This window comes from Empidonax traillii, unplaced genomic scaffold (assembly GCF_003031625.1).
Source record: "Empidonax traillii isolate 1590-97213 ecotype Southwest subspecies unplaced genomic scaffold, ASM303162v1 scaffold271:size677799, whole genome shotgun sequence".
In the NCBI taxonomy this organism is placed as follows: Eukaryota; Metazoa; Chordata; class Aves; order Passeriformes; family Tyrannidae; genus Empidonax; species Empidonax traillii.
Genome location: NW_020955464.1, coordinates 48,317 through 309,514, shown reverse-complemented (window position 1 = coordinate 309,514; position 261,198 = coordinate 48,317). Strand labels below are relative to the sequence as shown.

At 39.8% G+C, this 261,198-nt stretch overlaps 5 protein-coding genes across 20 annotated transcripts; 3 read left to right on the top strand and 2 right to left on the bottom strand.

The window, feature by feature from the left end:
• Positions 1-22,794: 22,794 nt before the first annotated feature.
• APBB1IP (amyloid beta precursor protein binding family B member 1 interacting protein) lies at positions 22,795-83,665 on the top strand. Its single transcript, XM_027889736.1, has 14 exons — positions 22,795-22,820; positions 37,717-37,788; positions 39,781-39,868; positions 41,657-41,946; positions 46,458-46,535; positions 48,436-48,595; positions 51,697-51,818; positions 56,504-56,578; positions 57,745-57,888; positions 61,292-61,402; positions 74,038-74,136; positions 75,014-75,131; positions 79,013-79,110; positions 82,214-83,665. Exons 2-14 carry the CDS (start codon positions 37,717-37,719, stop codon positions 82,745-82,747), a joined length of 1,989 nt encoding a protein of 662 aa, XP_027745537.1. The 5' UTR covers positions 22,795-22,820; the 3' UTR covers positions 82,748-83,665.
• A 4,279-nt stretch (positions 83,666-87,944) lies between these two features.
• Positions 87,945-108,572, bottom strand: LOC114060321 (UPF0061 protein PFLU_0444-like). Its single transcript, XM_027889737.1, has 19 exons — positions 108,395-108,572; positions 107,089-107,207; positions 106,691-106,819; positions 105,913-105,977; positions 105,758-105,808; positions 105,560-105,658; positions 101,900-101,967; positions 101,134-101,221; positions 99,928-99,997; positions 99,222-99,294; positions 98,628-98,711; positions 96,520-96,649; positions 95,944-95,988; positions 95,775-95,856; positions 95,592-95,684; positions 92,755-92,834; positions 91,908-91,951; positions 89,408-89,487; positions 87,945-89,104 (listed from the first exon to the last, which is right to left on the bottom strand). The coding sequence occupies exons 1-19, from the start codon at positions 108,570-108,572 to the stop codon at positions 88,982-88,984; spliced, it is 1,701 nt and encodes a 566-aa protein (XP_027745538.1). The 3' UTR covers positions 87,945-88,981.
• Positions 108,573-108,922: 350 nt separating this feature from the next.
• Positions 108,923-131,330, top strand: PDSS1 (decaprenyl diphosphate synthase subunit 1). Of its 4 annotated transcripts, XM_027889751.1 has the most exons (11): positions 108,923-108,952; positions 110,472-110,536; positions 111,392-111,515; positions 111,881-112,011; positions 118,730-118,871; positions 119,973-120,084; positions 120,172-120,281; positions 126,540-126,620; positions 126,805-126,918; positions 130,170-130,250; positions 130,471-130,801. In XM_027889751.1, the coding sequence occupies exons 2-11, from the start codon at positions 110,472-110,474 to the stop codon at positions 130,648-130,650; spliced, it is 1,140 nt and encodes a 379-aa protein (XP_027745552.1). In that variant the 5' UTR covers positions 108,923-108,952; the 3' UTR covers positions 130,651-130,801. The 4 variants fall into 4 exon arrangements, 3 of the variants coding, with proteins under 3 accessions (XP_027745552.1, XP_027745553.1, XP_027745551.1); XM_027889752.1 differs by lacking the exons at positions 108,923-108,952; positions 130,471-130,801 and adding an exon at positions 130,850-131,104; XR_003571868.1 differs by lacking the exons at positions 108,923-108,952; positions 110,472-110,536; positions 130,471-130,801 and adding exons at positions 130,850-131,099; positions 131,134-131,330 and having other exon boundaries at positions 110,879-111,515.
• A 761-nt stretch (positions 131,331-132,091) lies between these two features.
• Positions 132,092-209,612, bottom strand: ABI1 (abl interactor 1). 11 transcript variants are annotated; one of them, XM_027889748.1, is made up of 12 exons: positions 209,350-209,612; positions 185,820-185,987; positions 160,680-160,856; positions 150,885-150,899; positions 150,058-150,158; positions 146,522-146,662; positions 144,681-144,781; positions 143,642-143,716; positions 141,852-142,028; positions 138,926-139,012; positions 134,558-134,743; positions 132,092-133,148 (listed from the first exon to the last, which is right to left on the bottom strand). In XM_027889748.1, exons 1-12 carry the CDS (start codon positions 209,464-209,466, stop codon positions 132,973-132,975), a joined length of 1,521 nt encoding a protein of 506 aa, XP_027745549.1. In that variant the 5' UTR covers positions 209,467-209,612; the 3' UTR covers positions 132,092-132,972. The 11 variants fall into 11 exon arrangements, with proteins under 11 accessions (XP_027745549.1, XP_027745542.1, XP_027745540.1 ...); XM_027889741.1 differs by lacking the exon at positions 138,926-139,012 and having other exon boundaries at positions 209,350-209,592; XM_027889739.1 differs by lacking the exon at positions 143,642-143,716 and having other exon boundaries at positions 209,350-209,592.
• A 20,119-nt stretch (positions 209,613-229,731) lies between these two features.
• Positions 229,732-260,134, top strand: ACBD5 (acyl-CoA binding domain containing 5). Of its 3 annotated transcripts, XM_027889733.1 has the most exons (13): positions 229,733-229,866; positions 231,131-231,251; positions 232,717-232,789; positions 236,501-236,612; positions 236,740-236,772; positions 247,208-247,345; positions 248,114-248,314; positions 249,032-249,138; positions 251,134-251,410; positions 252,658-252,857; positions 254,428-254,478; positions 254,770-254,879; positions 258,136-260,134. In XM_027889733.1, exons 1-13 carry the CDS (start codon positions 229,791-229,793, stop codon positions 258,146-258,148), a joined length of 1,512 nt encoding a protein of 503 aa, XP_027745534.1. In that variant the 5' UTR covers positions 229,733-229,790; the 3' UTR covers positions 258,149-260,134. The 3 variants fall into 3 exon arrangements, with proteins under 3 accessions (XP_027745533.1, XP_027745534.1, XP_027745532.1); XM_027889732.1 differs by lacking the exon at positions 248,114-248,314 and having other exon boundaries at positions 229,732-229,866; XM_027889731.1 differs by lacking the exon at positions 236,740-236,772 and having other exon boundaries at positions 229,735-229,866.
• The last annotated feature ends 1,064 nt before the right edge of the window (positions 260,135-261,198 follow it).

Below are 261,198 nucleotides of genomic sequence, written 5' to 3'. Positions count from 1 at the left end.
CACAGCCATGGCAAGGCCTGTTTTGCAGATATCTGCCCCATGCTTTCAAGATCAATCCATGCTGCAAATACAGCATGTCTGTTACATTACCCCAGTATGCCTGGAAAGGACACAACATCCTGAGGGCGTGTTGTATGGACAAGGTATCCCTCAGACACAATCTGCCACTGCACAAAGGGCAGAGGCTAAAAGGACTGCGAGGAAGGGAAGGTGAGATTTTCGTTTGCACCCAAGAGCACACAGACATCTGACCTTGACAGTCGCTCCTGGAAACCACAGGAGATGAGAGCAGTGGGCTGCAGGCACTGCTCAATGCACAGACAGCAACAGCATGAGAACCTACAACCTTGTTCAGTCATGTTTGGCAGGTATCATGGCTGCACATTATTTTGCTCAGATGCAGGGGTTTGCAGCTGCAGAGAAGTCTGCTCAAAAGAAAACAACAGAAAGATGGGTCTGATAGGAAAAAATAAAGGATTTAATGACAATTATTGAGTGAGGAGGAATACAAAATGGTAAGAGGACAAAAAACAGTTCCTGTGCATTCCTTCTTTTGGGATGCCAGTCTTTCATCTGAAGTAAGGTGTACTCACAGTGCTGTTGAGAAAAAGCAGAGACAATCTTGCAGAGAAATGGGCTCATCTGATGGGAGTACAAGTCTGCACTCCAGCATTTTCACTTGGCCAAGGGACGTGGTAGTTCAGCTGCCGTTGGCAGGAGTGTTCCAGATAGTAGCTGTGGTCCTGGTGATACTGGCCGAAAAGATGATGATGATGCCTGTATGACCCCCACAGATGGGCTGTGCTGACTCTGTCAGGCAGCTGGTGGAGAGTGACAGTCACCTGCCTCCTGCAGATGAGCCTGCAAACACAGACACCATGCTGGGAATCAGCTTGAGCCCTGATAACGGCCAGTATCTTGGAGGTCTTCAGTTCATCTACTTCCAAGCCCCCGGCCACGGGCAGGGACATCTTTCACTCGACCAAGTTGCTCAGAGCCCCATCCAACCTGGTCTTGAACACTGCTAGGAATGGGGCATCCACAACTTCTCTGCACAACCTGTTCAGTGTGCCTCACCATTCTCACAGTAAAGAATGTCTTCCTTACTTCTAATCTAACCCTACTCTGTTTCAGTTGGGAGCCACTCCACCTTGTCATGAACATCACATGCTGCTTGGGTCACTGCTCTCCCCAGAACAGTAAAAGCATTTTCCCTAATTAGAGATCTGATTATCACCTTTTAACTTTTTGTTTTAGTAGAAGTAGCTGGAAACTAAAAACCTAACAAAACTACAAACCATGATGATTCCCAAGACCAGCTGGAAATGGGGATTGAACAAGGAATTCTCTACACTGCTACAGGGAACTCAGTGACATGTGTTCAAAATAAGATTCCAAGCAAATGTAGAGAATGTTAGAGGTTGCAAACAGAGCAGAATACTGGATGCTTGCCTGTACACTGACTTGAAGGAAACCAAAGACTGTCAACATGGCTTATTTTTTTTTCCTCATGCCAAATACATGGAATTTCTGCTAGATGTTGATGAATCCAGTATGCTGTTCTTTCACTTCTAGGAGAGAAAGCTGCCTTGTGAAGGTCTGTATCCAGTCTTTGGAATGGGCAAAACATGCCTCTACATCCTTTGTCCAGTCTGGACAGAAGTACAGCAAGACTTACCCTCACCAACTGCAGCAGTTGGCAACACAAGATAACAACAGTGAGTGGGGAGAACTTCTGAGGGTGCACTTGTCCTCATCTGAAAACTCACACATAGAAGCTCACGTGTTACCACAGGTTTGCTCAGTGTGCGCCTCCATGCCAGCAGTGCCTTCCATGAGATTACATGGTTCAGTGGGCAGTGCTGTACACTGCTTTCTCTCCACTATATAGGATGCTTCTCTCTGCCAAAGGAAGATGAATGCACAAATCCATGACTGTCACTGGCCATAATCTGTTCTTGAAGCATTCAAGGACTTTGTTAAGGGAAACTTCTAAGCACACTTTCGTTCCTCCAAGACTTCACCCGGCATCAGGTCTACAAAGAATATAAAATGGAAAGAGTATAGTGAACTCTGTGCCAAGTCTCCAAAATCCTGAACATCTTCACACTCTGTCCCTTTAGCTTTAATTTCCTCTGACCCACACCACAAGGGACAGAGGACCTAACCTTAAGACCAAGGAGATGAGAGATGCAGGTAACTTACCATGTTAGCTGGAAGGGCTGGTGGTACTGGAGACTGGGCAGCACAGACTGATCCAAGTCTTCTAAAGACAGCCAAAGAATAAGAGGATATTCGGAGGAAAAGGTCATGCTGAGCTGGGTGTTCTTTGTAAGACCTTCATGAAGATACAGCATGTCTGCTTTCAGCACCATCCAAAAGTATTACTCTTTTCTCTCTATTCAGAATCCCCTTATTATTTGCCAAGGCTTGTATTACACAGAAAAGGATTTTGGTATGGACAAAAAAAATGCAAATATCCTGGGTCCATCTGCAAAACGGAGGCATGGCATTTATGATGATAGTACAAAAAGTATGCACAGAAGCAGAGAAAATGGAAGCTATCCATACTGACTTCTCTGTTTTCTGTCCACCTTTGGTCACAGAGCATGCAGAGGTTCTGTAAGACATCTGAGACTAATATTAGGCAAGATAAAGGTAGACAGTGTTCCTGCACTAGGCATGGGGGGGCTTAAATGTCAGCTCTGGGACTGGAATCACCAAGCGCAAGAGTCTCCTTTGGAGATGTCCCTTCACTAAGCACACCTTGATAAGTAGTAGAGGTTTGGCATGTGTTCTGGTGTCTGAAGCAGCCATAGCCCTCAGATTTGCCACATGGATGCGACAAGGCTTAAATGACCTTCTCCATGCTTTCCAATAGCTTTTCCCATCAATGGGAAATAAACCACCCTTCCTCACACATTTTATGCCTTTCAGACACGACATGAAACCAGAATCTGAACTGCTTTGTGGTTTTGTAACACCTGCTGGTGCTCTTCTTGTGGGTAAATCCATATATCTCAGGCAATTAGATATATCTTCCACTGACCTATGAATGTAACCACAGACATACCTGATTTCATACAAGGATACCAAATTCGCCAAAACTATGCTCATCAACAGACAGGTAAGTGTTCTGAACGATGTGCTGTAAGAGAGGCTCTGTATTTTTTAACCCCTGGCTATCGCAGTAAGACAGTTTGGTAGCAGGAAGTTTTTTAGCAATGGCAAATGTCCATTCACTCTGGGTTTGGAACATACACACCCCCCACTGAATCCTTTTACAATATCATATTGCTATAAACTTAAAAACAAAAACAAACAAACAAAACAAACCAACCAACCAACCAACCAAAACAAACAAAACCAACCAACACAAACAAAACAAACAAACAAACAAACAAAACAAAACAAACAAAAAAAAAGAAAAGAAAAAAAAAGGAGGAATACCGGACTGTGAAGAGAGAGAGAGTTAGGTCGTAGATGTTTAAAAGCACAACTGAAAAAAAGTTTTGCCATGTTTCAATGGAGGCGAGATGAAGGGGAGCAGAGAGGGGAGTGAGGGTAGCAATTCCCTCACATGTTGTGAAGACCAGTGCCAGATTTGCCTCCTGACTCTCCAAAAACAAGGAGATTTGGTGCAGCCGCTCAGGCACCCCTGCATCCGGGCTCGCTGAAGTGCCTCAGCTCAGCAGACACCTGCCCCGATCGAGGCACGCAAGACCTCGACTCTCGGCGACCACGCTGAGCTGCCCCGGGCTGCAGGAACCCTCCGTCCCACGAGAAGGGGTTGCTGGAGTGGTGGGGGGACTGTGCCCTCCCGCCCCGCACCTGGCTTGACGTCGCAGGTGAGCTGCACCCCCAGGGCGCCACCGCCCCGGTCGGGGCCGGCGTGGGCAAAGTCGTCCCCCGCGAACTGCGCGGCTCTGTCGCTGGCGCGCAGCAGGGCGGGCTCGGGGCAACCCTCGGCGGGGGCGGCGCAGCCCGGGCCGCGGGGCCGCGGGCGCAGGCGGGGCGGCAGCAGGCGGCACTCCAGCCCGGGGCAGTCGCGGCGGGTGGCGTTGGCGGCGCAGTCCCCGCCGGGGCAGGCGGGCGGCGGGGCGGCGGGCGCTGCCTTGCCGTGCGGGGGCCGCAGCGGCGCGGCGGTGTGCAGGAAGGAGCGCGGCGGGCGGGCGGCCCGTCCCCCGCAGCGGGGTCCGCGGCAGGGCGGCGGCGGCGCCTCGCCGCCCTCGCAGGGCGGTCCGCGGCAGGGCTCGGCTGTGCCGCCCCCCGCGCCCAGCAGCGACAGGCAGACGCCGAGCCAGCAGCGCGCCCACCACAGCCGTCTCCCCGGCATCTCCGACCGCGCCTGCAAGAGAAGAGAGGCCGCAGCGGGTCAGGGCAGCTGCCCCTCTCTGCGTGGACTGCCCGAGCCCGCCGCTCCCTCCGCCCTAGCCCGGGGTGCACAGAGCCGCGGACCCCCTATCCCTCTCCCCCTCCTTTCTGCAGGTATCGGCACAGCATCCCATATGCAGGAAAAACTTTTCACACCCACCGACCCCCGTCCCGTCCCTCCCCGGCGTAACCTGCGGGAAGGTGCGGGACTGCGCCCGGAGCAAGTGCGGCCTCGGGGCTGGGCTCCTCAGAGCGAGTGCCCACAGCTGGGACTGACCTCCTCCGAAAGCTGGAGGGGAATGGAAATGTGCAACATTCCTGGGGCTTCGTTAGCATCAGATTTCCCAAGCGCCTCCCTTTAACTCCTTCGCTCCTCCAGCCCCTGCCGGCTGCCGGGGACAGAGGTGGGACGGAGGCGGGGGATGCCCCGCGGCTCCGGCCCTCCCGACGGCTTTTCTTGGCAGTGCCATCCCAAGGCGCCCGGACAGGGATATGTACATGTTTTCAAAGGTTACCTTTCATTCCGAGTGGTTTTATTTCACCTGAAAAATCCAAAACCAACCAACCGACCAAAAACCCCAAAGGGAGTAAAGTACACGCGCGACGCAGTTGTCACTAAATAAAATTTCAAGGGGCTGAAAAAGTTACGGGTAGTTTGGATTTCTTGGTTCCCACTTCGATCGTCAGGAACCCACACCAAAACTAACCACGATCGCAGCTGCCGTCTTCTCGGAGGCTACCGCAGAACCGACGGCCGCAGCAGAACAGAAGCGAAGGACCGATTTTGGACCAGTCAGCCATGCGGCTGTGGCAGTGTGTATTCCTTTCTGATAAAGCAGCTTTACCAGACCCCTTCCGGCAGCGCGCTCACCGAGGTGTGAGAATCAGCATACCTTTCGACAGTTCCGAGGCGTGAATAACTCCCCGAAGCAGAAGCCACCTCGCTTATCTAATCTCTTCCACATGATACTGGGGGAAAGCGACACCAAGTAGGCGTCCACTTCAACACTAACTGCTATGCCGCATTTTGCCTTTGGGAAGTTGGCCAGCACCGATACAATGGCTATGGGCAGTGGATAAAAGAACAATTACAGAAAATACTGTTTATTGATTCATTAGCTTCAGCTTCCTTCCATCCACGGGTTCACACAAATGTAAAACTCCCTCAGAGTATCTTTGCAGTGCTTTCACAGTATCTTTGCTATCACTTAAAAAGAAAGGAGAAACAGCGCATTATTTTGTTACTTGGAGTTTGGGGGGGTTGTTTGTTTGGTTTGTTTTTAATTCAGACTGGTTCATTTACTGTTTCCCGTGCTACCGAAAAAGCATACCAAAATGCATCACTTGCAACTGGCTTGCCATTTTTTGCCCAACCATTTCTCTCTTGAAAACACCAGCTTGCTGAAACTGAAATGCTGTGAAGCAGCAGCAGTGGCTCCAGACACACAGGGGTTGCACCCTCTGCTGAATTCTGCAGGGCTGGTGACCTGCCAGGTTGTAGAGCTCCTTCCTACCTGGGATGGGAGTACCTGTAAGTTCTGCCAGACCAAATCCTACATGAAATGCCCAACAGTTCCTAGACTGTCTGTCCTGACCTTTAACTGAAGTAGAACTCAAGCATCAACTACTCCTGAGAGATCCTAGGTTTTCCTATGGTTTCCAGTATCTATAAAAAAAGGCATAGAATAAATGGAGATAAACCTTCAGGATAAACTTTGTGGATTCCTCTAGGGAATCCATAGCCCAGCTGTGGTAGTATGGAGTTTTGCATGAGCTAATTTTTTTCTCCTGAATTAATAACTCTGTATTTTCTCAAGTTTCTTGATAGGTTTTGCAGCCAAAACAATCCTACCACAGCTGTATTATTTTGGGGATCCATGCCAGTGCATATAAAGCTACTTAAGATGCAAACTCATCTTTGGATCATCTTCAGAAATTACATAAAAAAGCTATAGAGTTGGGGATGATTGCCAGAATAGCTACACCTGTAGGCTAATAATTCATAAAATTACATGAGACATAATGTTCTCAGACACCACACAAGCCAAGAGCAAGTTTACTGAATTTGAGGTGATGGGAAAAATAAGAACAGAATTTATCTTCAAACATGAATCTTAATAACAATGTTTTTGCAGGGAAAAAAAAAAAAAAGCCTTTGTATAGGCAAATATCATAGCAGTGATAGTGCGAACAAGAGTACTGATTCACATATTTGATTTTGGAAATGTCTATAGCACAGAATGCCGCAGTGAGGAATGCTGCTATGAGTCTGACAGGTAGCATAAATATGTGTATGCTATCCCTTATGACTGAGAAACTGTCCATCAGTTAAATGGGAGTGTGATATATAAAAAAAAGAATGTTCTGCTGATGTCTAATACGTGACATATCAGCTATATGGCACTATTTGTAGGTACTACAGAGTCACCCAGCAAACCTGCCGAAGATCCAAGCTGAAGTCAGTGGCTTGTATGTCAATGCACATGAAGCAGTACCTGTGGTACTCTTGCTTTCCTTCCCTGCATGGACATTGTGTAAGCAGGGAGAGTCACTACTTCATGTGCTTGCAAAATGGTTTGGTGCAACACTTTTCTTTTTCCTCTTCATGGCATTTTTCAGATTGGCTGTGTTCTCTAGCACAACAGGAGCGGCTCAGATCAAAGAAGTAAGGAGGCTCCTATATCTACACTATGTGCACTTTGGGGAGGGTTCTTCAGATCCCTCATTTATTAAAATTGAGACAGAACTGGTCTGTACACCTACCTCCCCAGTCAGGCACTGCTGCCAGTTTGCTGTTTGTCCAGAAAAGAGCTTATCCTGTTGGATTCCTCCAGAAGGGACCCTCTCTGCCAGCATCAAAACTGAGTGTGATAGGCGATAAAAGACTGGGAAAATAGCTGCAAAACTGCCCTGCTGCTCTGAGCCAGCACACAAACACAAAGAAAGCCCCAAATCGACTTGCTTAGCCCCATCTTCAAGTAGAGGCAGCAGCGCTAGTGCTCCCCGTGAAGCGGGAGGTGGGGTTTGACCGTCTCGAAATCCAACTCACCGAGGCCAAGTGAGACCCTTTACGGAGACTCAGCATCTCCTCGAGGCCTGCGGGAGCCCTTCGGGGGCTGAGGGGCCCTTGGCCCTCCCGGGGCGGGGTGGCCGCCAGCAGAGGGCGGCAGGGCCCCGTCCTCCTCCTGTCCTGTCCCATCCCGTCCCCCTCCTCACTCACTTCCCCCTCTTCCCCTCCTGTTCTGCTCCCCGTGGCAGCTGGTTTGGGGTCTCTCGAGGCGGCATCAGCCGTGGAGGGGAGACCCGGGAGGACGCACCGCATCCTCAAAGGCCATTTGACCAAACCTCAGCGATGCATTTTTTTCCTGCTTGTTTTCTTGTTTCTAACCAGTTGAGGCAGCTGGATGAAGTAAAATATCTTTTCTTGTGTGCTTTCTGCATGAGCCAGTAGTTCGAAAAAGTCCGAACAAACCTGCACTAGGCATTTTTGAATAATATTTGGAGTTGGATGATATTTTGCAAAATGGATAACAAAAACCAACCAAAGCAGTCATATATACGCTATTGCTCAATATGATTTCTTTTTCTTAAATTTTCTGAAATTTCTAGTTTAACCATGCAGCATTTTTGGAAAAAAATCCCTGCCAGGTGTGATCTAAACCCCACACTGTTTTCCCACCTTTCACAATCTTTTACAATAGCAATGAACAACAATTATTTGATTCTGCTGGCTTTGCAGACATGCTTAACTTAGCAATCCGAATTACAATTACATCCAGCAGCACTGCTTACAGTGTATACCTTTCAAGATACACATTTTTCTTTAATCAAAACCCAAACCAGAACAAAATAAATATTTTTGTCTGCTTGTTTTCAATTATTTATTTTTTACAAGACTTGCTTTTTCAGGCTAAAATTCCACATATTACTGTCATTTTTAGCAAATGATGGTTTGCAAAGAAGAGTGATAGTTAAATAAATAATTATGAATCAGATGAAAACCATGGGAGTTGTTTTGAGTTTTTTCATTAAAGCTATTGGGGCTTTTGCATGATCATTAGCTACAAAAAGAGGAAAAAGAAATGAAGGAGAAACAAATCCTGTTAGATTGTATCTTAACTCACTATCAGACAGCATTTGATACACTCTAATTTTGCTCAATGCCTTGTATCCCTCATTGATTTTTGAAAACATTACCAAATTTAAATCTCAGTATGTTTTCAGTATTTTCAAAATTGCTAAGTTTCATGCTTAAAAATTCTTTTTAATGTTCACTAACCTTCAGCTTTTATTTCTCGACTGACTTTCAGTACATTAATTCTATACATTGTAAAAGGATTCCTAGTCAAAGTATAGATGAACTGACAATAGTACATGGCGAGGGATTGACAAATCTTGTCTAAAATAGCCATTACCAACAGTTGCTGATGCAGAATGGATAGACCTCAAATTTTTATTCCTTCTTTTCTTGAATGATTTTGTGTCATGCAAAATTGCATGCAATGGTATCTGTGATGACTAATTTGCCTGTAACCATGCCTTAGAGGATTGAAGAACTAGATAAACAGAGGAGAGAGATGTGTCACTGTAGTACTTCTCTCTGCTATGTCCTCCATAAAGAACTAGCATCAAATCTCACAAGACAGTCAGCCTCCCTTAGATGCCTAGACTGTCAGCCCTTTACAAGTAACAGTTTACCACCTAATTGGTGTGGGAAAAGAAATGTAAACCCACACGTTTCCAAAGGGGGAAGATGTGGAAATCCCACCGATTAATGACAATAATAAGACAATAGCCCACCCAGAGATCCTAAGTTTTCATGAAAACAATGAAAAAGGGAAACAGCATAGTTCAGAGGATATACTTTACTGTTGTTAACTTACACACAAGAAGTTGTTGTTACCTTTTCATATGGGTACTGAGATTTGGAAAAAAACAAGAGTTATTCTCTGTGAGAAGATTAGTGCCGTACATCTCAGATGACCCGTATTGCCAGTCCCCACCCGCACAGAAGCAGTAGCAACAATTCTGCAATGTAACTAGAAACAAAAGAGGAATCTCCTTGTCTAAGTAAGGTTGGGAATGGCCTGATTATCCAAACAATTTTAAGGAATTACCTGAAATAATTTCTGTGTTAATTGATAAAAAAAGCAGATCAAATTAGGTTGGTAGTACAATTTTAGTCTTTGTGAGTTATACTTTATGGTGAAAATAGTACAAGGGCAAGAAATACAAATATTTTTCTCCAGTTGCCACGTGAAAACTAGATACTTTTCACAACGTAGTTCTTAACTGTATTATAGCTGAGCAGGAGATGCACACACCACAGCTTCAAACTGCATTTCACTGTTTCTGCAACCTAGTGTAGTTTCTCTGTAAAAGAGTCTGCTGCCTCATACCAGTGTGCTAATGTGCTCTGCAGGGCTGCACACAGCTCTGCAGACATGCTCTGTGTTGCAACTGCTTCCTCCAAGTGAGCTGTATCTGCCCTGTGGATAAGCCTTCAGTCTCTCAGACTTCACATAATCTAGGATTTTACAGCTGGAGAGTACTACGAATACTTAGAATTGGTCAGGGCTCAGAATTTGCATTTTCTGAGAAATCTTACTGGTTTGAAATCTTAATTTGTCCCAATTTAGAATGAAAACTGTTAAAGCTTTTCCTAGGAAATAGACATTCCACTTACAATGTCATTTGACAAACAAAGATCCACAGCATTTCCAAAAGGCAATGATTTCTTCTAAAAGCAGTGGAGCCCCAAGTACCAGAGGTCCTTGTATTCTTGGATCCCTTAGACAAGGAAGAGGCCATCACACAAGAGAAGATCTGATGGAATGGAAAACTTGCAGCTGACCTGCCTTGCAGTGAACTATCAAAAGTTATCTGTATTCCATTATGAGGCTTGCTGAGATAAGCTTTGATGAAATGTTTCACTCTCAATGAACCAGCAACTTCTGACAGAAAGCATGCCAGCAGAATGGTGTTTCCAAGAGATGCATTCATAGCTGGATGACACAATGATAAAAATATCTCAGTCTTGGCTACACTAGCTGGTCAGCATTAGTTCAGTGCTACAAGTCTCAGCCTCCTGAAGCAATAATCTTTTGAGTCACCTTCTGTTCTCCTGCAGTAATGCCACGTAAGCATTGGAAGCACAGCACAGAATCCCTATTAATGTATTCATACTTGGATAGAGAGAATCTCTTGGACAGACATTTTTGCATGCTACTTGGTAGGCTTATAGTTGAATACAGATTACCACGCTGCCCAGAAATTCTCCTGATCCAATGACCTTGATAAGGAGCTTGTCTTATTCCTCAGGGTCCTTATATCATGGTAGTGGGAACAGCATGCAAAAGATGAGGGAAGATTTCTCTTGAGCAGCTCCAAAGCTGAGTTTTGGAAGACTCTATTGCATTCATAAGCCTTCATACAGGTCTTCTACTAAGAGAAGAAGTTGTGCTTGAGGAACATCACACATACATACTTTCAGGCTACCAAGAGCTGTGGAGCAGGGTCCCCTGCTGGACATATAATGTATTTTAAATAAATGTCTTCTAGTGCAAGAGATATCTCACTGCTGTATTTCCTTTGTTATATTGTTTCTAATGGCCAGGGGAAAACCTCAAATCTAACCTGTTGTCTTTCTTTTTCATTACAGGAGTGGCAGAAACTATCATTTACTGGTAAAACTGTCTCAGATTTTCCCATTATAAAATATGGTTTGAATTTTTTTATACTTTTGCCAGCTTTTAACTGTTTGGATTAATACATGATCAGATAGGTGTTAGCCTCTGGCAGTGCTATACAGAAAAAAGCGTAGAGGCCATATAAAAAGCCATATACTGCATGCAGAGAATGTAACTGAAATTAATTTACATTAGCAGCCACAATTCTGGCATTTCCTGAGTCATGAAAGTTTTATTTTACAGCCTTAATAAAAGCTTTGGTTTTATATATACTTATGTGTTAAATATTTGGTATAAAATAAATCACTGGCAGGTTACCACCTATCAAAACTGCATGGCCCCTCCAAAAGTAAACATATGTAAGTATGGTATACGTTGGACTAAAACATATCATCTACTCTCAGAACATCAAAGAACCCTGAGGGAAGAGAGATGGTGATTAAAGAAAATATTTTTAAAAGGTAATATGAGTGAAAAATGAGGAAAAGGTCCTGGATTCACTAGTATCAATGGTAAATGCCCACAGCTATAAATGGTGTTGGGATTTCATACAGGAAACCAAAGCAGAAAAAAACCCCAAACCCTAAAAATATGGAGCTGGCTGGGTGCAAGACTGGATTAATTATCTTTGAAATTTTTCAAATCACAAAACAATGTTTCTCTAAACCAAGAAATATTTGGCTTAGTACAGACTGTATGTGTAGAGGCTTTTGACTTATGTTATAAAAAAGAACAGACTAAGAGATCTAACATTTGCTTCCAAAACTTCTGAACCAGGACTTGTCAATGTGGAAGTAGAACTAGATGGTCAGGTTTATTTCTTGCTTTATTTGATGGATTCTGATAAGATTAGTCTTCTTGAAACTTAAAAAGCCCCACAAAAAAACCCCAAAAAACAAACAAACAAAATGAAAAAAAAAATCCCAGCTGTGTTTGAAATTATATACCTAACATTTTGAAAAGATTTTGGCAATGTTCCTTCTTATAAATTTGTGTCCAACAGTTAGAAACAATTACTTTGTCAAGCACTGGCAAACAGTGAAGAAATGAAAACTATCCAAGGTAAGTATTAGCTGTGAAATCTCCCAGTGGGCATTCCAGACCAGAAACATATCAGGTCGGAATCTCATAATGTTTCTACTTTTGTTTTTGATGGACATATAATCACTGTTAAAAATGAGGACTCGAATCTGGAATTCAAAATGACAAAATCTTCAATGTTGTCTATAATTCTCTAATGTTGAAAAATATTACCTTTCAGTCTTGAAGCTGCCAAAGAGAACATGTAAGAAGACAGATAATCTTTATGCACACAACTTACAGCAGTGTACTTTCAAAAAAACAAGGCTGCAGAGCTACAAGGAAGATGGGAATGTATATTGGTGCCTTTTGCCTTCAGGGCAAAAAATGGAAGAAACTTTCAGTTGTAATAACTGCTAAGGCTGTTTTTTTTCCTTTCTTTTATTTCATGACAATTTCTAGTTTTCCAGAGTAAAAAGGGGAGAAACAGCACAGTAATAGTACCATGGAGCATTTATACGTTTCCAGTTCCTTATCTTCATCTTCATTCATCCAAGAGCAACTGAGGTTTTTCACATAGAGGAAAAGGTTTTTCAGAAATACCCAAGGAAATGGCACAGCTGTGAATGGCTTCTGCAAAGATAGGCAGCATTGTAGCAACTGCCAATTTAGACCTGTGCATTTCCATTTGCAAGCTTAGAATTTTAAGAAAAGGGGAATTATTCTTGGGAAAATGACTAAATTAAGACTGTTTAATCTACTAAATACTGTAGACTTGACTTTTATTTACCTCATGTGAAGGAGATTTACTACAGATGTAAATCAGGTGCTCTCTGTGTTTCCCAAGCTATAATGAAACCTCTTGCAACAAATATCCCATATTAACTTTTCTTTGTGCCTTTGTATATAACTGAATCTAATAAGGATTCCGTTTTCTCCTTATGAAAGGAACCACACTCTTTCTGTATAAGACCTAAGTAAATTAACTTTCTTGGTTCCTAGTGCAGAAATCTGCACAGTAACTAAAAAAGTTCTTCTCAATAATGCTCCAGTGTCTGGTGGCCTCTCAAATACCCTCTGTAAACAGTTTACATTGATCTTTGCTCCAAGCTGTGAGTTGTTTAGGGATCTCTTTTCACTGTGGCTATTTGCCCACCATCAAGACCTTATTTTGGTAATCCTAAAAATAGGCTAGGATCAATTACAAAGCCTTTTCCTCAACAATGTAGTTCTAAAATAAATTTAAAGTCTAAGATTTTGGCAAAAAATCACATTAACAGTCAAACTGGAAATGTTTCAAACACTGACTGATCAAGACCCAGCTGAGTTTATTCTACTCAAGATAGATTTTCATTAGATAGTCCAAGAAGAGTGTTTGTTTTGGCCACTGTTTCTAGAAATAATATTAACCTGGCAAAAATGTTGTTTCTATAAAGAAAAAGGCTGTTGAGCAGGCTAAATATGTGTGTCTTTCTTCTCATGTACTACACTAGTTTCACTTACATCCTGTGTTTGTATTTTCAGGAGCTGCATTAGAGTTTCTGTGCTGTGGTTAAGTTAAATCACCTGTCTAGCTCTATGAGGTACTTACCTGGCCAGAGATTGTGAGAAGGTCACAGTCCAATGCAGGTATGTTCAGAACACATCTGAGACCTAAAGAAGTGCTCTCTGTTCATTCTTCATCCATAAGGATTTGATTCAACGACAGTTAAGGTACAGACTTCCAGGCATGTAGGCACAGTCACATAGCTAATGGAACCCAAATACTTTTTAAAGCTCGAGGCAACATTTAGCTCTTTTGACATTTTTAGGTAGCTTTAAATGCCATTAGCAACCTGGCTACAAATGTCCTGGGGCAGATTTGAAAAACCAGCTCAGGTATTCAGCATCCTTGTTTAGCTCCTTCATGTTAGTCTCCATTGTTTTGTTCTCAGTCTTTTGTGCTTTAAGAGAAAGAGCAGGTTTCCTTACCCTAAAAAAATGTTTGATGCAGATACATTGGAGAATGTGAGACCAGAGTTACTAGATGAAAAGAGGCTCATAAGAGAGATTAAACATATGGGAATGGTAATTTTTATTTAAAGAGGTTTATACTTTCTATTTCATATGACCCTTCCAGAGGAGAAGTGGCATATTGTGTTGTCAAGCAAGACTACCTTCACTTCATGAGACAAGAACCTATTTGCAAACTTGTAAATGTTTAAGACATTTTTCTGGAGTATGTTCACATAAATGAGATGTTCCTTTCCTATGTGTCTACATCACAAGGCATAGAATTCTTTCTGCATAGAAAAGGAAAAGAAAACTGAATTTAAAAAAAAATAAAGGTGCTGCATTGATCTCTGAAAGTCCTATTACCTTTACAACAGTTCACCTAAAGGCAGTTTGGTTTACACAATATTCCAAGGAAACAAATCAAGTGCATACTGTGTATGTGACAATACTGATCCCTTTAAAAAAACCCAGTGCATTCCAGTTGATGAAATTACATGGAATGCACATTTATATGTTCCAGGTTCACTTAAAATGTATAGTTTTCAAGTTTTCTCTTTATTCAGCCGTCAACTCTAGTTCAAGTTGAGCCAATGAAGATTTAAGAAAATACTTGCTTCCACATGCTTTCATTCCCTTTTGTAAACTGGGCATCATCTTTGGCTTAGATGTATACCCAGATCTCTCAGGTCAGCTCTGTCTAGAGACTGCTGATTATTTTCTTGCAGCACCTCTAAAATAGGTGCTCTCTTTCCATACATCAAAGCTTGAAGCAAGACTCTCATTTCATATCCTTATTCTTGGTTTCCAGATGTGGTCTTTCCCTTCTCATTTATTCTTTCTTGCTCTGAAGATTATTTTCTAGGCCCAGTGCTTTTATTATATCACTGCATTCTTAGTCTCTGCATTCCTTAGCTGGCACTGGCTTCCCACTTATATCAAACAAAGCTACTGATCTTCTTTTTCAAGTCCCTTCATGGACTCTCCACATTCCCCACTGCTGCTCTTTCATTATTGATTCATAAGCTCTCATGTCTTCTTTGCCCATTTATTGAAATTTACAAAAGCCTTCACATTTTATTCTTCCCATCTGAAACTTCTAAAAAGCCTCTGCAAAAGGTTTTTTGAAATCCAGGGACAATGTACTACACATACTTGCTACTCTACAACAGCTACCAGTACTTAAAAAGGTCTCTGTCACTTGGGGTTAAACCTAAATGCTGTTGCAAAGGATTTTCATTCAAAAATGAGCAAAAATAATACTGAAGAATAAAATATGAAGCGTACACAAACAATTTGAATTATGTCCAGAGATAATACAAGAGATGAGAGTAGTGTTACTGAGGTAAACGGGTGTAGAAACAAAAACCGCAACATGAATGAGATGCACAGGGTATAAACACCAAACATGGTGGACTGAACGTGGGTATGGGACAAGCACTTCCTCAGCTGCTTTGCTGAAATAAACCACCCCTTTTCAAGGAAGTCTTGGACAAAACTGATTAAGAGCTTGAAGTTATTTGTTAAATCTATGTGAGAAAATAATCTTCTTATTAAAGAGGAACATTATCAGCCAAAGATCTTTGATGTTTATTGTATTTTTAGGGTAGAAGGAAAAGTTTTCTCAAAAGCAAGCTACATTATTTGAAAGACTTTCTGCAAAAATTTTACCCCAAAGCCACATCCTGCCTTAATGCATTCTGCAAGAAACTCTTAAAATTGCCACAGACATAGCTAGTACATAGGAACCCTCATCCTCAGGAACATGAAAGACTAGTACAGTGTATGAGTCTGTCTGGAATATTTAAGCTGTTGAATGATTTTAACTTCTCTTGCTTGGTCAAAGCTTGCTTTTCCTTATTCTCATACAAAGCTCTGTTGTGGTCAGCAGATGGCTGTACTATTATGCAAGAGTACAATTTTTTGTTGACAAAAGGACACTCATATGAGGGAAATACGACAGTATTTAATATATTACTTATAACCATATTTTAAAAATAATACCAACTGTATATTGCAACTGTGTAATGCAGAAACATAACTTATTCAATGGAAGGGGAAGTGAGAATTCACTTCCTCCTCCTAAAATTAAAAAAAAAAGTTACTGAAGGAAGTACAATGTTATTATTGTCAAGTTCCTCTTTTACACATTATTGATTCTGTTGAATACAAATAGAGCTCATATTCAACTTGTATTTTATGGAAACACTATATTGTCAACTTTATCTGGAAAACACAGATTACTAGATCTGTCTCAATAAATTATTAATTGTCTTATGCTCTTGTGAATCATATGAGATGCTACTCAAGTAAAAGTGACACATCTGGCCACAGGTGGGTTGATGTCATTTCTTGGCATAATGGAAGGAGAGTCTCACCTTAACTTCTGCTTGACTCACAGACATGTGGTTGCAGACCAACACCAAGTATAGGCCATGGAAAGCTGTAAAAGAAGAGAAGATAGAAAGGATAAGGTCTCCAAAATCTTAAAAGTAATATTCAGAACTCAGCTGTACATTACCTGGGCAGGGTAAATACTACCCTTCGGATAATCTACAGTTTTATGGAGGCAAATTTTTATGGTCAATATGGAAATAAAAAAGTTCCCTGGCAATCTTATAATTATTTATCAGCAGTCATGTAAATCATGGATCATAAGCTGAGACCACAGATGCAGAGTATTAAGCTCTAGCAAGTAGCTTTTCTCTTAGTGTTCACCATATGAGATTGTCCTGTAATTCACACAAATCTAACATAATGTTCCAAGTTGGCCAAGACAGGTCAAAGCTGTCACGGTATGATAAAGCTCCTGGCCTCAAAGTTTTGCATTACATGTACATATTCTGTAGACTCAGCTTGCACCGCTATGACATCACTTGATCTGGCTCACTGGGACCTACCAAAAAGGATTGACTGTGTATCCCAATTCCAGCTGTGAATTCGATAGGCATGAGTTAATCCCATATGCACCTCCCTTTGAGGTGGGGCTAGAAGATGAAACTCTAAGATAGTATCCCACAGCTGCTTCCCCGTTTAATTGAAGGTCTCAAAGCAAGCACTGCTTTCTACTTTGGCCCTTTACGAGCTGTAAGGGCCACACACCTGAAACTTATTTTGCAGGAACTATCAGGAACTTCTGCTGTAGAAAAAAATAGGCCTGATGACTATTTCTGAAGGTTTCCATCATTTCCCTGCAGCCAGTGTTTATGCTGATGGGAAACAAGTGATTACGCAAAACCTCTACTTCACTCTTCTTCACATTAGGAAAAATATTACAGGTAGTTTATAGTTCTGCATTCCCCATACTGTCCCTCACCCTGTATTGCACATTATGTCTGGCCAAATGCTATACACTATACACATGCTCTGAGTGACAGACACATTTACTATACACAGCAGAAAACTTTGCAGCTAATATTGACATTCAGCTACAGAAAATCAAATGCATGTGCAAAAAGATGTAACCTGACATTTGTACTTGAACACTACTCACTGAGCCAGAAAGAAGAGTAAATACATACTCAGATTTTGTGGATACTTTCTGACAAGCAAAAAAATACTGACAATTATCTCCTTAAAGCTTTCTATAATCACTGTGAAATAATGAATTGCTGGGAAGTGGGTGGTACAGGTTTATTTTGAACCCCAAATAACAAAAAAAAATCTCAAAATAGAATTACAAAGCTATTGGAACTACTACTACATAGTCAAAATAAGACCATTAAGTGTTTCAAAGGCTTTCCCTGGGCCTATAGGTAATAGGGTAAATTTTAATATTCATGTGAATGTAATAAGGCAGTCAATATGTAGTAAGTAAAGGAGAAAGTTTAAATTGGAATGACCAGAGGACCAATTTCAGTGCTTGTTCTCACACAAGTTAACACAGGTTGACCTTTGGATGGAAGAAACTTCAAATGAACATTCCACCCATGTAAATCATGCTTACAACATTTTAGCAATCAGGAAAGAAAAGTGCAAAGGGAAATAACTCACAGAGGAAAGAACTGAGTAAGGAAAAGGCTGAGCAGCTTTAAGTTAGTAAAATATATCATAAATGAATTGCTTTTAATAAAGGCAGATAATTCTGTCTTCTTTGTCTTTGAATACCTTTTATATCCACTTCAGTAAGAAGCTTCAAAATCTTATTCATATCATGCTTAGTTTGTCATACATATGAAATCTAACAGACAGCATTAATAAAATCAAATGGCCAGTTAAAATGATAGCTCTCACTAAGCTAACTTTTGCATACATTGCTCTGAGCAATACCTAAGAGCCTATCTTGTAAGGCTAAAAAAATTATGTTAATAATAAATGCTGACATTTTCAAACGAAGGCCCTCTGGTTACAATTTTCTAGTTAATAACAAGTAGCATTCTGAATAAGTTAGATGAGATTTCAATATCCCATTTCATGACATTTACAGGTTTCCTTTTAAGGGTGCAGACAGTTTCATTTTATCATAACATTAATAAAGCTAATAAACAAGATGTATTAGGCAGGCTTTTCCTACCTCAGCTGCAATTTGTGTTAGATGCTCAGCTCTCACTCTGAAGAAGTGGGCTGACTTGAACAGATGCTTGCAAGAAACAGAAAGGGATATATACCCTCTATGTACACTTAGAAAAAATATGGATGTACACTTGTATGGATATTTGTATGTGACAGCTGGAAAACTAAGGCTATGATCTAAAACTCATTGAACCCAATGAAAAAATCTCCCTCAGGCATCTCTGACTTTTTAATCAAGACCTTTGAAATTTTAACAGTGTAAAGCCTGGACATCTAAATTGTTGCCTGAATACATTCTGCATGTAGAAATAGAAGCCATTGACTAACCTGAGGCCCTACCATACAAAGACTTGGGAAAAAAAAAAAAAGTGGAAATCCATCTCAAAACAACCATAGCAATTCTAGTAACTAAGCTTTGATCATAGACTTTTTGGAAGTGCTTCTGATTTTCTGCAGTTAAGAGTGTGAATTTGCTAGCTTCACTATTAATATTTTTGGATTAGAACATCTTCAGTTTTTCATGCAGGTTGAGGATTTGTTTTGTTTTTGGTTTTCACTGTAAGAACAAATGCATACAAGCTTTCCTCCTAATAGTTATGGAGAAATAATTCTGTTCTCAGTTCCGAGTTGCTTAAAGATGCCTTCAAAAGGATGGAAGGACAAATGGGCAGAAGGATCATATATCTGTTCTTTAGCACACTGAGTTTTAGCTTATTCATTTGCTTTAATTTTAAAGAATGTTATATGATGTAGCTTCTGTATTCAATGTAGTTGTATTTCAATCTGGTTTACTGTGATTTTTCAAAAGCTGTTATTGGTAATTTCTTCCATATAAACTCTCAAATGAGAGCTTTCTATGTTTCTCATAGGAAGTTTTATAGTTTGCAGGTCTTCTGCAATACTGCACAACCACAAATGAATTAAAAAAATAAAACCAAACCACCCTTAAAGAGAATTAGTTCTTCTTGGAAGAATGTAAAACCTATTGTTGCTACTTGCTTACCCCTATATATTTGCTTTTGGCCTTATCATCTAAGAAGATGCCAAACATTTTTCCAGAATGCCCTGACAGTCTGATGTGGTGATGTGATTCACCTCATACTGATTGCAACCTCTTTAAGCTTTCTGGAAAAAACAGTGTCTTGGTGAATGAAATTATTTGGTGTACCCCAGAGGATCATCTTGGCACTGTGCCAAAGATTTTCAGTATCTGAAGAGTACTACTTGAAAAAAGGATACTCCAGCCTTTAGATATCACTTGCCTTAAACTGATACTTTTTTATCCTGCTTGTATCTATACCTTTATCCTCTATGATCAAAACCTTCATTCTTCCATGTGAAAGTTATTTTGTTTGAATAACCAAAAAACAAACAGGCCTTTCAATTGTATTGTGTGTTTTTCTATGACAAAAGGTCTAACTAATACACTGATTGATATTTATTTTCCTTTTTTTTTTTTTTTTTACTGTTGGCCAGTGGCACAATGGCTTGGAAATATCTTACATATCTGCAGCCTCTCCATTCATAACACTGAGGGTTATGGGCTGATCCTGCATTACCCTGGGCTGGTAAGATCTTAGTCAGTGTAGTGTCTCATTTACCCTGTAGAGAAAGTTAGGTCAATCTCTATAAAGTCGGGTCATTATCAGTGTAAAAAGTGATTTCAATAAAACTTAAGGGAACACATTCATAGTTTTAAAAAAATTTTTTTTTGCCCATGAAATGCTGGCTTCCTGACACTAGAAATAAATCTATCTGTTTCCTTTCAAAAACAGATGTTCTGCTGTACATTATCTGCTGCTTTATAGAAATTTACATGACTAGGATATGCAATCCAAAAGGACTGTGGAGGTTAATAAAGCTCTTTCCCCTCCTTCCCTAGCTGAAGGTGTATAGTGACAGCATATCTGCCCAGGGATCTTCTCACCCACAATAAAACGAAAAAGAACCATTTCTAACTCCATTTGTTAGACTTTGAGTCATGTAACTGTTGTGAAACACCCAATTGTAACTTGGGTGGGGTGCATGTCTCCTCTTTCCTCTGGAAAATGAAAAGCTTTGGGAGAAGAGCAAGCAGAATGGAAAGCTGGAATTCAGGGCAACGATTCTGCTGCATATTCATTTTATCTGAGAGAAAACAAATGGGGAAGCTTTACTTATTTCCCCCTCCTCTTCCTGCAAACTTTGCCTCTCTCTAACCCTAGGACACACTATTAATCAAGTTTATGTCTGCCATAGCATTTCCCTCACCACATTTCTTCCTTATGAATACATGATGGCCTCCACCCATCCCACAGGAGCACAATCCTTGTGCTCCTGAATGCAGCCCAAAAGCTTCTCAGAAAGCACTCAAGAGTTTCTGGGATTTCTCTAATTTTCTCTTTGCTTTCTAGAGGTGTGCTGTTTTCATCTCCAATGTTCCTCTTAGAGACAATGATGCCTTTCTGTTACAGCCAGGTACAATGACAGCTGGCAAATACTGCCATTCAACTTTCTCAGCCTTTTGCAAGATACTTGGAGAGGACCAGAAAAAGGCTAGAGACAGAGAAAACAAAGGCCCCTCCGTACAAGCAGAATAAATGTTTTCTACGTTATCATAACAAATACCTTGGTCATGTATTTAACAATAGCAAAATAAGTGTGAAACCACTGTGATCAGGGTGTGCCCATGTTAGTGGTAGGTCACGTATAGAAGTGCAAATATACTTCTTGACGACCAGATGTACCATCAAATATTCCTTTTTTTATACATGCACAGTGTTCAGTGCGAGGTACTGATTTAAAAATTGACTTTGGGATAATCAAAAAAAGAGACTAATTATCAATCAATCTTTTGAAATTACATCTTCCCTTGGCACCATAATGATACCAAAAGTCAAAGGAAGCAACTTCAAAGAAACTCAGCAAAGAGAATATGCAGTATCATGAAATCTCATACTCCCAAGTTGCTGAACTGATAACTGTTCATTAACTATGTGCATGATTTTTCAAATGCCGTTTGTCAAATTTAGATGTGTTTTCATGTGCCTGACCAAAGACAGCTCTGACCTCAGCAAAGCCTCCGATAAATTTTAGCCAGCTTCTCAATGAAATTATTTGGATTTTCTTTAAATAACACGAGCAGAAAAATGTACTATTCCCTAAATGCATTCTTAAATCTGGATGAGCTGTCTCAGCTGGAATTTTTCAAAGCAATTACCCCTTAAAGCATTGAAACATATTTGCTGTCAAAAACATGGTGGTAATTTAAAATGCTACCATCCTTCTGTCATAATTCTTTTATCTCTAGCAGCGTTGGAGGAACAAAACATGAGATTTCTTGGCTGCTTAGAAGCCAAATCTAGAATTTTAATACAATTTGCCTGTAAACGCAAGACAGAGCAAAACTACCTGATGACTTCCCTAACTGAAGTAACAGAAGTTGGAGATGGTGACATCTTTGCCTTTTTTCACTACACTTTACTGTCAGTGCCTTAGATGCATAAGAAAAAAATCTGCCTAAAGCATGGTTTTGGCAAAGTTATCGACATTGAAAATAGGATTTTAAATCAAGAGAGGGGTCTGTTTGCACACAGTCTGCAACACTCAAAATCTCATCTTTTTCAACTTGGTGATATAAACCCTTCCAAGGCCACACTGAATTTTCTGACACTTGCCTGTTTAACATCAGATGGAAACCTCTGATTTCTTTTTTCCTCCCCATCTTTTTATGGAATTTCACAGGTTATAGAATCATTTCTATTCAGTGAATAAAATCTAAGCACACTTCAAAGCAGCCCTTTCCAAGGTGTGAAATTACATAAAAATGCCATCAAATAAATTCGCTGCCTTACCGGCAGCATGGTTTAGAGTCACTAAAGAGAGCTGGGAAGGAAACACATTTCTGTCTGAAAACCAGAGGGCACCTGACAACGATGCCCGGCCCGGGAGAGGCTGCAGGGCTGGGCTGGGCTGGGCTGGCTCAGGGTGGGATGCCCAGGCCGGCCGAGGTTTCCCCAGTGGGGACACGGGCACCGAGCACCGCCCGTCCCGGGCCGAGGGCGGAGGGCGGCGCTGGGCGCAGCGGGGCGGCTCCCGCCCCAGGCAGGGCTCCGGGAGCCCGCGGGGCGGCCCCATTTCCCGGCAGGCCGAGGGCGGGTGGGTTACCGCCGTGCTGAGGTACTGTCGAAGCAGCCCTTCTTGCCCCCTCACAGCTCCTCGGGAGCCGGCGGCCCCCGCCGCCCGCCCGCCAAGGTAAACTGGGCAGGGAGGGACCGGCCGGGCCCCCGAGGGCTCCCGGCGCCAGCCCGGGACCCGGCGGGGCGGCCGGAGCGGGAAGGGAGAGGCGCCGGGCTGCGGCGGGGCGGGGATGTGCGATGTCCCGCTCGCCGTGGGGAGATGTCCCGCCGGCAAACAGCGCTGCTCAGGGTGGGGAGGTGCGGCAAACCCCGCTCTGGGTACGGCTTGTGGTGTCCCCGGAGGGCGTCAGCCCGCAGAGGGGACACAGCCTCGCACACCGGCCTCGCCGCCCGGGACAGGGACCTTCCGACGGCACGGCGTGGCCTCGGTGGCCTGAAACAGGGCCGTGGGGTTTCGTGCCGCCGTGCTGGGTCCCGGTGATGATTGTTCTCCTGGGCAGGGTTAATCCCGGTCAGAGCTTCCCGGTGCCCAGACACTGGGAGAGCGAGTAGGAGGATTGGTGATTTGCAGGGCAGGGTTGCCAAAGCCTCGTGAGGCCGGTGGGGTCCCGAGGGACGCGCAGTGCCCTGTTTCAGGTGGCAGCGTTAAGAAAGTGAAGGCAGGCGAGAGAAAACTGCAGACCGAACGACCAGAAAATACACCATGAGAATGTGATAACCTATCAGTCTTAAGTTAAGCATGTAAGAAGGTGGTGTAGTTATGGCAAAACAGCCGGTACAGACTTCCCAGGAGCACAGTTTATATGTCTGCTGGTGGTGTATTTGACCACGTCGTTTAGGGAAGAACTAGAAGTGTCGTCTGAGTTTAAGAAAGTCCATCCCGCATGATGCCCTCAGCCGACCACCACAGAGAAGTAACTGAAATGCAGTCTCCACAAGTTTACGGTGGTTTTTCAATCCTTTATGCACCAAAAGAGAAGTTATTAAATCCATTCATTGTCACACTGGGAAGATGTATCCAGTAGTGTCTTTTAAAAAGCATATAATCCAGCCTGTCTTAACTGTCATTAAAAACTTCCTACAGGAGTACAGCCTACAAAGAAAATATGCAGCGTTCCACCAAACAAGCATCTTAACTTTTTGAAGTCACTTCCTGCCCCAGATTACTCTGATTACTCTGGTTTGTTGGGCTCCAGCTTGACTTTACCCCTCAGAACTTCTGTTCTCAGAATCTTGGCAGTCATTTTTCCTCTTTGGTTCTAGTTCTTCTTTATGAATTACATGACATGCTTGGTTTGTCATCTCTTCCAAACGTGCATCTAAAAAATACTCACGTCTCATATGACTCTATTGATGTTACTGTCAGTTAGTTACCCTGCTGCTGCTCAACAGTGGTGTAAATGTAGTCAGGGCTTGATTTGATACATCTTTTTCATTACAGACAAATAGGTAAGCTCCAGTGCTCCAGAGGATTATGTTCCACCTGTGTAGGTTCCTAATCATTTGTCTTCACTAACTTTACGATTACATTTTTTTGTAACTTTGCAAAGAATGTGAATTTAGGTTAAAATTTTATGTCTAAAACAGAATATTTAACTTTGTGCTGAACTTTTTCAGTTCTGTTTTCCCCTGTGAGCTTTCTAAGAAGACTATTGCATCTGATTGTACTTAATGCTTTGTGAAAGCATTGTTTAAAAATGGCGATAATTTGGTTTGAAATATGTCTTACCGATGTCTTTGGGAGGTTGAATCAATAGAGCATTACAGATAACTGAGTGTTCCTTGTTTTATATTCTCAGAAAATTCTGATCAATCTGGGAACACACATAACTGGAAAAATTTATTATCTCTGAAAGGGTACTTTTAAACATTCTCTGCGTTTTCTTTCTTTTTTTAAATACCTCCTGTGGGTACTACAGACTGTTCTGGTGTTTGGAGGGAAAATGACTGAAGGTTCAAAGTAATTATTGATTAAATTGTGTTTTAATTGTTTATGCTGGAATTCGTGATAATCAGATGTGCAGTATCTTCAAGGAGGGTATGATGTGTTTGAAGTGCTGGTTTATGTTGTTATCAAATGTATTTATTACAGCTAAGTTTGGTTTGTGCAGACGAAAAGTCACTATACTTGACCAGTGTCTATTAGATCACATGCTATAACTCAACCTGTAAATCAGGCTCAAAATTTGATCTTTTTTAGATGTGTAAAGAGACTTAACATATTTGATAGGGTAACAATTTGCACAGAAGGGGCAACAGTATGAGCAGAAGGGCCTGTTGGATGTTGAACAGTTAAACTGTAGCCCAAAATTTCTTAGGTAGTAAAAAAATTTACTCAACCCATTAAGATTTTGCTTTTGCTGTGTTTCTCCTTTCCCGTTAAAGGAAATGTCTTACAGCAATAAGAGGAAAAAGAGGCAGAAAGCTTTCCTTGCCATACTTGCCATGAGTCGTGAAGGGAGAGGTAGGACTTGGGCAACCTGTGGATGGAGGGATGAGCTGTCGCGTCTTTTTGGCCCTGTAAAATGTCAGAGAAAACTACCAGTCTGGGGTATTGCTGCAGCTGAGAGAAGGAGTTGCCTTGTTCAAGAGAGGGCTTTTTTGCAGATTCATGAATGTCTGACCGTTGAGAAGATGATCTGGAAACATGAATTTTCTTAAAAGTGTGTTTCTGTTTCAGAGCTTGTTTTACAGGAATGTAGCTGAATTTGGATTTCCTGCATATCATTCAGATATAAAGGCCCTTATCCTTTCCTGCTTTTGCTGCAAACTACATGTGGCTTTCTTTCCCACTGATCATTTTTTCATCTTTGGTTGCAGTATGTCTTGACCTGTTTTGTTGTAGGCCTGTCTGACCTGTTGTGATGATGACTTCACTTGGTCAGGTGTTGATCTGGGGTGCAAGTGAAAATAAGACCTCTTATTTATCTGCAGCAATATGGAAGCTTTAGTTTATTTCCTTTGGGAGGTCTTTAGTGACAATGGTAACTTGCATCCATGTAGACCTTCCAAAGCACTTTTGGGGCTCTATAGGAAGGACCCTCCTCATCTGGATTTAGACACTGGCATTTTAGTCACCTGAAGTTCTGAGTCACCTTTACAGTCTCATACGGAGCAAAAGAGATACTGCTAAAACTTGGTTCAGCAGCCCAGTGTTAGACAGCTGCCTTGCTCTGTAAAATTGCCTTTCTTTCCCTTTATTGTCTAAAAAGAGCCTGGGATGACCAGGTCAGATGCAGATGTCATAGAAACCCCGTCATATGTCTTTTCATGATTAGGACTGATCCATGATACAGTAAAATAGCTTTTGGAAAAGCAGGCATTTTAGGCAGCTTTCCCTATTGATCCATGACTACCCTAGATATTAACAATATAGCTGTCAGTGTAGAAGATGTATGTTGCACTTTAAAAGAAAGAAACAGGGTACCATTTCCTTCTCAAGGTTCTGTGGGAGACTTTTGAGTGTCTGCATCGGAATATATGAGCACGTGTTCCTCACCACCCCTCAATATTAATTTATAGTATTGCTCCTGGGCTTTGAATGGGAAGGAAACGCAGATTACTTTGATCTGACTTAAAACTTTACTGTGGGAATTCACAAACTAGTTTGGTAATGATTGTTTAAAAAGTTTAAGCCTGTCATTAGTTTCAAAGGCTTTCTTCCAATAAAGTGACCTTTCAGCTCTGTGGCTAGGTAATTGCACTCATATTTTTTTGCTACCAGGAGCTTCACCAGCCTGCATACAGCGTTGTTTCTTCTTGTTGAACATTGATTCAGCATGCTATGCGTTTTGGCTCAAATAAATTAGGGCTACAGTCATTAAAAGTACAAGGAGTATTTTGGGAAGTAGATGTGTTATGAATCCTAGAAGAAAAAGAAGGTTCCGTTCATACGAAATGAATTTTTCTGTGCTACTCTGTTTAGACATGGATACAGAGGCATTTCTGATAGAAGTTTTGCATCAGATACATCTCAATCTGTTTCCACTTTTACTTTCACTCTATGTTTGCTTGTATGTAAAGCAGCGGATGTAAAAGTGTGACATGTAACATTAATAATAAAGAATAAAACTCTGTGTATCTGCTATCAGTGATGAGCAGACACTGCATGGCTGATACCGCTAACAACAGAAAGTCCTCAGCTGTCCTCAGCCAGTCCAACTGATACAATAAAAATTTTGGTGAAAATCTTGTCATTGTACCTACACCCATCAGGGAGAGTGGTGATGAGTGGGGAGCAAATCTGCTTCTAGCAGCATTGCTAGTCAATCCAATATAGAGAGAATAGCTAGGAGCCAGAATCACAGAGGCACTCACTGGATGCTTTTGCTGATAAAAATTGCAAATGACCTTTGAGTCCCCAGCTTTAGGCAAAATGATGTGTCTGCCTCAAAGGCAACTCACCAGGAGAGCATGGAAGTTCAAAAGAATTGTCAATTAACCTGTTGGTATCAAGTCCATATTGGCAGCAAATGAGAACTTGTTCCTCGGTGGCCTTAGTTGATCCATTTGATATACACTGCATCTTCAGGTAACTCAGACTGCAGACACGTGATTACTTTTCTTCTGCCTCAGAGCAAGATTTTGATGTACTTTTTTCTAGTACTTTCTAACAGTACTAGCAGCCCTCGTTCCCTCACTTGCTATGGGGATTTCATTGAAGCACAAAAATGAGAAGGATGTATCAGCCCAAAAAGCATTTTTGAAAGGTGACATGTTTTTTCTCTCTGATTGCAAATGAAAAAAATTAATGTCAGTCAAGTACACATTACTGGTCTCTGTGCTTTTTGATGAAATCTTATATTTGAAAGATCTGTTGTACATGTGGCTTGGAGGGCTTAAGTTTCTGGCCTAGCCTCGAGCAAGTGAGAATATGGGCCAAAAATATGAACACAGATAACATTCCCAAATACTTGTAGTTATAGCTTAGTTTTGTGCTTTGGTGACCATCCTCATGACTGAGGGGAAGCTGACAAACCTGATGTTTGAAAGACCAAACACAAATGAGCCAGTGTTTTTGGATGCCAGTGCTAGGAAGGGATTCAGCATAAACTTAACTGGAGTTCTGTCCCATGGAGGTTATATTCGTACATGAAATGCAGCAAAGCGTGTCTGTCACTAGATTGACCTCTTTTGCCTCCCCTGTGTCATGATGAAGCTGCTGTGACCAGATCAGTTGTTCCACCCCTCCTCCACTTTTAAGGAAGGAAAGAGAGGGTAGCAGTGGCATTTCCTTCTAATGGAAAACCTTAGAGAGATGGAAGAATGGAAATGGAAATGTCACAAGGTTCTTCTTCTCTTGCTGCATTTTCTTTTCATAACTATTTCCTTTGTGCAGTTCAGGGCTTTCTGAGTTATGGCAAAGCAACCACAGCTATACCAGTATAATATCCCATCTGTGGTTACTTACAGATCTTCATCTGAAACCCACTGATTAAAGCTTACCTGTTAAGAGCATTTTATGTTAGTGTCTTTTCCTCCTTCAGTCTTCTGTTCCCAGACCATGTGTACCCTCTGGCATTTCTGGCAGTAATAAGAACATGTGATGATAAGACATGGTGACTTAGAGTTTTTGCCAGTGACTATAGCATAGGAATAAGTTATTTGTTTAGGGAGACAGTTGTATCATGGAGATAGCATATCTTGTGCTTATCTAGTGGCTTATTATGGGAGGGAGTGAATGTTGGAAAAGATGAGACAATGACTATGTGACATAGCAGTTCCTGCACTCAAATTTGGTACTGTAGCTTTTCTTTCCTTTTTTTCCCACTCTTCCTGAGTTTATGCTTTTATTTGCATTATTCCACACTCAACATCTCTTGATTCTATAGGGAATTGAGGAGGGGAAGGATTTTCTTCCATTTTAGACCCCTCTGTGCCTTCCTCTCTCATATATGGGCTTCCTTGACTACGATTTTTGCTTCCTAGACAATCTGTTAATGTGGGATCACCATACTTCATGGATTGTGAAGCAAATGTCAAAATCTTCATTTAGTAGAGAGCCACAAGATGCACTTCCCCTAGCTCAGTGACATAAGGATAAGGGAATGCAGGGAATAGTTCAAGTAGCAAATGTGCAATTAATAATTAGACTCTTGTCATTTGCTGGCACTTTTTTAAAGTACAAAACAGTCTCTTGTTGTCATGCAAGTTCTGTACAGCAATGTTGGGTAACAAGAAAAAAGGAAGGAAAACATTACACCAACATCAACAAGCTACAGTTTATGGGAAGGAATGTGAAAACTGAATAAATTTGTGCTAGTCAGACTTACATTACTCTTTCACTATTCTGCTCTGCCACCATGGCAGGGAGGAACCTAGAACTGAGATTGGTATTTTCTGATAACTCATATGTCTGCAGTTGTTTATACCTGAGTAGACCTGAAGCATACGTATTATCAACACAAGAAGAATAACCCTGAATAAGCTGGTTCATTAGCTCAGGGTCCACACTTCCATCCATCTTTCTGGCTATCCAGGAGAAGATAAGTTGGGGGAATAGAGATCTTGTTCTGTGTGCCAGTAATCTGGCACAGAATAGGGAGTTGTTTCTTGTACCAATCTGTGGGAAGATATAGGTGTGGAAATACATCTCCTCCTACCACACAGTGTTTGTGCTGCTTATATGGCTCATGTGAGGAAATTCCTCAAAGTGGACCTTCTGCAGCAAATAATTCTATGACAAAAGAAAAAGGAGATGACCAAGTCTGTAGCTGTACATTATTTCTGTAGTGTTCTTAGACCCAAAGGCTAGGCTGAAGCACACTGACTAATGGTTCCTGTGATGTTTAAATTATTATTGTCATCTTGGCGAAACAAGGGTAAAATACAACTGCTGTCATCATTAAAGTGGAACAGTATAACTTTCAGGTCTATGAAATCTGGGTCTTTGGGACTAATAAAGACTTTTTCTGAAATCAGTCCTTATTCCACATTTGTTCATGTGAGTTAACTGTGGAATTCCAGAACAGCACAAAAGGCAATAAGCTTTCAAGCTTAAATGTGTAAATGGCATACTTGTGATTTCTCTGAAACAGAAGTACAACCTGTGAGTTTGGAGTGCTCATGTCTAAAGATGTCTGTGCTTATATCTGAGTGGAGAATTCTGGAGTTGGTAGAGTACAAGCTCTACTACCCCAGGCTAACATTAGAAAAGGATTCTCACTGAGCTGAGAAAATATGCCATTTTTATTTTAATCCAAAACCAAATGTGACTCACTTTTAAACTAGTAAGGATGCTTTGCAGGTGTGTAGTTGTACAGACTTCCTGCAGCTACTGGTATTTTAGCGTGGCAGTTCTGTTCCATCGTGAGCAGAGTTATAACATGTCAGACCCATCCCTGAGATAAATATGCAATATATTCAGCTGCAGATTTCCCAGAAGAATAGGGAATAAGAAACTGCTTTCAGAGTTATCAGTGTGTGCAAACTTTTTCTTGGAAAATACCATGCTTATCAATGTTAGGTAAGTAAAGTGCTGGAAGCAGTCTAATTGCTTTTGATCAATTCTTTTCAAAATATGAGTTAGTGTTGAAACAGAAAAGAGTAACAAGAGCATGTTATGTAGATAAGAGGAAAGGCAACGTGCTATTTGCCGACTGTGATTTTGAGAGCTTGGTGTCAGCTGCCATTTCAACTTCATCACTCCAAAACTTCTATTTCCTTTCCTAGTACCTACTAGAATTAATAACAAATTGGATTATATTCCTCTAGGCTCAGTTCTGCAGATAGATGTTCTCTTTTACACTACTTCATAAAAATGTACCTAAATGTCTATTAAAGACTTTATATTAGACATGATGAAGCAGCTGGTTAAGGAACTTCCATCCTGCCTGGCTTAGTTATATGGGAGACATGTGAGTAGTATGAGTTCTTCTTGATACCTAACTGTAAAGTTGTTGTAAGAAACCTAGTTAGATCTATTTCAGACCTGCAGTCAATTTGGCCACAAAGGTATCTTCAACAGTGGTGAGTATCCCGTGCTTCAGAAGGAGGTACAAGACGTCTTGTGCTGGAAGGGATGGTATAATGTGTCTATCATGGAAGCTTGACTCTGGTTCCAAATTGCTGGAGGCTTGTTTTAGATCTTGAAACATAAGGTTCATCATCCTTGCCTGAAGCTCTCTGCAATAGTAACACTTCTAGCTATAACTGCTTGTAGAGAAAACCAGCTTGCTTACTCACCAGTTTTGATGATGAGTTTCACAGTTGCACTGTGCACATTTTCCTGGAGCAGTTGTATAGACTTTCATTTACTATCCCATTGATTTTTTGTTATAAGTCAGGATGAAATGATGCCTCAGTAACTTTCCTCTAGGTTTTGATGCATTTTTTTATCACCCTAGTTTCACATCTGTTTCTTGTGACAGTTGACCTCTTTCCAGATTTGTTCTTTATGGTGGGACTTCTGTCACTTTTGTCACGCTTGCCTAATTTTCTTCTTTTTCTCTGTCTTTCATATGGGATTTTTTGTGTTGCATAGTCTGTAATACGTAAGGGTGAATCTCTGATCTGAGCGCTTTAATCACTGGGCTACCGATGGGTCTCTCTAAACGTGAAAGATTTCATTCCGCTCCAGAAAGCCTTTAAGAATTAAGCAATAGCAGGAAGTTGCAATGCTTTTAGTGGTAATTTGAATAGTCAAACAGGAAGTGTTCATTTTGTTGGACTTGGTCCTCTGACACACAGTGTAGTGCAGGGACTAGGAGCTGAAGATGTGCTTTTGGTCTTCCTGTGTGACTTGTCGAGATACACTTCATGTATTTTTATCTTTGCCATTTGCATATGAATTTAATAAGTGTGTCTTTAACTGTTCACCACATCGCTAAGTGGACTGTTCCTAATGCTGTTCATAGCATGAATGCACTGTAAGGATCCACTGACGCCAGGCTATTCCTCATTCCTTTTTTGTTTTTAGCCCTTAGGTTGGTTAAGCTTCATCCACTCAACTGAGACTGAGTTGAAAAGATGAATATCTTGTGTGCAATACTGTTGGTGTTTCCTGTGCAGTATTTCACAAGGGCTTTGAGCTTGTTTTCTAACTGCAAGTGCAGAAACCCTTTTACCATGTGACTTAGACCACTCTTCCGGTGAAAGGGACTAACTTTCAGTATGTATCAGAGCTATCAGGTACTAACTGTTCAAACTCTACTTAGTGTAGTACCATGCCTAGGGTGGTTTTTTTTATGTACACCATGTAATCATATTGTAAGATTTCATTATATTTTTAATTTTTTTTTTTTAAAGCAGGGTGATTTTTTGCCACTGTTTTACTCCTCATTCTGTTAGCTTCCAGTCAAGTGTTAAAGATTGTATCCAACAACTCAATTTCCCATGTATTGTTTATAGACACAGTGCCATTGTCTCATGTAAGTGTGCGAATCACAAAAATTTCTTCATTCTTAGAAAGCTGGTTTTATTATTCCCTCTAGTATCTTAACAAATCAAAATGTATGCAACCATGCAGAAGTCATACACTGATTATAATTATAGAGTTCATATTATAGACCTGAAAATGCAGCTCCTGCTCCACCTGTCAGTGCATGACACAACAGCATAGTTGAGGTTCTGGTTAACCCAGATAGGACTCTGCAGCTTTAAAGTGAGTGCAAGGACTGCTTCTCCATTCTTGTATCTGAGCAAGGAATTTCTCAGTGTATTTCTTTGGTGCCCTTGAATCCTGGACCATCCACATGGAAAAAGACACTGTTGTTCACTGTCAGTTCAACTGCAGTTGAACTGTTCATTGCAGTTCAACTGCAATGTTGCTCATTGCAAGCACAACGAGTTGGAGCGGGGAGTTTCCCATCCATCTCTTCCTGTGCATCTGCTAAATTTGTCTGTTGTTAGAAGTGAGAGAACTCAATTCCAAGTCCCTAGTCCATAGCTCAAAAAATGTAGAAATTTACATCTCAATTTCAAAATAAGCATATATAAGGAGTAGATATTTAGGGGAAGGAAGTTTTGTAGGGTTCTGTTGCCAAATTTAGAAATACAGTGCACAGGAGTTTTGTATTGTCATCCAGGGTAGGAGGGCTGGTTCTTGGGAAAAGTAAATGGTTGGGGCACCTGAATGGATGCAAGTAGGTCTTTGGAAAACTGCAACAAAGCATATGACAGAAAAAAAGGCAGAGACTAAAGGCAAGGAGAAGTAGAAGCAAATACGCAGAAACCATACTCTTTCTTAAGCTGAAATACAAAGATGCTATAAGTACAAATCGTACAACAAAATACAAGAATTCTGCTATTCGTGTCTCTGGATTTAGATTTAAATTCTTTTTATCAGTAAGGAGGCTGCTAAGTATGAAATTGGGGAAGTTAAAAAAATAATAGATTTAGCATGTCTAGAAGACTTCTGGTAAACGGTGGGGTGAACTTATGAGTCAAAATACAGTGAGTCAGTACTTATGTATTAAATAAACCTGTGAGGGTTTAATATACCTAAACTAAATAGTGAGACTTGGTGGTCAGAATAGCAAGCTGAAGAGAAAATGTCTCAACCTGTTAGATATACAGTATGAGAAAGGTGGGACTATTAAGTAAAATAAATTCAAGAAAACATTGTGAGAGCTCAGTCAAAATTTGAGAATGTGAAAATCTGAGGGAAAAAAAAGACAAGGAATACCTTTAACTGTGTGCTTGGTGTGACTTCAAAGAGTGGTCTAAAAGACATCAGTTTGAAAATCAATCGTTTTAAAAATAGATTAGGTTTCACTTATATGCCTTTGTACAAAGCCCTCCTTAGCATGTTTATTTGTGACAACCATAATTTCCTCATTTTATTTCAATTCTGATTTTTTTCTCTGCATACAATCTTATGTATAACCTTGAAAACTTCTTGTAAAAGTGCTGTTCTGGGCGGTTTTTTTCTCTTCAGTTTATTGTAGTAGACAGTGATTTTAAGAGTTCCTGGTATTAGTACTAAATAGAGAAAAACCTGACAGAAAAGTTACTGTAGAGGAGGACTGAATATTGTGGCAGTTTTGGTCACCGAAATATAAGAAAGACATTAGGCCATTAGAGAGTGTCCAAAGGAGGGCAGTGAAGATGGTGAAGGGCCTTAAGGGGAAGCTGTATGAGCAGTGGCTGAGATCACTTGATCTGTTCAGCCTGGAGGAGACTTGGGGGAGACCTCCTTGCCATCTACAACTTCCTCACGAGGGGAAGAGGAGGGGCAGGCACTGATCTCTTCTCTGTGGTGACCAGTGACAGGACCCAAGGGAGTGGCCTGAAGTTGTGTCAGGGGAGATTTAGGTTGGATATTAGAAAAACGTTCTTCACCCAGAGAGTGGTTGGGCACTGGAACAGGCTCCCCAGGGAAGTGGTCACAGCACCAAGCCTGACAGAATTCAAGTAATGTTTGGATGATACTCAGGCACATGGTGTAACTCTTGGGTATGGTCCTGTCAGGACTAAGAGTTAGACTTAATGACCCTTATGGGTCTTGTTCAACTCAACTCAGCATATTCCGTATGTACTCATGTATCTACATACTCATATTCTGAGTATGAAACTTAATATTCTTCTGGGCACTTTGGTAAATCTTTTCCCTTTTTTTTCAATAGTAGCTCATACACTTGCACACTCATGCACATGAATTTCGGGTTTGAGTAAGTTCAAGGCTATTTATGAAACTCTGAAGAATTTGCTGGTCTGAAATGGAGCAACATCCAATGGGATAGTTTCCAAATCTGCAGAATGTTTTGTCTGTTTGTTCCTATCTTGGCAATCGGAAAAGAGTGGAGAGGAGAGGAGTCGAAGAAGAGGAGACTGGATGGACACTCTTTTGCAGTTCCATGCTATGGGGACTCATTTTATTATCTTTTGTTTTTTTAGTTCTTGACAAAATCTCTGAATATGTAGAGTTCTCGTATCAGTTTAAGAGATGTGTGTTTTAATATAAAAATATTTCCAGCGTATTCATTAGTTATGAGAGTAATTTTGTTTTCCTAAACCAAATCAATAAGAATTCAAGAGAAAATAAAGACATCAGTAGAGGCAGTGGCTTGGTGACAACATGACTTTGTCCGTCTAGTGATGGTGGCTGGCTGTTCATTAAAAATGACATCTGAAAGGGACACTGACATATTTACTTCTCAAAATATATGTTCATACCCTCTCCCTTCGCCCATGTGCTTAGAGTTAAAAAACCCAAAGTATTAAATGTCATTTTGAAGATATCAGTGAGGAAGAGTAATCAGTGACAATCTCAGCTCCAGTTTACAGTGAAAATTCTTACAGAATTATTTGCACATTGATTTTTCATAGGATTACATTTTTCTTATAAATCAAATGTATCGAAATATTCAGAAAATCATATAATCGAAAAGAAGGAACTCCAAATTCACTGAAACCTCTACAAGGCCTGTAATTTGGTGAAAAGTCCAATATTCAGTTTTTTTTTTTTTTTTTTTTTTTTTTTTTTTTTTTTTTTTTTTTTTTTTTTTTTTTTTTTTTTTTTTTTTTTTTTTTTTTTTGTTAACTACTGAGGAGTATTCTTAGGTTTGATTTTTTTTCCTTTTTAAACAGTTCTTACTCCTCCTCTTGATAAGAGGCTGCAACTGGTTGCAACTTGAGTAATTTTTTTTGTCATTTTTATATTCCTGTTCTGAAAAAATATAGCAAAGGAGGATTTCAGTTTGTCAGAAGAACTGTGTGAGGACCTTTTCCCGAAAGTTGATCTAGCTAGTGCTTAAAAAAAAAAACCTCAAAAACATACAAATAGTTAGAATTGATGAGATTTCCTTAGAAGATATTTTGATCTCCTAAATCAGAAAACAGGAAAACATAAAATTATTCAGTATTATTTAAACACTGATGAGATACTTCTCAGTATGAACTGCAGCTCCATTTTTTGTCATGCAGCAAATGTATCTTCACTCTCCCTGATCAAATAAGTGCCATTTTATCTATCCTTTCTATGAAAATTGATTCTCCAAGTGCCAGGTGGGTAGGAAGCTACACAGCTGTTGATTCAAATAAATGAATTAAGATTCAGTAATCATATGCCACCCAGCATACTGCTGAATCTACAGAAACGGAATTGTATATGCAGAGCTCTGTTTAAGTGTGATACAGACAGAGAGAGGGAGCCATCCAGTGTGGATTTGTCAGCTGGAAATGAAGCAAAAAGATGACTTTAACTCTCCATTTGCTCAGTGCTGTGTGATGTGTGTTCCCTGTTCCATGGGCATAGCTGTGCCATCTCCACTGTTGGGATTGGGTTACCCTCAGCCCTGCTAACCACATCTTATTAAAATGTCTTTGACAGTATCCAGTTCCTAAATGTTTGATTTCTGGGATCTGAGAGAAATATGAAAGTTCAAAGTTCAGTTCCCAATTGCCTGTGCCTTGTTTAACTACACTGGCTACAAAAAACATCTAAAGGAGGTAGATTGTACCCTGAGCCTGACGGATGAAAGCTGTACATGCCTACGCCTAATGAGATCTGGTGCCAGGAATAATACAGGTGGTAAGAGAACAAGTGGAAATTAAACCAGTCATGCTTACGTAGGTGCCAGAAAGATGAAGTCCAAAGTAAGTAGAGTAGCTCAAATTGCTCCAGTATTAACTGTCATGTTACAGATGTGTTACTAAATGATTTTCAAACATCAGACTTCAGTGATTCAGTGGCCTTTATGATTTAACTATGGATACATGCTCTATTAAAGGGAAAGCATTAAGATCAAAGAACAGGGTACTTGCTGGTCTTCTTTTGCTGCCAGTCTTTACTGTCATTAGAATTGCCTGTGACCTCAGTTGATTGCTTTCTTGCATCAGGTTGGTCCTCATCCGGGAGTCTCTGCTCTGACACCTGGAACATCTCTCCCTCCTACACTGACTTTGGTGTCTGAAGGGCTGTTTCTCTCAGATTTTCTCACTGCTCTTGTGCAGCTGCTGTGCAGCTTTTTTTACCCTTGCTTAAATATGTTGTCACAGAGATGCCACCAGTATCGCCAGTGAACTCCATCTTGGAGCCGACTTGAACCACTGTCCCTCTCTGACATGGTAGAGTTCCTGGTATCTTCTCACAGAAGCCACCCCTGCAGCCCACCACTCCCCCCAAAACCTTGTCACATAAATCCAATACAGGTGCACACAAACCCAGTAAACCAGTGGGACTACTTATATGTTTAAAGTTTGGCCCTAGTTTGACCCCTAGTTTTATGTAATCAGTACCACAGTTCCCAATCCCTTGCAGACTTGAGCCTCTTAAAAAAAATGTTTCTAGTTCTTGTCTCTGGTAATGTTCCATGTCAGATACCCTTTTTACAGTGCTTCTTTTCCTGCAAAGGAACAAATTTAAGAGGAAGAGGATTATTAGAGGAACTGTGTCTCTGCCGTATCTCAGCACCACCAGTGTTCAATCCTGTCCTCACACTGCCCTCTTGCAACAAGCATCACCATTTACTGGCATGCAGCATGTACCCATTTCCCTTTTTTGGTGCTCCCCCTCAGGTGTCTTCAGGTTAGGTAAGACTGGAGTTCTCTCAGTGCACTGATATTTGAAAGAAAAAGAGAGAAATATCGAGCCAAATAATGGTCATGTACCTAATCATAGCCAGGTCCTGCATTAGGTAACACCCACTAAACTCCTGTAATATTAGTTGTCTAAGCCAAAGAAAGAAGGATTTCAAGATGAAACATTCAGAAATTTTTCAACCCTAAACTTTGTTTCCCTCTCCATTTCTCACGTGTATTTCTTTGATGTGTAAGGTACAACCATGGTTTATTAGCCAGTGACTTCCTATGAAATGTAAAGAACACAAGGAGACTGTGGGAATTTCTGATTAGTGTAGATCCCAAGCGTGGGTTTAAGAATATTGAGGGTCTGATATGCTAGTAGTTACTTCTAGATTATGTATTCAGGTTTTTGCAAGTCATGAACAATTGTTTTAAAGTTAATTTTGAACACAATATAAAAGAACATTGCATCTCTTCTGGTTTTGACTATTACTGGCCTTGAAAATGAACTTTTGATGACTTTCTGCCTGTGGATTTTTTTCTTTCAGATGGAGCAAACCTGTGATGATATAGATGAAATGTTCAGCAATTTACTTGGGGAGATGGACATGCTGACCCAGGTAAATAATTATTTTTTTTCCATCAAAATTAGTAAAATAGCTATTATGTGTCAGGGAAAAGAAGTAAATTTTCTACATTTTTCATACATATACTTCCACTCTGAATAAATACAAATATATTATTTTGAAAAACCTTCAATTAAATTTTTCCCTTGACAGTTAAAATAAATGGCCTGAAGTATAAGGTAATATCAGTGCAGGGTAGGTTCTTAAAGAGAGCTAATTGCTTAAGAAAGACATTTTCTCAAAAAAACCCCAAGTCACCAATTTAAATTCCTCTGGACTTGGTCCAAAGAAATTAAAAGATTTTGTCAAAACAGGAAGAGTCTGAGTCTGAATTTTCAGGCATGAATGATTTGCATACATGGGTAAGTGGGATGTAGCCTGAGTGTCAAATGTGAACTTTGGAAATGAAAGCAACGTTTTGAATGTATGCATAAAAGTAATCTTTATATATGGCACAGTATTAAGTTTCAGCTAGGGCGGCATTCAAGAATTTATAGAGACATTATTGCCAGTGCAGAATACACTCTTGAGAGGAAAGTGTAAAAGAGCATGAGCTTCTTTCTAAAGCTCTAGTCATTAAATACTTCCTGCATAATCTGATGAAAGGATAATTTTTATTCCTAGAAAAAAACCCTACAAAGACAATAATATTGCCATTTTAATAAATGCATGCTCAAAAACACTAAAGTTGTGATCTTGCATTCTTTGTATGTTTATAGCCTCTGTTTCGAGGGGGTCTTTCTTCTTGGTGAGTCTCAGTGCTTGACAAATTAAATGCCAATAATTCCGAGCCTCAGAATAGATATTGTGTTTAAATTGTGTGAAAGCCAAGATTTCACATGACATTCTTAGCTGTCAAATCACAACACTTTGGCCCTTGGTAGCTTTTGTGCTCTTAAAGGGCTCTTTATAATAGTGCACATTTTATCTATAAATATTTATACATATCTATATATATAAAGACGAGAGGGTTTATGGTAATTTCATGTTATTATTATGTCTTGAAAAATTAAGAAAGACTACTTATGATAAATTTGACCTCCTCAGATTGGACCTAGCACTGTTAAGAGTGCAGGTGATGCAGAGTGAACCTCTTGTGTCTGTTCACCAGTGCACTACTTGGTGGGGTGGAATCCTCCTAAGATAGAGACTGACTCCTTCACTCCAGAGTTCTGGCATCACCTCTTACATCAGCATGGGAGAAGGAGACAGGCCTGTCTGAAAGTCTGAAGACTTTCAGTTAACAGACTTGGATCTTAATTTCTTTGGACTCTTAAAGTCCAATAACCAAGAGTGTAGATAGTTTTTCACACTTTTTTACCAGTCTCTGTATTCCTAAGGTATGTGTAAATGATGGAAGCACACAGAGATATCTTTACATTGCATAACAAGGCTGAAAAACAAAATGCAAGTTCAGATTTGGGCTTTTCTGCCAGAAACTAGGAATTATCTATTTAACTAAGCACATTTACAGTTTACGTGTGGGTTTTTTTTGAAAGAGCAGAAGAAAGCAACAGCTAGGGTACATTTACATTAGTAAATAAAACACTCCAGAGAGAAAATGGCACTGTAGCTTACATATGTACATAGCTAAACTTTTTTCACACCCTCCTCCAAAAAGCTAAAGAAAGCTAAAACTCAGTCTGGTTTTGTCCAGTGTCTGGATTAGAAACACTCCCATTTTCTGCTGTTCCCCACACCAAGTGTAGGTGTTGCTGGTGTGGTGACAAGAGTTGCTGTCATCATGGATCAGCATTGGATTGAGAAGCACGCAAAACCCTTGGCGTGATTGTGAGATAGTGCTTGTCTTGGCCCTAGTTAGTTTACCTGTTTAGACATAATCCCAGAAACCAATGTGTGTCATTCTATTCCTTGAAGAAGAATTGCTTTCATTAGATAAGTTCAGGTAATTGATTTAGAAATGTTAATATCTGTAATAGTAATTATTTCATCAGATACCTGTTTTTTTTGTTTCTACCTTAACAGAGTTTAGGCGTGGAGACAGTACCACCTCCATCCCCCAAAGTGTCCAACAATCAATTCAGCTTTACAGTTGGTTTTAAAGATTTAAACGGTAAGTAGCTGAATGGACTCTTTCATGCCTTTTATGCTTACTTAACATACCTCACAGCAACAAATGAGAAGAAAATCTTTACATACCCTAGATCAAAAAAATCCCAAATGAAACAAAAGAACCCTGTTTTGCTGCAGAGGAAGGTATATTTGTTCCTCTCAATTTAGGAAACTTGGAAGGGGCCAATTTTTTTGGGCATTAGTCAGTCTAAACAGGAATCAGACTTTTAAAAAAGATCTGGGTGTAGAGGAAAACAAAAATGAGAAGTCTTCCAAATAACTTCCTAAAATGCAACCTTTTTAATATAAAGATTTCACTTGATAGAAGACAAAGTTCCTCAGTGTAATGTCAGAACTGTGTAAGCATTTTGTTTCATCTTCCACTGCTTCCACTTTACATTACTTATTCTCATTTTGGTTTGCACTGCCACTTTTGCACGTACAGCTGCTTGTTGATACTGTGGGACAAACCAAATGAGGAATTTATCCAAATTTAAAAAAAGAACCCTCCCTATGGTTTTGTTCGTGCTGCTTTTTTTTTATTTTTTCCCGTCTTTTTTTATCGGGAGCTGGTTGTTTGCATTTGCCTGAGTTGGTGTTACCCTTTCGTTTTGTCTCGTGATCAGTTCTCTGTTAGATTTTCTAATGACTCTACCAGCAAATTGGGCAGAGCTATGCAAATACATAGGACCACATATAAGACATCTTTCCCACTGAAGAGAAAAACTTATTAAATACTCTATTAGTAGAAGATGATCTAATGGCATATTCACACTTAGTCTGATGAATGATCTGTTTTTTATTGGAATATATAACTGTCAGTATCCAGTTCAGTGCTCTCCATCCCTTTCCAAAATTTCACTTAAAAGTTTTCCCAATTTGTAATTTATTTATTTTTTAACTACACTCTTTAAAGAAATTTAAAACAACAAATCTGTTTGATCTTAAAAAAACCCTTCTCTTCTTGAAAGCTAAATCATCCTACAAGGGTTTTATTCCACGGTATCTCTTACACCATGGCTAGTTCAAACCACAAAAGAAATTACGTAATAAGTTCCAGTATAGGATTTTATCTTATGCTCTGTCGGAGTAGAAAACAGAAGGAAAAAGTTACAATATTTCTATCTGATTTATAAGATGCTTTTAAAACAGATGGTCTTGTTTGTTTTTTGCTTAAAAGATCCTCAAAAGCCTGTGTGTGACACGCCCATGTGGTATGCCACAGATGTTGATCGCACAATTACTGATGTGCTGCAAATGATACCGTATGATTTCATGTGTCTTAGAGCTTTTTAAATCTGCTTCATGCTAATTTTAGAGTTGTAGAATAGTAGCAATATATGAAGATATTCTTGATCTAGGCCTCAATTACGTGTTTTGTTGCTATACCAAAACTTGGTAAGCATTTATGTATGCACTTAAGTGAATAGCCTAATGGGAGTTAATGGAATTTCTTGCATCCATATCACTAAGCATGTACCCAGTGACCTTGCTGAATCAGGACTTTGTTTTATAACATCATAAGGGCCTGAGACTGTATCGCTGGAACTGAAGCTTCCTGTCTGATTTAGTTTTTATTCATGGAGTTCCTTGTTCTGTGAACTTCAGCATGAGCAGATTAATGGCTATTCCTAAAGCACATTTGTTTCCCAAACCATGTAAAATGTTTCCTTTCCCATAACCCTTATACCTTACAGTAACCATGCCTTCTGCAGTTTAATCTCCACTGAACTGGAAACAGTCTTTTGCATTGCACTCACTCTGACACATTTTGTGGTTTTCTTTCCAGAATCCTTAAATGCCCTAGAGGACAAAGACCTGGATGCTTTAATGGCTGATCTTGTAGCAGACATAAATGAGGTTGAACAGAGAACTTTACAAGCCCAGAACACATCTTGCAACCAGCAAAGTACAGTCACTCAGCCTTCAACAGGCTTGGATAGTGACATTTGTTCTAAATCGAGTGTCTATGTTACCATTACTGGCCAGTCTGGGGATGACTTGCCCCCTCCACCTCCAGACCCTAATTTAGACCTTCCACCACCACCTCCACCACCTCCATCTGAGTCACTTACCCAGGTAAGTCTGGGTGGAACCTTATTCTAAGCATTCACTTGTTCTTGTAATTTTGCAAGTGGTGTTTGGCACTGGAAAGCTTGTGGATATCTCAGGTAGATGGACCATGGGAAAGCTCTGCAATGACGAGACATACGTGAACTGTGGAGTGAGGTTTCTGTTGTTGTGAGCTCAGCAATTTCTGCCTGTTCCTTGACTTATTGCCCACTCCTTCACCTTTCTAATCATCATTTTGATAGCCCAGTACAGGCATAAATCATCACAAAGGGTTTATTGTAACAGAAAATTTATCACTGATTTTTTTTAAGAAGTACTGATCAATTAATATCTTATTAGAGAGGACTTGGCTTTGGCATCAGTGCAAAACATGGCCAAAGATCCCTCCACTTTGTGGAGATGTCACTGTGTTCATTCAGTGGAGTCTGTGCTACTGGTACTGGTAAGACAATACTGCAGATGTTTCCCAGATCCATCCCTGGCCTAAGTGATTTCTTACAATAGGGAAAGCTGTTCAGTTATGTGATATTCAGCATTTGGTAGGAGACTACGTGTAAGACTGAGCACAAGAAGTATCTCTCCTAATCCTAACACAGAATCACTCTGCTCTTCTTGGTCTTGTCTTTGAAAGGAAGTATTGAAGACCATCTGAAACAGGGGACAAGTGCCCTTTACTTACAACGTGCCCAAGATATCAGCAGGTAACCATAAACAATTGGCTTACCTGTGTCAAAGTTTTCAGACTTATCACAACGTCCTCCCTGTTTGTGTTTCTGCAGAGCTGTTTTAACAACTGAAATCAAATGTGATATTTCTAGTAGAAGCTTTAGAAATTTATTTCTTTGATGTGAGGTTGTGGAGTGAGAGATAACTTAAGAATTCTGCCCTGTAACAGTCCTGTGAGGAGAGCATGTCCATTAGAAGAGTGATGCAGCCCAAAAAACATGAAATCATCTCTTTCAGTGTTTATGTGTTTCATCAGTCTTCATGTGTGCAGTAACTATGATAGAGATAAGATGTTTGCATTTAGGGAATGGAAATATTTTGGGGAACATGTGAAAGTGCCCTATCAGCTCATGTAGAACTGTACCAGTCAGTTTTGCTTAAAACCATGGTCAATTCACTACTGTTTAGAAGTCCACACAGACTGAATATGAATCACCTCTGCATCACTACTTTCCCTGTGTTTGCCATAATACAGCAGACATTCAGAAAAGAAACAGAAAATGGGCTAGGAAGAGGACATTTCTGATGATACAAAAACTGATTCACTGGGTAAAGCTTCATTTGATGCATAGGACCTTTCAGAGCTGTTTGAAGACTGAAGATCATAAACATGTGAGAGGAACTGTGCCATTTTTTTGAGTCTCAAAGATAACAGTTAACTTCTGTCTTAAAGGAATATCGACATTTGAAAAACCAGCAGCTAGACAGCTTTATAAGCTAAAGTCTTTTATTTAGATAGTATAATTGATGTAGAAGAGATGCTATCAAGATAAGCTCTATCCATTGTCCCACAAATATGTCCCCATCTTGATTTAGACCTTCAAGGAAATACTAAGCTTCTTAATAATTTGGTTTGGAAGCTGACAAGTGTGGTGTGGAAGGGTATCTTGTTAGATGGGCTGAGACTGGCCCAACTTCCAGACTCAGGGGCTGGTAGTCAATGATTTGCTGACGGGTAGCAAGTGGGATCAGCACTGGATTTGTACTCTTTAAGGTTTTCATCTGTGACCTGAGTGATAAAACCCACCTGCAGATGTGCTGAAGATGCTTTTAGTTTAGGGCACTGATTGACAAGATGAGTGGCAGATATTTAGTGTGAGGGGACCTTGAAAACATGAGGACTAGGCCAGCAAAACCCTCAGAAACCCAGCAAGGTACAAGGTCCTGCGCCCGGGGTGTAATGACGCCATGTGTTTGTACAGTTTAGGAGTTGACAGGCTGAGCAGCAGCCCTAGTGAAAAGGAGAGGCTGTGCTGGTGGATACCACAGTGAATAAGAACTGTAAGTTCAAGGTTATCTCAGTAGAGTAAACTGGCCTCTGGGAAGAGTATGGCCAGCAAACTAAGGGACCCATTATTCCTTTCTCTTGGCACTGACAGGCCCACACCTGGAATACTGCACTCTGCTCTGGATGTGGAGATCTGGCAGAGGTAATGGGATGGCCAGGGGCATGGAGTGATCAGGGGCCAGCAAGGACAGGCTGTGGGAGCTGGGCTTTTTTAGTCTGACAGAGGAGGCTCGGGAGTGATCTAATGATGTCCTAAAAATACCTGAAGGGTAGATGCAAACTGGTGGAGCCAAATTCTTCAATGGTAATGTTAGGTAACATGTACAAGTTGTAGCTTTGTAGTTTCAGATAGGACATTAGGAAAAACCTCTTCATTTCGGATGGTGGTGTAACACTGAAACAGGTGATCACAGATTCTCTTTCTTTCAAGGTTTTGCAAACTTTGCCAAGGAAAATCGTGGGTGACCTGATCTAGTGCTGGTGACCATCCTGCTTTGGGCAGGGAGAGTGGCTTTGGGCCTTCAGACCTCTCTTCCAAACAGCGCTTTTATGATGCTGTGATCTAAGGCTCACTGAAATCAACTGAAGTTCTTTCCCATTAGTGTTGTACTGAGTTAAATGTCTGTTAGCTTGGCATCTTGTATTACCTGAGGGTCAAACAAGATTTCAGAGTGAGAAGAGGATATACTTGCTAAACACAACTGGTATTCTATATGAAAAAATGTAGCTTAAAGTCACTTCTCCCTCAATTAAAGTGTTCCTCTGAAACAGTGCCAGGTTAAATCTGCTGGTATTGTCTGGTCTCTTTTCAGATACAGGGAGAGAGGCAGAAAAGGATGGGAGCAGGTGGTAGAAGCATTTCTAAGGATTATGTCTGCAGTGGGTGATTTCCTCATTAGGGCACTGGTTCTGCTTTCTCCTGCAGCCTTTGCCTCATTTTATGATACACATTGTATTTAAATACTGATGACATTCCCACTGTGGTGTACTGTCCACAGAATTGCCTACAGGGCTCTTACACAGGTTGCAGTGTGAATGATGGAGGTAATAACCATTTAAAATTAATATGGAACTGATTTCAAATTAATATTCACTGTCTTGGTCAGTATTTGCTTTGACGTGACATTTTTGCTTTGTAAAATGGAATTCAGCTGTAAATGAAATCATCAAAACCATGTTGCTGTAAGGCAGGATTCTTGAAAAGTGATTCTTGAGCCAGTCAAGGCTGAAGTTTTGTCTAACACTTCTGGTTGGTGTAACCAAATAAGAATGGTGTTAGTTATTCCAAATGTAGCTGTGATACTAAGAGTCTGTTTTCTAACCTTTGGAAGGATAGAGGTGTCTCACAAGTTTCTGTCAATTCTGACATTTCTTTTTAAAACTGTCTTTAAGCTAAATAAGGCTTTCTACATTTTTTGTGGCATTGTCTGGATGACTTTATATGCTTCTGTTTAAAGATTTCAGAAAATGTGGTGATGATACTGTAGTGGGAAAAAGATTTTCATAGCTTGTCAAAGCATTTCTCTAACAGTGCTAAAATTTTACATCTGATAGCTAATTTTCTTTTTCTACATTTAGTCAGACAAAGCTTATGAAAACTTGTGAAGGCCCTCAGGTGAGAGCTCTGATGCACAGATTTGTACAATGTGTGAACTCTGTTCAATACAGGTCACATGCAGGTGAAGCCTGAGTTACACCTGCCTAAAATTTTCATCAGAAAACCTGCCCACGCCACACTCAACCACTTTGGTGAAGATGGTTTCTCTGCTTCCTGCAGAAGGGTGATAAGGGGAGGGCCACAGTGTGAGAGGCTCTTCCCTCCCTAGAACTTCTGTTCAGCTACAAAAGGTTATTTGGATTCTTCAAGTTAAGCATTGCTGAGCTGTAGCAGTGCAAATTTCCATACCTGTGTCGAAAAAAAACCCAAATATATTGTTAACTAATTGTCTGGTATTAATAGTGGAAAATTTGGCAACAAGAAGCATGTTTGAAGCAGTGATAAAGCAAAAGATGTTTAGTTCAACAAAAGGTATATCAGTCAGGAGTACTTTAGTTTTGGTTGAACCTGCCTCAAAACTTGAGATGAATAAGATAGCCTTCTTAGCTTTTAACCCTATTGAGAATTGAGTTTTCTTCCAAGCAGCTGCTTCCACAGTGCTGTTTTATTAGGCCGGACCTTCCTTCACCTCCTCTTTTGTATCAGTTGTACATACAGAAACATAGAAGAGTCCAGTTTTCAGGCATTCCTGTAGCTTTTGAGGAACAGATCATGTTTGTTGAGCTATAGGACTGGGCAACAAAAGGAAGCACTGAACTTGTAAATCAAAGCGCTGGCTGGAGGATATCAGCTCGAGGAAAGCTGGAGATTCCCTATATCTGTGAAGTTTCCCATGGCAAGCCTTATGTTCTTGGTATAAATAACAAGAAACAACACTTTTCAAGTAAACATAAATTACTGGCGTTACTTAAAAAGAAATACAACAAGTATCTTGTATCTTTTCAGGAAGAACGAGAGGCACAGGCTAAAGCTGACAAGATTAAACTTGCATTGGAGAAATTGAAGGAAGCCAAAGTTAAAAAGGTGAGCCTTAAAATAGTAAAAGCTACCATAAGAGCTACCAGCTAAGTACCTATTATCATGATTCTTAATAATAAAGTTCTTACTAAAATGACTAGCGTTTTCATATTTTATCTGTAAAGATACTCTGTGGAACTGTCTTGTCATCCACCTGAGGGACTTATTTTTAGGATGACTTGGAAAGCTCTACTTTTTTTTTTTTTAATTCTGAGGCAAAGCACACTTTTGATAGGTTGCTTTAGAGAAAGTGGAATGTACATTAAAACGTTGCTTACTTATGCTGTCCTAGTTTCAGAAGTATTAAACTTTTCTTCTGCAGTGGATGTGGATTTAGCTAAACCCTATTAAATTAATGAGGGTCTTCTTGCTAAATCTTTTCACAGCAGTGTAGTTATGTACAAGGATAATAGAAATTATCTTAGACCAGCAAATTAGAAAGCTTCCAGCCAGTGCCTGCACAGTGTTGCAGTGTGTCATGTAATTATGCCCACTCATCCTAAACTGGTGTTCCAGCTGAGCTCAACAGGAGTTGCAGGTGTTCAGTAACCCTGAAAAATGGATGTGAATTAAAAATAGTCATGACCTTTCAGTCTTGCTCAAACAGAAGATGGGAAGTGCTGGAGATCAGAGCCTGCAGGGCTTCCAAGAAGAATTGAAGTATCCAATAAATTTGGGGTGGTCCAGACTTGAGATGATTCCCACAGAACTCTTCATGTTCATGTACAAATGCTACTTCTGAGAGAATGTACGGGGGGGATTTCACCAATTTTGGCTTTATTTACCCTTGTTGAATATTAAGATTGCCATTGCTCATCCTCTTTTCCTTGCAATGTTAGCACTTCTCCTTTGTGAGATTTCTTTTTCTCCCCACACTTTTTTTTCCCCACCCTGAATATTTGGAACCATGTGGTAGAAGTAGGGCTCAGTCTTATGGCTGTGTCACTATTATGACATTACTGTGCCATTCTTGAAATCTGAATTGATTAAATAATTGTCAAGAAAACTGGTCTTCTCTCTTTTACAAAAGTGGAGAGCAGAGGCCAGGGAGGGTAGTGAAAAGCAAGCTCACAGCTTGGACTTCAGGAGGGGGCAGACTTTGGTTCTTATGTGCACATTTTAAAATAAGGAGCTATTTAAACAAGACTGTATGGAAAAGTCCGCCCAAGTCACCAGTTTGGTTCCAGTTTCCATGTACAGACCCTGTAGAGAATTATTCTATTGTTTTCAGTAATAATGGAGCATTTTAAGTACTTTCCTTATAATGTATTTCCAGGGTTTTATCACATTTTACATACTACAGCATTTTCTTGTGTTGTTCCTCTGAAAGAAGTGCACATTGTGTTAACAAATACTTCACCATATGAAGAAATAATGAGTGTCTTAGGTTAATTTGGTCAATATAAATAACTCATCTGTTTGCTTATTGATGGCTGTTGGACTACTGCCTGTCTTAGTACAGTTCAATTTCAGATTACTCTATTAGTGTGGCAAGATTCTTCTGCTCTTTTTCTCATTAAAATCTAAGCTTTCCACATTTCTAGCTTGCATTAAGAATTCTGTCCTTTTGTACGTGCTTTCCCTATCAAGCATTTTCCTTAATTGCACGTGTAATAGATGTAGAGACCAGATTAATCTCTGCTTTTTTCTCCCTAGCAATTTCACCTTTCTTGAAATCTTGCATAGGAGAAGGTTCAATTTTCTTTTTCGAGAAAAGATCTTCATTTTGGTGGCAGTATAATGTGAAAACTTCCAAGTTGTTCTATTCCCTAAGCTCACTGTGGGACAGGGTGCCTTTGAATCAGTAATAACCTTCAGCCTTAATCTTTCTTATCTGTGTTAGCAGATTCAGACTAGCCTTTTTCTTGCTTCTGAAATTAACTGACTCTTCTGTGACTCTACTCAGCTCGTTATCAAGGTGCACATGTACGATAACAGCTCAAAGTCACTAATGGTGGATGAACGTCAGGTGACACGGGATGTTTTAGACAATCTGTTTGAGAAAACCCACTGCGACTGCAACGTCGACTGGTGTCTGTATGAAATGTACCCAGAGCTGCAGATTGGTAAGTGGTGTAGTGACACAGCACATAGCAAACAGACACAGTGCATACTATGCCGTTGGTAATCGTGAAAATGTAATAACATTCCTCCTGCCCCTGTGCACCCTGGAGTTGGAACATCACAGACTCTAAGCTGAGGGATGCTGCAGGAATATATTTGAGCTGTTCTTGTTGTAGAAGTGAGTCCATTCAGCCGTGGTGTGAACTGCAGAAGGCTCCTTGCCCATCACCATTTCCACTATTCTATTTTACAAAAAATGAAGGGGCTGTGTGAATTTCAAGGTGGTGGCAGACCCGAACACACCAGTACTCAACTCTGCTCTTTGAAGAGAGGAGGCAGTGCTTTAGTGCTGTCAGCAGGCTGTAACATACTGGCCAAACAAATGTTGTAATTAAACAAGACTGTGAGAAGCATATCAGTAATTTCTAACGCTCTTCATTTGTGATAGTCGTTCTCTTAAAGTGAGGCTGTGAACAGGATGTTGCTCTCTGATGGCTCTGCTATGATTTAGGAAGTAACTAACCTGGCCTGCAGGCCCCTAGGAAACAGGTGTACAAAACTTACATATTGTTTGGTGCAACATAAGGAGTATTGTTTGAAAAAGGCTTCAAAGTCTGATTAAGATTAGAGTATTCTCTAATTGTGAATTATTTCAGAATATTTTTATTGCCCTGACTGCAAAGGTATTGACATCGAAAGGAAAAGGAAAATTCCCATGACCTTCCTTCAGGGTCGCATTTGACCTAGAGAAATGGGAAATGGTCAAACAGCCTTTAATGTTCTGAGTTTACAGTCCTTTAGCAGAAAATGCACAAATAAAGTCAAATATCAATATTGCACTAAAGAGCCCCAGCTACAATCATTCTGCTAACCTAAATCAAAGAAATTTAAAAATAGCTGGAAAAAACCTGACTGGTCATGAGCGAGGAGATGCTCATCTGCTTGTAAGATTGGCACAGATATTTACTACCAATCTGTTCTTGCTACTTGATTATGATAATGATGCTGCATTCTTTTGTACCTGCTTATCTTAGCTAAGGAAAGACTACAGATGTCGTTTGACCCTAGAAATCTCATAAATATGAGATGAATAATTTTAGTGTTTTCCTGTCTTAGAAAGTTGCTCCCTTTTGTCTAGTGTGACTTAAGACAGACATGTCTGAGTGTTAGGATGACAGCACATAAAGAGATTGTTATCTGAATCTCCATAGTCACTAAAAAGAATGGACTTGTGTTTCTTCATAATCTGGATAGACATTTTGGATTTCCCATCATGCAGTTAAATCTGAAAGTATCAGGGAGATTATATGCTATAAACATTGAGTTAATGATTAGATTTTTTTTTTTTGATAAGTAAAAATTACGTGTATTACTTTAGTCCCAGCTAATGCTACATGCTTTGGGTTAGTGTTAGGGTATTGGTATAGTAAGGAATTACTCTCATAACGAATAAAAATTATTTTAAAAGCCAGGACAGAAGAAAAGTACCAAAAGAAATAAACCTGTAGCTGGTTCAGGAAAAAAAGAAAAGTCTATTAACTCCTGTTGCAGACATCTATTACCATGTCCAAATCTGCTGGGAATGTAGCCTTTTTGTTTGCAGAAGGGAATTTCAATATGAGTGGAATGGTACATATTCTTTCTTCTGCTTCCAGTGCTCAGAAACTTGTAGTTAATTTTCTTCAAAATCAAAACAATGTGAACTATTCTTTTTTCTTGTCAGTATACTTCTAGGCTGTTTTAGATAGCTTTATTACTACCAACTTGAAGACAGGCTTTTCTGCAGTTCATCTTTCTGCCTGCTTTTCAGGCATTTAAGAGAATAAAATTACGTTTAGTTTAAGAAGTAAATCTGAGCGGCAAGTATTTCACACTGATCTGAAGGTCCAAGCTAATTTTAATCACAAGACCTTTGACAGGGTATCTTATATATAGTAAGTAATGGCCAGTCTTCGCGAACGAAGAACCGGGGAAGGTTTTTACACCTTCCAGCCTGCGCATTGGATTGTTTAGGTGAGACACAGTGTGCGCGGAACTGAGCCCACCCTTTAATCCTGAGGTTCATCTGCTGGGGCCAAGTGACCTTGGACAATGGCAGCGAGGTCCTCAGGACGTAGATGGATTGCCTTACAGGGCTAACGAGCTCCATCTGCCCGGGGAGTGGCCCTGACCGGGAATTGAACCCGGGTCTCTGCGCAGCACCTTTACCCTCTAGACCACCAGGGGCTCCCTTACTTACTTACTTACTTACTGAATTTGTAGAAAAGTACAGGCTGGGTGTTTCCAAAATGACCTGTCAAATGATACTTAATTCCTTTCCCTTTGAAAAGGGGTTTATATTACTGTTCAGCTACTTTATGTAAGTGAAGCTGCAGAAGAAGATATCAGAGCTACCTAACCTCAGCATATCCTGTGGCTTTCCTGGGTGGAGGACCTGGGTTCAGAGCAGATCAGGAAGGGACAAAACTGACACTAGGTCTCCCACACCCCTGGTAAGGTTTCTAGCTACAGTGATGGTGGGTGAACCCGTATATCTTCACATCAGTTCTCAGTCTGTCTTCCTATTTCCTCCCTTTTTCTATTTGTGTTTTTAAATACAGTTGCTTGAAACCGAACATTTTATTTTCAGTGCATAGAATTCTTCCCTGCTGACAAAAAGCAAATTTTCATTTGTTCCAATAAGTAAAAAGATTTGTTTCAGTGTATTCACCGAAGGGAATATATACCTCACTATCATATTGCAAACCTTAAAAAACCAAAAGCAGACAAAAGCAGAGAGCCATTGGAAGACGTGGGTGTAACCATCTGCTCCTGATGGGTCACTGTTTCCATCCTTTGTGATCTTGAAGCAACAGCACAGTGATTCAGGAGAAATCCAAGAGCTTGCCACAGCTACATAAGACATCTTCTGTAGCTGCTATGCCCTTCCATGTGACATGATTTCATGTGGTTTTACTCCTGTCTGGGTAGTGGAAAAGAGCTGGATGGTCCAGCTCTGAGTGAACATCAGATAATGATTACATTCTTACACAGGAATTTCTGCAGCCTCAGGAGAGGGGAGAAAGAGTCTGAATGTCTTACATTACCTTTTCTGTCTCTCCAGAAAGGTTTTTTGAAGACCATGAAAATGTTGTTGCGGTGTTATCAGACTGGACTCGAGACACTGAGAATAAGATTCTGTTTTTGGAAAAAAAGGAAAAATATGCTTTATTTAAAAATCCCCAGGTAAGCTAACATGGTATTTGGGTTAGAGTCTAAACTTAGGTCATTTAGTCTGCATGCTGCCCGTTGCATTAATAATTTGCTTTCAGCTCTGTCAGGTCAGAATTAGAGAAAGTAAAACTCATCTACAGGGATGGAGCATCACAAGTCTATGACAAGAGTGAAACAAAAATATATACTGGTACATGGGCAAATAAAGAAAACATTTATAACATGGGAAAGGTGATGCTTTGTCATGTGGTTGAGTGATCCTGTGCTTTTCTCTTGAAAGGAGAGGTTGTCAGGTTAAAGGCCTCTTTTCAAAAGCTCAAAGCATAATTCTCAGCTAAAATATACTCTAAAAGAAAGAAAAATGGAGGAAACACAGTTATTTTTAAGGGGTAGCTGAATCTAAACTCTTGACTAAATGCTGGTCATGCTCTTAGAACACTGTATTTTACTTTTCCTTGCATGAACTTTGATTTCCTGTGTTTTTCTTTTGATAAACAGTGCAGGCAACAGCATGTGGGGGGGTTTGGTTTTGGTTTTTTTTTATTATTATGGGACAGTATTTATGAAAATTATTGCAAGTCTGTGCAGTGAGTACATTATGTTTCTGCTCCCTCATATGTGAGGCAGAAGTGAGAGCTACACCTTCCAACCCATAACTGAACTGACATTTTATTTCTTCTGAAAAGCAAGAGTTCTCAACAGTGTCAGAAGGGAGTGGAGTAAGAACTTGTAGTGTCTTTCGGAACTGGACAGCTACAGTGAGTTTCATTGCTTGAATATTTATTTTGAAGTCAGTGAAATTGGGCTAGTACCCAGTGGGTGATACTTTTGTTTTTCACCAGTTTGACAACTTCCTATGAGTCAAGGTTTTTATTTTGTCTCCACTGTTACCCAGTGAAGGAAACATAAAAGGGTAGCAGGGAACCTGATTATTGAGTATGTTGACAAAAGTGCAAAAAAATAGAAGTGAGAACAGGGAAGTGTTTTTCACTGTACTTCCATTGCTTAGTAATCTTAATTTCTCTCTCTTTTTGGGGGTTTCAAAGAACGTTGTCTTATATTTATTTACATTTTTGATCTTCAGAGCAATTACAAGCATCTTCTAATATTTTTAGTGTGCGCTTTTCTGGGGGACACATCCTGAGGTGCAGATATGACCACGTTCTATTTTTTTTTCTGCACAAACCATGCTGCATTCAGTACACAGTTGCAGTGATCTGAAAGGGGACGTGAGCTGGCCAGTTGTGGCCTCATTTTGGGTGCAGTTTGGATGAGTGTAAACAGGCAGCCCATTGCTCGAAGAAGGTAGTCAGGAGTATGAAGCAGCCGCCTTGTTTGCTGCATGGTGTCTGATCTGTGCTGTTGTGGACCTTGCAGTACTTTGTAAGCAAAAATACAACCTAAGCAGGAGGAGATGCAGGGGTAGCATGCTGTCTTGGAACACCTATTTTTTGCTGTGTACTGACAAGTATTTGCTGCTGTATTCCCAGTTACAAGAGGCTGTATATGAGAAAGGATGAAAGGTATGAGAGAGGTGATGTTTCATGTAGGAAATTCTTTTTTATGAATATAGAGATGTGAACGTTGATCAGTGCAGTAGTTAAGGCTACTGTTTATACCATGATCCAAGTTTGGTTTGCTTACATGCCACCACAGATGTTTTTTGAAACTATTGAAAACACTTTCTTTCTTTCACTGTTTGAGGGTTATACAGTGGAGAGAGATACAGCCTGTTTTTTTTACCTGCCTTTCCATACAAAAGGAGGTGGCTGTAGCCTTAAGCAGAAAGATTTTATGCATAGACCTGTCTTTTGAATGTAAGAAATAGTTAATTCTCAAATCTGTAGATGTATGCAGAGGGCTGCCCTGTAGCCATATATTGTCCCGTTAATGACCTGACATCACAAACCAAACATGGATTTCACAGCGGTGTCCTCACACAGGAAAGAGCTTGCCTTTTATCATGACCTTTGACTACTGGACTTGAAATGACCTGTTATGGACACATGTGGTTTGCCTCCTCTAGGATGAATGCTTCTCATCAAAAATAGGAGACCACACAGTGATAAAACAAGTACAGTGCACAGTCTGCTCCACAGGTTTTTAGCCACTGACAAATAAGTACCATGTACATCCAGATTTCAGGGCAAAGACACAGAGGAGGTAATCAGTAACAAAGGAAATGTGTGTTGACAGGTGAAAGATGACAGTGTACATCTGTGTAGTGTTGGGTTAGGTGACAGAGCCCTGCTTCCCTGATGAAAAAGCTGTGGTGGTAGAGATCCAGCATGGATATTGTTGCAAACTTTCTCTCTTTACGATTGATTATGTCAGTACAGGGTGGTCTGTGCTTCTGCTAAATAAATGCCAGATGCCTGAATGTGAATCGGTTGTAATCAGAGGAGCTTTGTTTTCTTATTATCAGTGCACAGAAGGCTGACTGAGCCAGATGAATGCTCTCCCACCAGTAGTAAAGCTGATGAGCCAAGCCTTGTTCAGATGGTGACAAGGTGTACTTACCTTGATAAATCTTGATTGTGTATTTTAGGGGTTGTACTATGCCTTTATAATGATCTGTAGAAGAAGGCTTACAGCTTGCATGTCCCTCTACTTTCCAAATCCATCCCGAAGTCTGAAGGTCCAACCCAGCCTAACAGTGCTCTCTGAGATTTCTCTTCATACCTTCATCAGTGCCAAAGTGGGTGTGCCAACATTAAGCCAACAGGGCTATGATGGTGCTGTCTGTCAAGAAGACCTGTTGAATGTGCACAGAGGACTTGGCTGCAGCTGCTCAGAACAGTGTTTGGTTTTTTTCCAGAAGGATGAGTCACTCATTGTCACTCAGACCTATGGTTTTGGACTGCATAGGCAGGCATCACTCAAGGTTATACTGAGAACACACTTTTAAGTGGTGCTTTTTTTGAGCTGGCCTGGGTTTTTTTCCGCCATGAGTACTGTCTTCAGATGTAGATACAAAGCTGTGGTCCTTAATGTTTGCTTACCTTCAGCTGTGGACTAAAAATATATCCAGGCAGTCTGAAGCCAGCTGCATTTCCTAGGATAACTGTCTATTGTATTAAATGTTTCTCATACCATAGACATGGCATCAGCACATGCCAAATTGCAGGTGGCTGTGTTTCTGATATTATATATTTCTGCCTGACTTAATATTAACTTTTAAGAAAGCAGTTTTTAAAGAACTGTTTTTGAGATCCAGACCTCTTCCCCTTCCTCTCCTGGTGCCCCTCCAAAAACCATCTGCTCTGAGGCTTGTGTTTTGGCAGACAGCTGTTCACAGCACTGCTTGAAAAAGAAGATGTGGTTGTGTGGGAGATCAGATAGACCTTGTTGCTTGTAAACATGGTATGCTGGCAGGGCAGATTTGCTGCTTGTCTGTTTCTTTCTTATATCGTAGTAACAGCATGTTCCTTCATTTACACACTTCTCACTTTTATTTTGGTAATGTTTGCGTTTATGTTTCAGTTTAGTTGTTGTGGAGTTCTAGGCATGTAAATGTATTGTCCCTTTCTCATAGTCTTGAGACATGAAAAAATGGAGAGAGATGATAAGTCAGATAAACTGAAAAATTATAGAACATGAGAATTTTGAGTGTTATCATTCTGGCCTCAAGCCCATGGATCCAGATGCTGCTTGATGCTTGGCATCCTTGATCTGCCTGCTTCCTTCACTTTCAGCTGCCTTACAATCTGTAGCCTGCCAGGCTCTGCTTGTCTGGCCCTGCTGTTGAGCAAAGGCACTGCACATGCTCCAGCACACAAGCCATAGCATGTTCCTGAGCTACCTTCCTGCTGCCAGAATGTGCAAGTATGTCCAAGTGCTGTCATTTTGTCCATCTGTACAATGAAGATGGATGCAGAGTTGTTGTTCCTGTTTAACAGTGGGTGAATTTATTTTTACTGGTAAGTATGTACCTGAGGTGCTTCCCTGTTTGCAGGGGGATAGGCACTGAGTCCTCTGAGGCGGGTTGAATCTTTAGAACCCTCTGGCACAGAAATGGAAGGGAGGGTAGGCTTTTCTTTTGGTAGGCTGGAGCACGTGTGCCAAGATATCATGGTGATCATTTCTTCGAATTTCTTCTAGATTTTTTAATATTGTCTTCACTGCATAAAAATACTTTGCAGAATATGAGCAGGGGTTTAAAGGCAGGAAGTAGTAACTTTGGATAAAGCTTTTAGCATATAAGCACATTTATTAATAATTAAGATCTGAGTTACATCCAAACTGCAAGACTGGGTTGTTAGAAAAGGCTTTCTAGCCTTTCGATACTGCCTTGCATTCACTGTATATCAGCATGCAATCAAATGTTAGGTTCTCTACCACCTGTAATAATAAAGGAAGCAGTGAAAACTGGAATGCTAAAACCAAACCCACTGAACGAGAAAAATAGGCAAAACCGTTAGCCACTGTTTTTGATTTTGGGAGGCTGTATACATGTGGGTAAAAGTAATTTTGTATTACTTTTGAATTATATTTAAATTAAAGAATTAAAACTTGTGAGCAGGCAGGTGTGATTAAACTTTTCTATAAGAAGGGTCAATGAGCATCTGCCTCCTGCACCTGCTGACTCAGGTATTCAGTATTTAAATACTCAGTAACTACTGAGTGAGTTTGTAGTATTTAGTTACTTGTATTGCTGGCTTTATAATGAGCATCCATTTCTTTTGTGTCTTCATCAGAATTTCTACCTGGCAAACAAAGGCAAGAATGAAAGCAAAGAAATGAATGATAAAAACAAAGAGGCTTTGCTGGAGGTAAGTCAGTTTATTAGACTGATGATGCAAATGTCACCAAAATTCTGCCATTATCTGCACTGCTCTGCAAGAACAGCATTTAGTTCTTTGTGGGTATGTGTGTAACAACAGGAAGTTCTGTGATCATTGGCATCTCTGTATTTCAGGTTTAATAGGTAGATTTTCCTCTGCGTCTGCTGCCCCTCATTGAAAATGCAGATTGTGCACCCTTAGGCCAGCCCTTGGGACCTTTTATGGTTATTAAGGTTGACCAGTAGCAAGCAATTATCTTTTGGGTTAGAAGTAGATGTTCTTCTCTAATTATTAGCTTTACTACAACAGAAAAAGAACCTTTCCACTTTTCCAGAAAGTCTGTTTAACCTCTTGTCTTTCCTGCTCAAGTTTACTTCAGTTGCATGCCTGAGAAAAACCCAGAGCTATTTGAAGGAAAATATTATCACAGTTCTCCAAGAAAGCATTTTGAATTTGGTAAAAGTTCAGTAAGGAAATGCTTTTCTCAGGTGACTGAGGACTCACATTTCAAAATCAGTAGATCTCATGAAGACACCAGATGTCACCCAGCAAAAGTCCTGGTGAATTCTAAAATGCAAATGTTAAGTGATAGGTGTGTTGGCATTAAAAATTATCCAACAGTAGGTCCTTCGAGCAAACAATTAGTGTATTTGTTTAAAGTGTTGTAAATGCTAGCTTGTATTTAAAGGTGAAAGCAGAGATTGAGAGGGAAATTTTCTTGTATGTTTTTAGAGCTCTGAGGAGTCTCTAAAGAATCTCTCTGCAGAACTATTTCTTTACAGAACCTATAAATACAGCAGTAGAGAAAAAAACCCAGCAAGAGTACCAACCATTTTGCTCTATTGCCTTCACTGAGCATATCTATGTCTAGTTAAAACCTTTTGTAGGTTTTTGCTTGACCTGTTAAGGAATGGAGGTTTTGAAAGCCTTCTTTTTCAGTGTGAGCACCCAACTTGGATGGCAGAGTTACCACATTAGCTTGCAAAAGTTTCCTTTGCCTGCCTACGGTGTTCACCTCCTGCATTCCCCACGTTCATACGTTCATTGTCACGGGAAATATCTTTATTTTTCAAGAAGCATTTTTTGATAGCTATTTATTGATAGGGTTGTGCCTAAATTGATTTATTTTGTGCATTGTTGTTCTTGTTACACAGGAAAGCTTCTGTGGGACATCTGTCATTGTGCCAGAACTTGAAGGGGCCCTTTATTTAAAAGAAGATGGAAAGAAGTCCTGGAAGAGGCGTTATTTTCTTCTGCGAGCTTCTGGAATTTATTATGTACCCAAAGGAAAAACCAAGGTCAGGAAGCCAAATAATCCTCTTAACAATAAAACAATTCATGGAGGTGAAAGTGTAAAACTCCCAAGGTGACATTTTTAAGAGCACTGTCTGGTGCATCTGAGAGGGTTGGGGTTTTTATGGTTCATCTTTGACTACACCACTTGTGCAAATACTAGAATGTAGTCACTGATTCCTGTCATGTTTCTCTCCTTTTGATTTGTGGGGATAGATAAAAGCATTAAGGAAACAGCACTGCTCTGGAAGTCAGTAGGGGAAAGATAAACAGCAAAGCACCCATCAGCAGGTGTTGTGTTGCCAAAATGCTTCGCTGTTACATGGGTTCCCTGGGAAAGAGTATTTTAAAATTTTGTCAGGTAAACTTAATTCTTATCACCAAAAAGGTAGAATTTTATTTTTTTTGATACTTTCTGCACCGGTAACCAGCATGTAGAAGTGCTGTACTTTTTTTCCTACAGTGATCTGTACCTAGAGAATGTGCTGTGCCTTTTAAGGCTTTTTAAGACTGCCCTCTGTGTAGAAAGAAGTGAGACAGAAGCATCTACCTGTCTGAATCAAATGCACTGACATTTAGTATTGCAAAATATTTAGAGTCTGAATTGGCAGTACTGGAGAAGCAAAGGGTCCTGGACATGTTGCACATAAGGGTGGCTGGCTTTTCATTTCCACAGTAATGAGGTAGAATAGTGGATTCTGGGACTGATGGTATTTTATATTTTCTTTTGTATTCTGAAAACCACTGCTGTTACCACTTTCAGCTCTGCTAATGCTTCATATTTGGAAATTCTGGTGCTGCTGGTGAAACTTTACTGTTAGGATTTGTGCTTTAAAACTTAACTGCTCCTGACTAAATTACAAAGGAAAAAAATTATATCTTGTAAAGGAATGCTCTTCTGCTGCTCCGGTAACCTGTGTTTAAAACCAAATCGCAGTGAAACACAGGTTACCTTGCTGCTTTCACAGCCATTTACTTTGACTTTGTCTGACCCTGAGATAACAGCTTTCACTCCTCAAATCATGCTGCACACTCAGCATCCTATCGATTAGGATCTAGAATGGTATTTGGAAGGCACTTAAGGTGGAAAAAGTGTAAGAATAGTCCAGTGCAGAGTCCATCTTGGACATTTCCTTGTAGCATGCCTCCAATGATGACCAGTAGTACACCACCAAGGCAGGGCAAGCATGTTGTGATAGCTACTCAGCCTTTTTTCATCATCCAGTGATACCCATTTCAGTGACTTTTCATAATAACGCAAATGAGGGACGTGCTTTCTCTTTTCAAGGGATAGGCTGCAAAGGTAGGCTCAGATGGAGCCACAGAGTCACCTTGTAACTGCTGGTTTACACTTTATTGCCTGTTAGTTGTTACAGCCTGTGTAACCGGCTGTGTACTACCCTACCTATAACTGAGCCATTTTTAGGAACAGTGTGAGTGCTTTAAAATCACTGTATTACCAACTCAGGCACTCACAGGGATTGAGCACCCTGAATCTAGTTCTTTTGTAGGTAGTCACAGCTCTTTCAAATAGTACCAGTCAACTGTTTGCTCCTGCATCCGTAACAGCCTTCAGCAAAAGGATGCACATGTCCGTGTCTTAGACATTCCAGAGAAAGCCAAGTCTTTGAGCTCAAATCTGTGTTTAGTGGTTATCTAAGTTAGTTACTGCACTCTGTATTGGAACAGCTGAGGCTCAGTAAACATGTCTATTGTGGAGACAGTAATCTCTGGTAGATGAACGGAGTGCAGTGAGAGTGTTAAACATCTTAAAGCACTACAGCAGAATTCAGTAGAGCTCTTCAGTCACAGCCCTTAAATTATGAGAGTTCGTCTCATGTCAGGATGGTGTGAAGAGTGCACAAGCACTTTGCACATCATTCAGTTGTGGGTAGAGTGATTTTTCTCTGAGGTACAGAAACAAGAAAGTGTCTTACAATAGTATCTTCAGCTGCTGCAGCTGTTTTAAATTCATTGTATATTCATGTTATCACTTGTTACAAGAGAGAAAGAAGTCTGTCATACCTTTGGCACTTTGTGTTGGCTGTAAAACACATGTTGAATGTACGTGTTCAGGTAATTTTACAGCATGCCTGTGGTGGTTTTTGTTGCTTTGGGTTTTTTTTGTTAACAAACCAGCACCAGTCAGCACTGCTATCCTAATTTCTTTCTTCGGCATTGCTCTACTTATGTCCTATTCCAAAATGGGCTGTTAATTGACAGGGTCACAAAACAACAACATCAGAATAGCAGCTACAATTTAAAAATCTTTTTCTGTTAATTATATTGCTTTGTCATGTTAACATTACACAAATACTGCCAATAAGTGCCTTCTCCCTTGCATAAAAATCTGTTCCTTACTCTAAGAAAATGTCAACTACATTCATATTGGTCTTAATCACCATTGTCTGGTACCTAAAGGAAAGGAACAACTCTTATATACTGCATGGATTTGGGCACATTCTGGAACCTAGGTCCACACAGTCACTGATAAAATCTCTGGCATCAGCTGCAGTGGAGACAGGGGAGAGAGAGAAGCCCTGCTACATACAGTGTGGAGTGTTTCCTCTCCCCACAAATCTTAGTTGCAAACTCAATTTGTAAATAAAGCCAACTCAAGGGTGTATTGTAATGAAAGTATCAATGAGAACAGCATAGAAGAACCAATTATGCAGAAATATAACCTCATTCCTAGGAGTAGAGGGGGTTTGTGGTTTGTTGTTTTCTTTTTTTTCCCCCTGTAATTTCCTGGTTTCTTGGTTTAGCCAGCAGTGACCACGTGACATGGCTATTTTTGCATTTCCACCCAAAGGACTGCGAAAGTTCTGCTTTGTATGCAAAATTCTTCACTGAGAAATGTGCCAGCAGAAGAAACCTTGTTATTTTAGCAATGTATTGTGAACAATACTATGATAAACAGAAAAGGAATGATGCCAGGAAATTCAAGAAAGCTCAAAGCAAAACAGATGAAATGTGTGCTTATGTCCTGATGAGAGTTTGTGTGTTAGGTATACAAAAGACAAACAAGCTCTTGAAGGAATTTAGAACCCCAAACTTTCTTTCTCCACGCAGAATTGTAAGGGTGTGATTTCTTACTATGGTATTCTCTTTGGTCTTATTATCTATAAGCCAAAATCTCCACACAAAGCAGTGAAGCACAGCAAAACCAGAACAAGAGAAAACTTGCACTGTTATGTATTATTTGTAATATGTACTTACCTTCTTCCACTTGTTAGTTTAAGAATGCACACACTTAAAATTAATCTTTTTTTTTTTTTCAATCAGCCTCATGACAGTTACAGGAACAGAAAACACTGGCATTCATGCACTCGAAAAAGGTCCTATTAATGAGTTTCACATCAAAATTCAATTAGTTCTAACAGTGATGTGCTTGGTATTCATTTGTAGACATCACGGGATCTGGCATGCTTCCTGCAGTTTGAGAATGTGAACGTGTATTACGGTTATCAACACAAAGTGAAATACAAGGCACCTACAGATCACTGCTTTGTCTTAAAGGTAATGTACAAGAAAACCAGGTTCTGCAAATGTCACACATTTTTTTTTATATGTAAACGTGTTTAAATTTGGAACTCCGGGGACCCTGATGAGATAAAATACCTTCTGCAACATAATCTGTAATTTCTTCTTTGCTTCATTATTGATCAGATACATACATTTAGAACCTTAATTTTATTACTGATAGTCCTATGATACATGTCTACACTGCATCTATAAAGTTGTCTTCAAAACAGGAATGAATGTGCTGCCTGTTCAGGTGACTGGGCACATTTGGACAAATGGCACTCAGGGCAGATGTGTGATGAGACTGGCAGTCCCTAATGTTGATGTTATGAGCACCATGGATTATATAATTTTTAAAGTATGTCTATTTTTTTTGCAAACCTGTTGAGGGTTTGTTGAACTGAGACACAAAATCTTGCAGGAATAGACATCTCGTTTGTCATATTTTATTGCAAAACTATTTGTGGCAGGAGGGCAAAATACATTGTTCATCCAGTCATGAAAATCAATGCTTGCTGTTGAATAAGTATCTCACTGCTGCCTTTCCAGGTAGTAGCACTGCAAATAGGCTGGGAATTCTGCATTCCTCTCAGGAAAGGAAAAGAAGCCCATGCTTTTCACCTAAATCAGATAGAAACGAAGCTTTGAGGTTGCAGTAATTGGGCCTTGCTTGCTATCTGTCATTAATACACATTTTAGAATACAGTGGAATTGCTGTGTACAAGGCAGAAGATAATCTTGTTGCTGCTTTCTTTTTAAAGACCTGCAGTGCAAACAGAGTATTAGAAAACACAGTATCTTGCCATCTCAGAAAAAAAAAATTAAAGGACACATTCACATCAGATGTCACTTATAATACCACATCTCTGGTTGTAGCTGTATTCTTAGAGCATTTTTTTTATTCAGTTACAAAATATCTGCTAGCCTAATTTACACATGGCCAAGCAGAAGTGGTTTATAGACACATACTTATTTTCTGAAACAGATGTATCTAATTAACACAGAAGAGCAGTTTTAATACTATAGTCCTCCACAAAATGCTCTGCAAGAAGTACTTTATCCTTTTTTGTAAAATATGGGTGAGCCTTCTAAAATTAACAGGTAAGTATTGCTTCTGAAAAGTACAACCTCTAATGAGAAAAAAGGAAAAGGGGAGCTGATGTAAAAAATAATGGGAAATTGATTTTCTAAACAGATGAGTGGTCAAGGAAGTACCTGACTAATTTAATGACGGTTATTCGTATTCTGTTCAGGTGAGAATAAAAGCATGATTTTTGAATGCACCTAGCAATGTGGTTAACTGTTCACAATAATTACTTCCATCTTTTGTGAAAAGAAGTATGTTATTTTCCCTAGCAGTAAGTCACAACTCAACTAAAATACTTCCTTTATTTCATGTGTGATATTAGTGCTGTACCCTCAATGTGAAATGAGAAGAACAAGATCAAAAGCTCACTAGGGAAAGCTTTAGTGTAATAAGCTTATAAATGTATGAGACATACTTAGCAAGACTGTTTGCTCTGATGCTTCTAAAATGTGTTGGCGGTAAACATCATATTGATCAGATCGTTTTTTCTGAGCAACACGACTTAGTGATGAGTAGGTTATTTTACGGTGATTGTTCTTCATTTTAATTCCTACAAATCATCATTTGGTGGATTCCTTTCTGGCTCAGTTTCAACCTTAGCTTCTTTTAACAGTTGTCTCTTGCAGTGGTTGGAGTTGGTCAGGAAGTATGGGCAGGTATTGATATCTTCTAATCTTCTGTTATTTCAGAAGTGGAAGTCTCTGAGGGTGGCTTTCTGAGGGTGGTGCAATGGAGAGTTTAATATTTATTATAATTTCTGTACATTAATATGAATTCTACATATACCTTGTTGAAGGCATACTGCTGCAATGAGTTCTGTCATACCCTTCTCTTACCTTCGGAGGTTGGAGCTAAGCATGTCATACATCTTGAGATCTGTGGGCTGAGGGAAAAAGCAAAGTTAAATGTCGGTTTCTCTGATTGGATCTTGGTGACACAAAAGTGTATGGACAGTAACGTAGAACCATCTGTCACACTTAGTCACATTTTGTTCCTGTCTGTTTTTATATGGAAGTCTCCCAGAAGAAAATATCTCTCTTGTTGGGAGAAACTTGTCCTGACTTGTCAAAGGAAAGCAAACCATCATCCTTGATGATTTCTTATCCTGCCATATTTTGAGAATGAAGTCCTCAAGATGAAATGACAGCACTTTTGCAGACAGGTGCAGTGAGCAAAAGGTAATGGATTTCACGGGTAGAAATTTGTCTTTATTATACTGATAACCTAGTAATTTTGAAGGAATTTGGATGCCCAGTTTAGTCCAAGCCATTTGGAAATTTCTCCACAGCCAAGGCTCTGCTGTGTCTTCATAGCTCTTCCATTCCCCTGTGTGTCCCTCAGGACAATGGGATCTGTAGAGGTTTTTTTCTGGTTAGTTGCTTGTGTTTTCTGCAGGATAACATTATCTGTCTTACGGCAAATGGGGGAAAGTAATTGAGAGAGTAGCAGCCATAGCCCATGCTAGCTGTTCACTGAGGTGGCTGTGAATCAAAGGAAATTTTCACATTTGGGGAAAAATTTTAGTCTACAGCCCTTATTAGCTCCAGCAAGCTGTAATACCACTTGGAATGTTTTTGAATAATAGCATACCACTGCATTTTTTTAAAAGAATTGTTGCTTTCTGAGGACGCTCTTAGGAACTACTGTGTCAAAACAGTGAGCAGCCATCAGCCAAGTTACTTGCTCTGAATGTCTCAAATGTAACAAAAGAAACTGCCCAGCTCACGGGCAAGAGACCAGATTATATTTTATGGTGCAGGAGATGTGCAAGGATGTAACAGCTTCAGCAGTACCTTGCTTCTGTGCTAGGCAGAATATCCTGCTGAATTCAGAACCAGGCATAATTTCCCAGCTTTGAGCATTGAGTTGAAAAAATACTGTATTTATTTCTGACTGGTTAAGCTAATTGGCATCCTTACTTCAAGAACAGGGAAGTGCCCTTTGTTCATTGAAATGGCAGCAAATGGCCATGAATGGGCTGGCTTGGAGTTGAATATGGCCTCATGCTTGAAGGAAATGCCCTTTCTTTTCCTCCACTCCCCATTTGTATGATGAGTCTTCTAAACAAATAATTAGGCTAAAAACAGTAACATTTGTTCCTGCCTTAAAAGGCAGGGAGAAAATATAAAACATTTTATTTTGCCACTCCCCAGCCTTGGTCATCTTTACATCTTCATAGTGTGTCTTTAAGGAGGGAAAAGCACTCAAGAAATATTACAAGAATGAGCAGAATGAGAATGTGTTTTTGTGTCTATGTGTCAGGCATTGCCAAGAACTCAAAGGAAAGAGGGGCACTATAACTAATGTTAACACAACACTGGTGACTTGGTTTTAGCTAGAACGATGAGATTTCTCAGGTTGTCTACACAGACCTGAACAATATGGGTGTTGCCTCAAAGTCTTCATGACTCTGAACATTTGAATTTTCTTTGAACGTTGCTCCACCCTGGATCTCTCTGAATGGGATATATGCTTTTTCTGCAGATTTTTCTCCTAGGCTACAGTCAGGTGTGGAGCTTGCAGAGACAGTGAGCCTTTAGTCCTAGTGCCTGACTCAGCTAACATGGATCGAATCCCCAGGAGCTACAGCTCCCCCTGTCCTGTTTCTTCTTCAATCTAACAATTTAATTTCAACTTCAGTGGTCATACCTGGGTTACTTAGCTGATGCTGGCTTGGGTACTGGTATTAGTGTAGCAACAGCAAGATCATGCACATCATGGGCAAGGTGTTTGATACTTAGCCTGAAGCTGGGGTGGATTTTGCGGCCTGTGATATTGAAACTGAACCTAGTCTAACTCAAATATAAATAGTCTTTTCTGCAGATCCACCCTGTAGGGTGTTCCTCTTACAGCTAGAGAAGCATAATGTGTTGTGAGTGCTCCTTTCCTAAAATTTCTTCCCATTACCTCAGCACCCCACTGTATCTACTATAGCTTACAGCAAAAATGAGGTGGTTTTTGCTTATTTGTTAACCAGCAAGACACTGAGGAGATAATGATGCTGCTGTTGCAAGCAGAAGCTATTCTTCTTGAAAATGTACTCCCAAATTTCTTTGGATCATTAGAAATTCTTAAAAAAAATTGGTTTCCAAATGACGCCGGAAGTACTTAACTGTTTTTTTGGCAAAAAGATGGTGTGCCAGAAACAATTAAAAAGCACATCACAGTGTTTACTAGCAAAAGACAGAGCACTTTGCTGAGCTTATTGAGGAGTTTCCTTTCAGGATGATTCAGGACACAACTGCAGTAACGGAACAAAGCACCTACTTCCTCATATCAGCTGCTCTCAGGCAGCAGAAAGCCCAGCTGGGACCAACTGAAAAGGGCACAGCTGGTGGTTGGTGTCTGAGAGCAGGGTCACCTGTAGCTGTCCCTGGCAGCGCACCAGAACCGATGTGGCTGGGTCCTGAGGATGAGACTGTACCTTAGCACAGAGGCTCCAGCAGAGTTGGCTTTCAGGAATTCTTAGGCTTTGGGGCAGCTATAAAACTTGAAATGTTTTATTTCCCAGTGGCTCCTTGGTCTACACTGAGCTATAACCTTCTTAAACCCAGGTTTTTTATACCACTGCTAAACAGGCCTTCCTCCCTCAAGGGAAGTCCCACATTTAAAAAACAACACAAAGAACCCTCAGCATATGAAAAATAAAGCCTCTGAATAAAAAAAATACTTTCAAGACATCTGCTTCTCTAAACATGCAGATTCTTCCTATTTTCTGCTCGGCCTAAATGTAATGCTTACATAAATTTCAAGATCCCACCCTTTATTTTGACATCAGACAAAGCAAGTCTTTTCTTACTAGAGACCTCCATATGCAGAAAAGAAGAAAGGAAAGGGCAGCTAAGTGTGAAAGAAGACCCTCACTCAAACCTGCATCTGTCAAGGTCAGATCTGTCCCTCTCTTCCCAGCAGAGAAGGCAGGAGAGGGTCACAGCACAGCTCTCCCTGCCACCCTGTGGAGAGTGCTAGCCAGTCCTGGGAGAGGAACAGTGAGGGAACAAAATTCTCTCTCCTTCGCAGAAAAAGCAATTTCACAGACTGCACACAGCAAGTAGGAGTGGTTTGGTTCCTCAGTTACCTTTGCATTTACAAATGCAATATACATAGATTCCCTGTGGATCTTCTTCGTTCACCATGTACTATGTTATATGGGAAATGCTGTGGAAATGGATGGTAATTCACTTCCTATTCTGATGCTGAAAGTCCTCAGGACCAAGAGATTCCACCTGGAAGGAAGGGATCTGTTCATTGTGCTAGCAACAGCATCTATTGCACGGAGCAGAAATTGTGAACATAATGTTTATTCTGTGCATTGAACGTCTCTGTGTGTGCATCCGCACACACGCTAGTCCAGGAGCTGATTTTGTCACACCATGTTGAAAAATCTTTCAAAGCAGACAAATAGCAAGGTAATCTATATGCAAATTTGCTGGTTTAGTCAGTCTGATGTGCCTGTGACAAAGAGTGAATTTAATTATAGTTTATTGGTGCTGGTTATGCTTGAGTAATCTGGAGGTAATGGTGCATAATGCTGAATTAATCTAGGATGAAAAAAAATGGTTTCCTGGGGATAAACTGAGACAAAGGCAAATCATCCTCTATTTCTACAGCTGGGTTCACTTTCCTGTGCAGTCAAAACAGTTAAGTATTCCTGGCATCATTTGGAAACAAATTTTTTAAAAGAAATGATCCAAAGAAATTTGGGAGTAAATTTTCAAGAAGAGTAGCTTCTGTTTGCAACAGCAGCATCATTATAGCAGATAATTTGGTATTTAGCTGCTTAGCTCCTGATTCCCTCTTCCCTCACACCCAGTGTGCTCTGTCTCAGACTGAGTCCTGTACATAATGCATTCCACACAATGACAATTAAGAAGGTAGAAGGTGAAATTTAGCAGTGTTTGAGATAGAAAATACTACAGAGAACAACAGTGTAGAACAAATGGCTAGTGCAGGCAACAAGGATAGAAAACAGGAGATTTTGTATTTCTTTATGTTAAAGATTTGGAAATTGTGTTAGCAGGAATGCTTCAGGTAAGTGTTTCAGAGTAAAATTCATTGCTAGATAAACTGAGAAAGCAAAAGCAGAAATACTTTTTATTGCAGAACACTTTCAGATATGTGGGATTACAGTCATAATACATGGGCAGTTTTGCAAGATTAACGTATAAACAACGGAGAGAATAAGGACAGAGATTGGACAGTGAGGAGTGGAATATAATAGCTTTGGAAAATATTATTTCCTGCATAAAGCAGACCTCTTTGGTTACAATAGCTAGTACATGTATTTTTAATGACCTAAAAAATTTGCCTCCGTCATTACTGTAGGTCAAAAGAATAATTTCCTTATAATAGGACAGTTACTGTTTTATCTGTAGAGTTCACTCACAGATGTCTTCAAAAGAGCATTTAAGCCTGATCATCTTCATGCAAGGAGTGTATGGCATCAGAATTTGACCGTTTTAAAAGAAGATTGCAAGTTCAAATCCCTTCAGTGTGATTTTTGAAAGGTGATGAGTATTAATTCATGGGAACCAGAAGAGTCTCATCCTTTCTGGGAAGCTAGCTCAACACAGCACAAGTTTATCAGTAACAGTTAAGATATCCAAAAATATTGACCATTTTGTGAAAATTCAGCTGAGAGCCAAAGCTTTTGATCCAAAGTTAGTCAGTCTTTATGCTTCTGGCTGTTGTTTCTGCCTCAGAGACTGAGCAATGATCCATATATTTTGGGGCAAGGAATCCAATGAGATGCCTGAATAACTTCAGTTTACTTTTCATCTTCAGTGCTGGAAGAAGGCAAAGAGAAAGAACATTTTATTGGGATAATCTCCAGTTTCATGCACACATGGCCTTTAGTCATTTGTTTTGGCAGACACTACAGAAACCACATCATTCAGTTCCCATTTCTTCAGGTTTTCAGTGTGTTCTATCTTTTTTTCCTTAGGCAAAGAATTTATTTTATATCTGAAAATGTAATCTATGGACAAATATTTTTTTAAACCTCCCCAGAAAATAACCTCTTTATATTCAAGTGCTTCTGCTTTCTTTATCTCTGGACAGTTGATGCTTATAGACAGATGCTTATAAGACTAGATTCTGTTCCAGACCTCTTCAGTGCTTTCCTGGGTGAAACATGGCACGTCCTTTTGCAGCCTGACATTTGAGGTGCTCAGACCTTAATACTTGCAAAATCAGGCTCAATGATGTGATTAATTAATCATTATTAAGAGTTTTGGCATCGACAGAAAAAGTTCACTTTAGTCTGTATTATTTCAAAGCGCTGTTACATTTTTTTAAAGTGAGAAAAATTCTGAAGTCTCTTTCTACCTGCATATTCCCACTTTTTATTCAAACTATGACTTCTAAAGTGGTTGCTTTTTAAGCAGTTGTCTTTTGTATTTCATTTTGGTGCTGCATGTTTCAGAGGCAAAGGTGCTAAACCTTTCCAGAGAAGATGTTTTCACTTTGCTGTCAGTTGATTTTAATGATCCTCTCAGGACACGGTTTGCACCCTATAAAAAAATAAATTATCTGCGTCTATGTGTGAGATGCGTAACGTTAACTGAGGTGAGTGCCATTTTGCCTTAAAGTACAGTATTTCTCACGTGGCAGTCATTAGTGAAATTGTTATGACCTCTATTAGTCCCACAGAGAGGTTATTACAGGGACTCTGAATCTAGTTTAGCAAAACCAGACTTGCATAGTGACTACAGCTCCTTTCATCTGTGTGCAGTACTGAGCACTCTTCTGAGACACAGGAGCTGTGAAAGGAGGAAATTGGTCCACACAGAATCACAGAATCATTTAGGGATCTTCATACCAAGTCAGCATTTCCAGGGACTTCCAGCTGCCTAGATTCTTCTTTGAATTGCTTACCCTGAGTCACCATTTTTATGCACTATCTAATAGATTTTGCCTGAAGTTTTTACTGGGAAGTTAAGCTTGTAAAGGTCAGCATCGACAGCAGAGACTTCTGCCATTTGTACTGCTGAAGCAATTTCACTATGGTACAGTTCTTCCGAGGGAGCAAGCTGCTGGGGTGGGGTGTGACAGTTCTTGGCTGAAACATTAGTAGCATAATTTTGTTATGCTACAAAGTAGCATAACTAAGCACGCTTCATGGATCTAACCACCACAGGAAGCCAAATGCCTCTGTCTGGGCCACTTAATAATAATCTTCTATAGATATAAACCTTCAGTATTAAACTTGGTGCTGCTGGTATTTGAGTCTGTGGTCTGGCCCTGCAGACAACTGCTGTAGGCAGCCTCTGCACTGGCAGTATGGAACAGTCCTCTCTAGACATGATCTGAAGCCCAGGAAAGGTGATGAGGATATTTCCAGTTGACCTCAGTGGGCTGTGGGTCCAGTACAAAGTTAAGCTTTATGTGTCGTTGATAACATCATATGTAAAAAAAGCCAGTGCCTCTGCTGCTTTTTGGAAAGTGAGAAACAGTACAGTTCTCAGCTGTTACAAAGAGAAGATACAGTGTCTGAACAGCTCTGAGGTGTCTGACTTTCCTTCTGAGAGCTGAGGGTTCAGCAGCCTGCTAGTTTGGTCCCTAATTGACACCACATACTTGTGACTCTGTGCTTAATCATGGTTGCTGATTGAAGTAATTTAATCAAAGAAACTGATTGGGGCAATTTGGAATAGGCCCCACTGGTGAATATCAGTAGTTAAGATGGATTGCCCAGTGGAGACAATAGCCAGTAAAAGAATAGGCTAGAGGGTAGCTAGTAAGTTACTCCCATGATGTCCAGCAAGGAACACTCTCACCTCGTTCACTGACAGTTCCCTCTCAACTTCTCAGGATGGTGAGGAGCCCACAGTCTCAAAATAGTCACAGTCAGGGTAAGCAGTGAGGTAAGGAAACTTGCTGCTGATGTCATGTTATTCAGGTCATCAAGGAAAGGGCAGACTGAAGAATTCTGGAAGGCCGTTGTGAGGCTGAGGTTCGGTGCTCGGTGGATGTCTTATATATAAATCAAGCATTAGGAAAGGCTCAGATGATAAAACAGTAAATGCTGCCTTACCGTGGCACAAGTTTATGGTCACCTGTGCATTTCTGGCTCTCTCATGTCAGAGAGGATATATAATAAACTTGGAAAAGTATCAAGCAGGAACCACAAGGATAAACAAAGGTAAGGAATTACTTTGAAGGAATGACTGAAAAGACTAGAAGCCTGTAGGCTGAAAAAGAGACAAATTCCCAGGAATATGATTCAGATCTCTAGGCTCAGGGGTGGCATGGAGAGGTGTGGGTGGGGGTCAGGCATTCATGTCTCCTCCAAAACAAGACTGTTACACAAAGCTATTGGCAGTCAGGTTTAGAGAAGAAGGATGTGGTTCTTCACAGAGTCTGTGACAGACTGTGAAAATTGTTGCTAAAAGATGTTGTGGATGCCAGAACTCTCTTTGTGTTTAATAAAAAGCTGAAGAAGTATCTGGAGGAGAATCTAAATATGGAGAAATCCCCTGTGCTCAGAAAATCGCCTGAGCTGAAAATAGTTGTAGACAGTGAGAGTACAGAGAAGGAAGTGTCATATATGCTTATCTTGTTCTTTCTCTTCCCCCATTTGTGTCAGAGTCCAGATACTGGGTTCAGGGACCTTTGATCTTACACAGTAGGGACATTCTTGTGAAACTAACACTTCCATAGGGTGCCCCAGAGGAGAGGTCTGCAGCAGCCCCTGTTGAGCACCCCAAAAGCAGATTGCTGTGGCAGGACTGTGTGTATGAACAGCATCATTTACCTTGCTTGCTCTATGCCATGACCTCTTCTGTCTTGTTATGCAGTGTGGACTTTCTTCCAGATGTTTGCATGAACCATTTGTTAAATTTTAGAAGTCTTCTATTTTTTCTTGTATTAAAAAACTGTTGGTAGGTGAGATGTTTGAAAATGAGGGAAAGATATAGATGCAGTGGACTTCCTTGTCATGAAAAAGGAGGAGTTAAAAAGATAAAGCTTGCTTTTTTCCTTTTTGAAAGCTTTGGGTGCCATCTGCTGGGTTCAGTAGTACCGTACACACTGGAGCAAAATTGCTAGTTGCTGATTGAAAAGTGCCTGAAGAATTGAATTTACCCAGGGTTGCAGGGTCTTTCTTTGCACCTCCTGGTTCTTTTGTCTCTATTGGTATGTAACCCAGGTGTTTGGGATGTACTCTGCTGCACAAAAAAGTGCCTGCTTACAATTCCCTTTTAAAGATACCATTCAGATTGAATTCTCTTATGATTTTCACTGTGTTTGGTCACATAACAGAGAAATGGTGGAAGGTAATAAGGATTTTTAGGCATTGTGTCCTGGCCATGTATTGCAGTAGCGGAGCCCACTCTGAGCAGCATTCAGGCTGTCTGAGGCTGCAGGAGACAAGGACAGGCAGATGCTGGGGAGCTGGAGAAGGCTGTTTGTCCAGGGGCCTTGTTATTGCCTCCATTTGATACGTGACAGAGGTGTATAAGAGCGAGATACAGCCCTGTGTGTTGAACTGTGTGAAGGGGTGATGTGTGAGTGTACCAGATGGGTGAGGGTCCTTGAGGTGGGCATGGTGCCTGCTCTGCAGTTAAGGCACCTGGGGACAGTGAGCTGGCATCTCTGGGCTTGCAGTGTGAGACATCTCTAGCTTGCAGCTTGGGAGTGCCCCAGAGCAATGTAAGAAAATAGGATAGCTGTGGACCCTTCCAGAGGGCTGGAGCAGACTTTTCATATTCATTGTCCAGGGGAGATGGTCAGCTGTGTGTTTGCAGAAAAATGGCCAACAGGGTGACCTGAGTGAGCAGGTGAGTGCAAACATTCAAGGACTGCCTTGGAACTCATCTGCTACTGAGACCACTCAAGACTAATATCTGTTTGGTTTTTATTTCCTCACGTTTATCTCCCTGGTGTGTTCACTCTTGCTCCATAATTTGATGATGCAGGGATTTGCCAGCAATACAGCCTTGTGCAGTCCCATCCTGTGCCACTCATTCCTTTGCCAAGCCACAGTGGCCCTTATCCCCATGGCCTATGTGAGGTCATGCTGTGTACTGCTGGGTTTAAAAAAAACCCAAAAGTACAGCATGATGAAATGGGTTATATTTAATCAAGACCAGTTCCCTTTTTTTGGAATCAGTGTGGCCTCATGATCAGTTGGGTCAGTGCAAGCAAGGGAAGCCTGGTGTCTGCAGTGCTGAGGGGAGTGCAAGAGAAATGTGGCTGAGGAGCAAGGCCTCTGTATTTGGCTCTGCTTTTGAACCCCTGGATCACCCAGGTGTGGGCAGGGTTTGACCTCCATGCCGTGATGTCCAAACCACCAGCAGGCATCTGTGGAGACATCTGGCAGCTACATGAGCCCAGGGCTGGCAGGCTGCTCATAGCACTCTGCACTGAGGGATCCTGCCAAATTCCTCACCTCCAGCACTGCTCTGCTTTGGGGGCCTAATGATAGGTATAAACCCAGGGTCCTTGCTGCTGGGTGTAGACATGCCTCGAGTTTTTAACTGCACAGGCTGAAAAGAGAGGGGTGTGACAACAGTAGATCCTTGGAACATATTTGGCTATTATTTTGTGCATTCATAGTATTTCACTAACTGTGCACTTATAATTTCTAAGAATATAGATAGAAATGAACATGTAAATAGGGTGTAATTAAGCCTTTTCCTTTGGGTTCATTCTTTTCCTTGCATATCAAGAGATCACAGTATGTTATTCTATCCAAGTTACTAAAGACTTGCATCTTTCTCTGCTGTAGCAGGGAAACCAAATTCCTTCTGAGCCTCGGGGAGAATTTTCAGTCCTAGGCAAGTAGGCAGCCCAGCATTTTGGTGGTCTTTGAGTTGCAAAAGTATGTCAGCACATACCAGTACTACCTTGATCAGTAAGGGGAAGAGATCTTAAATTTTGTCTAAAATTAAAAAAAGATTGTATAGGTTTCTGGTACAAACAAATGAGAAAGAATACTTCTGATGGTGTTGCACTTTGAATGATCGTCTATCTAGAACATATCACAGTTTTACATAACTGTTGTAAACAACAGCAAGAGTAAAGCAGAATAAAAGTGTATAGTAAGAAAGCTAGAATTCAGCCCAAGAAAGGCATTTAGGAAGAAGAATCTGTCTCAGCTCAAAGTTTATGCTTAAACAAATTTACCATACTCTTTGAAAACTAATTATGTTCAGCATTCAGTCTCAGTGCCTTACATATGACAAACTGCAATGAGAAACAGACTTTCTTCCAGTGTTTATACATTGAGTGTTAGACCTTGAACCCCAGAGCATTTGTAGACTTCACTGAATTCTAGATCACTGTTACATTTCTGTAGCCCTTGAATTCATATTACAATGCATTAAAACTAATTCAAGCAAAAGCTGCCAGTGGCAACTCGTGTAGTTCATAATCACCATCTTTTTTCTATTTTCTTATACTCTGTTTTTGCTGCCTTTTTTTTTTTTTTCCAAATTATCTTCATATAATTTTCCCACAGGGTCACTGTGCAATGCCTCAGACTTTTGTATAGTGGTTTAATTTCTGTGTTTGTCTTATTTTGTGAATTAATATCTTTCAGCACCCCCAGATTCAGAAGGAGTCACAATATATCAAGTACTTGTGCTGCGATGATCGAGCAACCCTGCATCAGTGGGTAACAGGAATAAGAATTGCCAAGGTGAGATTAAAAGTAAATTTACTTAAGTATGTTTTCTGTAAAATCTTGTCTTCCTCAAGTTACTGACTGTCATCACCTCAACTGGAAATATTGTGACAAGAATGGACATTCATGCTAATTTTACCATAGAAAGATCAGAAGTGCATGGTGAGAATGGATTTGCTGAATGTCCTTGTACATTAATTATCAGTGTGTTTTTCTTATTAACACAGGAGTGAGTTTGGTTGCTGTAGAACTCATGTACGCATTAAAACTTATTGCACAATTATCTGGCTCAATAGTAATACCCTCTTCAAGAAGATATTAATTGGCAGCCCATTTTGTTTTGCACAAATGGATTTATACGTAGCCTTGGTACTGGCTATACCTTCCTATACAGTCCTGCTTCTCTCAGCTGTTAGTTTGGGGTTTTTTTTATTCCAGTTCTGCTGCAGGGTGACATCCAACAAAGGTGTGCAGTGAACATCAAGTTATTTTGTGTCTTACACTGACAGAGCTGTTTGCTCTACAGCCTGTGATTCAGTGTCTCAGTTTGAAAATGTAATACTTGGAAAAAGATTGGAGAATGATATTTACTGGGAGGTGTTGGTTTTAAAGCCAAGTTTCAAGAATGTTACAAATACTGAAACACATAAAATGTAAGAATGATATCAGTAGGACTGTGTTAGGTCATGGGGATTCATGTTTTGTTGTGCTATTACAGAGGTGCTTTCCACCTGGCCCTGTACAGAACAGGGCACACCACGTAGAGAAGCTACTTCTTAACAAAACTGAGTAGGAAGAAACAAGGTCAGAAAAGTAGGCCAAGAGCAAAATGAATGCTTGGCCTATGTCACACCTAACACATGCTCATTTTATTGTTTTGCTTGTTTTGCAGTATGGCAAAACACTCTATGATAATTACAAATGTGCAGTGAAGAAAGCTGGCTTGTCGTCCCTGTGGGCGAATCAAGGAACAGTGGAACCAGCTGCCCCTGCAGGATCCTCATCAGCAGGTACCAGTGCTGTCACAGCAGCTGAACTCACATTTACTGCCCTCTTCTGTTACCATCAGTGTTGCATATAGTCTTTGTCAGAAAACTGTCCTATTGATTTAGCAAGATAGTATCTTGTAGACAGGCCAGTGGTCTGTAACAAAGCCCGGCAGCAAAGCTCTCACTTTAAAGTTAGAATTTGGAAAGACAGTTCACTGAAGATCAGTTTAAATCTGCATAACTTAAAACGGTATTTTTCTGTTGGCATCTTTATCCTCTGTCTACATTTTACAGATTGATGGTCCACATCTCGAAGCTTTCTATTTGCCCTTCTGCCCAAACTGGCTGTTTTGGAATTTTTCTTTCAATCAGTAATAGGGTTTAGTGATTTATTCAGAGATTGATCATTTCAGAAAGCGATTATTACAGGGTGAGCCACTCTCTTTCCTAGCCTTTCACTCATTTGCATGGTAACAATGTGGGTGTTAAGAGGAGGACACAAGAGTAAGAAAAGATCGGATTATTTTCTAACCTTACTTTTTCAGTAGCTTCATCATGCCACTATTACCAGTCTTATTATGATACAAATACAACAGTGCATGATACTAGCTGTAACTTACATGAATGTTTTTAGTTTACATGCTTAAGCTTACTTGTTTTGTTAGGAAGGGCATGCTGGCCAAGTTCTTTCTGTCATGACAGGCAAAGTCAAAATCAGAGTTTGCAGTTAATATTCTGACTTCTCATGCAGACATCTCAAGATCCTTCAATCACTGTTCTAAGTCTTCGGTTCGCCTTTTCTCAGTATATGTGAGATACAGGGTCATCTTCCTACTATTCCTTGGAATCAAATCATGCTAATAAATAGATTTCTTGGGTGGGAAGACCCAGTAACAGACTGTTTTGAGATCAGGGGATTTTCTCATGGTTGGGGGAGGGGGTTTAGTAGAAAGAGGGTGGATGGGACAGTCGTGTTCTGGTGTTGATAGCAGTAGAAAGATGGCTGGCCAGTGGGGTTCCAGGCTGGTGCTGCAGTCTGTAGAGGATATGGGCAGGACTGAGGCCTTATAAAGGCTATATAGACATCTGTGTGACTTCAGCTCCTGACTAGAATCCATTAACACTGCATGTATTCAATACAATATACTGCTAATTTTAACTAGTGGATTGCATTAAATGGTTAAGTAGCCTAGAAAGATTTTAGTACTTATATTGTCTCTATGGAAATATCTCTGAAGGATCATTAGCCTTCTAATTGAGGCAAGTTGCTGTGATTCTGGCAGTGTTAAAGTTATTGCTGCCCTATATAAAACCCAGGGCCCAACTATAATACTAGAACCTGAACTGCCTGACTGTGAGCAATTGTTTACTCATGTTTTGGAAATGGAACAAAGCATGTTTTCTTCTGTTTTCAGATGGCTCTATAGCCATTTGTATGGACTGATTTCAGTATAGGCTAAAATCTGCTATAGAAAACTACAGTCCTGTGTGAGTTTAGAGGAGCTGTACTCTGTTAACTTCAGTGGCTGCCAAAGGAAGGCAGGTGGGACTTCTGCTCTCGCATATCATGTGGCCACTATTCCGTGGACACTGCTGTAGCCAGCATTTGTGTGTTCATGTATACCCCAAACTGTGTAGTCTGTGGTTCTGAAGTGTTCCAAGTGCCAGGCACATCTCAGGCAAAATATATCATTTCCCCGGCAAGCTACATCTGCCTTACTGTGTGTCTTTGGACACTAAAAAAAACAGTGTATGTAGTGGTCCAGCACAATATCATGATGTTTGAAAGATGAAAGAAGATGCTTTATTCAGATGTTCCTCATCACTACAAAGTTGAATATTTTGCAATTGGGTATCTATATTTTGCATTCTGTTTGGACTACTTTTATTTTTCTTAAAACAAATACTAATTTACTATAAAATTTTGGAGAAATTGACTTGCAAAGAATATTATAATGTTTGAATTAAAAACAAAAAAACCCACATGGACTCACATATTATATTGACTGGGAGTCCATTAGCTGGCTGACTTTATGTGTGATAGCATATGTGGAGGTATGTGGCAGGAGATGATATATCAAGTGTTGCTTTCAAGTCTTGCATAGTTTATTAAATCCATTAACAGAAGAAGAAACAGATTGCTGTGTCCCGGCCTTCTGGTATATCATATTTGCCAAGTAGAACATTTTGCCTTGCACTAGATAGAGTGGATGTCTCTCTGCTCTCCTTCATTTAGTTAGATGACTGAGGGCAGCAACATCTTTGAGCAGTGTGAAGACCAGATTCTTGCTCTGCTATGAACAGCAGACAAAGGGAGGAGAGACAGTAACTTGCTCCACTTGAGGACACAGCCACAGAACCCAGGGATTTACATCTCCTTCCACGAAGCACTTAGAGCCACAAGATAGTTTTTTTCTTTGTTGACTTTTTTGTTAGTCCTTCAACAAACACAAGACTATAGTTTGAATGATCCAAAGGGTACTTTGGATTAAATAATGCTGAACAACAGTGTTCACAGGCATAAAACATAAGGACTTCAGACCACTTCTGTCATCCCTTGAAGTCTAAAAAGCCCTAGTAAATTAGGTGCATTGCAGAGTTTGTCTTACTTCTCTGCCAGTCATGTAATTTGCAGGCGTGGCAATAAAAATAATTTATTCTATTTCTTACTGTAGTCATGGAACCTCTTTGCTAATCAGTAAAGTACACTTCAAGATTAAAGCCATCACTGTTCTTAGATTTACACTGTAGACAGCTAAAGGTTCACTGGCATCTGAGAAGTACATGAGTGGAACTTTACTGAATATCAGAACTGTAAATTATAATAGAGCTAAGGCAGTCATTAAGGCAAAGTATATCCCTAGGCACCAAACCCTGTATTCTGTTTTGACATGTACAGCTTCCAAAAATCCTACCCAAAATAGAGGGTTTATTTAATCCTCATCAGACTATATGGGAGCCGAGGATTTTTCTAATTAAACTCCTAAGTTTGTCCTTTGGTCTCACATTTACTCCATTTGACAGTACCGGGTTATTTATGCATATCCCTTACACACGCAGGAATGGTGGGCAGACATTTTGCAGAGCTTTAACTTAGACAGGCTGAAGATCTGCATTAATCTGAGAAGACAGTGAAGTTCATGAATCTTCACGTCTACAAATGGGGGAGAAGTTTGAGCTGTTATCTCATTTACTAAAGAAGGTGGATCAGCCCCTCTGTGGGACTTCAGGCCTTCAGCTCCCACGACAGATTGATATGAAACTGTGGCACTTTTAGTCTAAATTAAAGGGAAAAAAAATGCCATAAAAATGGAGAATTTGGTAATACTACAGCACACTACAAACTTCAGAATGCTGTTATGAAAGGCAGATATTCAAACAACGGCAGGCCAGAGGGTGGACTTTAACTGTGTCAGTTAGATTTCTGCTTAGCGTCCCTTCCAAAGCCAGCTTCCCATCTCTATTCCTGCATCAGCCTTAATGGGCATCTTCTGTAATCACCATTTACAATAGTCAGAAGAAGAAGCTCTTCATTTGTCAACACCTGTACACACTCTGATAATTTCTGTCATGTCTTCTTCATTCTGCCACTTGCACTTGCTGTAGGATTCTCAGCCACAGCCATGGAGGCATGTGGACAACTATGGGTTTTAATGTAAGGTACTTGGTTTATTTTCCTTAAGTAATCAACTGAATATGAAAAGTCACAAAAGGAGCCTAAATTAGAAAACAGATATCTATATGGATTTTAGAAAATTATGTATAAAACTCCTGCACCAAGTGGCTCCTTGTGAAAATTGTAGACATTTTTATAGCCTTTTTCTTAGTTGGCTATTCCCTGATCTGGTTAATATCACAAACATGTAACACTCCCTTCCCTTTCTCTCCTCCCCTTGTCACAGCTACTGTTCAGTCAAATGGACAGATTCCCCAAATTACTCGTCGTTTCAGTGCAGAATTTCCAGACACTCAGAAGAAGGTGGATACATCAGAGGCGCAGGTGAGCAGTTACTAGCAGTGCATTAGTTAAATGTCACCTGTGAAACAGTTCTTCAAGTTTTGTTTTTTTCACCCACTGGCTTCCCCCCTCAAAGTGCCAGTGTACTTGCTGTGAAAAGGATTTGGCTTCTGGGAAAAGTGTCTGGTTCCTTTCTGCCCTTCCTTGTGCTTTGCATGCTGCAAACAGTGTGTGTGCTGCACAGAAGCCACTGGTGGGAGGTGAAGGCAAAGCTACCACCACTTCTGTCCTTCAGAACAAGCAGCCATGAGTTCATGTAGCGGGAATAGAAGTGTGCCTACTGGGATTATCTCAAAGTGTCTGTGCTGCCAGAACCTTGGTGCTGTGTTCTGTCTCTGCCAGAAAAAAAGATCTTGCCTTAGAAACATGAAGTATTCAAGTAGTGTTTTCAGCAAGGAACACTGCACAGCTGAAGAGGAGTGTGTAAGAAAGGAGAAAGTGTGAAGTAGTAAGGTAAAACATTACATATTTTCATTAGGCTTTAAAAGCATTCCTTTGGTTAAGCTCCAAATTTTGTGTACTTGTACCATTTCTGGCTGTAAAAATATCAGAGGGTACAATATGAGAACTTCAAAAACATCCTACAGAAAAAAGTGTGCATTTGTTTGCAGTTCATTATTCAGTCTCTCCACTGTGCAGGAACTGCACAGGACAAATGAAATTCAATTCCTAGAATTTTTCTCTCACCTGCATAATGTATGCTACACTTCTTGTTTCCTTCGTTGAGTTCCTCCATGTTTCTCTGTTCTGGACCCCACTTCCTCTGGAGTAATCACATTCTCAGAACTCAGCCAGCAGTTCCCTCCTCATGTCTGACTTACTTCCATCTTTGTAGGCAAGCAGTGAGGAAGAGGAGGCATACATATTATGCCTTGGTGAGGATTATGAGCGAGTCAAGAGCTTATGGGTTGGGATATGGGCACATTAGTAAGGGTGACATCGTTGTGGGTGTGTGCTACAGGCCACCTGATCAAGAGGAGGAAGTGGATGAGGTCTCCTCAGGGAACTAAAAGCCATCTCAAAGTCACAGGCCCTGGTTGTTGTGGGGTTATTTAACTACCCTGACATCTGGAGAAGCAACACAGCAAAGCACAAGTCCAGGAGGTTTCTGAAAGCATTGATGACAACTTGCTGTCACAGGTAGTGGAGGATCCCACAAGGAATGTGCTGCTTGACCTTCTACTTACAAACAGGGAAGGCCTTGTTGGACATGTGAAGGTTGGGGGCAGCCTTGGCTGTAGTGACCATGAGATTGTAGAGCTCAGTATTGAACAAAGCAGTAGCAGGACAGTGAGCAAGATTACAGCCATGGACTTTGGGAGAACTACCTTTAGCCTCTTTAGGGATCTTCTTGGAAAAATCCCATGGGAAAAGGCTCTGCAAGGGAGATGGGTCCAAGAGAGTTGGTCAGTATTCAAGGTTCACTTCCTCCAGGCTCAAGAACAATGCATCCTAGTGAGAAAGAAATAGGGCCAAGGGGGCAAGAGAACTGTGTGGATGAATAAAGGACTCCAGTCTCAAACTTTTTTACTGTGCAGTGACTGCACACTGGAACAGGTTGCTCAGAGAGGTTGTGGAGTCTCCCTCGCTGGAGATATTCAAGAACTATCTGGACACAATCCTGTGCTGTGTGCTCTAGGATGACTCTGCTTGAGCAGGGAGGTTGGACCAGAGGACCCACTGCAGTTCCTTTCTGCCTGAGCTGTTCTGTGATTCTGGGACTGGTCTCACAGCCCCTACAAGCCTGGGAGTGAAGGATCAAGCTGAGTCTTTCAGGGTGTACTGTGCTACAGTTCGAGCACTAAGCTCGCTGGATCTAAACTGATAAATGAGCATAACTAGAAATGAATGTGTTGTTTTCAGGACAGTAGACTTCTCCACATGTCTACAAGAAAAAATATTTATGTAGTAACTGTCAACAGCTACCAATTCCTACCTAAAAAAAAAAAAAAAATTATTATATACAGTATTACCGAACAGGCTTTATTTATCTTCAGTGTTGACTAGCAAACACAATTTAAAAAGAAAAGCACCTGAAATTTTGTCAAAGTGAACATCTCCATAATGAATTTGTATCCTACATTTTATTTTTCTTAACTTGTGTGATGGAGCCTTTCAGTAATTTTTACTTCAAAAAAGTTACCAGAGGGTTTGAATGTCTTGTGTCCTTGGGTCACAGGTAGTCATGGGTAGAACTTAGTGGCTTCAGGGACCTGTTTGTTGCATTTTTGAATTCAAAAGCAGAGGCAGTGTGTACATGTGCCTTGCCCAGCAGGCAGAAGACACCTCCTCCAGGCTTGTCAGTGGCCCTTGCCTGTGGAGAATCTTTCCCTGCTGTGCTCCCTCCCTCAGAGAGGCCCAGGCGCTACCCTGCAGGTCAGGGCATGTCACACCACGTTGCAGAGTGCAAGGGACAGTGAATCCAGGCATGTAAACTTTAAATGCCCAGATCTCTCTACCTTCTTCCCCATTCACTGCTGTTGAATCTAATGAATTTGGCAGAGAATTTTGACTTTATTAGTTTAGCTTTATCCAGAGATCCAGCCATCACAGATAAAAGGGGAACTAGAGATACACAATGAGGACAAGATCCAAAATTACATCTGCTTTTTATGTTCTTTAATCTTGCTCAGTATTTTGGGATGTAAAAACATAGCACAGGTTGGGGATTTTTGAAGTTCCTTAAGTTCTCAGGGAATGAACAGCAGGACAGAACATCAAGAAAGTACTTCTTGTTGTAGTAAACATCAGATAAGTAAGGATACTTACTTGATGTTAGACTTACTAACTGCAATTATTTGAAATTTTAAAAGCACTCATCTTCTGAGAACAGCACTTGAAGATGCATTAACCATACTGTCAACAGGGGGGTTTCCACTGTCAAAACTCTGTGGGCAGCTCCAGAAAGAAAACGGAGAACTATTTTAACTTTTCAGGCAAAATGTACTCTACTTTGTTTCACTGTCAGCTATACTCTTCTCATGTATTTTCATGTATTTTCACATCTTTTCACTGTTCTTAGGTAGTGGCATTATTTACATGTTCACTGACTGTGCCTGTCCTTTTATTTTTCTGCTTATTAAAGGCTAAGTCAAATAACATCAGTGCACCTGGTATGGCACAGTCATTGCTGAGGCCACAGTCCATCCTGATTAAGAGGAACTCACTGCAGCCTCCTCCTCCACCTGAAAGGCGATCATCTGCTATTTCTGCCTCACCAGTTCTACCCCCCAAAGTGAAACGAGACAGCGGCATTTTCCTAACAGATCCAGAGAGCTTTCCAGCCCCACCGCCTACACTGAAGATTGATTTTCCACCACCACCACCGTCTGATTTTTGTGACCCACCTCCTGATTTTGTGCCTCCACCACCACCAGTCTCCAGCAGCAGCAATGGAGACCTGCCAGTGCCCCCTCCACCTCCACCTGTCTCCAGTAAACCCCCACCACCTCCAACAAAGAAACCTGTGCCTCTTCCTCCAAAAAGGCTAGAAACCTCAGGAGCAGATGAAGAGCCATGGTCAGCTGGGCCACCTCCCACTGGGGCGGGAGGCAGGCAAGCAGATTTCATGTCTGACCTAATGAAAGCTCTTGAGAAGAAAAGGGGCAACAACTCCTGAACTCTGGGAGCGGGGGACATTAACACATAGCTGGTTTTGTGAGGTATCGTAGAGGCTCACGCCGGATCAGGCTCCTCCAGGAGGAATTCTCCTTCAGAGTTCTTTTTCAGGTCTCAAGAAGGTGGGGTGCCCTTTGTCCCCAGAATCTGCTTCTCCCCCCTACATTTCACCACCCCCTGCCCTTGACTCCCATTCCTGCACCAGGCCAAGGTAAGAATTGACTGGACAGTCTTGCTTCACTCCAGAAGGACAGGGATGGCAGAGCAGCACTCCAGAGACAGCCAGCACGTGAAAGCATCTTCTGTGGCTGCCTCTCTAGTGGAACTGGAGCTAAAGGAAAAATACAACAATGTTCTCATGTGAATTTTGAGAAGTGGGAAGATCCCTTTTCACAGAATTGCCCTTAAAGGTTCTTTATTGAACCCCCCCTGCCTATGGGGGTGTTTTTTCCAATAAAAAGACCCTCTTTAAAAATGTTTTAAATAGTCCTTCTTAAAAAGTAAAACCTCAGCTAGATTATTCTGATAATGCATGTCAGGGCCAGGACCATTTCCAGACAGTGTCACCCCAAATGTTACACACTCCTGTTTCTATATGTAACTCAGTCCTACCTGTCAGCATTCTCAGCTGCTGCCTTGAAATTTACTTGGTTAACCCTAGACAAATAAAAATGTTTATTCTGAAATCACATATGCTTCCCTTGGTAAGCAGGATTCTTCTTCTGTTGGTTAACATTTGTCTTCAAACTGTACCGAGAAATAATCTGTCCTGTGAAAAACTTTGTAATTATCTTGTACCTGATAAGAATATCTTCTACATTTTTTTTCATTTGTTCTCCCCATTTAATTCTCCGTTGCTCATTTAGGAAGCATTCATTGTTACTTCTCAAATAAAAATAGCTTCTACTTTATAGCTGCACAAAGTGTCACAGTTAATGAAGAGGCATTTTACTGGCAATTGGAACCACTTAAAATATTTTAAAGAATTTTTGCCTATACCTTCTAGTCTTTTTTATTATTATTATTATTATTATTCCAGTCTTTGCTTTTTATGCTTTTTTCTAACTCAAAATACAGAACTATTTATATTATCTTAGAAGATCAAGTGTGCATGAGAAGAGGCAAAGTGTGTTTGTCAGAATGGATTTCTAGGTCCAGGAGTGGTGGCGGAGGCACAAGAATGGCAAGCTGGTGGCCGTGCCACAGCCTGTGAAAGTTTTGGTTCACTTCTAGTCTTATTTTTGGCTTAAGGTTGGTTTTTCAATACCCACATACATGCATAACAAGCCTGGCAGAAATAAGGCGGCTGTAACCAGTGCTTGGTGTTGAGGAGCCAGGCCCCTTGACAGGTTAGAGCAATGCAAGGTGAAACATGCCCAGCCAGCACTGAAGTGGTACCTGGTCAAAGCAGGAAGTACAGGCTTTTGGACAGAGCTGGAGTGGAGGGTGGTGATGGATACAAGAGGAACTTGAGGATGTGCCGAGGCTGTTTCAGAACTGAGATGCTTCGGCCAGGGAAGTGCCAGGTAAGTGCCAGGTAAGTCACTAAAACAAGCTCATGTGACTTCCAGCAGCTGAATCTGTTCTCACTTGAGACAAGCTGGAGCTAAGGGATGCTTTCCCTGCAGTAATCGTGTCTATCAACAGCTACTCAGGTACAGCCATGGGACAGCCTCTCTGTTTCCTCCTTCCTTTGTCAGCAGTGTAAGCATTGCAGAAGCTCAGGGCTGTGGGGAGGGGAGATGTCTCTCGACTGCTGGTTGACATCTGTTGTTCTGCAGCCCGTGGCTGAGGAGCTGGCATTGCTGGCATGACACTACAGCTTGTACAGCCCTGTCTCTACTGCTAAATAAAAGGGGAGGGTGCGAGCCTGAGTGCTGGCCCAGTGCTTGCCCACACTGCCCACGTGGGCCTGAGCACAGTCCCAGACACAACGCAAGGAACTGCCCAGGACAGGCACATTCCCAGAAGACAACATGGACAACTCTAAAGCAGTTTTCACTCCCCACACAGAGATCCGCCGTGGTGCAGATGTGGCCAGTCAGGACACCAGTTCATGGGCCAGGGGACTATTTCCTGGCCCTCATTTACCAGTACAGAGTCCGTCCAGCTCTTACTGGTTTATAGCTCCCTTGCTTTTCCTGAACTGAGCAAAGAGCTCTCATGAGGAGAGTAGTGGGTTCTCCCTATGCCCATCACTAACACAGACGTTACCTGGAGGTTTTTAACTGACATGCTGGGGTGTTCAAAAGGTGTGTTGGCACCTTCGAACAGCCAAACTGTGAAATGCTCTTGAGACCAGTGCAAGGCTTATAAGCTTAGTACAAGCCTTAGTTAAAAATGCAGGGGGAAAATGCTAACTAGCTAAAAGTAGGAGGGTTAAAACTAGGAGTTTAAAAAAAACCCAAAAAAAACCAAACCAGAAAAGAGGATTACTGTTTCCCAATCCCTTTCCATATATAACTGAGGTAAGCGTTACACAGAATCATTCAAGAGCTGGGTGTCCTTTTCTGACAAAGTATTAGGAGTGCATATCTTCAACACAGGTGACAACAGCTGTCTGCTATCCAGCTATTTTTTAAATCATATTAATTTTATAAAATATACACCCAGCATCAAAATAAAGCAGGACATGTCCTTAGAAAAATGTTGCACAATAAGCTGATTTCTCTGATTCAAAGAAGCACTGAGACTTCTACAAGGCTTTTCTAGCATTCTTTCTTCTCATCAGAACACTCAGCCTCCTGCCCTATTTCCTCCCTTCTCTTTTGTTACAGCACAATAAACTCAATTTTATACAATTTACATCTGCAGTCATAACACTTTCACTTAATCTCACACAAAAGAAGTTGAACTTTGTTCAAAACAAAAAATAATTAAGGCCTACAGAGAACTCCAGAAATCAAGTAAAATGCTGTGATGATTAGACCTCTGTCAGCTATTTTGTGTATGTACATGGTAGTGGTAAATTTCTGAAATGTAAGATTTAAACTTCATTCAAAATTCAAAGAACAAAGCTGCCATCTTAATGACACACAATTATTTGGTTTCATATGGTACCGAAACATGTTGCAAAATACAAAAAGATCTTCCAATGCTTCCAATTCAAAGCATTTGTAAAAAATAGAAATTAATCCTTCCACCTCTGTCTAACCTACTGCCATACAAATTGTAGATCATGGCAGTATGTACATCATTAGAGCTTACAGTATTTTAGCCTGAAAAGATGTGAAATTGCAGCATGTTATTTTTAACCTTTCTCCATACCTCAAATGGAAGCAGTCTCAGCAGCTGCCATCTCCTCTGGGCGCTTACATCACTAATCGGGAAAAGGGCCTCCTTTAAGACATCACTTTTCCATCAGTCCTTAGAATTAGAAAGGTTAGAGTTATGTGGAAAAAGTCCGTATGTGGGGGATCAGCACTGCTGTCCCTTCAGAATTGTCCTCCAATACAGAAAGAGGATAAGAGCATGAGCTGAGCACACCTGTTGGATTACCAGCCCCAATATTGTTATTCCCCATCTGTTCTTGCATCACTGCTCTGTTCATGTAACATGAGGGGAAAGCAGCTCCAGAAAGACAGGTGGCAGCCAAGGATTTCAGGGAATACACCATGGAACACAGTATCAATGTTTACATTATCATAATAAACCATAATGATTAAAACCTGGGAGTGGAAAGCGACATGGTACCAAATGCTGAGCACAATGTGCGGTCACTTCTCTATTTCTACCAGTATTGGGATAACCATATGCTTCGTGTTTTTCATGCCAGGCACTTTGAGAGTGGAAAAGTAGAAACTTAAATGCATAGTGACAAAACTACAGAATTGTTATTTAGCAGTTATCCTTGACAGTCTCACAGTAACTGGGAAAAATGCATATTCTGTTTGAGGGAAACACACAGAACAGATTGGGTATCATTAAGACTTAGGAATTCTCATGGTCTTGGGGAACATTTTAAGGCAGTGTGATCACCTTTAACAGTCAGTACTGACTATTATGAAATCAGAATAGTTACTAAAATCAGATTATGTAAACTCATGGTAAAACTAGGGAAAGAAAATGGAGATTTGCCTTCATATAAATCCTGGAAAGAAGACATAACTGAGTCCATGAATGAACTCCTGGAGAAGAGAGAGAGCTGACCGACTCTCTGCAGCCACAGGAATACGTGAAACCAAGTTTCAGGGCTTGGTTCATTCTCTCAGGTATCTTTTTAAGAACCTGAGAAGCCTCACAGGGAGCAGTACGTGCCACTGCTTGGAAAACAGCTCCCATTTGGGCTGTTCTGGTTTTACCTTGAGATGCTGGAGGCTTTCTTTACCTGTAACTATGGGTGATGCAGAGGCCCACTTGCCCCTAATAAGATTACATTTATAAAACACTTTGAAGAAAAATGCAGTATAAAAATGCTTTGTATTTATGCAGTTATCTGTTAAGTTAAAGATGTACGGGCAGCCATGTTTGGCCCCCACAAAACAGAAACTTCCCAGACGTTTGGTAAAACAGGAATTGGAGATCTCCCCTTTCACCTAATTGGGATCCAGGGCTCAAGCTGCAGTGCTGCTGCATTTCCCCTGCAGACACAAATACATTCTCCAAATCATCACTTACTTGAGTGCAACCGGCTCCCCCTTAGGTGGTAATTGACGTTCACACCTTTCCTCACGACACCATTTTGGAATTGTCGAGAAGATGCATCAGTGCCAGGGTTTCAGGGGGCTGGAACACAGCCCAGTGCTAAAGGGCTTCGACAGACCCCCAGCAGCCCACACCTCTGCTCTGGAGGTAGTGCCAGCTCAAACACTAAGCCCTGTGATCAAAGGAGAGCACTTTCTACCTGCACAAGGAATGCTACCCAGGCTGAACGTGGGTAAGTTGCTTCAGCGTCAGACTGGAATTTCAGAAAACTGTATTTAAGTATCTGTACTGTGCCTCCCATTATACTACTTACATTTGAACAACTGCATTTACATTTGAACAGCTGTATACCTGAGGGGAAACCATCCTGAATAATTGTGTTGATTATAGCTAAAAAGTAAAGGCATTCAAATATTTTTTTAGTCCCTAAAAGATTTCTAATAATATATTTTTTCCACACTAATTATATTTCTAGAAATAGATTTGTGAAATTTTAATTATACCACTAATAGCCTCTATTTCAATCAAGTGGCACTCACAAAATTTGGAGATCCTAAACCAATCCATTTTGGATTTGGGAATAGACAAGGTAACATCAAGAAGTAACAAAGCCCCCAACTAAGTGATTATTTTCTGCAAATTTTCTAGCATAATGTTAGCCATGACTGCTGATGTATTAATTTTGCCTTAATTATACACAAAATTTTGTGGAACTAGAGTATCAAACAAGGATAAATAGCAAGATCCAGGGCTCAAAGACCTTTAAATATTTTCCCTGCATGATTTTTATAAGTCCCTTACAAAAGGTGGCTGAATACAAAAGGTATATTTACCTGACTACATACATAGTGAGATATTTCCAAGACAATTCTTTTCCAGGTCCAATTGGTGAAATCTTCCTGAGGCTTTTTATGCATGCACCAACAATCTTTCTACTACTATCAAAAGATACACTTTCAAAGAGCAGTGGTCCAGGCTTGATATGCACCTGACACCAGCAAAGACACCAAAATTTATTCTGGGAAAAGTCACTCCCAAGACAGACACCTTTGCTCACTATGTAACTGAATTTCCTTTAAGCATCTATTGTCAATTTAATGGGACAAAACAAGATCAGAAAGAGAAAAAATATCAAGGTGTAAGATGATCCCCTGTACCAGCTCTGCAAAAGACTTGAGAAAACGTAGAATGCAATGATATTTGACCAGTGTGTAACAGCAAGAAGAAAATTAATCAAAATATCACATTATTAAAACTAGCTTAGATGGATTTTAAACTGATCAGTCAGTAAAAGATACTGAGACGCACCTGATCAGCTATGAATTATGAGAGGTAAAGTGTGACAGTTTGGCAGAACTTAAATATTGTTACTCAGAGTAATGAACAGAAGAATGCAAATTGGCTGATGCAACCACACATAGTGATCCATTTCTTTAATCTTACACTTCAAAAAGTTGGTAAAGACCTTGTCTTGCCTAGTAAAGTAGCAGATTCCAGTCCACAAAATATAAGGGAGAAGAGCGGTCCATTAATCCTATGTGAAGGCCTGAGCTTCGACCTGGATCGTTTTTCCTGCTTGTTCAAACTTCTCTCAGGATGAACAGCTTACTTTCAGATCCTTGGCCCAAGCTGGGGGGCGCAGGGAGTAGCCTGCTTGCTCTGCAGCCTCCTGTTTCTGGAAGGGATGTTGTAAAACCTGTTCGAGGAAACGGACCTGGAAGCAATAAAAATGGGTAAGTTTTTATACAAAATGTTTTCCTGCAAACAAGAAAAGTTTCTCCCACCACCCTCCTGGTTCCAGAAACTATCACGTGAACTGCTTACTATTATTAGTACTACTATTAATATAGTCACTGTTATTTATAATTAATGCTATTAATAATTTTGTTAATATTTAAAATAGTAATTGGTGTTAGTACAATGTTGGTCAAAGTGTAGTACAGTTCAAAGAGTAAATGTAATTAGCTATTATGCCAATTATTATTAAATATGTCAAGAAAAAAAGGAATAATTTTACCTCAGAGAAATCATTCAAATTAGCTTTTTGCACTGCTGATTCTGCCATCCAATTCCTAAGTATGTATCTAGGATTAACAGCTGAAACCAAGAGTAAATCATGTTAAATTTAGTTAGACATATTAAACAAAAGGAAAATACGATCATTGAAACGTGTCATTGAAATCTTCAAGAAGGTTTAATTTGCAGATCAAGAAAAAAAGCATAAAAAGGAAAAGGAATTAATCAATCTATTTATTTTTATTAGTTGCTAAAAGGAATTTTTTAAACTTGCACAATGAGCCAAAGTGTCAAACAAAAATTAGAATGGTAAGGAACATGACATTGATACATAACGAATTTCCCCTTAGGAACATAGCAGACTCTTCAGGTGTGATGAGTTTTACCATGGCCTGGGTTCCTGCTACATTGCTGGAAAGCGTATTTCAGTGTTGTCAATACCTTCCTAGGGATTATTAATTTTTAAGATATCAGCTAAAGTATATGTACTTAGATACTCCTATATCATATAACAGAAGTTTAGCCATAAAGGCCTTTAATGTTGCATTTCAACTGTAGTTTTTATAACCTACTGTTTCAACTTTCCTTTTTCTCCCTCTTAATTGTTCTGGCCAAGTATTTGATTTAGTTCAGTAAACAGGTTTTCAATAGTAAAGTGTATTAACTACTTAAAAAAAATATTTAAAAGGTGAAAAAGTTAACATATGACTCATACAAAAATTATAATTTACATTAAAACCATGAGTCATATTAGCAGGAGAATATTTGTCACAGAAATATATTCTTAACAATTGCAAATTGACAAGTTTCACAGGGGAGTTAAAAATATCTGTAATTAACACAAGTGACAAGATAATTATTAAAGAGTAAGACAAGCAAGATAAGAAAAGGACAAAGGGAAAGAAATTTTGTGGCCTTAAAAGCATGATCTAGTCTACATTTTTTTTACATGCTTCTTTTGTAAAGAAATACAATTATGGACTTGGATTGTCAAAACTTTTTGATCAACTCTTAAGGAGCTAAATTTAGGCAGTATAAGATAAAGTGCTACTAAGAACTGAAAAGTAAATAAAGGGAGGAAAAAATAAAAATAATTGGTCAACTTCAAATGATTCAAGGCAATGTACTTTGAGAAATGAAGTATCTTATGACACATACTAACAATTAGGGAAAGATGATGAATAAGGAGGTGCTAATGGCAATATATTCAGGGTCAGTCAAAGACAGCAATATACAATTAAGGTGTGACTTCCCAACCCATATAAAATTCTGAAGACCCACAACAGTTTTGTCTTTAACATGAAAGGCTGGGTAAAAATGCAGAGTTGACTGTGTTGAGCCAGATTTCTGCTGTAAGTTGTAATGACGAGGGACAGCTGTTTCAAGTAAATGCTTAAACAAACCAACCAAAAGAAAACCCAAACAATTTTAAAGAGACCACAGGGGCATCTAAGTGATCTATTTAAATGCATGGATGTAAAAATGCAAAAGAAAACAAACAAACAAAGAAACCCAAAAACATTCTTGGAATTTCATATCCACTGTTTCTGCTGTGATGCTTACCTGCAGTATTTTTGCCATTCTGTGTTTAGAATAACTTGGAGAATCAAAGCACCTTCCTTTGCCTTCTATGACTGACTAGATAGTCCTTTCACAAGGAGTTTTTTCTCAGGGTGAATTAAAAAAAGTGGGTGGCTATCAGAAACCTGAATTCTGTATAACATGTTGAAAGGATCTGAGCATATTTAAGCATAAGACAAATCCTGGTCCATTGAGCCAGCACAGGTTGCCTATCAGAACCTTTCCTGTCACTGAGGGCTCATCACTGGACAAGAGCAATGAAAAAGTTCTGAGCATTGCAAACCAAGACATTCCCAGATTGCTGAAGGAAGGACGTGCAGATCAAGGAGATGTTACTTGCACTCAGGAAAAGCTGATACAGCACAAGAGGAAGGGCATCTCTCACAAGGAAATCAAATCCTAGGGGCCCTTTCAGGAAGTACCTTACCTTATGTTGAAGAGTTACAACTTGGGCAGCAGCCATAGCATTCCCACACAATCCACTGATCTGACTCTGACTGTATTCATAATGGAAGGGATTTGTGTCAGACCAATTTCTTCATAAACACAGACAATGAAATTGAAGGTTGTTTTTTTTTTTAAGGAGGGGAAAGGCAGGATATCTAAGGAGGAAGCAAGCCTCACTGTAGCCAAGGAATTTCTTGGTCATTTGACTTATGTAAAAAGTACATACGTATTCACAGGTCTAGCCATACACACACGGTTAGAGTCTAATCACAACAGTGGATGAAACCAGAGACAGTCACAATGAATGTACAGGGTTACGAGACTTGCAGCAGTGTAATGAGAGTTTCTCCCACTCAGAAGAACAGTACATTTTAGTTCCTTTCAAAAGGAAAAATAACTAACACCAAAGAAACCTTTGTAAAGAGGTATTTGCCATTTCCAATTATCCAATTCCTTTGGATTACCTTACTTACTTGTCATTCTTGTTCTTCTTTTGGTGTCTGAATCACCCTTGTTACTATACATGGAAAACAAACCAAAAGAAGAAAAACAGAAAGTGCTTTTAGCTAATGATGATTATGCTGATTTATTTTTAGAAATATCTTATCTGATTTCATTAAAATCATTAAGTGTTCTGCTTTTGTGTTCAGCGGAAGCAGGTGTGAATCTCTAAGAATGATTAGACTTGGAAAAGACTGCAAACCTTCTTGTAGGTTTTGTATGCTGCATTAATTTTTCCTAAGAATTGTATTTATTGAATAAAATTTCCAAGTACCTGAAATATGTGTCTTTTCACTACTATCCATGCATACCATTTAGGACTAAGAAAAACACATTACATTCTTTATTAAGACAAAAGAATTAACGTTCCTATCTATGCAACATCAGCATTTTCCACACACAGTCTGCGTATTCATGACTGTTCAACTTCTATCCACTGTTATCATAAAGCAATGTTATTGCAGAGTAAATATATATATACATGTTACCAAAAATTAAACACTGTTCATTCCCATGTATTTGCAAAGCCCGTTTGTGATTCTTGGACTGAATCTGTAAGACTGGTATTTTAACAGAAATTGTTAACCAAAGAAATCTGATAAAAATACAGACCACTCCTCCCATATAATTTTTATTTAGCTGTGTGTCAAAACAGAACTACAATAGTAATTATTATCAAATCCAGCACAATCTAGAACCAAAAAAGGCATATGAAACTGTGTTTGGGCCACTTTAGTAGATCCGCTGAAGATTATGAAAAACAAGTGCAGATTAAATTTGATTCTGGCAAATACACATTTGAAAAAGCATCAGACTTACTGCTTTAATCTCAAGAGGTACATAGTAACCCATTCAGAAAATAATTTGTGTTTACCCAGATCCTGGAGAGCCCAAAACTCCTAAAGAGAAAGAAACAGTTAGTGGCAGGTAGTAAGAATTTTCTTTCTGTTAAGCAAAAACAAAAGTAAGCAAAAGAATACTGTGGTTTAACCCCAGCTGGCAACTAAGCCCTATAAACACTTACTCACTCTTCCTCTCGGTAGGATGGGGTAGAGAATCAGAACGTTTAAAGGAAGAAAACTCATGGGTTGAGATAATAAGAGTGTAATAATTGAAATAATTTAATAATAATAATATAATAATAGTATGTTATCAACATTATTCTCAATCTAAATCTAAAACATAGCACTGTACCAGCTACTAGGAAGAAAATCCTAGCTGAAACCAGGATAATGAATATTAAAAGGATTTAAGAGAGAAATATATGATGACCCTTCAAGAATTTTCTTCCTCAAAATTCTACTAGCAACTTTTCCTCTGTATTAAAATAGAATACTGAGTAAAAGAATAGAGTTAGTGTGAGAGGAGACAGAACTTGGAAAAGGCAAACAGCAAGAAATCAGAGCTTGGGGTTACTGCCTCCAGTGCTGGACAACAACCACAAACCAGGCTTCCCTGGTTGACTGAGAGCTAACAGCTGCTTCATATTGCTCAGCTAAAAGAAGCCAAAGCTCACAGATAAAAAATGAACTTCAGAGAAAGAACAGATTAGAAAGAAATGAACATAGATAAAAGGAGGTAAGCAACAGATATATAAGGAAAGAAAAGGGAAATTTAAAGCAAGAAGAAAAAGTTTTGATCCCATCTGGGGTTCTTTTTTTTTTTTAAAGGGATAGGAGTAATAATGAAAACCATATTTGATCATAAAAATGGGCACAGAAGTGACTAAAATGTCAGAATGTTTCCAGTCAATATTAAATGTGAGGACTGCTTCGGTGCTCCCAAAGGCTTCTGGCATTTTTAGGTTAATTTTGATGTGCAGCTGAAAAAATCAGAAGTGATCTAAAAATCAATATGAGAACTTTGCTACTGATAAAGTATTAGTGTGTAAATTAACAGCAGGTGAAATTATTTTAAACTTAAAATTCTTTAAAACAACTAAAACTTTTTAACAGCATAAAATTGCACCTGCTTCTCCACATCAGTTTTGGGACTCAGCACTTGTGGCTTAAATCATTTTATTGTGTGAAAATAAAAGAGATCAGGTTGCTACCAAATGAAGGCTGGAAATGACCCTTGGTGTAAAAGCAGGGTCACAGCTACACCACGACTGCTGGTTCCTTAGCCAGCACCCTCAAAGATGGGGAGATGGAGTTGCCATAAATCCCACTACTGCAGTAATTCAGGAGTGACTTCATACTGTATGAGGGTGGGTTTCATTCCTCCTATCACATGTAGGCCACTAAGAAATGGAAAAATCCCTTGTATTCTACGACAAAAATACCTTCTCTTACAAACACACCCCATCCTTTTATTGCACCCTGTGCAAAATATTAACTCCAAAGCTACAGCTTTTTTTTTTTTTTTATTGCTTACTTCTGGAATATCTCAACTTTTTAACTCTTAATGGCTTCAAGCTCATAGAAAAGGTCAGGACAGACCTCTTAGCAGAAGATAATAAGGAAAACCACTTAATTATCTCAGACACAACTAGAAGGAGAAACAGTAACTCCTCATTTTCATTCTATGCTTTACATACAGTCATTCTGCTTCTCCCTAAAACAACGTAATAAGTCCACTTGGTCTCATTTTAAAATAGTTTCAAAGACAAACAGAAGTAAGTCAGATGTTCAGGGAAGGCAATGAAGTTTCCCAGGCAAAGCAAACAATATTCATCACATGGAAAAGGCACTGTATTAAAGAATGCAAAAAGACTTCCTATTTTTCTTTCCAGATTAGGTAAATACAAGCTTTTCAGAATTTCCCCTCTGCATTTTTACCCAGTTACTACTCACCTAGCATCTCACTCCAGTTCAAACATTTCAGCTACATTTCCACTTCTAAAGACTGCACTAAATCCAAGTAAAAATTTGATCTCTTTTAAATATTCTCATCTCTTTTATGGTTGTACTTGGTCCTGAAGAGTATGTTTAGGCTGAGCTAGCAGCAACACAGGGTGGCATAGCAGGCTGAGCAGAAAACCATAGCAAAATGTGTTCTTATGCTTTAAGTTAAATTTAAAACCAATCTTGTGCTCAAGAAAGGGCAGAGGCCGCTCTGGGCAAAGGGCTCTAGCAAGAGTTTATGACAAGATGGGATCTCACTTCTCATTACACACTGTGACAAGCTGATGGGCCTGAGAGCAGAGGTTTAGGCCACCTGGTAAACCCATGTTAGGAATGAATCAGTTGACCTGAGGTTGAAATTTTCGTTATGAGGCCTGTCCAACTTCACTTGTTGGATAAAAGGTATTCTTAAGCAAGACAATAAAAAAAGGGAGGGGAAGGGGAGGAAAGGTCTTCATAGCAGACCCACCTTAAATAGGGAGAAAACACATTCCCACCTGTGTATAAGGATTTATGACTACTCATCTTGGACCTGTAGCAGAGGCTGAAAATCTGACTTCAGCACTCTTCATTAATGCACCTTCCATTAGCACTTTTTATTAACATATCCTTCATTACCAGACACAGGCTTAACAAGGGGTAGTAGCATGGCACAGATGTATTAGCCTTACTCTCCCTTAATAATGCTATAATGACGTATTTCCCAGATAAAGCAGGCTCAAGACATCTTCTAGTATATCAGGGTTATGTTCAACTTGATTTACTCATTCTATATTAAGTATTCTTAAAATTAGGTGCTTGTATTAATACCTCTGGAATATGGAGCTCCCTTAACTGGTCTTCAGTAATTTCACTCAGTTCTTGAAATGTCATTGTAAAATCAGCCTTTGTATCTTCCATAATCTAGTGAAATAAAGATCATTCTATCAGTGCTTTTCAAGTATGGGGTATCGGTTCAGATATTTGCCAACAAAATTAGCAAAGTAAACTCACTTTTAAGAGGAAAGAAATCAAATAGTTATCATTCTCATTCTCCCCAAGAAGACCCAATTTTGCTTTGAATAGTTCTGTGAAACTGAAAATAATAATAATGTTAGTAAATTGTTACATGTTATAATTTATAGTACTGTGACTAGAAGGTTTGAGTTCTGAAACTGCATACCGGCTGTAATAGTGCTCACCATATCCCTCCAAAATCTGGGAAGCTCTGCAAAAACAAAAGAAATGTCAAGTTCTATGGAACTAAAATGTTACTGTGAGTAAAGTCCTACTAAGCAAAGAAAACTTCTCCTGACTGATATCTCAGAAACACTGACATTCTGAATCATCTGGGATCCATTCTTCATATAAGAATCTTTACAACAGGCTCTTAAAATCCTACCTCGTTACTTCAGAAGGATGCAGGGTCTTCAGAAGTAAGCATCTTAAAGAAAGAGCTAGACAAACTTAAAACAGGAAACTAGAGGCAAAGGTCCTACCTCGGTGAAAGGAGAATGAATCACACAAGATCTAGTACCTCTTTGTGGTCCTATTTTGCTATTATTTATGACCAGTGAACACCTTTCTCCCCTCCCTCCAAACTTATTCTGGCCAACAATTAATCCAGAATCAATTTCCACTTAAAAAAAAAAAAAAAAATTTAAAAGCTAATCACTTTCTTTCCTATACATAGGGTGATTAGAGGGTCTCCAATCTCACTACTTCTTTTAAGCATTAAGATATTTCAAAGATTACTTACAGCTGCTTTTGCCTGGGATCCAATATAGGTTTTAGAGCTTGTAAGAGCTTGCTCAGATTAAACAGCCCCACATTTGCCTGATTTCCTATTTTATACCTCTTCTCATCATCAGATGTGTTTGGAACAAAATCTGTTTCAAACAAAACACTTCCATAACAGAGCAATTACAATAAACAATCAATGTTAAAATATTGAGAGTGAACTCATAAAAGACCTAAAGCTACTAAATATTTAAAATCAGATCACAAGGAAACTTATTTACAGTGAATTAACTGCAAATCTAAGGAACACATCCTTCACAGACAAGTTCTCATGTGTCACAAGTGAAATCTTCCTACTTGAAGATATACAAAATAAATTCAATGTTTAAACCAAAAAAGACCGTTTTTACAATAGAAACAACATCTTTTACACTTAGAAACAAAGTTTTTTCTACATGTAGCACTACTATTTATCACACAAATTAAGCAAACAAATGTTCAACTAGATTCAGGATTTATAAGTATTTCTGTAAAAGTCTCATGTATAATGAACATGTATTTAATAGGACACCTAAGCATGATTTTTTTTTCAGTTGTACAAGCAAGCTTTATGTATTCACGTAAAATTAGGGCTAATGGGTTCCAGTATGCAAATCCATTATTTGAGAGATAACAAATACCTGCAATGCAAGTTATAAGTATCCAGAAGTAAAATGTATGCCTATCTAAGTGGATGTAGCATGAACCCCTTACTCAGACCAAATGCAGATAAGCTGATCAATGCACACAGCACTGCCTGAGTCCTCAGAGGACATCAACAATAAACGGAGCATTAAGGAGGAGACCTGTGACACATCTATCAGATCTAGTAAATGTTTCAAATCTGAATTTTAACTCTAAAGACTTTCATCTGGCTCTAGGATGCACTGTCTGTGGCTGGGACAGGGTAAGGTTCCTTTTCAGCAGCTTGTACAGCACCGTGTTTGAGACTTGTGACAGAAACATTGTTGATAACACACCAGTGTTTTACACGTTGCTGAGCAGTGTTGGCACAGCATCAAGGCCTTCTTACTCTACAACCCCAGAAATTTAGGGTAGGGGTGGCCAAGAGGCTCAGAGGGGACACAGCTGGGACAGCTGACCCCAGCTGACCGAGCAGATATTTCATACCCTGTAACATCATCTCAGCAATTAAAACTGGGGGTAGTTTTTCCAAGGCAGCTGTTGCTCAGGGACCAACTCAGCATCAGTCTGGTGGTGGGAGGTGGTGAGTAATTGCCTTTGCAACATTTTGGTCACCCCTACCCAATTTTTTTTCCTCTTTGCTTATTCAACTATCTTTATCTTGACCCATAAGCTTTTTCTCATCCTTGCTTTTCCAATTCCCTCCCTCATTCTGCAGCCGGGGGGACTGGACAAGTGGCTTGTGGGTCCTTAATTGCCATCTGGGGTCAACCCAGCACACAACAGAATATTCAATATATAATAATATATAATAATAATTCAATACAATTCAAAACAATATGACATTTATTCTCATGAGATTTCCTCAATCTGAGGCTGCAAGCTCATGAAAATACACAGTGAGATAATCACTGCTGATTCTGAAGCTTACTCAGATACAACCTCTAAACAATAATCTAATAATATGCATTTATGTACATACTGGACCCATATATATCAATCCCAGAACCAAGTTTATACTTTCAAAGAAAGGTTGTGTAGGTTTGATTAGTTTTCTTCAAACATATAATTAGCTGCTGGGACTATAAAGCTAGAGCTTGATGCATGCAGAATTACTGTATTGTACTTTTGCTTTTGGCTACTTCCAGCAATACAACATTTTTAGTTTTTTAAGGTTCTGTTGCAGCACCTATTCAACTGATGAAGTTCAAGTGGAAATCTTCTCATGAAAATTGGTTTAACAATAACATTTCCTGAATGCAACTTTTATAGTCCATCATGAAACTGGCCACTGATAAAATTTTTTTCCCTAAAGCTCTTCAAACAATACATATGCTGAGGATTTTTCTGCTCATAATGTTAGGAGTTTTCATGCACATAGAAACTAAATAATTTAATAAAAAGAATTTAAGTAAAAAATTTAAAAAGAGGTGCTACACTCACTTGGGTCATAGGAGTCCATAAATCCAAATGGACCATAATCTATTGTTATGGACAATAAACTGAAGTTATCTGTATTGCACACACCTACAATTAAACAAAGAGGAGAAGCAAAAGTTAAAATTACACCTCACCCCGTAGTCTGTAGGAAATTTGCTGTGAAACAGATCCACTGAATCTGAGAACTCTGGAGCAGCTACTTTTCAGCAACGAGGCTCTGGAAAATCAGCCACTCGAGGCAGGGTGAGGAGGAGGCGCTGGATGCACCCCTCGCTCCCCGCGTTGGGTGGTGCCACTCCACCTTCGGGCATCGCTGCCTTAGCTTTAATAATGGACACCTGAAGCAAAGGTGGGCAGCGCTGCACCCCACGCGCTATAAGAGGCCGGGTTTTTATGCGGATGGATCAAATTCACAGCAGCTAAACCTGTGCGTGACATTGACACGGTGACTTCGTACATGGGACTGTTGCAACAGCTCTGGGGATTTGTGCTCCCACCAGAAGACAGCAGAAGAACTGAAGACAAAAGTGAAAAATAAACCCCATTTTTAAGCATATGACTATAAAAAGCCCCTCCTGTAAAGCCAATGCAACTTACCATGTGCAAACCCCACAGACATCCACAATGCAATCAGATTTGCAGTCTCTGATACGACTGTAGAGAAAAATTCCTAAAACCAAATACATCTTTTACTTCAAGTCCTCTGTATCAAAAGTAGTAAATGACATAAACGTTTTAATCACCTTAGAAATATGTAACACATTCTATTTTAAAAATGTATATCTCTCTCTGTCAGGACTTTTCATTCACATTCTAAATCATGTGAGTGCATAATGAACTTATCCAGCAAAGACTATAATTAAGTATTTACAGATGCCCCAAAAGAAATTAAAAAGTAAAATTAAAAAAAACCAAATACACTATATATACACTAGTGTATATACTAGAATATACTGTATATACTACATTTACACTAGAAAAACTTCATGACCACTGCTCACTCAAATCTGAGCAAAATATAACAGCAAATGGAAGAAAAAAAAAACAACCAGAAAATGGAAGCTTCACAATAAAACATGTCCATAATGAAAAGTGGTGAAGAGTGTTCATATTTGATTTTGAGAAACCAAGAAAAATCAATAAGCAGATTTTTGCTGCATAGAATTAACAAACTTTTGCTAATAAAAACTGGAAGCTTACTTCAAAATTTAAAACCTTTTAAAAGTTGAAACTCGGAAGAGCATTGTGTAATTTTTGCTCACACGCTTGTGGAAATTAAAAATAATTTTTAAAAATGACTTACCAGATATCTATTTGAATCATTCACAGCTATTGATGGAAAATGTTCCTGGATGATAAAGTCTAGCAATCTTCTGTAATAGAGAGGCAGAATTCTTTAAACAAAACTGGTGCTTTTAGAACTCATAATTCAAAATTCTTGTTTTCAAACAGCAAACTGCTAATCAACAGCTTGCCACAAATAGTTATTAGAAAACTTAATCAATTTATTCCAATGAGTATGGGATTAAGCTCTTCCAAATGCTTAGAGATAAAACCTAACCCTAAAGTTCCAGTGATAAACATGGCTGGAGATTGCCACACAGAGTAAAAATTATTTCCACATATTAAACCTCCAAAGCAGAATAGGATCTGGTTTGGCATGCAGCAATATCCCTTTTTTAGGAAAACAGAGTTTGCATATCCAAAAAAAAAGTATACAATTACAAGGAATAATTCTTCACCAGAATTCTCAAAAAGAAAATTTTATGGCTGAATTCTTTAACCAAAAAATACTTTAACCCAAAAAACCCAAAGCATAACTTAAAAACAGTTCCCTAATTCGGTCTTTCAGTTTTTCAATAAAAATCTGCTGAGATTAAAAAACGAAATAAAACAAAGAGTACTAGCTGTGTAGAGTAATGTGGAAATTAAACTGAATTATCAGTTACTACGATGTACAACTGCTGTTATGAGTGCTTCCTCATTTGTAATTACCCCAGAAAAACTTCTATTGCTCCTTTTAAATATTTACAGTAGACCTAAAAATGTGTCATGCTGAGAGGCTTAAAACTGTGCAATGATTTCTTACCTAGTATACTTCTCTAATTCTGCATGTTTATGAAGAGCATACTTTATACAACATACTTATGCTAATGATTTATTTCATATTTCTGTTAATTTAGCTTCACAGACAACTACAAAAAATGTAGGAACTTATACTTTCACTTTACAAATCTTTCCAAAGCAAACAACTCCTCCCTAGTGCTTAGTTACCAGAACTATTTCAGCTACAAAACCTTTCCCATTTTGTAAGGCCCAGGCTTTTCACCCCGATGAGGTATCTTTTGAATGCTTGTATAAAAATAGCAGGTTATCTATGCATAATTCTAAATTATGTAATCTTACTTTCTAAATAATTTATGTCTAAATTCCAAGTGTATACATGCATTCTAATATACACTGAATTGTTGAGAAACTATTATAGTTACTACGAAGATTAAATTCAAACCTTTGTAAGTCCAGTTCCCCAGAATGAGTTAAGATTTCTAAGGATCCTATACGAAACCATGACTTGGCAAGACGTAGCACTACTGCACCTTAAATACAGAGACATATGTGTTTAAATGTAAACAGATTATCAGCAAAACAAAAGAGTTGAAGAGTAAAAGCCATCATGTGTTGTTTCTATACACACAGAATTTATATATGCACAGTTAAACTGGTATTTTTGTAAGTATGCTTAACGCGTAACAGATGAATGTATAATGTGTAATATTACTTCATTACACATACTTTTTAATGATAAAGCTTAATTTGCTATACCAGTAACCATAGGCAAACTTCTGTTGTTGCGTTAATCCTAGAATTACTCCAGAGATGGTAAGAACAGAGAAAGAACGAACAGATTTTCCCCGTATTGCGCCATCCCACTCTTTATCAGAGCAGGCGTAGATAAGGTAGCAATTGCACAGCCACTGCAGCATTCCCACCATCCTAGTATTGCTACCAAAACAATGGAAAATTTTCCTATATCATTTTTGTAATGGCAAGGGAAAATAAACATTATATTCCTGCAACACATTTGCCACAATCATAGAAGACCTGTTCACAGGGCTACATCTCTTCAACCAAGGTATGTTTCAGGCTGATTTTCCCAGGACAAGTTTTATATCTCAATAAATGAAATTAAACCTATTTAGTACTTTTTATTACATATTTTTGTATGGAAAATTAAGTTAGTGTTGTAACATATTATGTCAAAATATGTTCATTACCTCTTTCTTTCTTAATGTTTCCATTGTAAAACTGGTCTCTCCACACATCATCATCACTTACAACTAAGCTATAACAAACAAGAAATGATCATTAAAAAGTTATCTCAGCAAAAATAATTTACAATGAAGATCAAGTCACATTTTATATAAATTCATTTTGTTCATAAAAAGAAGTATCTTTTTGGTGGCATAGCTTTGTATTTAAAAATGACACAGGCAAAGAGTAAGCCAAGGTTTATCAGGGTTCATTAGCAAGGTGCATTTATTTTGTACTTAATACAATGCTGTCCAATTTTCATTATTCACACTGTTCATGGGAAGGGGGCTGCACTAAAAAAACAAACTGCATTCACTTGGAACCTCAGTGACTGATTGGTGTGATTATAACATTAAATGAGTCACAATTTCCCTGAGGACAACAGTGAAATCTTGACAGAGAAATTAGAAACCAAATTAATGCATCAGATGGAGGTTGCCCTTTACATGAGCCAATACTGTTGTCTCAGAAACTCTGGGAACAGATCTAGGACCCTTAGCAATCAGGAACTCTTCAAATACTATCAAGACACAAAAAAGACATAATTCTAATGATGCATTACAATTATCCCTTCTTCACTGGTCTTAATGCTGGGATTTTTAAAAACAATCTCTTCCTTTTATTTGCCTTGAAATTCCGCACATACTGTACATTTTCATATTTACCCAAATGTTGAGATGTGTGTTTAGAACAATGTGCTCTAAAATATTTCAAAACTTACATTTTTTGAAATAAAATATGTAATTTCACTGTATTTTCTGTTAAATCAGGAAAAAAACAATCCTCCTTGATATTTACTGCAGCCACTCGTATCTGCTACTTATTAGGGAGTTGAAGACAGCACAGAAGACAGAACCAAACTCTTTTTGGAGTTACACAGCAAAGATCAAGAAGCAAACCTAATATTCCATTCATTAATATGACTGAAGACAGGCACAGTGTTCAAATAACTTCCAAGAGTTAAATTTTGAGAGTATACGAGATTCAGGGTTTACATACTTAAGCATAAAATTTTAGAAAGAATTTAGTTGGACCAAAAATGCAGGGTATGCATAGATAAATATGTACCAAAAAAATAATGAAAAGAAATTTTCTGAATTCTTACACAGTGCAGTTGCTTGCAACAGCAACTGTGGCTTTGAAACTAAATTATTGTTATTACAGTCAGTATTTTTGAAGATATCTATTAGATATTCAAACTGAATGTTCTGTTAACTGCAAAGAACAGGCAGTGAATTGTTCCAGAAGGTGGGAAAATGTCTCTAGAAATCAATCTGCTCCCATTACTGGTGCTGTATTGATACAAGTAGCATTAGGACTTTTTTTTTTTTTTTTTGTTACCTATCTGGAACCAATTGGTATGTCGGAAGAAGAAAATCTTTATTCTTTAAAAGAAAACAAAAAAATTCAAATACAGGGAAGGAACCTCAGATGCTAACAAAATATTGTGTGTGTCAGAGCACCAGGGGACAGGAGTCAGAATAATAATGCTAATAATAATGCTACTAAATTTTCCTAATTTGAACAGACCTCTGCTGGAAGGGTTGTTTCTTTTGACTCTATAACTCGTAGCAGGTTCTCTGCAAAATTCCTGTAGAATACCAGCATTTTTTTTATTGCTGACGAAAAATCCATAGGGGTATCAACATTTAGTTACCAACATGAGTTAATGGACATGCAACACTTAACGGCTGGCCAGGCAGCTCAGGGGCCACATAAAGATACATTCCCACTATAAAAGTAGTTTTCAAATGGTAAGTACCATTACTGGAGAGAAGGCAGCAGCAGACCAGATGTATACTCAACCATAGGAAATGGAGCACTGAAATTGCTCTTAACCAAAGAAGCTTGGAACAGCACTCACAGAAGGATAGATGGATTATATCCCTCCCTACCCGGCTCTCACTTAAGGGCTGGACTTTACATTCCAACGTGCTCTGCCTGATTTTTTGCATGAACATCAAGCCCTATGCAAGTAAAGGCCACCCTGAAAACTATGCATATTAACTCACTTTTTTGACCTAATGCGTGACACTGCTCACTGGTAGTCCCAGTATGTGACTGAAATGGTACTGTATGAAGTGTTCTTTGTCTGGCAGTACAGTCATAAACTGTAGCACCCCATTGGGAATGCAGTACTTAACATTAATAGAGCAAACCGACCTGCTGGGTGTTCTGGGATAAGCTATAAGGCTTTTCCTCCCACTTCTGCCAAGATGTGACAAGACCTCTGTAAGTGCATCCCACCAGCCTCAGTACAACAGCTCCCCATTGGGAAGAACATGGATGTCAGCTGGGGTTTTTCCAAATTAGGTCTTGCAAACAGTCTGGGGATCTTGTACAGCAGTTGAGAGAGCCAGGCATTTAACCAATCTGCCAGCAGAGAACTAAAGCACACTGTGTGCTCGGTAGAAATCGTGCGCAGTTAAAGAGTACTTTCGTACTAGTTTGGCGCTGAACAGTTTGTTGAGACGACAGCAAAGAGAGGCTATAACCTGCCTGATGCTTTCCTGCTGATATTCAGACAGATTTGAGGTTCTGCATTAACAGCCAACAGCAAACGGTCTCAGGATGAAGTCAGTGAACAAACCACCAGAAATGTCATTTACAAGCACTGCACTTCAACAGAGCAAATGCGACAGAACTAATGCTAGAGACATTTGGAGATGCTTTGCAAATACAGATACCTGGACATGTGGCAGCTGAATACAGGCCTTTTCTGCAGAACATTTACTTTCTTTGAAGCTTTAAACGTTGGAGTACAGACCTGAGACTACTCAGAACACAAAATCAACTTGACATTTTAAACATGATAATCTGAAAATAATCAGTTACTTGATTCTGAGAAAATCATCCAAATGAGTGATGTATTAAGTCTCCTTTGATTCAAAGAGAATTAGTTTTGGAATTTTTTTTTTACAAAATCTCCTCCTTTGCTCAAGGGGTGTTTGCATAAATAAAGAATCGAGAGCAATTGCCTACATTCAGTACTACCTCCAATATTAACATCTGTTCATATGACGGACAATTTTTCCAACCAATATTAAAAAGCGCAACTGACTGACCATAACAGTACAAAAATAGCCACTTTCAACATTTTCCTAGTTGGCTGGATTCTAGGAAAATTCATTCAAATGTTTAACTTTAGTGTAATAAAAGACTCATTTATTAACCATGTACAATGTATTAATAGACTCACTGATTATCCACATACACTAGAGGTATTATTACTGCTTACAGGGCAGGAATCCAGCCCTGCTGGTTTTGCAAGTTGGTGGTGAGAGAACATTTTCTTTGTATTTTAAAGAGAAGAAACTCGACTGAAATATCATAAACCATGGAGAGGCAAGTTAGTGTCCGATATAATCACTCAATCTAACTTCCACTTTTTACTTTCTTTACAAGAGGAGCCACATTTTAAACTAAGGTAATTCTGTGAAGACAGTCCTACCAGTAAACAACAGCTGTTTACCGCTAGACACAGACAGCACACAATATTGTTTTCAAATTAAGTAGTATTTTAAAGCATAGCAAAGACAAAAGTGATGTGATTAATTGCTGGAGCTTATTATTATAGGAAAGTTTTATCCAAAAAGATACTGTGAAAAAGAAAAGAAAAATACCTAGCAGCTCTGCTTGTAGGAATTCCAAGATAGTGCATGGCCTCACTACATAAAAACTCTCTAACAGAAGAGCGAAGCACAGCTCTTCCATCTCCATTCCTATGAAGAACAGAGAAATAAGGAATAGATCATAAAATCAAAGCAAATTTCAAAAAGAAAGCACTCAGTTTTGGTGTTCACAGAATAACTGCAACTTACCTGGAGTATGGGGTCTTTCCTGACCCTTTCAACTGCAGTTCCCACCTCTGCCTGCAAAAATACCATTAGCATTTTTAACAGAACACCTCAGGCTATCTATCAATCAACTAAACTGAACACAGAGTTGAATCAAGTCATTTAAAAAAATGTCACACCTGTTTGTATATACTCCGACCAAGTGGGCTCTTCCATCCCCCAGCTGACCTGCCCAGGTACCAAACTGACAAAAAAGAAAATCAAGTTATTTTCTTCTACCATTTACAGCAGTTATACTTGAAATGATACAAATTACATGTAGGTTCTCTGTGTTCTACACAATATAATGACACACTGTCTCACACAGTCATTAAGAGGTTGATCCCTAAAGCTGTATTTCCACGCTCACACCAATAATTAATTGGAAAACCAAAGAAAAAGAATAATAGCAGTAACCTTCCAGCTATGATGTACAGCTACAGACCTGCCTCTTTTGTATAACGAGCCTTTAAACTCACACAGCTTGTTTTGGTTTTTTCCACTGGAAATTACAAACCAAATTCTACCATTCTTCTCCATTAATAATCATACCACTTGCAATAAAACTTAACTCTTAGTAATCATGGTATTGCAGCGAGGCTCTGCCCTTCTTCACTCCTCTGAGCTGATAATATCTGCCACAAATCAGAGCTGGCCAGGCTGCAGGGGTGCTAAGCAGAGTCGGCAGCTAATGGAAGTTAAAAAGATAATTTGCTTCAGGCATAAACAGAAGCAGAGGAAGTAAACATGGTACTGGGAAAGAATATTATAGTTTTCTTACACCTGCAGCCCCTTATGAAAATCAAATCTGCAATCAAAATGTTAATAAGTGTTCATGTACTTACAGGTATTATCAAGGTATAACTCACATGAAAATTCTACATAATTCAACTTGGAAGAAGTGAATGCCACAGTTACCTGGTGACCCCCATATCTATGAGCCAGTGGAACAGATCCAAGTATCACTTTCCCACCACTGACGAACTCAAGAAAATCAGATGTTCCTTTGACAGATATATCAAGATCCAAAATATTTTCAAGAACATCCTGAAGAAAAAAGAGTACAGATGGTACTTGAACATGATTGAATCTTCAGTGGTAATGAATATGTTTTCTCTACAGATTTTGTTACTAAAAGACAGTTCACAACATGTTTTATATATGTTTAACTATGTTTTAAATATGTTTAAAGTATATAGTGATGAGATGCTTTACAATAAATAGCATATGAATATTAAAATATACTTTAAAATATACTTTAGTACATGTATTAAGAATCTCTACTAATTAGAGAGGAACAAAAAACAACAGCCAACCTTTGAAACAGCTACAAGACGAACTCTAGATTTAAAAGGTGTAGGATAGACAATTGAAAAAATGCAGTTTCTCACATTACGGACATAATTTTCCTGGATTACATCAACTGGAAAAGGATCTGTAAACATGAAAGAGAGAAAAAGTCTTTTAAAAAAATTAATCATATGTTTCTAATACCTTTCATCCTAAATCAAATCAAAATACTTCAGAAACAACTAAAACTGAAGTATTTGCCACAATCTACATTAAGCCTGCATGAAAAGCAAGCCCAAATAAATTTAGGTTTTTATTCTGTTTGAAATTTTTGAAAAGAAGGACTGAATTCTGCAGTTCAAAGAATCTAGCAAGGCATGCTATTTTTAAGATCTAAACCATATCTAAGCAGTTTCATATTGCACTGCATTATATACAACCCTAAAAGATATTTATTTACATGAGACAGAGTTTAGCTTTTCCCACAAATATAGTTTAGTGCTGCCCAGTGTAGTGCACCAGATTTAACTGCACCAGTAACTGCTTTGTATAGTCCATATGCAGCAGTCATCACCACGTAACCTAAGAAACCCGATGAAGTCTTTTCTGAGCAATGTAAACAGTGAATGAAAGGCTCTGAAGATGTAGTTCTCATTGTAGCAGAACATATGTACTTGGAAGATGTGCTTCATTCTTCCTTTGGACATGTTTTGTGCCCCGATCCATGGTAACAGAGGACAAATATTGTTTTAAAACACTTAACTAATACTGTGTGGCTTACCATCTTTATGGATTTTTGCTTGCAAAAATCTTACAATTCTGCATTAATTATATAATCCTAATACTTTATAGACATTGTTTTGTAAAAATTTTGAGTTAGCATCTCTGGACCCTTACTGTTAGCAATGTTTCTCAACACCTCTACTGTAAATCCTGTTATAGCCAACTTACACAAGACTTATCACTGTTTTGTTAATGCTCACAAGGAATTGTGTAACCTGATGAAATGAGTTCTGTAACGTTATAATATAAATTACCATAACGATTTCAGGCAATTACGTGTGCCTGGGAGCTACAACGCTTTGTGTACTGCCAGTCAGGTGTCAGGTTATCAATTTTGCATTAACTGGGAAAAAAACCCAACCAACCAAAGAAACCTTTCAATTTTAATTTTAAGAGTAGTATCTGTGTATATATCAGGTCTTCACTTAGTTTCTGCTTTAGTAGCTGCCGTAACCCATCAAGCAAGAGCCTCAGGGCAGGGCAGGCCGTACCCAGGCGGCTGTGGGAGGACAGGCCGTGCCCAGGAGGCTGTCGGCGGCCGGCCCGTACCTAGGAGGCTGTCGGAGGACAGGGCCCAGGCACAGAGCTCCACCGCCCCCCGGCGCCGCGGGCACTGCCCCGGCTCGGGGCGGGAGGCGTTCGGGGCCGGGCAGAGCCCGCGGGAGCCGCACAGCGCGGCCACGCTGCCCCACGCCAGGCATGCGGCCAGCCCCAGGGGCCACCACATGTCCCCAAACCTTCAGCGAGTCCCCCAAAACACTGGGCCTGAGGTCTCCCTCCCTCAAAGAGGAGGCGGCGGGAGGCGCAGGTGGTGCCCGCCGCCCGGGCGTCCCCGTCGGCGCCCCGCGGAGGGCGGTGGCGGTGCCCGCCGCCCGCCCCTCCCGCCCCACTGCTCTGCCGGCACCCCGCTGGAGGGCGGAGGCGGCGCGGGGCTTCCGCGTCCGGGTCGCGGCGGTGCCGAGAGGCGGTGCCGGCGCGGCGGGGCCGGGGGACACCATGGCCTTGCGATGGTGGTGGTGGTGGCGGTGCGGTGCCTCGTCCCGCCGGGCGCCGCCGCTCGGCTCCGTGCCGCGCCCCGGCCCTCTCGCCCCGCCGGCCCCCAGCGCGGTGAGTGCGGCGGGCGCCGGGAGGTCACGGAATGAATGGGGCGGGGGGCCCGGGCGGGGCGCGGGGCCGGGCGGTCACCCCGCGGCCGCCGCTCCTTCGCCGTCCCGCAGCCTCCCGCCCGGGAAGGGCGAAGGGCCGGAGGCGATCCCTGGCCGGGGGTTCTTGCTGGGGGCAGGAGCGCGCTCGGTGCAAGGTTAAACAGTGGGTTAAGGGTTATCGCGGCAGCACTGGTGAGTGTGGTGAACCTCGCAGAGCCTTCTCTAGACGGGAGCAGGGAAAGCAGTTCTCATTAATGTGAGATTTTGAACGCGTTTGTGTGTGAGTCGGAGTGGGAGGAGTTCTTTCACTGCGTTCGTTTACAGCTTCCTAACAAGGCCAGGCGGCTGTTCTGACCCGCGGGAAAGGGCTCTGTCTGATGTGTGCAGCATCTTCCCATGAGCCAGTCTTACAGTGTTAAGCAGCAGTGCAATGGAGGGAGTCTGTGTGTGCCCTCATCGAAGGAAGATTACAAAGAGATCAGCTATTTTTTAATAGCGGAACACGGTCATATGTACGAGAGAGCAACTTACAAAGGTCTCAGCCGTAGAGCTGGACACTGAAGTCACAGCAGTGAGTTGCAGAGAGATAAGTTAGGGTTCCTGTCCTTCCCTTGTGTCCTTGCATGGCCTTTTTTCATACGCAAGAAGCATGAAAGGGTGTCCTTGAGCCATTTATAGTGCTTTTGTTTCGCTCCCTGCGTCCAAGGAGAGACTTAAATCTGCATACAAGGGGACAGTGAGGCATGAGAAGCAGGTTCTCTAGTTCTAGATCTTCTTGAGCACTCCTTTGCAGGCTTTTCCGGAGGCAGTTTGGTGAACACGTGGATTGCAGTGATTTCAGGCTGGCTCAGGCCAGCAGGGCCCCTGAGTCAGTGCCTGGGACTGTGCCTTCCCTCAGGCTCCTGGGCTATGTCGGCAGGCAGAGATCATTGGAGATATTGCTAAGTGTGGAAGTTAGTTTCTGGACATCTAGCAGGGAGATAGGCAGGTGTGAATTATCATAAGCAACAAGCTGAATTGAAATTGCTTCAGGGAAAAACAAGGACAAGTACTTTTTCTGTTAGTACACTGGTTTACTTAAATAGCTCTTGCCCTTTTCTCTGTTCCTTGACTGGTGCAGTCCAGATTTATCTACAGGACAGGGAACGTTTGAAAATTACACCTTGCACATGTGCAAAAGCAAGCTTTCGTTAGAGCTGTTTTGGTAATTTAACTGATAAGGCTCATGGACTGGTCCTACAGGGGGAGAAAGTCCAACACTTCTGAGCGGAAGAGTCAGTTTAATGTGCCTATTGGCACATTCTCTCGCTATCACTCATGTCTCACATGATATGGAAGGAGATTATGAGACTCCCTTTGGTGCTGTGTTGTTAAAATGGAGAAACAGAGTGGTGCTGATAACCAGATACATGTTTTTTGTAGTGAATGTTTTCTGTCAGTTTAAAGCTCTAATAAATTAACCCTGGTTTTATTTTGTACAGATGTGTCACATTACCCAAAGAAGTTCAGCTTTGTCGTTTCCAAAAATATGTAATGTATTTTGGCGGTAAGTTGGAGAGTCATATTGTTGTGTAACAGGTAAAGACACAGTTGTTGGGTGAACTGAGTAGTTACACCTGTGAGCTATAAACTTTGCTCACTCTAATAGTTGGATAATTCTGTGTAGACTGCTGCTGTGGTGCTGAATGTGAATCCACATCCTCTATCCTTGAGAGTATCAGGCAAAGCAGGAATGCTGCAAGAAAATACATATAGTTCACTTTGGAAAAGGAAATATAGTAAGAAACATAAACTCCATACTCCAGGAAACAAAAAAAGTAAATCAGACCTATGTTTGATGCATACAGGTGGAGCTTCCCCCCTTTCCTGATGAACTTTCATAGCATCATCATGCTACCTGGAAGTATTGATTTAATGTAGAATGTAGCTGGGTGTGCAAATGAGAAAATTTCAAATCCAATTCAGGAATATTTTTCCAGGAGTTTACAAGAAGGGGAAGAAATTAAGAGAATACTTGTATTATGGGAAGATGAAGGCTTTATCTCCAAACATAGGCTATACTATCTATAGTGTAATCAAAAGGAGTACATTGAGAGCAATGTGGTTTTGTGGGTCTCAGAAGACTTCTGTCATCTGTTAAGGATGGGAGGGGGGGTGTTTGTTGTTGTTTACCAAATGCGATTTCCAGCTCCTAAAGGTTTATGATCACCAATATATAGCTGTGCTGTCCTTACACCTTACTAAGTGTCTGAAAAGAGTGTTTTGATGCCTTCATATATTTTAGCCATTTGCTTACATCTTGTGTTAGGAAAGAGGAGTAGGAAATGCTTTCAAATGTCTCTGTTTGGGGGATCAGGGAAAGTTTGCTTTTAACAACTGTCTTAAAAAACACTGTCACCAGGTTTCATCATACAAGTACATCCCACTTGTGCAGCTGCAGTAAGACAGTTAGTGATGAAAAATACCAAGACCCTTTTCAACTTGGTAGAAAAGACTTGAAGAATCTCTATGAAGATATTAAAAAGGTAAGGGACTTTGGTGACTATTCTGGGATGTTACAATGATTGTTTTTAATAGCAGCCATCAACTTGGAGGACATTTATTGAAAGAATATTATTTATGTTTACGGACAACTGTCTGAAGCTTAAACTGAAGGCAAAAGGATCATTTCTCATATTTTATAGAACCAGAATGGAATTTTTTTTCTCCTGATTTGCAGTGATGAAATATATTTATGTTTCAGATTGCTCATAGTAATTTTAAAAACAACTTCAACTTACACTGGGTGGGATGAATGCAGGCAATAACCTTACAAACGCGTATTGTTTTACTTACACTAAAGAGATGGACTTTGGACTTCTATGCTGAAACGTTCTTGTCCTTTATGTAGGAATTACTTGTCTCTGCATCAGAACTTAAGGAAATGTGTGATTATTACTTTGATGGGAAAGGAAAGGCCTTTCGACCGATGATTGTGGTGCTAATGGCTCGGGCTTGCAACATTCACCATAATAATTCCAAGTGAGTTGGTCACTTTTAGATACATAAATCATACTCAAAAGTTATAATTCATGTGTTTCCAAAAAATACGTCTAGTACCTTTATGAAAATAAAACGGTCCGCAGTAAAACCTGAATTGAAGTTCCACCTTGAAACTATATTTTGTAGTTACCAGAGCAAAAGGCACTGCCGGGTTTATTACATGTTTCCTTGTATAAAATTGCAGACTGGGCTTGTAACTGGTAATGGATAAATAATGTTGCCAAATTTAGTCAATTCTAGCTTCTTGCATAAATGCTTTATTAGAAACTATATGAACTTCATTAAAAGTATTTTCATTTGTAACCACTCATGTTCCCATTAAGCTCTTTTCACAGGTAAGAACTTTGCTGTGAGAACAGACTCTCATAGGTTTTTTCAGTAATTATGCAGAAAAGTCATTAAGCAATTGGAAGGATTATATTCAAAGCTGTGAGACATTCGAAACAGGAGGGGTTTTTTACCTTCTAGATGTAAGTTTCTACACTGTAATGTAAGATTCTAAGCTTAGAGCTGGTGTAATCCTTATGAGCTTGTCTTTTGAAAGCAGTTTTAACTGAGCGGAATGTCACGCTCACCTATACTCTCTATCACTCCTTGGCTCATTGCAAATGCTTCTCTCCACATCAGTGCTGTGTTTGCATTTTGAGGAAAAACGTTGGCTGGAGTGTTCTCTGCCTTCTAGCTACGCTTCCAGTCTTGCCTTGTATAGAATTTCAAATAGCAAATCTTTGGTCTCTTTCCAGAAGAGTTTCTAGACTAATTTGTCAGTGTTAAAGGGAATTTCTCTGAGCTCTTGTATCAACTTTTCTGTAGCAGTAATTTAATGCCTTGTTGGACTTGATTACCACCTCAGAGCATGGCATATATTTTGCTGTTTTATGGTACCTCTCCCTGAATACCCCCCTCCTATGTGAATGTAGTTTTGAAGGAGAAAGCAAAACCTAGTTGGTAGTGTCCTGTACTGTGTGTGCCAATTCTCCTTGTTTTACAAAAACACTGTCCAGGATTAGTGAACTTTGCTCCAGCTTGATTCTGTTCTCCATTCAGAACTGCTCTATGTCATGGTTCTAGAGATAGCAAAAGGAATAATACTGGTTGTGAAACATCCTCAGGGATGTCGTTTGTCACAGCACTGATTAGCTTAATATTTTCATGAGTGATCTTGACCTGAAAAACAGGAACATGATGACGGCACTTTCTGATGACAAAACCATTCTTGATGATCAGCCATCCATGGTGGAATGTAAGGAAGCACAATAAACCAAAAATTTCTGCTTGAGCTTGCAAGCGTCCTGTTAGGGCATGTGTGTCCTGTTAGGGCATAACCGCAGTGTGGTTTGCAGCCACATTCTCTATGAAAAACCTGGAAGTTATCCTAGCACGTGCCAACCCTAGTATACCCAGTTCAGCTATGGAAACGTATAAGACACTTTCTGAAATCATCAGATTCAGTGTTGGATCCCGGTGTTCAAAAGAAGTCCAGCTAGCTTCAGGCATGGACTGCAGAGATAATTAGGGAGAATGAAGACTTGTGGTCTGCAATTTATCAGGAACAGGGTGAAAGAACTATTAAGACAAAGACTTACGTTGCTAAGAGGATGGAAATTTAGGAGACTTTTAACAGCTGGGGCAGTCAGGTTTTGGAGCATCTTTCTAGTCAGAATAACAGTAAAAAATAATTTTATCTCATTCGAGTGTGTAGCATGAGGAGCTTATGAATGAAATTATGCTTGCAATACTGAGAAGGCTGGAACTGATGTCATATAGTGTGGGAGTTGAAAAGTGAATCAAAGAATGGTAGAAAGACTGAATTTGCCTTTGTGCTTCAACGTGTATTTGCTGTTTTCTTACTTACGTATATGCTCAAAGACATAGTCTTGTCCATGTCTCAAAACCATCAAGACCAGTTTTGAGACCTGCCTTATGCCAGTGAGAAAGTGTGATGTCTGACTTCAAGTGACACATATGCCTGGGGCAAGTGTTTGCTTTGCAGTAGCCAACCCTCAGCATAAGTCCTCTGATTTATACATGCCTGTGTCATTTGGCAGCTTTTGTACATCTGTTGCAGTTTGGTGTTTTAAAAGCCTCCTCAATTATCTGAATGTTCCTTGTATAAGCCAGACTGAGTCACTGTCTCTGATATGTTGCTTTCAAAATGAAAGCCTGAGTGGGGAGAACAAATGTTTCAGCAAAGAAATATAATGGAATCTCAGGGTTTTTACCTTCCTCTTCTTTGCCTCTTGCCAATTTCTCTAAGCCTGTGATTGTATTTAAATATCACATATGTTGGTACAAGTCTTCACTGTAATGCTCTTTGGTTCATGCATGATGACCGATGTTTTTTGCGGGTTGGCTGGGCCCTGTCAAAAGAACGCATGTTCATACTGTGGGTACCCACTTCCTGTGACTAATGAAGTTTTATGGGCGTTTTCTTCTCCTTTGCTTTCAAGCTTCTCGAAGCAGGCTGTGTTACACCTGCTGTGCATATGCATATGCTTCCAGTTCACGCTGATCCTGGTTTCGTTATTATTGTTTCTTAAAGCAGCATTGTTTCCAGGTGACAACTTGTTCTTCCAACTTACTAATGTTTGTGAGGAAAATTTTATATGTAGAGAAGGAAACACTGTATTTGTAAGTCTGCTGTCCTCTCTGTAGACCCAAAGGGAAAAATACTTGCCTTTCATTCTGCTTCTCGCAACACTATTTAAGATGTTTTTCCTCTTTCAACTTGTCGTTTCCCTTAAAGCATTTTGTCATTCTTTTCCTCAGTTAATATTGATTCTTCTCCCAGACTTGTTTTATTTTGTTGAAGCTTTGGTTCCCACAGATGTAGTCAAAGATACTGACTGCAGTATCTGTAGACCTGCAGAGTGAACCAATATCCTGTGCTGTTCATCCCTAGCATTTTTCTTTTTTATCTTGCCTCTGGGGTTTGTGTTACTGTTGTTGAGTTTCTGCTTCATCTTGATGCCATTTTTAACTGTCATATAACTTGCTGGACCCAGCATGCTTTTGCCTGCTCTTTCATTTGTTGGGGTTATTTTTTTCTTCTTTTGTGCAGTAGTTGTATAAAAGGAATACTTTGTTTTGTCTGTTACAATAAAAGGACTCAACTGACTAAGGTTATAGGTCCTGATCTCAGGAAGCAGTGCAGAGAGACCTCTTTGTCTTCACAGAGTCCCACCAGAGTAACTGAGACTTCTCAAGAGAATGGAGTGGAATGCCCAGATAGCTCTGCTTACAGGTTAGGTGACAGGATCATTTCTGTCCAGATTTGAGGAAGACGAAGTATTTAGAATATGCTCAGCAGGTTAACTGTTTTCTAGCGTGAGGCCACTTTATTGTAGTCATAATAAGGAAAATGACAGTTGTAATAAAGAATTACCTGAACTGTTATCAAAAATATAAGTGGCTGAAGCATTCATATTGTTCTTTGTTGGTATGTCGTTTCTTTTCTCTTGAAGTCTTAAGTGCCAAAAGTCCAAGTCCCTTGGGCAGTGGCTTTTTGCTTATTAATAGCAACTTAGCTATGTGTGAGAGTGAGAATTGTTGTAAATAGTTTAAGCTGAGGTCATCCAAACCCTCAATTTCACACATCTGGTGGCATTTCTTCACATACCTGTGTGCAGAATTTCACAGAATTGCCACTTAGCTTGACAGGAGCTAATGTTTCTGTTTAGAGTGTATTCTCCAAAGGTGTTTGCAAATAAGAGTTTTTGTTTCTATTTCTGCAAGCAAACTTGAGAGAGACCAAAAAGAAAGGACCAAAGAAGTACAGAGACATCTCAATAGAGAAAATAGTGAGCACAGATTTAGGGGGGAAAAGGGAAGTAAATTCATCAGAATAGTGTGAGAAACATTTATCTATGATGACCATGCTAAACCCAATAGAATAATATTTCCTAAAAGTATGAGGACCTGCCAGCAACCTTAGTCCTCTTTCACTCCCCCAAACTATGGTTGTTAGAAGCCTGTACTCTGCTGTTTTTCAGCTGCTATGCAATTTGCTCCCATGTTAACACATACATTATTTGTGTTTTCCCTAGTTTGTAGTGCCCCTCCGTGTCACAGACTGTGTTTCTGAGATGGTTGTTTCAGCCACAGGGGCTTAGCAGCAGAAATGCATTTGTTGTGTTTATGGAAAAAAAAATGAAATGTGATTATAAAACAGAAATTTTGCAAGTTCTTTTGCGAATTCTCTTGCAATTTCCTGTCTTTAAACTGGCAATATTTACTTATTGGCAAACACATTGCAAAGCTCTTTGTTTTACAGAGTGTAAATACTGGTTTGCATCATTTTGAGTTCCCCCCTCACTATTTGTGGGGTTTTTGTCTTTTTTTTTTTTGAAGAGGGATATTTGTAGAGAGAGATCTTTGTTTTAACCTGTAAGGTCAGCCTTGGTCTTGTTCAGTGTACATAAAACAAGTCCTGTAATGAAAAACACCTCAAGGTACTGTAAGTCTTTAGTCTTATCACAGAATCAAGCAGGGGGGTCCTCCTGAAAAACAGAACATGCTCAAGGACTTAAAATTTAGTATTTTGCATGTGTAAAAAGATAAACTTAGAGTTGCACAAAAAAACTGTGTGAATACATATCATCTTGGGGTATCTTTACTTTGAGAATGACCTAAAAATGGCATCTTTCCACTTACTGGATAAGTGTGGGCACAGTTACTTATTGACTTGAGTTTCTGCCACACTTTGCTTTTGTCTTGCAGGCAAAGCTGAATGAAAAATGGCAGGGAATAAGAAGGGATCCTGTTTCTTTTGTGTTTTCCCCTAAAATAGGCATTCTCTGATTCAGAATTACTCTCACAAGATGCTTGTAGGAAACTATTGCAGATTTTTTTTTCCAGCGACGGAAAGAATCTTGCTCAAGACTTTGTGGAAATAGTAGTTTAAAAAAACCTTTCAGATTAAATTATCACATTTGATATAACATTCTGGAAACCAGACACATGAGCCATGAGCATTCCTATGCCATTTTTAGTCATTGTCAGAGATGACGTGCACTAAAATGCAGAACTTTTCAAAACCTGCTTTTCAAATATCTGGTTTTGTACTGTCTTCATACTACTGAAAGATTTTGGTGTGTCAGTTGAGTGTTGCCATTTACTGCTGCTTCCCAGCAGGAAGTCCAGTCTGCTGACATTATTAATGAAAAAGGGAATCCCCAAAAGGAGACCAGTGCATGAAAGAGGCTGGAGACCTTTACAGTTTTTTGAAGGTAAGTTTTCTCCTACTTAGTAAGAACAGTTTATTTTGGAAAACTATTTACACTGACCTAGCATTTGACTAAATTATTACTCCACAGTAAAACTTGCCTTCAAACCACCATGAAGGTTTCCAGCTCTTATTTTCTGTTGTGTAAAAGCCACATTTTCAGAGCCTGTGAGCTATGCATTCATCCTGCTATTGTTCAGGATATGAAACTCCCACTGACAGCAATGCAGAATTCTGTGTAGAGGTAGGTGTCAGAATGCAGTGTTATGTCAGCAGACTGCAAGATGTTCTTCCATTTTGTGATTAATCACTACATTTTAATAGACATAGGCAGTACAGGAAGATTTTAAATTTCCTACAGCTGAGCTGGAATTATTGTCTTTTGTTTCAGTTCTTTTTTTGTTCTGCTGGAAAATAGTGTGATTTTCTGTGTTGTCTGTATACAAGAAGTAGGGTATCTATATATCAGAAGTAATTTTTGTTTTTTTAAAATTGGATTTTGTTGGTGTTTTGTGTCCGTGTGGGCTTGTTACAGCTATGACCTGGCTGGGATAGCCATTTCTGGGATCCTGCATGTAACCCATGATGAAAAGGGGTAGAAAAAAAGATGGATACAGAATAAGGCAGTGCTGGTTTGAATACTAGGGTAGATGGTCCTTTGTGAGAGCTAGGTATGCTCATTTTGCTAGTTTTATTCCCTAGATATTTGCTTCTATGTTTTTCCATTACCTTCTTTTCACCTAGTTTAAAAAATAAAGTAAGTGTGAACTCCTGAGAGTTGACTCATCAGTGTTAGTTCTTCCCAAAGGCTGAATTCCAGTAAGTGTTAGGTAGTTGGTGTTTCCAGTCCTGAAGTGATTGCAGTATAATTCCAGTTGAGTCCTCAGGCTTTTAAGAACCTCTGAGGTTTTAAGGTAGTCAGATAACATAAAGGATAAGATCCATGAGTTATGTCTTTCAAATGCAGAATACAGGTTTCTGTGCCTTCCGATCTCTCCAGCTTGCTGGTTAGTATAGTTATCCAGCTTTGGAGTTTGTGATGCTGGTTTGTAGATAGAGCAACACAGAGATAAGGAAAACTTAAAACTCATCTACAAAGGTACCTGTCATTCTTTTCTCTGCTGTTTTCCATCTTCTTGAAACCAAGAGTACTTGATGCCGTGCTATTTAATGCCGTCTGGATTTAGGGGGATTAGAGTCAATAAAGCAGGAGTTTTGCAGTAGTGTTAATACGGCAAGGTAGAAATAGGCCTTTAATAAGGATGGAAACATCCCACTGCACTTACTGTATTGTGATCCTAACTTCTCTTGTCTTCCCAATTCCAGGTTTGAAAATGGGGTTCATATCATAGAAAAGCTGCGACAGCTGTTTTCAGAAAAACGTTTATATTGTTTTAGTAGAGATTTCTTTTAGCGTATTGCAGCATATGTAACTGATTTAATTGTTTGACTGTTCTTGTTTTTTTGTTTTAGGGAAGTGCAAGCAAGCCAGCGCTCTGTGGCCATAATTGCTGAGATGATCCACACAGCCAGTCTAGTTCATGATGATGTTATTGATGATGCAAATTCTCGCAGAGGAAAAAGGACGCTTAATCAAATCTGGGGAGAGAGGAAGGTGAGTTTGCTAATAATGCAAGACTTGCCTTTTAATTTCAGCAAAGCACAAACACCTAGAGTTTTTTAAAGTTACTATCCTTAGGTCTTGGGATATGCTGGAGAAAGTATGAAGAGGTGTACACAGTTTGTGGGTGAGACAAATGTGTGTTCCATTTCTGAACTGTTGAAAACATTAGATAATGAGTGACTGTAGTGTGTAGTGTTCGGCCTGTTCAGCCTCGGGAAGAGATGACTGAGAGGGGACCTCATCAGTGTTTATAAGTATCAGAAGGGAAGGTATCCAGAGGATGGAGCCAGGCTCTGCTCAGTGTTGCCAAGCAATGGGACAAGAGGCAAAGGGCAGAAACATGCACAGGAAGTTCCACCTGAACATGAGGAAGAACTTCTTTACTGTGCAGTGACTGCACGCTGGAACAGGTTGCTCAGAGAGGTTGTGGAGTCTCCCTCACTGGAGAGATTCAGGAACTGTCTGGACACAATCCTCTGCTATGTGCTCTAGGATGACTCTGCTTGAGCAGGGAGGTTGGACCAAATGACTGTGTGGTCCCTTCCAGCCTGCCCCATTCTGTGATTCTTACTGATTTTACATTTCCTATACCTTTCTCTGCAGCGCTGTTGGAGAACCTTGAACTTGCATTTCATCCTGAACACTGTGTATTAGTCTGATCAGTAGTGAAAACAAAAACGTTTTCAGTCAGCAGGAAATTTTTTTTGAGAGTGGTGTATTTCTTCATAGCTCATTACAAGGAAGGTCTTTACCAGAAAATGCAAGGAAGGAAATACACTGCTGACGCACCAGAACTTGCGGCAATTCAGAGTTCACATGGTCTAAGTCACAACAGAATGGTCAAAGAGAGAGCTAATGTTCAAAAAAAAAATTCACAGGCAAACACATATTCAGGTATTGCATACAGGGAGGACAGAGCTTATACAGAAAAATATAAGATTTAAAAATTACTTTGATTTCAATATTTGGTGATCTTCTGTTTTTTCTGTTACAGTGACATATTTGTGCTTTATGTAGGAAAGTTATGTGATATGAGTAGATATGCCAAATAAAGAAAGTTGTATTTTTTTAATTTTTTTTTTTTATTCTTAGGCTGTTCTAGCTGGTGACTTCATCCTCTCAGCTGCTTCTGTAGCTTTAGCACGAATTGGAAATACTACTATCATCTCTGTTCTAACTCAGGTGATTGAAGATCTGGTGCGTGGTAAGGTCTTTTTCTATTTATTCTTCAGATTTGCTTGCCTAAGCAGTAAACCCACAAATAAAACCTCCCATCTGTGCATCTTTTTAGGTGAATTCCTCCAGTTGGGTTCCAAGGAAAACGAGAATGAGAGATTTGCTCACTACCTCGAGAAGACTTTTAAGAAGACCGCGAGTCTTATAGCAAACAGTTGTAAAGCAGTATGTACGTCTGTCTCTTCTCGAGTTAACACACCATACTGTGAGCTTCAGAGCTCAACTCCCAGTTGTTGCTGTTTTCTCTGGAAAAGCAAACCCTTTAAATGGTATTCAGCCAGAATGTGAATGGATTTGAGACTGTGAATTTTATCACAACTGAGCTGTGTAGCCTCCAGTATTGTTTTTCACTTTTTCTTTTCTGTTTTTTATTCATACACAGATTTACTGTTATCCTCAGTTGACTCAAAATAAGGATCACAGTGGCAGCCTTTAATTTATGAAATTCTCCAACCTTGAGGCAGTGGTTTTCATCTCAGTTGATCATCCTTGAGCCTATAATTTGATTTTAAGTCATCTTTGGCATCTATCCCTAACCCATTGGTATTGAGACCGTAAATGATAACAGTGAGATGAAACAATTAATTGTTTATACTGTACACCACATTGTAAAAGAACAGAAGCATGCACTCCTTGATTTGTCTGCGGGTTTTAATTATCAATTGCTATATCCAATTCTATCTATCACTCAGTTCTGTTACTTGATTACAATATGATCCAATTCAAGATTGTTCTTATTCAAAAATACATGTGTAGTTGTAGTGCAGAAAATGGAGAAGCTAGGCAATAATCTTATCCCAAGAGAGTTTTATTTTTTTCAATTAAAGGCAGTATATTGGTGTATTCTAGTGTATTCCATAGCAAGAGGGAGTTCTAAGAGAATTAGACTAAAAACATACACACATTTTTTTGTTCACTTTGACAGTCTCTCTAAAATACTATTTGCAGATAGAAGGAATCACCTTCCCACTGGGTGGGTTCTCCTTACAAACGTGCTAACTTGAGCTTTTTCCTTTTCCTGACTTGCCAGAGTTAAGGCTTTAAGCACTTCTCTCAAGATTGGGCTGTAATGCTTGGGGGGGGAAGGGGGTGGAATGTTTGGCTGCTTTTCTTCTAGTGGCTGGTCTGAGTTGTTCCATTGCTGAATTGCTGGAATTTTATATGCTGTAAGATTTGTGTTACAAAGGAAAACCGAGTGAGAGGACTGTCTTCATGGCAAAACCATACTTGCTGCACAGAGAAGCAATGAGTTGTGTATGTGTGTCTCCCTCAGTTTCTTTCTGCATGGATTAGGAGAGCTCCATCAATAGCAATGAAAAGGGAATTTTTTTTGTTTGAGATGTGGGGTTTTTTTGGTGTGTTTGGGTTTTGACACATTTCTGTTCAGATGGCTTTGGCTACTAAGGAAATGGATGGAATCAGAATGGAGTTCTGTTTTCTGTAGCAACAGTAATAAGCAAGATCATCAGTTCTAGCTTGAAATTCAGTTAGGGAATCAAGAGTGTTCATTTTTTTTTTTTTTTAGGGACAAAGCTAAAGGAGAGAGATTATTGGTTTTCAGAACATCAGTTACAACCAGGCCAGTGTGCCATTAAAAGCAGTTCAGTTCCTGTAATGATAGGAAAAAACTGATTTCTTGCTGTGCATAAATTAAATGGAAGTATTAACTGGAAAGATGTCAGACAAGTTCAGGTGGCATCTTAGCATTCTACATTCTAGAGATGGAAGAGTAGAGTGTTCCTAGAAAAATGTCTAAGTGAGATTATAGAGAGTCTGTCAGCACCAGCCTAGTCGCTGTATTAGATACCTTCTGCACTGCCAAAGCATTACTGCATTTAAATCAAAGTCCTTTAAGTTACCAAAATACTTTTTTTATATAGATGGAATGGTCTGTTCAAGAGGTTAGAGCTATCCCAGTCTCCAGTTTATTTCTACAATAGTTCTGCATTGGGGGAACGTTACAAAGTTTCAGTCAAAGTAATAAATTGCAAAAGGAAATGGTGGCAGATGGCCCAGACGGTCACTGCAGCCTTAGTTACTGAAAGGCATTTTTCAAAGGAACACAAGAGGTGACTTTGGTTCAAGAATTCAGAAACAATAAAGCTGAAGTGGAATTTCTGTTTAGTCATCAGGCAAACTGGAGATGGCAAAATATCTTGAGCAGGTTCTCTTTCTTTTTTTTTTACCCTGCTACAATGTGAATTCCTAAGCCTCATAAGGCCGTTTATATTTTGCACAGCATACTTTCAGAAGAGGGATTAAATCATGCTTGCTTTGAGGTAAGTGTAAAGTTGCACTTGAAATTCTTGCTTTCTGTATTAGGAGAAAGCATGCAGCCTCCTGGCGTGAGGCGAGGCTGTGTGTGGAAGGTCTGCCTTAGGGACCCAAGAAAACAAACAGTTTGCAGCTCTGGATCTGCCTGTGAGCTCCTGCTGTAACTAGTTCATCGTTTGGTGTGTGCACAGGGCTCCATCAGAAAACCTACAGCAGTGTGGAAGTGGTGTCTAGGAAAATGAGATCTCTGGTCCCCACCAGCAGAATTGGTCCCCCCAGCCCAGCTAAGCACAAAGACTGCAATAATGACCAATGACAGATGTAGGGTAATAGCATCAGTAGCATCAGATATTACGGACAGCTAGTAAATTTCCTTATTATTTAAAATACAGTCAGTTCTTTGGGGATATTTCTTCTTTATAATGTTTGCTATGAAAAAGATTAGCATAAACATCTCACAGATATTCAGGCAGATAACATTTCTGTAGAAGTACAATTCTTCATAAACAGGTACTTGGTTAGCATGTTAAAATGTTAGTTACTTGAGAAAAGGTCAAATGCGTGAAAATGCAGGTTTGGGACAAAATAGTTGTCCGCAGTGTGTGGGGCTTCTGCTGGGTATCATCTCCCTCTCCCAGGGAGGCCTTCACCACCCCCTTGGCAAGAGCAGTTAGCAAAAGGGATTTGAAGATCCTGGAGGAAGTGAGGATGCGCCTGCAGCAGGGAGGGACAGGCACACTGTGGGTGCATCACTGCCAGCGTGGCCGGCACATCCAGAGCAGGGATTGTTCTCTGTTCAGCATGTGTGAGACCACAAGGCTGGGCTCCCTCATCCAGGACAGACATGGACACTGGAGCGAGTTCAGCGAAGGGACTGGAGCAAATGATATTGCCAAGAGCTGGTTTTAGTCTGGAGTAGAGAAGACAAAGGGGGGAATCCAAAGGAGGGCACAGAGAGGATAGAGAGATGTGCAGTGAAAGAACAAGTTCATGGAAAAATTCAACTGGCTCTTAGGAAAAATTTCTCCATGAGGTTGGTCAAACACTGCAACAGGTCGCCCAGACAGAGTGTGGGATTTTTCATCCCTGGAAATGCTCAGAAGTCAACTAGACATAGCCCCTAGAAACCTGATCTAACTATGAAGTAAACTGCTTTGAGCAGATTACTGGACGAAATAACTTTCAGAGTTCCCTTCCAACCTAAACTATTCTGTGATTCTTCTGGAAAGAGCAGCGGATGAGCCATGAATGAGAAGGCAGGAACCTGACTGCTTCCAGAGATGGGCATGGAGGAGAAAGGCTGGAAAAGGGGAAGCTTTTAGAGCCTTTTCCTTTTCAGAAATCTAGGAGTGCAAGAACAAACATCTCTTGTACTGTGTATACAAGCATATCCTGGCCCAGCAGCAGGTTTTCCTCTTTGACCTGCAGGGCACTGGTAGAAATGTGCAAGTGCTTTCAACACCAACTGCCATGTTGTCACATATTAAAAATCAGAGCAGGATCTATCTGCCCAGAGCTGATTATGTACTTTATGGATGTGAAATTCAGTAAGAGGCAAGATTGATTTATAGTCTCTCACATAACATACTAGAAACAACTTTTTATTGCAAGAAGTGTGTTTGAAATAATACCGAGCACATTGACTTGCCTTATCGAATTTAGAGAACATTTCTAAAGAATTTGTTTCACTTGGTATTAGGATTTTTCATCATGATTTAGTGGAGGACAGGTCTGAATTCTTGCAATTTGTCATCAACAAGTCATTTCTATTAGGGGAGCTATAGGATGTTTTTAAGAGGTGAGCTTTGGAATTTAAACATGTCATTGTACTGACTTGGTTACCTTGATTTATATTTGCAAATGCATGCTATTATCCCAGTATGGCTTCAGTTAAACTTCATGTGGGATTGACAAGCTGCCTGGCTGCATCCTGGTGAGTGTCCAGGTGGTGGCAATAACCTACAAGAGCATTTTGAGAAATTGCATCCTGAAGGAACTCCCTGGTAGACACAACCCAGCCATGTTGCAGGTTTATGGTCATGGTCAGAGGGTGTCTCACTTTAGGATGACTGGCAGATTAGTCTCCTGGATTTTGTCCTTTTTTTTTTTTGGTCTTCTTTTTGTCTATGAACAAGAAATGTTCCTGAACCTGAACAGGAGCTATGAGAGTCTTCTCTTGCAAAGATGCAAGAGTTAATTGTGCATTGATGAATTTTTCTTGTGTTAAATTCTGTATCTAATGGTTGTTTTTTGCATGAACATACACTGGTGGAATTCTTTGTATAGGTGATGTTTGTGCCCCCTGAAAACTGTCCACTGACGGGAATAGCTCTGTTCTTCCTGACTTCTCAGATTAAATGAGTCAGCTCCTCTCCCTACATGGCACTTCCTCTCTGCCTCTGCCAACTAGTGCCCGTTCTGATCCTTTGCCATTAACCAGGATATTGTTCTACTGAAACCCATATTTTAATCCGGTGGTAGGTAAAGATTTTATTTAAACAGTCCCCCTGCCCTGCTGATATTATGTGATTTATATTACAGAAGCAACCAGAAGTTTGCTAGGCATGGTACAGCAGTATATGTTGGATCTCTAGGGCAAATACTGCTATTTAAGAGACAAGTACCAAAAGGAGGATAAAAGGGCAAAATCTTCTAGTTTGATACTCCCTAGCAACATCTATTTAAATATCTCATATTTGCAGTTCACTCTGTTTAACAGCCTTCAGGATTTTGTATGATTATTAGGCATAAGTAGTAGTATTTTCCTGCTATACCTTTCTTCTATTTTAAATAAAATTGGGAAGTGAGATGCTGTTAATGCCTCAGGCATCCAGATTCCTCTGGGTTTTAGTTATTATCCAGGGATGCAGGTTACGAGTGGGAGGTGTTCTGATGCTCAGTTATGAAGTGCACTGGTGCATGAAATAATCTCTAATCTTGTGCCATGACATTTATTAGAATATAATGTTGTTTCTTATTTCCCTCCTCATGTTCACCTTCAAAGCTACTACTGGACTTGCTTTTAATTTGGGGTTGTTTTTGGGGTTGTGTTTTTGTTGTTTGTTTTTTTTTTTTTTTTAATGATCTTACCTTACATAGTCCTAAAGAGGAATTTATATAAATATATTTGGGGTTTATATATATGTATTTTTATATTGTGTGGTTTTCCCAACATGTAATTTTAGTCTTAAGTTAAATAAAATGTATCTTCACTCCTTCCCTTAGTCACAGCAGATTTGGAATGCCTGCAGTAAACCAGGATGGATTTTTGCCCCCGTTCCTAATTGCTTTATTGAAGGATGAAATAAATCTGAGTATATAAATATAACCAACTTGATTTTGTCAAGTGTACACTCAGTGCTTAAATGCAAAAGCATAACTGCCCTTATTTTGAGGCAAGATATTAATTCTCAAACCTTATGTCCTGTATTTTAGTTTTGTGGAGTTTATTCAGCAAAATTTTTGTCTCTCAGATAGTGGATTCCTTTATCTGTACTCAATTAAACTGTTTTGTTTATGTCAGTTTAGTGATAATTTTGCCAGCTTGGTGTGCTGTCTTTTCTTTGCCACTAATTATCCCTCAATACCTTTGCCTGCAAGCTAATTAAGTCATCTTCCTGAGCAAGTCAGTTACAGTTAACATCACCTTAAAAATAATCTTCCTTATCTCAACTGCCCCTTGTGTACTGGGTTCAGCACTTCCAGCTCTATGACCTTTTATGAGACATGTAAGGTCCATTTATCTGATGTCTGACCTCCAATTACCCCCTAGCTGATTTATATATGTAATAAATTTAATTTCCCTGTCACCAGAATGTATATGACCACTAGCCTGTATGTGCAGTGCATCCACATCTCTCTTTATCCCTGCATTATAATTTTTTAATCTAATAAATATTCAGTAAAGCTAATCTCTTTCCAGACTTGAATATAGTTTTAATACCACACTGCTTTTCAGCCTTGTTTTCTAGTAAGCTTGGCTCATTGTGTGTCTCCATGAACAGAGATAAGCAAGAATGTGCCCCTGAGTCAGCTTTTTTTTTGCCTTTCCCAGATCCCTCTTGCCTGTGCTGGCTATGTCACACCTATGGACTAAAAGTGGATGCTAACTAAAGCTTTCTATTTACTTGGGTTTTTTTGTCTTTTCAGGTTTCAATTCTAGGCTGCCCTGATCCCAAAGTTCATGAGATTGCATACCAGTATGGAAAAAATGTTGGCATAGCTTTTCAGGTAGTGCTTTTGTTGAACTAAAAGGAATCTAATGTTTAAACTTCTCCAAACTGCCTTAGAAATCACAGTGGGCTGTCTTAATCCTTTCTGCAAATCTTTTCTTAAACAAGGATTATTCTGTATTTAGTTCTCATTTTTAAAAAAGGAAGTTTCTAAATAATCTGCCTATTTATTTTTTCCCCAGCTAATAGATGATGTGCTGGATTTTACATCGTGTGCCGACCGTCTGGGGAAGCCAACAGCAGCAGATCTCAAGCTTGGATTGGCCACAGGCCCTGTCTTGTTTGCTTGTCAACAGGTAAGTCAACAGGAATCTGCTTCCTCCAAAGAAAAAGTGTAAACTGCTCCTCACAGCACACACCCAGGTCCAGCTCAAACACATCAAGGCCACAGAATCTGCAATAAGCGGGGCCTGGGCCCGTGTGAAAAATCTGTGCATTCAGGATCAGATGGATTCTGTGTGCACACGCATTCTGACAGGCTGAGAATCACCTTTCTGCACAGCTCCTCTTACTATTAGGCCCTTGTAGGTACTCGCAGAGTATCTGCATGTTTTATTTAGATTATTCCTAAGTAGCTTTTTGCTTATGTTCTCTCCTGAGACATCTTGTTCTTCCCAGGCTTGACTGTGAATGTAGGCTTTTTTGCCAGGTTCTTGGCTTTGTATCCATCCTGGGGCCAAGAACTGAAATCCCTACCTAGCTTTTAGGTGGGTACCTCTATTTATTGGATTTGATATTTTCATCTCTTTGTCCTCAAGTATTATCCAGTTACAAATATGGGAAGCTTTCCCTTCTGAAGGCTGGATAAGAGAAAAAGGAGTGTCATAAATAAAACAACGTTAAAATGGGTCAAGATCTTTAGTGCCTTAAAAATTATTTGGAGGAGTTCAAGGAACATTAAAGTTGGTGCTAATCTGTAAACAGGGAGGAAACTGGTTTAATGTACCTTGCTCAAGTTTCTGGTTCACTGGAGGAAAGATCTGAGACTTAAAAAACTTCATAGCATCATACAAAACTTAGCACATTTAGTTCCAGCAGAGCTCTAGTCTATGATCTCTCAGTGGAATTGCTGAGAGCTTACATGGGAAAAGTTTTAAATCATTTAAAATGGAAAAAAACCCCTCAACAACTTTGACATTAATTTCCCCCTCTTTCTTAAAAGAGCCTGGGGTGGGGCAAGGTGGAACATATGCACGTGTTTGCTTCCTTATCCTTGGGGCATTTACAAAGATCCATAACTTGGAAAAGACAGGAAAGCACAGAGTATGGGCCAATTAACAGTGCAGATGAAATGCATGTTGAGAACAATCTTCTCCATGTTCTCCGTCCCTCCCCACATATCATCTGGGGGATTCACGAGCATATTCTTGAATCATTATTTCAGGACTGTTAGTCATCAGCAACTGGAGTCATCTAAAGAACAGGGACAGGCTCAAGCAGAGAAAGAGGATGCAATTGTGAAACAGTTTGGTTTTGTATGCGCTAAAGTTACAGAGAGAAACAAGATATATTGCATATATTCTTGATTTTGGCAGAGAATGGGTGACACTGATTGTCTTGTGTGTGTTGAGTATTCCAGTTTTTTAAATTAAAACTATTATTAATTTGTTTGGGTTTTCTGTCTCTGACTTTCAAATTCACCTGTCTTTTAATTAGCTTTATAAGATAAATTAGTTCATAATACATAATACAAGAAAAGAAAATCTGTCAGTTCTATTTTAAAATCTTGTTCTTTGTAGGTCAATTTTAAATGTTTTTACTCATTTATATCTTTAATAGATGAGAGGCAATATTTTTGCATTGAAAGATAACTTGACCATCCTACAAAGTTTTCCACATAAACTTCATTTTCTCTGCTGAAAATTTTTTGCTGTTTTCAAGAAACTAGAAGAACAGCACTACAGACTTAACAGATACATAAGCAAGGCATAAGTGCTATAAAATGTGGAGCTTTAACAGAGACTTATCTTCGCTGCTTCTGAAAGATGTTTCATCCATTTGTATCTGAGAATAAAAATTCCTGAGCCAGGACTTGAAGGTAGTCCAAAATGTAATTGTTAGTTATAGGCTGTCTTTTGTGTTCAAATTAATATTACTACTATCCTGCAAATCCCTTCATATAGCTGGTTATCCCTGAGTTGTCTTCTGAAAAACATTCTTTAGTTTTTTAACATGCTCTGGATCTTTAATGACAGCTGCCCTTTCTTCTCATCCTCTTCCCTCCCTCTGAAATACATCTTTGTGCATTAGAGTATTAAGGAGAGCCTTTATAGAAAATAAATGTTTAGCTTGATGTGATACCTATTTTGATGTGATACCTAGTTTTTCAGTGTTTAAGATTAGTTCACTCAGGTGAAAAAAAAACCACCCCATTTATGTCTTAAGGAAATACACAGTATATGCTAATTCTAAAGCCATTCCTAAACTAGTACAGCTGAAGAATGAGGGTTTATTTTTATTATAAGCATTCCTGTCCAATGCTTATACAATGTCTGCTAAATCTGCAGAGTGGCTAATAACAGCTTTGCCTTATAGGTTTGGGGATTTTCATATCCTTTAGTGCTTAAATATAAAAAGTGATTTTAGATACATGTATGAGTCACCAATAAACTTCTAAATGCATCTCCAAGAGAACTTTATATGAGCAATAGGGAAATGTAACTTAGGGATGCTACGTTTGTACCCAAACAAGGTTGTGGAGCTGCAGTTTCAGGATCAAAGGTGTGCTAGGAAAGTAGATCAATAACATCATCTTTCTTTGACTCTAATCCTTTCAAACAAGATGAACCAACACCTCTTTCCTTTAAAAAGAATTTTTTTGCAGAGTAGGTGCCTTGTGTGACCTTACTTTGTTAAGCACCAAGTTTTTCTGTTTCTAGGCTATCTGAAGAAAGAGCCTGCACATTTTAAATAAGTGATGTGACTTTCTCAGACAACTGACTTGAGTTACCTACTTGATTTGTAGGGAATTGAGCATGGACTGCTAACTACAAATGCTGCGTGACTGAAACCAAAATACCTTTTAGTTGCCATTTCTCTCTTACTAAAAAAAAAAAAAAATCAGTTTTGAGCATTCCACAGGGCAGAGCCTGTGTACATAAAATACCAGCACAAACGAAAGTACAACTGGATATAACAGCTAAACAAACCTCCTGTGTTTGCTGTTGTACATGGGGGGAAAGAGGTGCTTCTTTGAGCTGTGCCAACACTAACCATCATTTGTGACAGAAAAATACCTGAGGCAGGTTATGCTCCAGGGAGTACCCACATCAGAAATTACCACAGTAGATCATCTGCTCAACATGATGAAATGGCAGGGGCTACCTTTTGCTACCAACTGGCTACAGGCAGCAGAGCCAGACAAGTTTGTTTTAAATACTTGGGCTTTGCTGTACTACAGTCCTATGCAGACTGCAAGTATGAATCTAAAGCTATACCTGTAATAACAAGGGTGGCAGGGGAAGAGGTCTGTACTTTGGTGCATGGCAGGCAGCTACATGGAAAACAACTCAAAAGCAGTACAAAAACCTTCTCCCTTTGTGCTTAGTTTCCAGAAATGAATGCTATGATAATGAGGAGATTCAGTAAGCCAGGAGATGTTGAACGTGCTTGGAAATATGTGTTGCAGGTAAGATTGATACCAAATATTTCTGCTTTCCCTGCTGAAGTCAGTCTGAAATTCACTGTCTCTGAAGTAAAATAGCAGGGCTGCATTGTCAGATACCTGCTAAGTAGCAATGCATTGTACAATGCCAAGTTGGAACTCTTCAGCTGTCTTAGTGGCACAGTGTTTTAAAAGAAATGATAGGTACTGAAGAGCTTTTTTTCTTTTTTTTCCCCTCACATAGCATAAAATCCACATAATAAAAGTAAAAAGCTCATGCATGAACTCAGTTCCTTCAGCTGTATCCAACAACTGGTGTAAGTGGCACATCATTACCAATCAGTCTTGTAACTGCAGTGCACACTCCATATCAGTTTTAATTGACTCTGGTCTGAAAAGGCTGAGTAATGGTCTGCAAAAGTAATATCTGTTTTTTTCAGAAGAGCACATTTTTTTGCACATCCCTATTTAGGGCAGGAGGGGAGGCATTAAACCATTAGTTTCTAATACGTTATTAATACCAGTGCTGTTTTTTGTAAGTGTAATTAAATTTGGCACGGATGAGCTTTAGTATTTTGACATTTGATCATTTACCCGTTTCCTTTCACTGTCTTCCCCCTCAGAGTGATGGTGTGCAGCAGACAACCTACCTCGCCCAGCGCTACTGCCACGCGGCCACGCGAGAGATCCGCAAACTGCGGCCGTCCCCCGAGAGAGAAGCCCTCGTCCACCTGACAGAAATGGTTCTCATGCGAGACAAGTGAGACAACTCCTTCCACTCGTCCTGGCAGCTACTTACCAGACTGTGCCTACATTTATTTCAGAAGTTATTTGCTTCCAACACAGGCTACCAAAAATTATTTTTTTAAAAAAAGTTTTTGTTTTTGTTTTTTTTTTGTGACATTCTACCTTTTTTTTTTTTTTTTAAACAAAAGTTCAGAGTGTTTTACTGCAGGAAGCAATGCAATTCAGAGCAAATCAGACTGTGCTATACAATTGTTTTAAGGAGGGGGCTATTGATTGTGGGGGATGGGGAAGATGTTTACATGTTGATGCACAAAGGCCACAATGACAATAAATATAAATCAGTGTATGAGAACTGAAGTTGTTCCAAATTTCACTTGTTTACACTAATAAACAGAGCATGCATGTACAGGAGCTGGTAAACTCCTGTGAAGCGAGATGGTTTGAATGCTTCCCTGGCTGTTTAACAACAGGAGCAACTGGAACTGTACATACAATACTGGTTTAGTATAAAAGACTATCTGTAGATTTTAATTGGTTATATACATCAATGAATTCCAATTCATAATGAAATATAGGTATGCTATTGGTGGCTATCTGCTAGCAGTTAACAAGATGCAGAATTTGAGATTGCTGCAGTTCAGATAATGAAAGGCTCATTGTAACTCACACTAAAACTGATTCACCAGCCAGTCAAACCTGCAACTCCATCCCATTCCATCACTCATTTATAGAGTATATTCAGTACCCTTCTAGAAGCCTGCTTTGAAGTCCCAGACACATTCTTCTCACAGCAATTATCCAGTACTACCACATTCCTTTTCAGGTTACTTCAGCCACAGAATCAGTAGAACAGGGAGGCACACAATCTCTATCTCTGCCTGTGATGCCTTAACACAATGGCCAAGTTCCTGTCATGTGTGGTTCCCCCTGGGTGCTCTCTGGAGGACACCCTGCTGTCTCTTCTTAGCAGGGCACATCACCAAGCCACACAGAGTTTCCTCAGAGAACTGTAAGTTACAGATAGTGTCCAAGTTTTACTGCATCTAGATAACTAGATTAAATCAAGAATCCTTTCTATAATTAAATGTTGGAAGGAAAAGAACTTTTAAGAGTATGTGTAAGGGTGTAATTCAGGGTTTCAGATCTAATTTATTTTCCCTCTGTGTGATAAATTCATGTTACAAACATTTGCTTTTCACTACATTGCCTGGGATGACACAGCCATGATTTTGCTACCTTAGCATTCCAAACTTCTTTGCCAAACCAACCAACAAAGTAATGGACAAGACCTTTGGTTCACTTATATATTTATGAATGGAAAAAGTCATAATGTAAATTTACTCATTAAAAAAACTTGGGTACAAATTACACATACATAAGACCACCCATTTTCTGATTCACATGGACACCTTAGACCCAAACAACTCATTGTAATAGACTTTAGTGAGAATACTCCAGGTAAAGATTACAACAATTGGAAGCATCTTGGATTTTTAAAAAAGTATATTTCAATACATAAGTTTGTATGCATGCTTTAAACAAATATAGTTCAAGAATGAGCAAAGAGTCTAAACAAAAAGTAATATGACCAGCACTAACATTAAACTTCTCATCCAGATTTTAATATGTTAGTCTAACGTAGTGTTAGTTACCATGCTGTACTGAAAAATGTAATGGCACAATCTGATCATGGTTCATTAAATATTATACCCTACTTCCCCATAATATTTAGGCTGGTCATAAAATTAACAATGCATAAGTAAATAAGTATAACCAGTTATAGACATTGTTTGTTTTACAAATTGCCATCAGGTAAGACATACTGTCCCCAGAGACTCAGAGATGGACATTCAATCATACCATTAAAACAGTATGGCCTGAAGAAATGGGCACAATTTTTTGAAAGTATATTAAGATAATCCTGTTAGCTTTTAGTTACCCCTTGTAAATAATCATGGTATGACTGAATACAAGACCAAACTTTGAAAAGCAAAGGATTTTAATCGGCATAGTGCATGATTGATTCAACGTAATTCCCAGGAAACAAGCCAGTTACTCGATTGCAAACTCCTTCATACCAGCCGTCATCGTTCTTCTTTATCACATAAATGATTGCACCCTCCATAAACGACAGCTCATCGTCTTTGTCCTTTGTATAGTCATATATAGCAACAACTGTGGATTGGAAAGGGACACGTTTAGCATTTTATTAATAGCACCACTATTAAAAAAAAATTGTGCTTCAAAAAATATTAAAAGACCAGTTTGCTGTCCTGGGATTTTCCATAGTGAATTCACATGCTTTCCCTGTCAAACATTAAGTCCAGAAAATGAAATTTCACTTTCCTTGCAACATTAGCTACCAATAAGAAGTGGGTGGTGACTACCCTGAATGCTCAGTTAAGTTGCTGACAGAGGGGTACATCTGATTGCGACACAGTAAAGCAGTGCATATGGACACCTAAAAGCTCAACTATTAAATAACTGACTCCATAAGTGTGGCAGCCATTTCTGGTCAAATTACCTCAAAACATTTTTTTATTTTATTTTATTTTAAATTATTTCACTAGGGTCCCTGCAGCTATATGTATATATATATATATACACACACACAGTATTCAGTGTGTGATCTTCTACACATTGCTGTGTAAAGCTGCTCCAACAAATGGATGGTCTTTCCTACAGAGCTTCTGTGTGATAGGAAGTTCTGGCATCAATTTTCAAGAAGATGGAATGAGTGCAAGTAGAAATGTTACTGTAGGAGAAAGCAGAAGGGAATTTACAGCAACAGCTGCTATTTTTCAGTACGTGCTTGGTGAATACTTTACTCTTACCAACCTCCAACTCACTGTGTGCCACTAACAAAGCAGAGATCTCCCTAAGGAAAGTAAATGCTGCCACCAACAATACTGGAGTTAAAAACTACCACTATGAATATACAGAGTTCAGACATCACAGCCTTACCATTCAAAACAGTTAACACGGATTTATGCAATTGATCAGGTTTATGAATTCCAAAGACACTACTACTTTACACCTATATACATTCTCATAAATCTAATGTCTTAGGCAGGAAATCAGCATCTCTATTATTCATGGGAAGAGACATTTACTCTGTTAGTTCATAGTTTGCTGATGTCACTAATAAATTTCCTCAACACATTTTATAGTTGAAAGTTTAGTGATCCACTCTAGCTATCTAGTTCAATGCGATAAATACAGCTCAATTTCTGGCCTTCTTGCAACAGTTTCTAGATGACTGCCTAGCAATCCTGAGTTAGCTAAAGCCACAGTCCAGCTCAGAAAAGATGAAAGCCATACAATTTACATCTGCTTCTCATAAAGAAGCTTTTTGGTTTTCATCTGTTCTAGAATGCTCGACAGTATTTTATAACTTGTCCAAAAAAGGATTGTATCTTATAACATTAGGTGTAGCCACAAAAAAACTAAGGAAAGCATGGGTCGAGTTCTGACTTAGGAGGGACAATGATTGTTCTTATCAGATCCACATTAAGTCCTTCATTCCCTTCAGATACCATTAATCCTCTCATATTGCACTAATGCAGCTGCAACACCTCTCTTACCTTTCTCTATATAGTTTTTAGGTGCCCAAGCAGGATCTCCATCTGCATAGGGATCGCTGTACTGCACAACAGCAGCCTCCTCATCCTCATAATCCACAGGAGGTGGGGGTGGAGGAGGAGGAGAGTCATCGAACATCGGCATCTCATCGGGGGGCGGAGGTGGGGGAGGAGTCGGGCTATCAGCAACTAGAAACGTTTGGAGATTATTTTTTTTTTCTTAAATCAAAAACAGTGTGGAGATGCAAACAAACCTGAGGCTGTACACTGTAAATAAAAGGGGTGGGGGGACAACAACACATAGCATGCACTATGATTCCATGCACTGATTAGAAACAAGAGGCTTTGTATTAAACAGCTACAACACACAACTATATTTGTTATTAGTGGTCAAATCTACGTAAAAATGCTACTAAAGCACATGCTGCGGGGCATAAGCTGAACATCAGCAGAGAGGAAAGCTTCCTGCTCCGACGTCCATGCGCTGCAGCATTAGCTATGGGAGGACTCCGAGTGGCACCCTCTGAGCCAGGCAGCAACAGGCCTCTGGACTGGGCCAGAAGCTTCATCGTTTTTTAACAAATCCTTTGTCTCTAACCATCACTTTATTTCTGAACTTGGATTCCTTCTCTCTCAGAGCTAGCATTAAAGGGGCAAAAAGATCTGGTGTGGATCATAAAAAAGGGAAGAGACTAGTATTTAAGATTTAAACAGGTAAGAGAAAGACAAGTAATCCTTCTGCAGAAGAAAAGCTTTGTACAGATCCTTATCTTGCAGACTAGCTTGTGTGTGTGTGCACACATTCAGGATTTAATTAATAAATGGAAAACTACAACAGGCAGCTGCTCCTCTTAGGGAAAAAGTGCTCAAGGAATTAAGTGTATAATCCAAAACGTGTAATTCCTGCCCTGAGATTCTCCAATCAGCACAGTTACAAGTTACTTTGGGAAAAGGAAAAATAGAAAGGCATTATGGTACAATCACTTGTAAAATCAGTTCATCGAATTAGATTCCAGTAATGTTCACAGCAGTTGGCAGCAAAGGAGAGAGATGGCATGCTCAGATGCAAGACATCAAGTCACTTATCCTATTCCTTGGGAGCTGTGGTCCACTACACACAGACCTACGTGTAAGCACTAAGACGCCAGAAGTTACTGAAAGGAAGCTACCATCACTAAAATCAACTTCGTTACATAGCAATACAGCTTCATTTTCAAGTAATTTGGGATTCTGCACATTGAAAACAGGCTGAAAACCACTGCTCTAGGTAAGGTTTGACAGAATGAGCTATCAGGCTCCAGGATACACAGGTCCAGCACAAAAATTTCGAGAAAAAAGCCAAGCTACAGAGTAAGGGAAGAACAACATTGCATTTAGTGAAGCTTTAGCTACTGCTAGTTAAAATGGCATAGCAGATTAGAAATAGGATTTCTGTTTGCTTGAACACCCTTTACTTTCACCTGGTCACTACTCCAATGGTGACAAACCTTTCCTCTTCATCCCCATGGCTCCTGACATGGGGCTTGAGCACAGCTCCCATGTCCTTGCTGGGTCAGACTGGCTGTGCTGGTGCAGGGGAAGCCAGATCTGCTGCTGCCAGGGGGCAGAAGCCAGCAGGAGCTGCTGGGGCAGAGGCTGCCTCAGACCTGGCATCTAGCCTGCTCCCTACACTTGAAGAGTCAGTTCTCTTCTCCACCTGCAAGCCCAGCTCCTCTTCAACTTGATCAGCTGAGCTGCACACCCTACAGCTCTCTCCATCAGTAAGACTGGCTGCCACTGTATTAGGGATTCCTCTCCCATACAGAAGCCCATTTATATCACTTGGAGACAGACTAACAAAGTCTTTGGTGGAGTGAGCACTGTCTTGCCCCTGTTACTGGACAGCACTCACAGGCAGGATTCATTAGTCCACCATTAAGGCACATGACAACACCATTTATGAATGGATTGATTTTGTGCAGTAGTTTCAGCACATCTTTCACCAAATGTATTTCTCCCCTTAATTTCTGTCTGCAGCCAGGAAAAAAAAGTATTGAAACAACAATCCTTTGTGATCTTGAGAAATCCTTACCTTAAGAAATGTAATTTTTTTTTTTTAATGCAAAGAAAGGTTATAGTTATTGAACAGTGAAATTGCATATTTGAAAATAAGAAAAGAGGGCAGGAAATGCAAGTGTAAAAGCACCAACACATACTCTAACTGAGATGCAGTGCAGAAACTGCAAGCTTTATGGGAAACATTTAAAACAATTCAACTTCACATTGAAACAAGGGTAGAGAATGGAACAGAAAATTAGACAAGTGCCACCCCATCCAAGTATCCCCTCGCCTCTTGGACTTTAACCTAGACTTTTCTTCGTTCTAAACTTAAGCAGATTCTAGGGTAGCATCACTTCTCCTAGGGGAGGGGGAAAAAAGCATACAAAAGGCAGGCTAAATGAAAAAGGGTATAAGGATGAGTATTTATATAGCTCCAAGTTGAGATATCTTTTCTTGTATATATTCCCATCCCTGTTCTTTAAATGGGGACCAGCATACTCCTTTTGAAAGGACTGGGTGTGACAGTACAGCAATTTACATCCAATCAGTTGTCCCTGGGCACTAGACACACTGGAAAACCTCTCTGAGGAAATACCCATAGTTTGGGCACAGGGCGCAGGAAAAAAAGAGAAGGTGTTGCATCATTTCTAAGCCCTCTATCCTTGTGCTCGGAAAGAAGTCCCATAGAGCAGAGGATGTTGCTTTCACCCACAGATCTCTATGATAAGGAAAAGACAAGTCCACCCACGTCTCCCTAGCTCCACTCCCCCAGAGACTTCTTGCAGAGAACAAGGCAGATGAAAGTCTAGCACACAATGCCAAACTCCACAATAGCCTCTACAGCCAGTTTTGCTGAGCGTATGCGCAGACTGCCACACGCACCCCTGCCTCCAAAATGAGGCAGCAGCAGCTCAAAGCCATACTTGTTATATAACTTTCAAACCCGAGGGACTATTAGGAGGAAGAAAATAAAAAGAACAATTCTTAAAACCATATTTCAAGCTTCAGCTGTTTTGCTGCAATCTCATTCACAAGTCAGCTTGCATTTTGCTGTTGCACACACGAATAAGTCTGTCCCTTTTCACCTCTGCTCTCCCAAGGGCTGTGTTATCTCCAGGAGGACAATACTTGGAACAATTCAGAAGCAGGTGTCAATTTTCTCAAGTTTATCTGCAAGTGAAGACATTCTGTAACCTTCATCTTCAGCAGTTTTCTCTCTACACTTTGAATTTCGGAAAGGTTTGTCAACACAGTTCCGTGGCATAGTATTCTACATCAACATGATTCTTACAATATACCAAGCACAACACCAAAGTACCTTCATTTTGAATGAGAACCAGGGAGATGTCTCCTAGGTGCCTCTCTGGGGGAATGCTCAGAACATGACCACTTAAATGCTCTAACAGGAGCTCAGACCTACAGGCCCCTAAATGGATGCTGGAGCTATATAGCTAACTGCTAGCAGGAGCCCCTGAGATCCTAGCAAACCTTGTAATGGTTCCCAAACACTTTAAAAACATTTTTTATTTATTTCATGCCCTATCTACATTGCTTTCAGTCTGTTGTTAAAAGAACCGCAAGGTACTCCTACAGAAAAGATATCCCCAGATCAAGAAAATGACTTTACATCTGCACTAGCACAGTGACACTCACCTGAAAGGAATCAGGCAGTAATGGTAAAGGCTGAGTAACCAGTATAGAACACCTTGCAGCACAGGTCATAGCTAGGGAGCATCTCTCTCACAAAGCTAACAAGCAGAGCTATGCTGCAAGAAGCTCAGCAGGGAAATCGGACTAGAGAACACAAAGAAATGGAGAATGAAAGGCTGCTGAGAGGAGAGATGCCTTGCAAGCTCCTTTGTAATGGCATTAGATCTTAAGACTGCACATTTTCAATTGACTGTACAGCTTCCTGAGAAGTACTACTGTATTGGAATCAATGGTTACACAGTATGTATTTTGACATTCTACATAAGCCTTTCTAATTAAAACTAATCAATTATCCCTAGTGGAAAAGGCAGGGTGATTCAACATTAAATTAATATTTTCAATTAAGATACATTTTAATATTCACACCAAACATATGCCACATTTCACACTGTATTTCTATAATAAATTTGCAGTTCATAACTTAAATGGGTCAGTAATAATCATGCACATGTTATAAAATATTGAAGAGTGTGCCCTTCAGCTCCAATAGCATATTGACACTAGAATGCAAGATGGTATTAGCTTCTGGAAAAGGAAACAAAATAGAGTCTGACTTGCCAGCCATGCATGCTAGAAGAGAGTAGGCTCTACCCTTTAACAGCTCAGCTTGTCCAAACTTACTGTTTTCCTGCACCCTGGCCACGAAGCCTGTGAGAGGTATCTGTGGAGTCAACTGAGGCATAGGGGGAGGGGGTGGAGCAATAGAAACTGGTAGCAACACACACACACACACACCATATCGGGGAAAGTCAAACGGACAAAGGAAAAAAAAAAGAAACAAACAAAAGCAGCCGTCAGTAACCAGGACCACAAAACAAAGTATGTAAAGAACAACAAGAACACACACACAAGAACCTTCTTCAAGCTTGTGTTTCCAACAAGGCTGAATTCGAGGTTAGCCAATCAAGGATCAAAAAGAGCAGCATGCCCATGTTTAGCCAGATAACAGCCGAGCAGAGGCTGCATGTCTGGAAGCTCACAGGGTGTGAAGGTTCTTGCTCTTTCACACGTTTTGTGTGCTTCACCTGGGGAGCACATAAAACTGAGCTGTTGTCTTGCTGCTAAATAAGGATTACTCAGATTTAGTAGTTATCTTTTCAAAGTGCACTACTAGAAGTAGAGGTGGTATTTCGCATGATTCTGGACTCCTTCTCTAAAATGAAAGGAGAGCGCTGCATCAAGTGCAGAAAAGCAGCACTGACACAGAGCAAAGACACGACTTTGCAAGGAGAACAGCGTTCCAAAATCAATGCCTCACATTTCACACAGAGAGCACCCTCCCATCGTTTTGTTCTGGTGGGATGGGTGCAATGGGATAGCTTACTGTGCCTTTGGCCTTCACAGAAAAGGGATCTTCTTACTTGCTGATAGAAAAAACAGGTGGGTTTAGAGCAGAATGGAGCTTTACTAAGTCTTCTGCGGTTAGAGGGCACTCGGCAACCTAAAGCACTGGCAAAAGCTTTGACAGCTGCAAGTGGCTACTCTAGTGCACAGAGCTCCCCAGGAAGCACTTGCGAGCACATCTTTGAATATGCATCTATCTGGTGAGCAATGAGAGTCGTGACACACAGCACCAGTGCTCAGAGACGCTGTGCTGACAGCCCAGATGTTCAACTCTTCCCTGCACAGATAGCAAAGAGGAATGGGAACAGTGGGGCAGGCCACTCGTCCTTGGGCAGGATGCCTCCCTGTGAAGTGCAGGGAATGAAAAACACAAAACAAAACCCCATCCAGAAACCTACAAAACTTCAACTCATTTGTTTATACTGTGTCCCTTCTCAGTGGAATTTCTCTTGCACTGAAGCAGAGAAATTCCTGTGAAGATGGGAATTCAGCAGGGTAATCCAGTTGGAACCAAATTTGAAAGAGGTTCTGTACTTCCAAGTAAGCAACAGTTTTAAATAAAGCCATAACTAAGATTAATGTTTGATGAATTAAAATGAAGCATTTAGTTCATTACAAAACCAATAATCAAATAAACTGTATGCGATAAATGATCAATAAAAGAGAGAGAACAAACAGGTGTCTCACAAAATTGAAGTAAACATCTAAGAAAAAACAGAGTATTTGTTAGCATGAAAAGTAAAACCTTAAGGAAACATGGGACTTGGATTTAATGTCAAGATAGTAGCATTAAAAAAATAATCACCAGTTACAGAAACAGAGGAAAACAGTTTCACGTAGAAAAACACACCCGTCAAAATACTATTTTAAAAAGTTAACAATCAGTATTTTGAAAACACCAGAGAGGCTAGATTAAGAAACTGCACCTGCATTTGAGCAAAAAATTGCTTTGGACAAATGTAAACATTCAGAAACAGTGGTGTGCACAGCATTTAAGACTACTGAACTATTCCCAGAAGTAAAATCCTGTTTATTCAACAGAACACAACTGTCCAAGCAGGAGGGAGTTTCTGTTGTTATGGTGAATTAATTTGGAGGAACAAGAGTGTGGAGGAAAAGAAGAGCTAATATGGGTGAGAGCGAGCAGGAGGAAAATCAGGATTGGAAAAAAAAGATAGGTACTGTGTCAACATATGAAAATACTTTCTGATAAATGTAATACTTCTAAACCACTCAGAAAACTCTTCACCTCAGCATCTCAAATATTTCATACGCATTCCTTCCTTAAGAGTAAGTACACAACAGCAAACAGTGGTCCAAAGAGATCTTCAATCCAAACATCAACATTTCTTTTTAAAAGAAATATCCCTCTGCAGTTTACAGAGTTGGCATGCTGAACACTACCAGGGGAAACCACTATATTACTATCTCTCCTCTATTATATTTAGTCAAAATTTATGGAAACAGCAAGGAAGAAGCTCTTTGATAGAGCTTTCTACTGACAGTCAAGTGGATCCTTATTTTGCACACCTTTCTGCAGCAAACCTCGTTTGCCCTGTTGGGTAGGTAGGCATGAGGCTGCTGACTAAAATCTGCTCACTTGCCCACAGCATCCATCCCTTCCCTCATTCATTTCCTCCTATACTCCTCCTAGTGTGAAAGCACAGAGGAGTCATCAAGTAAAAGAGAGAAAGACTGAGCTCTTTAAGTCAAGCTTAAAACAAAGAACATAGGAGAAACTTGGAATCATGAAAGGATTTAGGAAAGAGACAGAGTCAGGGAGGAACTGTGTAACAGGAACATGAGCATTGTGCTCTGACAGTACTCTTGCCCCTAGCCCATGACTGGGGGGACTGTACTACTACGGCCATATTAGGTCTCCTGCAAAAAACACTGGTTTTAGTTTGTGTTCTCCAAGCACACCTGAAATGCCAAGTATAATGTGCCTATAATTAGACAGGCAATCATAATAATTTCTTGTCATGAGTAACAGCAAACAAGTTAGAAGAGAAAACAGTATAATTGCGTATACTGCAATTACTGTACAGCTTCAATATGGTTTTTCTTGTTTGTTTTTCCTTCTATTTTGGGAAAGAAAGCAGTAATCTCATTGATGCTTTTCATAAATTAATTAAAATGCCATGCATGCTTTTACAATAATTTTGCTCAAAACAGTTTGTGATTTCAGAGCTCAGCAGCTTACTTGAATTTTGAGAATAAAGAGGCCCGCCATTAACATGAGGTTGAGCAGAAAATGGGGCAGTCACAGAAGGATTCCGTCTGTATCCACCAGAAGATGCTGAAGAAGTGGTAGAGTTGTGTCGCGAGATTTGCCTGGTCATTGTGCCATACTGGGAACCAGGAGCTGAACCAGGAGCAGCTGAAAAGCATTAGCCAGAGGAACCAAGGAAAAGACTTAAGCGGAACATTTCTCGTGATAGAATGCAGAAAATAGAAAAAGTCCAGAACATGGGAAATATTTGATTACAGTTCTCCAATAATTTAAGGTCAGTAACAGGAGATTAACAGAAAAACAAACATTCCTGTTACAACCAATAATAAGAAAAACCACACAGGACATAAACCAACAATCACATAAAGGGCATTGAGAAATGCTGAGAACTACTTTGAGAGACTGGATTGAACTGGAAAATTGAATCAGCTTCCAACTCTTCAGTGTATCTCAATTACACCATACCCTTTATTAAAATGCACAAAGAAAAAACTCCACATTCTGCTCAAAACAAATGTTTTTCATCGTGAACCTGACTTTGTCTTCAATCTAATATACGACACTAACGAAACAGTAAAATAAAGGTCATGAGCTTCAGACACTTGGCACATTTATCAATCATATTTGCTAGTTGTGCTTTTATATTGATGGAATTTGCACTAACAAATCAGAATCACCAATGCCAGCTGACAGAAAGGTATGTCACTCATTCTTCAGGATAAATACCCATATTTACCTTCCACATGCTTGCTGCATAAACTTCAAGGTTAACAGAACGAAAGGTCTCTTTTGGATTAACCTCTGACTGATAGAAGAATTGCACCCTGAAACTAATTTCTCTCACACATTTGTGGTCATGTGAGTCAATGCAATTCCTAAATGCAAAAACTGTTTTGCAATAAAATGTTCTGTGCTTTTATAACAGGTATGATATAAATATATTAAAAAATGCACACACACACACAAAGTGCAAGTGATCAGAAGTTTGCAGTCCTGTAATGCTATCCAAAGTCACTTTCACTTAAGATTTCAGTATGGGAAAGTGCAAAAGGTTACGTGGGTCAAGGCCTCCAAAGCTAATTTCATAACTCAATCAATTTTGTCATCAGCCTGTGACAGGAAAGGGTGGAGTATTTTTTCCTGTCTGTTTTGAAAAGTACTACTTTTAGATCCCACCCTAATTGCTATATGTAATGTTTGAAGCAATTTTTCAAGAACTGTTAGTTTATATCCTCAAGTCTTCCAGTTTGACACCTGCCTGCAGCATTACAGAATCAAACTCAAGCCACTGGCAGACACTTGTGCTTTCCAGTCCCCTTACACCCACAGGGTAGGATTCACACATCACCCTACACATAAGTTACCATTTTTAAGCCAGAGTGCAACTGTAGTGGCTTAGTTCCAGCTAAGTGCTGGGGTAAACCAGCAGCAGCAGGGACACAGCCAAATACCAGCTGATTCTGTGATCTTATAGATCAGATTAACTGGATCTTAGCTTTATTGGGAATAAATTTCAAGCAACTAGCAGCCTTTCCCCCATACCTTGTGCATTTAGCTTTAGAGGCTTTAACCACAGGAAATTAGTGGAGATTAGATTTGTTTAAAAACAAACAAACAAAAAAATCCCGGAGCTGATTTTTATATTAAAATCATGTAGGTCCCACCACAAAAGAAAAATCACCCTCACTAAGTCCATTAGGAAAAACTGATTATTGATTATGCAGCATGACTGCAATCACTTCAGCGCTGACAAGTCTCACCTATCAGACTGCCCATCGGGAGAGGTGGTGGCAGTGGTGGTGCTGGCGGGGCTCCAGGAGGAACAGAAATGTGTGCTAGTAAAATAGTTTATATTCCCAATTAGGCCATATTTTTAAAAAAAAAGAAAAAAAAAAGAGAAAACAAGCAGTGGCACTTGATAGGCTTCCCAAACAAATAGGAAAATTCAACTTCAGTTAACTGATACAAACTCAGGCCCTGATCACACCCTGGGTCCTGCACCTGCCAATCTTTATTCCCACTGATTTTAATGGGATGCCTGATGATAGTAAGATTTCGCACCTATTTGTACCACTGCAGGATCAGAAACACCTGGGAAGGAAAGCCTACATGTGTATAAGGAACTGAAGACTTGTCCTCTGAGCAACAGAGAAATCTCTGCAATAACAAAACTGGATTACACCAAAACTCCACTATTTTCTTGTGCAAATTAGCATCTGGACATACACAGTAAACAAGTGACTGAGTTGGTTTATTACCAAGATAATAATCCTGCCATCTTATAATAAAGAAGGATCCTACCCATTCTCACCATTCATCATTCTTAAAGACAAGGGAGTATGCTTTCAATGCTGAGAGATCCTGCACAGTTCTCTTTAACTGCAGATAGCAAACTCAGAAGGGTATTTCAGAAGACAACGTTTCCCATTAAATACGTGCATAGCTGCTGCTGCTTATCAGGGCATCCAGAAATGCCAAATTGTAGACAGGCATTTAAAAATACACATAAGTTTTAAAAGGATACACTTGTCTTCCACTCCCCCCACACCCCTCGACTGTCTTGTAAAAACATGGGCCAACAAAGGTGTTTCAGCCACACGCTATTCTGTAAGTGATTATTCTGCAAGTACTTTCGGTAAAGAACTAAAACTTTAGATGTCCCTCAGCACTCATAAGAGATTTCTTGAGCAGACTGTGCTTCAGGACAGATTCTACCACATCGCATTCAGTCAAAATCCCTCTGCAAACACAAGCAAGTAACAAGCAGCCTTAAGTTACCATGGGAAGAGTCCCACATACCTGGCCCAATGGTTGGTGGGGAAGGGGTAGGCACGGCAATGGGAATGCCAATACTGCTGCTTCCACTGTTCTCTCGACTGCCACTTCCCCCACTACTACCGCTGCAAAAGAAAGGCACAAGCATCAGCACAGCATCTCCTACCAAAGCTTATCAACAGTCACACTTTTTGTGTGAGCCCTGCTAGCCTAACTCAATTACAGACTGTTGAAAAATCCCCTATAAAATGCCTCTGTCTTTACCTACAATTGCATGCAGCTGACCAAGTCTGGAAACATTACACTACTAATAAATGGAATTAGCTAAGCTGATAAACATCACTATGAATAAAATGTGTCATTAAATGTTTCAAAAAATAAAAAGGTAATCAACCATACAAGTTCTAGGCAACGGAGTAACAACTGCAGGAGTAGTTCAGGGGCCTTGTAATAACTGAAAGTAGTATGCTGGGGCTGAAAGAGTTCATGCCTAAACTCAAAATAATTATTTAAGATTATTTATGCTGTCAGCTGAAGGAACATTTCCTCTACTCAGAACAGAAGTCTAGATTGGTAAGTTTCTAACTGAGAACAGACAGGATAAACCATTTGGGATGGGGTGTGGAGTATGGTGCGCATCATTTTCAGTACATTTAACCCTCTCCCCTACCCATGTACATACTTTTTGTGTATGAGAAGTTTGTTTCTAAGACAGTCTGAACATAACAGTATGGCCAGCTCACATTTTGTCTAACTAATATTATAAGATATATAAGCCAGAGGCCAGCAATGCAGAACATACTTATGGTGAACTACTGGACAACATTTCTACACATGCCTTTGGAGGCCATAAAAGTTATTTTCCTTGAGGGAGCTGAAAAATAATCAAAATTCAGACAGAATCTATCCTTATTCTTATCTAAGACCACTTAGTTCAAGTCTTGAATTTCCATAGATTAAATTGATAATGTAAAGGAAACCAAGGAGACAAGATGTTTTGAAGCCAAAACATCACTTTCACACATCCATGTTAATTAAAGAGTACTCTGTGATACTACAGTTTATTTAGCATTCCTGGAGAGCTATAAATCAGTCAACAGTCAAGTGCAAGTCATTCAAATATATCTTAAGAAAATAACACTGTTAAAAAAAGAAAATCAGTAATCTGAAATGTAAGGCAAGATAATTCCTTCAAAATTAGTGTTCCGTCTACTGAAGATCTTGATCTTGTAACCATGGTTGCAGCTGAATTTCTAACTGCAGTCTACATAAGAGAAGATCTTGTGAGACAAGAGTAAGAAGCATTCACAGTAGCCAGCTAACAAGATCTTCGATGCAGCGACATTTAGAATTTATTTAATTCTGACAGTATTTCATCATCAACTGTGCCCAAAATATTCTCCAGTCCCTATTAGTGACCTACCATGTTTAACTGCCTGCTGGAAGTTTAAAAGGAAAAAAAGAAAAAATATTAAGAAAGAAGCTCTCTAAAACGTAAGCTAACCTTTTACTCCTAACTAAATTCAATTCTTCTGTCTCTTTTTCCCCTGCAGTTTGAGGTCTACGATAAAAATCAAATTTTAAAAAACTGAACTCAGTCAAGAGGCTCAGAGAGAGATGTAGCCTTGCAATTCAAGAAAAAAATTACATTTTAAAAAAGGTATACTCAGGGCATGTCATATGAAGACACTTTGTATTATGGAAGTCAACAATGCGGTGAAGTTCTGTTGATGCAGTGGCAGAATAACTCACCCTTTTGCCTTTCAACAAAAAGCCAACAGGCACAGAGCTTTAAAGTTTTTCCGAGACTTTACTAAGCATCAGCTTGCCAGGCAAGAAAGAGTTACTGTGAGAAAACCCTCTACCTGTGTGTTCGTGGTCTCTGGTTCAAGGAAGCCGTTCTTCCTGGACTGTGCTGACTGCCCAGCCTGGCAGGACTGGTCATGTAATCATTGGGGACTGTTGGCGGTTTGACTGGCTCCAGGGTTTTGTAAGGAGTATTTCGTCTGGTAAAGGAAAAACAGATTTGAAGACAGAAAGATAAAGGATCAGAAGATCAAAAGGATAAATAAAGGAGGTAGTAAAGCCACTTATTTTCTTAAGTTTTCATGAGAGATCACTGGACAGTGACCCACATTACAGTATATTAAAGAAATTCCACTGGGCCGGGTAGACAGGTCACAGTCAGCTGTCTAAAGTAGCCTTACATAGACAGATGCATGCAAGTTGGCCTATAGCACATAAACTGGTCAAAAAAGCCTAAACTAAATATACCACCCAAAATACATTCCTTGAACTACATAACATACAATAGCTACATCCACATAATGTTCTGGGGTTACCTGTCAGTACACTGCACACAATAAACTTTCACTGTCAACAATTTCCTCTTCCTTTCCTTCCAAATGCTTTCCAGAGATATTCTTGGCTAAAAGTATTCATCTCATTACAACAGGAGTAAGGCTGAATCAAGATGCACAGAACAAGTGACATTTGCAATCACCAGTGCTTTTCCTAGGAGCACTGTTTCACACAGTAATCAAGCAATCTCATCTCACATTAGCAGATCTGAAAGTGCCTCAGAGATGAGCTTCATTGCCTTCATTTTGCAGCCCAAGGAAGCAAAGCCCAGAGACTTCTAAAGTCACCTACCAGACTGCACTGAGTCAGAAATATAACACAGATCTTTGAAGATCTATTTTCCAGACTCCTTATTGCCTTAAGAACAGTGTGTTGATTGTACTGAATAGCAGAACACTTTGGTTCTCACCAGTAACTAAGAGATTCCCTGCAAAACATGGAATTTGGCAGTGCATCAGCAAAGCAAAACCAAAAACACTTAACTACTGGCATTTAATCATTTGTTCGATTACTGGTTATAACTGAGTTGGTAAGTTATACAGCTTCCTGGTGTTTCAAGAAACTTATTGACTTCCTTTTCACACTATGAAATGCAACACTACTAAACTTAAAATGTAACAATTTATTATTAAAACCTCTCAAAGAAAAAAGTGGAAATACTGTAATTGTTTCATCTACTGTGGTGTTTGTAAATTAGTTTGCCTATATAAAGAACTCTAGATGATTTTAATATGCAAGCTGCCACCAGCTATAGATCAGCCAAAAGAGATCAGTTGCAGAAAAAGAAATTTTGTATTCCAGTTGTAAGAGAGATCTAAAGACTACCAAATAAAAATAAAAGCAAGGAAGACAATGTGCTTCCAACAGAAATAACCTTTGAAAGTATTGTTTTAAAGTACTGTACCTTGAAATGCACTAGCAATAGCAACTACTGTTCAGCTCTGCAGTACTAACTATTTTGCCTATATAATGTATTGTCAAAAGCAAAACCCCACTGCATCCTCAGGTTCAGCAATGCCTCACCTTCTCCTTTGTCCTTCTCAGCTTCACTGAAGAACTCAAACCCCTAAGCACCAAAGCCACCAGTTTGTTTCCATCACTCAAATCCAATCCTTCCCTTTGCTTTTTTCAGCCTTCCAGGGGATGAAAGCACTCTTTCCTGACACTCCCCAGAGCTCCCCCACCTCACTGTCCCCTATGTTTCAGTGTGACCTGATAACTCTTTCCAAAAGGGAAAGCTACAGGGAGTCCAAGGCCTTGCTCTGCTCCAGGACCCTCAAGGAACAACTTCAACTACTTCCACCATCCAGCTCCACCAATTCACTTCTTCTTACATGGTACTTAAAACTTGAGCATCCAAGGTTTTCCCCAGTCTCTCCCTTCAAAAGACCCCCTGCTTGCTTCAGTCCTTTCCCTTTTCACTCCATGCAATTTGTGTGCAGGACTCCCTCCCCACCATACTCCTTTGGATAGTCCTGCCTTGGAGGGATGAGCTGCACAACAGGCAGCACGTACTTAAAGACCTGTGTTACACACTACACTCATTCTGATTTACACGCTTATCTCTGCCTTCTGGATCAAAGGGAGAAGAGTAGTATCCCTGCGGTTTCTAGAGATTTTTTCTGCATAAATTAGGGTAAGTCATGCCTATGATATTTCATGCTTTGGCAGAACACGGCTGCTCAAGACAAGAACTGTACTTCCTGAACAAGAAGGGCAGATAGAAATCTCTCTTACAAGCCCACATAATTCCTCCCCCTCAGCCAACTGCTGCCTCTTGTCAAGCTCATCTGGAAATGACATTCAGCTGATTAATCCTTATCAGGCATCAGCTAAGGCAACCAAAAAGCTCTGGTTTGTTCAGGGGGAGCATTAGAGAGACAGCTCACCAGTACATCAATGCTGCTGTTTCACTAGCAAGCATCCAAGAGGACATGAAAGAGCTACCCAGGTTCCCAGGGCTGATAAACAACTCCTTCTCAACTGGGATAAGAGACACAATTGGAATACTGATTTCATGCCCTTGAGCAATGGGAATTTTCACAAAACATGCTGAGGAAACCTCTAGGGTAATTTCTCTGTGGAATACGCAACAAACAGTACCATCAAAGTATCGAATCGGGATTAAAAAAAATCACTAAGTCTTCAACAAAAGCAGTTGCTGCTTCCAATTTTCCTTGATCATTGCTTCTGATCCCCATTCTGTTCTGTCTCATTATTCTTCATTTTTCCAGCTTCCTGCCCCTCCCAGACAACATACCTGGAGCTAACACAACCATGCCAGCCAGCCAGCTTTACAATGCCTCAGTCCTCCACAGCATAAAGGAAAGGCTGAGTATGACAAATAGGTAGAAGGTCGTTTAGGATGCCTTTTGGAAGCTGTTACACAGTTGGACGGACAAAACCATATGGCACGTGCACTGAGCTTCTTAAGTATTAATGTTTTGGTCTCTAGCAACAACTACTTGCTGGCACACCAAGATAAGCAGATTTCACTCCCTGCAGGTCCACAGCAGCAAAATAGATGCAGGGAACTCTGCTCACAGTGGGACTTGGGAACAGCAAAATCCTTCCTCATTTGAACATAAAACTAAAAATGCACAAGCCTGCAAGAATCAATGTTGCCACTGTAATCACAATGCCACAAGTTGTGCTTAGATAATGCAACAAATACAGCACCAACATCCATTTCATAGTTCATCTAATACTGAGAAATGAGTAGATAAAAACTTTACCAGTGAGGTCTTTCCCCCACTGAAGTTAAAACCTAAGAGATTCTTTTGTGTCACTAAAGATTTCTCCCCAAAAACAAGAGACTCCTCATTTACCCATATCTATAATAAATCTTTCAAATCTTTTGAAAGGTCATCAGGAAAATAAGAGTCGATGCAGCTGAAGGAGTTTATACAGAAAAGGTAATTGTGACTTTTTTTGCTAAAGGCAATCAGAATTGTCATCTACCTATGAATTTAAGAAGCACCAACACTGGCACAATTAAGAGTTTCTGTTACACAGTCAGGACCAAGCAGTCCATTCTTACCCCAGAGTTCCCCGGCCTGACATGGGAGGACTTGGTGGTTTTTGTGTAGGCGGATTTGTTCTTGACAAGGTGCCAGTTCTTGCAGGCTGGTTATTTCCATGCTGAAATAAGGGAAAACATGATTTTATTTTTGTAACAGAGCAGCTCTATTACTGACAGCTTTTTTTTTTCTTTTTAAGTGTAAGAATATGAAGTGAGAATTCCCAGACAGCTGTCAAACAGCAAGTTTTCAGCTACACACAAGACAGAAACCAGTAAATACAAAGAGTCTAAATACCAGCTTAATATTATTTTTGCTATCAATTTGCAACAGTCATCAGAAAGATAGGCAATTGACAGGTTCATGCACAAATCTCTTATATAATTTTTTTTCTTTAAAGGGAAGCCACATTTGTATTCATACCTATTCAGGTGTTAATAATTTAAATCAAACTTTAACACTGACAGTACAATACAGCCAGCATGGCCTAGAATTTCTCAATTTGCCCTGCCATTTGACTAGCAGAGTCATTCAGGTTGTCTGGGAAGTCTCCTGCAAAAAATGTAAGTGAAGGGATCAAGGCATCTACTGAATTCAGAGCAAAGCACTATATGTGTTAGAGAAATTAATGTATCTATGTATAAATGCAGATGTCAATGTATCACAGATATATTGACACACGCTAAATGCTGTAAATAAAAAAAAGTATAGCACGTTTAATCTAAATATCCTATGAAAAGCAGAGGAGAGTGTAAGAGAGCGCTAGTTTTCAGTTTTAATGGCTCTGCAGCCTCTACTATCAGTCACGTGAGGCACTGTGGGTCAAAGGAGAAATAACACTTCTTACCTTGGCTTTTAGCCACTTAACGTTGGCAAGAAAAGGGGGGGAAAAAGGTAGAAATTAATGGCAGATCCATCACAACTGATAGGACAGCTTAAACTACAGATAATCACATTTTTTAAAAAATCATTTGTGTCTACTGATAATTAGCTAGCTCATCCCAGTACACTAACAGATTTTACTGTCTCAGTCATTGAAAGTTCTATGCCTGACAAAGTGACCAGAGGAGAACCACTTGTGTCAAAATTAAATTTATCTAAGCTTTGCCAGATACGTCTGCCAGGCTCCTCATGGGCAGTAAAGGGTGGAAAGCCCTTTTCTGACCATTCAAGTCCAAATCCAAATGAATGCTATTTCAATGGCAACGTGCACTTAAGGATTCATTCACGGAACCACGGTTTCAGCTATATGTGCAGAAGAGATGTGCCTGTTGTTTTGACACTTAACCTTCATGTGTTTTGAAGACATCCTAGCTGCTGCATTGAATGGCAAATAAAGAAAAGGGAATTTTCAAACAGGATGAGCAGCAGCACCTTTCACCTCTGGTTTATTGATTGAAATCTCATTCAAGCAATCACAACACTGGCTGCTGAAAATTGTGTTGGCATGGCTCTAATGATTGTTATTCTGAAATTTTAGCTCTTAGATTCAAGTAATCCTGTGACTCCACTGTATCATTTTAACAGCCTTTGTGATTGCAGAGGAAAAAAAATATAAAAACTTTGCCTTATGATGAAAGCATGTAGAATTTTTAAATACATTCAAATCAAGTTCTCTAATTTTTTTTTGGTGGGGGAACCTGAAGTGGTAGGGAAATGGGACACATGGATAGACACTCATATTTTTGAATCGAAAAAAGATTGGTTTCATCAACTTGGGAAAAAAACCAAAAACAAACAAACAAACAAAATCCCCAAAAAAGCAAACACAAACACCCAAAACATAAAATAATCCTTTTATTATAAGCATTATATATATATAATATATATATATAAGCATTATAAAATAATGCCCTTTTTTTTTGAGTTTGTTTGGAAATAAACTGTCACTTCCAGAAGAAGCCTCCTAAGGCAAAGCATTTCAAACTGTGGTTGGCACCTTCTCTTCCTTCTCCAAGAAACACAGATCAGTTTAAAGGCATCCATGAACTCAGTAAAAAAAAATAATTAAAATATGCTATACAGCAATGTGCATTTGAGATTACTAACGGGGTCTGCAAAACCACTGAAAAACAGCTGGGGTTTACAAATCAAATGAGGTTGAAAGCCACTGCCTCCAAGTTACTGATATTACAGAACAGAAACACAAAACCTCTTCCAAAATTCAAATGAAAAAGTTTAGCTCTGGCAAGTAAATTTTAAGGTCAACCCTTTTACTCCCAGTTGGGGCAGAAGTTCATCACCAGAGTTGGCAGGCACTTAAAACACTTCTGTCCCCACATACTTATTTCATGGATAAACATGAAGGCTCAGTTTCCAAGATGCCAGAGTAGTCTCCAAGGAATTATATTTTTAAAACAGGCCTTTAGCAATGAAGTTTGCTTTCTCCTCTCACAGGAATATGTGACTCTTCCCCTTACTTTCACCAGTTGCCAAGGGCAATGGCATAACACAAGGAATTTGTTAAAGGAGACCAAAAAGTGAAAAACTCTTGGTCTTGTCTCTCCCCAGCAACCATAGCTAAAAACTTTTTAAAGGCCCAGCAGGAAGGGTGGCATGGTTTCTTATCCAGTCTCTACTAGTAAATTTGCCTGCCTCAAAGATATAAACCCAAAATGCTTCCTTTCTCTCCTTCCCTTATGCAGTGTCATTCAGCATTCACGGTATTTCCACCCCCTCCTTAATCCCTGTTTCATTCTGCCTTCCCTGCAGTGACAATATGATTATCAACATCTAGCAATGATTCAGTTATCATCATCTTATTTCAAGCCTTTCTACTGCTAAGTACTGTTTAACTCACTAAACATTTATCTCAAGTCCAACAGCTCTTGACCTTTATTCCTATCTCTAGCACTAGTGAGCGTCATCTCTTTTGCTACCAGTTAAACAATATACAGACATATCCACACTTGACTGTGCAGAAGAAACTATTGTCATACTGCTTTCTGTAAGTAAGAAGATCCTCTCTGTTGCTGTCAATATAAACAAGAGTCATACAGGCAGGAAAACAAAAGGCCACAACACAAAAAGAACTGGGATTTGCATGAGTGAAGAACTCCTGATCCAAAAGACCTAAGTAAGGGAGGAGAGCAAGTGAAGCTAAGCAAGATGAACCATATGGCTATTTAATCATGGTTAACAAGCTAATTAATTAGGACACTTTTTTTTTTAATTTATTGGCTGAGCTTATGAGGTTAACATTGCTGCATTTCATGGTCTGAAAACAAAACGTAATGCTTTCTAAGCAACTAAAGAAAACTGCTTGGAATTGGGAACAGTTTATGTAGCAGAATATAGACTCAGCATGATTTTAAGAAAAAGGTGAAAAAAAGATAGCAGAAAAGCAAAAGGAGAAGCAGGCAACATGTTTATTGCACATTCAAGCATCTCTCTACAAATGCCTCTAGGCCAACCAGCCAGTTGGTAGAACATGACCATCACCAACTTGCCTGATTAGTACTGAGAAGGTCAGAGCCTGGAAGGAAGGAAATGCAGGGCATGAAGAGAAGCAGCAGCATGCATAAGGTTCACAGCTTGAAGAGGGAAGAGACTGTTCTGAGAGGGTATAAAATAAGAGATGGGAGATGCAAAAGGAAAAAGGCTTAGTCAAATAAAGAGCATCACTGAGAACTCCTGCAGAAGCCATGACTTGCATGACTCGCTTCTCCTGCTACTTATAGTACTGTACACACAGGAGACAGTTACCAGCCAGATAGCAGCATCCTGGATAACATACAGAGTAGAACAAAAACACAGTGTGTAGGCTTGCTGGGAATGCTTGTGATGCTGAGGCAGAGAACTAGACAGACCAGGATGTTCCCAGAAAGAAGACAGCAGGGTAAGCAGCAGTACTGCTTGGGCTTTCTTGCAAACATCGTAACAGAGAGATGTTTTAAAGAAGCAAGCAGAACAATTTTGCCTTTTCGTGGAAAACCCAATAAGCATGTGGCAGTCCTGGATAAAGCTTTAAGGGTTGTCACAAAACTAAGAAAGAAACCAGTCTCAGGTTCAAGAAATAGGAGTCAACGACGTTGCATTTCCAAAATATCACAGCTAGGGCAGTGACACATCTGCAGGGTTTCAACAGCATGGGAGAGCAGGTTGGCCAAGGACTGAGCCATTGGCGGACTGGAAAGCAGTAATGCAATTAAGGCAATGGGCAAAACAAGTGTTTGCAACAGCCATGCAAGGCATTTATCAAAGCCAAAAGGGAGGCTGCTCCTGTAACTGATGCCAGGAATTTAGAACACCTGGACTGAAGCAGTTTAGCTGTGGGTTTGGAAGGACAAACAATGATTGCTCATATCAGGAGGCTTTACTTGCTTAAGGCAACTATTTTGGCAATTCCAGCATACTCATTTCTGGTAGTCTAAATAGTACAAAACACCTGCAGATAACGGCAGTACTGCAGGTGGCTGTAACTGAGGCCAAAGGGAACAAGACCAAGAATTGTATGAATGGGTGGGGTGTGAGGCAATCAGAAGTACTTGCTGGTAGCCAAAGGATGTCCAGACACTGAGGGACTCCAATGGCTGGCCTCAGGAGGCAGTCATCTAACTGTTTTTAACAGTTTTCATGCCAAATAAGAAGACATGGGGGAGTCATGATTCAGGGAACTACAAAGCTATCATTTGAGCTACAAACTGTGCTTCGAAAACTAGGGATGTTGCACACAACTCATTTATGTGAGCAAATGTATCTATAAGGCCACACAAATGTATCTAAAAGGCCACACAGAAAGCCACTTGCAGACAGAAGCAAAATTCTTATCATAGTGATGTCCAGCAGGTTTCTCCTGCACATTTCAGCTATGAACTCCTCAATTCCAGACTGCAGGAACTTCAGATCTCTGTGCAGGCTGGTTGTACTTCCCCTGCTTTATGTTGCTCACTGTTTCTCCAACTCCTGAATTTAAAGAGCCAATTTCTCTATATCCTGCCATATTTAGGATCACTGAAAGTCATCATTAAAGACCATGCAATCTAAGCACTGGTCAATGAAAACAAAGGTTTACAAAGTGTGCCAGTCTGATCTCCATTAATAGTATCTCCCTTAATAGTAAGTTACAAGCAATATACTCGTAACTTTAATATATAGTCTACAAAAGCAATAATCAGCCTAAGATCCGTTACCTTTGACCAGTAATCACAGTCATCAACTGCAATAGAAAAACACCCCACAATTGCTCCTGACTCTTTAGTCAACCTCCCCTTTCACTTAAAAAAGGTACTTCCTTTATGAGTCAAGGGAGAATGTCCCTACAGAAAGGTAGCTGGCCAGTAGACCATTTGAAGTGTTATCATATATGAGCAGCTTGGCAATTTTGCTTAAGATGGACTCCTGCCTCACCAGTGGAGCCGTTTTGGAATACCACAAAGGTGACATAGGGTAAGAAAAGCAGCAGCTGGAAAGGTGCTTGTATATGAAGGTATGGGATGGCTGAGGAAAAGAAAGAATAAAACCCCAAACCTAGAACACAGTTTCCTTACATAAATCAAGATATGGAGTTTGGAAGAATATGTAATCAAAGATGCCTTTCAGCAGGCAGGCTGTATGTGGGTGTCAGACACTCAGGGTAACACACTTCTGCCACTAGTTTTGTGCAGTTTTCAAAGAATGATTCCTGTGTCTCAGTTTTCTTATCAGAATGTGCCAGAAGCCTTTTTTGTTCTTTATCTCCTTATAGTCCATGGTACAGCAGATTTTTTGGAGAAAATTTAGGATTGAAATCAATACTTCTTTCAAAATTGAACATATGTAGGGAAGTCTCTCTGCCTCTCTTCAGTGAAATCTTACCTTTACCTTTTAACTATAACCTCTCCCTGTATTATCTGCAACATAATAGTTAGTCTTCTGTTTTAACAGCAAACAGATGTAGCTTGTTAGTATTGCTTCTCTCCTTTTTTTCTTTTTTTTTTCCTATAGTTTCCAATTAAAAGGCAAAAATTTTCAAGTCAAATGTGACCTTAGAATGTTTTTACATTTTAAACTGCTATTAACATATGAAAACCTGCTTGTGGATGACAGACAAACCTTATATTGTTCCCTCAGCATCAGTAGTCTTGGTCAGAGAAAGACACCGAGATTTCTGCCTTTAAACACTTCAAGCATTTTCAACTGAGTTGGTAGCTTTGCATCTAACTACCATAAAAAAGGTTAACATAAAAAAAAAGTATTTTCAAAATTAGAAAATAAAGAGACCTCAAAGTTTTGAGTTTTCTTTGCAAGCTGAAAGGCTTTAAACCTACATTGTATCAGATGACATAGGCACGCTTCTGAGTTTCTAGTAGCAAGTGCCCTACGGAAATCACACAGTGTTAACACTCACAACAGAGTCATTAGAACTGGCAACAGGAAGTTCCTTTTTCCCCCAGAGAAGCATTCTTTACCCTACAGCAGTATTTACTGTTTGGCCGTGACCCCCGAGGGATGATGTGACATTAATGAAATTGGCAACACGACATCCTTTGAAGCGTGAATGTCTGATAGAGGTTGGTGAGGGGACAAAGGCAGCAGCGGCTCAGGTTCAGGATCCCTGTGTCACTTTGGTTTTATTACAGTTAATTATTTAAAATTTAATACCCCAGTGGGTAACACATAAACAGTGTTACCCTATAGGGTAAGTAGGCACGATTAGGTAGCTTTCCACCCTCACATGAGCATCTCATCTGCATGTTTGTTTTGCACTGACACATATGTAAGCATGAGGACTACAGGCGAGTAGGACAGGCTGAGAAGGGTGGGTGAGAGCAAGACTCCCTTCTTTAAGCCTGGTGTTTGGTAAGTTCTGGCCCAATCCCTACTTTAAGGGAGTCCTTCCAACTTCTATTTGCTTGAGAAAGATTTCTGAATGCTTAACTCCTGTTTGACTTCCTGGGCTCAAAAGCTTCTTATAGTTTTAATGTGCTGAAATGCAAATTTTTTTATGGTGAGAAAATTACAATTTTTTTCTTGAAGCTGAAAAGCAATCAATCTTCACATACAATTTAAGTTTGGTTTTGAAGAACTATTAGTTCCATAAAACAAACTTGATCCCATTACAGCTATTAGGCATTTCACTTAGGCATGTATTCAACATTTTATCTGCCTGTACCATAAGGCATCATTTCAATTTCCTACTTAGCTGCCATTTTACAAATTGCTGCAATTCCACCTGCCTCCTAATCGAAAAAGATTATAATAAATTCAAAGGCCAATTTGAATTTGGCTTTTAAGGGCAAATTCTACGGCTTTTAAGACAGCTTCCAAGCTTCCTCCTTCTTCTCCCCACTCTTAAACTAAGGATTTTCTGTATGAGTAATTGTGTTTGACCTATTTATTTGCTGGCACAGAGGAAGGAAATGTTAAAGTAGCCTCTGCCTAATAATTTTAAACCAAGCTCCACACAGGAAGGTAGACATTCATATCACGACAGTTGCTCTTGTTTACCAAGAACGACTTCAGCTACACTCCCCAATGCCCGGAGGGTGACAGCTGAGCAACTACTTAACAGACCAGCAAAAATGCTTGCCTGTGTGTTTCTCGGAGCCATCCACACGTATTTTGTGGCAAGGCAAAGCCTTCTGGCTAGCAAATCAACTTTAAAAGCCCTCCTAATTTTGACTGATGCTAGCCTTGGTTTTATAGGGACATATATAAAAACCAGCAACTTTCCTCCTTTTGGAGACGTTGTCTATATCTGTCCCTGCAACTCTGTCATGCTAGGATGCTCTACAAAAGCTTTTCAACCAAAAAGCTGCTGCAGGAGGAGAAAGCACTGCCTTCTGAGGAAGTGTCTCCCATCAGTGAGGAAACCTGCTATAGAGAGCAGCTGCTTTTATCACTGCTACCTCCACCCTCACCTGTCCCCATAGAAATTGCTTCATGTATGCGAGACAGAGGGAAGCAGGTAGAGCTGTCCTCCCTGCCCCAAGTGCAGGCACCTGCTTTTGCATCCCTTCTACACAGCCATAAGAAGTGGAGACAAAGAAAATGAGCTGTGAGTATATATAGGAGGTGTTCCTACATTTGCTCAGATGGAAAATGTATGGTGAAAACAGCATTTACCCTGAAGATTACACCTTTCTAATTTTTTAGCTCTGTGAGATATTATTTTTATGTACACTTTTTATATAAAATAATTCAGGATCACCGTGAAAAATATACTGCATATTTAATTAGTATCAATATTTAATGAAATAAATAAAAGCAGAAACAGGGTATAATCCAGTCTGTATCTTTGATTTCTCTCCTTGTGTTTTTCCTTTCTGTTTCTTTATCAAAGCATGCACCAGAACACAACAGAGTTCCATTAACAGCAATAAATTGTCATCTGCAGATTTCAAAATGTTGCATGAATTTTATTTAATTCTTAAATGCCAATGTATGTGTTGTACTTTATTTTACTGATAGTGGTTACAGCAGAAGACATTCAAGGACCTGCAAGTTAGCCAAACCAACAATTATTCCAGGCAAAAATCAAAATTCTTTTACTCTAGAAAAACGTGGTTTATAAGGCCCTGTTGGACATGTTGCTATCCAACTTGGGGTGAAGTCTTTGCTCAAGAAAATAAGGCTTAACAGAATCTGAAGCATCTTCTAAGACCATTCTGGACAAAGTTTGTAATTCAATATGCTTCCCCCTGATTTGTATGTCCAAGTGGTAACTCAGGTTCTCAGCATCATCTGTTATTTGTGCTGACTTCCAACAGGACCTGATCTGGTTTCTGAAGTTGTTTTGGTTTGATTTTCTTACAAGAGCACTAGCTACATCTAGGTTTGCAGACAAAGTAAGCTACTTCCTTCAGAGCTTTGATCTGTGTCAGTCTTGGAATCCAATTAATATGATGGCTAAAACATTTAATTATGTCATTCATTAGTGACATAATGAGTGTGTCTCAGCACACTCTTTTCAGCAGTGTGTCCAGTGAATGTCAACACTAATGAAGGTGTCAAATGCATGACAGCCACCTTGAACTATATACCTGAGGTCTGGCTGGTAGCTTATTTCATTTGTGTAACAAGTCTACACAAAAAATACCAACTGTTTCATGCCTTCCACAGTTGTAAAACTAACTCAGGCAAACCACTCAATGAAGAAACAATAGCATGATATAATTTGCAGCTGACTTCTAATGAGTTGGTAAATTTGGTTACTACTAGCAGATATTTTTACCTCTGAAAAGACCAAGCTTTTATTATAGAATAAACTACTAACATCTAAAAAAACCCTTTACCAGAAAAATCCCATAAGAGCTGCCTAGAAATAGGTAAACAGAACCTCATTTCCACCCCCTAAACAAAGAGGATCACATGAATAAAGACACTGGCACTCCCAAAAGCAAACAGCCATACTGGAAAATGCAACTACTACACCTTAACAGCTTCAGCCTTCATGGATCAAACCACCTGTTTTGAGCCTGCACAATTGCAAATAGTTCAGCAAAGCATCAATTGCAGAGACTAACAGTAACTATTCTACTTTTAAAAAGTCTTCTACAGCACCTGATCCCTGGAGCACTTAAATGCAGAAACCAATAACCTGACACCGAATTCCTGTGTTCTTTATTCATAGAGTGCTCAAATGCAGACTGTACTGAAAAATCACCAATTTCTCTGACTCCAGTGTTTCTATTTTGTAGAAATTCAGACTATGTCTTTCAGGTTTCTACACAAGACTGTTCTTCATCCAGTTTGGCTTCAATTATTATAAACTGTAAAATTCAATTATGTAAAAAAACAGTAATACAGATTTAGTTACAAACAAACAAAAAAAATCAGGTAGTCTGAAGTCACTACATTAATTCATACTAGAGCTGTCAGGATATAGAACTTCTTTCTAACTTGTGTTGGAATTAGACTCCTCTGGCCACTGGGATGGTTACTATGAAGCAGGAGGGACCCTGGTACTCTTTTATGTCAAGTAATTCTGAAAGATCTGTTCCTCAAGAGCTCAGCCATTCAAAGGCTGATGTAGCTGCACAGCTGACTGACCAGTGCACATCAAGTTTTAGAGGATACAGGGGTGTTGAATTAGTGCCATCCAAGGGAAGATTGTTGTAAACTGAATATACCTGGAAGGCCTACTCTAGAGAGATACAAAGGTATTTATTATAAAAAGATGTCCAGGGAGCAAATGGTGTTACATTAATTCACTTCAATTATGACCATTTCAAAGAAGGTGGACATTAATTTATGAAGGCTTTTATTTAGAGACAAGGAAAACAAGACTCTCTGAAAGCATGGGAGTGAGACATCAAAAATCACTGAGATTTAAAAGCAAATGAGCTGACCCTCTTTCTGCTGTCCACCCTCCAAAACACCCCACCCCACCAGCTAGTTTCCCAATTTAATCAAAAGGAGGAAGGAGTAATAATCCTAAAAGTCAGTCACGGCTCTTTTTGACAAGTCATTAGCCTAAGATCATGAGCCACTATTTCCTGACACTATGACTACCACTGACAGTCACAAGGTTATGGCCAACAGTGCTCAAAAAACCCGCACTGTAAAACAATCCATTTTGTTATTGAAATGTTTGTATATGGGAGCATATTACCCTTCCTATCATTAAGGAACTAAACATTTTAACATCAGTAACATTCTGCCCTGCCCCTATCTCCTGGTCTGTGTTACTTGGAGTCCTCAAGTATCTGGATATTCTTACCTTTACGCCATGGCCAACATCATCCAGCACCGTGTAGTCTATAGGTTTTCGAATATACCTTACAGGACGTTCCATGTTCGCTGGTGCTATAATTTTGTGAGTTCTTGATGTGTTCTTATTGGTCGTCAAAATGCCTATCTCTCTGCGAGCGACCTTTTCTTTATGGATGTCCACAGTCTAGATTAAAAACAAGAAAGTATGGGTTTCTTTAGGCATTTGCTGGTTTGTTGTTTTTTTTTTAAATAGAGCTAGCTACATGTTTAGGCTTCGCTGTAAGATAAAGAGTCTGAACTAAGTTAATACTGCTGGAAGGATGCCAGTTTATTGATGAAATGAGTTTAATCTACACAAACGTTGTTAGAAAATTACACCTTAATGAAATAACCAATATTAATAATAAAATTACAATTATACATTACTGCTTTGACACTCTAAAGACACTATGCAGATACAGTCCTTGCAGATGAACCCTCAGTGTTCTTATGACAGGCACTAGTAATAAATTACTCCAACTCCACAGCTGGGAAACCAGGACAGACAAGCTAAGCAATTTGCCCACAGCCCCAGAGGGGGACTAAGCTTGGGAAGTCTGTGCGGTAATTTCTTTCAGCAAAGCCATCAGTGCATGTCAGAGTAAGAGTCTGCACAGAGAAGGACTAATTTCAGCACTGAGGCTAGTTTCAATCATACTGTTCATAGCAGCTTTATTAAAAGAGTAAAACAAAGCCTTAAAGATGCAAGTAAAGGAATATAAAATATGCTAAGTACCATAATTTTATTAGAAAAATATCTAAAGAGACAAAGAAAAGCCAGTCCAGCAGTGTGTAAAAAATCAAACTAAGCTTCACATAACAGACATATGTTTCTACACGCAATATAACCACTGTTTAAACCCTAGCTGAAGGAGAACAAGTGCAAATCAATCATCAGATGTCACAAGAACTCCCACCTCTAGAAAGCCTATTTCGAGCTTCAGGGGTTGAATTTACTCATTTAAGTACCTACTAGAACTTCAGGATCTTGTTGCAGGAGATGGTATATGACAAAAACCACCACTTGGAGCAAAACCTATCAAGTCACCACTTTTTCCACTAAAGAAAGTAATTCTTAGTCTGTAAGTATCAATTCTTCCTAGAGAGACTATCATAGGAAAAAAAAAAAGAAGAGTGAAAGTTCAGAAAGAAAGGAAAATCCTTGTCCATCAGTATTTGTTTAGGTATGTCTCTAGAATTAGTCTAATCTAAAATGAATGTCGTGATGTGCAAAGTTTTGTTTAGTGAAGCAGAGTCAAAGATGAAGCAGAGAATTAGTTTTCACTCTACTTCTGTATGAGGCAAGATGAAAAAAAAACCAAGGTCAGTATCCAGGAAATGACCATTTCTAGGAAAGCCAGCATTCGGTGTCCACTGTGAAATGTCTTTAGCAGAACTGCTTTTTTCATTAACTGGTACACATGCTTAAGTAATCCTAAATTCTCCTAACTAGAGAAAGACATAAAACCCTCCTTAACAGCTTTGTTAGATACCATTGCAGAATATAAGTGGGAACACAAGTGGAGAAGCACCTAAAGCAGGAATACCAAGCAAGTTTGTTTTCATAGCTTAGAGCTGAATAACAGACTACTTGTAACATTGCAAAAGGTTCTTTTACTTTGGAAGCACTGAAAATCTTAGCAGAAGTAAGAGTTGTGATTTTCCAGAGCAACGCAGGACATTAAAAATGTATGTCTGCATTAGCTTACTTGGAATAAATTAATTAAGTATTCCAATAAAACTTTGGAGAAAGCTTTATTGTTCTAAATGCTCATGCTCTGAAGAATCCCCAAGTCAGGAACTAAAAAAAACACCTTCTCAAGTGAGACAATCCTATATATCAAGCATTTACCACTACATCAGTATCAGATATCACCCACTGCAGCCACATTTGCTCTGACAGCCAATTTCACAGATGATAGAATGAGGACTAAAGAATATGACCACTCTTATTTTTTCAAATCCAGCTGTTTTTTGTTCTTTTCCTTTTAGAGACTAAAATATACATGTTAGTTCTGCCTTTAGTTTATTTCTTGATCTTGCTGAAAAGGATTATGACTGTTGTGCTACATGTTGTTGGATCATCTCTCTTCCAATTTCTCCATACAACCTGAACCTTTCTGTTCAATAACAGCAGCTCTCAAACTACCTTTTAAAACTCTTTAATAATAAGCAGCTTTTCATATTTTGTAATACACAAGCATTGTATGGGTGAGAAAAAAAAACAGCTAGTTACAGTCAACTGAACAACAGCAATATAGGAGGCCTGAGAACACCAATCTAAGAAACACACTACAATGTTTCAAAATAGAGTATTTTAAAATACTGCTATGTCCCTTGAAATAAACCATGTTTCTACTTCATTCTCGCAAAACAAATCTGTTACTACTAATAAATTCGGTTTTGTTCAGCGGATGGAAAAACGCGTAAGTTACTGCAGCAGAGGGTAAGAAAGTCCAGGAAAAGATGCTGTACCATATCTGTTTTGGAAACTAACTTAAGTAATGCTGAAACAAATTGTTGTTAATGGAAAAAACCTCTTAGAACAAGAAAAGAGCATATATTAATTTTATCGGACAGCTTATCCAAAATGAAGCAGTGATCTGTAAAGCCTTTGCACGGATTTCAGTAAGGTAAACAAAGCAAAGAGGAGACTGGCTGTATCATAGCACAGGGCCAACAACAGGGCACATATGCAAGCCTTGAACAGCATTCAGGCATGCCTGTGCAAGAGACTAATTTGCTGTTCAAAGCAAACAAGACTGCAACTCCCACCACATCTGGTGCACCGGAAAAGCACGGCGGGATTTTACCCCTATGCAAAGCAAAGGCTCACAGCATATGCTTTGCCCAGAGCAATAGGCTGCCCATCAGAGCTACTAGACAGCATCTTACTTCAAGAAATTACTTTTTTCTTAGATCTGCATATTATTAACTCTGATGTGAACAATTGTTCATTATTCTATTTTTATTTGTATCTATTTGCTTAACATTCATGTGTAAGTTTATTCTTTATTTGTAGGCAATGCTTTTCACTTCCAGAAGAGGAAATACTCAACACAGGAACAATTATTAGTAGGACAGCATAATTATCCAGCCAGAAGAGTTAATGTCAAAGAAGCACAAGCCACATATACCAGGTAACAGTCAAAACAGACAATTCTCAAAACTCTGGTCACATTTGACATCTGTAGCTATGAGTGTTTGCTCTGATATGGTAACAAGATAGTTAAAACAGTAGTTAGTTTGTGATTTCACGCACAAGACTTACTTTTAAACATCAAAGACAGAGCAGCAAAGTTTGGCCAGCTGACTTGGGTTAACACAGGTTAATAAGCACTAGCAAAGAATCAGACTATCTTCGATTATGTTTGGCCTGTGCTGAAACATAAATATTAAACATAACTTAAAATCTGGGGTATAGGGATGGGCTTCTCACTCCTAGCCAACATAATGCAGTGATAAAAACTTCAGCATTACAGTGACTTGGAGAAGAGGGAAAAGCACAATACGTTTTCTTTGGGAGGCAAAATTTAACTCAAACCCCTTTGCCATTATAACTGGGTGCTAGGGACTATGCCAGCTAATCCAGAAGCAAAGTTAAGCTTGGAGGTTGAAGGAACTGTTAATTATTAGCTGCCTCCTCTGTCTTCTTCAAATCATATGAAAAAAACCCAGTTGAACAACAGGATGTAGAGTTAAAATTTAACTGTTTGCTTCCTCAGAAGTAGCATCAAGGCCAAGTGCAGCACAGCAATGATACAGCAAATAGTCATTCTTTTATTATTCTGTGCTGTAGATACCACTCTACCCATGCGCTAAAGTGTGCAAGCCCAGAACAAACAATTTACAAGGAATAGAAACTGCAGTACATCTGGCCAAGCTAATTTGAGGATATGTAAATATTTTAATACAGCTCACACATCTAGGCATGTAGAGAGGGGGACGAGAGGAGAAGAAGGGAAAAAGAAAAACAATTCAAGCTTCTACAATCTTTTTAATCCTGAACCACTGCAACTCAAATTTATGAGCCAGATACTCACACAGCCACCACTCCTCTCACTAAATGCATGCACAGCTGGTAAAGAACAGGAAATAAAACAAAAAGAATCATCTCTGTCAAATCAATTCCACTAACAAGGCACTGCCAACTTAAGGCTGTCCTGAAGGACAGGACAACTCATTACACTAATACCACAAATTTACACCAAGAAAATACCCTTTAGATTTGTACTCCAGAAGTGCTGTGCAGGAAAACTCCAGGTTTCCTACTCTGCTCCTCCCCAGTTCCTCACAAATGAAGCTGTAACAGCACACACACTGACCTGTGTGGTGGAGCTGGAAAAATCTGCCAGGCTTTTGGGAAGAGTGGAGTTAGGGGAGAGAACAGCTCCCCAGTCCTCAACAGCGAAAGTGGCTGCTACCAGGTAAAAAGAGTGGACAAACAAAACTCCCCAAAAGGGACACTAAGATAGAATGTAGAAAGTCACAAATTAAAAAAAAAAAAAAAAAGGGCAAATAAAACCCACCCCAAAACCAACCAACCATCAAAAAAACCCCCACTTACCAAACACTCCCTCCCCACCCACAAAAGCCCCAAAACTCAAACTACCAAATGAGTTTGAGGAACAGCAAAAAGTCACTTCAAGGACATTTCCTTCATTTAAAAAAACCTAACATCCAAACACATAAGAGAAAAAAAAAATCTAAAATTACACCCCCACTTTTTCAGGCCATTTCATGCAATGGTTTTAAGAAGTTTTGTTTTCACATATGAATGGCCTTCAAACCAGTGTCCTGTGCTGCACAGTGCTGCAAGCTGGTAACTTTTCAACTCGTCCCCAAACACAGACAAGAAGGAATGTAGGCTCAAAATCTACAGGCTTCCTTAAGCTGCTACTTTCTCTAAATTCAGGAGACAAGGAAAGCTGGGCAACTTTACTGTCAGAAGTTTTCTGTAATTTTGACATTGTATCCCTTTTTTGATTTTTCAGTTTGTGTTGAATATAGAGGTGGGTCTGTTACTGTATTTCAAGTAAAGCCCTGGTTACAAGGTAATCAGTGTTATATAAACACCTAAATGTTAACAGAATAGATTAGAATTACTTTATACAAACAAAACCACAGATTTATAAAAGAATGGCATCAGAAAAAGAGCCCTAAGACGTCTAATTGAAAACAAGCCAATTGGAACAGTAGATTTGACATACCCCATCAGGCTGGCAATCCATCAAATATAGTATCTTGCTTCAGCAAAAACTGTGCCTGATGTGATACAAAATATTGGGCAAAGACATAGGCTTCACAGTGAATCTTGTCAATAAAACTACAAATATATGGGATAGACAGTGCTGCAGAGAAAGTATAGTGTCCAACCTTGACCTCTGGGACAACTGTCTGGATTCTAAGCTTACTACTTTACATTTGCATATGAAAAGTAAGTTCTGTTCTACTACCTGTAAAAATGAGCCACAGCTTCAGACTTAGGTGGAAATAGTAATAAAATACATATAGTTGAATGTTAAACACATTCTAACACCAAAAATATTTTCTACATGTTCATACATACAGACTATAAATAGTAGTGTTAACCAAAGGAAACATAACTTAAGAAACAACTAAGGTGCTTTCAGCATCATTAAAATAAATGAAAAATACCCAAATCCTCAATCTTTGCAATCTGTTCCTAGACACAGTTTAATATTAACCCTTAATGTCATTCTCCAAAACTACAGATTTCATTGTCTTGCTCTACAGTTCATACAATAAGCTTCCCTGAAATGAAAAAAAAAACTGATGAGACTAAGAACATAACCCTGTTTCTGTTTTAGAGACAGAGATTTATTCCACTGCTACTTCCATAAAGAAATTGTATTTAATAAGACTCTAACAGATGAGTTACAGATAACTGAGTAACAGCACTGAAGAGATCCTGGACACGGTACACCGTACAGGCCACTTGCAAGGAAGTGAGTTTGACCTACAAAAAGAACAGTAAAATCCCCACCTTTAATGAGCTCAGCCAGACAGCTAACTTTTTCAGTGAGAGCACCATTTTATGCTGTTATTTTTTAAAGAAAATTCAACAGAAAATTTAGTGTTATTCAACACAGGAAGTGTGAGCATATTTAAACTGCAAGAAAAATATTCTACAGAAAAGATCAATTATAGGTTTAAGGCACATCAGGCATAAAAAAACACAAGTGAATAGTTTGTGGGTTTATGACACATACAGATGTCTGCACAACACTACAAAGTACATATTTCATTAACTCACAATGAAAGTGCTAGTAATTCAAGCACTTGACTTGATGACTAATGCAAATATATGTTGTATGATTCCCACCAAGATATAGTTTGAGAAACTTAAGAGTTTACCTATGGAACTAAAATAATTTATTTCCATCTCTTATCCAGGAGAGTCTGAGCACTAAGCAAGCCTGGCCTCACAGGAGACACAGAGAGCAGAGTGTCAGCACAACTGGCATTGCTCATCCTTGTTTATCACTATGCACACACTCATTTAGTCCATGGGGATCTTCTCCAAAGTATGAGGCTGTTTAGAGGCTGGCATTGGGAACTAGAACTGTCAATTCCATTGACTAGAAATTGTTTGAATACCCCAGCTGTGACTGCACCAACTCAATTACAGACCAAAACTGGGCAGTTTGGTGAGCATTTTTTCTTACCAGTTTTTCAGCACAGACATTTGGTTAAGTTAACCAACATTGGAGAAGCATATAAGGGAACTGAATGAAACACTGACAGAAGTACTGCCCTGTTATCAGTAACTAGTGGGACCAATCCTGTCTCTAAGGCAGAAGACTTGATGAAACCTTTTATCATGTTCAGTTAGCCATCAATTGTGTGAAATTCAAGTCCCTAATTAGCTTTGAACAAATCTTCATCTCAAGTTACCATACTAGAGGCTTTATATCGGTTATCTTTCACAACAAAAAGAGGAAAGGTCTTTCTTAGCATCTCCCTCTTCAAGAGATGAATTCAAGACATCTTTAACAGTCCCTTGGACAGTCACCAGAATCAAGTCTGCTAAAGTACTGTCAACTTATCAGTCAATCCACAGAAGAAAGTCAGTGCCAGCAACAAGCAAGTTAGTAGAGAAGAAAGAGGGAGACGCTTTTTTCAGTTCCCCAAATTCTTTTCAGAATATAAGGATTTCAAGGCTTTATTATTTCACATACACAATCCATCACTACAGCTAATAGTTGCCTGAACACCACTGTCTAAAAGTCATTTGAGAATCCTCAGAATATCCTGCCATGCCTTCTGAAGCTGCATCATGAAAGACAGGTCTCCTATCACCTCTGAAGCATTTAGACATCCGAGTTTCACCTTGTGTGTTTGCTTTGTACGTGGTGCTGGCAATGTAGGAGGCAACTGAAATAGATTTAAGAGCTGCAAATCCAGTAATATTTTCTGGTAAGTTTATAGATAGAAGTTTCTCACACATTCCCTTCAGCATGTAGACAAGTGACAATAGTAGGACAGCCTCTCCAGAAAGCTTCATCTCCTGAAGTCCTGGTAAATCCAGGCCTCTTAAGGTAAAAGGCTAGAGGAGTCAGATAAGCCATGTCTCATGTAATCTGATATGTCACCTTCCTTTTCCTGCAGAGAGGGCTCACATTCAAGAGGTTTTACAGATTAACACAATGAACTAAGGCCATCAACACAGATATATACAGCAACTTTCACAGTCCATATAAAATGTTCACCATCAGCAGAGGGGGGAAAGGCATTAGACAGATTAAAGGAAAAATAATAAAAGAAATACTAAGTCCTATTTCCAGAAGTAACTCACACATAAATATATTTAAAATACATTTATACACATGAAATATATTTATATACATGAGCTATATACCTATATATATAATCACAATGCTAACAATGCATCTTATAAATATCATCCATTGGGGATGAGGGTTTATAAAGTGTTGGTTGTGGGCTTTATTTTGACAGTTTATCACTGTATTTCTTAATTATGTCTGAACACAGATTATATGCCAGTTTAATCCTATGGAGCTAGCCACTGACTCAAGAATTTAAACCTTTTTCTTTATAAAGACTAGCAGATTTTCTCTGATTGTCCAAGCAATTGACACCAGCATAAAGCAGACCAGACTTGAGCAAGGTTTGAAGGTATTTTATACCTTCATATACATTTTTTTTCTGGGGTCTCAGGAGAGTTGGGTGGAGGGAGAAGTAGTCAAGGAGGGAAGTATACCATAAATATCTCATTTACTCAGGACAATTTGCTTTCTGCATGGTTTCAGAAGCACTGAATGCAAAACAATAATGCACATAGTTCCACAGCATGTTTCTTAAGCCACACTGATTTCAAGACATACTTTAAAAAAAATTGATTGCTGACTGACAGAACATATGCTTGCAAGTGTGGAAAAAAAGCCTCATTAAAATCAAGAAGCTGAAAACAAAAGCCAGAGAAACAGGCTAAAAGATTACTGGGCATAGACAAGTAGCCCCACCTTTAGCCTTTCTTCCAAAAGGAAGACTGGGATTCACTGAGAAGTGGACCCCAACTTCCAAAACACAACCTGTGGAGTGGCACGTACACCTATACAATAGCACTGAAAAGGAAAAAAGAGAGGCCTGTTCAGCTAAAGGATTATTTATATAGATGCTTTTCAGAGTACCCTATTGGCAAATCTAGTCACACGTTCTGCTGGGGAAACTGAGCAGAAAGGGGACGCGGGGCAAGGACAGACCAGAGGGGCTGGGAGTGGGTACATGATATTCTAGGACAAGAATCAGAGCAAAGAAACCAGCCCACTTGTCCAAGAGCCAGACTTGACTTCATGCCTGATTTTTCTTTCCTGGTGCCAAGTGCAAATAGGACTGCTATGGAGGACACATTCATCCTTCAGACAGGACAGAAGGAAAGAAGCTTCTCACGTTATTCTTGCTTATTCTCTTCAGAGTATGGTCACAGATAATGCTGAGAACATAAAATGGGGCAGCTGACAGAAACCAGTAGGTCTCACCTGTGAAATGCCACCTCAGAGAATTAGGGTCTATAAATGAGAAATATCTGTGGAGAGACACAAGGGTGTCTCATCACACCTTCAACCCCTGCTCCCCACATTCCCCAGCTGAAAGGAAGACAATCCCAACACAGAGCATAAGGAGGGGAGGTCTGCAGGAGTGTCTTTGGGAACAGGGAGAGGGATGTGGGATGTAAGACTGGCAGATGGTAACTGAAGGCAAATGGAGTTTAAGTCCTACAAAGGAAGAGATTTTTAGCAGCTCTACAGAGGCCCTCGTTACAGAAAAAAAAAAAAAAAAGTAAAGAAAACAGTCCTCCCTCCTCTCCATTGCATTGGTTAAATGCCAGAAGCATTTTGCTAAAGTTCACATAAGCATGGGGGAAATGGAACTTCAAACATCTGGAGTATGGAGGTCAGACAGCGCTGCAGAAGCAGCTGGCCCTGCACGCAGGAGGCAGCTGTCTGCCAGGACGTCAGTCGACTGAAGGGAGGAGGTGGGATGGGTCTGTGGCTAGAAGAAAGAGCCTGGAAAACAGCAGATTGAAGTTCTATTCCTGGCTCCACCAGACTTCCTGTGCTACGCCAAGCAAGTAGCTTTGCTGCTTGGGCCAGATTCTTGGAGCTGTGCACCTGCAGCAGTGTTGAGAATAGACACAGTGTAGGTGGGCACAGGTACAGGCACCGCTGCCACAGCTGCCTGCTCTGAACACAGTGAAAGGGAGAAAGTGACCCCAGATTTCTCTGTAAAACACCTTCCACCCGTGCTTTTCATTGCTAATGAAAAAGCACAAGTGAGTTATGGGTCACACTTCCCATTGTGGCAAACCCTACTTGCAGATTTTATCCGTTTGAGCAAACCAAACAGACACATGGTGCAAAAAGAAGTGAATTATGAACATTACTCATTAAAAAAAAAAAAAAGCTCTCTAATGACCTCTGGACCTCTGATACATGTTCATGGGGAGTACAAACAAATTTTTGTGTTCTAGATAACTTTTTTTCTTTCAAATTTAACTGCTAGTTCAACACCTTCTTTAAGAAGTTGAGTATAACACACAGGTAGAAAAAAATGCATCACTAATACAGATCTCTGTGGGAAGACACAGAGAAAGGGAGATGGGGAGATTATCTGCATTTATCTCTACCTGCCTTCTAAAGTCTATGGCTTTTGAGCATCACATATCAGGAGTAAGAAGAGAGAAAAGCAGCTTTCATGGTGCTATTCCCTGTTCTGAACACAAAATCCCTGATCACTCTAGAATATGCTTTCCAGTACTTGCAGGAGATTCAGCTGTGGCTGAACCCCACAACCCACCACTTCATAACCACTGCATGACAAGAAATACAGACTCAGCTCTGCATCAGATCAAAAACCACAGCATATGGTAAATTAACAACTGGTAACCATCTACTTGGGTTTCACACTGTACAACAAACACTTTTTTGAAAGTCAGTTCTCTTACTCAGTCCTCCCTCTGACCCACCACCTCCCCTTCACCAAGACAGGGTTCCAGTAAGAGAACCACCAAGATAACATCCCCTCTCCTCTACTGTTCTACACAGGGAACCAATCAGACACTTCAGTGATTAACTAATACCAGTTGCTGATTAAAACCAGTCCTTAAAGCAGAAGGCACTTCAAAAGAGAAGTGTTTCATCTGTACAATCCTACTGATACATTTTTGACAAAACAACATTTGGGATGTGTAGTCATAACACATTATGTATGTATTCAGTCTTAAAAAGCAGATAAAGGCTTTTGATTACGCGAAGTCAAAATCCCAACTGCACATGTGAGTGTATTTCAGTAGATGAAATTAGATTTTAGTAACTTTTTTATGGGTATTTCTGAATGTATACACGAGTCAGCTCATTAAAAAAAAAAAAAAAAAGGCAGCAGCAAAATATGCTTATGCAAGCTCCCACATAAGAGTTGCAGTATTTTAAAGTGGTTGAATGAGTCCCTCTTTTCCTTATGGGAAGCAATGCACTTGCCTAGAATTAAACAAAACATACAAGCCTAAATATATTTTTGACTGAAGGAAAGCACATAGACAGAAAGGAAAATGAAAACAGCTTCTTCAGTAGTTTAGACTCACTAAAGAACCACCATGGGAGTAGAACAAAATTGTATGTCAAACGAAAAGCATTTTGTGTGCCAAAAAAAGCAATGTTGTAGGAGATGAACATGTGCAATTGCAAAGAGCACTGCAGGTGGCTGAAAAGGAAACCATCTAAAAAAAGCTTATAAAAAAATAAATAAACTCAACAAAACAAGTTGGAATTTTCTGAAAGTTTGTCTAAGGTAAGGAGCTGTAACAATGACAAGTCAGTATGATCATGCCTGAACAAAAAACAGCCCAAAACCAAATCCCTCACATTCAGTTGCAATTTGGCAAGTCAAACCGGGGAGGGGATGAGAGAACCCATACCATGAGAAAGGGAGCTAATATTCCCTTAGCTCTAATTTATCATCTCTTTAGTTCCTTATTTTATCATCTCTAATAGCAAAATAAAATACTCTCCAATAATAAAGTTTATGTTAAATGGATTATTCTCATTTGTCACGTGTATTTACTTGAATGTTTTCTGCACTAATTTTCAGACACATACTTTTCTTAAAACAAACAAACAAAAAAGCCAACCACCAAACAACCAAAATCAACAAAACCTACACATTACACAAAATGTCTCTCCCAGGCACCCCACTTCTCCATGTGAATTCAAGGCTTATGAGGTGTCTAAGATTGACAGTCCTATGACAGACCACTACCCTAAGCCATAAAACAGAGACAACATATGCTGGAATGATGCTGGGTATCCTCTAACCACCTACTGACATAGTTATGATTACAAATTAACCAAGGCACAATGTTATTTCTATACCTCTTTGACCATATGCCATCTGATAGCAGAGATACAAGCTAGTGGGAGATGTGTTAGTTTTCAGCTGGGTCAGCTCTGCACCAGGAGTAACTTGTAACTATTAATTAAACAGACATCATATGGCTAAAGGCCATACTATCTACACCACAAACCATCTTGGCCTAGTGCCACAAACACAGTTTACCATACATGAGACATCTTTTTGTCTTCTTTTGTTTCCTAAATGTTCAAAGGTTGAAGATTGCATTTTGTTCAGAAGAGAATTACTAAAGTTCCAGATTTTTTCAAGATTTTTTACAAAAACGTAAGCAAGGCTTTATGTCAAACAACACTATGAGGTGCTACCCCAGTGGAGGGATAACCAGCAATGGCCAGTTTTTTCCTCTTGTCCCTATTGCAAGAGACTTATTCTCACTCCCCACTGCAAGATGAGATCCACTCCCCGTAAGTCTTATCAGTAACATAAGGTGGCAGGAACAACCCTCAGCCACTACAGATTCCACTTACAAGTTTTCAGTATACTTATTCTACTCTATAGTTAACTTAGTATCTATGCTACTACCTTCAGCATATTATTGCAGCAAAGAGCTCTTCCATGTCACTTGAATATTAAAACAACAAGGATCTGACAAGCTCCTCACTTTTGTTTTCAAAGACAAATACAGAACAAGACAGTTCAACTTCCTGATGCAGTCTCCCCTTTCTCAAATCCCCTTCAGTAAGCAGCTATCCCTTCTGAAAGTACATCAACACAGGACAAGTTTAGAAGCATCATGAACCTCACTCAGCCCAAATTTCTTCTGAAAACCCAGTTTCTACAGTATTGCATATGGAAACCTATTAAGATACTCCAGCAAAAAAGGAGTTAACAAAAATTCCCTCACACATTTCCTACAACCGCATTACTATTTTGGACTGAGTCATACAGACTTCTCATAATTTGGGATATATTAAGAAAAAGCAGAAGACAGACAATCAAATCACAAGTATGTATGACGTTTACCAGTCTAACAGGGTGGGGAGGAAAGGCCAGGGCAGAGATGGAATTGCTAAGACCGCTCTACTTCTCCATTGCCATTTTTATTTCCACACACAACTCAAACAGGAAGTTGCACATTGTTTCTGTAAATGGATTTCCTTTAGCCTCCTACTCTTGGCCACGCCTGATATGAAATACTGCAACTACATCTGTTGGTAACATCCAGATGGCCTCAACAGTCCCAGCAGTACTTAACCCATACTGAGCCAGCAAAATCTTACCCAGCAAAACGTTTTCTAAGGCAGAGCACTCTGGCAGAGAACCTTGGCCAAGAAAAAAGCATGTCACCAGTCAATCCCTCCACCAGGACATCTCAGACTTGTACATGCCTACACTCAGAATGAGATCTTTGCTGGGTCCTGTGCAAGTGCACATGAACACAAACACTGGAGCTTGATGGCAGGTTGAAAGACAACAGTAATCTCAAAGAGAAAGTCTTGCATGTAGACACAGAGAGGAGTACACCACTATGTTCCTGCTGCTGAATATGTTATCCTGCTATTGTTACAGTAAATTCATTAGTTACACTGATCATGTGCTCAGAAATTAGCCATTTCCACTGTGCAGTTATTAGCATAATGATTAAATCTGATGGTAAATGCTTGGAGAGAAGATCATCAGCCATAGGAGATGACACACAGAGAGAAATCAGCTGAAGGAAGCAGCCAGTAGTCTACAGTTTTGAAGCTTTGCCTACAGGATAATTGAGCCCAATACAGGGCATAAGGGGCAGAGAACAAAACACTGTCTGGAACAAGACAGTGTCAGAAGAAAAGAGACTGGCCATCTCCTACCATCACTTTAAACAAAGGTTAGAGATGCACTACAGAAATATTGACCAGTGAAGTGTTTACAACTGAGGAAGGTAGACTAGTGCCCTGGTAAAGGTGCTCCAAACACCGTGGTGGGTTACGAGCCTCTGAACGGCACCACAGCATTTCAAGAGGAAACCTTACCACTCACTCCACAATAACAACCACCACGGACACTGACCTGTGCAATACTGGACAGCTAAGCACACACTGAAGAACAGTCACTGAATGTCCATAAGAAACCTAATTGCACAGGAAAGTGATGGAGATTGAGCTACCTTAATCAGGGAGGGAGGTGTTGGTGAGGAGAAAAATATCTCCCTGAGAGATGAAGGGACTACAAAATGGACTACAAAAAAGACAGTTGTGCAAACTTCTGTGGCCTATCTCCTCCCCACTGCTTTGGTAAAGTCTGGTTTTCCTAAGCGAGGTCAATGTACTTTTTGGATTTAAACTGTGTATATCCATTCAGCAATAAAGAGTGCGTTTACTCACTGAAATACATAGCTAATATAAACAACAACCATGCATTTGTTTTAAGAACTACCACAACGAAGAAATCTAGGCAAATGGGCAGAAGGGGAAGAGTACACAGTAAAATTATTTTTATCTGAGTAAGATCTGCAGACTGTTCACAGTCTTTCTTCCCAGAATGTTTGCTTAAATCACATAATTGTTTGCAGAACCTCTGATTTCTAAAAATGCATTTGGAAAAATTCACACATTCTCTCTATTCAGTTTCTACTGACTAGATGATGCTTTTCAATATTCTCAAAGTAGGTGACCAGTCAGTAGCATTCTCTTAAATGTATTCTAGGCAAACTTTTCACATGGAAATCAATATTTTAAAAGTTTTTCAAATAGCTTCCAAAATAATAAATATGTTAGATACACTTATTCCAAGCAATTTAGCCACCTCTAGTTTGGAGAACCTCTGAAGAATTTCTGCACTGACTGAAAGTCTAAACATCTAATGCTGCCCAGAGAAATACAGTCTCATAAAGATGCTGAGTTGAAAATATAATGCAAGCAACTTAAGAGTTTGGTCCCCTCAATCTCCTTTTGCTCCCCCATCTAGAGGTCTAGAATAAGAAGCAAGCTAACTAGGACTGAAGCTCGATGTTCTCTGCCAGCCCAGGGGCACAGCACACTGCACTGCAGGAGAAATGCTTCAAGCAGCAAAATCCCCAGTGACTGAACTTGAATTTCTCTCAGTGAGAGCTTACGGAAACCATCCCCCGCTTCCTGAGCTTTTTGTTATTTGTTAATGTGCCACAGCCTGTATTCAGAAAAGGGAAAAACTCATTATATAAACCAAAGCACCACGGACGCCCCCAGAATTTCTCTCCTCCGGTTTTAGCATCCAGATGCCAGAGTACTATCAAATGCTACCACTACATCAGGGGTGCTTCAAAATTGTAATATATTAAGCACTTCTGCTGTCAGCTGTCATGCTGCTGTCAAAATAAGGCACTAATGGACATGTCTACAGGTCACAGGGATGAACACCGTTCATATAACAGTATGTTAATGTTGTGATATGCTTAATAATACATCGCTTTAGGAGGAGGCTAAAACAGAAATACGTAAGTGGTGAGCAAGCCATCCTCAGTGTGCAGAGTGGAACTAATAAAATTAAGGGCGTTCTAGCTCCTATCAGCTTACAGGCTTATAATTCTGTCAGTTCTGGCTCTTACCATGAGATTTAGGCTGCCTGAACAACACAAACCAAAATTCAGCGACATAGGTAAGAGATTAGAAAGTTAAGAAAGTCTAACTTGTTTCAGGTCTTTTGACTGAACCTGTCTCTTTATTTTAATGACCCATAATGACATGAAGTTAGTACATTTTTGTTATGACTTAGAGTTTTTCTCCATTTCCCAAATGGAGATTGTTCTCAGTTACTTCAGCATCTCATCATCACAGCAGGCAAAAGGTGCCTGGAGATGGAACACTGAAATAACAAATATCTCTACTATCCTTCCACTCTCCAATGCCATGTTTCATTTGCCAAGACACACAGATCAACTGCATAATTTCAAGTTAAGTTTCTTTTTAATCTAAGTTTTAATTAAAAGTTCAAGAACTATTTAGAAAAATAAACAAATTGCTACTCCACACACGTTGGCATGTTATTAGCTTACCATACATGACCTATGAGCCATTAGAGAGCAAAAATATGTACACTGCTCAAAAACTTCAGTTAACATCTTTTTCAGCCTAGCTTAGGAAACAAGCCTTATCCACTGTACAATTCCTGTCTTTTAGTCCTGTTCTGCACCTGGCCACTGCTGTATCTTGCTCAACACTTGACTTAACAACACACGTAAGAAAATCCTATAAATGGACAAAGAAGGATCAGCTTCCCAAAGACGACGTTTATCTCCTTTCCAGTCAGATAAAGGTTGATTTGTGGTTTGAAGGCTTATCCTGCAACCTTATACAGCCTAGTTTTGAACACAGTTCAAAAATATAGCTCAAAATGAAGAAACAAACAATCCTATAAGACACTGAGTTCAACAAGGAGGCAGAATTTCCTACATGCAAATCAAGCCTTTCAGTTGTTATTCCATTTCCTTGTTCTTGTATTTTCAAACGATGGCCCAACTGACCTTTCCTGAAGCAATGATTTGTTTTACTATTTCCATCATGATCCCTGTTAACTCTAAGGTCCCCATCCTACTTGTTCTTACTTTGTATAGAAGCCTAACAGCTTTTAATCACACCCTTGTTGCTCCTGGTTTTGCCACATACAGGAATTTGAGATAGCATGGCAAGATCAGGTTGACAAGACAATATTCCTCTCTTGCAAGCAGAGAGGACAGTCAGAGAAATAGCAAGGTATGCTTCGATCTTGGTGTCAGATCACACTGGATTGTACTGACGGATCCATTGTAAATAATCACCCTAGGACAACATGCAAGGGGAAAAAGCAAGTGCTTTTAGGCATGAACAACTACAGCTACAAAGCCACTGCACATTAGCACTCACATGAGGATACATTCAGCAAAAAGCCGTAGCTATTCAGTAGATTCTCAAAGAAGTAAACAATATATATGACCTATGATTCTATGGTCAGATACTACTTACATCTTTGTGCCCAGAAGATATAATTAGGCACAGTATTAGGCAAAAACATTAAAAAATTTAACTATTTGTTGGAACCAGAAATTAACATTAGAAAGGAAAGTGACAGCTTTAGTAATCTATTTTTTGGAATTAAGGAAGAGGCAGACCTATTTTATGAAGGTTATTTCTACATTTGTGGTGAGCATTCCAAGTGGAAATTGTAATAAAAGTGTTCTCTGCATATATATGACCTGTAAGCTTTTATAAGACATGCATAACAAGTATCAGTAGGTCCCAGAAGAGGACCCTGCCAATAAAGAGAATAAAGTCAAACCCAGCAGCATCATAAAAAGTGGCACAGCATTTGTACTGACTTAAAAAACACTTATATAAATCATGACTTGGTTTTCCATCTGCAGATCAACATTAACCAAGCACTTACGTGCCCCAGCAGAAAGCACCAAGCAATTCCCTTCTGAACGGCACAAGCCCAGCCACAAGCACCCAGCAGGTTGTGTTCGTTTGCTTGAGTGGCAGACTATGATGAGGGGCAGCCTCAGTGATGCAGAACAACCAAAGACTCATCTGCTCCTCAGTAAGTTCCTTGTACTTGCTTTTCCCCTCCTTTCCCCCAAATACAGCCAGCTCAAGCATAACACTGTCCAGCTGCCATGAAACCATGAAAACCAATGTCCCAAATGGCTGTGTTGGATGGTATGGCCACTGCAACTGACTGAATGCTTCGGGAGCTGGTTGCCTGCTGCTGTATTAACACAGTGTTCTTATCATCACCTCATACTCTGCATTTATGAAACTAAAACATTGTCAGACATAACAAAACCTTCATTCAGTGTAAACCAGCAGCTATTCACATTTGAAGACTGCTGGTTTACCGAGACTTGAAACAGAAGGAAAATTAATTCCAGGTAACAACCTAATCAGAAGCATCTGAAGAAAACCCCAAGACTCCTTGAAAAGTCCAATATGTGACTTCATAGCAGGTTAGTGACGTGATTCATCTATGTGGTATAACTTCCAGATATGACAGATTTTCATTAAAAAGATCGCACAAACACCAATGACTCCTCTGAGGCACAAAATTATCAAAAAGATCTTTCAGACTAACGTTCACAGTCCTGGGATTTTTTGCTTTGATTTCAGAAAACAAGAGGCTGCATCAGGCCTCTTAATTTAGTACTTAATGAGGTATCTAGAGCTTACAGCCAAATACTCACTGAGCAGTAAGGAGGCTTTAATGGTCTAAAACACACTGAAAACTAGGCATTCAGACTGTCATTTCAATGGACTATGGAATGGGCATAAATATATGAAGGAATTCATCACAGTCAATGGCTAAGAAAGTTAGCAACTTCTCCCATTCCCCAAAAATATGTTCAAAACTCTGCATTCCCACTTTCTTCTTCAAAGCAAGTGCTCTTTCCCCATCACAGAAAGGTTGACACTGTGGGTGCTCTCTCATAGGTGTACATAACTACTATGGGCAGGTTTGTTTTGATTTTTTTTTTGTTGGTCATGTGCTGGGGATTTTTTTGACTGCATCAGCTGAACTGCACAGGAATCAGATCCTGTGTGTATTCATTTGTGGACATGAAGGGAATTTCTCAACAGAATAGCTGACAAGGCAACTCTTACACATTATACTACATTCTGAGCAATTTATATATATCATGTAGAAGCTGATATGCACAAAGTTAACAACAATTTTCATAAGCAGACAGATAACCAGAGCAAGCACAGTACAACTCCTTGAGCCTTGGCCTCTATCACAGAGAGAACAGGAAGAACAGGATGTGAAGCAAAGGCCACAGAGATAACTGTCAGCACTTTATTAGGAGAGGGAACGTCACCCAAGGCAAGGGTAATCTAAACAAAAGGTACAAGTTCATTTGCCATATTTAGAATATTTGTGTCTGTTGACAAGCACAAGCAATCCAAGGGAACCAGATAGAAGACATTATCTTTCTAATGTATACAGTGTAAGATGAAGCTCTAGTTCCTGCAGATACTTTTAGTCGCCTCACATACTTTTGGATGTGTGGAAGTGGAGCTTGTAAGAATTTGTAGACATGCGGTGGCAGTTTCTCCCCTGACTTCATAATTGTCTCCCCCGCTGACCAATTACTTCCTATAATTTAGAATGTGCCTTTCAAGGATACAAAGTCAACTTTCAGGATATACCCAGCTAGTACAGTGTAACACTGAAGAGTCAAGGTAGAGGGTAGCCTGTTCCAGTACTGCACCACACTTCATGATAAAAACGATTTTCCCAACTTCATGTACTAACCTGCTGAACTTCAATTTGTGGCTAACTGTTCAACATTACACTGTCACTACCAAGTAAAAGACTAACTGCAAAGACAGACAGATTTACGTATTAATAGGCTACTGCTTGCTCTTTGTCAGACCAAACAAACACAACTCCTTCAACCCCTCCTTGTAGGCTGCATGCTCCATGTCCCTGACCATGTCAGCATCCCTCTCTCCTCAACTATCTCCACTTTCCTAAATCACTCCTAATCAAGGCAGGGGTGGGAGGGAACAAAACAAAATCCAAAAAAACAAACCCCAGGGACACAGTGCTTCAGATGAAGTCTCATCACTGCAGAGCAGGTAATAATCGCTGCCTTTTATCTGCCAGCCACACTCTTCCCAAGGCAGCCCTGCCACACTGCTTCACTTATTCAGATGGCCTCGTGTTGTTGGCTCATGCCCAGCACGGCACCCATCAGCACACCAGCTCCTTTCCAGCGCATGGCTACTCAGAGTCACCTCCCACCAGGGTTATTCCACCTAATGTGTAGGGTGTTGCACCTCGCCCACTTTCCCAAGGTTTTTGCTGGTTCAATAAGGCTCCTCTGTACTGAAGCTCTGCCATTTAGCATACGAATCACCTTTCCTAATTTAGAGTTATTCCCAGATATGTTGATGACATGCTTTGTGTTCTGAATGGTCTCCAAAGAATGTTCTGAACAGTGTGGGCTGCAGTACTGACCCTGTTTGTTAGCAGCAATCAACCATTTGCTAGTTCTGGTTAATTTTCTTCTCATTTAACAATTCTTTCATCCAGCCCATATGTTCTTCAGGTGAGAGACAAAGGTCAGGGTTTTAAACATTCTCTTCTTTTTAAAGAGGCAACTTCAGGGTAAAAGTACCTGGACAGCTGTACTTTGGAAGCACAGTCACCACTAAGAGGATCTGGAAAGGTCTTTTGCTCCCATCTATAAGTGTACTAAAGTACTTAACATAATTGCTTGTTCCTAGGCATGACCACCCACATTCATCAGCACATGATTTGTTACTTCTTTTATCCTCTTTCTACTTCTTCGCTTTCAAACATGAAGTTAAACTGTGTTGGGATCATACACCACAATCCGTAAATGCAGTATCACATAATCCAAAGTATATGCACACTCGGAAAGCTATTTCCCACAACCTCAAACATCAACAATGCTCACTGTACATGCATTGCCTTATGCCTCTTCAAGCATCAGAGACCTGCTGAGAGTCTAACAGCTCTTGTGCTCCTCTTCCCTGTCATCAGACATCAACTTTCTACTACTTAGGAGCTCACTCCAATCCCCAGAATATCTTCAGCAGAACTTCTCTGAAACTTAATCCACATCAGTCCTGGCTGGTTGCTCACTCAGTGGAAAAGGCCTTAGTATTTGGGGGTGGTGTCTATGTGTGGTTCAACACAGACTGCAGCTGTAAGTTTCAGAAGGCCTACAAGAAGACATCTGCATACTTGCATCGTTGCCCTGACTTTAGCTAGACAATCACACAACAGAAACATTTGGCTTTCTGCTTGCATGTAGCACTTGAATTATGTGTGCATGGATGGTAATGGGCAAGATTCTTCTGAACCAATTCAGCATTTTATATTTTTTTTTAGTTCTAAAAGCTTCTAACTTTTAATGGTAACAAAAGATGCACATGTGTTTCTCCATTTTTTTTGCTGACTTATGCTTTCAGAACATATTGTTTTTCAATAGGCCCTATTTTGCATTAGAGGAGAGCTTCAGATGCAGAAGAAAATTTTAACATTGAATGTTTAAGGGAGGCAGTGTTTCCCTGGTAAAAGGAGTCTATTGCTTTCTTCATTCTTGGATTTAAATACTGAGTTATTTAAAAACTGTTTATGTAGACAAAAAAAAAAAAAAAAAGAATAGTTGCTACACTCAGTACTGCTGCTGCTCTGACATAAATGTGAGCCCTGATCTGATACATTTTTCACTTTTGACAAAATAAACAAGGATGTCCTTGTCAGCCTCTCTCCTCTGACGAATTTGGCTGTCCCATCTGCATTCTCTTGAACTTTGTGGAAATGAAGCAGCAAAAAATTTATCTTAAAGTATATGTCAGCTCTCATGTCCAAGACCAGGAGGGAAGAGGGGAGTACAATCACGAAACAGTGCGAAGTACAGGGGAGATGATCGCTCCCCTAGTCCTGCTGGCCACGCTATTTCTGATATAAACCAGGGTGCCACTGGCCTTCTTGGCCCTCTGAGAACACTGATGACTAAAGTTCAGTCACTCTCTACCAGTACTCCATGGTCCTTTTTTGCCAAGCAGCTTTCCAGACACTTCTCCAAGCCTGTAGTGCTGCATGCAGTTTTTGTGACCCAAGCGCAGGATCCAGCACTTCACCTGGTTGAACTTCGTACCATTGGCCTTGGCCCATGGAACCAGCCTGTCCAGATCCCTCTGCAGAGCCTTCCTACCCTCCAACAGATCAACCCTCCTACCCAACATGATGAGTCTGCAAACTGACTGAGGGTGCCCTTGAGCCCCTTGTTCAGATCATTGATAAAGATATTATACAGAACTGTCCCCAGTACTGAGCCCCAGGGAAAACCCCGGTGACAGCTGCCAGCTGGATGTATCTCCATTCACCAACACTCTCTGGGCTTGGCCATCTATCCACTTTTCTACCCAGCAAAGAGCACCCCTGGCAGCCAATTTCTCCACCAGAATCCTGTGGGAAACTGTGTCAAAGGCTTTACCAAGGTCCAGGCAGACACATTCACGGCCTTTTCTTCATGTAACTGAGCAAGTCCCCTTGTCACAGAAGGAGATCAGGTTGGTCAAGCAGGACCTGCCTTTCACAAACCCAAGCTGGCCTGGGCCTGATCCCCTGGTTGCACATGCCACATGATGGCACTCAAGAAGATCTGCTCCATGACCTTCCATGAGGTCAGGCTGACAGGTTTGTAGTTCCCTGAATTCTCCTTCCAGTCATTCTTGTAGGTTGGTGTCACATTTGCTGAACTTAATACCTTTAGTGAAGTCTTGATTCTCACATTGGTCCAAAGTATACACTTACTATCTTTCTCCCCCAAATCTCACCTAACAGGATGAGCAGGATCCCTTACAGTAGAAGGGTTTGCAAACTTTCTTCAGAACAGTGAAGTCTCTGCTCTGCTGTACTAAAGCAGCTTGGAAAGGTCAAGTCAGCTTGGCAATGCTCAAAGCCAATATGGAGGATTTAAACCTTCATAGGTTATGTGAGCTATATGTGCATAGCTTTATATATTGGGTGTAGTAAATAGTTACATGGCAGGTCACTACAGAACCATGCTGAAAGACAACTATGCAGAAAATACAGATACAGGTGGGCAGGCTTTTGCTGTTGCTCTGGTTGCTATGTGAAAGCCATTCCTGGAGCTGTTCACTGCCTCCATGTGCTCAGAACAGCGCTCCCTCACCACACTCTGATCACTCATGAGAAGCCTCTCTGATTTTGTGCTCAACAAGAAACCAAAGCTGAGTAATTTATTTGCTACAGAACCAGGCACACTTTCCACCTGTAAAATTAGGCTCCAGTAAGAATATGACACACTAATCTGTCACCTAACTTCTCATGAGTGCTTTTTCCAGTGAAAATACAAACCAAGAAAAAATACTGAGTGGCAACTAATCAGGACTAACTACCCAGTCATTTAGTCAAGAGTCATTCTGGAAAACATGCATAGGGAACTGAAAAACATTATGAGAAGAGAAACAACCTGCAGGTCTGAAGAGCCACAGGATTTTCTTCCTTAGAAAGAAGAACTACCAAATTATACCTTATTTTGCAGATAGCTGCTCTTTATTGCAAACTCCAGAATGGAGTAATTGACCGGCAATGCCTCAGATTTGTGTTTCTAGGCAATACTTCTCTCTTGGAAAAGAATGCCATTTTGAGAATTTGTTCATCCCCATGCTTTAGTGGCATGAAAATATTCACAATTGATACAGGCACAGGGAAAGACACTCTGGAGATCTTGAAACATTTAAAAACAATCTATCACAGCAAGCGCATGGCAGATTTAAGAAACGCAACTGAAGCATTTCAGCAGAAACATTTCAAAGCAAATAGCTGAACTGGTATGTGTGCATTATCTGTATCCAGTTTAATTCTACAAAATTAGTCTGCAGAGGTTCACTTATAAGCAAGGATTAGTTTTAGGAAAGGCCAACCAGGACAGAAACTACAAGCAAGTGACCTTGCTAAACACTCCTCAAAAGCTCTACAAAGCACTGATTGTTCACAGTCTTTAGCAAACAGTTCATGTATCAGGTGACTCAACAGCTTCCAGCATAGCGCCTTCAATTCAAGCAGCAAATAGTACTGAGAGTTAACACCTTTTGTGCTAGTATCAAAACTTTTGGTTTTTTCCATGGTTAGTTATATTAGTGGGCCAGTAAGAATTTAACAGTAATTGCTTCATGCACACTGCAGCTCTGAAACACGTAAGAAAAGATGTGCTTAGTATAAAGGGGCATCCAGTGCTTGGGAAAGTCTGTACATTCAGTCCTGTATCCAGTCATTCCTTTGGAGTTTATCATAATCCCAATATCAAGAACTCTGAATATTTAGCATAGAAGAAACTCAACTCCAGCAATTGCATTTCCTCTTACTTTTCTGTTTCAGTGGCAGGTACTTTTTAAATACTTCACACAGCTTTTCACACTGTTTAGTTCTCAGCACATATTAACTTGACAGCCTTTTCGACAGGTTTATTATTAGGAAGACCCTTTCATATGCACTGGAATCTTCTCCCTGCTGACATGTTTCAGTGATCCGCTGTGCTGCCATTTCACAGAAAGAGGTTTAGAAACCACAACTCTAAAAGAACAGTAAGAAGTGAGCAGGGTCTATGGGGAGGCAGACAGTAGGGAGCATGAAAAGCGTTTTCTTTCAAGTATTTGGTCTAAGGTGTACTACTAACAGGATACTGGTTGACCAACTAAGGTTTTTAATTCACTGGCTGCACTGAAGAACATTCTAGGTTGAATGCTCTGAGATTTGTCTATGAAACATCTCAGATAGACATAGGACTATCAAAGCACAACAATGATCTGACCGAATTTCAGTAAGAGAATATGATAGAATGGACACTGGGCTTTTAACAACTCACTCAAGCCCATTTCAAAACAGCACTGTAAGGGTGAAATAACTGACTCCTGTCCCTGCCTTCACTGGCACTAGTATGACACACACCTGGTTATGCAACAAGCCACTTCCAGATTAAACACAGCAGACATTTTTTGGCTGAGTTAGCATACAATCAGTCAAATGATCAGGTACAAGGCAGGCAGCAGTAGCAACTCTTTCCCTCCCAGAAGCAGACAGCCAGGGTGAAGCTTCAGCCACAGGAATACAGGCTGGCACTGACAGGGATAGGCCTGTTCTTCCCTGTCATCTATTTCCTTGTTCTCACTGCAACAACTCCAGCAACACTGCAGTCACAGTACAAGTTAGGTCGGCTCACTCATTCAACTGCCTTGGCAGGGAAGGGTTTGGCTTGAGCAGGTAATGGGCAGCATGTGAATCCCTCTGACCCTCAACAGAGCACATGTAATTACATCCTGCAAGGGTATGAAAACAAATGAACTTATCGCATATGTTGCAATGTTAAATAAAATACCACCACTCACATGGCATTTTTAACTGGATTTACTTCAGAAACAGAATCCTTCTCTCTAACCCTCCCTCAACTGCAACTTCAGATCTTGGAATCTTAAAAATTAATTCTTGCTTTAAACCAAATATATTTCCAGAATTTCTTGATACAGGAGCTATTTTATTTTGGACATGACCTTCATCACAAAGTGGCTTTTGTAAATACCAGAAGAAAAAAGCCATATCATTTTCTATCTTAATACTCAGAGAATTCAAAGAAATCAACATAAGCTATCCAGCTCAATAATACAAGAGACACAATAATGCCTTCTCCAACATTGTCAGCCCTCTATTAAAAAAAAAAAGTTACCTGGGAGATATGGTTGATGGAGGACTCCATCCTCCGTAGCTGGGATGCTTGGATGTCCAGCAGTTGTAATACATTGTTGGCCAGTGCATTGATCTGATAAGCAACACTGGCTAGAGACTGAGTTGTGTAGGCTTTGGTCTCTTCTAATGCTTTCCTTTTATCTGGAGCCTGTAAAGCAAATGAACAAGACATCTGATTTAGGCCAGGAAAAGGGTGGGGGCAAAGGACAGGAACAAAAAATACAACCTATATTTAGAAGAATCTCTAATCAAGAAGATCTGAATATGCAGTCAAAGTATTTAATCTGCACGTACATTTAAAAAATTCTTAGTCATATGGAGAAGATAATGAATTTGAAAAATATTTAACCATAATAAAATTATATACCAAGAAACAATTCATTCAGTAGGAAAAACAACACTATCGTGATTTGTTGGAGTTGAGTTTCTGTAGCCTGTCCAATCCTCCATTTCTCAAAAAGCCTCCAACTCCCAATGAAAACACACTAAAATGCGCTTCTTCCTTCTCTTATAAAGTCACATAGCCCAGGCAAATTGACACAGAAAAATATTTTCCCACAGTTGGGTGTCCTCTACTTCACATGCCATCTACAAAGCCAACCCGCCAGCTATGCTGGCTTACTACTCCTACAATCCAAGAGAAGGCACGTGGAGCATCAGGATGGCATGGACAGAGGCCTCCTGCATGTTGGAGTATTTGTGAAATTACCCCTCCTCACACAAAACCTTAATAAAACTTTCCTTGACAGCTGAGAAAGTTCATCATTGGCTGCGAAGACCCACATATTTTGAGGTATCAGGAGCATAAGCTTCCTCCTGAAGGGCAAAAATATAAGGAAAGGATCACTTTCCCAATGAAATCACACCTTGTCAAGGTTAAGTCAGCAATCTGTCCTGAGGCATTGCTCTCTAGTCAGAGGACAGCGTGCTGCCCAAGACCAGCAACTGCTTACATAACTTGAATTGCATGGCCCAAGTAAGTCCCTCCTCTCTGGCAGGATGGGAGATACCAACACTACCTCCACAAGGAAAACACACACACACACAGAACACACTGTGAAGTGCTCCCTGTATCACACCTTGCGAGCTGGAGTGGAGGCCAGCTCTTAATCTGTTACCTAACCTGCAAACTGCAGCTGTCCAGAATTATCTTTTCTTCCATTTGTAGGAGAGGTGCACTGCACAAGGAGGAGTTTGCAGTATGTAATAATTCAGTGCTAGCACAGTTTCAACCCAATTTTATTGATTTGTGGAATACACGGTTTATCTTCACAACCAAAATAAAAGGTTCATAATAATAGCCCCTTCCAACTAGACTTTTTATTGTTGATTTCTTTGAATAACACTCTACACACATTATGTGCAAGAGTTACAATGTTAAGCACAAAGTAAGGAAACAAAGACATTCCATTAGCACTCAAGCGAGCCCAGTGTTTTCCACTTTCCAGGCACTCATTCATTTTTAAATCCTGCCTCTCATTTTTAAGAAGAAAACCAGAAGGCAAGCTGTTCATATACATTATAAAAGTTGCATTGTGACCTAAATACTGCAACACATGCTGTGCTAGGCTACTTTTTAATTACAGAGTTTTTTAAACATGGCTGAAATCCTCCCCAATCAAGGAATTTTTTTCATATTCATGACTAACATTCCCAGCAATGTTCTAACACTTATTAGAACACTTGGTTAATGCCACCCTTCAAATGGATTCATACACAGATGCCTTCCTACAATGTGAAGCAGCAAAAACAGTTCAGTGCAATCTGTTGCCAAAAGGCAGAACAGCTATTGCATGTACTAAGGACATAGTACATAAAATTCCATTTTTTAGTATTTCCAAACACAAGCAAATACCTTTCACCTAAAAAGAGTATTGATATTTCAAGCTGCCAGAAAACATAAAAATAATGTTTCTTTTCTAGAAAAAAAAATTTTACTAGCGAAGAATCTGCAAAACAACTACTATTACAACTACTACTACAAGAAACAAATCTCCGAAAGCACCTGTCCAAAGAGGTATTTAAAACTTTAAATCACCACTAGCAGTGACTTCTCAAAAATGCTGTCCTACTGAACTACAGACTAAAGAGAATAACTTTATAGTTATAGATAATTTATAGTTGAAGTTCTGTCACTATGGACAATGGTGAAAATGCAGGGAGCAGCCTCAGTGGTATCTGAAATAAAATGTTTACTGAACAAGACACAGCCAATAAAACAGCAGTCAACATGAGTGTAACTGCATATAAACTCAAGTGTAGCTCTGTAGCCTTTAACTCAAGCAGTTTTCTTATTACAGAGTTTCAACTAAATACTGCTAGACTAAACACTAACAGGTGACAAAGTCATAGCACTCAATTAATGAGTGTTGTCAAATGACAAAACTTCAAGTTTCTTTTAGTTTTTAATGATTCATTGATCAAGTGCCTTGTCCTCATTTGCCTAAGCACCAAATGGTTTAGTTATTTGCTCAAATTACTAGTTTGGCAGGAGGATTAAATTAAAATAGTTGTGATGTGGAATGTATTTTGCATCCCATAAAGAACTAGTTTAGAAACATTTTCAAACCTTGCAGATAATCAGGCAATTTCAGTTTGTAGATTAACTGTTTAGATTAGAACTAGCTTGACATACCATCTTTTGCATTTTTTAATGAGAACTGCTGGCATCCACAAGATATAAGCTAAAAGCTTCACAGACAGCAAAGGGGGGAGGGTAGAGGGAGAAGCCAAGAACTACGTGACCAGCAACAGGAGGAAGATGGGAGTTCCAGTGTTCTTAAATTGTTACTTTCACCTTCCTTTTTAAGTAAAAACTAAGGGTAGTAGAGAAGATAATTCAAATGTTTACATTCCCTTAGGTACATCAGCTACAATACATAAGCACCAGTTAGCTATTCACATTTTAAGAGAACATGATGCAAAGATTGTAAACTGACTTGTTTTCCTAATGGTTCAGAATTACTTTAGGATCTTGTACTAGCAGTTTCAAATACACAGTTTTTTCTCTGGTTGTTCTTGATATAAATGGAAGTTTAAATGTCCTATAGCAGCAAAGTGGATATTCTTATGTTCTTTAAATACAGATCACAGCTTTTTAAGTTTCCCTTCTGAAAGCTCCCACCTGTATCCTCAGTTCACCCTTAACAGTCCTGTTACTATGGCAAAATCACTGTTTGAAATTGTTTTCACATAACTAGATTTAATACTGAGTAAATAAAAAAAAAGAAAAGCTCTCCCATAATTCAAGCAGACACAAAGGGACAGCTAAACTTGCACGACATTCCACACTGCATATCATGTATTTTTGTCAAATTCAAACTTCAATTATAAAGCTTCCTTAAAAAGTTTACATAAACACTACAGTAAAGTCAAAGCTGATTCTACACCCAAGCAACTGCCACAGTAAAAAGTGAAGCAGCTCATTTACTGAGTCTTCAGTTCAGTGACATGTCAAGGTCAAATAATGAGGAACCTGTCCATCACTCTGCAGCTGATCTTTACAAGTCGCATTTTCTTCCCCTCTCCAAGTTACCATCCACACAGGAACATCCCCACAACATTGTCTGTGCAGTGTTCGAGCCACCTCTCCTCCCAGCTTTCTCTCTCAGCTAATTCCCAACACCTTCCAGTTCATACAGCACATGTACAGGCTTCCTTCAAAAAATCTCATCAGCTCACACTGCAAATCAGCTTCAGAAGTCAAACTTTCTACTGCAAACACACCAGCCCATACCCTCATTCCTGTTGTCCAACCTCTGTTTTCTGTTTTTGAGCTTTCAGTTCAATTCACTGTGCTTGAAACTCCCTGTAAGACAAATTCCCCACCAGAAGAACTGATTCCATTTGACAAAGGTATGAAAGGAGCTCATCAGATCACACCAAGGCTGGCTGCCACTGCAGAAGCAAATAAAAATGTCTCCTTAATACGTGGCATGTGTTGCTCTACATTTTTCTTCTTCGGCTGTTGGAATATGTACAAATTCAAGAACAGAAAAACGCATCCAGGTTGAACTATTAACAGAGAACTGCCCTAAAACAGCCCAATTATCCCTAAGCTAAACAGAGCTGTTAAGTATACCTCTTCAGATGCTCAGCAATCAAGCTACCAGGACAGCTTTACACTCGGTTTTATATGCTTTTGCTCATGCACATTTAACAAATCCAACAGTGCAGTGCATCTGTGTTTGCTTCACAAGTAAACACAAGGTAACTTCAGTTTAACACCTTGGTTCTCTTTCTAGAAAAAGAATTCCACCTATTATTGACTGATTAAAGAGAAAATCAGGATTACTACAATCAGCTGCCGCATGAAGAGATTTACCCATCTCTGTCATATATAAGCATTCACAGAATTCAACTATGCAAAAGTCATCAATACTTTCATTAGTATTCTCTTCTGTCATTATAGAATGTATACTTCCTGATAAGACAAATACTATAGCCGAGATTTCAAAGTTCTGCTTCCTTCACTTAAGTCTTACCATTTTAGCTCAGAGATCCAAATCAAGCCATGCAGCCAAAATTTTTAGCTTATGGGCTTACATCAGCTACAATCTACAGCACCTCGTTTTGAAGTCAATTGGAAATACTTTTATAGAAAGGTGAAGAGGTACATTCAGGCAGTGGCATGGAGACTCCTAGACATGAGCATTTTAACCTCCCTGAGAACTAGCTGGGGACACTCCAAGGTAGAAGGAATGGATTTATGAATTGTGGACTGAAAACTGGACTTCTGAAAGTGGTTTCCCCGCTCAAAAAACAGGAGGTAACTTCCTTTAAGAAAGAGCTTGTAACATTATGTGGAACTTCCAGATGCATCTATGAGTTTGAAGGCACTGCTTCACTGATCTGATAAGGCTTTTAATAGCTCCTAGCTAGTCTTGAGGGTTTATTTGTTCATTCTGACTCCTAATGACAAAAAGCTTGGGCATTTCTATACTATTCACAGTGTATGTTCAGCTTAGACCAAGTATTCCACATCCAAGCTGCATTAATGTGTTTCAAAGGTTTAAATATGCCATAAACACTAGATTAGACTTTTAGCTCAGTTGGCAAACTTAGTTTAGGTTGAATATCGTGAATTGTTAATCCAGAGATCACTGTACATAACCAAGGAACTATGTACTGAAACAAGTGGGTAGCCCATGCACAAATATAGGTTCCCCTATATTTGTAGTTCATAAAGCTCGTTAGACTGCTTTGTAAACACACTGCACCATGGTAGACTTTTTATCTGTTAGCAATACTTATTACATCATAATATCAATCATAAACGAAGAAGAGAATCACACTGGCAAGTCACAGCAGCAAGTGCCAAAAGTTTCTATATTCTGAAGAACTTTCAGGAGCCAACTATCTACCTGGAAGCCATCCAAGTAGATCTAAACAGACTGTGGCTATTACTAGCAGGTGCTCAGCAGGGAGCACTCAGGATTTCTCTCATCACAGATACAGCCTTAAGGAATATATCATTCCAAAGTGGCAAGGGAAACTAAGGCTTCAAAATTTACAAATAGGGGTTGCTTACACTATGTATGCCATGCAGGTAAAAAGAGAGCATCAATCAGATGTGTCAACTGTCTCCTAGAACAGGTTTACTGTGCTCATCCCATTGAAGAAATTCTCTCTGCAATGGATTAAGCTAATATTTACTTCAAAAGGATGATGCACTGAGTATTTCCCAATTTCCACAGAGAAATGGCCTGGAATTTACCTGCCTACAAGTTACAGACTGTTCCTCACTGATTAGCCCCTCAATTCCCCTGCTGAAAAATGAAGTAAGCCATCAGGAGAGTTAGCTCAGAAGTTTAAACTCAACCTTAGCCCACCATACTAGGACAAAAGACATCCTCCCACAGCACCACAGATAAGACTTCAGAGGGCCACCAGACACTTCATCTACTGTCTTTTTTCAACATAAGCAGATCAGCCACTATCCATATTCATGTTACTGGAACCACCTGCTCTGCCATTCATATCATCATTATTATTATCAATAAACACGACTGTGGGAAATTTAAAAAGCAAGTATTTACGTGGGGACAAAGAACAGGAAGGGACTAAGTCCAAGTCCAGCCTGATAAAATGACAGGACCAACTAAGCCTCCATATGAAAGGGAACTAAAGCCAAAAAGCCACATGTTCCACATCACTGGCAAATCTCAACTAAAATTCTACATCACAAAGATCAGTACTACAATATGTGCATAGCAAAATGTTCCAGTGTTTTACTGAAGTGATTTTTGCCACAACTTGTCATTTTTTTGTACTTTTCTACCAATCCTGAATTTGTGTGAGAGAAAGTTCAAGATTTTAATCATCCAATAGCTTGCAAACTATTAATAGCAACATATTGCAGTCACTGAACATGTCCACCTCCTGTCCAAGGCCTTCTCTCCAGGGGGCTGGCAGTCAATCTCTCACTGACAGTGAAAACAAGAAATAGAACAGACTATTCAACACACCTCTCTACACATAATGTTAAGTAGTGTCAAACAGAAATATCAAACCTCTCAACCACTTAAATAACTGATTGCTGCAGAAGCATGAAGGAATTTAAAGACAGAGAGGCACAGAAGGATGCCTAACCATTCAGGGCAGTTCTAAACCACAAGATCCCTCTCACTACAGTAACCCCAAAATTAAAATGAGGATGATTCAATTCTTTCAAGTTCATTCAGTAAACAGTAATTCTTCCCATCTACTAAGGCAGAAATCCTCAATAAACACAGCCAGGCTAGCATCTGCAACTCAAGTAAATTTCCTTCCAGCATCCACAACAACAAAAAAAACCCCATTGGAATGAAATAATACCATGTCTGTTGAGTTTCTCCAAGATAAGATGCTGTAACTCAGCTATACAAAACGCAGAACTGGTAGAACTTGAAATCTCTTCTCCCCAGGTAAAGACTGTGCACAGTAAAGCTGGCATTCATCCAAGGCACCAGAAGATGAGGTGATCACCACCATTACTAAGCCACAGCCCACAAGCAAGATTTCAGCCTGTTTCTTTTCAGAAACACTATCTTGACAAAAATCATTGACTAGTCAGCTTCTTTATCTCAAGGTCAAGACACATACTGAATTATTATAGTTCAACAAACACACAGGGCAGTGTAACCAGCACTGCCTCTAATTCGCAAACTCTGTTTCAGACAGGCCCTTCCCCCAAATCCTGTACATGCCAGACAATCAGCTAGAAGCAAATCCTTCATTTCCATCAATAATATTCCCCTGACCAGTCCTGAATAGCCCTGATAGCAAATTAGCATTTCTATGGGTCGAAACCGATTTAGTCAATCTCACTGAGTCCTCCCAGATTTTCTTTTACTTGAAAGTTGCTTTTCATTCTGTTGAGTAACTGTAAACAGAAGAGTCTCAATTTTTTAATCATTATCTCTTTTGGGGAAGGTAGAGGGAGAAATGCTTCTTCATTAAGGAGAGAAGTTTATCCCCAAGGATAATTTTAGCGACATGTATATATCATATATATACACATACATACATGTATATATACACACACACATAAATATATGTGCTTTAAACAACAAATAGCATTTTAAAAAAAATCAACTTAGGAACTCCATTTTAATCCAAGTTGCAAACAGCATAGGAAGAAACAAAATTATCCAATAGGAATGCAATTTCCAAAGCAATGCAGACTCTGACAGATGGAGCCTGGGAAGGTACACGCCAGCTGCTCTGTTAGGAGCATTTTCTGCCCAACGCAACAAACAGTGTTCATGTTGGCTTTGGACTAAACCACTCCCCTTATTAAAAAACAAAAAAATCTCACATATATATTGTTGAAAACACAATTTTCAGTTCTTCTGCCAAACCAAATAAAAATGTCACAATAAACATATATGTTGGCACAATACTTTGTTACTGCCTGTTGTTTTAGTCTGTGCATACAATCATGATGGCATGCCACACTGAACTCAAATGACACGAACAGACATGTCCATGTGCCATTTTCACACAATCCTTGCACACACAATTACTCAGGCTTCAAGACTGTAGATGCAGCTAGCATAAGAAATTTGGTCCAAGTCTTACTTGCTCTGTTTTACATGATTTGGACAATACAAGCTTCAGGACAGAAACCTTCTTACTGTAAAGTAATGGCAATATGCCTTATGACATCAAACACAGATTTCTTCAGAGCTGACAAAAAGCAGGCTCTGACATCAGAGATACCAGCCAAAGCTCCAAAGCAGTGGAGTCACCATCCCTGGAGGTATTTAAAGGATGTGTTAGATGAGGCACTCAGGGACGTGGTTTAGTGGTAGACTTGGCACTGCCGGGGTAAGGGCTGGACTTGATGACCTTAAAAGTCTTCTCCAACCGAAACAATTCTGTGCATCTGTGGTTCTAATGCCACCCTCAGACTGTCAGGTAGAAGAAGAAAACCTTGGCACTTCCATAGCAGCCTTCCTCCTTCAACACTAAGAAAGCCACCCAAGGCTTTGGAGCATATGATTATTTTGGCACGCTAGACAGCAGATAACAGAATGTAAGTTCTCTAACCCCCTATTTGTTTCTTTATACACTGTCTCTCAAATATTGATCTTTTGTTTTCTGTTTGTAATGGGGCTTGAAATTAAAATGGCTTTCTGTTTACTTTCTTAAGTGACAGTACCACACACAAATTTTAGGTCATCTAGCAAGACATGCTCCCTGATATGTCAGACTTATTTTTTGCTTCTTTTTCGGTGGGTGTAGGAAGGAGTCCTTTTAACATTTATTAGTTACCTTAATATCCTCCTTGTAATATAGTAGCAGCAATACAGAACCAAACTTGAGTTTCTCTAAGTGGAGAGAAAAATCAGAACTGGGCAGATTTTCACGTCATACAAACCTTTGAATCAAGGCAGCTCAGAGTAACCTGCTTTGGAGCAAAGCTTTTCAGTTCATACTGTGCAAAAAAGTTTAATTTCATTATGCTGATAACAATGAAATTGTTGATAACAATAGTTATCAACATAACACAGTTGATACCTATGGATTTTATTTACCTCTTCAGTTTACTCTCAAAGACTCATGAATGCTCACATATAAGTTTTTTATTTCTGTTTTGACAAATCAAACTGAAGGTCTAAGCCCAGAATTCTAAAACAAATCTATATGTAAAGGCAAGCAACACTCTAAAATTCAATAACCTTTCATAGGCAGGCTTCCAAGATTACCTTTTTCTTTTCAGATCCTCCCTCTTGTCCTCCCTACCCTCTAGACAGGCCTGAAATCATATCAGACAGCACCAAGCAAGCAAGGTTAAGACAACAAGATTTTGCATAAATGATCAAATTACAGTGTCATCTCAGCATGTCCTGGGTATCACAGGTTACACTGCAGATGTTTTAGTATTTAAAGGGTGGCCACAAAGAAGATGAAGACTCCCTTTTTACAAATCATTTCTGGGGAGATTCCAATTAGACACAATAGGAAAATTTTTCACAATGAGCTCAACCAGTCAGTCATTGGAATTATCTCCTTAGGGAAGTGCTAGGTCATCTTGCCCAGATGATGCTTTTGCTAAGAAAGGTTGGAGGAGATGGTCCTTAAGATCCCCTTCCAACCTGGTATTTTATGAATCTGTGTCAACAGTACTCTGAATGCAGACAACAGGGTAACCTCAACTGCTGTGTGCAAAACAGCCACGTGCTGAACCTCAGCATCCACAAAAGCGTTTGCCCAAAAGTAAGCAAGCTCAAAGCTAACCTCTGCACTGCAACAGGTTTTTCCACATGGAGATGTCAGAGACATGACAGGACCAGCACAACAAAGCAGGGAGGCGAGTAGGGAAAGAGAGCACAGAATGTCATTAGCAGGCCTGTCCAGCTCCAAAAGAATCTCAAGACACTAAAATGCAGAGCCAAGAGTTACACAGGCCTTCTGACATCCAGCAAATGTCTGGACTGCAAGTGATCCTAATTCAGGAAGAGTTCTCACATTTAGAAAGTCACTTTCGACACACAGCTGCTGCCCAGATTTTACAGTTCAGGCAGTTCCCAAACATCACAGTATTCTTAAAGAAGAAAACAATGGCCATTATAGGGTCAAATTCTCTTCTCATACTTTGTACCACCACACAGCTGACTATTTAGTGTCTCAAAGATGAATACGCTCACTCCAGCAGGAAACCATCGCACATCTCACAACACTGGTGCAACGTACGTAAGACCAGAAACCAGTGGATCCCCACAGTTTTGTAGTAGCTTGTTTGCCAGCACAAGACATACTCCCGAATAGCACACAGGCTATACAGTGATCTCATGGTAACAAAGCAATGCACTGCAATACAAGGAGTGATTGTTTTTACAAGAACTTGCATGCAAGTGGAGAAAATCAACATAGTTCCTATTTGATCCCATAAACAGCTGCCAGCATTGCTCAGACTTTTACACACTCCTGACTACAATTTTTATCTGATAGTGGCTGTAAGCATACTATATTCAGCTTGGTTTTGAATAATTACTTTTTATTATGTTAAAATTTGATCCTATGGTTAGCAACAACATTTCAAAATCTTATATGCAGAAGCTTCTTTGAATACTGAGTTATTTCAATTGCAAAAAGTAGGAAATTAGCTTCTCTAAAAAACATACACAACAGAACAAACACATGGCTCAGGTAAATGGAGAAGAGAAGAAGAAAGAGTAGGGATGGTAGTCAATAATATTTCATTGTTTCTTTCCCCCCACCAAAATAAAATGAACAGAAGAGCAGATTACTACAACATCACAGTATTTTCAAATTATTTAGTTCTGGTTATTTCCACATCCATCAACAGGTAAAACCTAACTTACAGAAACCAACAGAAGAAAGCAAGAAAGTTCTTCAATAGGAGACCAAGTTCATGAGTGAGGGAATTGCTTTGTTTTGGTTTTCTAAACAAAGTCCCTGGTGAGACAATTGCTGTGGCATTAGCATAGCAGTACTTAAAGTGAGTGACTTTTCCTAGAAATACAGCTGCAATGCTTCTGCCAGACAATTACAGCAAAGTTTTCTAATCAGTGTTGAAGTTCCACTGGTATTTTCATGATGCCTTTTCCCATGATTTTAAAGACTGCATCCCCTTCACGTACAACGTAGAAGAGAGTAAATTTAGGCAAAGCAGGAAGTGCGAAGAGTCATAGAGACGACAGCAGAGCTTGCACTTCCATGCAACCAGATGCATAAGAATAGTCACATCCACATCACTCCCTGTCTCCCCCTCCAGTAGCAAAACCCCTGAACTGAATTCCATTTCATCCCTTGTCATAGAGCCACCTGACACCTTGCTACCTCGCCTGTAATCAGCTTGACAGTGAGTGGCCTTATTACAGCCACAGAGGAGCTGTGTTGGAAGAAACAGTCCTTCCACAAGAGGAACACACCAGCCACAGTGTGTACCCACCCATGCCCACAATGCCTCTGCATCTGCACACCCAGAAGGAAGCTGGGTTAAAACACACGGGAGGCCAAGGGAGGACACCTACAATTGTGTAGCAGCATGTGGGACAATGTATCTGTCATATCCAACTGCTTCAAAGCTTGGGCTGGCCTCTGTACACTGCAAGAGGCAAAAGTAATAGTCCAAGCAAATGTTAAGCCCATTAAGTGTGCTGGTAAGGCTTAGCTACCAGAGATAAGATTCCTACTACAATGTGAGCATCTGCAAGCAAGCCCAGGACTGGAACAATTACATTTCATAAGCTCTGTTGAAAACTCTTTAATTTAAAACAGTAAAAAGTGGCTGTGTCAGTAAAAAAACAAAAACCAAAAACAATAACAACAAAAAAGCCATGCTCTCAGTTTTACCAAAGACTACAGTATTTACATGTAAATTAACTCCTGCATGAACAGGGGAATAGAAATGGAAAAACTTTTTATACAAACCCAACCTAAACACTGAAGATACATTCAAAGGAAAACTGGAGATGGGTCTTTTTACTACCTCCCCTCCTAGCCAGTTCTTAAGATAGGATACTGCTTTTCACCTTCCTGCCTTCTTGTTTTTCAAAGGAATTTGGAGAGCAAAAAACCCAAACAAACCAACAGCAAATATGTTTCCAGTTCAACAACTACAGAAATTAATTTTGCTAGTCATAATAGATGAATTTTCTTATCATCAAGGATGGCCACTTTTTGCACCCATTCTACTTAATGATGGTGCATTTTTCTTAACTTTCACAGTAGTTGTTCGCATTTAGTAATTTTCTGAGGAGGCAAGAAGTTTAAGTGAGTGTCTTTGCTCATTATTTATGTTCTCCATTTGCATAACTCCTTCACAACTGCTCCATTAAACACCTCTTCCCCTCCAAGGCCAATTTTAAAAAGCCTCCTGCTTTATGAGACTGACAAGTATGACTCACAGTATTCCCCACGTTCATTCCCCCAGGCATCGTGGGATGTTATTCAGTCAGTAAGTACCTGTTCCAGTTCATACTCCCCCACTCACACTGCTGCTGCAGTAACCCCTTACAGCAATCTGGGAAAAAAACTAAAGGTACCTCTCCAGCTCTCTGCTGTAGGTAGGAAACAAACAGTAAAACTATTTGCTTTTAATGTTCTTCTCAGCACCAGAGGTAGCAAGAGAGTGGCCGAACACAGTGAAGGAGGATTTACACACTCTCACCCCCCCACACCTCCTGTGCTTTCACTCCTATCAGAAACCTGGGAGTTTCTCAAGACCCTTCAAATTGCTTTCCAATCATCCTTCAAACCATTTCCATTTTCTGTCAGGAAGGCAGAAAGTGATTCAACAAAGATAATGCTCTATCTACTCTTAAGCCCCTTCCGTGACCAAGGAACACACTCAAATCCCCCACACATCCCGCATTCAGGACCAAAACCAGCAACATTTCTCCCCTCAGCAGAGAAGTAAAAAACCAACAGGTAAAATATCCCTGCATACTTGGTTTCTATACCCAGTAAACAAGCTTCTCTCATAATTACAAAAATATCTCCCTTGGTCTCCGAACAGTCAATATTCATTCCCTGCAAAGTACTGACAGGGGCTGATTTTACAGTTCTTGTTCCTGGACAGTAGGTTTTCAAAGAGAGAATGTATCGTAGTAAGTTTTCCACTGGCTGTTATCCCTCTCCACCAGTTAAAGGACAAACTGCTAAAGAGGATTGAAATGCATATCTAGAAATGACACACCCACTACTGAAGCGATACAAGACTTCTTCCACAGTGAGCAGTATGAGTTCAAGCTTCAATTACATCTATGGCGACAACCATTTTCTCTAATATTCAAAGCTAAAGACACCTTAGAAATTAGATTCAAGACCTGTAGCCAATTAAGACAAATCTCAGGACTACTGCAGCAACCAGATCATTTCAGTGCTGGGAGAACATATGGTATGCCGCAGCAGGAAACACACCCACGGTATTTGAAGAGAGCCCTTGTAGATCCAAGCACTTCCAAACCAGACGCACATTTTATCTAAGGCAGCTAAAGCCAGGAGTTTGAATCACAGAAACAATAGCTCCTCCCAGAGATTTAGAAATCCTGCGAGTCAGCCAGCAAATCAAAAGCCGAACAATCCCCAGCCAGGTCTCCAAAGATCTTGCCAATGTTAAATGCACTGATCCATTTTTCTCTACTTGTTAGTCTGATACTCTTAGGATCTTGACTAAAATCATCTAGGCCACCTGCCATGAGGTTTCTCAGTGGGAACCCTGGAGGCTATAATCATATTTTATAAAAACCTTCCAGGATCAGGTCCAGCTCTACTTTGTTGATGCATACCTGTGCCTTAACATGTATGTTAAGAGAACACCATTCCTCCCAACACATTCACTTTCCCTCATCTTAAGAGAACCAAAGACCTTCAAGTAGAGAAGTTTCATTAAGCCCCTTCTACTCCTTGGTCTCAGAGTAACAGAAGGACCAGCTTCCCGAACAAGACAAATTCTTTATAAAGGAAAGGGCTAGCTGCATCTATCAGAGGCCTCCTAAGAGTTTTACTATTAGGGAGAATCATGTCAGTCCCATTCCACATCACGTCTTCCCAGCTGCCTTCCATTTCCTCTGTATCCTGCTCATCCTGGCTTTCTCCGGTAGTTACAGACCACTATAGAGCCAAGGCTTTAGTCTCAACTCTGTGCCAATAAAGATAATCTAAAAAAGAAGTGCATATAAATGTCTTCAGTAGCAGTAGGTTTCAAGTTATTCAAACGCATGTTAGTAAGAAGCTGTTTGTCTAAAAGGCATCACAAGAAACAGCTGCATAATTTAAGCTGCAAGGCAGTAAAATATGTAGCTAAATAATAGAAAGATTAATTAAAAGAAATAGGCAGGGGACAACAGGTTTTCAGAGGAGATCTGAAATGAGACTGAAAGTAAACAATGAAGAGAGAAAGCAGGTGAGAGTTTCAGAGGCAGTAGCTGTGATGAGAGCACTCTTGCGTCAATGGCAGCAGAACCAAAAGTCCACAGCATCTGGCAGCAGGAGAAGAGTAAATGAGTCAACAGGTCTAACAAGCAATCTCAGCAAGCAGAGAGGAGACTTGAGCTGTGAGAGGGAAATCAGAAAATTCACATTAAGACCACAGACTAGGAGAAGCTCATGGAAAGAGAGAAATGTCACTAGTAACATTTAGTGACATAAGAGCAACTAACATTACCAGGTATATGAATGTGAAAAGACAAGCCATGGCATGGCATTCTGCAGCTACTTAAGACATTCATGCATTAATCTGATGCACCTGCCTGGACACCTTGTTCTTCTCTTGTCTCTTTGTTCTGTGCAGACGTTTTCTTATCACAGGCTCCAGAAAACACACAATCATTGCATAGGGACCACAACTAAGGTATTAACTTGTAGTACACCTGCTACAATAAAGTCAAATAAGATGCTCAGCTGACAATGATCGCCGCAGGACAAATACTGTTTGGTGGATTCACTGATCGCAAAGTACAACAAGGAGATCAGAGAATGAAAGTAAAGATCCGCATCTGGTGAAAGATTAGCTGGGGAAAAAAAAAAAAAGCCAACAAAAAACTCCATGCTTGCCTGATAAAGCATAGCTTAGAAAAAGTATAATCATGTGAAACACTCCTGTGAAAACAGCCAGCAGAGTCTACACTTCAGTTCTTTTCCAAGGATTGTTATGCTTCAAGCGGTAAACAAACAATGTTTTTTCTCAAACTATTTATAGCCTTAAGACCACCCAGTAAAAACATTACACTCAACTCTAAGGATGTCAAACCAACATTTGTTTTAGCAAGACTCCTCTGCACGAGTTCTGAGAGGCCTTCCTGCTTTCTTAACAAAAGTAGGAACAGTACTACATTTTACTCTTCTTTGTCTTGGACGTTACAATAAAATTAGGGTAGTGATGCAGAATCTCTTCCCCATGAGTTCTTTCACTCTACAGCACTGCAGTATCCGAGCTTCCTCACGCATGGAGCAGAGTGCTTGCACCTTAACTCTTGCCATATAAAGAATACACAGAATTCATTACTTTGGGCTCTTCAAAGAGGGGAGGAAGAAGAAAGAAGGAGGGATGACACTGTCACAAATATATCTGCTATCTTAACATAAGAAATATTAGGAACATAAGAAAGATGTATTTCATTGCACAAGAGACAACCTTTACTGTTCTTTTAGAATATTCTGAGATGTTGGAAGATACAGATGGCACACATCACCTGTGGAGGTTATGAAGAGACTTCATCATAGGAGACGCCCTATACAGGAGAAGTTTTGATTTTCAGATACATTTTCAGTTTCCCAAACCCAGCACCTACTAAACATATTTGATCTGGAATCTTCAACAAGAATACTATTAAAAATAAAGTCTCCTGGTAAGCAGTCAATCTTTTTCAGAGTTAACTAACTTGGTTTGTCAGCTTAGCCAGCAGGTTACCTACCAATTTCATCTCACCTTAATACAGACTGCTGATTTTTACAAGTTGTACCTGAAAATACATATTTCACTCCAAGCTGAAACTCTCATGCAGTTTCCCATCCCTCCTTTTCTTCTAAAATATCAGCATCATAGTAACAAATATATGCTCTGCAAAGCACGCATGACAAGCATTTAGGGCTTGCCTAAGTAATGAGCAATACTATTTGCATAGTCTCAAGCAAAGGTGGCACCTACACTCCTATTAATTAACCCAGGGAAAATAACACATTCCCTCTAATACCAAGAGAAGGAGTTTAGAGTTCTGTTTTCATCTGCTATACAATAAATTGATTCCTCAAAGAGCCCACCTGTTAGAAATGCTCTACCTTCTATTTGAATAACTGGCACTAAGCCCATGAAACACTTGATTGAGCACCTCCAATGCTGTCGGAAGGACATGCTGACAGGCTAAAGGCGCACGAGGAAAGGCACCTGGAGATACCATCTTGCTCAGTTCAGGAGTACATGGTGACCTATTCTCTGCAGCACCCTGGTCTTGGCCCTCAAGAGCTCTGTGCAAAGCTGCAAAGGACTATTTCTGTAACCCACAGGAGACATGAAGCCTCTGTGGCAGCTGCCTCACCAGCAAGGTCAGGAAAAGGGAGGAACCACACTGAGGCACAGTATCTACTATTACAAATTCAGCAGTTACTTCCCTTTACTTAAGGGTGGAGCGAAGGGAAGACCCCTGTGACCAAGCCCACCCCCTTCTGTCACCAGTGCTCAGATTCAGGATGGGGTGGAAGGAATAACATCAGAGGAAGACCGCTCCAGGTAACACAAATACTAAAGAGAGCAAGAATGCTCGGGTAAATATGAACAAGCCTGGACACTGAGTAACTGACGGCCCACAAGTAATTTCCTACCATGCAACAACAAATAAAAACCACACTATGCCTCTTTCAACTCCAAGTCACTAAAAAAGAACTGAATGCAGGAACCAAAGAGAGCAAGATACCCTCTTACCCCTCAAGGATGCCTTGCTATACCAGAACTGACACTTCGTCCACACAGATGCCACCTCACTATTCTGTAGATAAGCAAGATTTCAGTCATCAGAAATGTCAAACACAGACTGCTTTCACTAATGAGAAATAGAGCAGCATCTTCTAGTGCCTCTGCCAAGACCCACCAACACAGAGACAAACAGTACTGTGAGCATTATATAACTCCAGAAGTTAGCAAACCTAAAAATTAGAACCTCAAGGTTCTTATGAGAGGAGATACATAAAATTCTTAAAAAGCAATTGCTGCTAATGAGTTCAATGATGGTTTCAGGTGCATATTTTCCCAAGGGATTCATTGTGCTGCCTCTGTGGACCCTGTCTCCGTGTTTCTGTGGATACGCACTTCTTGCTGTGTTGTAGTGTAACAGAGGCAATTTGGAGACGGGTGGGGCGCCATAGGGAACCCTTGTGAATAGCACTGAAGTCCACACAATCAGGTTCTGTTCCCAAATCTGAGAGCGTGTCCCTATATGACCTTGCGAGTCAGTTAAAAATTCCATTACCCCATTTATGCTTCTTTAAGACAAAGACAGTTCAAAATGCTAAGCAAAGATATTGGGAAGTTGCATCAGTTCTTTTTTTTCAGAGTTAGGATTTGGGGAGTTTTCCCTGTTAAACTTAGATCAGATAGTTACTGGAACTTTGCCCTCAGAGGTACAATACTTCCTACTTGTACTCACTGTTCCTGTACTCTTACCTTCATTACAATGGGATCCACTTTATGAGACTTTCCCAAGCCCAATCTGTTTTCTCTTTACCATAAGAGCTATTTACTACAACAACTCCCAGAGAATCAGAGGGAACTAAGTATTAGACTGTTGCCTCTCTTATTCATGCTTCTTTCTTCCTTCCAACAATTCCACAGGGCTGGGCACAGCAAGTGCAGTGCAGGGAACAAAGATCATACTTAGCACACACTGACCACAGACAACCTGCAAGCTTCTTCCTTCTGACATATGCACAAACAGAAGGGAGTGGACAGTGCTTCCCTTGTGGAAGAAAGAATACACACCTGTAAAAGCTTATCCCAATCCACTTTACTCCGCCTGATTGAGGTAACACAGGGCTGACATAACAATCTGCTGTAATACTAATGAAAAATGGAGCAGAAATAGTAGCCAACATCTTGCTGGCTTCTTAAACCAAATGTAACAAAAATAATGGAAACATTTCAAATTTGGAAAAGCTCATGTCATCTACCTCCGTTGGACACAAACCAGATATATAACACTCTAGGATACATTTCCTGTATATGCAGGGTAATCCCCTGCTGATTCAGTGAAGTTGTACTATTGCCTTACCGCTCCTTTTGAGCTAAATATAAAGTTGTATTTTCCAAAATATAAACAACACACTTGCACAGGCACAGAAGACCTACACAAGGCACAGAAAAGCTACAAGCCTAACCCACCAACCTGTAACTGTATTATCATTTTTAGAAAAAAACTACACATAGAACAGCCAGTGCCTTTTACACTGCTGACAAAAATTTGTTTAAACTACCTTAAAAAAGACAGTATTTTAAAGTATAGCCTAACATCTTTTCTTAAAGAATATTATTGAAACCTACATAGCATAGTGGATGATATGCTCATATTTTACCTCATTGCTCTGATGTTCTCTAATTTTGAACTATATTTGGTGTTACAGCAAGTGAACTAGCTTTATTTGCTTCTTTTGTAAAATGTTCCAAATTTAGCAACAAAATGGGGGGGGGGAATAAATCACTATTTACTCTCAATACAAACTAATTAACCTATGAACATAAAAGCATGCAAGTTCTCACAGCACATAAAGGATTTGTATTAGTGACAATTTAAGAAGTTTATCCTTTTAGAGCAGGTCATTTCCTGAATTAGACATTCTGAGTGAACTTCTTTGTACTGAACTAATCTAAGCCACTTTCCATGCATCAGGTAATGAAATTAAGTGTCAGACCAGTTACCAACATTTAAAGAAAAGCCACAGAAAAATAAAAGTTACTTCTTGTCCAATACATGCTAATCTCCTGTATAGGAAGTGTATAGGACATTTAGTTTTTCAAACAAAGAATTCCTTCACGCATCTTGAAAGATAACATAAGTTATTTATGAAACTTCTCGTATGCAACACTTCTGCTCAACCCCCTACATTTGTTTTTCTACTGACTGGAAAGATGCTTCAAATTTTTTGCAATAGTAGTCAAACAAATCTGCCCCTGGATTTGTCCATTTTACCCAGAATAGCTTGTTAATTCATCATTCAGTTTCCACATATCAGTCAGAATGTACAGAAGGAAATAACATGACAACAAAAAACCACACATTTAGGCAACACAGCACTTACTTCCTTAAAAGGTCTTTCACTTATTTATTTTTATAAAGCTGCTAAATGTACCCACTTGAGACTATCAAGCTCAGAATTTACACAAGTAGTGTAAGCTATCCACTTTAAGGTTCTCACAATCATATTAAAATTATATTTGATCTTAAAAATGAAAAATTACAAATGGATCTTCAAGCGGTCTAGAAGCGAAGAGACTGACGAGAACTACGTATCTGCGTATACATAAACAAGGATACAAGAAATATCTAATTTAGACAATAGGACAGAGTTGTAAGCAGCATTTTTTTCACAGAGAGGACTCTCTGTAGTTATTCAAAAGGAAGTCATCAGTGCAATAACACTGCAGATGCCGGTTTCCTGTGTCACTCTAATGCCTCACAAGCTCAATACAGACGGAAAACTGACTGGAGAACCTCTATAGAAGTTAATATTTTTCAATGATCATAACTATAACTGTACATGCTTCAACTTCTTGTTATTTCTGTATTAATTCTGATCTAGTTCATTTAGTCTAGGATATTGATGAAACTCCTCACTCGTACCTTCAGCTTTATGTTACAGTTTTCCAGATAACCCTTCAGTTATAAGCACACTAAAAGGGACTAGTCCAAGAATATATCTGCAGGCAAAAGGATTTGAGGAAGGCATTAGCTACGGGAACTTACGTTTTGAAAATATTTAAAAAATTCATTATATCTATATTTAAGAAAAATTACTTCAGGAGACAAAATGCTTGCAGTTAAAAGATTCAAGGTTCAAAACCTCCTCTTAAAACAGTTCAGAGTTTAAATCTCTGACCTAAAAGAAAATACAAATCTAATTTCCTATCTGATTGTTACTGAAACTTCCAACCAGAGACATCGCAGATTTTAAATCTTGTCACAGATTAGAGACGTAATGCCTTTTTCCTTCTATTCAAAGCCAAAATCACGACCAAAAACATCACAACTTACTTCAATTACTACTTCTACATTTGGTTTCCTTTCCTTTTTTTTTTCCCCTCTCTCTCTCTCCCATCCCCCCCAAGACTGCCACCATCCTGTACTGTACTTTTAGCACTGCAGGTCTTCCTTAGAAACTTATTTGATCTGTTTCTCCTGAATTGTTTTCCCTTCCTAACAGATAAACTTTCTAGATAACCAAAATACACGTGATTTGAATGGCAAACTGTGTAACTGGCTGGCACTCCGATACAGTCACAATGTGCCTTAGCAAGAAACTGCTTCCTGCTTTTCTAAAAACAGCCGTTTTCAGCTTGAGAGTCTCAAATTCTGTCATCTTTCCCAAATGCTTCAGTAAAAGGATGCTTACTGTCCCTAAAGCTACATTCACCCTTTGGGAGCCAAGTTCCAACCAGGTGAGTTGTCCCCCCATTCCTCCTCTTTTTTGTTGTTGTTGTTGTTTGTTTGTTTTGTTTGTTTTTTTAGGAATCCCTAAAGACATTGAAGGGAAACTTTCTTCAAAAACTCAGCATGACTGGAATTTTACCAGAATTATTCTCAGATTGAGTAAAAGAGACAAAATTCCTATATTTTAAAATTAAAAAATACAGCTATAGCCTGAATACAGCAATATTGGGGGCGGTAAATTACTTTTCTGCTCAAGTCAGCAAAGAATATAAACCAAAAGACTGAGAACATCGTTCTGTCTGCTATTACAATTACTACAAATTGTTAGCGCCAGCATTCAGAATAGTCAGACAAACCTGTTCCACCTCAACGGCACAACGCAGAGTGGGTGACAGAACACAGTAATTTTTCCTACTACGGAGCACATAGCCCTTCCCACAAGAAAAAAGAGAAAGCTCTCCAAATTCTAAACTACTCAAAGAGGCCAAAGTGATTCAGTTAAATGCTACTAGGTAAGTTACAATATGTAACCACTTGTGACGTATTTTAACATTCACTTCACGGCCAGGTTCTTTGTTCAGGCCTGTCTTTTTTACAAAATGCTCAATTACATTAAACACATACATTTTATATCATGTGTGTGTTAAGCCTCTTCCTCTCCTTTTCTCCCTTGCCATCCCACAATACTCATACTCCCAAATCTCATAACCCAGTGCCCTGGTCATACTGCCTAATCCGGTAGTGGCCCCACCACAGACACTGGCAGTATAATCTGTTCAGTAGTCCAACTGGACAGCAGATGGCTTTGCATCAAGTGCTGATTAAAAAACCCACCTCCACCAAACACCAAAAAAAAAATGTAATTTTATCAATATATTTACCATTTTTACCAAGCAAATGTACAGTACATGTAAAATACAAGTGAGGTATGCATTTTCCAAAGCCACTGCTCAAGTCTTCCTTAGGAATTTTAGAATTCCAGCTTCCTTTCAAGAGGGGTAAACACAGCTGTACACAGATAAAACAGACCACATCAATCCCACATCCAGCTGACCTTGATACTTGAGGTGAAAATGAGCTACCAAATTAAATTAAAAAAAAAAAAGGGAAAACGAAAAGCCACCCCAAATGACCAGATGGGAACTTGCTCAATGTTGGTTTTTTTTGGCTTGTTTTCTGGAAGAAAGACAAGTTTTATGACTGAAGAAAATGATGTAACTGAAGATTCTCTGTAACTTTCTGACACAGGGAAAAAGTCAGGAGCAGGAGACAGGTCAAAACTTGTGCAGCAATTACCATAGCCATCTATTTGTCATATTTCCCATGAGTAAAACCAAATGAACCTCGCCTCTAAGAAGCATTTATATCAGCAGCTTTCTTTGGGTGGAGCTAACGACTCGGAAGCATAAATAGACATTAACTCATACTACCTCATATATCACAAAATAAACCCCAAAATTTGAAAACATGTCTTGTTAGAACAGTTTTAATCCAAATATTTATTTTTTTAAAATCACTTCATATTATTAAAACCGTGTTTCCTTATTTGCTGCTCCATTTAACACTAAAATAGTTTATAGTAAGATAGGTTACCAGCAATGATGGAAAAGAGACTTTAATAACCTATATTAAATACTCATCACAGGTGATCTAGTATTAGATTCAACAAGTTCACTTTACAAGCTGTCTAGTAAGTCGTGTTTGCCTTTCGTCTTCAATTTTTTTTTCTAAAAAAAAAAAAAAAAAAAAAAAAAAAAAAAAAAAAAAAAAAAAAAAAAAAGTTGCATTTCAACCTCTCTGGATGGTTCTGTATCCACATCAGTATGACCAAATATGCAGACTTACAGAGTCATGTGATGTAAATCCTGAAAAAATAATAATAATAAATTGTGCTTAAAGTAGCTTCACAAAAATAGACTTCAAGCAAGGCCAAGAACCACTGGCAATCTAGGGGAGGAGAAAAAAAGAAAAATCCACACCGACCGGTTGAGAGACTCTACAGCCAATAGAGCCTCTTCCAGCACCAGAGCCCCGGTCCGCAATCACTGTTGCAGGGTGTTTGAGTCGGGCAGCCTGCGAGAGGCACAGATTGCCATTTTGAAACACCGCCTCACGCTCACACGGCAGTGCCAGCGCACGGGCAGCCTCCTGCCCCCGCACGCCGCTCCCGGCCGCGATGCGGACCCGCAGCACCGCGGCTCCCTCGGCCCCGCCGGGACCCGCACGCCGAGGAGGACCCGGCGCGGCTCCCCCCGCGGCTCCCCCCACGGCCGAGCTCCGTGATGTCACCCCGATGTGTGCGGGGCCCCTTCCGCGCCCCCGCGCCGCTGCGGTGGCGGCCCCGCGCTGCCGGCGGGCCCCGGCGGAGCGCGGTGCGGGGCCGCCCGGCACCCGCGCCCCACGTGCGGCGCACCCGCCCCGGCCGCCGCCCCGCGGCCCGCCGGCTCCCCGAGAGGGAACCCCACTGCCGGGAAGCCGGGGGGAAACCCGGGATACTGGGGCTGAGCCGCCCGGACGGAGAGGCTCGGGGGCCCCCGCGCCCCACTCACCCCCCACCCCAGCCCTGGGAGGTCTCCGGGATGTGACTCATGATAAACAAATACAGAGGGGGAAGGAGAAAAAAAAAAAAAAAAAAAAAAGGCGGGGGGAAAAAAAAAAGACACACCCTCCCCTCGGAGCCGGACTGACATAATAACCCCCTCCCTTCCCCTCTGGAGCGGGGGGAGGGAAGCCTGGCCCTTCAGCTGGGAAAGTTGAAAGAAAAGGCAAACGCTGGAGACCGGCTGCGGGGCGGGAGCCGCGGCGGGGGCAGCCAAGCGCCGCTGCCCCTCGAGCGGCTCCGGCCCCGCCGCCCGCTCCGGAGAGCCCAGCCCAGCCCAGCCCTGTCGGCCGCCCCCAGTGCGCTGCCCCGCCGCCCCTCACCTGGATGTAGTTGTTTTCGCAGTAGTCGGCGACTCGAGTGAGGTTCTGGTAGCTCTCGAGGAGAGCCCGCTTGCCAGAAGGGATTTCCTCCTCTAGCAACATCTGCAACTCTGCCATTTTCCACCCCTCCGCATCGCTTCCTCTTGCATTAAAGAGACAGCGGCAGCGCCGGGCTCGCAACCCGCCTGGTATTGTGGGATTCCTCCTCGCCTCGCTTTCGTGAACGCTCGCTTTCCCCACCCATCCTTCCCCCTCCAAGGGGAGTGGAAAGAAGGAGAAAAAAAAAAAAAAAAAAAAAAAAAAAAAAAAAAAAGAAAGAAAAAAAAAGGAAAACCCCGCCCCTGCTGTGCAGAGGCAGTCGGGAGCTGTAGGCAGCGCCGACTGCATCGCTGATGGCCACCGCCCGCGGAGATGGCGGAGCCGAGCTCGCAATTCACCGGCCAGCCTGGCCCTTGGGGCGGGAGGGCGGCAGCGGGGCTGGCGGGCCGTTCCTATGGGCACCCAGAGACCAGAGGAGACCCTGGTGTCCCTCAGGGTGTCCAGAGGCGAGAGGATACCCTGCTGTCCTTCCCCCACCCCACTCAGAAAAGCCCCAGCCCCACACTGCTGCCTCAAGGACCTCTCTGCAGGAGAGGCCAAAAGAGTGGTTATCCGGCCACCTGACAGGTTAGGAATTTGGAAGATCACTGAATCATTTAGGTTGGAGAAGACCTTTGAGATCATCCAGTCCAACCTATATCACCACGTCAACTAGACCATGGCACTGAGTCTGATGTCCAGTCTTCTCTGAAACACCTCCAAGGATGGTGATTCCACCACCTCCCTGGGCAGTCCATTCCAGAGACGACAACAAAAAAGATACAGGGATCACGCTTTGGGGCAACTAGTCTATTCCAGTGGGTTATTATTCCCCAAGAGGATGGGAGAAATAATGAATCTAGCTTGCGTAGATCTTTGTGAAGAGCTGCCCCAAATTAACTACTGACAATTAGCCATTTCCTGGATCTAGTTTTATAAGAATAGTGTAAATATTTGACTGGAGTAAATACGTTATTCTTGGAACTCATTTACCTCAGTTGTTAATTATTGTTCAGGTCCTCCTTTGGCTGTTGCAAAGGTATGAAAGACAAGGGTCTGGTAATTATCTAGCACAGTCTCTCTTGTGTATGTGTTTTCTGTAACCAAAATCCTGAATTTGCCAGAAGCAAAGCCAGTAACAGCAGGTGAAAGTCTGCTGGGATGTCCCAGCCTGCCTTTGCAATGAGTAACAGGTGCAGAGGAAGCCACCTCCGTGGTTCGCTGTTCAAGCCAGTGCTGTGTGCCCACAGTTACAAATGCAATCGGTGTTAGTCCTTGCATTTTAGAAGTTGTCCCAGAGAAATCCACACAGCAGTGAAAAGTCAGTGTGTTTAGAATGTTTCAGAAAAAAATACTCTCAAGCACATTATAGTAAGACCAGACTATGATCTCTGGATAATTGTGTGGTATTTTACATGTCCTCTGGAGTTTGTCTTCTGTTTGCAGCCCTGAAAACTGTTCTGGTCAGGATGCCTTGGTATACCTGCTGCTGTCTCTAGATTAAGTTGGAAAGAAGGAAACATAGATCTCCCTTCCCTTCTGAGGTCAATGAACTCCAGCATCTCAGCCTAGAACTGTGGAGGTAAGGATGAAGAGTAGGGAGCCTGGGAAGAACCAGTGGGCCTGAGAAGGTTTTGCAGCTGGAGTTACAAAAAAACAGCCCCTGTCTGGGAACAGCTAGACAGGTGCCAAGAAAGGGCGCTTTTGGGAGAGGAAGGAGCTCGTACATTCACAGCACTTTCTGTGGGATAGAAATGCATCTACATCGCTATCTTCTAGTGATTTATTTGGCAGTTTAGCAAAATCGTTTCCAAAGTGGCTTCAATAACTCTCTTTAGGATAGCATGTAATTTCCAATAAAACATTTTATTTTGGATTTCAGGTATCTTTTTAATGTAAAATAATGTTCTGAAACTGTATTGAGATATAAAAAAGCTTTAAATGTGTCCCAGGGCAACTGTGCTGCCTTGGGCACTAGCTTCTCCTTGTTTTCAGCTAGCATAATACAATGACAAATTTGAATTCTCTATTCAGGCTGGCTGCAAACTGCTTAACACACATTGCCTTGGATGAGTCTGTAATTGCCTACAGATCACAGACTGGCTTCATGGAAGCTGTTAACATCCTTAAATGTAGCACAACTGTTGTTGGCGCATCTTAATATGTTATGGCTGCCCCTGTATCAAGAAACGGCAGATGTGTGGGGCCTTGCACATCAACTTCCTTCAATATGAGAAAAATCAGTGGCGTGTGTTTTGCCGAACATGTTGTGCTTCACTTTGGTGGGCAACTTTTGTCTTACAAGCAGATGGCAGGACAGCTGCTGAGCAGGGCAGTGGTGGCTCCCAAGAAACACATCCATGTCAAGCAGTAGAGCAGAGACTCCAGGAGGGCTTTCAGCCTCATTCTCTCCAGTGAATCTCAACCCAAAAGGCCTTGAGCAAACAAAAAAACCCCTACCAACTCTATGTCAAAACGTTCTCACAACTCAAGGAGACATTGGAAGAGCACATCAAAGGTCGCCACCTTGTGACAGGTGCATTTCCTGCAGCCTCTAGGGCACAGCTGGGCATTGTCCCCACACCTGGGGGATACACCTGAGGTAGATACAGAAACACCCAAACTGGCTCCAGGTCAACTCAAGCAGGACTTTTTAACTGAGTGCCATACAACCATGACAGTACTGCTGTGAATGCCATCCAATATAAGAGGTACTGGGAATTCTGGTGTGGACATGCTCAGCTGATTAGGCCTTATTAACTTTTGTCCCATGCAAGCCCTCCTGCTTTCAAAATGACTCTCTGCAGGGTCACTTGAGTGTCTTTGCTGTGTGTTCCTCATGTCTGAGGTTCTTGGAGAGTTCGTTGACACAGATGCAACAGATCCAGGCTGACTCTATGACTGTGCATGGTGTGTACGTTGAACGACTCCAAAACACCTGAAAGCACAGAGAGACATTCGAGTAGCTACAAAGTCCTTGGCAAAGCTAACAGAACCACAAATCTAGCACTGAGCTGCAGCCAATAAATCTTGGACTTGAGCTGATATTTGCTGAAGACAGTAGTGTGCAACTGAACTGCATTCGCTGGGATTTTCTTTAGAAACTGTTTTATTCTGTTGGATTTTTTGCTTTGGTTTAGTTTGTTGTTTTGGTTGGCTTTGGGTTTTTTTGAGCTATCACACTTTCTCACTGCACCAGGCAATAAACTGCTGACTAGAAGGAAAAGTTACCTAACTTACTCAAGATACTTATAGTATGTAAGAGAGCTGGGAATTAAAATTTTCCTGGCTGGGGTGGCTGGACTGGTAGAGGAAAAAATTATATTCATCAAACTCCACACAATCACCCAAATGAGATCCTACAGAGTAAAATATACTTATATACCTCTCAGTGCCTCAACTTTCTATCTGAGATGTGCTCCTCTTCAGTGGGGCATGATGATCTCCAGGGTCAATACTGTCTTTCTGGGCCATAGCCCATTTTTGACTGGGACAGAAAAATGAGACTCTGTTCTAAATGCACCTGTTTAGAACAGCATCAAAGTAGGAGCATCAAAGCAACTTCTCCTGCACTGTAATTTGTGTAGCTCTGTAACTGTCTATTCCCCTTTCTAGGCCATAGATTGGCATGTGTCTTTGTTTTTCCCTTGGGAACAAACAGTACTTGCCTCAGTAGCGCTGATTGGAAAATAACCCTTTATTTTTTGTTGGACTGTTTCTCAGCTGGATCGATTCCTGATTCGGTTGTTTAGCTGCACAAGTACTTCTGACAGTGCAATGGAAAGGGAGATGAGGGATCTGAGGGGGCAGCTGGAAGCACAGAGGACACAGGGCCCGTTCAGTCACATCAACTCTGCTGCCAAATGCCAAGTCTCATGTTCTTGTAAGAAAATTTTTGTTGATTACAGTGATGTAGTTATATAAGTATGGCTGTACTGGGGCAATCCAGTGTGACTACTTAATACTATACCTTTTTTTTCTCCTGGAACCAAATTTTGCCTTTTTGGTATTTCCTACACCAAATCAGAAGTAGCTGCCCAAGAAGCTGCATGGCGTTGGTTTGCTTTCCTGTTCTTTAGATCCAGCCCACAGAGCCTTACTCAAGAACCAGAATAATTACCCATATTGATATTTCAGTTATCATCACAGGGTGTCTCAGTATTGCAGAGATGAATGGGGCTGTTCCTGCTTCTTGGAGACAATTTGTCATGCTTTCTGCACTCTTACGGTCACCTCCGCGCGCCCTTTTTTTCCAATGAATATTGTTAAGGTTTTCGTCACAGCTGTTAACAACCAGAGGTGTTCCCTCCTGCCTTGCCGCAGGAGCAGGGGTGTTTAGGGCAGGACTGCCTCCCTGAGCCTTGTCCAGGGACCCCACTGCACCCCCACGCCAGTTGCTAGGCAGCCGGCGAGCTCTGTGCGGCAGAACCGGCACAGCCAGCCAGGCATTGCTAGGCAGCCCGAGCTGCTGGGAGCACACAAATAATAAGATTCAAAATTGCGGCTTTAGGAATGCGCAAGATAAGAGCAGCACAAAAAATAAATAGTTTTACTGTATTCGGACGTGACCTTTCTCCTCCAATATATTTTCACTTGTAGGATTTGCTTTCCGTCTCAACTTCATTTTTCACAAAACTCTCTTCATCCCTCCTGCATGCTTATCTTTGCTCCTCAGCAGTGCTCTGGTGTCAACAGTCCTCCTTTTCTGTCACCTCCACTACCCTTTTCTCCATCTGTCATCTCAGTTGTTCTCCCCCCATGTTCTGCTGGATCCCCAGTTCCTTTGGCCTATTTAATTTTGGTCCCCATTTTTTCATGTTTCTCATCTCAGCCTCTGGCCATCAGGTTGCCTCCTGACTTTTCCTTTCCACTTTCACTGCATCAAAGAATTCCTTCCATACCTTCCATTCCCAGATCCCAATCTGGGTCCATTGTGCTGTTGTCTCTTCCAGCTGCCCATCACAAGGTAGGCTTATCTTAATCCCTCAACATATTGCCAAGGCAGAGAAGGCATCCATTGGGAACGATGGGAAAAGTGGAAGATCTAGACCCTGGTGATACAACCATATCTATTCAGAACCTCAAGAAAATCTATTTCTTTCTTCCTAGACCTACACCAGGGAAGATGACTATTTGTGAGAAATGACAAAATTTGCTTCTTACACCAGTAACAAATGAGGCTAAACTATTTTGTTACAAAAACATTTTGAGGAAGGGCTGACTTTAAAGGAACCACTTAAAGCAGAATTTGGATTTTTGGGAGTAATCCTTTTTATTAGCAAATGAGGTTTTTTCCTTCCTTTATTTTATGGCTTTGGAAGGGTAATTTGAATATGAAAAGAGTCATTCTATTGCAAGAGGTAGGCATGAAATAAAGTCAGCTTTCTGAATAGACCCATGCAGGTTTGGCCCACTCACAGAGAGTAGGTTGGGATTTCCTGATTTAATAGCTGTTTCTTGGAGGATGCCAATCCTTTAAAATGGAAGTCTTGCTTTGATGTGTATATATGAAATAAAAATTTCCCTGGGAAAGGTTTTTCACCTTGCGTAGAGCTCCTGGTATGAAGCAGACAGAGAGACACCTTACTCAGGAAAAAGTAATATTTGCATAATTAGCAGTGAAAGGGAATACAGCAGTCCCAAAGACAAGTCTCCTGTGTCCCTGATTTGAAATCAGGCACTGAAAGGGTGGGTGACCCGTATCTGCAGTGTCCTACTCACTCAGCTCTGTGGAGTAAGCATCCCTAGCAGAATGAAAAACCACTGCTTAAAGTCTTGAGAAAGGTTCTGAAGTCTGAAAACACTGTTAGCACAATTTCTGTTCTGTTTTGCACAGCTTGATAAAGGCTATGAGAATAGCACAAACACAAATGTTTCAGAGTGAATGCATATAGAGCCACCCCAGGCTTAGGGGGACTTACTGGCTCAGACATTGTTTGCAGAGCTATAACTGCTTCCTTGAGAAGCAGAGCCTAAGATGGCTTTGCAAATTCATGCAACACTACAAACACTGCCTTGAGACCGCTGAGTAGTGCTGAACACAGAATTAATGAACTCTTTTGGACTACATTTGCCATACACAGAACTGAAGTGTCTCTGGTGTTCCTTGGAGCATCTCCAACATCCAGGTTTTTCAGCTCTCCTTCAGTTCCCAGTCCCCTATGATCGCAGATAATGTAGAGTTGATTGTAATAATGCTGTCATCTAATTTATACACACCTCAAAACTGATTGCTCCATGCTGATGGCTGTACCTAACCATCCTATATATACCCAGACTAATTTATTCCCAGCTTCAGTACTAAGTTTCTGTATTTGGTACAGTGGATGAATAAAAACCAGAAAGCAATAAACATATGTGCTTCAGAGCCAATATATGAGCTATCTCTGTGGATTTTTTACTTTTTTAACAGTTAAAATTATTTGTATAAGTCTGGTTTTATTCTTAATAAAAAGAAATTAAAGATTCATCAAAATGTGCTTAGCATAATGCAAAGCTTTAAAAGAATATATTATTGTGAAGATAATTTAATCCCACAATTGCAATTTTTCATTGTATTTGAGAAAATCTGAGCATGGATAGGAATTACTTTTATGTTCTTTCTATTTAGAAGATTGGTGTTTTTCTAAGCACCACCGTTTTTTTGATGCAGATTAAAAGCATTCGTATTCTGTACTGATTAATTGGTGTGCCTCTTTTGCATTTAAATATATACTTCATTGAATTGCAGCTTTCCATCACAAAGCAGAAAAGAAAAAATAATTAAATGATAACATCATGCTACTACAGAAGGAGTGCTATTTCCCCAATAAAAATAAATATTTGACAGCAATTCTGCAGTGACAGTATTACCCAGCACAATATTTGGATGGCAAAATAAGGCACAACATAATAGTACTTTTTTCAGCAAGTAAAAACACGTTACAGTTCTTGGGTCTGTTCCAGCTCCCAGTGAAACAGTAAAGCCTCAACTGGAAGCAATACCGAGTGTGGTTGAGAAGTGTTTGAAAAGGACGATCTTCAGTAGCACTGAGGGCAAAAGGAATGGGACTGAATGCACAGCAATCCTCAGATGCAGTTGCCTACCAGAAAATCACTTCCATACTAAGATAACATTGACATCCTCCTTGGTATTGTCCCAGTCAGAGCCCAAACACAGACTGTGCAGATAATGAAGGTAAAAAGTCATTACACATAGACTGAGGCTATTCTCTGTTGGGAACATTTAAAAATAAATCAGGCCATTTAGTGCAATCCAACAGAATTTAAAGGATAAGCACTGGCTATTCAGAATAAATAGGGGGTTTTTTTCCTGTTACTTTTCATTATATAACAGGAACAATCTCTTGTGCCTATGAGATTGATTACATGTCTAGAACTTAGTTTAGATATTAATCAATCTTAGCAACCACTTCTTGTTTCCTGTAGCATAATGCAGTAAAAATTGTCCTTTAATTACCACTAATGAAAGTTACCTACAGTGAAAGTGAATATATGCCACTGGAAAATAACTTGGTTCAGAGGGCAGCAAATGCAAATATGAACAATCTCTATTATGCATAGGCACAATTAGTAGTGAATATGTAAATTACCAATGGCAGCTTCCTGCAATGCTCAACTATTTGCTGCCACCATTAGCTATGAATGTTTCAATTTATTTGGTCATAACCATAATAATCCCACAGTATCTTTCTGGCAAGTGTGTTTCTAAAGGGTTGGGGACTTTTAAATAGTGTCATGTAATAAATACATACTTATTCAGTATTAAAAATACGTCTAACATTCTTTAAAATAATTCTGAATTTGAATTGGGTTAATTACGCTTGCCATCACTTCCCTTTAAATGTCTGACTCTTCAGTCTGTATCTGACATGTTTGTACTCTCAAAATTTCTTTGATGTACAAGGTGGAGCCTATCTAGGTTTTTACATCAACTGGAAGTTGTCTCATAACTAGGTATCTTTTCTTATACACTAAAAGACTCATTTAATACTATTCTGACTGAAAAGGAGATCAGGATGTTATTTTACGTGGAAGATGTATAACAGACCCCTCACTGTACTGTGTGTGAAATCTGTAGTTGTCTCCCCTTGTAATGCCTTGTTCTCAGTTGCTTATACCTTTGTCAGTTCCCATGTAGCCCTAGTAGCACGTATTTCTATTTCAGACTTTATTTTTCCCCTTCAAGGAATTTGCGAGACAGAAACGAGAAGAAATGCTTTCTATAGCATCATTACAAGTATTTCAGCCAACAAGTTATACCCCCAGCAGCTCTGTAATTTGAATGAGGACTTTCAAATTTAGCAGAAGGTAGTTTCAGGGCCATACCTCCTGTTCTTCCTGAGAAACCTGATAACATTTGGTTAATTCCTAAATTTCTAAAAGCAATGTATTTGCATACTCTCAGCAGAGTTTACAAGAGTTAAGATAAATCCACTGAGGAACTGGGCTATTCTGATAATGTTTCACTGTGCCCTGCAAGGGCCAAGGTATTTTCTCCACTTTTTCTTGTTGTTGTTGTTGTTCATACAGTATCACTGTGGTGGATAATAGCATAAAGGGATTGTATCCCCTGGCACCTGGAATGTAACAGTAGGATGAATTCTGGGATGAGAGATGGTGGAGAAGTTTGCAGGGGCCAGAAAGAAGGGGCATGTCCAGGTGTGAAAGAGGAAGAGTAGAAGAAAAGGTCAAGAGGAGCTATGATGAGATGCAGATTGTTTAGGTATGTGGTGTAACTGGATGGGTCAATTGTGGCAGAGAACAGGTGGGCTGAGAAGAGCACTAAAAACTACAGACACTTCCCACACATGATATAGACTTGGACTTATTTTCTCCAGTTCTCTCACAATAGCCAAAAAATTCACAGGAATCTGTGGACTACAGTCTACAATCACTGCCAATTACTCCTGCTATGTAAAAGTCATTTGCTGTAGGTCTGAAAAATCAAATCTTGAGGTTGATACTTATGTTGACCACACACCAAACTCTTAGAAAAAGTTTAAACAGTATATTGACCAGTTAATTCCCTAGGGAGTACCATCACAGACAATGCGATACTTGTCTGGGTATCATCATACAGGCTAATAAAGGGGGCAGGTCATTTTTATCCAAGAATTTTGTTGAAACAGGCTCTCTTTTGAATACTCTTTGGTTTCCAGTGAAAGAAGAAAGGTTTTGTAAAAAAAAATTGGGTTGAATATCTTTTCTCAAGCGGCTAATATGCTCAATTTTTAATTATTTGTATTGTGTGGCCTAAAAGGTTCCTTATCTCATTTCAGATTAAAAAATTCAGTATTCAAATGCTTTCTTGTTCTGCATTAGGAAAAGAGCAGCAAATCTGACATACAGTACCTCATTTGAAGATATTATGTCTTCATAACTGAAAAAGCCTCATTTCAGTAACCTCTTTAACTGTTATTTACAAGAGTCTTCTGCTGTAATAATCTATTAGAACAATAAAACTGCTATAAAGTGATTTTTCATTACATTTCTATGATGGATATAAATGACATCAACCTGTAGCTTAAGCCTGTAGCTTAACTTACTCTGTTGCTGTGGTTCACCTCAAAGCTGGGTGGTGTTGGTTAAAGTGGGAGCGAGTCAGTCACAGCCTTGCCACCTTCCAGCATGGTTGCTGGTGGCCATTACACACCAGCATTAGTCTGGAGGGTGGTAGCTGCCAAGCATTCCTCTGATGCATGGCAGACACCTGCATTTTCTGGATCAGAGTACCACTTATTTGACCCCTTAAGCAGTATTAGTAAGAGTTAGCAAATGACTATCTGAATATTGTGTATTATCAGTAAATAACTAAGATATCAGTAGGAGGGGCTAGCAGGTCATCCAGTCCATCTCTTGAATATGGCAAAATTATTGTCTATACTTCATAGTCCAGCTTTTTATGCCCTCTAATTTTAAATGTCCCTACTGAAAACAGCCTGGAGCTTCAAATACATCAGCTATCAGGCTGTTCCACTGTCCGCTGTGGTACTGAACATCTTGTGCAATGTTAAGGGTGGCACTATCATATAACTTTTCACAGATTTGCATAGAAATGCATTTTTCAAAGGTTCAGTGAAGCCACAGGGCAATATATTTATTTATAAGTGCCCAGGAATAAGGGTCACAGCAACAATCTAACAATTCATGTAGAATCCATTGCTAGCGCTTATTCACAAAACAGATTGTATAAATTATGCTGTCTAATGCATAACCATTTTTGTATGAAAATTTTTAATCAAATAAGAGGAAGTGTCCAGAGAAAGTCAATGAAGCTGATGAAAGGACTAGAGAATAAGTCTTATAGGAGCAGCTGAGGGAGATGGGGTTGTTTAGCCTTGAGAAAAGGAGGCTGAGCAGAGACCTTATTGCTCTTTACAACTACCAAAGGAGTTTGTAAGCAAGGTGGGGGTTGGTCTCTTCTCTCAGGTAACAAGTGACAGGATGAGATGAAATGGCCTCAGGTTGCACCAAGGGAGGTTTAGACTGGTTATTAGAAAAAAATGTCTTCACTGAAAAGGTGGTTGAGCTTTAAAACAGGCTGCCCAAGGAAGAGGTAGAGTCACCATCCCTAGAAGTGTTGAAAAAACATGTGAATGTGGCACTTTAGTGGAGAACATGGCGGTGCTGGGTTAAAGGTTGGACTTGATCATATTAGAGGTCTTTTCCACCCTTGACGATTCTAGGATTCTAAGTGTTTTGTAATCATATGCAGAGTAATACCAAAGCTATTGTATCAGTTTCAAATTCATTCTTTAACTTGTGTCAGAAATCTCACAACAGCAGGTGGGGTTTTGTGTGTTCTTCTGCCCTCCCCCGCACCAAGCAGATTTCTCCTATCATTTGTCTTCTGTATTTGTGTAGGAAACTTCAAAATAATGAAAGAAAATATTTTGCCCTCAACTGGCATGCATTTAGATGTGAAAGCAATACACCAGTTGTTTTACATGATAGTGCAAACTGTATTTGATATAGCTCGTATTTCTTATCCTTCTCTGTTGGTTAGTAGGAAGAGATTTAGTCACAAGAGGTTTTCATATAAATCTAAAATCTGAAAGCTAAATTCAGGACACAAAAGCATAAGTCTCTGATTTTAACTGGATGGTTGGTATGAATAGCATTTCTCCTTCTTGCTATTCCTGACCTTTAGAAATCTGGTATGATATTTGATTATATTACTCAATAATTAATCCAGGATAATTTAGGCACATCTCCTACCAATTAAAGGTATTTGGCTTTGCTCCACCATTTCTCAACATCATACTTGTAGAAAGGAAAGGACAGAAATTTGATTACTATAAAATATACTGCTACATTTATTATACAGGGAGGGCCACGCTACATGATGAAAGAACTGACCCTATCTACCTACTTAATACAGATGTTTAGGACACACTCCACTTTTGTGCAGGTGTGAATGGGTAAGCATGTCTACCTCATAAATACAAAAGCACCAACAAAACAACAAGTTTTATTCTTTCTGTCCTGTTCCAGCAGGATAGAAATACATGTCAATGTATTCCCAAAGTGCTTCAGCTCAGCTGTGGGAACGTGGTTCTTCAGGACAGTGTAACCAAGCCCAGGCACAATACCAAGTGTGCCATGACCATGGAGGTCTGCTAAAACATCTGTATCCATGCAAGAGGCTTGTGCCTGGAGTGGTTTTGTAGCCAAGGCTTGGCCGTCATCACACAGCCCCAACAGGACAAATCTGTAGCAAGGACTTGGTCAGCACCTTTAAACTGTTTAACTGAACCGGGTTTGCTCTGGCTGAAATGAGTAGAGGAGCATTTACAAGAGCAGTTCCAGAGGCAGATCAGAGAGGCAGCAATCAGCAGCTGTGGATGTGCAGGAGATGGTCACCTCTCAGCTGTCTTGGAAGTAGCTGGCAGGAAATGTGTGAATACAGCCTGAGTGTGGAAAGAGATTTTAAAAAGCATTTACTTTATTTAAATGTAATTTAACTCTGTCAATTAAAAGGGGGTAAAAGTTGAAAATTAGTAATTTCTATCTATTTTGGTTTTAATTCTCAGCCTTTGATGGAAGGGGGAACTCAGTTACCCTAGGGGGTGAGTTGACATCCATTTTCTGCTCTTTTGAATAGTGCCTGATCTGCGAGCTAATCTAATAAATGAAGATATTTTGTGCATATGTGGCATGCATTTTAAGGAGCTTCAGTGTGCTGACAAACTCCTCTGAGTATGGTGGGCCTCACTAGGAAGCACATAATTTGAGGCACGTGAGAGGGAGATGTAGACCTGAGGAAGTAAAGAAGGTCCATTTGGAGTGACTGAACAGGCACCACAGAGCTGCTGCACCACCTGTTGGAGCAGGTCCAAAGAAGGCCATGAAGATCATCAGAGGGATGGAACAACTCTCCTATAAGGAAGGGCTGAGAGAGTTGGGTTGTTCAGCCTGGAGAAAAGAAGACTCCAGGGAGTCCTTGTTGTGGCCTTTTAGTACTTAAAAGGGGCCTATAGGAAAGATGAGGACAAACATTTTAGCAGGGCCTGTTGCAATAGGACAAGGGGCAGTGGTTTTAAACTAAGAGAGTAGATTTAGATAAGATACAAGAAAGATGGTTTTTACAAGGAAGGTGGTGAAACACTGGTACAGGTTGCCCAGAGGGGTGGTAGATAACCCAGTCCTGGAAACATTTAAGATCAGGTTGGACAGGGCTCTGAACAACCTGATCGTATTGAAGATGTCTCTGCTCATTGCAGTTGGTTTGGACTAGATGACCTTTAATGGTCCCTTCTAACACAAACTATTCTATGACTCTGTGATTTTATCACTACTTTATGCATTACGTATGTGCAAATATACATGTATGTAGTTGGTCATTGCACTGTTTCCTTTGTTATAAAACAGAAATTCTTTCCCGTACTTTCTCCAAAGATTTAAATATCTTAAAAACTTTTTGGAAAAGAAAGCCAGTAAATAGTGTCTGCAGTACATTTATCATGACATAGACTCTGGAATAGAGAACCCTACTGATAAAAATGTTTCGTTTTTAAGATTTTTTTTTCAGAACTACCTTGCAAGTGAATGAGAAAGCACACAGAAAGTTATTAAGTGAAAAACAAACAAGAACCTCCTCCTGCAAAGGTTAGAAACAGGACTGAGCTGCTTATAATGCATGAATTGCTAAAGTAACTGACAGACATTTATCAGAAGGGTTCATAGTAAGTCAAAGGTAATCTGCAAAGAAATGTGCAGCTCCCGTTTAAAAGAAAATCTTTAGAATTTCAGAGATCTGTTCGCTCCCAGGATTTCAAACAGACAGTACAATACCAGGAGACTGAACAGATCAGCAAACAGAGATCTTTAATCATACTGTTTAAAACCCATATTTTTGATTTACATTAATAGAAAAAAAAACAAGGGAGGTCTAGTTATCTGCAGCTTCTAAATTTAGATCTTCCTAAATCAGCATGCACCGATTAATCACATCCAAGAGTTTTAAATGAGCCAGCAAAGAGCATTATGGACTGTTAATATTCATTCCCAGTCAGTTTTCAAACATTAGAGAAGTTCCAGAGCACCAAAAGAAAGCAAAGGTTGTGCCAATATTGAAAAAAGATATATAGGTATTATAGTCTTGTCAACTTAATATTGATCCTGAGTATATGACAGAATGACTAATAGGAGATTCCATTAAGAAAGAACTAAAGAATGATAATTTAATTAATTTAAATCCATAGGAATGTCTGGACAAATATACATTGTTTCAGAATAACTCAATATGCTTTTCCGTGAGAATGTAACTGTGTTGTAGAAATGTATTGATACTTCTGTAAAGTATCCAACCTAATAAAACTTTGAAAAACCACAATAAAAAATTTAAAAAGAAATAATTATTGTAATAAAAATCATTACAGTGCATATTAAATAAAAAATGGCTGACAGACTCAGATAATATTTGCAGAGAGTGCAGTGATTAGGAGAGTGAGAAATAATTAAAAGAACAGACTGATTTGATAAAACAATCTGATAAGTTTCAGAAACAGCATAACTGAATGCAACCAAATATTGTTCCCATCACTCCAAATGAAAGTGTTAAGAATGCACACTTACAATGTGGGTCCTGAGCTACAAGTAGGGCAAAAGGATCCTGTGCTTTGAGGCCTTCATCCACCTCTACGTCCAAAAGAGTCAAAGAATTCTGGACATAAGAATGAGAATACTAAGTTTGGAGAAGGCAATACCTCAGTCCTCTCTTATTTCTGACATTAATACAAGTCTTGCTGTAGCATTGTACCTAGCAGTTGTATCAGTGATTCACAAAAGATGTTAAAATATTGGAAAGACATAACAATGAAAGAATGAATTCACTGGAGTGAAAACATCAGTGAATTCAACTCTAAATAAAAGAAATCCAGGAGTTGCTTGATTTCTATTTATAAAGATTTGTAGGATTGTTGGAGAACCCTTCAGGAGGATAATAGTGAGATCTCTAAACCAGGAGACGTAGCTACAGAAGGATTAAAAACTGATAATAAAAGCTAGGCAAACAAATAGAAGAAATAAGGCATACTCTGCTGTTCTGTTTCTTTTGCACGGCAAAATGTAGTACTAACATTTGATTTGAGGATGTGTTCAAGTGATCTATATGACACTGAAGGCTTGGGCCCTTTAATGGGTACATCTTTGGTTAAAGACTTATAATGCCTCCTGAAACTGCTCTCTGCCCTCTGTTAGATAACAGTGTGACAGATTCCAATGTAACTGTTGTCACAGTGACGTCGCTGCCCAGCTCCCCACTTACTTTAGGGCTGCATTTCTGACTTCATCTGCAACAGACCTTTAAATACCTCTGCTTAGGTGTGTTCAAAGACTTCTGCGGATTCAAAGATAATTTTTATTTTTTGCAGCTCTTGGGGCTATTTAGAAACTCACAGTAATTTACTCAGAAATCTGTTCAGCAAGTTCTTTGATTATTTTTTTTTCTACTTTTCGAGGAACAAGAACTAACACCTATCTTTCCTCATTAACCTTTCCTTCATTTACAGAAGCTTTGATATTAAGCTTCTAATGCTGAACATATATTATAATAACCAGAATATCTTAGTGCAAAGAAAAGTAAAAAACCACTTAAGATACTTGATTTCCTAACTTTTTATCCATCCTATTTATTCATACAATATTTTTCTACTTAAGAATACTCATCCTGAGAATTAATTCTCCATTTTAAATGGCAAAACTCATGAGGTTCTGATCTTGAGACGCTGTATGTTGCTGCAGTTCACCTGTCTTCCTCAGTGGAGAGGCCTTGTCACCCCAAAACTTAAGCAGAGATGACTTTTTTATTTCAGTTGAGCAGAAATGATCAAATAGTATAAATTTAAACAGTTCCTGAATGTTAAACTTCTTTCTCAATAAAGCTTCCTAGATAAAGTTTGCTGGATAATGTCCTGTATCTGAATATGAGAATGAAAAATCTGTGGTTTATAACTGGAAAAAGACTCTAGTTGGCACTGATTTCTATGGAAGTCTGATCTTTTACTATGACTCCCACAGCAACAGAGCTGGTGGTCCTGTGCTGAGACACCCAATTAAACTCAGTCTTAAATCCTTCTGAGAGCTTGTTGGAGGACTCAATCCAGTAATTCAATCCCACTCTGTTAGATTTGGTTGTTGAAACCCTTTGACCAAAACCATAGAAATGTGTTTTCTGCCTGAGTAAATATCCAAAATGATAAACACAGGCTTGAAAATGCCTGAGTTTTCAGTTGAGTTGCCAGTTATATCCCAGGCTTTGCTCACTGGTAAACGTGTGTGATGAATACATTTTCACAAAAACATTTTTCAGATTTGCTAGAAAGAATAATAGAATTCATTTGCTAGAATTTTTAAAGAACATGCATAAACTAAGGATTTAATTTTTTTTCCCTTCCAGATACTGAAAAAAAAAAAAAAATCACAAGAGCTGTCTGGCTATAAATATACCATTGCATAAGCACATTAATATGATACAGTCACAGTATTTTGTTTGCTATTCCCAAGAGGCAAATTACACAAGGATAGGCTTCTAAAACTTTAGCAGCAGTAGCTGTGAAGACGAGAAGCACAAATGCCAAAACAGAAATAATATGCCAGATTTTTTGGAGTCAAATTCTTACTGATTTGCATTATGAAAATGTGTAATACCATAAATATTTCCAAATCAATCAAGTAAATCCAAATTTATACCACTGTAAATGACAGTAAATTGAACCCCAGATATTGTGTATTTTACTGAAGGGAGAGGAATAAGTCTTTATTACGAGCTGTCTGCTGCTGTTGTTTATTATAAGACACAGTTTGCCATTGCTGCAAGATGAAACTACGTACTTTACAAAGCTTAGTTCATGGCTCTGTAATGGAACAGGATTTTTAAAATGTTCTTTCTACAATATGCAAAATCTGAAAAATTCTCTTATAACTGTCTGCTGGCTCTAGAAGAATAATACCTTGAGGCAGTAAGGAAAACTGAACTTTATTAAAAATTTCATCAAAGAAATGAATAGTAGGCTTGAAGAAAAAAAGAGGGGCTTAAGACACAATATGGCACTGCATTATGCTTTAGACCTACAAAGATATAAACCTGTAAAGGGTTTTGACTTTGTAAGTGCTGTATGGTTCAATGCAAAGTCAAATGCTGCTGAATGTCTTTGGAAGTATGATCATACTTTGTTCTTCAAAGAGCATTTTATGACACTTATACATTGTTACTGCATCTACTTTTTTGAAATATATGAGAAATAGGGGAAAACAAAAACGGGGGTTTGAAATATTGATCACTGAAAGACCCTGAATTGAATAGCTCAAAAGAGATTTGAAATGGGATCAATTAACTTTAATGCCTTTGACAACAAGGAGGCAAATCCTTAAGCAAAGAAGCTGCCATTAATAATGGTTAAAATAGTTAAAAATAATTCCATTACTTAATCCCTGACTGTGAAATGAATTGGTATTTCTAGCCAAGTTATTAAGGGGTGTATCTGAACCTCACAAGAAAACTGCCATCCCCAAAAGCATTCTTGTTTGTGTCAAACTAGTCCTTTGCCCAAAGGGCTTTTGCTGAAGAACAGGGATTGGCCTACGTAAGTGAGCAAATTTCAGATGATATTTTGCCATATTCATGGCAGGCAAATAGTTCTCTTTCTCCAGAGCTGTTGGTTTTGACATGAATATCCTTCATGATTTCAGTAAAAAATCCTCTACATAAATGTTATTTGATACATTAGCCTTTCTACTGTAAACAATGTAGAAAGCTGCTTCTTATAAAAAGCTCCTCCCTTCTTAGACAATGTCTTTTCATTCTTCATCAGCATGTAGATTTGACTTAGAAACTGTAATGCTAATTTAGTTCTTCACAATTATGACTATTAGGTTTTAAATAATTCATTCTTCCTCCCCGCTGGATTATGCACTTCAAAAAGTAAGCTTGCTAAAATTACATGCTCTTGGATCTGGTAGCTTACAGAACTTGCTCATAATGCATATGAGACTATGGTTCACTTTCTTAAGAACCATTTAAAAATATTCTGTAAAATATATTGCTATGCTGCAGACCCTTGAGAGAGCAATAGGCATAATTGGTTCCAGTTTCAGCTTTTCACTTGCATAATTTACCTAACTCCTTTGTCCCTGAAGTAAAATGAAGGTGCTCTTCAAGCTGGGCTGGGGAGTAGCTTGCCACTGGAAGCAGCTGCTAGAAAACTAAGGCAGACCTGGGATAGAAATTAGAACAGTGTGAATGGACTGTGGCAGCTTACACACAGCACAAAATGAGGATTGTAAGGTAGCTCCACACGAGAGGCTATGATAAACTATCCTGTGCTGTAATACTACTGAATTTGATAACAATCCCTAATCCATCTGTGAAGGATAGGTCCAAGGTTACACTCAGGATCACGCTTGTTTGCCTTTTCTTCAGACATCCTAAGTATACTTCTTCACCAACTACAACAGCATGCTTCCATACAAGATTTGTGTCTCAGGACTGACAGGAAGGCCTCATTTCAGCGATTTGCAGGCTCTCCATAAGTAGTTTGTGAATCACAGAGTGAAGGGAAGTGTGAGGACAGCAAATCACTCAGACATATGAAGTGTCACACATTATGCTCGCTGCCAAATCTCACTGGTAGCAGAGTTTTATGGTCTCTCCTCTCTCACGTGTCAGCTGATGGGCATCACTGGTCAGTCTTTCTATCATAGTTCCTGAGGTTTGACTTCTCATATGCTGGATCACAAAAAAGAATAAGAGCAAGTCATACGATTGCTTTGGAGATGCTTTTGTGGAATAATGAAACACAGCCTGGTTTAACACATAGATTATAATTAGATTTTACAAGCATGTGGTCATTCTCAATAGCTACTCAACAGACAACAGTGAAACATCATATAATTTTGTTCTCCAAAGAATGGAGTCCTCCTTGAGATAAAGTTGCAGATCCACTCCTGGCTGTCTGCAAGAGATGAGAGGGTCTCCTTTATTACCTGTACTCAACGTTTGGTTATTGTTAACTCTTCATGGAAGTCTGCAGCGAGAGTGCAAAATATACATAAAGACATCTAATAACAATGCTAATTAGTATTATATATGAGCATTAAAATCAACTAGTCATTTGTGATATGTTCTCACAATATGTTCACCAGTGCTCAAAATTTGCCTCTCATTTAGTATTTCGTCCTTGTCTCAGAGCATGATGGTACTGATTATTTTGGGTTACTTCAAGTGCCTCATTCTGGATGTACAGATCTTACACTCTCACACATCTTCAGTTCAAAGGGCAGCTTCTGTTCCTGCACACAACAATTAAATAGGTTGTCGTTTGCATCTCTTTTAAAGCCTACTTCCAGTGAAAGTGTGGGAACATTCATTATAAAAATGCAGACTGCATTTTTCTTAAATCAAGTAAAAAGGCAAACATCATTATAGATTATCTCAGGTAAATGGAATTTACACATCAGCTAGCCTCACAAAAGGCCCCTAATCTTTGTATTACTTTTTGAAATTAACTCCTTGCATGCTCAAAGAAACTTCATCTTCAAAAAAACTACTTCCCTTTGATCTGGGTTTCAGTCATTCCTACCATCGTGGATTAAAAAAGATGTTAGATCTTAGTATGACGCTCACAAAACCTTTAGAAATCTAGCACTCAAATCAAAGAATGCAGATAAATGATTCTGTAACATGCATGAGTTGAGCTGTGCTCATAACATGGGTTCATCGTTTGCCCAGTGTGGGGAATCCTATTTGAACACCTCTGGAAGTGTTAGCTTCTCTCCAGCAAAGCTCTCTCCAGCAAAGCTCTCTCCCAGGCCAGCTGGCTGCTGACCTCGTGGAATGTACTAGCTCAGCAGAGCCGGGGCTGATCTGCTCTAATTCCCTCTCTCTGGAGCTTTTCGTTCCCACCAGAGGGCACACACTGTGAGTGCACAACTGCCTGCAGAGGAATTTAAAATATATATTGTATACTAGATAAATGAACTGACTTGAATGCCAAGATTTTGTACTCGATTCCATTCAATGGGGCTATTAATTCATCCTGTTGCTCACTGGGTAAATTATTCCACTTGCTACAAAAGCAGTTGGTTTAGCAGACTTTTGTTTGACTTCGCAGAGTGCTGGATGGGCAGCACTTTTGAATAAGGCCATTCATTTATTTAGCTGCCGAGCTAGCTGGTGGTACTGAGCTGGTATTCACCCCCATCTCTGGATACCATGAAAATAGTTGCTCCCTGGGTTCTAGGTTTTTAAACTTTCATGCTTAAAATTTTAATTTAAATAGAAGTCATCAAAGCTATTTTAAAAATAGCGGTAATTTAGGTGAATTGTGTGAATAGGTGTGGGTATGAGGATGGCTGTGAGGAAGGGAGGCAGCAGCACAGCAAACCGCCAGGGTGGCGGGCGGTGGACCTCCTGAGGATAACTGAGGTCCGTAAAACGGCTGGAATATAGCATGGATTGAAGTTCTCATGTATTGTAGCTATACAAGCAGAAGGGAGAACGGGAAGCAGGAGGAAGAAGATGTAGAGACACAGAAACTACGTTTCCCGGCGTGCCCCCGCGGGCCCGGGGAGGTGCGGGAGGAGGGCAGGGCAGGGAGCCGCTCTGGGAGACAGAACATGGGCGCCTGAGGCCGGGGCGGAGGTAGGGCGGGCTGAGCGCGGGGCCGGGCGGGGGTGCGGGGCGAGGCCGGGCCGAGGGGCTGGGCGGGCTGTGCCCGGCCCCGCCGGAGGGGAGGGGGCGGGGATCGGGGCCAGGGCCGGGTGGGTACGGCCCGGCGGCTCCCGGCACCGCTCCCGTGCAGGCGGCTGCGGCGAAGGACGCGGCCCGGCAGCCGAGCAGGAGGCGGCGAGGGACCGGGGCCATGGCGGAGACCGGCTCCGTGCACGCCACCAGGTTCGAGGCGGCCGTGAAGGTGATCCAGAGCCTGCCCAAAAATGGTGAGTGCGGCGGCGGCAGCGGCGCCATCGGAGCCGGGCGGGCACTGGGAGCGGCCAGGGCCCGGCTGTGCCCGCGGCCTCCGGGGGCTCCGGGCGGCGGGGCCGGGTCGGGCCGGGCGCTGTCAGAGCCGGCGGCCGGAGAACCGCTGGAAGCCTCGGCGTCAGTGCCGTGCTCCGCCTCTCCCGGGGAAACGCCGGCTCAGGGGCTTCCGAGCTCTTCAGCTGACTGCATGGACGGCGGTGTCTGTCAGCTCCCCGCGATTTCAGCCCCCCTGAAAACTTGACGTTGGTTTGACGGAGCTGTTACCGTGCGTTCCCTCTACTGAAACAGTTAACAGAACGGAAAAGCAAAAAAAAAAAAAAAAAAAAAAAAAAAAAAAAAAAAAAAAAAAAAAAAAAAAAAAAAAAAAAAAAAAAAAAAAAAAATCAACCAACCAACCAAACAAAAAAAGAAAGAAACAAGAAAACCCCCAAACAGAACATATCTTTCTTGTAAGAGTGGTGATAATAATTAAAAAAGTTGGTTTTTGTATACATCATAACTTACATTTCTATACGTTAAAGTGGATTTTTTTAGGTACTAAGATAAAGGCCACTGTAAACTTCTCCTAATGGTTAGAATCGAAACTCAAAGTATTTGATTTGATGGATTGGTTAAGAATTTTCCCGGCCAACTGTTAAAGTTTTATATTTATATTTTCTACCTCTAAAAAAGTGTGTTCGCAGAGGAAGAAAAGAAAACCAAATCAGGAGGTATGGTGAAACTGTTACTGAAAGTGCTGTCAAATACCCAAAGTAAACAAAAACACCGCAGAAGGATATGTTTTGGGTTCATTGTGTTTAGTTTGGTTATTTTTTTTTAAGTTCTGGAGTTTCTCAATAAGTTCGTAATAGCGAAGTGACTTGCAAGGTACTTTGTTTACTGGGGACTAAACCTGTCCCTTTAAACTGAATGGAAGGACACTGCTTTACGTTACTTATTACCTCTTTTTTTTATTCTAATCGTGGAGTCTGACCTTAGGAGTAGTAAAGGTTATAGTCCCTCAAACTCAATCTGAAACTCTCTGTTTGTGAAGTAAATATTTTCAGTGGTGCTGGTTCATGGTAGATGAGGTGAAGATGTTCTGTGTTGACTTAAATTGTATTGCTGTGAATCACTCTGTAATAAACTGCAGGCTGTTTCCTCATAGAAATGCTAAGCTTGTAAAATACTTGTTAATATTCTTGATGGCAATTTAATTGTGTTTTAAAATGCTTTCACCAGGTTCATTCCAGCCAACGAATGAAATGATGCTCAAGTTCTATAGCTTTTATAAGCAAGCAACCCAAGGACCCTGTAACATTCCACGACCTGGATTTTGGGATCCCATTGGTAGATATAAATGGTAACTTTTCATGAGTTGTGATTTTGGGGTTTTTTAATGCATGGAGTGGAGACGTTTAGAAGAGTGGCACCTGGAGGAAGAGTTTAGTGAGTTTCTTTCTTATAAAAAAGAACATTTACAACTTTTGATGCTTGGTTCTATTGTATTCCAACTTCCTAGCTCAGATAATTTATAACTTCTCAGAGTTGCGGGTGGAAACATACCCTTGGTTCTGCAGGTGGGCAGGTTTTTCTTGGGCAACCACCATCATGGTACCTCAGCAGTGTTTATCTCATGTTGTAAAATTAAACTGTAGGTGCTCTGCAGAATGAGTGATGTGGAACGAGTGTCTGGAGTTATTCCTTCTCGAGTTTTCATGTATGGTGTGAGCCTGAAGTAAATAAGAGCTCTTTGGTAGCCACTGATAACAGCTTCAAGCTCTTGGGGAGAGGTTGCATTTATGTGTCTTTCTGGTTTGTCTGCTCAGTGGCAGGGCTTCCCCCTATCTGTATTTTCCTTGCCCTGGGAAGACTTCTGATTCACCAAATTGCTGTTCTCTTTGAAAAGCCAGTGTGAATGTTGTGTTTATTATATTTTAATGATGATTTGTCCTGAAGAATAAGTATTATTGCTGTCTTTATGGTCATGGTGGACTTGGGATCTGTGAAATGATTCCTCTTTTTTTTTTTTTTTATTCCCTCCTTCCTCTTCGGGTTCCCCAGGGTAGGGTGCAGGGTTATCTTTGCAGAGGACTAGGGCAGTAAGCTTCCACCCACCTGGCTGGTTGTAGCTGGAATGTAAACCACCGACCTTAGTGTTTTTCTGTAAGTGGGACAGATACTCTGGGATGTCAAATCACGTGCAAGACTGAGGATATGTTTTATTGCAGTCTGTGTTCTGACAGATTCCTTGTGCAATACTGATAAATTTGGTTGCAGTTTTCTGTCTAGCAGAATTGGAGAGGGGAAGATTTTATTTAGGTCGTAAGTAGCTGCTGTGGTAACTGAGGGTGATAGTTAACACTACTTGCCTCCTAGGCTGATGTGTCTTCCCCTAATTGCTAAGCTCAGAAAGGAAAGATTTTTCCTGTAGTCTGTTCTAACTTGGTAACAGCTGTTTATAAATGCTGGCTGAAGTGTCTGTGCCTGTTATTTTTATACAGCAGAGTCTCAGACTCAGTCAAAAGGGAAATGTGTGTGTCTCATATCTGGACTTGATAACTTTCTGTGTACAAGATCATAGCTAGTCAGGGGAGAACTCTTTGGTCCCCACTCTGTTCAGTTTGTTTCTTTATTGGTGTACCACTATGTGACTATCATAGCAACTTTTATATTTATACTTTAAAAAAAGATGTGAATTGTTCTTGCATTTTATTTGTATCAGAGAAACTTTGAGCATTACGTAACTGACCTACTTAAGGCCAGGCTGAAAAAAAAATCCAGTACGCTCTGAAGATGCTGAAGGTGTATGTGCCTTTCTTTCCTAGGGATGCTTGGAGTGCCTTGGGAAACATGTCCAAAGAAGAAGCCATGATAGCCTATGTTGAAGAAATGAAAAAGGTAAGTTTACTGATGAGTAGAAGGGATCTTCTGAAGTGTTCCAGAAATAAATTAAGGAATGTGAAGCAGTTCTTGCTGACTACTGTTGACAAAGTTTCAAATGAGTTATCCCCCCTGTGAACTGTAGGTGCTGTTCAGTATTGTGCTGTTTGGCCCATAGGGAGAAGAAAATTATGTAGTTCGTTCTAAAGCTACAAAATTTATGTTGTTTTCAGAGAAACAGGAGGGCCCTTGCTGATAGGAAACTTAAATGACAGAGGTAAAGAAAGTGAATTATTGAAATCATGGTAAAGGGGGCAATGGGAAAAAGAGTGAAACCTAAAGTATGGCAGAAAAAAAGCTGTACTGCAAACTGCAGTACATTTCTTAGAGGTGGGAGATCCTTATCCTGAAAAAGAGAATAAAACAACTCTTCAGAAGGTCTTCAGGAGCAGAAGTCTCACTTTCATGTCTGGAGACATGATTATAATCAAATATATAAATGTAATAAATCTTTGATTTTTCAGAAAATTCATCAACCTGAATTTTCTGTACTTGTCATGAAAATATTTCTTGTATATTATAGTTGCAGTCAAACAGTTGGCATTGAGTAATGTGCTCTGTTTTGGAACTGATGTGTAACCTGTAAACAATCATAGTTACTATATTAAGCAGGAATTGCAGCATCAACTGAACAGAGTTAAAGTTTCTTATTAACTAACCCTTTTCACTGCAGTTTATTCACTGAAGCTTTTCTAGGTGGCTTTTGCAGTTTAAACAATCAATCTGGATAAAAGTGTAATTGTAATCTATTATTATAATGAGGTGTGGATTGAGGGGAGAAAATCTGAGTTCTGCTCTGAATACAGTTGCTTTTTCCCAATGCCACTATGTCTACCTCGAACTCTTGACCTGTTCAATGGTTGATAGAACAAAAACCTTTACTAGGCAAGGAGCTGGAGTCTGATTTACTGGTCTTTTTCCTGTCCGTAATTTTGGTAATTTAGGTCCTGCTGGTATTACTATATCTGCTTTGAAATGAAAAATAAGCAACTCTAGAAAACACAGAAGGCCAAATATGGTTTGATTAAAAATCTTACTAAATTGTAATAATACCTTTTGAATGTGTGCCACAAGGTTTAGTGCTTTATATCAAATCTTGGATTCAAAATGTGTTAACACTTCAGTAGACTACCTTGTGGTTTTTTTCAGCGCAGTAACTGCTTTGGTTAGGACACTTAAACTAAGTGAAACTGCAATGTTTGTTCTAAAAAAAAAGACCTCTAGTGAGCCTCCTGTGAGGAGGTCTGCTTACTTGACCCTAATGAAGCACAAATATTCTGCCTCTGTATGGTTTACACGTAGGGATTGGAGAGCAAAATGACTTCCTGCCTTGCTCAGCTTTGAATCTGTTTACCCTGCTTTGGTGCTGTATCAGCTCTCACATTTGAAATACTAGCTTCAGCTTTTCCAACCCAATTGATTCTACTTGAAATGTTAGTGGAAGTGCATTTCAGATGGATCCACTGAGTTGTTCTATCAGCACATACTACCCTAATCCTTGTGCTCTGACTGTGGGCAGTCTGCTGTTGCAGCACAGGTATCCGTGTCTAAGGGGGCAAAAAACCACTTGTACACTGACATCACAGGACTGTGTTTAAGGGTGTATAAGATTGCCATATTCCCCCAGCCCCTGGGACATGTCCCTAGCATTAGGGCGTTGTGTTTGGGCTATACATACGTCAGATGACCCTGTCACAAGAGGCTTTTATTCTAAACTTGTCTGTTGTTTTTTTTTTTTCCCTCACTTAATGTGCTAGCCTTGAAAATTACAGATGTTGAAGAATGTGTCTGGATGAGGTTTTGCAGAGCTGATGAGAGATGACCAAATGCCTTCTTTTTAGCTAAAGTAAACAAAATGCACCTGAGCTCATATTCAAGGTTAATTTATGTTTCAAGTAGCATTTCTAAAATTTTATATTGCAATACTGTTGAAACTAACTTATTTACACTTCAGATATATTGTTTTGTTATGTATTAGAAATAAGTGATATTCTAGCATGAAGAATTATTAACTATATGGTGCTTCTAATTTAAAACATTAGTCTTTATATATGAGTTGTGTGATATAGAAAGAAAACAGTAATTGAGAATACATAAAAACTTATTTTGCACTTTCAAATTTTGAGATTGCTTATTATGCCTAGTGGCTATATAAGCAAGCATTTGATTTTGTTTGTGGAAGTACTTGCTCTTTTCATACACATATAAAAGCTATCAGTTAGAAAAGATTCTAAGAACTGTTCCACGTAGCACAGAGGATATTGAGGTCTGCTTAGAATAGATGGAGAGCAGTTGTGTGCAGACATTGTAGAAATGCGTGTGTGAAAGAGTTTACAGAGCTGACTCCAGAAGTAAACACATAACAAATACAGGTCTTTTATTCTAGAATGGGCTTCTGGTTTCTCTCAATGTTATTGAAGTAAAAAAAGTAATCACGAGCCTGTTCTATTTCTGCTTCGTATCCAGCTCTGTATCAGAGTATTTCTCCCTAACAAACACGGAACGAATTACATACACTGAATAGATCAGAGAAGTGGCAATGAAACAGCAGTTTGATAGGACTGTTGTCTCTTGGTATCCTTAATTGGTTTGCAAGTTATGACTTTTTACGTGGTTGTCTGCCTGGAGCTCCTGCTTTGTGAAATAATGCCATAGCTTTTGCTCCTACTGCTTAGTGGTGTGCTTGGTGCTTTTGAGCAGCATGTTCTGTGGCAACCTGTACCTTCATCTGTTGCTTTCTTGGTGCTCTTCTGGAGGAGGAGGTGCCCCATAGCTGTTAGTTGTACTTCAACCTGAGTTTTTTTCCTATAGCTATTGAAGCTATAGGAATTTTAAAATATAAGAACTAAAAAAGTAGAGGGTGAAAGAGGAACAAAGCTACTGACAAAAAGCTTGGTTGAAAGGACTTAAACTAGACAAAAATATTCTGTGCTTTTAAAATAGTATTCAATTATTGAATCTCTTCTGTTTAATATATTTTAGATTTAAGATTTTACATTCCTGTCAGATGATCAAAGGTATTATTTGTAACTTAACATGAAGAAATGCACCAAATTGCTTCAAGAGCAGAACTTGGATTTCGTTTGTTCTTCTTCTAAGTGTGTCTTTGTCTTGTCCCAGTTTTGCTGTATTGTGTCCATTTTTATGTTCGGGTTTAGGTGGACCCAGTAGTGTGCTTTTGATTTGCTCCTTACATTCCACTAAAGATGTCAGGATTTGACAATATGAAGAATGCTCTAAGACAAAATAAGTCTTTAGGTTTTATTTTCTCTGTGGAAAGACTTGTCTATAAAATAAATATATCAGATAACAGCAGCCTGTTGAACTTTGAGATGGTTTAGTTTGAAAATGCTGAAGTAATGGATTCCAAGGTCTACTAATAAATACAGTGCCAAGGCTGTCTTTTAGTATTGGCAATTGCATTTGCTCTGTCATCTCTTCTTCACCTAAAAAAAGTTAATACAACTAGAAGATTCTTGTTTAGTAATTTAGTTTTATGTTGTTTTCCTATAATTAAAAAAAAGGTAAAAAAAATCAGAATAACATGTTTAGTGACTTAGTGAAATGTTGCTGAGCTTTACAATGACCAACAGTTTCTAGAATCAGTTGAAATCAATGAGTCATTGAAATGCTGTTTCATAAGATGCTTCATATTTTGGATTTGTGCAGATTCTTGAGAGTATGCCAATGACGGACAAAGTTGAAGAGTTACTTCAAGTAATAGGCCCATTCTATGAAATAGTAGAAGATAAAAAGAACAGAGGATCTGACCTAACCTCAGGTTCGGACAAATAACTTCTTTTGTACTACTAATAATCATAACTCAGTATTTTTGGGGGCTTGTTTTCTGTAAATGATTTTAAAGCTAAATGTTGCATCTTTTGTTCATTCTTTTTACCATATGGCAGTTCGAATGGAGAAAGTGTCTAAGTATTTGGAAGGTAGGAATAATAAATTATATGTAAATCCATCATTTCCATTGTTTTGGTGCTGTAGTAACTTCCTGCTAACACTTGTGACTTCTGGGCTTGCCATCTCATTAGTCTGGGCTTTGTTTTATTTTACTTTTGAGGTGATTAGACCCAGGAAGCTGCATGTTTAGTCCCTGTCTACAGTCTTTTTGAGCTGCCGAAGGAAACCTCTTCCTAAAAAAAGGAGAATATTTAAAACAAAATAACTCTCCCAACCAAATCTGGTTTCTGCCTTTCCATTAAGAAAAGGAACAAATAATGTGTACTGCTACATTCTGATGTTGCTGTGGATTATCAAACTAAATGCAGTTCTGGTAATCCACTTTTGTCATCTGATTTAAAATTTAAAGAAATCCTCAATCAAGCCCCATGCTTTTTTAATCAAGACTACTCTAATACATACAAGTTTTCTGAGGCTCAAGTTCATGAAGGGTATATTTAAACATTTGAAATTCTGACAAGTGGCAAACCTAGTGGTGTCACAACTGCATAAAAATCAGTTTGGTGATTTTTATTTAGCAATACCATTGTGAGAATGTTTTGATCATAACAATTATTACGTTACAGGTAATGTGTTCATAAGGTTGTCATATAGAGCTTACACTTGCTTAAATCTGGCTTAAAATTACATTTAAAAACTGAATTGCAACAGGGTGAAACTTGAAACAGTTTTTAAAAAAACATGGCACAAATAAACTATTTTAATGTGTTTAAGAAGTAGGCGTCACCTAGTTAAGTTGTCTTTTGTATATAGCTTTTTTCCTCCTACCTTGAAGGAACATAGTTTTGGTCTCAAGTCTCAGAGAAACAGAAATAGTTTTTCATTGTTTTGGGGGAAAGGTAATGGTAGAAGTTTTTAAATGGCCATTTTGAAAGTGATGTAACTTTTGTCTCAATTTAAATTTGTGTATACTTCATGTGTAGGAGGTAATAAGTTTACTTGACAGCTGGATTGATGGGCAGGTTGTAAGAGTATCAGTAGATTCAGGTCAGTGATCTGTGTAATAAGGATTTACTTAGACTTGGTGTCTATGGCACCGTGCCAGAAGTCACATCTTAAAAAAAGTGGCTTGTCTAGGCACATAGAGAATCATGGAAGTTAAACTGTTCCATGAAAAATCTAGCATGCTTGTCTTTTGAAGAAGAAGCTTAAATGTAAGGCAGTGTAAGTTAAAAAGAATAGCGAATTTCAGCTCTGCCTTGTTCTGTCATCGTTGCAATAAGTCTGCTGATATGTTGTCATTCATACCGTTTAAAGCTGCAACATCTGATGATGCCACAATAAATTGAGAGAATTTTCACAGAGTCCTTTGTATGTTATAACTGTACTATTGCATTTCTTTGGTGCTTCTGCCACTTCTCTGATTAAAAGTGAAGCTGGAAATAATAATTATTTTTTACGGTACAGATATAAAAATATTTCACAGAAGTATGGAGGCATGTATACCTTCAGTCTTCTAGATAGACTCTAAAGATAGAACCAATGTACCCAAGTCTTTGTTTGAGATGGTGCAGCCACTGGTGACAATACTGATAAACATTGATACATGGTTGTGTTTTGATTGTGTGAGTTCCTCTGGTCCTGTTTCTTTCCCTACTCCCAAGCCCCTACTCTCTGTAACTTCTGTCGTGGAAGGTGTTTTTTCACAGGCAGGCAATGGGTATGTTCTGGAAACTGGGACCCTTCTCTTGACTGTCTTGCTTCATATTGCACCCCCACCATCTGGTCCATTCTGAGTTCACTTTCCATTCTTCCATCAAACTTTAATCTTTAGCAGATCATTATCTTGTTGTTTAAGAATTGCATGCCGCTACCTCAAAACCAACAGTTTCTTGAATTAGTGGAGGATAATTGTCTTGAAGTTCAGTGTATATCTGCTATGGATGGCGTATCATCTCTATCAGATTGTATCATCTCTATCAGATTGGCCTCAACAGAAAAGTGTAACCTTTTAAAGTTGAATTTCCACTCCTTGACGTTTCATTGAAAATGTTAAGTACAAACCATTGAAATGCCGTCTTCCGGAATCAGTAGAGCTCATGCCTCTTTATTAAAGATCACTAAAGCCGGATGTGCCAGCATTAAAGTGACTTGTAACATCTACTTGAAAACAAGGACAAATTTACCAGATCTAGACTTGAATGAGTTGGTAAAGAAGGGAAAATAGAGAATTCCCTCCAATAGGCTGAACAAATATGAGGGTTATTTCAAGAGCATGCAACCTGGGTGATGTTTGGAAATGTCATCCTGCAGCTGTGTGAGAAGCTTGAGTTCTCTGTAAAGCTGTGTCAGTGGTCTCTTTCTGACAGGTATGAAATACTTCTGTGCAGAGAAAATTATTGGTGAATTATTTTCAGATACAAGAAATACTGGACATCAAAGAAATGGGCCCCTAGCTGTCATAGCACTGCAGAAAAGAAGAGGTAACTCTTGCAGTATTATAGAGGGACCTTTTGATTGCAGCTGCTAGAAGAATAGAGGGAGTCACGTAAGGTGGACGGTGCTTTAGAAGAGCAGCCTTACAACTTTTTGCGCTTGTTAACAGATGCACAAGAAATCTGATGTCCAAGCCAATGCTAAAAAGGCAAAGAAGCTTTAAAATACCATTGCTCAGTAAATTTGAAATCTTCAGAATGGGCATTTGAGCTTTCTTACTGTGCTATATCTGAAGAAGCCAAAGATGGGCTAGAATTGTGACCCTAGTGGCCTGATGGTGGCTGAAAATATCAAGAGTTTCAGAGCCAACTCATCCTTCAGAATGTTTCCCTGAGATTGTTTATGGATGTTTTCTTTTTTCTGGATGTGAGTAAATCCAAAGTGGGGCAAGAAAATCTGTACCTGGCAGGCCCACACTGAGTTAAGGTGTATGAACAACTAAGCAAAATATCTGGAACTTGTTCACAAGGTCTTCAGTAGAATTTTTCTGTGTACTCTTTCTGCTTTGTGACAAGGCATTTAATCTGTTTTAAAATCCTACTTACTAAAGATGACCCTTTGCCTGTATGCTGAGCAGTAGCAGTGTTAGTAAGCCTTTGTGAAGACTAAATATTCCCTCGAGTAATGACAAGTTACGCACTGCAGAGGCTGTGGAAAGTTTCAGCGTTATAATACTCCTAAATTTTGTCATCCTAATGAGTGTTTTTCTTCTGAAAGCTTTGCTCCCAGCTGTGTTGCAGTTTCACCAGATGGAGGCCTGTTGAAGCAAGGTGACTTGTATTGCTGCTTATGCTGGTTTTGGGCAGTTCTGATTGCAGTATAGACTGTTTATGGTAGGAGCCCACTCGGGGCACTGCTTCAGGAGCAGCATGTGGGAATGGCAGAAGCTGACCTGGCTCACAGGCAATTACAGCTATTTAACAATTTGCTTGGTGTCTTTCTGCATTGGATATGGGAGCTAGGTTTAAAAGACAATACTCACTGAGGTCTGTGTGCTTTTAGAACAAGCAAATACATGTAAACATTTGTATTTCAAAGGCAGTAGTTAGTACAGCACATAGTTCAGCTTTAAAAGCTTAACTATTACTCTCCTGGTAGAAATACTTTTCTTACTCTTAAAATGCAATATATTTTTCAACTGTGTTTCTTTAGATTACATATGACTAGTTTATCTTTTCAAATAGTTTTGTTTTCTCAAAGATCACCTCAGGATATTTTCAGCATCTTTACTTTCTAATGAAGCGTTTGGTGGCACGCTCTTCCTGCTTCTGTTAGCCTGTACCGTGAAACGCCGTCCTTTTGCTTCATAAATTCACTTTTTTGTGGCAGTTTGTCTTCAAAGGTACTTGCTAAAGAGATTTTCTTCCCTCTCCTTCTGCCTATCTTTACTAGGATTTTTATGGAACTCAGTGGCTGTGAATCTTAGTCCTTTGTAAAAAGGGGAAAAAGAGCTAAAATTCCTGTTACTCTGAAATGGCTGTGCTTTAGTAAGTTGTGTTAGTGGCTGCACCACAGCCAGGAGGTGCATTAAGGCAGGGTAAGTGTGGGGCAGGAGGCTTATGGGTGTGTGAGATTTTTAAAATTCCATCCTTTAATTTTTTCTCCTCTTCTAGTTTCCAATGATAACAGGTATAATCAAGGTTACAGATTATATTCAGGAAGGCTAGAGTGAAACTTAGTATACTAATATTTTTGTTAATATCTCAGTGGTGTAACCTTCAAAAGCATCTAGAACATTCTCTTCAGGGTTTGCTGTGGGACAGGATTATTATATAGGATTTAAAGGCTGGGCCAGCAAGTGCCAGTCAGTGGAGAGTATCAATGAGATGTGGATCAGTGTCTCAACGAGCTGTGGCTTGTCCTGTTGCAAAATGTCTGATTCAGGCTTTACACACCAAATCTGGGCCAACTTTGTGACTCAACTTCAAGCTGATGGCTTTATGTGAGTGCTATCTGTGCTGGAAATTAGGACAGAGCATCAGTATAGCTCTAAGCCTGAGGATATCAACAGCTTCTCTCTCATGCAATGATCTATCGCCACAGGGTGAGCAGCAGAGTATCCAAATGTGAAAATGTAAGATTAAAAATTGTTTCTTTCAAAGTGGAGGGAGCTACGAGAAGATTTCTTTCATGAAAAGAAAAGCCTGTCTGTATTGCGTTTCATGCTGAGTTGAGTCAGCAGTAACAGTTCTGGTGCGTAATTGGTTGTTGAACTTGGATTTTTTCCTTCCAGCCAGACAAGATTTCCCTGCAAAAGGGAAAATAAGTGTCAAAAGCTCTTCAGGTTTTGAGAATCTAGAAGATGTGTATCCACTTGCTATAAAATGCTGGTGTCTATTTTAGCTGTCTCATAGTTAAGCTCTTTTGACAAGAGAACTGAAATGCAGATTTCCCACAGCTCCATTCCACAAAGACAAGCTACAAAGAAGGTAGAGGTATGGGAGGCAGAGGAAGAACAGATGTAGGTAGTTGTATCTTGATTGCTGTCAGAAAAGTTCCCAGTGGAAACAGGCTGGTGTTTCATGTGTAGCTTTGTTTAGCAAAAATAATTAATCATAGCCTCTAAGATTTATGGAAAAGCCATTTGTGTTATCTGTGAGGCTGGGTTTGATATGGGCTTTGTAAAAGGCTGTTCAGCCGGTAGGCTTGGAGCAGATGGCAGGAGAATATAATCTTATTTCCTTTTTGTTTGTTTTTTTCTTTGTATAGAGCAAAACAATTTTTGATTCAGGCTACAATGTGTAACTCAGCAATGTTGCTTTGTTTTGTTTTCAAGCATAATTCAGTTTTCTTTATGGGGTTCCGAGTTCACTGTGCTCATGTTTTTTGTTTTCTGGGACAAAACTGAAGAATGTAATAATGCTCCTCTCTACTTGCCATGCACAGTGAAAGTTCCAAATGATGACTGTATCTCTTCCACACAGAAGAGAGCTTAGCGAGTTCTGCTTGTTCTCCCAGAGGGAAGTAGTACCAGACTTGGGGACATCCTGGATCCTGGAATGATCTTACTATTTTTGAAAGTTACAATAAGTGTCTAAGAAGCAGCTGTTCTTGATGTCCATTCTCACATGCTGACTAAGGTGTTGACACTAAGCTGGCAAAGCCTGGATCCATTGGTCCTGCTGCACATGCACCATGTAACCGAGCTGCGTGTGCTTGGTGGCCCTGTACTCTGGACATCCGGTGACCTTCATGGAACTACTGCCAGTGCTGGGAATGCCTATGAAGCAGCTGCTCTTCTCCCTGGGCTTCTCTGTCAGGAAGTCCCAGGCAGGTTGTCTCTACTGGCAGAAGGCTCAGGAGCATCAGGGAGGAAGGAAATGGAGTCAACCCCCAAACTTGGTAACCTTACTAATATGGAACACATTCTGAAAATTCAAGGGAAAAGGCACTGGTGATATAGATGGAGATGAGAAACTCCTTAGATACTGAAAAGTGTCAAAGTCTAGGACAGCTAGTCAGTAATCCTGAATACTGTAATTGCAAGTTCATATACATGTTTGAGAAGTTGCTGTTGTCTGTGTTTGTTCTTAACCACAAACTGTTGTTTTTGTTTATTAATGGTAAATAAAGACATGAGTATTGTTGATTAAATTGTATTATTAAATACACTGGCATCTCTTTGAGAGTAACAGCTTGAAAAGCACATAAGCAGAGAGAGGAATGCTGACAAAACAAAGCTGTAGTCTTTTGGGAGTATATTAAAAAATAAAAAGGAGGATAGGCTTAATTTTCTTAGGAAGAGCTGTCTGCCATGATCTGTGTGCTTAGGCAGTACACTGTTTCAGAGAACTTGCATTTAACGCACTTAAAACAGATAAAACTGTAGTAGTTAAAGTAAGGAATTTAATATTTTTCTGTCTGTGTTTCTGACAGACCTTCTAAAATCTCTTTTTATTTGTGATGGCAACTTGTTTGAGTACTGTAGAACAGATGTTACAGTGCAGGCTGGGCCCCTGGAAATTTTCTTTGTAGTGTCCTATATTAAAAAGAATGGAAGGAAATGAGAGTATAGAAACCCTTGTTCTAGCTGAAGAGCTTATTGCTCCCAGATGCTTGCCTGTGCCCCTCCTCTCTCACTGCAATCACTCCTTTCACTACTTTGATCCATCAGTTTCAAAAACGAGGTGGAGATTTGTGTAACCAAGTGTATTGGAAACGGCAGAACATGGTTGCACAGACTTGGAATTGAGGCAGGGAGCCTGCTTGGGTTGGTAACAAGCATGAAACATCAAGTGGTGATGGCAGGAAAAGAATTACAGTTACCTGATTATCAAAACAGTTTTATACAGCTCATAGGTCTCTTTGAGATTTAACATAAATATTTTGGCAAAGCTTGAGTCTACTTAAACACAGGTGTGCAGGGAGATCCCTGTATAAGGTGATACAGTGGAAAAAGTCTTAGTGGCTAAGACTTAGCTGCTATTGAGCAGATAGTAAAGTTGTGATATTTTACAGAAGCACATAATTTTTTTTAAACACTGAAGACATACACAGGTAGTTAAATGTTTTATCATGTCTTTCATCTGCTGTTGTAGACTGGCTCCTGGTGACTGGTGTTTTCACATTGTGTGAGAGGCTGTAGAACTTGTGTGAGGATGATACTATGGTGTATTGGGCTAACCATCAGTACAGCTCCAGCAGTGCACCTTCATTTTGTATAAGAATTATATGCCTGTTGAGAAAACAAAAATACAAGGCATTTAAGAAAAACCTGCTAGGCTAGGTTTTCTCTGTAAAATTACCTTCAAGCTGGGGCTGATCCACAGATCCTGAACTCCCATCTGGGTAACCAAAATTGCCTTGGAATATGTGGAGAATTAGAAATCACATACTTATTTCTGAGAAACTTGGCCTCATTATACAGGTTATTCAGAAGAACTGTGGGGCTGCCTTTAAAGAAATATATTTAGAATGATTCATAGGAAATCTCTTAATAGAGCTGACACAAGAAAATAAACATCTGGTGAAAGCTTGTAGAGAAGCTGCAATGTCTGTTCTTCATATCATTTCCATCTTGCCATTTTCTTTTGTTAAATCCTTCTTGTTTCTGTTTTCATGTTGTTACTGTTATACAGCTCTTAGTATGCAGGATTAAAAAACCTCATACCCCATGCTCCAGGTTCTTACAGAAGAGAACTCTTTCTATGCCTACAGAGCAGTACAGCTTTGATTTAGAAAACTGTCACAAATCTCACAGTTTGATGCAGGCAGTGAGATGAAAGTAATAAACCAAGAAGAATTCTATAGTATCTAAACTAGGGCAACAGAAAAAGCTACTAACATTTTGCCTGCAGTTGAAGTGAGTAAATGGAATAAAGGGGTGGGGGCTGGCTAAGTGGGATTAGCACGAACCAAGTAAGGTTTTAAAAGTTTGCTTGTGTCATTCACATTAAGAAGATACATTCCCCGGGGAACAGCCATTAACCTATCAACTGGGCCAGCAGAAGTCACTACTAGTTGGCTCTGTTCAGTCTTTAACTCTGTCACCCCTGGGATTAGTCATCATATCTGGTTTCTTAGCAGATGCTCAGAGCAACAAGGAGGATGGCAGCAAACTGTGATTTTACAATGTAGCAAAAGCAACTGGGGATGGACCTGAGGAGGATAGGAGTGCAAGGGTTCCGGGGAAAACCATACCATTAAGTGTGGCATTGCCAGTGGCCAGAATTCTGTACTATGATGTGTTCTTCAGAGCCTGCATCAAAGTGGTGCCTCTTTATGGTCTTTAGGAACACTGTTGCAAAGAATGTCTTTGTGGAAGAAATATGATCCTGATGGATTTCAGTTATTGAGGTGTCCCATGGCGTGATATCGTAAATCTGTGGATACATTCTCTTAGTTCCTCCTCTTTATTTAAATGTATTTGATGTATCAGAAGTTTCCCCAAATGAATAATCTCCTTACTGAAAGTAAGTGAAGAAAGAACATACTTGAATGTTCAAAGACATTCCCTTCAAAAAGAAAAGAAGTAAATCTTAGAAAGAAGCTTATGGTATATTTGTGTTTTTTTACAGTGTCTTTGGTAGGGTGAGGAGCTTTGCAGTTTTAATTCGCCTTTCTTCACAGCCCAGTGTTCCTCCTAGTCTTGTCTTTCCTGTTTACTCCCACGGCTGGGTAGGACACATAGATTATTTGTGTCCCCACCCTCTTGTTGTTCAAAAGGAAGGGTGATTTGTGCCTTCCCAAGCCAAGGGAGCTGTGTCTGTGCTTAATGCTCATGCTGTGAGGACAGAATTGCTGCCTTATCCTTCTCATGTTGCTGCTTTTCACAAAAACATCTCAAGAACTGGGATTCACAATTAATGAGACATGCTTGTGAGAAATAAATTTGCAATATGTTGGGATTTCAATTTTGTGAAACAAATTTCATTGCAAATAAAATGTTCTTCAGTGAGGAGAAAATGGCAGGTGATTGCTTATATTCTTATAGTTGACAGGATGAACATTTGCTTTCCAATTCTCTTTTTATAATAAAGAAGTGGGTTTTTTAATCTTCAGATAAGAGTTGGATTACATCAATCCAAAAAAGTGATGCAGGGTGTCCACAGAAGCCTTACCTTGCAACAAAACTAAGGTGAACATAATATTTAACATATTCATTATTACTATACAGTAAGTTATTTTGCATTTTTACTTTTTTGAAGTGCTGTGGATAAGCTTGGAAACTAGAGGAATGTGGGAAGGCTCTTCACTGGGAGCTTAAAGCAGAAAAACCCCTTAGCTCTAAATTACCATGCAGCAAAGAAAGCAGTGAAACTGGTTTGGCAACTCCAGTATAATTGGATATCATTTTGCTGTTTAATGTTAAGCCTAAATATAAGAATTAATCTCTCAATGTTCTGACAAGGGAATGTAGAAATTATGCAAATGGAATGCTGTGGTGACAGTTAAAACACTCAGATTTCAGCCTTGGAGTCAACATGTAAATTTTGCGAGTGTCTTACAGAAACAGCCCCCTCTTTGTACCTTAATGGCTCTGTCCTAGCACAGGAGGCTTAAATGATCATAAGGATGTGTTTAACCACATCTGTTTTACCAGAGGTGGTAGAATTGTCCTTTATATACTCCGTATTTTTAAAGAATTGTTACCTTGCAATTCTTCATACGGTCAGAGTAAATTGTTTGTGATCTTTGGAGTGATCAAAAATGTGGCAAGCAAGGATGTAGCAGTTACTTTGTCTATTTCAAAATTTATTTTTAAAAATATTTATGAAAAAATGCTCAGTGTATATATGAATTTCATCAACTTTTGCACTGAATCAGAGAATTTATTTCCATATGCCTCTGCTAGATAAAAATCTGTGTAAACTTGAGTCTTCTTACCCTTTTTTGACTGCCTAGATCACAGCAAGAGATGTATGAAATACCATCTTTACCTTACTCAGAATTGTGTTCACATAATTGAATAGAATGTTTCAAAATTTGCCTTTGAATTGAGAGCAGTTTTGAAGCATTTCAGCCCAAAAGGAAGCATCTATTAATTTTTATATTTTTTATATTTTATTATTTAATATTTTATTGGTTTATATAATAATACTATTATATATAATAAAATGTATAATTATAATATTTTATATTATTAATATTTTTAATAGAAGGGGTTTAAAATGACTTGGCCACATCAGTCCCAGCTAATGTGGCCATCAGTTACCGCAGCTGTACCCTAAATATGGTAATAGTCTTGGTCTGAGACTTGGTAGTGAAAGTGGCCTCCTGTCTGTTCCCAGGGGGCTTTCTCAGTCACTGAGAATCTCTGCACCAGCAGCCAGGCACTCACTGATGGGCTACAAAAGAAACACTAAATCAATTAAGAAAGAGTTTACAGAAATGAGCTGCTGTTACTCGGAACATCTTCTAATATGGAAGTGGTTTTGTAGGACTGTGGCTGATAGTTTGAGAGGGGAGTGGTTACATGTTTATTTCTTTTAAAATACATTTTTTTTTCTTCTTTGATTTTTTTCTTAGATCTCAGTAATGTCATGAATTCCACTCGAAATATAAAGGCTGTAAATGGAAAAGCTGAAAGTAGTGACAGTGGAGCGGAATCAGAAGAAGAGGGGCTTCGTGAGGAGGAAGAAAAAGAACTGCAGATAAATGGAAAGGGTACGTTTTCTGGACCATTGTCTCTGCCAAAGTTATTCTTAACCACCTAAATGGCAAAAAATCCCAAAGTATCATGAATGTTTTTACTTTTTCAAGAGAATTAGGTGCAAATACCCATGGATGCCTGTGTGAACAATGTCTGTCTCTCAGCTTAGGTTATAAGAATTCAAACTAGTACAAATTTCAGAGCTGTGCTGTACAGTTTTTCACTTGCATAGCAAGTTCTGTCAGTAGCTTAGGTAAACATCTATACCCTTTATTGTTTTGGGGTTTGTTGCCAGTGTTTTTTGTAAGAGCTGTGAATGGCTACATGGCCTGTAAGTGTAGCATTGAAAATTACTTTTTTTTCTTCAGAGAAAATAAAACAGAACTTTCAATGAGACTCATTAGAGGGTCCATAAAGAGTTCAATGCTGGAAATGCCAGCATGTAGTGAAAACCAAATGAAATTATATATTTAAAATTCTATACAAATTTTTTCCTCCAAGGACATTAGGCTTATTATTTAGTTTAGCAGAGAGACCTGCTTTGGATTTGCTTACTTATGTTTTAAGTATCATCTGCTCTTTACGCAGATTAAATTTTATATTTATGCTTTTTACAAGAACAGAACAATCCACACAAATGTGAATCCAGGAGCATTTACATGTTTTGTTCTGCAGATACATTATACATGCAGTCCATTAGAAAATGAGCTACTTGAAGAAATATAGTTTGAGCTGTTAGGTGCATAGCTTTCTATTTGCAACGTTCTCTTGTTCTTTTACAGACTATAAGAATGTGAAACCCGAATCAGCAGCTGCTAAGGATTTGGAAGGTATTGTAAGGAATGGCTGTTACAAGGACAGCTTTATCACAGATATGCAGAATGGCATCCAGACCAAATCTGCCTTGAATGGCTTGAACCCAGAGGAAGAAACAAATAAAGAGGAGGCAAGCCTAGAAATAGCTAATAACAATGCTCACCAAGGTATTGTCCCCACAAGACCATGTTTTCGTTTGCACATGTTTTTAATGGAAAATACTCTTTTCGTGAAAACTCAATCCTGGGATTCAGAGACTAGCAGTGGTGTCTCAGTTGCAGAAACCTGAAGACAAAAAACTCAAAAAAAGCTCAAAACAAAAAATTAATTCCAGTTTAAAATAAGGCTTTCTCTTAGGATCTCCTGCAGAAAGGGAGATGAATTCAGAAGCAGAGGCCCAAACTCACAGAAATAGAATTAGTTTCTTGTAATATCATTATGCTACCTAAGTGAACACTATTTGCCTTTGAAAGTGAATCTGTAGTAAAATAAAAATCATTAATATCATATTCTAAGGGGCTGAACATACTATAAATGCCAGTTTGTTGAAACTGAGGTCTAAATACATAGTTTTAAAACTACTATAACATCAGGCAAAACTGCTTTATACAGAACTAAGGGAGGAGAGTGAACACGGTAAAATTAAATTTATAATGCAGAAATGTCAGTATGAGGTATCGTTTTCCCACTAGTAAATGGAAAAATAAATATAATTCCTATATTAATATGACCTTTTTATTCAGAATTTAAGTTTAGGATGACAATCGTAGATAAAAGGGCCGTGAATTGAGGCTCACATTTTAACTCATTGCTTTACTCTTTGCCAGGGTTGGCTCAGCTGGCTCACATTTACAAAGCATGAGTGCTATCCCCTTTCCCTACAGGTGCAAGTGAAGAGAATACTGAAGAGATCTCAGCAACTCAGCACTTAACCAGTGATTCAGACAGTGAAGTTTATTGTGACTCTATGGAGCAACTTGGACTAGAAGAGGTATGGGATTCAGTAGCCCCTTAGGTGTATTTTGGAACTGGTATGCTTATTTTTAAATAGGCTTCTCTTGATCAGATGAACACGGACATGCAGAGGTAAATGCTGTCTTGCTGTTTGAAATATCGGATTATGTTCTTTTTATTGTCAGTCTTTTACAGCTTGGTTACTGCTGAGCTAAAAGCCTTGAAATTTTTGCCCTCAGAGAATTTATTTGAGGAGAAGGCATGAAAAACAACAGTACAAAGAAACAATTGTCAAGAAACCCAAAACAAACCAGTACAAAGAAACTAAGATCTGTGCCCACAAATTAATTTGGGATCTCATAACATATGTAGGGAGCAGAGTTCAGCTATTTCTAGGAAACAGGAAGTGTCTGTAACAATGAACATTTTGCTTGCTCTTTTTCTGGCCTGATGAATCCTGTATTTGTTTCTTAGAATAAATAAAGAGTAAGCTTTAGCAGGTGGCCTGTAGGCCAGTGCATAAAAGTGGGCTAGGTCTAAAGAAGTGGGAGATAACAAGGATTTCTGTATTCTCTTGTATTCTCTGCAGTTGTAATATACATCTCTGACTTCCGTCTAAAAAGGTGGGCACCAACTGTGCTGCCTTAGTTTTGACTGAATTTCTGCTCCTGCTCATTGTATAAACTGCGGTCTTAGCTGACTTATGGGCTTGGACCTCCTTCAGAGGTCCAGGTTAAGTGTAGACTTCATAAATTGTACTCAAACACCTTGTTTCCTGATTCTGGGGAGGAATATGTGGATGATACATAGGATCAGAAAGATCAGTAGGCACTCTAATATTTCATCATTCTCTTGTCTATCTCTTTCCTGAGTAAGCAGAAAATTCTTTTTAACAAATTTTACCTGGTAATGAAGCATGTTGGGAAAGATAATTTGATAGCAGTGCTGCAAGCTGTCTTATCTAGGTTATTTCCCAATCGTCTTGTTTATTGTTCAAGCTTGTTTGAGATTCATTAATTGAAGTGGGTGGATAATTTGTCAGAGTTTCCCAACCTGCATGAGAAAAGTTCTAGTTTTGCACAAAATTACAAATGTTCAGGTATATGTAAATAAATATACAAGTAGAATTATAGATCAGTCAATTCAAAGTAGAAGAGGGGTTCACTTAAATAATTAAATACAGCTTTTACTTGGAACAGATGTAACGAACACTCTGTCCTTCAGTTCTGGTGATCCAGGTTTTTGAGCTGCTGTGTGACAAATTTGGGCAGCAGTTTCCATTTCTTTGTCCCTCCTTTTGGTTATTTTGGCTTTTCCATGAAGTTACTTTTCAGCTGAGTCTGCTTCAACATTAGCTTGTGCAGGTGCTTGCCCTGGCCCTGAACGAAGGGTTGCTTGAGCCACCGTAAGGCCGTGCAGTTGCAGAATGTGTGGCCTGAACAGCTCTTCTGTCATCCATTTTCAGTGTGTTCCTGTGGTACCACTGATTTTGAGTGAGAAGTCGATAGAACGCTCTGCCTTTCTTTTGTTTGGTGAGAGGTGCAGGTGCAGCCAAGCTGTTCTGAACAGGTTGATAATAAGCAAGAGGATCTCTTTGCTGTGAGCACAAACACTGCCTGCTCAGAGTTGCTAATGGCACGTGACTCTTGAATGTGTGGCTCCCAAATTCGAGTTGAGACCATTTCACTGTCTAGGAAGCAAAGCAGATTTTACAAGGGAAAACTGAACATTTTCAGATCTTAATGTTCTGATTTAGTGATTATTAAATATTACTGTATGTGGGAAATATCTAAACAAATTCTGGTCGGATCACTGTTCTGAGAGCATTTGCTTCAAAGGCCCCTTCAATCTGAAAGTGACATTTAGACAATAGTGAATACATTCTATGGGAAATCAACTGTTCCCCTTAATAGAAAAGTCTTCATTATGGGCAAAATATTTTCTTAATTTCGAAGTAGAGATGTTTCTACCTTGTTAATGGTAAACTGTCACATTTTACAGAATTTAATTACTTGCTAATATTAATTTGTAGCCCTTGGAGATCATCACGTCAGCTAAAGGATCTTTAAAGCATTCATCCCATTTCTTGGATGTAGATCACAGTGTTCTGTTAGAAAATACGGATTTTCCAAGGCGTGCTTGCATGACTTACGGGAATCTCCAGTCTGGAAATACTGGAGAGGGAATAGCTGAAGAACAAGGTGAAGTCAAATGTGGAGGAGAAGATGGCAAAGCCGGTAATGGGGGCCCTCACAAGGAGAAAAAAGGTGGAGAAAAAGCAGATTTCTACAGTGTCAGACGAGGGAGAGGTACTGTGCGCGCTGTGTTTGTGTTCCCCCTCTCCTCACTGCCAGAAGTTACTGGTGCCTGAGAAGCACTTCCCAACGCTGTCCAGTAAGAGGTCATTTATGCAGTGCTTCTGACCTTCACAGTAACAATAGATAACAAAATGCTAATGACTGTGGGTAACCTTATATTCCAGCTGCTGTTGTGGCACCTGGATTTTTAGAAATGTAATCATCAAAACCAGTCTGTGCCTAAGAAGAGTTTTCTTAGAAGTTACATATTTATTGATAAATATGTATGCATTTATACCTCTATGGTGGCTTATCTGAAACCATGGAATGGCTTGGAAAGGTGTCAGTGACACATTGTTTTGTATATTATTGGAATGTTAGCCACACCTTTAAGTGATACTGATACTATTCATTATGATTCTTAAAACTTAATGATTCTTAATCACTTAATAGCCCAGGTGTTCAATTTATGTTGGACGTCTGCTCTTTTTAATTCCATAATACTTCTAACGTCGTCACCTAAGAGCAGCACCATGTTCTAGTGATATGATCTGCAAAGTCAAGGATAAAATAATTTTTTCTTGTACAAAACAAAAAAAGGCAAAAAGTATTTTATTTGTATATAGCATGCCTTTTGTATGACACCTATATGTAATCACATGCAAAAATTCAAAAGAAAATCCAAGTAGAACATTTATGTTTAAAACTATTATGAAGTCCATACTATAGTTTAACTATAGTTTAACTATCTCCTCTCTTTTGTTGTTTTACTGAAGTTTGTTACTTGCAGGCAGAAACATGATATGCTAGTTGTAGTTGTATCTAGTTGAAGGGAGTATTGTAGGTTTCAAATAATTACTTTTCCTCATCACTGTATTCCAGTGATCTTTGTTTTCCACCTGGACACTGCCAATTTTAGAACAGACCTACGCTTGATAGAGAAGACAGATCTTACTTTCTTTTCGCTAGGGCAGAATTTACTGCTGAACTTGTCTGGATGTGAATTAATAGTTTTTCCCTAAATGTTTTTGCAGTTCTAGGAACTTGAATGATACTGTCTCACTGAGGCTGTAGGGAAACATCTCATGACATTTCAGTGACCTCTCAGTGCTTCTGAACTGTCTGAATACAACCTGTGATGAGGAGTACCACCCTCCCAGGTGGAAACTGAGGGAGGAAACTGAACTGTTAAACATTTTCAATTGAGTTGGTAGCCCGTTCTGTGTTTTATGTTTCTGTTTTTTTCTCCCTCAAAACAGGGCACAGACTCCAGCCTTTAGGAGACGGTTCCCAGGGGGGCCAGATGGGTAGTGGAGGGGACGGCGAGCGCTGGGGATCTGACAGGGGACCCCGGGGAAGCCTCAATGAGCAGATTGCAGTGGTGCTGATGCGGTTGCAAGAAGACATGCAGAATGTCCTCCAGAGGCTGCATATGCTGGAGGCAGCTACAGCATCACAGGTACTGTTCTTTGTAGTTATTAGATTAATTTTTATGAAATGTCCTTGGATATTTGTATGCCTGTTCAGATGAAAATTTCAGATGGTATTTTCTTGAACTGTGAAAACATTTCAGTTACATTCTGTAGTTTAGTCCAACTTAAAATTTCCTATTGGTACCCACTCTCAGGAACACAATTAAGGACTCTTTTACATGTGAGCAAGAACATGTACTTCAACTTAGAAATTAGCCATACATTGTTTTACTGATCTCTGATAAGACTGATCTTAACCACAGTTATTGATACCCATTACACAGTCACTGTATAAGGAAATTCCATAGTTAATGTTAGTAATATATGATCCCAGAGAATTTCTTCATCACTAGATCTCAAAGCATTTTCAAAGGAAGTGAGAAATTATCTTAATCTTTCAGACTGGTGAATGTTTGCAGGCAGAACTTCTGATTCCATTTTTCAGTTAGCAAGACTGATTCTTCTCAGCTTTCTTTCCTCATGAAGTAATCCAGCTTTCTTGGAATTTCACATCATGTACACAAGACAGGCAAAGGAAGTCTTAAGTAATTGTAGATATTTACTGATTTAGTGTTTCTTTTTCCCTCTGTTTCAATGGAAATACTGTGTCTTCAGGAGAACAGAACATGTTGTGAATATAGTTGGTCCAGAAGCCTGGAAATGTTTGGTTTTGTTTGACTTGCTGATACATTCTGATCTACCTGAGAATGAGAGAGTTGTACAAGCACTATCCTATGGGATGCACATCCAAATCTAAGGCAGCCAGGGAAAAGGATTTGTTAAAACCATGATTTTGCTGCATCACAGCTATTCCAGAATCTAATGTTGTGAATACAGATTGATTTTCTTTTTTTGCCTGAGCATTATATGAAGAAATAGTAAAAGACAGTTTTCTAGCAGTTCATGCTGTGCTTGCTACCCATACCTAGGGAGAAACAGAAGTTTCTGTTTCACACTTGCATGAATTAAGAAAGACCTAGAAAACCAGCTGCTTTGTTTTTGTGGAAGCACCACAATAGTGGATGGGAATAGTCTTGAAAAGTTTCTGGTACTTCCATTTTCAGGATTGCCTGGAAGATATGGAACAGAGTAGTCTCTTTCCTTTTATGGTGTTGGACATGGCTGTAGCTCAGGGCAGACTAAAACAGTGCTTTTCACCTTAGTACAGAGTAATGCTGAAACATGTCATCATGCAAATTAAGCTGGTGGGATTTCTGCTTTGGGTCAGAACTGAGGCTGGACCAGGTTTGAGGAAGTTGCAATGACAAGTTGAACAAGGGTGCCTTCAGAAACTGTAAAGAGGTCCAGTTAAGTGCACTGACTCATTTTCTGAGACACAAGAGATGAGATAAAAATGCTATAAAGAGTAGTGGAAACATCAGAGGTACGTGGTGAAAGGGGGGTTGCAGAAGAGTCGTTCTGTGCATTAAACTGTGATATATACAGATTGCAAAGCCTTCACAAGATGAAAAACCTCATATCCTTGTTTTGTGAAGCAGAAGAATTTTAATTGAAGTTTCCATTTTTATACTTACCAGCCTTTGTTTGTATTTAAAGGCAAAATCTGCAACACCACATTCAAATTACCAGCCTGCCTCCTCTGTCAAGGTAAAATACTGTTTTTACTATTTGTAAAAACCAGTGTGAACTGTGAAAAAAGATGAGCTGAATATTTTTTCTATAGCTCTTGGTATGTGCTTTTTATATTGTCTCTTCCTTGACTAGGAAATAAAAAATAATCTGTCTGAAGAAATTATTTGATAGATTAATCTTTTCTTCTGGTGTTACTATTATTTTCTACTTTGGTACTGTAGCATTTGAAGTGATTTAGAATTATACAAATGGTATTCAATATGTGCACACAGATTGCTGACTGGAGTTTTTTTCTGTTTTCCTTAGAAACCATCATGGTGGCCCTTTGAAATTTCTCCTGGTATTTTAGCTTTTGCTGTTGTATGGCCATTTATTGCCCAGTGGTTGGTACATGTGTATCTTCAAAGAAAGCGAAGGTAAAGATGTGCATTCAGTAGGACCCATATGCTGTGTTTCACCTGTTTAAACCAGCACTTTGTATATTGTGTTACTTAGGGCATAAAATTATTTGCTTTGAAAGTTTCTCAATATAAGAAAGTATTGGTTAATTTGACTTTATATGTGGTGTGCTTTACATGTGGCAACTTAGATTAAATGTGTGAAATGTGATGCAGGATAAATAATGTCAGCGAGCATACACAAGTGGGTGAGACTGGATAGCTTGGAAGCATCTCCATGACAATCTTTGATCCTCTTACTCCTGATATCCTCTTGAGCCATTTTCACTGTTTCTAGACTCCCTGGTCCCCTTATGCGGTGAGAATTTTTTTTCCTGTCACATCCTTTGTGGAATGCCACCTGTCACCTATTTCTTATTTAACATCTACCAGTACCTTACTGTGATATTTTTATATCATCTACTTTGATTTCTTTCAGCTGAAGGACAGTTGTACTCTCACCTTGCCTTTTCTCTCAACTCTCCAAGCATCAGAAGATGGAGTGTTCTGTAGTTGCTGTCTACTTCAGCCTCATAGTTGACTTTGTTACCTCAATATGCTCTTACCTTTTATGTTTTTTCCCTCTGTCAGTCTGCAGAGAGTTTGCACATGTGTAAATCTTAAGAGAATTAGCTAAATCGGTTTAGCTTTTTGATGTTTGATAGTTTTCATAGTATAGTTTTCTCATCCAGTAAATCACAGAAAAACAGAGTGGTTGAGGTTGAAAGGGGGCTCTGCAGCTCATCTGGTCCAACCCCCCTTACTCTACCAGGGACACCTGGAGCTGTTTTTCCAGAACGGTGTACAGACAGTTTTTGAATATCTCCAAATATTCGATTTGAGAGAGACACCACCACCTTCCTGGGCAACTTGTGCCAATGTTTCTCCTCAGTGGTGCTCCAGTCCTTTAATCAACTTCATGGCCCTTTGTTGGACTCTCTCCAGTTTGTCCATGACTCTCTTGTACCCAGAAGCTGACACAGCACTCCAGTGTGGCCTCTCCAGTGCTCAGCAGAGAGGAAGGATCACCTCCCTCGGCCTGCTGGGAGGATAATGCAGCCCGCAATACCAGTAGCTGCCTTTGCTGCAAGGGCACGTTGCCAGCTCCTGTTTAACTTGGTGTCCCCTTGGATGCCCAGATCCTTTTCTGCCAAGGTGCTTCCCAGCTGGGCAGGCCCCAGCATGTACTGGTGAACTGGGGTTGTTTCTCCCCAGGTGCTGGACTTCGCATTTCCCCTTGTTGTACTTCACGAGGTTCCTGTCAGCCCATTTTTCAAGCCAGCTGAGGTCCCTCTGGATGGCAGCACCACCCTCTGGCACATCAGGCACTCCCAGTTGTGTGTAATCCACAGATTGCTGAGGGTGCACTCTGCCCCATCATCCAGACCATTGCTAAAAGTGTTTCACAGGACTGGTCCCAGCACAGTCCCCTGGCATACACCGCTAATTACTGACCTCCAATTAGACTCCTGTTACTGATCACCACTCTTTGGGCCCAGCCCATGGAATTGTAAACAATACACCGCCCACAAAGGCTGCAAGTCTGCCAGAGAGTTCTCCTGGCTCAGAGGTGTCATTGGGAGCGTTGGTGTTACTGCTCTGTCTGATGAAACAGAGATTGCACTCCTCAGGCTTTCAGGCAGTTACGCACATTTTGCTCATTTTCTCTACTGGTTAAATGGAGATTCCCATTTCATCAGCAAGGACAAAGTTGGTTTTTTTTAAATCAACACGGTTTTTTTTGGTATCTTATGTGAAACTCTTACAAAATTTAGTGTTTTGTTAATTGCTCTTGCATGGCCATGTTCTCTTGCTCTCTCTTTGAACAGCTGCTGTTCTTGCAAACCAATTTTGGTATCTGTTCTCACCTCTGTAGCACCCTCAGTCCATTCACAGGTTCAGTCAGAATTCAGTTGTTAGAAAAGCACCCTTACCAACAATTTTTCTAATATATTGTCCTAGTGATTCAGAGCTTAGACGAGTTAAAAAATGGTACATTATTTTTAGTTTGGATTTGTCTAGTTTTAGTTTTCATTCATTGGATTTTCCTAGATCTTTATCTACTGGACAAAGAGCCCATGGTGTGTTTTCCATGGGTACTGTATTGCTATCACCAAGTCATCCTGTGGTCTATTCCTTAAAACAAATGGAGCAACTGGACTCTTAGTTTGTTTTCGAGTCTTGGGATGATTCTAGTGGCTCTTACCCAAATGCTTCAGTTTTTCAACATTGAGTTCAGGATTTGTACCACAATTTGTACCACAGTGTGAAACACAGATCTATAGCACAACCCTGTGTTTTGTTTACTCATTCATGTGTTGTACTGAGATGAACTTCAAGAACAGAAACTAAAGAATTTTCTGTGTTCTTCAGCTTTCCTCTCTGTTTCTGACAGTCTGCCCATACAGAATTTAAGGACTATCTGCTTCTTCATTACTTCTCCATCTGGAGTTCCATCTCCTTTAGCAATGTGTGGGAAGTTGATCAAGTACACTCAGTGAGAAAATGGAATTGCAGAAACAAGTCCTTTGTTGTCGCATTGCCAGTTTCAGCCTGTACTCTGTTAAGGTGTGCAAGCTCTTGGGCAACACCTGTGTCGTGCCTACATTGATCATGTCTGTGTACTTTTGGTTTTCAAGTCCATGAACTGTCCTGGAGTAGAAGCCAGGCGTCTGAGCTGCCACACGAGGTGTTCTCATCCTGCAGCTGTGGAGCCATGACTCCGGAACTTTTTTGCACAGTGGAGCAAATTCTGTGGAATTGGTGGAGGGACAGCTTTCTGTAACCAACAGCTTTGTGTTCAGCTCATGTCCCTGGGCAGGGGTGGCTCAGCACTCTCCCAGCACCTCTTGTCTCCTTCTCCTTTATGGGGAATGTAATGCTGAAAATAACTGAAGAAGGCTTGAAAACCAGATCACAGATAGAAATATATTTTTAATAATAATTGAGAGTTGTCTGGATTCAGGTAATGATTTTAGAACCCTCTAATTATATGTTTTCTGGAGTCACTGGCAGAACAGCTCTAAAGTGTTGCTGTGAGCCAGCACACCACTGACAGATGTGGTCAGAGGCTGTTCTGTTCCATCTTCAGTTCAGAGTTCTTAGTGAATTTTGTACTTGAGGCCATGTTATGTTTTATCTGGTAGGAAATAATTCACATGTAACTTCAATTGTTTAGACAAATGAAAAATTGTCTCATGTGAAGGTAAATTAAACTATTTGGTTCCTCTTCTAGAAAACTGAACTGAGACTTCATGGCTTTGCGTAAGGACTTCTAGGAGAAGATGGCCCTGGAAAGCGAAGGAATTCTGAATTCTCATAGAATCTCAGAATCTGGGATGATCTTCCTTATGTTACAGTAATATTTTGTACTACCTTTGAGCTAAACATTTAAGGACTAATATTATTGAAACTTGAATGATTCACAGCTCCTAGGTTGCAAATAAATTTAATAATTCCATCCTCAAAACCATATGAACATTAATTATTTTGGAATGTGCTTGTGGATGGGCCTTCAGTAATTACTGGCCTTGCTGATGTCAGTTGAGGAAGAGAATAACATCTCTGTAAAAGAATAAGTTAAAAATATGTAAAACTGTCACTTTAACATAGAAATAATTTTACAATCCCAACTTCCCTGCCTGTTTTTCCACAGGGTTACATAACACCCGGTGAAAGCTCTAATAAAGTATGAATTCAATACATTGCAAGCTGTTGGAAATGTACAATATAGCTCCGAGGAATCTGCTGGTTATTTTTTTGCTGCTAAACAAGTGCGGGGCAAATTTCCATGTAAATTGGTCATAAATGAAGTTGAATCCTTCACTTATCCTGTAAAATTGTAAAGGCGATTTGGGAATTTGTACATGTTCTGAAAGGTAGAGCCATTAATAACAGGAGGACTGTCAAATACAGGTTTGGAAACGGTGTGTGGTACAAGGGATCCATGTAAAGAGGAGGCTGCACCTTATCTTTTTAACTTTGATAATTGTACTCTTGGTGACAACAGCTTATTTTAACTGAAATACATAGTTTAGGCACAAGGTGCTTTAAGATGAGATGAAAACTAGCTCTGTAAGTCTATCTCTAAGCTTTTAAAAAGCTCAGTGCACTCTAAGTTTTCTGTTGTCAGTTTGTGTTAAACTGAAGTAAGGTTTAATCCACTGTGGACTTTTCCCAAGTCACATTTTGGAAATACCAATTCTGGTATTTCTCTCTTATCCTTCTACTTACTTTCAAAACAAAACGTTTTAGCTAATTTTGGTGCTGATTTTTTCCCCCCCACAGAGTATTTATTAACCAATATACAGATAAGAGTTACAACTCTGTCAAGTTTGCTTGACTAAAGCATGCTTTACACTCAATTTTAAAATAAATTAATATATAAGTTGTTTAAACCTCTGGAAAAGGCAAATGCACTTAAATTAGATTTGACAGACAACTTAAGACTTTGCTATAAAGAATTATACCACAACATAATCCATAGTTAAGCTCTGAATCTTCGGCAATTTCATGATTATTGATGTACTTTCATTCTCCACCTGGATTACATATTACAAATAATTTTTAAGGAAAGTTTTTTTGTCCTTCCTGAAAATCTTTTATAGTTTGGAAAACATTTTTCATAAAAGCTATACTGTATAAAAATGTAATCAGAGAATTTAATGTTTGTTTTATCAGAGAAATTTTAATCTTTTTAGTTACATTCAGGGTTTTTTTTTAGTTACATTTCCCCTCTTCTGATTTTCTTACTGTAAAGCTGAATTAAAAATTAAATAAAATGGTTGTAATCTCTTTGAAGACTGCTGTAACAAGTAGATGGATTTGTGTGCCAGAGATGAGTTTTTGGCATGAGATACACTGAAACCTCAGGTTTGAACAAAGCTTATCCTGGAAGGGAAGTTCTGCTGTGACCTGAAGCCCTGGTATCCAAGCTTAAAGTTCCTAGAGTGATTGACTTCTCCCCACAAAAGATATAAATCATACAGGAAGGATACTCTAGCTTGAAGGTCACGTGAAAAATAACCTCCCTGTCCTGTCTTCTGCCAGGACAAAGCACCCTGGAGAGCCTCCCCAGTTCAGAACCATGTTAGACGTAGATATCAAGCTCTTAGAGATGGGACAAACATTCCCAAAGGTACTTAATTGTTAACTTCCCACTGAAATAAACGTGGGCTTGTACTATCCTTGTTATTTATTCATGTTTCAATAAATGAATCCCTTAATATTTTGTATTTTATCTTGAACTTTCTTAATGCTTACTAAATGGTGTACCCTGGATGCTGGGACTGAACAGAAGAGCTTGCTGGCTGTGTCATGAAGAGTCAGTCTGAGCCTGTAATACAAAACATCACTTTTGTAACAATTTACTTGTAACTCAGAACTGGGCCCCAGCCTCTAGGGCTATCTCAAACTCACTGTGACTGCAACAGATTCCTTATTGACTGGTGTTTCAGCTTAAAGGTAAGGAAAACTATTGGTGGTGTTTTTTTGGTTTTGTTTTTTTTTTTTTTTTTTTTTTTTAAATCAGCTGTCCAGGTACAAAGACACAGCTTTAATTTGGAGGAAGTGGCATAAGCAGATCATTGGAGCTCAGAACTGGTATACATTGCTCAAGCCTATGCTCTCCTCAGGAGTGCTGGCAGTCAAAACAGTTCTGCACAACACTGAAACAGCTTAGGCCCAGCTCAGAATTGCACTTCTGAACCAAATGTCAAGTTGGTTTCCTGCAGCAAGTCAAGCTTTATTTAAAAAGCAGAGGTTTGTTCTGTCTAAAACCAGACTGGAGATATTCCACCCACTAAGAGTTGATAAGAGAACAAAAACAGAGCCAGGTGTGTGTGTGTGGTACACCTGTTCCAGGCTCAGGGCCTTGTTTCTGCTCCTGCTCTGCTCCTGTGGCAGCACAGCAAGTGCTGAGGAGATGAGCATCTTTTTTTTTTGACTCATTCTAGTTACCACAGAAGAGGAGGAGGCTCCCGGAAGGCGTTGCAGGCCAGCTCAGGACTTTGCTCTCCTGGTGTTAAGTACACAAATATAGCGTCTACTAAAGCCTGCAGCCACAGGTTAGCATGTTATGAACTGAAGGCCACGCACACCTGTAATAAAACCTATTAGTTATTTCCCCATGCAAAATCACTCCTTGCTGAGGTAGTAGGAAACAGAGTTTGCTTGTGTAAAATCCACCTCCCCTGTTCCCAGCAGGGTCAAAAGTATACCACAAAGTTAGAAGAACAATATTTTATTTAATACAACATTATTCTATTTTATGTATTTACACAAAAGCGTGCAAAGTAAA

Bases quoted from the DNA above. Each gene is read 5' to 3' on its own strand.
- APBB1IP (XM_027889736.1), top strand. From the start codon at position 37,717: ATGGAGCAAACCTGTGATGATATAGATGAAATGTTCAGCAATTTACTT. The intron at 39,869-41,656 runs GTAAGTAGCTGA...TTTTCTTTCCAG, and splicing joins TGGTTTTAAAGATTTAAACG to AATCCTTAAATGCCCTAGAG. The intron at 48,596-51,696 runs GTAAGTGGTGTA...CTGTCTCTCCAG, and splicing joins GTACCCAGAGCTGCAGATTG to AAAGGTTTTTTGAAGACCAT.
- LOC114060321 (XM_027889737.1), bottom strand. From the start codon at position 108,572: ATGTGGTGGCCCCTGGGGCTGGCCGCATGCCTGGCGTGGGGCAGCGTG. The intron at 106,820-107,088 runs GTTGGCTGTTGT...TTTTTTCTTCAG, and splicing joins GTCTTGTAGCTGTTTCAAAG to GATGTTCTTGAAAATATTTT. The intron at 98,712-99,221 runs GTAAGTTGCATT...GTTTAATTGTAG, and splicing joins GTCTGTGGGGTTTGCACATG to GTGTGTGCAATACAGATAAC.
- PDSS1 (XM_027889750.1), top strand. From the start codon at position 111,315: ATGCTTTCAAATGTCTCTGTTTGGGGGATCAGGGAAAGTTTGCTTTTA. The intron at 118,872-119,972 runs GTGAGTTTGCTA...TTTTATTCTTAG, and splicing joins AAATCTGGGGAGAGAGGAAG to GCTGTTCTAGCTGGTGACTT. The intron at 126,621-126,804 runs GTAGTGCTTTTG...TTTTTTCCCCAG, and splicing joins ATGTTGGCATAGCTTTTCAG to CTAATAGATGATGTGCTGGA.
- ABI1 (XM_027889748.1), bottom strand. From the start codon at position 209,466: ATGGCAGAGTTGCAGATGTTGCTAGAGGAGGAAATCCCTTCTGGCAAG. The intron at 144,782-146,521 runs GTAGAGGGTTTT...TTTCTTTTGCAG, and splicing joins CAGAGACCACGAACACACAG to CGGTAGTAGTGGGGGAAGTG. The intron at 134,744-138,925 runs GTAAGTTTGGAC...AAACGTTTCTAG, and splicing joins GGCCAGGGTGCAGGAAAACA to TTGCTGATAGCCCGACTCCT.
- ACBD5 (XM_027889733.1), top strand. From the start codon at position 229,791: ATGGCGGAGACCGGCTCCGTGCACGCCACCAGGTTCGAGGCGGCCGTG. The intron at 232,790-236,500 runs GTAAGTTTACTG...GGATTTGTGCAG, and splicing joins ATGTTGAAGAAATGAAAAAG to ATTCTTGAGAGTATGCCAAT. The intron at 236,613-236,739 runs GTTCGGACAAAT...ACCATATGGCAG, and splicing joins AGGATCTGACCTAACCTCAG to TTCGAATGGAGAAAGTGTCT.